Genomic DNA, 288358 nt, shown 5'->3' on the forward strand with positions numbered 1-288358 from the left:
CCTGTATGACAAATGTTATTAGGACTGTATTCTCAAAGTAGAACTAATATAAAACAAACTATATTAGCAGAATACTGAAACATAATAAAAAAAGCATTTTATTTAACATTAAAATCAAGCTTATAGTCATGTTTTAAAGCACTATATAACAGGGGTTTTCAATCTTTCAGATGCCACGGATCACCAAAAAATGATCATCCTTGTGTGGGGGACACCTATCCTAAAATTTAAAAGGCATCTTGATATTATCTTGTATAAAAACCCAATTTATACTGTGAACTGTGTCTAAAATATTATTTGAAAAATACTTAGCATACATTACATTTCACTCTACTGTTAGATTTACTATGTATTTATTTACACATCTATTTACTCATTAATTTTAATTTGATCTTTATTGGTTTAAATATAATAGTTATTTAATGAACTACTTATTCTAATTTTAACTTTTTTTTTACACTGTTTCCCTATTAACTTTTCCATACTCACAACCGGCGCTAAGTCATATAATGTCAGATTCACGCCCACTTTTAGGAGAAAATAAACTAGACTTCCCATAGACTTCAATACAAAATAGCGTCACTAAACAACGTCACACAGCTGCTACACAGCCGACATGCGTGAATAACTTAAGAAATCACTAAGATTAAACATGTCAAGTAATTATATGTCCACCCTGCCTGTCATATAGCGTGAAAGATGCATAAACAAACTTAATTTGGTCAATTTAAAAACATGTCCCTTCATGCTCCCAGCGTCAAATTGGTGTAACAACCCCCTCCAGTGGCCAGAGGTGTCTTACCCGGACATTTACTCGTAGTCGTACCTCATCGTGTAACCATGGTAAGCCAGTGAATGATTTTACTTCGTTTTTGAAAGTAAACATCTTTAAATATATATATATTATGTCTTATAATCGACAGTTAAGTTCCCGGATGTACAGGTAACGTTAGTACGTAATGGACCCCCAGAGCACAGTTTGAAAACCCGTGCAATATGTGGGATGACTTTAGACCATTATACGATTACCCAGACGACCAGTCACTTTGACTTGATTTACATCACAGCCATCGCATTACTGTCATGCTGGGTTGCTTGGTTTCATTAACTTCCCTTTAATGTGGTTAAACACATATATTTTAGCAGGACGTTAAAAACCTTAAACCACATGTGACAAACTACATCCGAGTAGCATTCCGGCGTAAAGGCTGGCAAATAGACCTTACATGGCTAAGACAGTGAGACAAAAAACTCATATTTTTACAATGCAACCCGTACAGTGTACTGTACACAATACACGCCACGCCTTGTATTCGGAAGATCTGCTGCTGATTGGCTAAAACCAGCGTCTCTTTAAAAGTCGTATGGCTAGGCTAACGAGTTAGGCCAAACGTAAACATTATCATGTACTAATGTATCATTAATTTATCATCGGATAAATTAAAAAATCCAGCCTATACAAAGTACACGACAGGCTGTACAAAATATACTAGGTACAAATGATAAATATAACATATAATGTGCGTAAATTGGAAAACTAGCTGTTGGATGCAAAGTGAAAGTGCAACGATTAACGTTAGCTCTTCGAAGCTAGCAACTTTACCACTACTAACAAAGCTTTTAACCCGTATATTATAGAAATAGCGTAAATACAGAAAATAACAAGGAGGTTATATGCACATATTTACTCACTGACTGTCGAACAAAATGCTTATAGCTGCCCTCAACCTTCGTAGAGACGTTTAGCTAACAGCAGAACCTTCTCCTGACAAACCTCCATCAGCACTCGCACACTGCGCATGCGCATTCAGGATTTGTTTACTATATTGGTCCACCCACGCCAGTCACCCTAACCAATCAAATCAGTGTCACGTTTACACTAGCCTGCCTGCTGTCTGCCATACACGTTTATATTGAATTGTTAGCAGAAATAAGTTTTTTGCAAACATTTTAATTTAGCCTTGTTACTAATACAATAGGCTATAGAATTACACTGCGTCCATTTGTCAAATTTACTCCAACCAAAAGACAAATTTCATGATAATCCCCGAAAAAAATAGTGAGTTTAATTTCAAAAGCATAACACAAATTAAATGTAAAAAAATGTGGTTTTAAATTTTATAGCCGCAAATTTGAATGTAAGCATATGTCTGCATTTGTATGTCATTTTAATAATGGCAATTTAAAGCTTCTTTTCATCATTCAAATAAATAATACAACCAATAAATAAATAATGAAAATATTAGGCTACCAGGAAGCTACTTGAATCTGAATGACGTTCTGTAACTGCAGATTACAAGTAGCGGACTTGTCTGTCTTTGACTTGAGGTGCCATTGATATTAAACGTTAAAAAGGAGGCTCTCTTAAAAATAGAACAAACAATCCATCCATCCATCCGAGCTCTGGTTTTACTGTAACTTTGTCACACTTACATAACATAAGAAACATTTTTCATTCCTATAAGGCCTTTTTATAGGTAGCCTTCGCTGTGACATATGAGTCACTGATAATATTCATTCATACATAATGACTAGTGCACAATCTTTTGAATTATTTTGAATCTGTTTTTAAAGATTCAATGATTAAAGATTAAGATAAATTTTATTTACAACAACGAACAAAAGTTTGTCAGCAAGCAATTTCTGTTTCAAGCTGTAGGCTACACCTCTCTGCCTCAACAACAGACAATGAGCAGCATGGGTATCATGCTTGAAAAAATAACTGAAGAAGAGCTGTATATTCAAATGTCATTATTGGCTTTGTGATGGTGGGACTTATGGAAACTAACTTCTGGAGATGAATTTTTTTTCTGCCCTTGTAATCCAAAGATAAACCTGCTGGTCTCTGTGATGTATTTTGTGGTTCCTGCTCTGTTCTTGAGCACACTCATGTTTTATATTCAAAGCCCAAGTTGCTACAATGAAAGTTGCATTTCTTTCACAGAAGTCACATCCTGACATTTGGTGCATTGCTGATGTTTTCTGTCAGTTATTTTATTGGCACTTTGACCTTAAATATGGTTGTACAAGTTGGATAAAGAAATAAATTACACATTGTAACCAAATTACACTTCTATTTATTACTGCCAAGTAAGGTTATTCAAGCTATGTGAGGTTAAAAGGTGAAATTTAAGCTTTAGTGTGCATAGTTTTGGTTGAATAAATACACATTAAAAGAGCAGAGGTTTCATATAATTATACAAAACATCTTTGTTTGTCCTTGGAAAAGTTTTTGATACTTTAGATTTAGAAACCATGGAAACTTCCTTAACAGCAATCAAATGGAACAATATTTTGGTAACACTTTTTTTTTAAGCCGTTGCATATAATGCATTATAAAAGTGATCAGTGGAAACAGGTGTGTACGCAATCATTTCAGGGTGTGTGCAAAAACGGTCCAAGGGAAGGCAGGTGCAGGGGTGCAGCGCCCTCTAGAGACACTTGAAGGCCTTCCAGCCGAACATCGTCACGGCACCTTATAATGCATGCATTGTATGGTATCATAAATATTTCTTACCACACTTATAATATACATAACACAATCTGAGACGTTGCAATTGTTTTCTGACGGGTGATATGGATTATGTTAGGAGGGGTCAGGGGGTTTCTCCCCCTGAAACATTTTAAATTCTGGCTGCTAAACATAACAATTTCAATGCAGTTTGGGAGGGACAGAAATACCTTTACGGAGCTAGCAGCAACCCTCCTCTATCTGAGGACTAAGTTAAAGTATCTATTTTGTAAGTTTATGTAAAAGACAGGTTGATGAAAGAACTGTAAGCTCAAATTCAAAAGCTTTTGAAGTCTACTTCATTAAAACATGTTTACACACACACTTACTGTACACTTAGCCTACTACACATGATTTTAAAAACAGTACCATTGCAGTTTTTATGTTATGATTTTAAATTGGTATGTGACCTAAGAACGATCTTACATAAAAGGTACATAAAGGTGCTGAGGTCTGAGTTTGTGGTGCTCTGAAATTAAGTTATTTTAATATTAATATGTGATGAAGGACTTTGAAAGAAGTTTGACAACTAGTTTACGGTTAGACTAGGCTAGCTATCGATAACGTTACACTGACACAACTTAAGTTAATGCTCTGAATTCGCAGGCAGCTAATATCAAATCCATAACTTTTTGATCAAGTTCAAATTTCCAGGTCAACCACAAATAATCCCACTAGCTTTTAATATCATCCGATAACTAATTCAATGCCGATTTGTTGCTTTGCCCACTTACCACTTCAAGACCATCTGTAAAACATTGCCAGCTCAACGTGCGAGACGAGTGAGTTGTTTGAACATACACAGCAAAGATTCCAGAGCGCTAAGCACGTAGCGCTATAAATTTGATATACACAGACACACCATATTAGGAAAAAGGGGCAGATTTATTACACATCCAGAAGAATAAATTTGAGTCGTTAGGCTCTGGTAATTATGGAGCATAATAGGAAAAAAGTTGTGACAAAAAAAGTATCAGGGAGGAAAAATCTGAGGGGGCACGTGCCCCATCACTTTGAATGGGCATGACGCCACTGAAGCTGCCTACTATGGCAATAAGCCGTTTTAACTTTTATTCATTTCCAGGATATGAATTCTTGATATCTAGAATGAGCATTTTAATTAGTAAAAATGTAATTGTTGATATCAAGAATTAGCATTGTTACTAGTGGAAATGTAATTTCTGATATCAAAAATTCCCATTGTTACTAGTATAAATCTAATTCCTGATATCAATAACTATAATTTTAACTAGTTAAAATTGAATTGTTGGTATCAAGAATTCATATCCTGGAAATGAATAAAAGTTAAAATGGCTTGCCATAGTATGCATGGTTCTGACTTTTGGTCCCTCTATTTGAATGTGCTGCTGTTTTGTTTGGGTGACTGGTCCACAGCTGCACTGTCCTGTTGAAGGAACAGACATAATCATGTAATGCTGACCAGATTTAATGAATAATTCTTAGAAATAATCTAAAGACATATTGTGAAAATAATTAAAAACAAGAGATATAAGGCTCTTACATAACCTTCTGTGCTCCACTTCCCATTTTGTTTTGATCACGCATGAGGCGGTGTGACGTTGTGGCTGGTGTTGCCAGATTGGGTGTTTTTTCCGCTACATATTAAGGCCGGCTTACGGTGTATTTTAGCCGGGTTTTCGCCTGGAAGGCTCTATAGAAATCTGGCACCCTATTGAACGAAGTTAACTTAGAGCGTGCCGTTCACAGAATGAACGAGTTCACATAGCGTTCACCAGGCAGTAATACAGTAGGCTACGTTCAGTTCACATTCGCCGAAAATATGAACGAGTTCAGCGCGTTCAGGCACAACACAGCTAGTGTAGGCTAGCCTACTCTTTATTCGTTCTGGTGAAATCACAAAACATAATGCACACAACCGTGTCCCTGCTTTATATACTACAACCGCTGATGAACATAATCGGTTTTGATGAGAAAAAAAAAACTATACAAAAAAAAAAACTATCCGAGTGCTGATTATTTAAAATATTCAAAATTCAAATACTGTTGCATTATGGAACGTTGTGTCGTCATGGATATTGTAGTAGGCTATTGTATTGCTAAATCCCCCCGACCACTATGTCAGTCTGAGACAGTGAGACCTAAACAAGGCCGAGAGGTCCGAGACCAAGACAAGACCAAAGACAGTCAAGGCCGTGACAAGACTCTCTGTAGGTCTCGAGACATACTTCACTAGCAAGTACTAATAATGTTGATAGATGCCGTAATGGAAACGGTATAGAGAAAGGCTATCCGAGAACGTTGCCAGCTGTGGTGGGAAAAATGTGCGTTCTTTACAGAAAATGAATGGTTCTGCAACTTAGTAGCGATGTAGCCTACTTCGCACTCGACTGTATCGCAAAACCACAAAGCTATGTGCAGCAATTCCTGGAGAGAGGAGGGGGAATAATGACTGGGTGGGGTTTTGTGTGATGCCAAGTGTAAACGCAGCCAACGACTAGCTCCGAACCTGGAAACGATGATCGGATAACATTCCAATCAGAAGCGCGTTTACACTTGTCTTTTTAGACATTTTATGTGTATGTGGACAACATCCGGATATAGGTCACATGTTAATGCCAAGTGTAAACACAGCCGTTGAGCTCTGGCGGGCGCAAGTACTTACTGTTAAAACACAGGAGCTCCTTGTTGGGAACATGGTGGAACAGGTGCTGTCTGAGGGGTCCCAGAATGCACAGATACACTTTTTGAGATCCTGGAGGACATAGGGACTCCCTGGGTGAAAGAGACTGGTGCATTTTGTAAATTCTCCCTCAAAGGCTCAGCAAGCCTCCGTTTTTGCTCTTTTTATTTTCCGGGCGGGCAATGCTGCTGACTCGGCCGGTGTTGTGCCGAATTTTGACCCCCTGCCAAATTATTACCCCCTAGCATTGGCATCGTAGGTTTAGGATAGTTGTGGGGGAGGGGTTAGGATTAGGCAATCAGGTACTGACTTCAACAAGGGGAGTAATAATTTGGCAGGGGGTCGAAATTCGGCACAACACCTGTACTACCGCTGGCTGTGGAGACCTGGCAGGCACTGCTGCTTCTTGTGGGGTCCTGACATGCACAGGCGCTACTGTTGGGTAAAGGTGCATCAAGTGGGGACTTGGTAAGCATGTGTGCTACATGTATGTATAAGGCTTTAGCCTTCTGCTGCAGCAGTTCCTTTCTCAGCAACTCAAGGATCTTCAGAGTTCTCCTTTCTGGGATCTTGTCAGGGATACACTGAGCACCCACTGCGCAACAGACAGGAGCACCCTTTAGAGCAGTGGTTTTCAAAGTGGGGGCCGCCAGGGTGCGCCAGGGCGGCCGCAGCAAGTTGGAAGAAAAAATTAAAGCAAAAACATTTTTTTGTAATAAATTTCATAAATATAAATGGATCTTTAATTTTTGCATGGAATCTTGTCTGGCATGGGTGCTCCATTTGGGGAACATGTAAGCACCTTTGAGGCCACCACAGAAAGCATGGCAGTTCCCTGTGGGGACCCAGTAGGTATAGGTGCTCTCTATGCAAAAGAGGCATTTTGCAGATGCTTAATCCGATACTCAGGGATCCCTAGTTTCCCTCTTTGTTGTGACCCAGCAGGCACATGTGGTTCCTGGGGGTACTCGGCAAAAAAAGCTGCTCCCTGTGTCTTTTTCTGATTCTGCTTCCTTCGCTCCTCCCTGGTCTTCAATGATGCACATGGGAAGCCTGAGTTTGTGGCCTTCTCAGAAGCATCCCTGAAGACCAAGGATGAGGTGAGTTTCCCCATTTCATAACCAACAGGCACAGGTGCTCCCTGTCTGAACGTGATGGGCACTGGTGCTCCTTGCCGTCAATTCTCAGATGAATCCCTGAAGACAAGGGATGCGGGGCATGAAGTGTCACCTTCCTCCACTGTTCCCCACCACTGCCATGAGGTAGGGTCCTCCATATGCATGCTCCACAGATATGGGGCAGGAAACCTCCATTATTGCCCACCACCGCCCCGCAGCAAGGGCCATGACGAGCTCATCTGATAGTTCAGGAGATGAGGACTGCTCTGTGCTCTCATGAATATAAGCATGGGCATGGTTGACATTGTCATATTGATGTTGGATTTGATGGTGAAAGATGATCGTAAGAACTGAACAATACTACCTTTGTGCAATCTATATATGTAAAACACTGTTAAAGATAAAAGGAAGTCAAGTTAACATATGGTTGTCTTAGTTTTCTAATATATATATTTTTTAAAGTGTATGCCTTTTACAGAAGAGGCAAGGGAGGATGAGAACCTCCTTAAAATGTATTTAAAATGAACAATGAAGTGAAGTTTTGTTTTTATCAGTTTATCTACTAATGTGTCAGATTCCCACCCAGTAGTCCAAGCTTAATTTACTGACTGCACAAATAGAAGATGACAACAATACCGGCTCCACTTATTATCAAACTGACCAATAAGAATTGATATTAAAATAAATGTTGTTTGCATCGGTCCATATTGTGGACTTTAAAGACATCAAAATGGATAAATTAAAAGCTCCTTTTGCATTTGTAACCAGTCATGGTCAGAGGTAACCATTAAGCTGATTAAGGCCAATCAGCTTACAGCATCACTTCAATATGTCCATGGTGGATGGAGATCTGCTATTCATTTGTAAAATATAAAGAATCTCAAAGAGATTGAATGGCAGTGTTACAAACTACTCTGAGAAGAGGGTTGAGATCCAAATGCAGCTTTATTTGAGGGCAATCCAGAGGCGTAATCCAATGTACAGGCAAGGGTCATACACAGACAGGCAGTCCAAAACAGATAAACAAAGAAACAAACAAAACAGGCAGGGACCAGAGGCATGAGAGTAATCCTGGGAACAGGGCAAGATATCCAAAACCAAGAGACAAGAAAACCATAAGATTGCTCAGATGAAAGCCTTTTTCTTTTAAAGAAGTAGTGTAAGGCTGTGGATGATGAGCATAAGCAAGGGCAAGATGAAGGGCTGAATCCATTTCAAGTAATCAAGAAGAATATGATATTTATACTGTTAATTTTCCTCAAGTGGCAATAAGTTCTCCAAAGTCATATTTAACATTGCAAACTCATGAGGGTCTTCTCTCCTAAAAAACGGAAATGAAGGCCTCTCGTATGCTGAACATGGGGCACTGACGTGTAAGACACAGGAACTGATGACTGGAAGACAGGAGTGAGCAGCTGTCGTAGAATAAACCCTACGGGAAGAATGCACCCAATCAGTAGGTGCTTCATGAAACTGGGACACCGAAACTGTGGGAATCATATCAGCAACAGAATGGCACTGAACATTTCTAGGATGACGAACGGCATACTCTTCTAGGTGCCTATCAGGATCAACTAGTGCTGGGCCCAGAGGCAAATGGTGAGAACTACAAGCAGGCATGACTATGGAGTTAGACGCAGGAGCTGTCACTCTAATCGGTGAGGCTGGTACAGGCCCGGGGGGAGCCTGAGGAGATTGACGTGCGGCAGGTATTGGAGCTCCATACTCTGGATGGACAGGTAGGGCGTATGGCAGATCAGGGAAAGGATAAGGGAAATATTTAGGCCTGAATACTCCACCGTTTTGAACATAAGCTGGGTAAGTTGACATTGGCGGCAGCATCCATGGAAGGCATAAAGGGCCTGGAAAGTAGAAAGCATTCCCTGGCATTTGACTATATTGAAGGGCATCACTCCCTGAGGGGAGGGTCACTAGGATGAAGTCCTGGATGACCAAAATCGTAGATTTGAGATAAGTCTTGATTAACACCTCGTGGCTGATTCAGGTAATATGGAATGGGATTCACATTCATTGGGTGTCTTAAAGTTGAGTTCCTCTGACAAGGAACTGGTGGCTCAGGACGTGCATGAACATTTAGACCTGCATGCATGTCCGGTGGTTCTCTACTAGATCGGGCAGAGGGTGTGGGAATCATAGAGGCTGGTGGAGATGGAAGAGTGCTTTGTCTACTCAACCTTGATAGTGAGGGGGGAGGCAGGCTTTGTCTCTTTCCCGAATGTTGACGCAGACATTCTCCTAGCTCTTGCACAAGGGATGTCCTAAAGTCCACTGATGGATCTCTCTCTACTGCCCGTCTCTCAGGAGATGCAGCACGCAAGCTTTGTGAATCAGAATTAAAGGAAGAACATTCACCTTGGTCCTGCATATTCTTCATTTCTCCCAAATTCATCATCATGCCTTTCATCTGTTTGACCTTCTCGGTCAGAAACTTCACATCATTGTTTCCAGGTGGTAGCAGGGTTTCTGGATTTACTCCTCCTTGTAATGGACCACGAACATTTGTAGCAGAAGAGTGGGGATGTACCATTTCATGATCCTGATGCCACACAGGAGGCCTCACATGCCTAGTTGAACCCTTCAGCTTCCCAGGGTTATCTTCTGACTCCATTCCAGCAGCCTCTCTGGCTCGAAGGACCATGTATATAATTCGATATGTGGCTGGTTAAGGATGAGTGCTACCAGAATGGTGTGTCGATCAGAACACAGGAATGAGTCCAGGAGTTAATTCTCAATTGATTTATTGCCATCTGCTTTCTTTCTTCATTATCCCATTTCCTTAATGTGGCTTTACAATTGCTGCATATTGCTGGTGTCTACAATCAAACAAAGTTAACTTTACTGATACAAATCATTATTATTATTATTAGTATTATTATTATTATAAGTATACATTCACATATCCATAAAGAACATCTTTAACCAAACTAAACAAATCAACAGTTATCAAATTAATATCAATACAAGGGATTTAACTAAACTTACAAAGTCATAGACACAGCAAACAGTCAGCACAAAGAGAGACACACTAGTGTGGTTGATTGGTATTATCCTCAGGTGAAGCGAGTTCCCAGAGGTGGGCGTGTCTCCCAATAGAGTGACTAATTGGGATTTTAACAAGGCTAAAGGCCACCAGGGTAAAAGGCACATTTGACTATTCTATTTTGAACCACTAAATTTAGCTCAGCACTTTCTTTACAACCGCTTTTGATGACGCACATGGAAATTTGGCGGATTCTTGACACGATTACGCACAGAAAAGCAAAGTTGATTCTGCGCTAATTTGATCTAATATTTAATGTATTTTAAAATGTTGTAGATTTATGTAAATTTATGATATGAATCAGTAAAATTATTGACTAGCCTATATTTTGAGACAAAGGTCTCGTCAATGATTTTCAGTTTTGTTCAAGGTAATTAAAGCAACAGATTTTCAATAACGGAAGATATGTAAAAGTATATTATTTGGGGTAAAAATAGCCCCTGCTTTTGGGGCAAAAAGCACAATAATTAACAAGATAATCAGCTGCCTGACTTTTCCATTTGTTGACATGACATAGTTAGATTCAGGTGTAAAATATGTCTCCTAATAAACTGAAAACAGTACAAACTTTGCTAACGTGTATTAACTTAGAAATGACTAAAAACCTATTATTTTAGCTAAAGTAGGCTATTTGTGTAAATTTAGCCTTTTGCCCCATGCTGGTGCCTTTTCCCCATGTGTTGGAAACCTTGCCACCTCATACATTTATAAGATTTTTAAACAAACAAACAAACAAACAAACCACTTTCTTGATTTGTTCTCATACAGAAACTGTTGCTCCATCAATGTTCAATAAAAACAATTTTCTGCAATCATACACTATGAAAGTAGTGAAAAGCACATTTTTCTTAAGGTGTCTAGCCCCGATGTACCCTATAATGCGCCATTAAATATAAAGAATAGGTGGATGTAATCAGTGTATGGGTGCATAATTATCAACAATTATAGGTTATTAAAAAGACTATTTCCATTAGTTTGATCATTATTGATTTACATACTGTACAAACATCTCAATATACAGTGCATTGAGTCAGTAACGTTCCACCATTTAAGCAGATTCTCAGTTACGAAAATATTAATTGAAATTCAGATCCCCAAACCCTTCTAAAAAGCATAGGGCCTACTCGTTCGCTACAGAATTATTTTTGCCTCTGCACTCAAGGTTATAAGGAATGTGGTGATCAAATGACGTAACAATGTCCACCCTGTTCCGTTTGATTAAAATTGTGAACTTGCAATACAAATACAAAGAGTGACTAACCATTTTTAATTCATAATTGGTCACATCTCCGTATCATTTGCAGCTGCATAAAAGGGAGAAAGCGAGGCTGCATATCATAGCGTGGGATATACAACTTATTATAAAGTAGGCTATAACATACCATTCAACCCTACATGTCAAAAAATATTGAAAAAAAGCACATTTCTGACACATAATTGACAAAAAATGCCCCTGTATGAGTTGTTTTTTTATATTTATTACATACGGTAGCTATAGCTATAATCAGATCAGGAAGAGATTGAATATTGTTTCCCCCGTGCCAGATGAAACATTAATACAAAATAGTGAGATGTCTGAATGAGATATTCGGTGTCACTAGGTGGAGCACACATGAATATTCATGAGTTTCCTGTTTTCAGTAAGCGACTAGGCCTATTTTAGCCTGATTTTAGCGCGTGCTCTCGGATTGCAGAAACTGTTTTCAACAATGTATCAGCGTCGAACGAACTATCTTAGAAGAGTATGTAGCCAATTATTAATATGCAAAACAATTTATAGATTGTGTGGTCAGTCCAGTGTATGATTGACGGTTTATTTTTTTACAGCCAATGATTTATCGTTGAGGTATCAACGATCTCGTTGATAAATGAAGCTAGGACAGATTCTGGGTTTTCAGCCTGAGGGTGGCGCTCTAATGATGATTTACAGACTTTAGTTCACACAAATTCAAATAATGCCATCATAGAATTGATGGTTGTGTATGAAATTCCATCATGTAAGCAAAGTCAACGGTGATTACAAGCTGTTTGGTGTCATTTCTTTACGCATTTAATTTCTATCTAATTGATGACTTGACAATTCTTGGGCGATGGTTAAACGTCTATTAAATTATCACTGAAAGCCCAAAATTTTGCCTAGTTTTAGCTTAGACGTCAGGGCTGTGTTTGGACGGCTATTAGACGTCTTTTAAATGCAAAATGCTTGCTGGGTTGCGTCCGAATGTTTTTTTTAGAATGTTGTAAGTTAGGAAGCAAACCTGATGAAAAATCAATGTTAAATTTCAACATTGATTCAATGATCTTTTGGTTAATGCATTAACATTGATTCAATGTTGATTCAGTGTTGGTCTGCTATCTGTGCGGACACTGTGTTACTCGGAGACACTCGGCTCTACTGTGGATTTGTTTGGCCCTTTTTTCGTTCTCTAAAGAGACTTGATAGAATATTGTCAAGAGTGTAAATGGAAGTAACCAAATATTGACTTCTTGTTTATGTCTTTTCACACAAATTAAGTTTGACACGTGTGAGCTGTTTTGTAAATAAGAGATTCACTGTAAAATAGACAGCTCGAGAAGAGAACTCATTAACTTAATTGACAGCTTGATTGACAGCTCCAGTGATTATAAAGCCAGAGTTCCATTTTCACACGCATAGGCAATGGCATTTGTAACCCCTTGTAAGAGCTTCAGCTTTCCTTAATTTCAACCAAAACAGAGATTGCTCTGCTTCTGTAGGACTGTTTACCCAATGCTCGAATTGACTTTTCACGGAACATTTGTTTCATGACAGAAAGCCAGAGAACAGTTATCCCTGCTGGGTAAATACAGCTGAAGCCCCCACAGATCTGAGATCTTAAAGCAATAGTTCACTTCAAAATGAAAATTCTGTCATCATTTATTCACCTTGTTTCAACCCTTTATGAATACTATTCCATATATTATTTTTTTTCCTTCTATGGCAGTCGGTGGAGGTCCATCAACTGTTTGATTACCGACATTTTTTAAAATATCTTCTTTTGTGTTCAGCAGAAGAAAGAAATTCATACAGGTTTGAAACAACTTGAGGGTGAATAAATGATGACCGAATTTTCATTTTGAAGTGAACTATTCCTTTAAAGGAGTGTTATTAGAGTGCTTTACAAAGTTGAAGTCATCTAACATCCAGTCATTTTGTCTTCCATTTAAATCAAACAATACACTGACTGAACACAGTCCAGAAACACACACAGAGACAATAATTTGTACAAAAACCAATTATTGAACTTTATTAACATCAAGGAGTTTTTTCCTGCAAGATTTTTTATTCCAGTTTTCTTATTAACAAATAGAAAACAGACTGTGTATACAACAGATCGAACCTCTACAGCACTAATCATTCACAAGGTAAAAATGAACTTGCCAACATATTCTGAACGTATGGCCAGGTCTCCCTTTAACATGCCGGTTGTAATCGAGCAGGCATGAAATGACGTTGTCCTGTAGGAAGTGTTTTTAATTTGCATTGTGCTGCCCCATCCCATCAGAGGAGACCGCCAAACACCCGGGGTGCGTAGATAATACAGTAGATATAACTTTTGTACCATGAATAGATTCACACACAGCAGTCTCTTGTGTAGTTTTCTCTTTGTTGGTATATCAAGAAAAGTCCAGGATTACGTTTTGAGAGAATTATGGACAATAGAGCAGAAGCTGTTTATATACTGTATCTATAATATTATTTATATTTATTCATAATTATAAATTTATGTATATATATATATATATTTCTGTATAAAAAGAAGAGTTGGATTAAACAGAGCTGACTCTCCCTCGGGGGAGTGGTTTATACTGTACAGGTTGCCAATGGCGATTGGTCTCATTTCAATATCAGGTCTTCAAATGTCACAGAGAAGCGGGGTGCGAGGGTCACTTTTCACCAGGATTGCGTTCGGTTCCCGGCAACGTCCCTCACAGTGAACGCGCTCCAATCAGAAGGTTTATTCTTCACAAATCACATTTAACCCCTACTGAGATCTGTACAGTGTTGATTTTATTCGTTAGTTGATTTGCTTTCCACAAACAGAAGTTTTTCTTATTCAGAACCACTAACCAAAAGGCATTTTTCTTTTATCATTGAGATATCATAGAGAGACAGAACATTAAAGGCTTCTCCAAAAGTAAACCCGCCCATTTTTGCCCAATAAGACCAATTATACACAAACGAAGAAAAGAAAAAAATCATAAAAAAAATCATGTTACAAAGTCGAACCATCAGCAGCTTAGAGAACAGCGGTTCTCTGGTATTAGTATCAGAGGAACATGTTAAAAACACATGTTCTTGTGCTAAAATAACCTATTATAATAAAATAAAATAAAATAAAACAGTACCAATTAAGGAAAAGGTAGACCCATGGAAAAGGCCGTTAAGACAAAAGATGTTAAAAGATGATTAAAAAACACAAATATTCTAAATAAGAATAATAACAATTTTGTCATACTGGATGTTTAAAATAATAATAAATGATAATCATGATTTAAAAAAAAGCAGGAAAAAAAAAAAGATTTAGTGCTACCAGTAGCCTTCGACTGTAGTGTGGGTTGGCGTACGCTAAAGAGAAACTAGAATATAGTTTTTTTTAGATGGTGCTTCTTGAAAGAGAGTTGTCTATATTTCTTAAAGCAATCTCTTAGTGCCAGTCAATAACGGACTGCTGTGATTGGTTAACCAGCCACTGGATAGCCTGCCCTTCCCACCCCCCCAGATCTCTCTGTACAGGATGGGGTGGGGGAACGGTGGCTCAGAAGGGACACTTGGTGCACTCCTGAAGAGTTGTACCAGAGGGCTGTGTTCCAGGAGTGGTTACGTTGCATAGTGATCGAAGCTCCCCAGGTACTCCAGAGCGGCTCTGTAGCACAGCTGGTACTGGTCCTGCAGGGGAAAACAGTGCGTCAGTGGGACAAACTAATAACACAGTTATGGGAGTTATGGTGACAAAGAGATAACACTCCATATCAATTCCTGCTGTATATGATTATTTGAGACACCACTGAAATAGGAGTCTTGAGAAATAACGCTAGGCTCTACAAACAACATTGGTATGTTAACTAATTAGAGAACTTGGATGCAGTTGTTGAAGGAATGGACACATCTAATCAGTAATTGGTATTATAATGCTTGGGCAGTAGGACAGTACCTCTGTCTGCACCATGGCAGGCCTTTGTGTGCGCAGGGTCTTAACCGTCTGGAACAGATCCACCACACCCTCATATCTCATCCTCTCCAGGACAATACTCAGAGTGATGAAAACACCCGTCCTTCCCACTCCAGCACTGAAAAACAACAGCATCTGTTAACTTAACACCTGTTGCACAAGGGTGAAGGCTCTACGTGACACATAACACTGCTGTCTTGAGTGGAATCATGTTTGTGAGGCTGTTATAGAAATTCAATAGAAAAAATACAAGGTGTAGAAATGAAATGTAATGAAGTAAACCAATTATTTAATGCAAATTTTAAATAATTAATTAATGCAATTTGCAAATTATGCAATTTGTTATTTATTAATACATTTGAAAAAAGAATTATTAAAAGAATTTTATTTTATTATTCATTAATGTCATGAAAATTCCAGATTAATGAATGTAAAATCATTAAATAATAAAATTCAACATTCTAAAAAATGTGTAAAAAGAAAAATAATAAAGAAATAATGTATTACTAGAGCTGTCAAATCGATTAATCCCGATTAATTGCATCTAACATAAAAGTTTGTTTATATATGTGTGTGTTTATATATATATATATATATATATATATATACACACACATACACACACACACACACACACACACACACATACTGTATACATATATAAAATATAATATAAATACACGCATATATTATATGAACAAACTTGTGTTAGATACGATTAATCATGATTAATCGATTTGACAGCTTTAATCATTACAAATTATTAAATTAAAATGAGTATTTTAGTTTTAAATATGAATATAAAATAGAGAATTGGATAAAATATATAAAGTAATAGTAAATAAGTAATTTATTATTAAAAATGATTTATTATTAAATAAAAATAATTCATTCATTTATTGTGAAAATTACTAAAAATGAATGATAGAATAAAACAATGTAAAATAATAATTTATGATTAAGTGTATAACATTAAAAATAATAACAATTACAAATGATTAAATAATAAAATTCAAAAAGTGTAAAAGGTTTTAATTAGTAAAAAAGTTTACAAATATTTATTAAATATTTTTAATATGTTTTTTTATTACAAATTATTCATACAATTCAGAGCAAAAGTTAATTACATAAAATCTTTAAAAAAAGTGAGAACCCTACAAATAAATGCACTCATCTCCTTTTTGTCTAAAATGTTTATTTATGTGTTAAGTAGCCATGTAACCGTCAGTTGGTCATGATCACTAAACCCCTCTGCTTCATGTTGGGGTTTATAGAGTGACGCTGATCAGCTGACTGTAGACTATCCCTCACACATTATGCTATCAATATTTTCATTCAGACTTGTCCAATCACAGATCAGCATACCTGCAGTGAACAGTGATTGGTCCATCCTGCCCAAACTGCTCCTTGGTTTTATGAACTTGACCAATGAAATCAATGAATCCCTCTCCGGTTTTTGGCACTCCCTGCTCTGGCCAATCAGTGAACTGGAACTGGCGAATGGTTCTGGATTGACCGTCCTGAAGGGAATGCAGAATTACCGGCTTATTAGGCTGCTAGTATCACCCTCACATATGCACACAACAGCTGGACACCTCCCAGTCAGACCGCGCACAGCAGGGAGCCTCTGTCCATATGCTTGGTTTATGACCGTGTGTATGCGTTTCAGCTACAAGCTTTTCCATAACCCTGCCGCTATTTATAGTCGGCAGAAATCTCTAAAGTCCAAGGCGAGCCATAGGAAGTGAGAGCGAAACATCCGCCGCCAGCAACAGATTGCTCACACACCCCAGCGGTGCCCTCAAGTACCATACTGAGTGACATTCATCTGAAATAACAAACACAAATAAAGCTCCACTGCCCATTCCTTCAGGTGATGGATGCACGTACCCTGGCATCTGTGACTTTGAACTCTCGCAGAATGTACTGGGGCATGTTGTATTCAGCCATGGGATCCACCACAAAGTACTGATAGCGGGCAGAGCGCTCTGCAGGCCAGTACTGATGGCACTTCTCCTGCAGGATGAGGAAAAAATTGGAATTTAACCCTGATTAAAAAAGCAGGAAGGAGTTAAAAGGAGGAACATGCTCTTACCCGTCCCATCTCTCTGAGTTTGGTCAGCATTACTACTATAGTGGAATTGTGCTCCCATAACATCCTCCAGAAGTCCTCTGTGGTCTCCGCTAGAGGGCCCTGAGTGGCAATATAGGCCTTCTGCTGTCTGTGCACACACAAAAACATCTTTTGAGACCTTGATGCAAAACTAGCAAATGTGCCAGATGGATCACATGACCTTGACAGTGGCTAGAAAACAGCTGTGCCTTGACTATATCTGAAATGGACTAGTAGATATTTTTCTTAAAGGGACCCAAAAATTGAGTTTCAAACCTGCAGGAGTTGATTTCTTCTGCTGAACACAAAAGATGATATTATGAAGAATGTCAGTAACCAAATAGTTATGGCTCGTTTCCACTGAGCGGTACGGTACGGTACAGTTCGGTACGGTACGCAATTATTTGCGTTTCCACTGTCAAAAGTTGTGAATGGTACCAAAAAGCCGAACCGTACCGTACAACTTTTTGGGTACCCTTCCGTTGGGGTACCTAGCACAGTGGAACGGTACTAAAGGGTGGAGCTAGACTCACTGCAAAACGCTGATTGGTTGACAGAGATCGTCACTTGCGCGAGGGGAATGGCAACATAAGAAGCGCCATTTTTTAATATACAGTTGGAATATAACACTACGGTTATTCTTTCACGAAACGTAGTTTTAAGAGTTTTTCAGTAATGTTGTTTATTGCAACATTTGTACAAATGCAAATATTGCCTGGAATATGTTTAATATTTTTAAAATTTAAACGAAAAGATGCAGGGTTGTGTTTTATATTTTGTTTTGTTATAAATAGGCTAACGTTAAACATGCAGTAAATAATATAATCAGGTCTATACATTGCCTGAACCACATTTGTGTGCCTATAATGTTTAAAATGTATTTAAATGAAAACGAAAAGGGACAGAGTGGTGTTTTATAATATATTTCGTTTTATTGTTGCCTAAAATGTACACGCAGAGCGAGCTGAGTGACGCTTTCAAGAACGCGCTGTTCCATTTGGAGAATTACCGGACTCGCGTCCTCGGGAGTCATTCTGCTGAGAACTTTGCGTACTTGTTATTGAGAAATGCCTAATGTCGGCGCTTGTCTTCTTGTGACAAACATGGCGAGAAGCAAGGACAAAATCTGCTGTATGCCATCCATTAGTCTTTACTTTGTCGCTTTCTTCTTCGCACGAAAATGACGTTGATCGCTTCTTTCCTGCAAACACCACGCCTATCAAGTAGGGTACTGTTGGCGGTGGAAACACTAGCCGGATCATGGTTTACTGACCCGACCCGAACCGAACCGTACTGTACCGTACCGTACTGCTCAGTGGAAACGAGCCATTAATGAACCCCATTGACTTCCATAGTATTTTTTTTCATTATCATTTCGGTTCATCAACTGTTTGGTTACTGACATTCTTCAGAACCTCTTTTTTGTTCAGCAGAAGAAAGAAAGGTATACAGGTTTGGAAAAACTTGAGGGGGAGTAAATGATGACAGAATTTTCATTTTTGGGTGAAATATCCCTTTATTTTAATTTTTCTAAATTGTTGTAGCTTTATTTTATTTTTTTTGTGGCAGTGCTTTCAAGAAAAGTCTCTAACAAAAACACGTTTATTTTCACCCATAAAAATATACATTTGCTTTTGTGAACAAGCAATACAAATTTATGTTGTTATGATATATATATATATATATATATATATATATATATATACATATATAAAATATACATATGTTATGCTTGTACTATGAATATGTTATGGAAATTTTTAATTTTGTTGCATAGGAGCAACACAGTGTCAGTGGAATGGATGTGACAAATGTAGTCACTAAAGAGACTAATACAGTGAGCATGTTCTGTTTTTTATTTGATTTTTTGTTTTATCCATTATTGAATAGTTTATAGTGTTCTTTAAGTTAAAAACTAAAATAGAATACATATAAATAATAATATAGAAATTAAAAGTTCCTGTCATCAAGTCTTGTCATTCACATTAACATTTTAGTATTACATAATATTATATTAATAGAATACACTATACTATTGTTTGTGTAATTTGCAGTTTTTGTGAGGACTATGGTAGTTTTGACAATAAAAAGGTTTTAGTTTAGTCTGTTAATGGCTGCAATTGACATTCAGCCTACATATCCTATAATCTGTTGTTCTACCCATATGTCCAGTACACAGAGCTAAGGTGTTGTATTAAAATGACCACTGGGTGGCAGCAGCATACTTCCCTATGGCAGCTTGTACAATCAATGAGCACATGGCAAACACATCGCTGTCTCATACAAACAGTGCCACGGGTTAGCAACTAATGAAGGTGCTGCAGGCGAGGCAATAACATGGAACCGGGAGATTAAAGTCTGCTCAGGGCCTTGTTCCGACAAATAAAGAGACGGCAGAGAAGAAGAGAGGAGAGATGGGAAGAGACGAGCCAGAATGAATAGCAAAGAAGAGCGAGAGACCCCCTTCCCTCCCACCCACGGCCACTCATTCCAGAGCATACACACACACAAACACGTCGCTACTAACAACACACAGCAGACGTCAGGGACACACTGCCTTTGACAAAGCCGAATTACCTCTATATTAATCTGTTTTTCCTTGGAGGTTATTTTCACCCCCAATCAAACGAAATTCAACACGAAACCAAAAAAGGCAGACACAAAAACAGCTCTAATGACGTATCCGCTCGACTGGAGAAGCTCTTTGTAAACTAGCAAGAAGGTCAAGCATGTTTTTGTGCTTATCGCATTAACATGCTGTTTAAAAGAGGCTTAATTGCAGCTTTTTGACAAGACAACAAATCTCGGAGCAGACGAACCCAGAGGCTCGACTAGAGAAGGAGACGTGACCGGAGAACCGCTTTTTGAAGCTCATTTGGTTTTAAGAAATGGGAGTAGTGTCAATTACGCATTGGCACAGGTTCAGCTCCTCCAGAGTAGCTCTCATTAAGTTTTAATTCAAACGAGAGGGGCTGATGTATCAAGCCCCAAGACATTCCCTTCACAGACTCTGTGACATTTCGTGCCCACGCTTCGTTTTACGGCAAACACGACTGGCCTTTTCTCTCTCGCTTTTCTGTCTCGGATTTTTTTCGAGCGATCGCCCCGTTGAGAGTGCCTCCCTTTGTAATTCAATAAACAGCTGTCAGACAGAGTAAAGCAGCAAAATATGTGAAGGCTGAAAATATGTAGACAAACTACACTGTGCTGCTCATTGTTTAGGGAGAATATTGCAGTGGAGGAAAATAGGAGCTATGGATCATCTTATTTACCACATACAAGAACGAGTTTTGTCGCCTGATCTAAACAGAAACACTGCATTTATTTAGAGATGGATTCAGAAGCCTAAATTAAGACTCGCCAAGCGCCATATGTGAGTTAAAAATGGCTTTGGTGAGCAGATAAAACAAGCCAGTTGGCTGGTAACAATTAGGAAAGGCAACATATAATACATGGTTAAAGTCTAATTGTAACAATGATCTGATTCTCACGGATATAAGTGACCTATATATATATATATATATATATATATATATATATATATATATATATAAAAGAAAAAGTAGTATGTATACATAAAACGGTCCTGAAGCCTGAAACACTCTACGTGAGTACATATGCTTCTAGCTAAGTAAGGTTGGTTTTATGACTGAAATGTGTCTGTGATTCATAATGCAACAACTACTTGCACAGTCAGTTTTTAGACTCACATCTGACAGAATCTAACAGATATGTTTATGATAGCTACCTGAATAAAAAAGCACAAGACAGGCATCTATTGCAGCCCTCAGTGTTTCAGTAATGGTTTGGCTACCTGTATCCGTCGATACAGCTGGCATTGATGTAGTCAGATCCCTCCACTCCTCGGATTGGCTGCAGGCACACCCGCGTGGACTCGAAAGGCATGATATTGACCAGCCGGTTCTTGAACTTGTTGCAGGGCAGGTTGGCGCTGATGAATCGTGAGGTGTGGGCTTTGGAGTTGGCGAGTCTCTGTGGAAACAGCGTTGGGTTCAGAGGGCTGGCAAAAACATTATAGCAGAAAACAGTGTGAAACCGAAATGTTTTTTGAATGTGGGGGACTGTTAGTTGTGTAAATGTGAGTACTGCAGCAGTAGAAAGGGGTGCGGGTGTAACGGTCTGACTGAGAAAGCGAGGGCGTGACTGGCAGCGGGGAAGAGAAAGCACAGATGGACATCAGCAGTGAGCGCATGGAGATCATTGGCACTACTACAAGCTCTGTCTGTACTGGGTACCCACTCCGGTCTTTGCACCAGATGCTGTTTCTACTTCTAGAATCCGTTCTGAGTTGAGCTTATACCAGGGTTCAGTTATATCCAAATAGCATTATTAAGAGACGGAGTAGTATAACAATTTCAATAAAACTGTCATTAGGTGTTTACATGCACCAATTCTTGTCAATCCGAAAGAATCAAATCCGATTCCAGTTTCTGAAAGATTGGTTTATCTACCCTAAATATTGCTATCTGATTTAAAAATTCATGTGCATTTACATATTTCTATTCTGAACAAAATTTCCCGTTAATCGAATTAAGATCTACCCCGCTTCAATAGGATCGAAATTTCATTCGGATTAACTGCAGTGTTTTTCAATACAATTGTGAAATCAATCCTGTTATAAACATTATTTGGCTGCATGTAAATGTTACTGACTGAAGGTGCACTCAGTTTTGTTACATTGTGCTCACTTATATTACAGTCATCATGGGCTTATACGTACACCAAGTGGAAAGGATGCATTAGGGTTATAATAGTTTTTAATTTAGTTTTTATTTCTATTTGATTTTCAGCCTGTTTTTTTTCAATTTAGTTTAGTTTTCATTAATTGCCATTGATTGTTTCTGTTTATTTGGTGGGATAGTATCTTGATAATTAATATCAATTATGATATCACGAAATAATCAGATAATCAAAACATAGATAGAGTAGATCAAGTCAATCAACACCCCTAATGCTTGCACAGTCCTATAGCTCGTCCTGGGATGACATTTCATTCAGTAACATTAGGCAGTTTTGATTTACGTTAGGCAGTTTACGATTTACGCAGATGATCACGTTATTTTACATATGCATATGATTACATATTAAATTTTGTTAATGACAGTGCATTGTAAAGGTTCCAAGCTTTATAATCGTGAATTAAAATCTAAAATCAATTTGTTAGTTTTGGAATCATGAAAATGTATTTTTGTTTATTTTTTTCAGTTAACTCTTTCCCTGCTGTTGACGAAAATTTCCATAATTTATGAGACAATGCTTCCCTGCCATTGACGCAAATTTCCGGCTTTCCTTGTTTTCACTGTTATAAGGTAGGGGGCGCTATTATGCATCTTCTGAGAGAGAACTGAATCTCCTGATCAAAACGCAGGCAAAGAAGATGCAGAAACAAGCGATTTAATATGTAATCATATGCATATGTAAAATAACGTGATCATCTGCGTAAATCGTAAACTGTCTAACGTAAATCAAAACTGCCTAATGTTACTGAATGAAATGTCAACCCAGGACGAGCTATAGGACTGTGCAAGCATTAGGGGTGTTGATTGACTTGATCTACTCCATCTATGTTTTGATTATCTGATTATTTCATTCTGAATCTGATTCAGGTGCAGTCTTTGAATTTGTTTTTATTTTTCTCAGCTTTTTGCTCAAAATGTTGCTTTTATATGAAACTTACCCATATTCTAAGTGTTGCTAAAAAAAGAATGCACAAAGCTAGAATAAAATGTTATTTTTTTTAAGATCGGTGCAGTCACCTTAAACTCCAGCTCCATGGCTGTGACGGTCTCTCCAGATGGTGGCTGGGTGAGCTTCTGGATGTGGGCGTACAGGTTTCGGGCAGGGACCTCTGTGTTTCCACAAGTGGCGGCCTCCAGCAGGGCCTCGTGGATGAAGATGTACTGGTCCTCCGTCTGCACCATGTAGTTCCTCTGGGCTCTCATGCATGTGACGTGGCCATAAATGTCTACCGTCTTCTCGTGTTTCATGCGCTCCAGCATGGCATCAATGACTATGAAGCAGCCCGTGCGGCCCACTCCAGCACTGACAGACACAAACTGGTTAGACTACAAAGAAAACTGTACTAAGGTTGTCAATAGGTTACTTACTTTTAAACAAACATCATTACATTATATATATATATATATATATATATATATATATATATATATATACTGAATAATCAACCAAATTATTCACATATCAATATAGTGGTATGAAATATTATGGAAATCTTCTGGAAGGGGGTATGAAAATTACTTGCATTTTTTAAAAATTATTTGATTACATTTTTTTTTACATAATTAATCAAATGTGTTTACATCCCTATCTAAACACAAAGGTTGAATAAAACCTTTCATACAACTTTCAGCAAACATACAACTGTTCACTTTATAACAGAGTTGTATAAGACTGGAATAAAGTGAAAAGGTCGGCAGTAAATGCAGGACTAGGGAGCGGCGCTCACCTGCAGTGCACTACCATGGGTCCAGCATCAGGAGGGTTGCAGGCTTTGACCCTACGCAGGAAGGCTAGGATGGGGGTGGGGTATTCAGGCACTCCGTGGTCTGGCCAGGCCATGAACTGGAACTGCCTGAGCTCGCGTTTCTCACTAGAACCATTCTGTTTGAACAAAGTGGGAGGAAAGAGTTTAAGTGAGCTGAAAATGTGGAACTTACTATATGGAGAAAAAAGGCAAGTAACTTTTTACCTTATAAAGGGCAAAGGTGCGGACACTGTAGGTTGCCAACTCAACAGCGTCAAGCATGGTCACTTGGATCATTCCATAAGTCTCTGTGCCACGAATGGGCCAGTACTGGTCACACTTCACCTGTTTTAGAGAGTAAGCAAGTTTTTTATTAATGAATACTTCTATTAGAAAGTCCACAACAATATAAGCAGCCAACATTGATAATAATAGGACATGTGTATTGAGCATAATATCAGCATATTAGAATGATTTCTGAAGGATCATGTGACACTGAAGACTGAAGTCATCACAGGATTTAAATTACATTTTAAAATACATTAATGCTATTTTACTGTATTTTTGATCAAATAAATGCAGCCTTAGTGAGAATGAGAAACTTTTTTAAAAAACAAAAACAAAAAAACTCTTACTGACCCCAAACATTAGACCTGTAGTGTATTTGCTCTGAAAAAAAAAGTTTTTTTTGTTGTTGTTGTCAGAGGCACTATAATTTCAATCAAACAAGAGTTTGTACATTCAAAATGTTTAAATGCATTGAGTAAAATCCTAGATTTAAACAATGAAGGTGTATTTTAAATTTCCACAATGTCAGTAAATTAATACAAGGAAGAATAATATTCAAATGGTATATAAATTATATACAATCATTTTCATTTATATGCACTATTTACAGAAATGAATCTGTTCTTGGTTTTTATCAGACTATGAAAACATCTCTGTATTTACACTTAAGAAAAACTTTTATAACAATGTGATTATAACTTAAATTAAAACATGTTACTTGTTATATCGACTGCAAAATTATTGTGAATAGCCAACGGTCTATTACTATAATTTATTCAGTTTAACAGAAGCAAGCACCATTAACATTTTATGTATTTTCCATGTAAAATGAAAGTTGTAGTTGTTTACATATACTATGGCATTATTTACCTAATTTCATTGTAGTATTGAAAAGAGTAAGTTATGGCAGAGGGGTGAGACACCTGTACTTAAGCTTATTTTTGAATAGAGGGCAACTCTTATGAAGACCAACAAAGCAGAGTGCATTATTAATATTACTTAAAATGAGACAAAAGCAGTACAATTCATCCTAAATAGCATGTTTTGTATAGCGTTCAATCATCTACTCCAGGAAAAGACAGAAAAACGTAGAGTTCATTTCGTCTTCAAGGTAGGTCCTGTCAGCAATGAAACTAGGCCAGTTGTTCTGTCTCTGCTGGAGGTTTTCATCACAGGGCTTGGGGACGCCCTTTACCTATGAAGTAATGCTTTATGGGTGCACAGCCTTGCCAAAACTCACTCGTTTACCACGCTAGCTCTGCCAACACATGTCTCTTTCTCTTTAGCTCACATCTGACCTCCCATCCATCAACAAAAACCTGAGTGCACAAATTCTCCAGGGGGCGGAATTACAGGTTATCTTCTGTCAGATATGACATTTGAGCTGAAAAGAAAACTAGTTGACGGACTCTCTCCCTCACCAACCCTGGGTGCCACTGGCCCCCCGCTGAGCCCGGCACAACAGCACGCTAAAAGCCCACATAGTGATTGGACTCACAGAAAAGCAGGTCCCTTTAAAGCCAAGAAGAGACGGATGTTTTACAGCAACCATTTTACTGTGTCATCCAGTAAAAAGAATGGCAATGGTATTTTGTCTTTTATTTTTGTACTATATTATCTGCGGTTGGGTAGGAACTCATACTACCATTTTCAAGGGAACCTCAAGGTACCTGCTCTTTGTACATGGCTTTTTATGTACTCTGCACTTGAGTGTTTAAAAGATATATTAATACTTTTTTTTTTGGCATGGACACATTACATTTATCAAAAGTGATAGAAATATTGAGTAAAATTATAAACGTCTTAAGTAATGTCATTTTATGTTGTATTTTAAATAAATGCTGTTTATTTGATCGCATCAAATAATCCTGAAAGTAATGTATCATGGTATCCACAAAAATATTAAGTAGCTGTTTTCAACATTAATAATAATAATAATAATAATTAATAAATGTTTCTCGAGCATCAAATCAGTATATTAGAATGATTTCTTAAGGATCATGTAACACTGAAGCAACGACTGGTGAAAATTTAGCTTCACCATCACAGAAATACATTTTAATAGATATTCTAATAGAAAAGTTATTTTAAATCGCAATAATTTTTCACAATACTACAAAATCACAAATAAATGTAGCCTTGGTGAGACACCTTATTAAAACCTGTATTTAACAGTATTTTATGCACCCACCCTTTGTATTACTGTTTATTTTATTCATATGTATTTAACAGTTTATTTGTGAAAAAATACAAGGATTGCAAAACAGATCAAGGACTTTTTTGTCACAGATTTATAATTGTATACATTTTGTTAATATATATATATATATTTTTTTTTATAATTTTCAAATTACTATTGACAATTATTACAATAAAACATGCAATATAAAAGTATTAAATATATATTCTATATTTCATTATATAATGTAGTAGTATTGAATATTCTATACATATACATATATACAGTATATATATATATATATATATATATATATATATATATATATATATATATATATATATAATTTGTTAACATTTTTTTCTATAAACGGAAATATATTATCACACATTTGTGTGAGGAGCCTACTGAGAGTAATTATTGGTTTTGAATGTAGATGTCGTATGCCCCGGGTACTCACCCTGGACTTCTCTTCCAGTCTGGTCATCATGACGATGGTACTGGCTCTCTGCTCCCAAACCATCCTCCAGAAGTCGCTCAGAGTCTCAGGCAGAGGGCCCTGCGTAGCAATGTAGGCGTTCTGCTTACGGTAGCCGTCAATGTAGTTGGCATTGATGTAGTCGCTACCTGGAACACCTATAGAGAGAGACGACAATTCACTGGGAGCCCACCAGTATTTGTGCTAATTGCTTTCCCTAAACACACACATCTGTCACCATAATGAAATGTTAAAGGTCAACACATTTGTTTGACTTTTACCGTCCACGGGGGTGAGAACAACTCTCGAGTGGTCGTAAGCAATAACGTTGGCATAACGGTTCTTTGGCTTGTTGACCTCCAGGTTGGAGTTCTCCCATGTGAACTGCTGGCCTGGATCAATAGACTGCAGGGGAGAGACGAGAGGACAAAGAGAGAAAGAGGGAAATATGTTCAGTCTTTTGAGGCACCTTGTTTGAAGCTTGATACCACAGAGTGCCGCAGGGGTAAATTTGAGCTAGCATTATTTCAGCAAGAGAGGCTTTGTTTCTATAGCAACCCGATGTTTTGAAAGGAGACCGGCAAGAACCAGAGATGACTTCGCCACCAGGGGTTGTTAGAACTGATGGACTGGCAGAGCTCAAGTGTGGTAATTTGGATCCCTTTGTGGGCATATTGCAGTTCTGTTCCCTTACTCGTGATCATCTTCCCTGCAATAACAGCGAGTTCCTCTGCTGTTATCACTGGCAAAAAAACAGATGGCTTAGTGTTCACTGACACCATAATTCAAACACGATCACTGTAGGGGACCACTGACTCAGTGCGTCCGTACCTGAACTCAGTCGGGCATATGGCTTCGATGCTAAAGATTACATTCAGCATTCAGACGCTCAGCCTGGACTAATGGAATACTGGTGTCCATGTGGACTTTATGTGTGCACTTGATTTTGTGCCCGCTGACATGAACGAAGAGGGAAGAGCAATGGCTGAGGAATAGCAGACCCAACAGGGAGAGTGTGGATTTATGGAGACAGACAGAAAGCTTTAAAGAGAGAGGACAGATGAACACATCAGGAGGAAAACCCTGCATATATCACTGGCTGCTCGCATGAGGTGATACCCTGAATGAGTAACAGACATTAAAGGCAAGGCCATTTTATTAGAGGTCAGTTATCAGCGGTGTACAAATGTTTGAGAGGTCATGCTCATGTCACAGCCATTATGATGGATTATTACAGACATAACAAGGGACAGAGACAATCCAATTAAAAAAAAAAATAGAATTTATCACATTTATATATTGTGCGATTTGCAAGCATAATTTATGATACCATGTTACAAACACCATATACTAATAATCAAATTGTATACATGTACAGAATTATGTAGATGGTGACAATAATAAATAAATAAATAACCTATATCTGTCACAAGTCTAGTCTGTCTTTCTGTCTTGTTTCATGTTTAGCAGCTCCCCGTTATGTTTATTAGTCTGTCACAGGTGTTTCCTATTAGCCACACCCTCTTGTTATCTCGTAAGCTCGTTTACCCTTGTATTTAAGCCTGTGTGTCTAATTCAGTCTTTGTGGGTCCTTAATGTTGTTCGCTGGTTCTTCTGTTTCTGAGTCTGTGTTTGTATAGTTTGAGTTGGGTAAATAAAGTCAATCTGCAAATGGATCCTACTACCTCGTCTGCTTCAACCTCACGTGAAAACATCAAACAATTTGGGGCTGATTTTTTAGGTGGCACAATGATTCATTGCTGTCATAGTATTATTCTTATTATTAACCTGAAAAAAATGCAAACACTACTACAAATACAAATAATAACAACAAATATGAACCAAAGAACTACAATAAATGTTCAAAGTATATCTAAATATTGATATCTATGGTGGCAAGAATCAATCAATCCATAAGACAATAAGACAAAAACACAGTCTGGAAAATGTATTCATGATGTACTAACTTATTACAGTATGTACATTTTGAACACAAAAAAAGTTATGGACTGCAGCTTTAGGTTCATGTTCCTGTAGTAGAACCAATGAAGCAAGGTGCTAGCAATGCCAAGAGTCATGCGTTTGAAATACAGGGAGAACAACTACTGATCAACATATGCCTTTACCTGTAAATCATGGTGGATTACGCAGAAGTCAAATGAATAAAATGCTAATTTTCAGGATTTCATTTTAAATTTTAATTGAGTATGCTCTCAGCACCACATGGAGCTAGACGCTGAATTCCTCATTCTAACTTCAGAGTATTTCACGAAAGACTAGAGGTGGGGTGGTACTCTCCTTCTCAAGTCACAGGTCTCCTCAGCTCAAATGACACTGGGTCGTATCTGAGCATCGATCGACGGCAATATGCAGCACCCTGCTTGGCCGTTCAATAATGTTGCAGGGTCTCTTGTTATTCAGCATTGATCTTCCTGCTCTGGACAAGTCTCTGGTTGACTCAGTGTCCATCAACCTCCACAACCCATCACCTGATCTGGGATAACATCAGCCTCCTCAGATCCTTTCAAACTTGCATGCTTGTTTTAGACAAGAAACACCCTCTTAAGGGCCTCTCTTCAAAACACAACTGTTTTTTTTAAATGTCCATATATGAAGTAATGTTCAAATATAAACAGCAACTCAGCATTCAATATGAATCAATTGCCATATTGACGTATCTGATGTGCTAAGTGTTTCACTGCCAGGTTATCAGCAAGCATCTTGGAGGAACATTTACTTTGCCGTTTGCTGTGAGCTTTCGCATGCAAGTTCAGGTAATGTGCGAAGACGACAGCTGGTATGCTGACTGGCAGTGCTCGGCAAACAAGGGGAACAAATATGAGCTGTCACTACATGAGATGACAAGCTTGAGAGATGCGGATAATGATAGCGGTGGGAGGTAAACGCGGGCTCCTATAAAAAGCTTCAGCTCTAGAGGGTTGACAAACATAAGCTCGTTACTGGTGAGAATCAGTGTCTGATGGGAGCGTTAGCAATGGCTATTGCCACCAGTTGAGCTGAGGAGTGATCTACAGAGCACTTTAAAACTTTCTGGTTCATGTTTATGCAGTGTAAAGCATTGAAAAACAACAGATTGGGTTAAATGAATACGTACATCTTCAGGTTAACCCTCTGGGGACGGATTGGGCGGTACCGCCCAAAATGACATACTTTTACAAATGTGTAATTATCTTAAAAACTATTAATGATAGAGAGGTGCGGTCTTTTTTGCCGTCTTCCTCAGATTCCGCTGAAAACAGTGATAACAAACTTACCCGGATTGTATACACACTTCCTTGTTGCGCAATACCACTTCGTCAAAGGCCAATGAAATCGATGTTGTTTGGCAGATTCACGAGCAACAACCAATGGAAAAATTGCCGATGGAGGAATATCAAATCGGATGACTCTGTTGCCTTGCAAGGGGTGGTACTATATACTATTACACAAACAGCATTGAGTGGCAGAGACGACAGAAAGCAAACAGACGCCTCGAGTATAAACAAGGCTTTACGGAGCGAGAGCGCACAGAGAAATGAGAGAGAGACAGAGCAATCATAATATATATATATATATATATATATATATATATACACATACAATTATAGCATTATTCATTGTTTTAGCACTTTTAAGATGGCAAGCAGTAAACGATTTACGGTGGAACAAGCTCTGGAACAATTACTGGAGAGTGACGAGGAGAAAGCATTGCTTAGAAGATTCTAAGCATTCCTAAGAAAAACGCCTGGGACTATTTGTAAATAAAGTTAAATTTTTCATTGTTCTTTACACATTTTATTTAACAATTACACATGTATGTCAAGCAAAGGCTTTGAAAAATATATTTTTTGTTCAAAAACTGTTCACTATTGTTGTGTGATGTGTGATTTACAGAAAAATAAATGCCAAAAATCAAATTTCCGTTTTTGAAATTCTCTAGTTTATGGTACATTTTCACTCATACTTCCTTTATAATCATATTACATGTGTGCTTATGTTAGCTTAGGGTCTTCTGAATCCATGGATACCAAACAGACAGTGTTCCATCTCCATTACATATAGTTTATAAGCCCAAATGTAAAAATAGAGAAAACGGACCAAAAAGAGCTTAGTCCCCAGAGGGTTAATAAGGGTGCCATGCTGGTTTAATGTAAAGATCACCTGTATGGTGTGGTCACAGATTTTTCAAGAGGAAGTAGCAATTGATTACAAGGCAGAGGGGAAAATATCTTTGGCAGATATAAGTATGAGATAAACTGAGACAATGAAACTGAGCAACGGATGCATCGAGTAGAACATGGAGCCAATAAACGTGATGGTGACCCGCTGCCTTGCTCATGCTGGCTGGACTAGGGTACTTCCATTGGCCCAAGCGGAACCATCTGTCCCCTTGAGAGGGGGCCTTCCTTGACAGGAGGACATGACATCATGACATGCCAAGAGCAGGTTGTGAGCACCGCCTGGCTACAGAAGGCTTGTGTGATGAAAACCACAACGCAGAGAGATTAGTCACATATGACTGTTGAAATGGCTTGATCCATCCCTCATCTGAGCAATGAATAAAAGGAGGACTATAATAAGACAAAATCCTTGTCGTCTTTGCATTTTACTTTCCGCAGACACGTGTAATTACAGAAAAGAGGGTTTCGTTGGTTTGAGTGAAGTTTTAATTGCAGTTTTGCTATAAATACGACTGATAAAAGTGAGATGGGAAGAACAAATGAAAGAAAGAGACGTGTGTGATGCTGGCAAAATCGACAACTACTTCAACTGGTATCTCGCTATGTTTAAGATTAATCTACTAATACATCCACACCAAATGTTTGTCAAAAGTTCAATCGCTAATTCAAGGATGCACATTTTGGGCCAACACCGTCTGATCTTTTAATAACTCCACACCTTTAGGGTGATGGCTGACAGGCATGGTAAATATCTCTCTTAGCAAGGTTTAACAGGCTTACAAGATGTGACAGTGCTTATGTGTTTCTTGCAGGTTTCTAGAGAGAGAGATCACGGGAAATTGAACATCTGCCTATCTGAAAGAGGCAAGCGCTAGCAGCTGTCATAACACTGGATGTGGGCGCTCTAACCGATGATGGCAGGAGAAACTATTAGATAATGCCAAAGTGTGCAAAGCGAGTGAGCAAATGATTTAAAAAACAGTAAAGACAGAACTAACTTCACAAAAGTAACAAAAACACAAAATAAAAATGGCAAATCAGATCAAACAATGGAAACCCAGACAAAATAAGTGCTCTTTTTTAAAAAGTTCCTAAAAACATAGGCTTAAGTTTTGCTCAGTTTCAGCAGTTTCTTAAAGGGCATTTAAACTGGTAGTGACAAGCTTCACCATACATTTTTTCAGAACCGATCCAATACCAAAAATTCTGAGTATCGACCGATACAGCGTAGTTAAAAAAAAAAAAATTAAGTAGAATTTCTATAACTCTGTGTTGTAGAGCCCTGCATTTCAGCCCGAGCCCAACGGGCCCCGACTTATTTACGCCCCTAAGGCTGGGCTTCGGGCCAATTTTCACATCATAGTTCACATGCGGGCCGGGCCTTGGGCCTTTTTTGGGTTATCCTTTTTATATTTTTAGACATTTATTAAAAGAAAATATGAGAAGTTGACGTCGACGATAGAAAAACAAACATAAAAAGACATTTCATAACCTGTTTTTAACCTATCTTATAATTATACTGACATTCATTCATTCATTCATTCATATATATTTTATTTCATTCTTTTGAAAAAGAAATGAAAAGGAGCAAAAAGAAGATAAACTTATATTATCTGCCCCTTATCAACATAAGTCAAATTACAATTCCAAAAAGGTACGCTTACAACACACGTCTACTTTGCAGCACCAGTATGCAAAGTCATAAATCAAATATCACATTTCCCTGCTAAATAGATGCATTATATTTTCCTATTAGTAATGTTTTTACACTCTTCTTAAAAACAAAAAACGATATAGAAGTTTTAATTTCACTATTTAGATTGTTCCACAGACTGACACCTTGTATTGAGACACATCTTTCCTTTAATTTTGTTCTAAACATGACAGTCTCACGCACGCACACAGAAGGTTTCCCGTCAGCGCAAGCTGCGCGACCCACGATGCACCTCATGCGCAATGGAGAATATTAAGAGAAAACAGTAAGAGACTGTTCTAACTTTTTGTGTGATTGGACTTTATTTTCGTTTAACTGTTGGAAACTACTGATGTTTTTCGTTTGATTGGACTTTATTTTCGTTTAACTGTTGGAAACTACTGGAAAAAAGAATGGCCATGTTATGTGGTGCATTTTTGAGGTAAGATAATCTGCAAGTTTGTTTTTAATTTATTTAATTTAATTTGTTTAGATTGTAGGCTATTGCTCATTTCGTTTGTGAGCGCTGCGAGCAGCCTGAGTCTGCCTCAGTATTATTTCAAAAAATGTCGTTTTACTCACTGTGGTTTAATAAATAAACATGTATTAAACTAACTGTCTGTGTGATATGCTTTACGTGTTTTATATCTATGGATTTTATTGTAGCCAAGGAAAGTATTAGCGTTGATTTGAGAGGCTAAATTGATCAAACATGTTTTACTCGCTGTCGGCTCAGCTGCTTGGTCGTCATTTAAAAAAAAAAATTGCTCCAAACATTTGTCTAAATTAACTTAGTAAATAAATTAAAAGAAACATAACTAACAAAACTGACCTATTTTAATGGCTGCAAACAGGCTGTCGCTGTGTAATGAAAAAAAAACGGGCGCGGACTCGGCCTGATAATTTTGATGAGCTGTCGGACACGGGTCGGGCTAGGGCCTAGATTTGAGGCCTGTGCAGGGCTCTACTGTGTGGAACTGATAATCACTCTTTTGTGTGTTAAACACAATCTACTTAATACAGACAACTTCATTATAAAGAAAACCAACAAATCAAAAAAATATATGCTCATAATCGATGACAAAAATGCTATTATAAACTAGATTAGTGGATAATTCAGCAGTAAAATTTACTCTAGAAAAATCACGAGTGCACAAAATTGTACAAAATATGAACATTTAGTGAAAAAAAACATTTAGTGGGGAACTAATAAGAGACAATAATTGCACTAAATCTGGTAAAAGGTTACACATTGCTTTTTGTATCGTTGTAAAATACATTCATGAAAAACAAGTATATATACACACTATAAAATAAAGACATCTTTTAAATGTAGAGCGCAGCTGTTTAATGAGGCAGCAACATATGATAGATAGGAAAGAACAAGAAAGGCTATTAATAATCTTGCATTGCACAAAAGTATTATGCCATATTACGCTGTTTGAATGCTGAATGGAGAATGACTGACAGCCACAGCCAACGGAAGAGTTTAGGTGAACTTGAATTCAATTACTTAAATATTCATTTCATAATATTTCATCTCACATTATACTATAGAATGGCTTCAGAACACTTATAATATAGTGCACGGAAACTTTATGGTGCTTTAAAATCTTTTTGTGCCTTCTGTGGGGCTTAACAATAACACAGAATGGTATATGCACAATATCGGATTTGGATCGGCACCGTTTGACCGATACCCGATCCGCCAAAGAATGGCAGTATTGGAGCCGATACCGATACTGAGTATCGGATCGGCGCATCCCACTGCCCCAGTGACCTTTATGGTTACAATGGCGAAATTTGTGCACAATATTTCCTCTAAGTGCAGCAACCATATACTGTTAATTTTCAATGAGAGTTGGCAATTTCTGGCAACACGAGTTGAAGAGACCATTGGCGAAGCAACAGAAGAGCTCAACTTTATGCAAATGAACAGTTATGGTGACTCTCTAGCTCATAGACTCTGTGATCTTCATCTAATTAATCGATGTCAGTGTGAACATAGCCTTCCTGGGGGACACAAAGGCAATAAAATAGCTAAAAATCAGAAGTTCCTGGACTTCTCATCTATAACTTTCAAGTGTTTCTTAATTAGCTGGTTCAGGTGTGTTTGATTTGTGTTGAACTGTGAAGGAAGGTAGATCTCCAGGCACAGGATTGGGCACCTCTACTCTAGTAAAACTACAACAATACCACATCAGAGCAAGGGTAGCAATCCTGCCCCTGGAGGGACACTTTCAAGCAGACTTAAGTTCAAACAACTGTTCTAACAGCGTTGGAGCTGAACGCTGCAGGAAAGTGGTCCTCCAGGAGCAGGTTTTGGAACCCAATTTCCTAGAGAATCTGCAACCGTAATTAATATTTTCGATGCTAAACTTTCAAGCAGTACCAGTCGAATGAGTTTAAGGTACTGTCCTACCTCATACTCCTGGGAAAAGCGGAGGGCATCATTGGCCTTGAGTCGCTCGATGTGGTCCGCCAACTCGCAGACAGATATGGGAGGATGTTCTCTCATTCCTAAAATAGAAAGTAAGACAACAAGAAGTGATGAGCACATCCCAGAGTATCTCACCTGATGCATTGTACCGTTACGGAGGGGAGCGAGTCTGTCAGTTTTGAGTTGAGGAGGACAAAATATAAAGAGATTCTTCTTGCACCTTGATGTGACACGATCCCTCTGCGAGATTTGTGGTGACATATGTTGTGTCCTCTTACGTCTATACCCCAAACACACTCTGGATTTGTTGTCTGAGGGGTCGGCTTGCTGCAAAAACCATTTCCCTGCCACGGCCAGCGTTTGTGAACGTATGAAGGCTACATGCTCAGCTGGATCTGAGGTAATGCTCAGTCTGCATGATGTTCGATGAGGAAAGGAAGGAGGTTTGTAATAGAGAGGGTCTGTCATTGGGATTCCAATGGTTGAGGATGAATGAGCAAGACAGGGATGCTTAATGGGACATGGTTGGGTATGATTCCCTATTATGAGTTCATTATGCCCACAGTGAGCACAGTAATGTCTGGACGAGCCCCCTGCCAGATACTTCATGCAACCATTACTGCGAGACAGTGGGCGGCAGGATCAGGGGCCACTCTCTTAATCAACCGCACTGATACGATGCCAAAAAAAAAACCTGATTTGCTGTATCCTCTGGTCTGGCAGAATGCAGACACATCTTGCATTTCTTTGCTTGAATATGTCAGTCATGTGTTGCAACATACTGTGTATGTAAATCCTCATTAGGAGTACATGCTAATTTAGAGTGTCAGTGGTGTAAGCTGGGAAATGCTTAGTAGTAGATAAAGGGAGTACCTTGAGTACCAAAAACCATTATATACATGTGACAAAGTAATGTTAAAAGTAATGTTAAAACAGTAAAAATAAGCAACAACTCTCAACCATATTTTTGCTGGATACCGTATTCCTGAATACTCGGTATTCAGATATCCTACTCATTTGACATACTGTTTTTTTGTGTACTTTGTAGCAGGAAAGTACATATGTACATATAACAAAAATGGAGTTTGCAATGTATATACTACATACATAATTTCAATTTTTTCTAGCATAAAAAATGAGACACAAAGTATTCTGTATATTTAGAGGCTAATGTTGCAATAAGCTGCACCATGAGCACATTAAGTGAATTCAGCACTTGTTAAACAGCAAGTTAATTAGGCAACGAAGAGCTACAACCCAGCATGCAAAGCAGGGAAAGGCCGATTACAAGATGTCTGGAATTGAAATGAATGTCCAAGGTCGTTAAAGTGAAAATGTAACTAGAAACGTGTGGATAGGAGACTGGACATCTTGCTACAACATATAAGACAACGGCAGGAAATAAAGTTTGATAATACGGGCATGTGTATTCTGTACATAACATACAAGTAATAACTCCTGCATTTAATGCAGGTACAACACAAGCAATTCCTGCCTCAGATATGGGTGTTTCTTCAACCAGGGCACTAGAAAACACACTTTTTTTCAAATCATTCAACAGTTTTTTTTTCTCTGAAACATTGTAAACATTTCAACCACAGTATCATTTTCATCACATCTCACGTAAATTATTATCTGCTTAAACAGCATTTTAGAAATCAAATGCATAACTCCTTTGTCTAGTCTTTGTCTTAGGCTATTTTTATAATTAGCATGTTATATAACCTAAATACACATAATTAAATCACGTTTTCACCAAGAAATATTCTATTCTTAGTAATATTTATTACCTTATACTTTTTCATTAATTTCTATACAAATGTTGATACTATTACCCAAATTATTGGATGTAATGAAAATGACGCCATAACTGAGGGACAGACGTAAAATGTGTAAATATTTATATGAATTACTTTGACAATAAATATTAAAATGGCTTGTTTACTTAATCTATTTTTGATGGATTTTCATATTTTATGAAGTCTGAGTTAAAACAATAGTATCTTTATATAAGACATATTTAAAAAGTAGCCAAAATTTGTAGTCAAATTTGTAGTATTTGCTGATGATACAAACATCCTTAGTTTTGGTCAGAATTTAAAGCAACTCCTGGATCTAATCACTTCAGAATTCAGAAAAATAAAACAGTGGTTTGACACAAATAAGTTATCATTAAATTTGATTAAAACTAAATTTATGTTATTTGGCAATTGTAAATTAATCAATCAAGCTCAGTTACAGATCGAAGGTGTTAATATAGAAAGAGTATATGAAATAAAATTCCTTGGAGTGATTATAGACGACAAGATTTGCTGGAAATCTCACATAAAACACATTCAAACAAAATTGTCAAGAAGTATTTCAGTCCTGTCTAAAGCTAAGCACATTCTGGATTACAGATCACTAAACATTTTTTATTGTTCACTGGTGTTCCCGTATTTAAATTACTGTGTAGAGGTTTGGGGCAACACATATCAACAGTCATTGCAATCGTTATTTATACTTCAAAAAAGAGCAATGAGAATAACTCATAACACTGGATATTTGGATCACACCAATTCATTATTTTCAGAGTCTAAAGCATTAAAATTATTTGATTTAGTTGCATTTCAAACAGCAGTCATTATGTTCAAGGCTAGAAACAATTTATTGCCTGGCAATATACAGAAAAGGTTTTCTGAAAGAGAGGGTGGCTACAACTTAAGGGGAAAGTCAAATTTTAAAACTCCCACTTTTCGTACAACTAGGAAAAGCCACTGTTTTTCTGTTAGTGGTGTTAAATTGTGGAACAAACTAAATAATGAATTAAAGCAATGTCCAAATTTATTCCATTTTAAAAAGATGTTCAAATAAACTATATTCCAGAGGTATAGAGAGAAACAGTGCTAATAATAAAGTGTGCTTATATTGAATCATTTGTAGTATGTAAAAATATTGTCGTGTATGTGTAATATTGGTATGTGATGTATGTGATTAGAACTTTTGAAGATTTTTTTTTTATTGATTATAGATTATTATCTCTGTAGACTTATTATTTCATAGTTATTTCGTTAAATACGGTAGAAATGGCATAAAGGGTTAGGAGTGTATACGTTTTACTTCTTCCTGCCTCCTTTTGTGCATGTAAATAGAAGTCTTTAAGTTTTTGAAAGTATGGAGTTTTACTTTGTTGTTTTGTTTTCTTTATTAGTTTCTTTGAATGATAATTTTTTAAATTTTATTTACATGTTCAAAAAAATAAAAAAATAAAAAAAAAATAAAATAAAATATATGAAGGCATAAATAAAAATGTTTCAAAGAATGCAACCTTCATATCTATCTATCTATCTATCTATCTATCTATCTATCTATCTATCTATCTATCTATCTATCTATCTATCTATCTATCTATCTATCTATCTATCTATCTATCTATCTATCTATCTATCCATCTATCTATCCATCTATCTATCTTATAATCTATCTATCTATCTAGCATCCATCCATCCATCTATCTACATAAAGTTATAATAACAAAATACCATGATCACAAAGTACCTGTAACTGAAGTAAAACCCCTATATTAATATACAGTCACATAATTTGTACTCATAAATAACACAAAAACAACTCAAACCTGTGTTTCAAAATTGAATCAAACGTTGAAATGTGAAGTGTGCTTGTCGCCACTCTGCTGCCATATGAAAACCGCTGGCTGTGGCAGCGGGGATTCACGGTAAGAGAGCTGTATGGCTGTTTTGCTTGTGGTGATTATGTGCTCTTCAGGACTGAAAGGGTCTGTAATAACCTGGCTCGACTGCCACCACTCAGCTATTAGAGGAGAGAGAGGCAGGCCTGACATTTTCTCTTAGTGTCACAGATCTGCCTCTCATTCACCTTGGGAATGGAAAGCAGTATGGCTAATTAACAAAGAGGGGTTGAAAGAGAGCAAGAGGCCTTCAGGTGAATTGAGTCCATATAAGACACTCCAAGGAGATGGGACAGTGAGTGGAGAAACTGCAATAAACAGCTCAATTCAGAGCTACCAAAAGACAAAGGGTACCTTCAATGCGATATGAAGCAGAGCGCTTCATTATGCTTTTCTACAGCTTCTGCTTATTCAGTATACTCACACTGAACAAAGTCATAAAACAGTACATCTGTTTTCACACAAAGATGTTAATTAAACAAAAAAAACTTACAATATTTTAAAATGAAGAAGCTACTGTATAATATAGAGCTGCATGATTTTTTTTTGTTTTGTTAAAGAAACATCGATTCTGAACAGACAACTAAACAAAATGACATGTAATTTACAAAAGGTTCTGACAAAATGTTAATTGCAGTCTATTTAAAAATATATATTTAATTATTCTGAATAAATTTTTTTTTAAAAATTGGTTTGAATAAATGATTCAATGGCTCACTTGTTTACTTACTGGATGATTCAGCGTTTTTGAACGTATCTCTTAAATGAAGGATTCAATGACAAAATAATTTAACAGTCACTTGTCGCCACCTACTGGTGTAATAATGTAATTAATAAAATATCTATTTGAAGCATCAAGTTACTTTCAAAATATGATTTACTCTATTTTGATACCTTAGACATCAATGTTTATGATTCTTGTAACAGAAAAAAATGAATACTGTGTGCTTGAAAAGACTGCTTTTAAAGCTGTTTCAACAACTGCTTTCTCTGGGTCAGCGGCAGCGTCAACACAGACTTGTATGTTAGCTGTATTTGTCAAAGGTTTAATAGACATAGCAGAATCGCTGTCATTTAGGAATAAGACCGCGAGGTGATTTGAATCGAGGTTGCGATCTTTTAGCAATTAATTGTGCAGCTCTAATATATAATAGAAAATAGCTTATAAAAAAGCTTTTATCTGGCTTTCAGATGCAGTGTTATGACTGAAAGCGCCTCCTCTCATGTGCTGTGTTTACGGGTGTGGTGGGCGGGCCGTGAAGATTTGAAGATATGCACAGCAGTGACAGATCGTTCTGATTACAAAGACACTGTCAGTTCAGTCAGCGTTGCGCATACACATCCTGTTTATGCTAAATGACACATTCGGTGGCATATGCTGACGCGTGTTTGTGCACCGAGAAAATAATATCAGGGTTACTAAACAAGATACAGATGATATACTGCAATGGATGATGTGGATGTATTGTGTAAGGTAAAGAAAATAAAGATTGAATTTGTGCATTGTGCATATGGTGATAGACTTAAACATTACACACAGAGTCATAAGAAGTGTACACGTGCATATGGAGGAGAACACATGGGGCTCTGGCAGACTGGTAGTGTGTGTCTACAGTACATATGGTGTACGATGTGTTACCTGGTGTCTGGTAGTTGAGTCTCCTCATTTCTACAGGATCAGACGAGTTGGCCAGAAGACAATCCTTCACACCACTTGAGTGATCATCTTTAGGTAGGGGGGATGCCCTCTTCCTGTAAGAACAAAATGAGTCAGCATGAGTATGGCTATTGATTCATTCAGGCCACGACACCCTTACCAACAGAGGATGGCCTGCAGATTTAAAAGATTCCGAAAACAACATAAAATAAATAGTTTTGAGGGATGGGACAGTGAAATGTGGATATTAGCATCTTCATAATAAAAGAACATCAATTAAACACCCTTGTAGAGTAACATTTTGTGTCCTGTGCTGACAACTCAACACATGATTTGCAACATGCTAGTCTAGAAACTGGACAAAACATTTAGTCAATTGTATTATACAACAATGTTAAAAGGTTTGGTGCCAAAATGATATATAAATAAATATAAATAAAATTAAAAAATGTATACTTTTATACAGCAAGGATGCTTTAAAGTGATCAAAAGTGACAGTAAAAAATATTATAATTTTACAAAACATTTCTATTTCCAACTTTCTTTTTGAACTTTGTTCATCAGAGAATATAGAAACACTACATCACGGTCTCCACAAAATTATCTAGCTGCTTTCAACTTTCTTGGGCATCAAATCAGATAGGATCAGGTGACACTGAAGACTGGAGTAAAGGTGTTGAAAATTCAGCTTTGACATCACAGATGTAAAAAAAAAAAAAGTAAAATATATGGTGAAGAATAATATTTCATGTTATATTACATTTTTACAGTATTTTTGACCAAATTAATGCTCTGGTGAGCAAAAGAGACTTCTCTCACCAACCACCAACTTTTTAACAATACATTATACTAAATTAGTATACTATCTTAAATTATAATATAATTATAGGAGTGTTAGGAGTACACTGGCATATAGATGACCTCAAAGCTAATAGAGGTCAATTACAAGTCGCAAAACTCCAAATTTGTTTTCACGAGGTCTTTAAGACAACATACTAATCAGTCTAAAAAGCACGAGCCTCATTTCCTGTTAAAGCTTCGTTGCTTTTAGAGCACATTAGGATTTCCCTTAGGGATGTGAAGGGGTCACGGTGATCTGAAATAAAAGCCAAATAGCGTGTTTGTTCAGCGCCTCGCTCGATTCTGTTAGCAAGCTCACTAAATATTCAGGGTGCGACGCTTTTGTTTGTGGGGAAAACAAGGCGACTAGGTAATTAGCACATCAGCTGGATGGCACAACACCGGTAATTACGCCACTGTAGCACCTGCACTCCCGAGCACGCTCTTCCAGCAGGTAAAGCTGTCGCGCACACACACACAGACACACACACACATGGAGACGCAGAACATCTGTCAGTGGAAACCCATCCTCAGACACATGGACACAAATCCCCAACCAAAATGGAAGAGCCAACTGCACTGGAAATTTCACATCTCACTGCACTCAATTTGTAAGGTTCTGAGCACAGTTTTCTAGCTTTAATAAAGCCTGAATAGCTCAAATGAGGCTGACACCAGAGAGGCGGGCCGCACTGAAGGGTTTTCAGCATATGCCACTTAACAGAGCCGGGCGTATAGCATCGCTAATCACTAGAGCGCTGGACAAGTAGCCCCTCACCTTCATTGTACATACAGTAAGTCTCAGCACGCTTCAATTATTCAGTTTGGAGTTAATACATATACACCAGAGGCTAAAAGGATCCATTGGTACTGGGTTCAGCATGAAACGCTAAGATAAAAATAACAGAAAATGGCCATTTTGCTCTGGGAGAGAGCGTGTATATTTTGTACATTAGCGGGTAAGAAGGAAAGAAAAAAAAAGAAAAGAAACAACAGTTCGGTGGAGGGAAATGTCAGCTTTGAAGACGAGAATATTTCTATTTCGGCAGCCGCCGGGCTGGCATTTCCTTTACAATGGGCCATTCAGGGCTCAGGTGAGACAGCAGAAAGGCTGACTGCACACGCTCAGTCTGAGTGACCTTCATGAGGAGGTGAAGGATCAACACGGCAAAAAAAAAAAAAAAAAAAAAAAAAAAAAAACGAAAAACATCCCCAAAAATAAAACATCACGATCACAACAGCAAAACATGCATCACTGAAACGACGTAAACCCAATGGACTGGAACTTTTCAAGGGCAGCAGGGTGTGAGGGTGAACTACAGGCAATCTTTATTCAAAAAGGCAATTACAGCCAACATCCTGTTTTGGATGAACTGAACTGATAGTCATTCAAAACAACATGATAATGAACAGTAATGTGCGGCCACACCTTTAGACCCTGCAGCCTGTGAAGAGAAATGAAAACCATGAAAAAGACACCTGGCCATAATCTGAAGGTACCTACCTCTCCTGTTTGCTGCGTTTGTATGGAGTGGAGGAAGGAAGAGACATGTGATTAGTTGCTGTCAGACACCAAGAGACCCAACTGAGCTGTGCGGCTAATCTTGCGTTTCAAAAACGTCTTTCAGAAATCAGACTTTGTGTTTGAAGATGGTGATTTAAAAATATGTATTTTTTATTTGAATAAGTACTTATATGGAATGACTGACTGGCACAGCCTCAGCCTTTGCTTCAGCTTAGGTAGCTAGGTTATATATCTCTTCTGCCCACATCCAGGGGTATAATAAAAAGTGTAGAAGACAATGTCAAATTTTTATTTTTTTCATCTTTTTTATGACATTACATATTATAGACTGCTTCAATTTATTTACAAACACATATTCATATATTTGTACCATATCGGTTATCGGCCAATATTAAACTTTTTAACATTTTTGTTTTGAAAACCTTGTCTTTTTCATCTTGTTTATCTAACGCAAGTATTATCCACTGGTTCGGTTTATATACAAACACATAATAATGGGGATTAATAATATATTGGTACCATAAGTTATCAGCCAATATTAGAGTTTTTTTCATTATTATTTTTTCTTGTGCTGAAAACCTTGTGTTTTTCCATCTTTTTCATGACATATTATCCACTGCTTCAATTTATAAACAAACACATAATCATACGGTGGCAAAATATATCGGTACCTTATCTTATCGAACGATATTATAGAATTATTTTTATTTAATCCCTTATTTTTACATTTAGATGACCTCATTTAAAGCATCTAAAACTCAAACTAATAATTTAAAAACACCATTAAATGTGATCTTTCATAAATCTCAAAACACATTATAGCTCTGTGATGTTTAAATTAGCTTGTAGCATTTAAAACAATTCATTTTAGTTTTTTAGTTTTATTTTTGATTTATTTAGACAAAATGTTGTGGAATTTTAATGTCATCGACCACAACATGAAATGATCTGCTTATCGGTATCAGTCAAATATCAATATAGTGCATCGCTACATTAAATGTTCATTTTCAGCAAAGAATCAAAAAGGCTAATCTCATTTGTGATGGGATTTTGCATTAGGGCATCCGGCGGCATGACCACCTGTTAGCATCAAACACAATATCGCTGTCAGTGTGAACAGACATAAGAGAGAGAAAGTTAAGGCCAGCAGTGAAATAGACCAGTTCTCATTCCTGAAGCATAATAATAGCCGAGCTACTCGCTGGACTATCCGGCTCGCAGCCGTGGCAGTGCAAGATGACAGCTTTTAGAATAGCATCAGCAGGTTGTGGCGGCACAGCCACATAACCGCTCGCCTGCCGAAAAACCGAAAGCTGACGCTGCCATCCTCGCTCGGGTCACTATTTGAGTCACTGCAAAGCTAAAAGAGTCCTGCGCCACCAGGGGGGCTGAAATGGTGGATTTGTGTCGAACGTGGAGAAAATCAGAGCAAAACAAACGCAAGGTCTGCTCTGAAGTAAGGGATTTTACTAAGACGGGCTTGAGGGAGTATAATTCAGTACTGTATAAGCATTGTAAATGGGACCACCGGGTCATGCCGCGAGCTACATGTCTGCCTTATTCGGCTGAGTCAAGATGTCATTATGAATAATGTCCTCCTTTTGTTCTCTCTGTGGGAAAGCTAGCTAAAATTAGCCACATCTTGTTCCGTGTACAAAGCAGCCCTGAATTCAGAGTCACGCTGACGATGATGCATTTGATGCATCATGCAATGCATATGCATATGCAATGATGCAAATGCAAAATACGGGGTGCATTTCATCTAAAATCAGACTTTCTCAGAGGTTGATACTTTGAGAGAGTTGCTCTCAGATATACTGAAAAAGAAAAGAAAAAGGCTGGGCTCTCATAACCCTATCAACAACAGTGACAACTAGGGCTGTTAATTGATAAAATATAGAAATAACTACATGGAATGGTGAATATTAAATCTAATTAAATCACAACTAATTAAGAAACACTTCAAATGAAGATAATTCAAACACATATTCAAACAGAAATTGAAATATGGGATCTATCTTATAAGGAGGAACGATTATAAAGGGTGCGATCGCATTTACCGTTGTTCAGTGAATGTTCACAGGCCAAATCCAGTGAACAGTGAACCTCAGAAAGGAGTGATGGGAAACCTCTTCCTCACCTCTTGAAGAGCAGGATAGCGATAACTATGATGATGATGAGCACCACGGCGAGAACGGGGCCCATGACCCAAAGCATCTCAGGCGGTTCCATACTGCGCTGCATTTGGTTTTCATCCGACACCATGATGAGGTCCGAGTATGGGCTGGCTGAGAAGGTCCGCTACAGAGAGAGAGAGAGAGAGAGAGAGAAAGAGAGAGAGAAAGAGAGAGAGAGAGAGAGAGAGAGAGAGAGAGAGAGAGAGAGAGAGAGAGAGAGAGAGAGAGAGAGAGAGAGGGAGAGGGAGAGAAATTTTGGTGTTAGTCCACAGCAACAAGATGCATAAGAGTTTTGTCTGACCTGGAGAAAATGAAAGCTTGTTTGGATGTGATGCTTCATTTGATTTACTTTAAGTACTTTAAGCTTAAGTATCTGTCTTTGTCATGACATTCTGAAGATGTCTTAGCTGTGTTAAGAACTTAAAAAACGCTTCCTGTTGTATTTATTTTGACATTGATATTATATTATATTAGTATATTTTTTATGTTAAAGTCTCCTATGCTGAAGGCTGCATTTATTTGATCAGAAATACAATAAAATGAACAACATTATGAAATATTATTACTATTTATTATTATTATTACCTTTTTTGAATAGTGTTATCAAAGATGTTATCAAAGCTGAATTTTCAGCTCAATACTTTTCAGTCTTCAGTGTCACATGATCCTTCAGAAATCATTCTAATATCTACCATGCTGCTCAAGAAACATTTCTTATTATAATAATCAATGTTGAAAAACAGTTATGCTGCTTAATTTTGTGTAAACCGTAATAAATTTTTTCAGGATTCTTTGATGAATAGAAAGTTTAAAAGAACAGTATTTATTTGAAATAGAACTATTTTGTAACATTATAAATGTCACTTTTGACCAAATTTAATGCTTCCATGCTAAATTAAAGTATTAATTTCCTCAAATTTTTTTTGAATGATAGTGTATATATTATAATTACTTTTCATTTCTGGAATCACAATTTTTATTTTCCCTCCTATTTTCTAGGAATGTATGTTGACTGTTTGACTGATTCTTTAACTTGAATTACTAAAATGGGAGAAGCAAATTTAAAACAGTAAAGTAGCATTAAAATTATTACTGTCAATCGATTAAAAAAATTTAATCGCACATTTTTCTGTAATTAATAGTGATAATTCGCACCTGACATTAAAGTTTATATTGCCATAATTTTACCTTTAATTTCCAAATTAGTATAGAAACAAAATAAAGACAGAAGCCTATATTTTAGATATTTGTTTTTGAAAGGCCAGAATTATCAATACTGCTACAAATGTAGATTTTTTCTCAATTTTAGCCATTAATTATAGGCATTCAGTATTACAGTATAATTAAAAACTATCAATTTGAACATTTATTTAAATGTTGGTTACACTTTATTTTAAGGTGTCATTGTTACAGCGTAATTATATATTTTAGTACTGAGTAATATTAAGCAAATACATGTACTTACTATTAGGTTAGGGTAGGATTAGGATTTGGTTAGGGTTAGTTGCATGTAATTATGCATAATTTACTGTTATTACTATAGTAACTACATGTAACATATGTAACAAGGACACTGTAAAATAAAGTATGACCAAATGTTTAAAGTTGGTAAATTTTTTAAAGCCTAAGGGAATTTAAAACAATCTTCACAATAAACCCTTTATAATAAATGTCACATTTACCTGTGCCTTCAATCAGGGATACATTTGTTTCCATTGGCCCAGTCAGACCAGTTCAGATTTTTACTTGCCCATTCAAAATGCACAAAAAGTTATTGTTTTCATTGTTTTTGACCCATGTAATCTTGTAAACAGTGCTTTAAGATTTTTAGGAAGGATATATAAACAGAAATTGATAATTGTTAAAAGTTATCAACCACTTCACGGTCTTCACTGCATAAATTATAAATTAAATTTATTTTAAGTTATTCAGTCAAGAGCAGTGTGTGATTTTCTCTATTTCTTTTGTTCTTTGATTACCTTAATGACAAACAGCAGCAGGTTTATTAGGCTGCTGTCACTTTAAGACATGCCACACTCTTTACGTTCATTAAGACTTTGCATAATTTTTGTGTTTTTGTCCGTTCAAGCGCCATCTGAAGAGGGTTTCTGTGCGCACGAGTAGTGTGTCACACAGGCAGGAGATTCATAGATTTCTCTTTTGTGTCCTATCGCACTTGAATGGTTTAAAAGCATTTGCATGAATAAGAGCGTGATCATGTATTGTAACGCTAGCCAAAGGACGACAGGAAAAAAGCAGATGCAGCGTTAATTGCGCTAAATATTTTTTAAGCCGTTAAACTGAGAAAATTAATCGCATGTGTTAACGTGTTAATTTTGACAGCACTAATTAAAATAAAAAAAGGGAAAATAAAATAACCTAAAACTAGTTTTACATGCACATCCTCACATCTGTCTCCATGTCAGACCAGGTTCCCTTAACAAGACTCCTCTTAACCCCTGCCATACACACATTCACCTTTGATTAGCATAAGTCATACCTCTGAGTACATGTGAACATGTAGAGGAAGATACGCACAAGAAAAGAGGAATTTGTGTGAGAAGAACATGGAGAGAGGACCTGTGCACCACCCCCTCCCTTGCTCTCTCTCTCTCTGTGGCTTTGATAAATGGAAGCTGAGGAGAGGAATCATATCCTCTTCATTAGTGCTCAAACCATGGTGATAGTGAGCTGGCTGGAGGGAGGGAGGGAGTGACAGGAAGAAAAAAGAGCCAGTGTGAGGGGACATAAATGAGACATCTCCCTGCTGTGCCCTCTTCCATGCACGCGCCATGGGACAGGCTCGAATTTTGCCACACAAACCGCCAAGAAACAATTGGGAAAAAACCAAAAAAAAACATGAAGAGAATGAATGAAAAAATGAAGGTGAGGAAAGATGGGCCTGCCACTTTCAATCTCTTATTCTGTGTTGGGAGAGGTCATCCAGATGGACACTATTTCCCTGAAGGCCAAAACCCCCGTCGCCTTCCTCTCTTTCTCTATCTCTCTTCCTTCCGCTTCATCCTGTCACACAGAGCGGGGCACCATAATCCGGATCACTTCCTCAGCTCAGCTTGACTCATCTAAGAGCGCACAGATATTAATTGAAGAGATAAGCAGGATATTAGCTGGAGGAGAGTCACAAAGTCGTCGTGTTATCGCACTGGTCATATGACAATCTCACTGTTAACGTGATGCTTTATGTGAGCGCAGGCGGTTATGTGAGTGCAATGTACTAGAAATGTATTTTTTAATGTTTATTACTGTTAAACTGCTTGCTTTTAAACAATCTATTTTATGAAGTGACATGACCTTACTGGAGTGCTGAATTGCAGAGCTCATGCAAACATCCACATCGCTAGGATCAGTTGCTTTCTTAACTACCGTTTTCTCACCGCGGTCATTTTTCTTGTGTTTATTTTGTTATTGAAAGGAAAGTGCGCAGTACATATTGACATATTCATCTAAACAGCACTCTCAGCAGAGTGGACAGCGTTAGTATGTTCGCTAACAGTAAACCGCTGCTCACTTATTTCAAACAAAAAAGAACTTTGCCGTGAGTATATCAGGGCCTTTACACTGAAGCTAGTTGTTGGAACCAGTTTCTTCCAGTTTAAAAGTTGCTTTAACCGATTTGATCTTCCAGATTAACATGTTTGTCCACTGGTAATCTAGCTGATCAACCCATCAACACAAACTCAGACCAGCTGGAAACCATATAAAAATAGCTACCACACATTGTATACAGTCATGTGGCGCAGGACCATTGTGATTTTGGACCAATGAGAGTTCTCTGTGGGCGGGGCTACACAGAGAAACAATGCAAATACAGAGACCAAAAAAAATGCCAATTACACACTGATTGTCATGGTCAGTTAGGACAGAAATTAGGATTAATATGGAAGACATTTCATCGCTTGTTATAACACGTCAGCCAGTTAGGACAATGTGTAAAGTTTTACCAGGGTAAAAAAGATCACTTTCACCCTATCAGGGCAAATCTCACTAAAAATGCTTCATAAATGTCTAGGTCACATTTCATTCCCCCAAAAATAATAATAAAAATAATAATGATAATCATTAAACAAAATAAAAAAAATAAATCTAAATAAAAATAAATAAATAAATCAGAGAAAGCAAAGGCACTTTCTATATAAACTAGAAACAAGTATTCTGTGATATAAACTTTTGCTCCAGCTTCTGTATTTTGGTTTTATCTCGAAGCTCTGCATTGCAGGATTGTGAATATTATTGGTTTCTTCATGATAAATTGCTTATGATTTTCCTCATTTGCAAGTCCCTTTGGATAAAAGCTTCTGCAGAATGATGAAATATAAATGTTAAATGTACAATTAGCCACATTACTGGACTACATTAATGAGAATGACATTTTTCACATTACAGTAATGAGAATTCGAACATAAATGCCAATCTTAATAGTCCTAAAAATAGGCCTCTTTTTCATATAATAAAATATGAGCCAGACATTTCTTTGTGAGAATCACTCATCAAAGAGATTCAAAAATCTAGTTTTTGTTGTTGTTGTACACCACGGTGCAATCCGTTTTCTGACGCTGTGGAGGTGAATGAAACGACAGCGCTCAGCTTCCTCCGGCACTTTAACACAATTTGAGTACGATGTGTTAAAGGCAGTTAATGTCACTAATGTGTTTCACATTTCCAAGGAGAAAAAAACAACAACACAAGAAAGCTGAATACTAACTAAAGCAAAATCCATTGAGCGCATAAGGATGGGCTCGCGTCCTCAGGCAGAAGAGGAGCGGTTAACGACATCATCTCAGCGCTGGGGTCTGCTAATGTAAACACTTTATCTGGCAGATAACAGCCTGGCCGCCACAGGCCCTCCTTCCTAACTTTACCAGCCAGCTGACGCTCTGTCTCTCTCTCCGTTTTGCATTTTTCTTGCGCTTCTTTCTTTAAAAGCTCACTGCTCTCTAACGCTCTTTTTCTTCTGGACCGCTGGAACGGCTCTCTTCCTTTCAAACATGTCGAAGCGCTGTCTCTCGCTCTCGTTTAACATTACATCTTAACCTTGCTTCTCCGCACTTGCTTAACCAGATTCTGTTTACACACTCTATCTAACATCCGATTTCACACTCCTCTGGGCTTGTTTATGTGCCTCGAGTGATGCTTGTACACAAAGACATTCTGTTTTCTCCATGGACATCGTGGTTTACTGGTCCTCAAGATAAAAGGAGATGCTCATGGATGTCTTTAGCACGGCTGATTCTCTACTTATAATTGCTAACAAAAAATGCTAATTTAGTAATATCATGAAATAAATCCATTGATGAAACTGAAGTGAATTAAAAGTAAATTTGATTAAAAAGGTATTGATTTTTTAAATTGATTATTTTGGGAATGGAAATTGTTGATTCATTCGGTCACAAAGTCAACAGGCCTGTTTCAAGTATTACATAATCTGTTAGATGATTCAACAATTTTTTTTATCCATTGCAGGTTAACATATAAAGTAAATATTCAAGGCTGAAGAAGAGGAGATGACAAACATTTCACTTACTTTAGAGCATATTGAAAACTCTTATCGACTTTCATGCTCAATGAATAAATAAAAAGTAAAAATCAAGACATTACAAAGTTAGTTTAGTGAATGCTAAACTTCGAATTAGTTTCAAATGCTAAAGGTTGGGGGTTGTTGAAATAGTACTGTATTATTAAGCATTACAAAAGTATTAAGTAAAAATATAAGTATTCATTTTTAATTTATTTTTAATATATAGTATATAATATCTAAATATTTATTTTTTTAAATATAATTAATGTATTTAAATAATTTAACATTTATTTGATATGGTCACATTTTTGGTCACATGGTCACATTTTATTTTGTAAATTTTGTGATTAATTGAAAAATCATTTTACCCCATCCTAGTCTGTATTTTCAATCCAAGTCCTATAGTTAATTTTAATTTTTTTATATAATTATTTAATGCATTTAATTTAGTTGATTTATTCATTTAACTTTAGTTTAAAGTTAAATTTCAAAATATTATTATTATTATTGAATTGTATTTGGAAGCATTTCATTTAGTGAATTTCATGATTTACTGGAAAATCGTTATTTTTACCCAGTCCTAGTCTATAGTTTCAATCCCAGTCCCACAGTTTTTTTTTGCAGCTTTTCAATGGGATTGTGTTTCTGTGCTGAGCACTAGGCTTCATGTGTTCTAAAGGCCCCTTTGCTGGAGCTCAGCTCATTTCCGAACTGTTCATTCATTTCCTATGACAGCTCCGCAGCGGGAGAGCTACTGGAGCGCCGGATCCGAAGGGCGCAGCAGCGTTAGATGCTGAGCATTCTCTGCGATACCATTCTCTAGCCACCGACAAATGGTTAGTCTTGTTCTTTTGAACCTTACACACCCCAATCTAAAGTTCTCAAACCATCTGTGGGCTGGTTTAATCTTTATTAATTAAAGAGGTGTCCAGGTAACGTCTCCGAAGTGAACGTGAAAGTCCGAGTGAACGACTCAGGACGAAAAGGTTGACGGTTAAGAAAAGGAGGGGCAGCATGGCCTTTGAAGTGCTGAGTGAGGAAGTTGTCCCCCTTTTCTCATAAAGCATGGTGGACAGATTATTGCCTAAGCTTTAGGAATACTTAAGAGTCAGCTTCAAGGGAATCAGGAAAAGCCTCCGTGCTCCCAAAGCCCTTCCACGCAAATCCATTCTGCTGCTCTTTCCACAGAGCCGAGATGGAGGAGCTCAAAGTGCCAAACTCTGCTGACACTATCATGAGAGGAAATTATGAATATTTATCCAACTGGTCCTCTGGTGGTCTGGGCTATAAGTTTCAGCGATGATTACTTTCAGGGCTGTGAGGGTGTGGAGTTCGATTCTTTGATTTGTTTGAGAAGCAGATGGAAAAATGCTGAAGGGAACCGGCGAGGCGTTTAAGCTAATGCTGGTTCGACAAACAAAGCTTATTGAGCTTTGCTGCTTATTAGTTCAAAGCTGTGGCAAGACTCACAAAATAACTGCTTGTGTATCTGCAACTCGTACTGACATTTTCGGATAAGCTGAAGATAAAAGACGGCAAACATACAAATGTACATGTGGGGTCACCCATGTAGTAAAATGATTACAAACTGTAATACCTGCTTCTCATTTGCAGTAACAGGGTATTGGTCCTTGAGTTCGGCCATGACAAAGCACTGGTAGTTTTGGCTGCTGGAAAGGGGCCGGTTGTAGAAGCCGGAGTACGTATTCTCGTCACCCAAGATGAAGCTGTCTGGGAGGGTGAGCAGCTTTGCGGCGATGTATGGCCTTACAGTGTCCGAGTGACGTCGTCTCCTGAGCAGAGCTCCCTCAGTAGACTCCAGGAGCTGAGGAAGGGATCGGAGACAGATGAATTAGTACATAAAAGACACAGGCTCTCAGTGTTGTGAGGGAAACTAATGCTAAGTTGGTCAATGCTTTTATTTGAATTGCCTGTGAATGTAAAAGCATTCAACTTGCCAACTTCAATGGGCTTCTCTTTGTGTTCGTGATGCAAGATTGTTTTTTAATGTTTTTGAAATCTCGTAAGGTCACCAAGGCCGCATTTATTGATTAAAAACACAGTAAACAATAATATTTAGACTTTTTTTCAATTTGAATGTTTTAAAAATGTATTCCTGTGATGGCAAAGCTGAATTTTCAGCATCGTTACTCCAGTCTTCAGTGTCACAAGATTCTTCAGAAATTATTCTAATATGCTGATTTGCTGCTCAAGAAACATTTCTGATTATTATCAATGTTGAAAACAGTTGTGCTGCTTCATATTTTGAGAAAACTATTTTGTTTCAGGATTCTTTGAAAAATATACATCATGCGCCCTGCCCACACTTTTAGATACTCTTAAACAAGACCTTGATTGCAAAATTTAAAATATTGTAATTAATACAGTACTCCAACTCCTCAACTTCAACAGATTTCATTTTGTGTTAGTGATGTGAAGTCACTAGCCCATTTCACACAGCAACAGCATTCTGGCTGTTTACCAGTAAGATACCAGTTACACATCAGCTTCAAAATACGTGTAAATTCTGTGATGTCATTCATCGGAAGTGATCTTTAAACGCTGCACCATTGTCTTCACCCCACCCCCGCATGAGGAGGAGCACTTTGGTTTCACTATCTGTTCAATTTGACAAAAAATGTTGACGTCGGAGTGAAAGGGATAAGCGGATGATTAAACAGAACGCATTGTTGCTCTTTAAAAAACGAGACGTGCATAATAGTCATAGACTTTAAAAGAATAAGGACGTAGTGTCCGTGATGACATCCGTGGGTCTCTGAAGAGCATTTTTGAAGCCCAATGTGGGCGGAGCTTGGTATCTTGGTAGCACGTCACTCCCGGATAAACGAAAATGGGCAAAAAAAAAACAGGATTAGCTGAGGTGACATGACGGCTAACAGACACCAGACAAACGGCTTGTAGTGACAGCAGCGGCAATCCACCTGTCACTCAAGAGGTCACGCCCTTAATTATTCAGAACTTTAAGGCTATAATTATAATTTAAACTAGGGATGCACCGATATGAACATTTTGGCCGATACCGATAACCGATAATTCTTTACATTTGAAAGCCGATAACCGATATATTGGCCGATAAATCTAAATTAAAAAAATGTATATACTTTGATAGCCTGTATACATAAACAAAAGGCTCACCATTAAAAGCCTTGTCTCAAACACTTTTAACATAAATCAAACATATACAATACAGTACAGCCTAGTTTGAACCAGTGTAAGATTCCTTAACTTTTAAAATAAATTTTACACTCCTATGGGCAACTTTCTTTATTAAAAAAATGGTAACACTTTATAATACGGTTTAATTTTGTTAGCATTAGTTAGCATGAACCAACAATTTTATAAGACATTTTAAAGAAAGTTGTATCTGTTAACATTAGTCAATGCACTGTGAACTAACATGAACACACATATTTTATTAACTACTATAACAAAGGCTATTGCTCTCTGTTAGTTAATGCATTAACAAATGAGACCTTATTGTAAAGTGTTATCAAAAAATCTATTGCCTAACAAAAAATAAAATACCTAAATAATGCAAACAAGTCATTGGATAACATTGGGCTGCATATAAAGAAACGAAATGGATCAATAAAATGGAATCGCCTCTGCACGGACAATAAGGAAATTATTTTTATCAAACCATATCGTTGATGAAAATAATACGAGAACAAAATAATGGTAGTTATTAATTATAACACAATATTTTTGAAAAAAATTAAAAAAATTAAATATTACAGTGATAGTAAAAATCTTTAATAGCTTAGTTACTGTTTCAAATTACATTGCTGTGTGAGCTGCACGCGCTGAAGCTGAAGAGAACGAACGTTAAACCAAATCGCTTTGCTAGAAGGTTAATCAACTCAACGGTTGCTGAAGAATGCAAACCCAAAGAATTTACAAATTTATTACAATAGTGAATACAATTATAATTATATGACAGTTCCAATCATAGCTTTTAATGTTTTGCATTGTTGTTCAATCTGCGCGTGCTTAAGCTGAAGAGAACGAGCACCGGGAAACTGAAGAACTTTTCTAGCAGGCTGTTTAAATCCACGAAACGCATCATATGTGAGATTAATCAGATATTTATTTTACATCAACTTTATATTACGACTTATCTGCACAAAATGACGTGAATGCACAATCGAACTTGTGCTGGTCACAATGTTGTAGTAATCCCTGTTCTGGACGCGCTATTCCCACAACAACGCGCTGAAACACGGCAACTAAACCCAGAGAATTCACAACGTTTTATTACAATAGTGTTCTCATTATAATGGCATGTATATGACAGTCCCAATTATAGTTAGGAATGTGCATTGCTGTTTGAGCTGCGCGCACGCTAAATAGGCTATAAAGATGATCACCGGTACAATGAAGCGCTACTGCATCATTCATTAACTCAACCAAACGCATCCTATATTAGATTAATAATATAGGATAATATATACAATATATATAATAATACAGATATATATACACAAAATAAACATATTACAACTTACAATGGCACAGAATGCTGCGAATGCTGAAGAGAACTTGACTATGCTTGTCATGAAGGCTTAACTCCATAGATGCGCTCTTTCCACAACAACGCGCTCGTCGCGCTGAAACACTGGCGAACAAGAATTCACAACATTCTTTTACAGGCGTTTTTATTATAATGTTATGAAGCCTATGTGACAAATTTGTGCTGCACATGTTGCACTAAACTGTATCTTCCTTTTCGAAGTGAATCCAATCATTCAGAACCATCATGGCGAACAGCGCGCATCTCTCAACTGAAGTAAATAATCTATTATCTATCGGCTTTGATATATCGGCCAAATTTTCTTATCGGATCGATAACGATAACATCAAAAAAGACCATTTATCGGCCGATATCGATATATGGTCGATATATCGTGCATCCCTAATTTAAACGGATGAGTTATAAAAAAATACACCCCCCTTCCAGTTGTCATGAAGTTATATAGACCAAACCACTTTTTCCACCTGGCAATAAACACATATTTTTCTGCTGTAAAGTTGGGCATATTAACATTGACTCTCTTTTGCAGCCTGTCCTTAGCGGTTAGTCGATTAATTTGCAGTTTAAGTCACTTCCGAGTTGGTTTCATGGATTGGATGAATGGAAAAGAAGGCTGGTTCCCTTTCAGTCGATAACGTCGGACGTAGTCGACGCCGACTGAAATGGGATCTCGCTAGAGAGCCTGTCTTCTTCGAGTACTATTGAACGAGCCAATGTAATTGGCGTGCGTGATTCGCATCACACACTCCGCCCCCGCGGCGCGGGTATAAATACGGAAGTGGATGCACGCACTAGTTGCCTTTCGCTTCGGAGCCGATCGTTTGATGTCTCTGAGAGTGCTGTTGTCTACAACGAGCGAGTGTGTCGGTGTTCTTCAGGAAGACTCTCCCAGTGCTGGTGTTCTACAGCGCGAGTGCAGCGGTGATCGCGAGCTTTGAGCTCTCAACTGCTGTTTTAACAGCAACAAATTTCTAAATGTGTGTGTTGATGGCTGGTTAGAGGGCGGAAAAGTGAGTGCTTCACTGTTTCAGTTCTCTGTTCAGTGTTGCCGCGGTCATTCCCCTGTGTGCTCCGGCACTGGTGACGGTCCTATTTTCTGAAAGAGCAACACGGGTGCGTTTGCGTCTTTTTCAAGATGTCATTCCGCCCGTGCGTTTCTGGGTGCGGTCGTTCCCTGTCTCTCTCTGATGGTCACAACTGTTGTGTCACGTGTTTGGCTTACAGCACGCTGAGACAGCTTTTGTGGACAGCTCATGTTTTCACTGTGGGAACATGACTGTCGCAGTGTTGAGGGCGAGACTCGCCTTCGTTCGCGGAGAGCGAGTCCCCATTACCATGCCCCACCCTCGGGTGCTGTGTGGGATGGGTGACCGGAGGATAGTGTTGGATGTCCCGCCCGGTAACCATTCCCTGTGGGCTCCTCACTCCTCCCTTCCACTGCAACCACTGGAGCCTCCTGTGTTGTCTGCTGGTCCATCTGTAATGGGTGGGCCAGCGGTTTCACTCGGGGCTCCCCTGGAGGACAGGACGCCGATTGCAGCATCGGAGGGTGAGCTGACTTCTAGAGATGATGACTCGGCTGCATTGTCTCCCTCCGGGAGTTCAATGTTGCCCGAGCCGGATCCAGAATTATCAGCTATGCTGAAACGGGCCGCCGAGGCTGCCGGGCTCGAGTGGAACCTCCACCGTGTCCCGTTCAGTCTCGGTTGGAATCTGGAGTTTGGTATCTTGGGGCGGGCCACGCTGGTTCTCAGCTCGCCGCCCCAGTGCCTTTCTTTCCCGGAATGCATGGAGAGCTTATCAGGTGGTGAACAGCATCTTTCTCTGCCAGAAACTGCCTGAATAGCTTTTCCCCCCTCATTACCCTTGATGGAGGAACGGTGAAGGGTTGCGAGGTGTCCCTCCATTGGAGCGGTCTGTCGACACAGGTGCACCTGTGTCCGGCGGCCGCTGCCTTTTGGGGGGATCCTCGTCTCCCCCCTAAGGCCTGTGAGTTTCGTCTGTTCCGACGGGCAGAGCTTACAAAGCCTGTGGGCAAGCCCCTTCCTCTTGCGTGCCATGGCGTTGCTGCAGGCTAGGGCACCCATGGCATGCACGAGGGTAATCCAGACCGTGCGCTCATAGGTGAGCACCGCACTGCATCCGACCTCACCCTCCGGGGTACGGGTGTCGTAGCGTGCGTGATCGGTCTGGCGATGTCCACCTTGGTGGTCCAGTAGCGCCTTCGTTGGCTCAGCCTGGTTGGTATGGCGGATGCGGACAAGGTTCGGTTCCTGGTCTCCCCAATTTCCCAGGTTGGACTGGTCGGCGACGCGGTGGAGAACTGCATCAAACAGTTCTCTGCCGCTCAAGCGCAGACGGAGGTCATCCGGCACATCCTGCCCCGGTTGCCAGCTGCTGCCTCCACCCGCCGCCGGTGGCAGCTCCTCCGCCTGCTCGTCGCCGTGGGCGTTCTCCGGCCGCCGCTCCTGCTGGCCCTCCGCAGCAGCCTCCACCCAGGCCTCAGCATGGAGCCGGCCGCAGTAGAGACGCCCAGCCCGCTCCAGGCGCTGCCAAGCCAGGTGGCAAGCGACAACGAAAGCATTCCGGAGCGGGCCGCCCAGGAATGGATGAGATGCTCTTGGAGTGGCACGATCACTCCCTCCCCCCGGGTGAGGGCCGGGTGGAGCCTTTGTTTGTGTGTGTGTCTGTTCCGCCGCTGGCTCCCTAAAAAAAAAAAAAAAAAAAAGAGCGGAGCAAGCGGTACCCACACTTCAAAGAGAGAACAATTTCATCTGTTCCTGGGTCCCAAGAGGGCCAGTCTGGCGGGTGTGACCCTGTATAGCCTTACACCCCTCAGCTCCCCCTTGGTCGCCAGCAGGCAGCTTGGTGCGTTTGAGGACCCGGTCATCCGCCTTCTCACGCGCCCCCTGCCGCTTGTGGAGACAGGTAAGTGTTGCACAGCACACTTTGACCTGGAAGACATGTGCTTCAGATCTCTACCTCCCGCACCGCAGGCCATCCTGTGTGTTGCGTCTAAGGGTGGAGTATCAGTACAGTGTCCTTCCCCTCGAGTGCTCCAGAGCCCGTTGGGTCGTCAGGTCAACTGGAAGAGAGTAGTCTCGCCCACGGGCTGAGTATCTCTTTCTTAGTTTTGGAGAGGTACTCGGTCCAACATGTCTCTCCAATGAGAATGTGTTCAGCTGGTGTTGAAGTGAGAAAGGGTCCCACTGAAAGAACTTTCAGAGGCTCCTGGGGTATATGGTAGTCGCAGCCTTTGGCTTCCTCCATATGTGACCGCTTCAGCGCTAGCTTCACGATCGAGTCCCGAGGTGACCGTGGCAGAGCAGCTCACCCTGTGTGACTATAGTTCATCCCGGTCTGCTGCCAAACCCTCTTCAACAGAGGGGCCATGTACAAAGGGCGTGTTTTAACGGGGGCCTGGGCGACCCCCGACTACACGGGCATTCGTGCCTCGAGTTGTTGGACATTGCGACCGTTGCGCAAGCTTCCCCTGCATGTCACAAACTCACCCGTCACCTCCTCCTTGGAGTCAGACGCTTCTGAGGGCGCCTTGTTCCACTCCTCCCGCTTACTCAATCGTGCCGCCATCGAGCCTCACGACAGTTATAGCCAGGGCAAGTGGAGACTCCATCCCCTGGGTCCGGCTGGGTCATGACCATTCCGGGGCCGCTCAGTTGCCCCCCTGGTTTTATTTTTCCGCCAGTGTTTGGGTAAACCGAGCGGACTACCCTTGGACAAACACTGGGTCTCAGCTGCCCCAGGGGCCCGCAGAAATGCGTTTAACCCCAGTGAGCCTTCTTAAAGTGACTGCGACTCAGGGTCGCCTTGCGCCTGCAAGTCAGTGAAATCATTACTCTTCATGTTGAGCAGAATTGCTCCTGAAACTCAGTGAAGTTCATCGCACTCAGGTGTTGAGCAGCAATGCTCCTGTAGCTCTGTGAGTTCATCACAGGTAGCTCAGTGAATTCGTCACACGCAGTGCTGAGCAGAAATGCTCCTGGTGCTCAGTGAAGTTCTTCGCACTCAAGTGTTGAGCAGAAATGCTCCTGCAGCTCAGTGAGTTTATCACACTCAGGTGTTGAGCAGTAATGCTCCTGAAGCTCAGTGAACTTGTCACACTCAAGTGCTGAGCAGAAATGCTCCTGTCGTTCAGTGAAGTTCTTCGCACTCAAGTGTTGAGCAGAAATGCTCCTGAAGCTCGGTGAGTTTATCACACTCAGGTGTTGAGCAGGAATGCTCCTGAAGCTCAGTGAACTTGTCACACCCAAGTGCTGAGCAGAAAATGCTCCTGAAGCCCAGTGATCTTCACATGTTGTGTTGAGCAATGCTCCTGTCTTTTTGCGCCCGTCGCTTGCACCTACGTGCCAAGTCAGGAGAGGAACAGGTCTTCATAGTTGCCCCTTATTGGCCCAACTAGACCTGGTTCCCTTCAACAGCCTTCCTGACTTCCCCTGAAAACTCTATTCGGGGACGGGGCACGATGGCACACGCGTTCTTCCCCCGGAGACTCCGGGCGGTCTTACATCTGAACGCGGAGGTTCAGGTGGCTATCACAAGAACATGTGATAGTTACCATCACTTCTGCGAGCACCCCCTAGAATTGGGTAGCGTGCTTACGCCTTTAGAAGTGGAACCTAGTCGTTGAGTGCGTCTTCTCTCCAGAGGAGATCCTGAAAGCTTTCGATCACTTCAGTGCTCTCTTTCCTGCAAAATGGGTAGCAGTAGGCTGTTTTCCTTCACCCTCAAAATGATGTTGCCTCAGTGTTTAAACGACGCTCATCGTGTTGCAGAATTATGCAAAAGCACGTTCTGATCGTCAGGTTCCTGAGGAGCAAGGTCTTGTAAATCCTTGTGTCCCTCTTTATCCTCTTGGGCCTTGTCCCTGGTGCGACTGCACTGCAGAGACCGCCCCTGAGCCACTGCAGGCAGTGAGTTAAAAATCTGTTATATCAGTTCTCCTGCTCGCTTGGTCTCTACTAGAGGGTAGGGACTTGCTCGCTTTCGGTCAACGTATTGTGCCTGGAGTCTGGGCCGGCTAACTCTCACAAGCTGAGACCCCGGCTCGGATTGTGCCCAAGGTTCCTACCTCTCCCGTAATGGGAGCAGGTGGTGAGCCTGCAAGCGCTGCCCTGGAGGAGGCAGATCCAGCCCTGGCTTCTCTGTCCGTTCGCTTGGACGTGTACAGAATGCAAGTCATAGACCTCAGACCAGCTCTACAAATAACTGTTGGAATTCAGCAGAGAGGGAAGGCTGTTTCCATGCAAAGTTGCACTTAGTGCTTGCCTTCATTTCGGTGAAAATTCGGGATGCAACATGTCCACTTAGGTGTTGAGCTCCTCTATGATGAGTGTAAAGTGCTCCGCCTGGGCGTTGACGATATACTTTGCTAAACAGATTCTAGAGTTGGGGGCTGGACGACACCTAGTTGAACCGCTGCTTCCCGTGGGCTCCCTTCTCATGAAGCCAGTTTCACCGTGAGCCCGGTTCAAGTGTTGGCTTGCTGCGCCATTCCCCTCCTATGGACTGGATACGTGCGCCTTTCTACTCCAGTTGAGTTCCCTTAAAATTGAACCCTGTTGAGTTCCTCCACACCCCTCCGACGTCGGACGTGCGGAACGTCTGGTGTTAGGCCTACCACTCGTAAGCAGTGTGGAACCTGTGTTAGGCTGGGTCCGTATGTTGCGGTCCCTTCGGTGACCCCATATGTGTATTCTTCCACGATACGGCTCCCTGCGGTGAGCCCGTGTCTTCCCTCGGCAGAGTCTCTCTGCCGTCACTGTCCGGTATGTCTCCCCCCGTCTTAGGCTGGAGCCACCCCAGTGACATTCCATATGTTAGACTGCCCGGTTTCCGCCCAGTTCATATGTGTATTCTCCACATTTCCTCCCTCTGGGTTGGATGTGGCTTCCGCAGCGTCCCTTCCTTCCAACGTACGGGGAACGCTTTCCCAGTGGTCCTGTAGGAACAGCAGTGACTTCCCTGGCCTAAGCCCTGTCCTTCCCCGCCTTAAGTTTGCGGGGGCATCAGGAGGCTTTGGTTTAGGCACTGGAAGGTGGCAGCGTTAGTGGCGTGTTCAATGGTTGATCCCATTTCAGTCGGCGTCGACTACGTCCGATGTTATCGACTGAAAGGGAACGTCCTGGTTGCGTATGCAACCCACCGTTCCCTGAAGGAGGGAACGGAGGACGTAGTCCCCTTGCCACTACCGCTGGACCACCGCTGACCCCGGGTTACTCTCGACTCCTCAGCGAAAAGCAACTAGTGCGTGCATCCACTTCCGTATTTATACCCGCGCCGCGGGGGCGGAGTGTGTGATGCGAATCACGCACGCCAATTACATTGGCTCGTTCAATAGTACTCGAAGAAGACAGGCTCTCTAGCGAGATCCCATTTCAGTCGGCGTCGACTACGTCCTCCGTTCCCTCCTTCAGGGAACGGTGGGTTGCATACGCAACCAGGACGGTCTCAAGCGCAACACGTTGAAAAAGCTGTGATACGTAGTTAAAGATGATCACCTTGCGCATATTTAAATAGAAAAACTGTTAAAAAGCTTAGTGTAAACAGCGCTGAGTAATCACGTCATCTCCATAATAACTCCATGATTACCGGTAATTTACCAGTATTCACTTAATTTAGTTTACCAGTAAAGACAGTATGTGTGAAAGGGGCTACTAAGTGCTACTTAACTTGTTTGGCTTCATATTGTCAAAGGCAAAAATTTTGGGTCTCTCTTCATTACCCACAGTTGTACTGGTGAATCCGAGAGCGAATATGCCTCGTCATATTTTCTTGTCTTTTCACCGCATTGTACTGCTGTCTACTGGAAGTGACAAAGCCAATGCTGCAAATCCATTTGTCATTTGTGTCAGAGCGCTGGAGTATTTCAGAAATAGAACAGGAGTAATAGACAGAATTACTGATTATAATGGGTTCTAGGGTTTTGGTATTGAAGTAGATTCATGAAGGAGATTGCTGGTTATATCAGAAATGTACAAAAATAAATGCACAAAAAAATTACATTACAAAGTCCAGAAATCAATTTCAGTAGTACATTGAGTTTAAATTTAATGACATAGAACGTTTAATGTAATAGTTTTATCCTTACATCTAATATAATACAATAAATTGTTAGTCTCTATAGAGTATTTACATTAGTAGTAAATACATATGTAGGTCCAGCACCATATCCCCTCTTATTTAACACAAACAACTGAATTGCTAATCAACAAGAGATGTTTCTTTTGTATTAGGTACATCCATGCCGCGAGATGTTTCAAAAAGTGGTGGGGGCAACATCGACCCCAGCAAAAAGTGGTGGAGACATGTCCCACCCATCCAACCCGCAAATTACGCAATCCCATTTATATAATGAAAAATATCATAAATGTGTATAAAGAATATATTTTTTGAAAATTTGATAAATGTTTATTAAATTACAGTAAGACATACAAACGTGAATCGTAATTATTTGATTAAATGCAGCCTTTGTGAGCATAAGTGACTTTCAAAAACATTACAAAAACTTTTAAATAGTAGTGTATAAAATATATATTTTAAAATGTAAGAAAAAATATTGTATTAATTTTCAAAACCCATGATGATGATTTCAATTTCCCTGATATTTCCAGGTTTCTCATGACTCATGAATACAGTTAAAAACAACAGAACAGTAATAACTCACCTCATCCAGCTCCATCTCATCAGGATTAATCCAGTTACGAGATGATGTAGGAGACCCGGGCACGACCACAATGTAGTAACACCTATGCAGAAAACAACACTGTTAGCATGTAAACTTTTAATACTATCAACTCTCAAGTGCCACCATTTAAACCAGAAAGATTTGAGCTGGTGGGAATAAGAAGCGACCCATTCCAGGTGTGTGAATGCGTCGAAACACTAATGACTTGCTTTCTGAGTAATAACTTCAGTTAATCTTCTCAACACTAGTGTTTTTTAACCATCAGCTCCGTCTTTTAGAGTGTGAGGGAATGAAGCGCTCACGAACGAGCATAACTTTGGGAGAGTGGCACACGGCTGCTCATAATAAGACTGGAGCCGAGGCTTTAATTTGGCCGGTCTCTGATACGAGAGGAATTTTCAAAATCAGCTCCAAGAAAAACTCTCTCTGTGCTTCAGAGCTCCGGCATTTCCCGGAGAACGAAGAGCTGTGTCTGACATGAAATCCCACATCAATCAGCTCTACTCCAAATGCCAATCTTCTCCAAGACTTTCTCATCCTCAACACTCTGGTAATCTTTTTACCAATCAAAAAAGGCACTCCGGAGCACAGACCTGTTCTCCTCCAGGGATTGGCAACAAGGCACAGTTTTTTTTTTTTACCACACTGCACCAGCTCTGACTTTGTCAACGGCCAAAGAAGCCAGAGAAAAAATAATCTCCCGGTTTTGCGATTCAGTAGCAAATTAGTTTAATTTCTTTTCAGGGAACATAATTAGCTGTGGAAAAGATTGACTCCGAAACAACATGTTCCTCTCAGAGGACAAAAACAATCCACTTTTCTTCCATTACCTCGTCATTCATGAAAAATTAAGTGTTGAAAATGACATATAAAACATTAGAGGCCTTTCTCATGCATAAATTATGACGACACATTTAAAGGCCTCCACCCATAAGCAGGAGCTCCTGTGAAGAGCACTCAGACGTAATGATGGGCTCTGTGTGACAAGAACATCAGAAACAGAGCAGCGTGTCTACTTTCTACGAGCAGGATGTGCTCATATCCCAGGGTATCTGCACACTTTTTAAAGTCAAATTTAAGGCTTTTTGAGACCTTTTTAAGACCTGAAGAAATCAAAATTAATACCTTACATTAGGGGTGAGCAATATTGATAAAAATATGTCTCGATATTTTCAAAGTTTTGTTGATTATAATTAGATGATATTTTACTGATTGTGTTTGTGTACTGGTACCATGGCTGGTTTAGGCCTGTTGTTGACAGCTGACTCACGAAGATATTCATATTTTTCATGTTCACAGCAGTGACAGAAATTATAATTTTTTTATTAATGGGCAATATTTGCAACCTTAAATTGATTTCCAGGGCCATTTTCACCTATATATAAACTTTTTTTGTTTTGTTAGGTATGCATCACCTTTTATGTCAAATTCTAACATTCAAATTAAATTATATTATATTATAAGATATATTATAAGAATAATAACCCGATACCACTGTTACCAGTTAAAATAAATCATTAAATCAAAAGCCATCTTTGCAGTGCAGAGGTGACAGAGAAGCAGCATCAGAACTGGCATTAATATATTTACACTCCATTTACAATTGCATAAATAAAGCTATGAGATAGTTGTTTTTATTCAATATTTAAATATGAACCGATTTCTAATTGTAAGATTTTAATTAAAGGATATTTTAAATGTGAAACTAAACTAAGTCACTGTGTTAATATTGAAAAATGGTTCATTGAATCGTTAAAATGATTCGTTCAAAAAGCAGATTTCAGTCAAAAAAATCATAGCTGTCTGTTGCATTGAGACTCTGCTACGGTTTCATTTTAAAATTCTCGTCGGCGAAATAAAGGGAAAACAAACTATATTGACAATATTGTTTTATGTACCTCACAATGTTCATTTATTGTTCATTCAACTGTTATATAAAATAAATATCACATTTGCTATTGTGCATGGAAAAATGGCCCTCTTGCTGATGTGATATTGTATGATAACAACATAATATGATATAAATATAAGACAAAAACTTATTTAGGGACATACCTAACTGCACTGACACGTCACGCAGTGAAAGCAAGCATGAGAGACAAATGTGATGTCAGCTCGCAGTGCCAATGATTACAATATCATAATAGACAATACACATCGCACACCACTAAGCACAGAAAGAATTAACTAACAATGGAACTGATATTAACCAACTTTCTTCTCCTTCTCTCCTGCCGTTTCACGTGCAGGAGACAGACGTAATGCTGGCGCGAATGTGACGCAAAATGTCACGTGAACAAGCAAATCCACAAAGAACTAATAATAAATTTAAAAAGTAGCTAATTAGATAGGCCCTAGTTTTAATTTGGAAAACATTTAGATATGTCTAAGTCAAATTGCCATCGAAAATTTTATTAAATTAGTAAAAATAAGACTTAAGACTTTTTATGGCCTTAAATTTAAAAAAATCTAATTTAAAACTTGAGACTTTTTAAGGATCCGCGGGAACCCTGTATCCTCCAAAATGACAGGCTGCACTCTAAGTGATCTCAAACCAAGACTTTCAGTTATATCTATCTCTCAGCTAAGAGAGAAAACAGCCTATCAGTCGGCACATTCTCCGCTATTGATTTCTGTACGTTCCATCATGACTTATCCTTCAGCACACAGCTCAGATGAGAACAGCGGAAACATGCCAATGTCACTTGAGTCTGACAAGGACCTTCTAGTAGTTTGAAAAAAAAAAAGAAGCCATCTCTTTTCAGCAGAAGGTCAAATGTAAAGCTGAATACAGTGGGATGACGTTGCTTTGGTTTGAAAAGCAGCTGGAATCTGCAGCGTTGGCAGGAAGGTTGTTTGCTGAGGTGGGGAGATTCAGTCTGAGAGTTCAGTTGGGGGGGGAATAATTGCATGGTAATGGTGTGTGAGCTACACTGCAGAACGGAAAGAATGGCGTCATTGACCTGAATGAGGCTGGAGGCATATCCGTACTGATGAGATTTAAATAAGAGGGGAAAGAGTACATTTACATGCACAGCAATAAGATGAGTACTATATAAAATCAACTTTTAAAAAACCTAAAAAACTGATTCAAAAATTCTTTATATATACATACACTATTCAAAACCTTCTGTAAGCTACGTATTTCTGTTTTATACATCAGTAAATCAAGACAACACATGTTTGACCTCAATTGCCCACTTATAAGTATGACATTATATATATATTTATATAGGCATGCTTTATTAAAGGGATAGTGCACCTAAAAAATGACATAATCGGAGATATATTAAATAATATCCTGACTCTTCCCAGCTTTGTTATGAGCTCTGACCTGACATATGTTGTAATAAGCTTAGGTGAGAATTGACGAACGTGGAAGCGCAGAGGATGGAGCAAAACAAAACACAGGTCACGAATTAGAAGTCTAAAATGAGAAGTTTTAAAGAAAAATGTTGGAGAATTCTGATATAAGAGAAGAGGAGCTACTTCCTACGTCAGGTCAGAGGTCACCCTTCCGCCAGAACTCGGGCGTTGCCGGAAGCCAGCGATTATAATTTATAAAGTTTTAAATATGGATCTTTTTCTTACAAATATTCCACTGGAACTCTTTTTGGAACTGCAAAAACTTGGACACTATTCAATGCCATTACAAAGGTGAGATGATCAAGGATATTATTTAATTTAACTTCGAATGTGTTTGGCTGATAGAAGAAAGTATATATATATATAATTTATTTATACCATTTTTGTTCAAATCATTCATATTTTTTTTTCATCTAATTTTCTCCACCAGTAAAAGGACATCCCATTTAGTTTGTCAGATTACTAGAGTACTAACCTGACAGGAGCTGAGGTGGGCACTTTGGGCAGGTTGATGCTGAGTTTTCCATTATTGGTCTGTTCTGCTGTGTACAGGACAGGTTTACTTTTGAACAGGTCGGGTGCCGTTCGAATGGAAACCTGTTGCTGCAGACCACCAGCACTGTTCCCTCTGCTCATCAGCACAAAGGAGTAATCCGTGTCTGGCTGCAGTCGCGTGATCAGCTTCCTCTTGAGGTTGCCTTGGACTTCCACACTCTGCTGGTTATAGAGGATCTACAGGAGGGAGAGGTTTCATTTCACTCAGTTGCACGGCTCACTAAATCTAATTTTTCATTCACTTTGATTTAAAAAAATAATTTGATTGCATAAACAGACTTTATTCCCATGCAGTCACTTCTAGCGTTGGAAACAGTGTGCTGTTTTCTTGGCTTGGTCCATCAGGATATTACTGTTACTGTTACACTGGTAATATTAGTATTACCAGTGGCTGGCATGCAGAGACGCCACACAGACAACTGTCAAGTCCACTGTAGGCCAGAGACCGTTCTGACAGACTTCCCACATCATTTCAGCTTACTGACTAACAGCTTGACTTGCAATTTTACAAAACCACATGTGAATTTACAGAATGAGCACTTAAATCTAATAGGTAAAATTACATTTACATCGGTTGCAGCGTAACCATTCTGTACACGAATTAGACCATTATACAGTAGACTCCCAGGTGCTAGACTATAAAAACAGCCATAAATATAAATACTTATATCTTTTAATATGAGGAACGTTTGTTTATGCACGTCAATGGGGTCTTACCTTAAAAGGCACTTGGGATTTATAATTTTCTGGTACTTCCCAGGTGAGAAGGACAGAGGTTTTCATCACAGCTTTGACACCAAAACTTGTAGCAAATGCTATTGGGGAGAAAACAGGGGTTTTGTAAGCTCAGGGTTTACAATGCATTATGTATAAGGCAGCATTTAAAACAAAACAGAGCTTCTGAAATTGGCTAAAAAGGACTGTTTACTAATCTCTTGTTGTTTGAAATTACTGACACTGCAACTCACATATTGCGCATATATATTTTAATAAATAAACAAATAAAGCCCCTGTCTGAATATTTACAGTAAAAGCTTTTCTGTAAACTATAAAATCAGCATATTTGTTGAGAACAATACAAATAAATTGGGACTCTAGCTATACTTACCCTACCTACAGGAAACTTAAAACTCCTAATAACTGAGATGCTATTCTGCTCAGTGTTATTGAAAGACTATTATAGTATTTATTAATATTTTGAATTGGCTTTTGTTTTTATACTGCAAGTTCTCATTTTAGTTTTACTTCAAGTTTTAGTGATTTTATGTGCAGTTGTAAATTGTGTTCGCTTTTTATATTTCCATACAGCTTTAATTAATTTTATTTCAGTTTTAGTATTTTAATATTTCAACTTCAACTTATTTCATTTCGTCATTTCTAATTTTGTTCACATTTTTTTAAACATAGTTTTTCATCTAATATTTATATTTTATTGCATTTAAGCTTTATACTGTTATTATTCAACAACAATAACACCAATGATTCCGCTAAACATAAGACAACTTTTCAGCTTGAACATTCACATAAAGTAAAATTAAAAGGGAGGATTTCTCCACTTGCCTTAAAACAGACCACCCAATGTGAAGATAATATAATTTTTTCATAACACTGCACATTACCATGACAAAATGGCTGTGTTGTTTCAAGCATGTGTTATTGCGGCAAAAAATAATTCGTTGGTTATCTGCTGATTTCTCTGTGACCAGTGGACAAAGATTTTGTCTCGAGTTCAAATGTGTTAAGACAGAAACGAACATGGTCATGTGTTGTTTTCTGGACACAATGTGTTGTTTTTCTTGGAACATGAATAGGTGTGTGTGGTATCATGTGCACCTGTATAATTAAATATACTGTATTGGGGGCATTATAATTATGTTACGTTGCATTGTAATTATCTGAGGCCTGACACAGAGAGATAAAAGGATTTCTGTATCTGTTTAAGCGATTTAACGTAAGCCATGAGGGGTAAACACCAACCAGGTGATGTAGACATGGTCCTGCTCTGGATACTGGGGCTTAGTGGACCACCTCCCTTGCTGGTGAAGGCTTGCACACGAATATCATATGTGGTGTCTGGCCGAAGCCCCTGGATGGTCATCTGGGTTTCGGTGGTGCGGTTGGTGCTGTTCTGTTTGCTGTTGATGTCGCGGTACACCACTAAATATTGAGTGATCCGGCCGTTGCGCTCAGACAGGATGGGCGGTTCCCAGGACAGACGGGTGGTGGAGGTGGTCAAGCCCACGACGCGCAGGTTTTGGGGAAACCCGCTGGGCACGTCCTCCGGAGTGCTGATCTCTTTTACGTACTCCTCTCCGGCTCCTGCCCGGTTCCTGGCGCTCAGGTGGAAGCTGTAGGTGGCGCCCTTGTGCAGGTCTGTGGCGGTGTGGTGGTCGTCATTGCGTGCAAACTCACGGACTTCATAGTTCTCTTCCTCCAGATGCTTGTATCGCAGTCGGTAGCCGATCAGCTCGCCCACCATGTCCTTAGGAGGCTGCCACTGGATGAGAGCCGTGTTGCCGACGGTGGTGCTGATGATCATGGAGGGTTTACCAGGCACTGAGGGGGGTAGAGAGAAAATATGTGAAGCACGGTTGAAGAGAGGGTTATTGTGCAGGGACATTTTCAGATTACAGACAATATCCTTCTGAACTTTTTAAATGTCTAAAACCATCCTCTTATTCGGGCATAACTTGTATATGGCAAGTAGTCTTTAAATAAAATAAAATAAAATATAAATACACTATCATTTAAAAGTTTGAGGTCAGTAAGATTTGTATTTCAAATAAAAATAAAGAAAATCAAAGAATTCTCTATCACGGTTATCCACTAAAATATTAGGCAGCACAACTGTTTTCAACATTAATAATAATAATAATAAATGTTTCTAGACTAGAGCACAAAATTATCATATTAGAATGATTTCTAAAGGATCATGTGACACTGAAGACTGGAGTAATGATGCTGAAAATTTGCTTTGCCATCACAGGAATAAATAGCATTTTTAAATATATTACAATACAAAACAGTTATTTTAAATCGTAAAACTATTTCACAATATTACTGTTTTTACTGTATTTTTGATCAAATAAATGCAGCCTTGGTGAGCAGAAGAAACTTCTTTCAAAATTCTTATCAACCCCAAATTTATATAACTTTAGTTAAAACAACTGTTTTGTATTGTAATAGGCTATATTTTAAAATGCTATTTATTCCTGTGATGGCAAAGCAAATTTTCAGCATCATTACTCCAGTCTTCAGTGTCACATGATATGAGTTGTAAAAGCCTTTTCCTATCGATCATAATTCAATAATATTTTTTATATTTAATAATAATAGTATCTATTTAAATCCTTAAGAAATGTCTTGCAAAAGCTGCTTTTGATTAAATTCTACATTCTACAATGCACTGTCACTGAAAACCTCCACAGACACATTCAGGATTTAAAATCAATATGAAACCTGTAATGTGATTTACTCCGAAATATAAGAGGACATTCAGTGGAATATAACAGCTGGTGACATCCGTAGAGAAGAAAATAAGCTATTATATTTAGATTTTTTTCTTTCTTATTTGGAACAATGTGGACCAATGAATCATGCAGAATAGGAATAGGAGAATAGGAAAGTAATCAAGGTGAATTTTGAGTGTGAAGCAAATCAAGTGTAGAGTGTGAGTTTTTACCTGCTCCAGTGGTGGTGATGACTTTGGCTTTACTGCGGGCCCCATCGCCCCTGGTTGTGTACGCTGCCACGGTAACAGAGTAAGAGGTCTCAGAGAGAAGTCCAGTGATCACAGCCTCCTGTTAAACGGAAACAGCATGATGTCTAAGATGCCAAGACAGCTTTGTCTAGAGACGCCCTCATGCCATCCCCACTGGCAGACACTGATCATAAACCCTCCAATAAACCACACACACCCCAATCTTAACCATTTACAACCTCCCTTTTAAAACCATCGGACACATTTTTAATTTCATATTGCACATACAAACAATAAATCCAAAAGGCTTTGTAAAGCTTTTTCTATGAGAAGCTCTTCCAAGCCACAAAGAGAAGAACCAAAGCAGCTCAACCATGGGTGTCAGTCTTCTTGCTTTACACCAGTGACAAAAAGTTTTTACGAGGACACTTAGCAAATCATTTTTTTCAACTGTCTGCAATTTGGCAGATATTTGAATGATTTTCCCACCCTATTTTTTAAAATAGGGTTTTAAGGTTCCTCTTAAAAAGTCAAATTAGTTCACAAATTAGCCTAACTGCTGTACACAACTGGAACACTGACACATCTGGTTGACATCAACCTGTGTGAGCATTTGAACAAACTCACAAACCAAAGGAAGAAAAAGAGAACGTCAAACACAGCACACGCAAGCAACTGTAGGAACACATGCACACACAAAGTCTTGATTAGGGTTAAAAACAATATTTTCACTCTGCGTTAAAAGCGCTGTATTCTGCAGCCAGGCCAGTATTTGGCAATGCAACTTTATAATTTTCAGGTCCCCAAAACAATTTGAAAAAGTTTAAAATTTTTAAATGAAAACGGTGTCATGTAAACGGCCCCATGAAACTCCTAAACTGTGCATCATTAATGCGCTGCTATTCGTCCTCCTTTCAACATGAATTAGCTATATGAATAGAAAACTAATTTCACTGAAGAAACGTTTAATGAGGAATAATGTCTGTAAAGCCTACAATAACTCAGGTAATCTCTTCTTAGTGTACTTGCAGGGTTACCTGCAAATGATGTGCTGAAAATCCTCACACACACACACACAAATAAACCAAACTCACACAATAATTAATGAGTACAGGTTCAACCACACTTAAATACACACATGGAAATAAACCAAGGTCAGAACACAGCAAATGTTCACCCGCCACACACACACACACACACACACACACACACACACACACACACACACACACACACACACACACACAAATACAAGACTCCTATATTACAAACGGCGTTTAAAAGCTTCTCATTAGCATTTTTAGCAAGACTTCACTGAGTTTCTTCTTTAATTAAGATTTTAATTATATTAATACTTATACCAAAAAGTGCCCACTCTTTCACAATTTTCTTTTTTTAAATGGAGGATTGGTTTGGTTTCCTCTCCCACAGAAGCCCTAAAGAAGGGGAACACGGGATAAAATGTAAATGATTGGATAAATTTGAATGACCTTTTTAAGTTTGAGCGTTTATTCATTACTTTAATCACACAAAATGACTTTTTATAGGCGAAGCAATTGCATTTTCGTCTCTCATTTTCTCCATCATAAATAGTGCTCTTTAATCAATTTTTCGAGCAAAGGGAACAGCTCGCACTCACAGAGAAAAGAAGTTTAACAAAGTAGGAAACATTGGCATGCAGCGGTGTTCTGAAAGGAGGAGGCAAAGTCCAAAGTTACTTTAGAAAAAACTAGGCGGGGGCTGAAACAATTGTCAGTTTAATGTAATTTAAGTTTAAATGACTTAAACATTCGAGTTGATTATACTTAAAATTAAGGCAGCAACTTTTTTTACAGTGTAGAAAAATATATAGATTTCTCTCTATATATATGTTTTCTTAAGGATCATGTGAACCTGAAGACTGGAGTAATGGCTTTTGACAGAGAAAACAGTTTTTTTTAAATTGTAATAATATTTCACAATATTACTGTGCATTTTTGATCAAATAAATGCAGCCTAAGTGAACATGAAATTTGTTAAAAACATAAAATCTTACAGATCCCAAATTTTATATTATAGTTGTTATTTATATGATTTATAATACAGTTTATATAGTTTTTCTAATATATAACAACTCTGATATCTATTTAAAATATATTTCAAATTTTGTTTCTATTTAATTTCAATTAAATTTAGTCTGTTTTAAATATAAATACAAAAATAATTATAGGCATCAGCCAAAGGTTTTCGTCATACAAACAATATTTAATAACTTAAACTTGATTCTCTTGAGGTTCTCTTAATGGAACAAGGTGAGATTAATGGAAAGCCATCTTAATACGTGTGTTTCTTCTCTATACATTGAGCACACAGTCACACTACATTAGTGAGCTAGCAGCTGACGCCAACCTTCAAAATGGCTGATTCCTAGAATAAATAACACAGAGGTGCACAGATGTCACTCGCTGACACCAGCGAGTCTCTGTGTTGTCAAGCGATAATCAATGTCATCTGTGAGAAGAGTAGCACAGTTCCATTATGTGTTGTTGGTACCTCTGAATAGAGCCTGATGTGAAAGAAATTAATAGAGTTTCTCACCTTCGATGAAAAGAGAGGATCTAAAAATGGCTTAAATGAAGATTTAAGAGTGGTTTCTTAATACAGATGTTTGGTGTTTTTTATTTATTTATTTTTTTAGATATGGGTGTGGCACTAAGGGCCCTATTTTAACTATCTAAGCTCATAGTCTAAAGCGCAGGAAGCAAGTGCAGTTAGGGTGTGTCCGAATCTACTTTTGCTAGCTTAACGACGGTAAAAAAAATTGAGTAATGGGTGTGTTTTGGTATTTATGTGCAATAAACCAATCAGAGTCTCATCTCCCATTCCCTTTAAATGCTAGTTACGCTTGGGCCATGGCGGATTAGCTATTTACATGACGGAATTTGAGAGTGGAAAGACCGAACGCAGAGAGAAGAACGGATCTTCTCGTGCACGAGGTTAAACCGCGCGAGCAGACCATCTACGGGTCTAAAATGATCTTTTACATTGTAATCCTTTTATTTTTAATATTTGGAATGTTTATGTGCTGCTGCGCATCCCTATGTGTTTAGCAGATAGTACGCACGTTGTGGACCTGCCGATAGGCGCACATTACTAACGCGCTCTTTAACTAAAATAAGTAAATACTGCGCCATTGACTTTAGACCAGGTTTCAGTTGGTCAATGGCGCAGTCTATTTCAGTTGCCTCAAAATAGCAACGTGCCAACAATGTGCCTGAACACACAATGCATTAGCAATTAAAATAACGTGGTCCAGGATGTGAAAATGATATCTGCGTCAGGCTGAAACTACCATAAAACACTCGCGTCACACCTGCCGCTGCATTGCGTCGGGTGTATGATAGAGGGCTAAGTCTCAAGTTTGTGAATGGTGTTTAAAAGCAGAACAAAATCTATGTGTGACGATTGATTCATGGCGTTTACTTGATCTCACATGTTGTTATTAAGAATAAATGATTAATTTATAAAAAAACAACTTTAAAACATATTCTTTTTTACCATGGTCAATTTTTCAAGGACATGTTAGCGCATAACCACAACCAACATTGGAGATACAAAAAATTTGGTGGCTAACCTTGACACAAATACAAACACACACCTAACTGTGACTGCTCGAGGTCACCAGGTCAAGCGTGAATCCTTGTATTAACGCATGAATCCCAGATTCCAGAAATCCAGTTCGCTGACAGGCTGCCAGACAGCCCTGAATCATGGGAGAGGGAAAGGAAAGCAATTTGGCGGGAGCAAGAGATTGGCTCCTCCTGAATGTTTTCCAGGCAGGTGGCAGCACGCAGTGGCAGCGGAGCAGGTGCGGTCGCTAACAGCAGGGCACCGGAGAGACAGCAGCCAGTCTGCTGGCACAGAGATGGGCAGGCTGAGAAACGGGGTCAGGCTTCACTGGGAGGAAAACGACACTGGTAACTGAAGTGCGCCCAATTCTTCGGCTCTTTTTTAATGCTCCAAATCTAGGCAGTAAGAGGATTTACCAGCATAACGCAAGCCAGGCTCTGAATTGTAGTGGGCTGTCACGCAAATATAAGAATCTTTTGAGGAAACTCTGGAACAACGAAACACACACAAAGGCGTGTTCATGGACAACACACACCTACATTCACAAAGAGCTTTAGTGTTGAAAGCTGACTGTTATCTACAGCTTTCCCTCTCCAGCCAGGCTTCACTGGTTTTCAACACTCACAGCAGACATAACCCTGAACCAGTCCCTCTGCTGAAAGCAGGTAACATCATTCAGCGCCGCGCCTGAATAAAATAAACTCAGCCTGGGTTTATTTTGCAATAATTATCAGATAATTTTAAGCCCTTAGAAAACGCATTTTTGGCAATATACAGTACCGTTCAAAAGTTTGGAATAGGGAAGATTTTTTTAAATGTCATTGAAAGATTTTTGAAAGATTATTGATCAAATAAATGCAGCCTTGGTGAACATAAGACTCTTTGTTCACCAAGGCTCCATTTATTTGATCAATAATTCAGTACAAACAGTAATACAGTGAAATATTATTACAATTTAAAATAACCGTTTTCAATGTGAATGTTTTGTAAAATGTAATTCATTCCTGTGATGGCAAAGCTGAATTTTCAAATGATTAAAAAATAAATAAAAATAAATAATACTCTCACTCACACCAAACTTATAACTGATAAAACATCTCCAAAATATCATTCAATGAACCAAGGTCACCATAAAAAGTCAGTTTGGGAACCATAAACAGCCGACATTTAGACAAATGACTAAAGTTAGATGTTTTTTGTTTTTTTGCCAGAAACATTCTCTTTTGATTATAATAACCACAAGTCAAGAACAGCAGATTCATTCATACATTTTCATTCATACAACTACTTAAATCAGTATGTCTCAGTTTCCATAAACTGTCTCTTCTATCTCTCTAGTCAAGTGTCTTTGTCTGCACACGCACAGTATTTGTCATCGCAGTACGAGTGAGTGTTTATTATTCAGGAAATGTTAAACTAGTGCTCTAATAGTGATGGTCCCTTCCATATTTGCACGCGTGTGATTGTGTGTGTGCGTGTGAGTGAATAACGTTTACTTGCTATGCTAGAAGTCATTAGCACAGTCATTACACTGTCAGTGAGATGTGCTCTCAGGGGCCAGAGCTTTAGAGCATGCGGCATCATTACCATTAGTAAATACAGTGCATTAGTGGAGACCTGCAGTAATGCTGAAAATGCTGCAATTTATTCTGGTCTTTTCTCTCTCTGTGTGTGTGTGTGTGTGTGTGTGTGTGTGTGTGTGTGTGTGTGTGTGTGTGTGTGTGTGTGTGTGTGTGTGTTCGCGAGTGAATAAGTAGAGTTAGAAATATGTTTGCAGCATTGCTCAAAAGATGCTAAATGGTGTATATTCCCCAATTTCCCCCCTTTTCTACAAGCTGCTTGGTCCAAATTCACATCAAGCACACAGAAGGAGTTCAATCAAACTGTTAATCCCTCCTTACGAGGAGAAACGTTAGTTTTAAATGAAGAAAAGCCAAGCGATAGAGGAAAAAGCGAAAGATGAACACAGAAAAGCAGAACATCCACGCAGGCCCAATGCCACAAACCACCCGCTCACACTTGAGTTACTCACATATTCCGTGGACTCTTCAATTTTCCACTGATGGAAAACACAGGACAGATGAGAGGGGAAAAATGAATCAGAGATGGCACTACTGGGGAGAAAAAAAAGCATCGCTACCTTTTTTTTCTATCATCTACAGATGAACACATAGCGTTAACAGTGACATGCTACAGAGACAGAGGAGAAGGGTGGAGGAGGAGAGGTGACAATATTTCACATTCGACACAGTGCTGCATAATGTCAGGTAAGAGGAGCAGTGGTATACTGCTAACAAAGGCAAGGTGCTTCATTTCCGTCGCTCTGTGGGAGAAAGAAATGACAACTATTGCACCACTTACACCTGGTGCAAGAGCGTTTTAGTCTCAGCATGGTTGCAAATATTGCAATTCAGAGACACTTACCTGTGCTACATTCATTCTAAACCTGAAAACTGACCTCCAAATGACATACAGAAATATTGTGCAATCCAAAACATTTATCACACATACACTGCCTTGTTACATGTAACATATAATTTAAGCAATTGTGTTAATTTTATCTAAAGATGCACAAAATATTGGTACCATATTTGTTATCGGATCAGATGATTTAATTTATCAGTATCAGTTGATATAATATATTTAATTGTGTAGCTGAAATCCTCTATTTTTACTTAAAGCATTTAAAGTGAATGATGTAAATGTTTTATGTTTTTTATTTTATTTGGAAAAAATAATACAATTTTAAAATCTGCCAGTTATCGGAATCATGGAATCTTATCAGTTCCTGACAAAATTTGAATGTTGTACATCACTAATTTTATCTGACCGACACATTTGTGTTGCACAAAAAAGCCACATTTTACATTTACACACATTTTGGCCCCTGCTGGCAGATACCGGTACCAGAGCATTGATGTATTCGGACGAATATTGATTAGAGAAAATTCCTCACATTTTCCTCAAGATAGACAAGAAAATTAACATTTCTAAAAAGTTTTTAATTTAAAGAACTTTTTTTTTCTTTGACTGTAAGTGAATCCCATACACATTAAAAGCCTATTTCTTAGTGCGAGTCTCCTGGTGGTGTTCAGCATTAAATCCCATTGCCTCCATTACACTGCCAGCTGAGCTAGGTGACATCAAACTTTACTGACAGTGAGCACCCACAACCGTTGCTTTCTCTTACTGAACCCTCAACAAAAGGTGCACACACATGCATCAAATCTTCCCTGGACCGAGAAGCCAGCATGGAGCCAACTCAACCGGAGTTGATATTCCTCTTCGAGAAGAAAAAATAAATTGCTCCTTTCTAGCCGAGAATCTGCAAAGTGCAGTGAAGCACGTCACAGTATCAGTGTGCAGACCCCCACACTGTAATTTTCTACATTAGATCAGTCTGCAAACATTCATCCATATCGTACAATTGCTTCTCATGATGGAGCTGATCTAGATCTGTGTATATATTGCATAACAGTACCATTAGCAGATTAGATGGAGGCCAATATTTCAGTCTGTTTCCCTAACACACCGCTTCCCACACACAGCCGATCCTATAGGATAGCGTCTGGCATATGTGGCGTCTTGTCAGCCCGCCTGCTGCTCAGAGGTGGGAGTCTCATGGACGATTTTAAAAGCACCTGACAGCACACGAGAATCCACCGGCTTTGCCCAAGGCATGCCTTCCTAAAAGTCCAGTAACAATGACCTGACCGCCCGTCATTAGCTTTCTTGGCGAGGAGCTGAAGTCATGCTGATAAGTTGAGTAGAAAGTGTGGAGGCTGAAACATTGATCAGATATAATGGGCCGGAGAGTGCTTCTAACCCTTCAGGTCTGCACTTAGGAGTTGTACTTCAATCATTTAGTCATCGACGTTTCACTGCATTCACTTCCGCCTCAATGGACTCCTTCTAAACCGCTGATTTAAACTGTCCTATTAATCGTGCATAGTACTGCAGCGTAGATACAGTACCAACGTGCACTTAGCACATACATAACGGCATCTAAAAGGGGATGGAAAAGCCACCACAGTTCCTTCGGTCTGCTCTACATTCAAACAACATCCCACCTCAGCACCAACACAAGAAACATACGCTCAAATAAACACAAACAACCTCTTTAAAGCTCAAGTTAATGAGACATTTTTTCTGCTTATCTGCTTTCTTAATGGATTGTTGTTTTCCACGTGGCACTATAGCCTCTGTTAAGTGTACAGACCTTTGCTTTACCAAAATTATCTCCTCTGAATCATTCTCTTTGAATGCTAGATGAATAAATTAGCCTAGTTTATTAAAATGCTTCAGAGAGCAGAAAAAACAGGTCAGAACTTATAGGAATCTTCAGCTGGAGCCAAATATGGCAATTTTCAGACAAGATATTAAAATAGTAATGGAAGTCTGCATTTGTCAGATAGAGCCTGTTGGAGAACAAGAGATGAAAGGCGAAGATGGTGCTGATATTAATCATGGGAAATAAAGGGCTCTCCTCTCTCTCTTTATCAGGCCACTAAGGCCAGAGTGATTTTTTTCAGAATTGGGGCTTTATGAATCTAACATTCACTTTACCCGTAAAGCAGATGCTCGCAGAGTCTTATAGAGTCTTTCACGTGACAGCAATTTGCAGCGACAAAGTGATCGGAAGTCATTTCAATTCAAAGCGAGTTGATTTGAGATGATATAAGCGACAACCGTTGGCAACACAGTGGTTTATGCAAATGTACTTTATGCAAATGTGCAGTGATGGGATGTGGCAAAAACCAATGGGAACATAGACAGTGAAACTCACATGACAATTGGACCACCAACTACCAACCCACAATCCCAATTAAAAATATCGCATCCAAATAATCAAGGTCTTCAGGCATACTAGAAACTTCCGGGCAAGTTGGAGTAAAACTCTGCAGGATGTTGGCCCCCAAGACCCAATGACAAGATGCTGGTAGTTTATAAATCCCACTTTATTGGGCCCAAACCCTCTATGTTTTGGCTACCAGCTCAGGTCCTTGTTCTCTAAAAGCTGCACCACCCACAGCTCTGATCTCTCACTACATCTGTCATTTCCTAATTCCCTCTTCTATCTAACATCCACAACTGATGCAACAGGATCCTAACCATACAGCGCAGAAGAGTGACAGCTGTAATTGTAAGGGACTCTCGTGCAGATTTGTCGGAGATTCTTCATGGAAAGGTTGACAGGCCTCTCTAATGGCCACTTGCTTGGCTCTCGTGGCACACTGGAATGGATCAATTAACTCAATCTCTCAGTTAAATTTAGACTGAGGGTAGTGTGTGGGTTCCCAGTCTGGCCTTCTTTGAAAAGAAAATGCATTTAACCCACCCACGGACAAACAAGTACTCGCTGGTTTCCCGGCGTTTCAGCTGAGGCCGGGGAGAGAGAGAGGCTTCTCAAGTTGCTCTGAGTGAGACAAATATTGGGATCAGATTGTGACAGTGTCTTGATATAAACTTGAAATCAATGTGAAATCAAAAATTGCAATTTCTTAAAGTCCTTTCAAGTTTTCAATTTACGTTCCACATTTAATTGTGCATAGTACATCAGAGCATAACCTTTTATTTAAATGTAATAACTTAGGTGAGGTATTAGTAAATGCTAACCAACAGCCCAAAGGCTACTAAAGCATTTTAAGGCTACTTTTGTAGGTAATACAGCCTTTATAACACCTTACCAATAGGTCTTCTAAATGCATCCTACTGTAAACATTTCATCCAAGTATACATTTCTTTTTTCGACATTGTAATTTTTAATAAAAAATTCACAACTGGATCTTTATGAAACAAGACTCTCTGGTGACGTATGGCAGACTTCTCCAATCATTTAGTTGGCTCAAAACCCTGCCCGTTTCTTGACTGGAAGCTCACATTCAGATCCTTTTTCTTTTCGATAAACCTTTTTACTCGGCTGTAATATTGAAAGAACTTCCGTTTCAGTATGACTTTATAAGTTATAGTTAATGGCTATAATTTATGCATTATAAATAATGACAAAAATTTAAAATAAGGATAATTTAAAAAAATGAAAAAATTAACAGTTGGGATACTGGAGATGCTTAAAGGTGCATTGTGTAATATTTCCGAGGATCTATTGACAGAAATGCAATATAAGATCCATAACTATGTTTTCAGTTGTGTATAAAGCATAATGAACCGTTATGTTTTTATTACCTTAGAATGTGACATTTAAATCTCCATAACCGCGGGCATCCCTTCTATAGAGGTCAACATATTGTGTCGTCATGTTTCTACCGTAGCCGACAGCGAACACACAGCGTTACAGAGCGCGTTTCCTCACTACCTTGAAAAAGAAGTTTTTAGTGGTGTATAAAGACATTAGTTAATGAACCGTTATATTTGTATTACCTTAGAATGAGTAGTTTCTATCTACATACACCGCGGGTCACCTTACATTGAAATGCGGCAACATGTTTCTACAGTAGCCCTAAACGTTACTATGTTGCTCTTCGTGCAAGGAAGCAAGCTTAGTTCAGCGAATAAAACACTGACACAATGATGAACAAGTAACAATAATATTCGCAATTACAAATAGTTTTACGGAATAATTAAGTAAACATAATTTCTTAATTTATCCTTGTAAAGAAACCTCATTGCTGAACTGGCTACTCTCTGCTGTCTCAGACAATGACATATTTTCCTGTCGGCCACCGTAACTTTTGTTGGTTGCAAATTCGTAACATCACCACTAGATGCCGCTAAAAATCACACACTGCACCTTTAAGCATGAACTTGACTATCAAAAAGTCTCCTCAAAAAGTAATGCTTCAGTCCAGTTCCAAAAATATAACACATTATAAAGTAAAAAATGTATATTTCGTTTCATATTGATGTGTTAGATAAAATCATTTAATAAAAAAATCTGCAACTACAATGTTATGACATACCAAATGAAAGTGGGTGTTGTGTAGGTAGCTAGTCATTTTGTAACTCACAAGTGTTATTGTTAATTGGTGGCTTGGCCATTATGGTTTAGATTGATTCAGTAATGCACACTAAGAGCAAATGAAAAACATTACACATGCTCTTGCTCTCCTCTGAGATGTTTTAGGAGCCCATCCATGCAGAAGCCCATGCTCTTAGAGTCAGAGAGTCTCTGAAGGTGGTAGAGAAACAGCATATATAAAAAATTGGCAACCCCCAGAAGAACAAAAATGGATGTCTTGAGAAATCCGGGTATTTTTGTCAAGACAAAAACGCACTACAAGCCATTTATCAAAGCAACTCGGCAACCACCCTGCCACACCATTAGTGTTACACAATACACAATGGATTTTCATCACTTCGCCGACAAGTTTTCTCCCTTCTTCACTCGCTCTCCTTGGCCAGTTACATCCCAGAGAGCAAAGCAACAACACATTCTATTTTTTTTTCTGAGTAAGAGTCAAAGAATGAAGAAAGATGTAGACATAAACGTAACCGGAGTCTTATGATACATCTTCAATGTCTGAGAGAAAAAAGAAACACAAGGTTAAAGTAAACAGACTTGTATGGATCTTTGTGTCTGAGAAATCTGATATTTACAAATTCATCTCAGCAAGTCTTGCAAATGTTTTAGTGTTTTTTTTCTTTCGGTAAAAATTAAGGCGAATGAGTCATGTCCTGGGACAAACCATCACAGTTCGCAGTAAATGACTCAATGCTTCAGATGTTATGGTGGATTGTTTGCCAAAGAGGGAGAGACAAGCACAGGTGTACTTGTGTTGTGAGAGCAACGAGGTCAACAGCAGTTCATCTGACAGATACTGTAAACAAAACCTGTCTGTTGTTTTTTTGTCACTGATAAAAACTAGATTTTACAAAAATAGAAAAAATTCACAAGAGATGTGTCTTGTAAGCTGTCAAAAATATTTAGAACAGCTGACCTTATGACATTAAACAAGTTTATAAGTTATGACTTGTTGAGGTGTTATGGACTAGAGACTCCAAACAGACAAAACAACAACAGCACCACAAACCAGAGAGGCGAAGGTCACAAAGACAACTACAATCTCTGAGCGAGGGATTTTATAAAATATATCATTTAAAAATGCACTGATATTACAATTCTGGGATATTAGGATATTATGGTCTATAACTGAAAAATGATATTAAAATTCTATAGCCTACTACTTTGTCTAAATGCATAAAAAAGTAACTAAACCTAATCAGTTTTAAATACTGAAAAGTGAATTTAGGCACGACAATATTACAATGTACAAACATAATGTGAAAATGAATAATCATTGTGAGGTTTGCTGAAGTGTTATTCAATTTTAATGATTAAATTGTTTTTCAATTTAATTAGTGTAAAATATAAAATGCATATAACATTTCTCAAATAAATTACCATTAGTGTTTTTAAAGATTTTCAAGTGTTAGATGACAAAGATAATTATAAATAATGAAAATAAAATTATGATAATTTTTTTAAATAAAAAATATAGCAGAAATTAGCATGCACAATTAATAATATAAATAACATAAAATAATATAACAATATTAGGCAATAACCAATATAGTACCGATATATTGTGCATCCCTAATAATATAGGCTGGAATTAATTAACGGCAGCACAGAAAACTTGGATTGAGCGCTAATGTGCGAGGTGATGCATAGGCATTTCTCATGCACTTCTTCACATGGGTAAGTACTTATGCAAATGAGAAATAATCCTCTGAATTCAGCAGAAAACCCCTGTCACCTGCCCATTTACTAAAAACCATTAAAGCCCACAGTGGTCCATAGACATCTTTTGTTACAGTCTTTATCCCACTAGCTCGGTAAGGGGGAATGCTTACACAGGTAAATGATAATCTCTTGTTTGGGGGCAGGGAAAGTGCAGAAAAACACACGACTATGCAAGTTAATTCTCAGCTAACAATTCAAGAGCAGAAGCATTTAAATGCCCCAAGTCTGAATCTCTATATCCTCGAAAAAGTGTCTACTTAAAGATATTCATGGATATCTAAATCCCTCCTAAGGATTACTATCTTTCTTCCATCTCAGCACACCCACATTTCTTCAGGCAGTTTTTAAATCCCCTTATATTAATGCACCATGAGTGAAAAAAAAATAAAATAAAATACAGAGTAACAAGGCAGTGCATATGTATTAATGCTAGCATATACAAAGGGCTGAATTATTGAAAGGCCACCAATAGTGTGCATCTGTGAAATATTTAACAAAAATTTACATAACACTCAAGGCTTAAAAAAAGATTTCATGTGGAATTAGATGTGTAGACATGTATCCTGAAAACACTGAAGACAAAGATTCTGTTCCAAACCCTACTGAGTTGCCTACCTAGACAGCATTTTTAGGCATTTAAGACACACTAACCAACCCAGATGCTGTTCAAAACAAGACAATTATGTAGCCAAAAAAACAACAAAAACTACTAAAAAATTTTTTCGGTAACTGAAATAAAATGAAATATAAAAAATGTAGTACTAAAAAGGAAAAACTTAGTACTAAACTAAAGAACTAAAAATAACATTGCGGTTTTATTTTATTTTAATAAATCATTTCATATATGTATATATCTTTTACAAATGATAGATATTAACTGAAAGAAAGGTCATAATAAACATTATTTTAATTTAAAAAAAAAAATTGTACATGCTTACTGTGTAGGATCAATAGCTTAGGAGCATGCTAACACCAAACTCAATTCTAATCAATTGTGAGGTTCAGTTGAGTCTCCAAGTAAAGCTCTTCAAATAAGTCACTTAAGAGTTCCGATTTCAGTTAGGATCACTAAGGTTTGGAGCAGAGCCCAACTGAGCCCTAACAATGGCATCCAGCTCAGAGTACAAACAATGAAGTATGACAATAAGGAATTAGCAGGTAGTACCTGTGCTTCTGGCAGAGCGACGTCCATTATATTAGGCTGTCCGCGTGGCTCCCCGTTCTCCAGGTGGGAGTATATGACCTGGTATCCCCGGATCTGGCCGTGCTGCTTCCCAGAGAGTGGTGGCTTCCATGTCACACGAATAGCTGTGGAGTTCACAGCCTCCACTTCGACTTTCCGAGGTGGGGCACCTGGCACTAAAGGGGGACAGTTACATTTAAACTTTTAGGATTGCGTTGGAGCTGAAACACTCTAATAAGTGCTAATGAGTTGTGGTTTGGGTAAGGAGAGGTATTGAAATATTTGTCAGTCAAGGAACATTTAGCATATCGGTAGAAAAGCTAATGTGGCTTCAGTGAGAAGATTATTCTCAACAATTCAAGGATCCAGAAGAAAGTGTAAAAAAACGGATAAAAATAAGAACTGCTAAAAGATTAGCAGGAGTTGACTAAGGACAATTAATTATCTGATGAGGATGTACTGAAATGCTGCTCAGTTGATATGCTTGACATGAATTTATTCATGACGACCAGATTAGGGAAACTCATGACATCATTTCTAAGGGTGTAGATGTGATCCCAGGACCAATATATAAAGATGTGACTATAGGGGAGAAGGTGGTCTAAGACAGGAGGGGAGGAGAATGAGAGGAATGAAGAATGAGAATAAGTGAGAAAGAGGAAAAAGGGAAAATGATAACAAGAGATATTGATGAAGAAGCTAGTGGACAAAGATATACTGTTGATCAAGTTTGGAATAATTATGATTTTTAATTTTAAAACCTGTTTTAAATCCTGTTATTTAGGCTACGTTTACACTGCAAGTCTTAATGCACAGATCTGATCTTTTGGCCATATCTGTTTTTTGTCCTGCTTGTTAACATTCAATCGGATATCAGGAATCGGATATAAGCGTTTAGACATAGGTCAGATGTCCAGATATACATCTGATTTAAAACCACATTTAGAAGTGGCTCTGAACGGATATGAAAAATATTTGTATCTTGTGTTTACACATGTGCAACATATCAGATGTGAGTAAAAAATCTGGCTTTTTTGTACCAGTGTAAACACAACTTTAGAGACAAAATACATGTTGTTTTGTAAAGGACCATGCAGTAAGCACATTCGGTCTTATACTGCTCTCCTATGTTTAATAAACTTTTCTCTTTAACCTACACTTCTAAAAACCTTATCAAAAGCACTCAGGGATTGCCTGAAGTCACACGTGTAATAGCCTGTAACTTGTGCAATCATAAAGTACATTTACAACTTGCTGTAGCACAACAGATGAAGGACAGACAGTGAGTAAGAGTGAGTAACTGCTTTGAAGGCTGATGTTTGTGACGGCATGCCATGTCTAGGACAGGGTTGTTTTTTTGTTTTTTTTACTTTTTGAGGCCAAGGACCCCAAAATACAATGATTCCCTTGGAAAGGAGCCCTTTCTAAAACATCTTCATGCAGACCCATGGAGATCTTTATACTTGGTGAGAAAAATAATAAGCACGATATGATAGCCTATACAGTACAACATGTTGTTTAAATTACTTTCATTTTATAATTGTATTAAGACAAAAAAAATTATTGAAATAATATTTGTTATGTTACTATATATATATATATATATATATATATATATATATATATATATATATATACTTATATACTACCGTTCAACAGTTTGTGGTCGGTAAGATTAAAAAAAAGGTTTTGTTGAGTCTCTTATGCTCAACAATGATGCATTTATTAGATCAGAAACAGTAAAAACAATTATATCGTGAAATATTATTAAAATTAAAAACATTTGTTTTACTTTAATACTTTTAAAAATGAAATTTACTGCTATAATGGCAAAGCTGAATTTTCAGCATCATTACTCAAGTCTTCAGTGTCACATGATCCGTCATAAATCAGTCTAATATGGTGATTTGCTGCTCAAGAAACATTTATTATTATTATTATTGTTATTATTATCAAAGTTGAAAATAGTTGTGCTGCTTAATATTTTTGTGAAAACCGTGACCGTGATTTTTTCAGGGTTCTTTGATGAACAAAGTTCAAAAGAACAGCATTTATTTAGAATAGAAATCCTTTGTGAAATTATAAATGTCTCTACGGTTACTTTTATCAATTAAATGCTTCCTTGCTGAATAAAAGTATTAAATAAAAACTTACTGGCCTCAAACTGTTGTACGGCATGTATAGTTGTGTTTAATTCAGTATTATACATATTTCTGAACAAAACTATATCCACTTTTAGCATTTTGTAATTATTTTTCCTCTCAAATTTTCCTCGGACTCCCTTGCAGTGGACCTGGGGTCCCTGAAACCCAGTTTGAATACCCCTGGTCTAGGCAACCTGGTTAGCTAACAGCTGGACTTCCAGGAAAGCTGTTTCAGTTGTTTGATTAAAGTATAGGACAATTACACCATGCTTCAATGATAAGATGACTCTGAGCTATGGGTAGTGGTTCACTGATTTTATGGTGCTTTAAGAGGATGTCTGTGTGATATTGCTCCCTCCTCACTTATTAAGTTCTTCTAATTATAATTAAAACAAAATGCTCAGTTCCCTATTTTTTGGGAGAAGACCAAGCTTTCAGGTCCAGGTTTGTTCAAGGTTAGGCACTATTTAGAGAATCTAGACTTTGTCCATATCATAACATTTAATTAGAAAAGTTTGACAAACAAGAAAGTCACAAGCATACTGTGAAATCTAAAGCAAATGTCACATTATATTGTTCATAACCCTGAATAGGAATAGCCGTACTTAAAAGAAGTAATTCGTCAGACAAAAAGAGATCACAAAGATAGCAGCCAGCAGTAGCCCAGCATTAGTTGTCCACATAGGAGACTTCAGACCTACCGTCCTCATTGGTACGCATACGCACAGCTGTGCTCTCTGGGCCGGGGCCCACATCGGTGTGCGCTCTCACCCACACCTGATACTCCGTCCACTTCTCCAGCCCATCCAGCACATAGCTGGAATCATCTGCTCCGATGTCCTTCACCTCGTGGCGCTCCGAGTCTTCATTATTCACGGCCTGGTAGCTGACTGTGTAGCGCACGATAGCGCCGTGGCGACTAGCGGCTGGCGGCGCCACCCAACTCACCTTGATGCTGGTGGAGCTCAGGCTGAACAGGTGCACGTCTTGAGGAGGGGCAGAGGGGGCTGTGGGAGGGGGCAAGGCAACGGGGAGGGCATCAAGCAAAAATTAAACAACTCAAAACAAGCTCGCTTCTGGACTGAGAGGTTGGGACAAGAATTGGGAATGTCTTTGTTTCATATTTTTGTCTAATATCAAATTAGAACTATACACTGAAGTTGTGTTTTCAAAACCATTTTGGTTTTAAAATTGAGGTCAAGCTTGGTTCAATTAAATTCATGTATTCTTTTTTTTCCCACTTTGCTTTGATTTCATGAGGGAAAATCTGCAAATTATGCTACATCAAAGCAGTGGGATATTGACTATTTTTGCCCATCACCGACTGGCCGGTGGCTGGTAAATGCCAAATGTTACTTGCCACTCACAATTTTATTTTATAGAAAAAAATATATTATAGAAAAATTTATTACAAACAATTACATTAAACTATAAATTAAAATTAATAGGAAAATGTGAACATAATATGAAATGACATTTTAACAACATGTATAGTATATACACGCATACCATTTAAAGTTTGGGGTCAGTAAGATTTTAAAGAAATTAATACTTTTATTCAGCAAGGATGCATAGAAAACAGTTATTTTAAATAGTACTAATTTCAAAATATTACTCTTATTGCTGTATTATTGATCAAATAATTTTATAAACATAAGATACTTTAAAACTTTTTAACATTTAAAAAATCATACAGACCCCAAACTTTTGAATGGTAGTGTGTATAACAGCCAATCAAATGCGCCTTACCAGCAAGAGTGTGCTGTTGTTAGAATACAATCCAAAACTGACCTGAAATTGGGAAAAATACACTAATTTGGCTGGTGGCGTGTTCATTTCTCACTCTGGTCTAAGTGATCAGTAAGTCACAGCCGTTTACTACTACTTTGTTTGGGTGTTGACAGACAGGGGAAAGGCCATCGGTTTGTGTTTTAACAGGCATTCACACATTCTCAGTCAGCCTATTGGCTGGTAGACAACAGCTCCCCGTTTGTCAGAGATCCAAGTGTCAGTGAGTGTGGCAGCTGACGTGTCCGAGAGCGTACTCGACCATCTTGCCTTCGCTAAAGCATGCTGTTAGCATCTTTTGGCAGGCTCTGTGCCACTTCTGAGTGTCTGAGATAAGCGCAGCACCAGCACGGCATATTTAATTAAGTCTATGACGAACAGAGATCAGGTGAGCTACCAAATTAAATGTTCTTGTTCAACACAACAGAGTCCAGAGGCAAAAAAAAAACCACTACAACAGCACAACAACAATTTACAATGATCAAAAAAAAAGCTAAAGGGCATCCGTTCATGCATCTCTACAGCATCAGATAAACATAACTGCATGATAAAAAACAAAACAATAAGTAATTAAGGAAGAAATGAGAGATGGCTGAGAGGAAGAACGCAGGGATACTTTAACATGCTTGCATTCCTTTATTAACAACCAGAGCAGAGAACAGGAGAGGAAGTTTGGTGATGTCACACCGTTCTTGGCGCCCACGGTGGGATTGAGCGTGAGGCATCTCGCATCAGGCGGTCCTTAATCTGACAACAGTGGGAGAGCCACTACAAACGCCTGATGCTGCAGAAGGTGACAAAAATACTGCAGCCGTACCTGAACACGTTGACAGATTGTAAATTTTTTTATTCTTTTTTTTTCGGGGGTCCTGAAGAAAAAGAAAAATTCAAGAGATCAAACGGACTTTTAAGTCCTGGAGGAGGTGATAGACAGGTCTCGAGAAGAACACGAGGCTGTAAGGGACTCAAGGGGAAAAAAAAAGAGTACTCTGATATGGCTGTAAATCTTGTAGTATATACTCTCTGAAAATTGTCTTTTGATATGTGGATGCAAGTGAGAAAGGTTGGGTTATACACGAGCAGAGTTATAACCAGCGTTAAATTTAGCACAAATGCAGTGTTCCATCTCCTTTTCTCAAGCAGGCTTCACTGCTCTGGCTTTTAACATTGCAGCAATAACAAATCACATTAATAGCCTATAAGCCAAAATAATGATGACAAAGGCACAAGCAGACACCAAACGTACCTTTCGCCCTTGCCAATGAATAAAGGTATTCCCTGGCTTACAGGTGTAAGAAAATTAATTGTGGAGACTGTAGACAAAGGCTTGAGAAAGAAGGGGAAAAGAGGACCTCTGGATTGCCCATAGGGACATGTTTAGGCTAGTTGATGTGATAAAGACAGTAAAAATAGGGTACTCACTGGACTGGGCGGTCTTGGCTTCGATGGGCTGAGTGAAAACCCCAAGCCCCATTTCAGAGCGGGCTGCCAGGGAAAATTTATACACAGTATCTGGCTTCAGACCTTCAACAGCGTATGAGCCGGCAGGATCGAAGGTGACGTGGATCTGAAGAGGAAACATCAAAAACACTTTCAATCTATGTGTCCTATCCACACTCCACAGGTTTATTTTAAAGTTGGAATAAAAGTTTTCTGTTTTCTAAATGCACTTTACTGCGAACAATTCATCCATGCATGTTATTATTATAATTTTTTTACCTTGTAATTTTTAATTCAAGTATAACTCTAACATGTTCCAATCTTCTCCAATCTTTTAGTCCTCTTAAAGGGATGGTTCACCAAAAACAGATCGGTTTGTGCAAGAAACTGAACATTATTTACAACATTATTGCCTGTGGCAAGCGGTCCTGTGCGCGTTCACGACAGTCTGAAGCGCGAGCTTCCTGTCACATTATGACGTATGGGTGGGAGCTCAAGCATTGAGAATCAGTGAAATGTCAATCTTCCTGATTGAGATCACGCAAGTGAATGTAATCTTAGTCTTTTTACATACAGTAGATTGCAGTAACCAGAATAAGTACAAGTAAGTTTGCCAAGGATGTGGATTGCAGGTAATAATCTAAAAAATAACATTCAGTTTCTCACACAGATCGATTGTTTCGCTTCGTAAAACCTCAATGTATCACCAGGAGCCACGGATATTTATTTTGTTTTGTCTGTATATGTCTTTTTTCGACTCTTAAAGTGACGGCACCAATGACTACGGTTTCAGCCAAAAATGTTCTTTATTGTTCAAATGAAGAAAAAAAAAGTAACCTATAGCATTTCCAATCAACAAACGATGAATAGGAACAAAGTTTTCTTCCCTTTCAATAATCTGTTTCACTAATATGTACGTCATAATATGAAAGATCTTTCGCTACTTCTGTTTCATTGTGACTAACACATTAGTTCTGGGGCTGTGGGATATATTGTGAGGTGGGTGTGGAAGACTTAGTCATCAAATCCAATTCACTTTCAAACATTCAGTCTACCGCACTAATGATAATAACTCTGTCCTCTTCTCCTTGTATGGTGATAAGCACTCCCACTGAAGTGTTGTGTGTGTATCAGATTCAATCACAGGAAGAGAGAGATTTTGAGTGAATAAAGGTTTTCATTTCGGTCTGTTTTCATAAAGTGTGAATTTACATTGTTCAACAAAAAAATGGAAACTGACAGAGGACATATAGTTGTCAATGTTGTTTGTGTTTTTAGCATAAAAGCTAATATTGTAGGCACATATTTTATCCTCATTTGTAAGTATCAGCTAAATTAATAAATCTACATATATATTTTTTTCTCATTGTTTATTAAACATTTTAAGATTATGGGGGACAAAGAAGTTGTTCACTAAAAACATGGAAACACACTTTCTGGACTTTCACTTTCTCCTTTCAGGAAACACACTGATGGCTATCATGATAAGAGTTCATAAGACATCTGATCTCAATGTTGATGAACCGACATCAAGAAAACAGATCCAAACGGTCCATTCTGGCATCAGCTAGAAACACTGTCAAGCACTGAGCATTGAAAGGTACATTCTGTTTTTGAAGCCAAAAGGACAATCTAATTCTATCTACTGACTGCAGACTTTTGCTTGCAGTCATTTTGCGAAATGTCAATTTTGGCTATCTTTCATTAGTATCCTTGGCCCACAGCAACAGCTGTAGACTACCAATATCAGGTCTGCTTGTAATTCTGAATGAATCGGGAATGGACAAGCACTGACATGATACCTTGTTATCCGAGTCATCCTCCCAATATAGCAGCTCATATTTAATAATGGGGTCCTGGACCGGCCACAGCCAAGTTAACTGGATCCGCGTATCCAGCTCCGCCTCAGCCTCAAAGCTGGATGGCTGAGCAGGAACTTGAAATCAAACAGACACAGACATTATAGCGACAACAGATGCACAAGTATTTTTAAAGTACTGACATGAAATAAAACATGCAAAGTAGGGCTGGGTATTGTTAAACATTTCCTGATTCAATTAGACTCCAATTTAATTTAATTAAATTATGATTTTGTTTTGATTCTGATTCATTTGGGTGCATTCAAGTTACAATGACAACTTTGCATGTTAAAGAAAAGCTTAGCTATTTTTGTAAATTAAACAAAGAACCTTCAAGTTCGATATATAATGAAAATATTAAAAACAGGGCCCAATCCATCCATTATGTAATATATCAACATATTCCATAACCAAAAGTAATGATAAATTGATGCTGATTCAGCAACCACTCTGAAGGACTCAGTAAGTTTATCAGAGAAGAATTCCTTAGACAGATTCAAATGGTAACGGAGTCTTTTTGCATTATCCATTAAAATCACATGGTTCAAATTAGTAATTTGTTCATGAACCAGACTACACTGGTTCTGTATGATTGGATTCATTAAAAAGAACCGGTTCGTGAGAGTCATTTGTTTGTGAATTGGTCTATACCTGTCATAATGTATGTTTTTATTAACTGAAAATAACTGGTTCATGAGAGTCATTTCATGGAGTTCATGAATCGGAGTCATGTGTTGTTCATGAATCAGAATGGGAGTCATTTCATGGAGTTCATGAATCATGGAGTTCATGACATTATGATTGATTTTTACCCAGCCCTGTGTATAAATACTGATTCACTATCCCCAAAAATTCACCTCCTTGCTGTGTCTTGACCTGCAACACATCAGATGGGGGCCCGTCCCCTACGGATGTGAAGCCCAGGACACGTAGGCTATAGGTAATGTCGGTGGTCAGGCTTGAGATTGTGGTGAGACGGCTGTCGTCCGTGTTGTGTTTCTGCCAGGCACTGAGAGGAGCGTCCAGGTCAGATGTGTAGTAGATTCGATAGCCTCTAATCTGACCATTAGGTTCCTCCGGCGGTTCCCACTGCACCAACATGGTGCTGGCACTCAGCATACGTGCCTGGACGTGCAGAGGTGGGGAGGAAGGCGCCTGCTCACCCGTTCGCGTCTCAACCGGGTCACTGGGTGGCCCACGGCCGATGTTGTTGACTGCCATCACGCGGAACTCATACTCGGAATAAGGGCTGAGACCACCAATGCTGTAACGCGTGGTGGCAACACCGTCCACTTCTTGGAAGTTGGTGTCCGAGGTCTTGGCCCGGTACTGGATAATGTAGTAAGACACAGGTTCAGGGTTTCCAGAGTCCCATGTCAGGGTAACGCTCGTAGCTGTGGTTTCCGTCACAATGAGAGATGTAGGAGGCTTTGGGAGAGCTGAGGAGTAGACAATAAGAAAGGAAATTAAATGGATGACAGTTTATGTAGGCTAAGCTGCCTACATGGTACACTCCTAAAATAGAGAAAGACATGCAATGTAAGACAGCGAGAGAAAGAAGAAAGGCCTGCATTCTGGTGATTCAGAGAAAGGCAGACCGTGCCGCCTCATCATTGTGTCTTTAAGATTTGTGGCTGGACTCCAGATAAATGTCGGTGACATTCTCCAAGTCCATATTGATTGGTGAAGTGCAAAGTGCAATCAATAGAGGCAGCCACGATGACGAGGAACGGAGTCTGGCAGGGCTCGGCGTTGTCTGGTGGGACCAGCCACACTGATACAGCTCCAGACATCTGGTCTGGGTAAACACATGCTCAGAATAATCTAAAGCCTTTCATTTTCTCAGAGCCCACAGTAAAAACGCGGGAAGTCCCTAAAGCTCAGTCAACAGAGAGCAAGTGTCCATGTTTTTTCTTTGTGTGCATTTGCCAGGCGTACCAAACAGCTGGTCAGAACCTTGGGGTTGCAGATAAAAAATAACTGTTTCAGTTCTCTGACAACCTATTAAGGGTCTTGGTTAAAATAACAGTGTCTATAGAATCTTTAAACCTAAGAAAATCTACAAAATGGACCTTATTAATGTTATTAATATACATTCTTGTTTTAAAGCCGAAAGTACACTTCCCTTGTCTTGCAAACAGTCCAATTGACATAATTTTCATCATCAGCAGCGTCCGTTGATGCAAGAAGGAGCAGAACGTGGAAAATGAAGCATACCTAGGCTATTCCTGCAAAGGTTCTTTCAAAAGAATCACTATTTTTGTGTAGCTCACAAGTGTAGAGAGCGGTCATATGAGGATCTTACCTTTGACAGAAACTTGAGCGGTTGCCTCAATCATACCGAGGGATGAGATAGCTACGCATGTGTAGTTGGTCGACTGACGGATATTGTTGAGCTCCAGGACATTGCGCCCCACGGGCATCTCCTCATCCTTGGTGAGCTCCACATCACCAGCCATCCATTTGACGTAGGGCATGGGGGCACCTACTGCCACACAGGTGAGGTTGACACTGCCCCCTGGCATAACCTCGTGATTGGTGGGTGGGATGGAGAAACGGGGCGGCACTCGTCGTACTACCGGAATGAAGAAGAAAATGTGGTGTGAGATTTAGCATGTGCTATATTGTAGTAAATTTATGTCAACTTTTAATACAAAAACCATACACGGGGAAATCTATTGTGATTACTAGATCTCTAGTGTAAAATACTAAGACTATTTCACTAACATGAACAAACTAACATGAAGTCGAGCTGACAGGTCAAACAAATTCCCTTCAAAGGCCGGACTGCCACTTTTTCCATTTGTTAAAGCCTGAAGCTTAACAACTGGAGGCAGGAAGTCAATACTATGGCTCACACATATGTGCAGAAAGGGGTGATAAACCAATACGTGCCAGAGGAAAGGTGAAGAAGGCATCGTAATGGTATTTCTTATAGAGTGAGACATTAAAATTCATGCCAAAGGGGAGCTTTATTGAATTGTGGATTTGAAGAAAAAAAATAAAATCATCCTCGCTGAGGCATTGCAGGATGTAGAGTTTTCTCTGTCAGTTTATCGCCTGGTGGCACTGAGACCCTAGTCTGTTGTTGCTCGGTCATGCCTGGATTCGGGAACCTGTCTGAGACCTTGTGGGAGACGTATTGTTCGCAGGGCCCTCTCTTTGTGAGCCTCTGATATGCAGATAAACCTGACATTAAAAGAGGTTCCCATGGAGACGAAAAGGAGCCTGCTGACACTGTGCAGAGATGGGGAGGAGAGAAGTGAACTATCAATGTGGGGGCTGAACGGAATTCAAACCAGTCTTGACCTAAACAGACTCCAATGCATGAGGCTCTTGGTTTACGAGGAACTAATCCACGAGGATCAGCATGAGAAAAACATCAACATTTTTAAAGGATATTCTTTCATCAATGCAAATACTAGAAATGCATTTCACTCTTTATAATGTGGTGCTGAGAGTCAAAGATGGTGGTAGATACAGTATTAATTCTGAACTATTTACAAGCAGCACAAACTGGAGAGACTTTTCTCTCCTATTCTCTCAAAATAGGCATATAAGACCACAGCACATTAAAAAGACTCTTCCAATTTGTGTTAATGACCCGCTGCCTCATGTCTGTCTGTGGAGAAATGGCATAGGCAATAATTGGTTTTTGCACAGGTCTTCCTAAAATTGGATTCTCGACTACGTTCTCTCATTTTATTTTCAGATAGACACAGCGACCAAGCTTGTTATTCTCCTCATTATGTTTGCATTGTAAAGGGAAAACTATAGACTCTTGAGCATTTTTTCTTTGAATTAGGCTATGTAAAATTTAAAGTACTTCAAGTCCGCTGTTGCAAAGAAATTACAGTAGCAGTAGCATGTCTAAGAAATACAAATATTCACTTTATTGATTTCCCTGGAAGTCTGTCACTAACTGTGGAAATGGACATATGGTGACGATGATTTATTAGGAAAGGAATGGAAATTCGGTGTGGGTAATACAACAGAAGTGTATAACTATCAAAATAAACACTGATGATATTTCTATTATAATGTTTCTGGTAACAGGGAGCAGGTTGGTTATAGGAGCCTTTATGATGAGTCAAACCATACATGCATTGTGGGATAAAATGGACACTCAAACCTAACAGAAAAAGATAAATTAAATTAAATTATTAAAAATATATTTACAGGTGATTGTTTATCAAATTTAACGGGGATGTTTAACATAGATTAAAACTAGTTTGGACAAATTAACAATTAATTGCTATCCCTTTTATTCCAGGCTCCTGCAAAGCATCTGGCACAACACATTCAGCCTGATAACACAGGTTATATAGCAGGGCAGCATAGCAGAGGGAGTGGGATTGATAACAAGGGTCTCTGATTAAAGAGGGATCCAGATTGAGGTCAGCAAGAAGCGGTTAAGAGTGAAAAGAACCAACCTCCTCGAGGGTCTAAGTGATGAGGTGAGAGTTTGACCAGGTGATATGAAGGAGATGAAATTGAAAGACAGAGACAAATGTGAGACAAGAGAACAGGGAAAAACATTTGTATAATTTCATGGTGGTTAGAAAATGCAATGGAAAACAGAATAAAGACATAGACACACACTTGAGTTAGATTTGTATATACTCCACCATATCTCATACTGTAGGTTGTTAAATGTTAAAGGTAAATACAGGCCTGTTTAAGCAATACATTTGCTTAAACATAAATACAAGCAATTTATCACTGCATGTATGATGTCTATAGGGAACACAATCACATTGATAAAGGTTAATGGTAGACATTAATTTAAGGGAAAAAGTTTGGTTATAGAAGCGATTGTCCATCTAGTTAATAATTTTGCGTGTAACTATATTTAACACTCTAAAACAAAACTGACAAACATATTTTGCTGCTGTTTGAACATGGCTTAATTACTCAATGTTACTCAATTTTAATACACTACCATTTAAAAGTTGGGGTCAGTATTTTTTTGTTTACTAAAATTAAAAGTATTCATTAAATTCATCAAAAGTGACAGTTAAGACATTGATAAAGTTAAAATATATATATATTTCAAATTAGTCGAGAAATGTTTCTTGAGCAACAAATCAAATTAGAATGATTTCTCAAGGAATGATTTTCTTACGTGACTAAAGATTGGCTGCTGAAAATTCAATAATAATAAAAAAAAATCAAGAATAAATTACATTTAAATATATATATTAAAATAGAAAATAGTAGGAATCATATTTCACAATATTACTGTTTTTACTGTATAAAATAAATGTAGCCATGGTAAGCATGAAAAATCTTACTGACACCAAACTTTTTAAATATTTTCTATATGGAACAAATAATGCAAGGGGATCAGTTTAATTGTGAGATAAAATTTAAAATAAGAAATTATGTCACATTATGATATAACGTCACTGTGACATATAAAGCCGTTTGTGTAAGATATAGTCAAAATTTACAAGAAATTGTGCAATAGTGAGATTTGAGATATTAAGTAATAGTCAACTTAGAAGTTTTTTTCAACTTTTTTTGCTTGTTTATAACAGACTTTTAAAAGAACAGCATAGGATGACTGAAATATTATTAACATTGTCCTAACATATGTTGGAGGAGTAAGTTTACTGCTATACTATACAGACAATTCAGAATGATTGAATATTTTCTGACAGCTGTCTCTGTATGCATGTGAGCATACATAACCATATCTCCAGTGAGGAAGACAAGGCCACTGAGATCATCTAAAAGAGCCTTAGGTCATAATCTGCCACAAACCGAAACATGAAAGATGATTATGTCAGTTAAAGCCTTGTTAAGAATGCCAAGGTAACACTACAATACAATGACGTGCTTTAGCGATATTAAAATTTACCTTCCTTAAATATTGATCAAAGGAAAGTGGACCCATTCACACAAGATATAATAAACAGACAGGCGGTTCACTTCACTTCACTCTATTTGATTTGTTGTCAGTTTCAGGAGCAGAGGAAAGAGACCAGACAGTGGTTGACAACTTTTCACTATGGAATAAGTGGCTGACAAATGAGTATTCACATACAGCCAGTATACATGACTGTGATTCTCCCAGGTTATATAGTCTTCTGTCAGACAGATGGACAGAGTGAGAGAATGAGAGAGAGAGAGACAGTCATAGAGCATTCAGACAGCTCCCAGAAAAGTGCTGAGGACCAGGAAAAGGGAAGCAGCTATTGAATACATAGATCCACTGACAGGCTGGCAGTCTTAGAGACCCAACTCATCTAGTGTGAGCAGATAAATGAGCGAGGACGAGCGGCTGAGGAATGGGAGCAGGATACTGTGCTGAACGCCCTTGAAGAGAAAAGCATGATTAGCCGTTTTACAGAGACGCTTTGAAAAACAAGCACCTGTGATGGACAGATGGATAAAGACGACCCATTATGCACCTGTCAACTCTGAGGAAGTTAGTTGTTGCTATAGCTACAGAAGTTCCTGTTTTTGTTATTATTATTTTGGCTGTGCACGTTACGTTGCTTTGTAGTGAAATGTGAGGTCATGCAGACTGATTAACAAATTATAAATATTCATTTAACTCCATGGGGGATTTTTCAAAAAACTGTCAAGAACAAGTGTGCCTCTTATTTCACCCCAAAATCAAAAGAAAATGGCAAGAAAATTATATTTTGTATAAAGAAAATGAATCTTTTTTTAATTACGTTTAAATTAGGATTAATAATCATTTAAATTAGCATTTATAAGCAGTAGGCTATTTCATCAGTAAAAAGACAATATATCATTTTAACAGCAATTTATTAAGTAAATATTTAATAAATAATTTAAAATTATAATCCAAAAAGACCATGTATTGCTTAATTTATAATTCACAAAATATTTTCAGTACTGCATTAAATTTAGGCTGATTATAAATAAAGTAAAAATGACCGCATTAATTTCAGTGAGTAGATTATTATGTAATGAAAAAAATAAATAAACGTGTTTAACTATAATAAAAATAATTTCAAAATGCAAAACATCTTTTACATGACACCGTTTTCAAGTAAAAACGGAAAACTTTACGCGTTTTGGCCATTTATTTACACGACAGAGGAGTTTTGTGGGCCTGAAAACACAAACTTTTGAAAATGGGTTTCAAAGTGCATGTTTTTTTAAAACGATATCGTCTCTTGTATATACTACAAAAACGCGAATTTGTGAAAATGGTGATGTCATGCGCATGCGTATTACGTGTTCAGTCTATAGGCGCGTAGTGTTTCTTTACAAAATGACATCGCAACTACAGCCCTGACATACATAAATACATCGCTTTTTATCGTTTCCGTGGATCCGTGTGAACAGGGATCTTTTTGACCACGTTGTCATCTTTCTGCGGAAAATGGGAAGGAAAAACTTTTCTGTGTTTAGTACATCGATGTTTAGTACATAGAGCTCGATGTCTGGTAAACATACCCTTAATGTTCCTCCAAACAGGCTTCCTTTTTAATGCAAAATACAATTTAAACCCTTTATATTCAATGTGTTTAGACGCCACTCATAGCAACCTCGTGTGATTGAGTTGTACGATGACGTCTGCAGTTTAATACCATTGTATATGACATTTTTGGCCGTTTGTTTGACAGGAAGCATGAGAAGGCTTAGTCTTCACTTCTTGCGTGACAATTACTGGGTGGCACCGTAACGTCACTAGCTGGAGGTCATACTGGCAGCCAGCCATAAGCTCCCTGTTATTACCTGCATGGAAAGAGCTGAAGGGGTTGACACTCATAACAACTGCACTCCCAGAGTTCTGTTTCACAGACAATGCCTTCACACCATTATACCTTTAAATCCACATATTAATACTGCAGGTGTCTTCCGTGGCACTAACCTTCGGTTAACCATTTGTCTTTTCGCTCTCATAACAAATATGCATGTTTACCTGTGCTTCAGTTGCCATGAAATCAAAACAGAGTAGTATATGTTGTTGTTTTTCTCGGCAAAATTTTGTTCAACAAACTTTAGTTTATCTTAGCTCCGAAATGCCAGGCAAATTTCAACACATGTGGAAGTCAAAACAAAATTGCAACATGGTCAAAACAAAGGTGTGAAGCATTGTTGAGGAAGTTGTTTTGATAGGGCGGCACCTGGAGCGCGTCTCTTACCTCGCACGTAGAGATTGGCGGGGGCAGAGTAGCGCGTCCCGGCACTGTTCATAGCTACACATTCGTATTTGCCCTGGTCTGATTCCTCGCTGTTTTCAATCTGCAGAGCTCCTGAAGAAAAAAAGAGAAAAAAAAAGGGTAAAAGTCATCTCTTTGATTTACGAACACGATTATGAATCCCCTGACGCAACTTTCCCCAACAAACCACAAACTTTCACTGCAAACAATCAGTAAACACTCCCTGTTTAAATGTCAGACCTGTTCCACTGTGTTTATAGTTTATTGGCCGAGAATGCTGCCTAAGACAAACATAGAGCTGATTTTGCAGGTTGAGGGAGTCTACAGCTTAACATATTTGCCTTTCGCTGTCATTAGAAAAAGCTTTCGGGATATTAATGTCATTGACTCTGAGCCAATTACGCTACAGCACATGACTTTATTACTGTTGTGGCATATTTAAACCAGAATAAAACATCAATAGCACACAAAACTGCGCAACCTGTCTGGTCACTATAGATAAAAACTGTGCTTCATAAGGTTACATGAGGACAATATTTAATTAGTCTTTAACACATACACTGCTGGCCAAAACGTTGGAATAATTTATTTTTTTATTTGAATGTTTTTGAAAGAAACCAAGGCTTATGCTCACCAAGGCTGTATTTATTTGATCAAACATACAGTAAAAACAGTAATATTGTGAAATCATTTAAAATAACTTTTTTTTTTATTTGATGCAAAGCTGAATTTTCAGCAACATTACTCCAGTCTTCAGTGCCACGTGATCATTCAGAAATCATACTGACTGATTTACTCCTCAAGAAACATTTCTTATTATCATCAATGTTGAACACAGTTCAGTTGTGTAATATTTTTGTGGAAACTGTGATATGCTATCATTAAAAAAAAGGAAATTAATAATTTTATTCAGCAAGGATGGATTAAATTTGTCAAAAGTGTCAGTCAAGACATTCATAATATTACATTATAATGTAAACATTTCTATTTCAAATAAATGCTGTACTTATGGACTTTCTACGCAAAGAAAAAATATTAAGCAGCAAAATGTTTTCAAGATTGATAACCTTTAACAAAAATGTAAAATTTTTATTACAATTTATAAAAATGTAGCTTTGCCATGACAGAGAAACATTACATTTGTAAATATATTAAATTAAAAACAGTTATTTTATATTGTAAAAATACATTAAAAATATTACTGTTTTTACTGTATTTATAATGAAATAATGCAGCTTTGGTGAACAGAAGAGACTCAACAAAAACATTTAAATTCCATTCCAAACTTTTGACCAGCAGTGCATTTATTAATTTATTGAAGATATCACTTCAGTACACAAAAGGAAGCAAATCTCTCAATAATGTGAAACAACATTTATTGCAGCAGATACTTTATATCTACCCATTTTGACATGGGCAGGGACATCACACGAAAAATCAATCCAGGTGTCCTAACCACAGATACGGTGTTTGCTTCGACAAGACTCTGCCTTAATCTAGCAAAAGCACAAATATATACCTCGGGCAGTGGTGTACCACCATAGCATAGGTTATTACCTGCTGTTTACCCCTGACTACTTCCCAGCATCCCAGTGCTACAGGGAAGAAATAACATGCACCACTAACCTTGCCCAATCTCAAAGTTCAAGGAAAACTGATTGGTGGTGTTTCCTACACTGACAAGCAGCAAATTACTAATCAATTCGGAGATTGCTCAGCACTGATTGCCATCACCCCTCAGTCCTGACAACACATCTGATTGATGGTAACATATTGTAAAGTAAAGGGACCACAATAAAGAAAAATAATACAAAATCCCATCTAAATCAAAGAATGAATGTGTAAATCACACTTTCATTCACAATTATGTGAATTTAATACATTTTTATTTATTTTTTATTTTAAAGTAAGCCTTTAACATCTTTGACATTTACAGACACAAAACAATTAAAATCTTTTTTAACCATCAATGCATTCAAAGTGTCTGGTATGACATGATACAGTATGTTAAACGGAAAGTTCACCCCAAAATAATAATTCTGTCATTTTATCAACCTAAATGGTGACAGTTTTTTTTTTCATTTCTGGGAGAACTACCCCTTTATTTCAAACGGAGATGAAGCATGCCACACGAAGACATGCATTTTAGAAACAAATGAATACACTACAGGACAAACTGTGTGTCTTGATGAGGACATGGAATTGTAATGAAGAAGATACATGTCACTTATTGATAAAGGAGATACAAAACGATATGAGCTGACAGCTGAGTGAGATGAATTGAACATCAGGCCCACGAACACAGATTTCAGCGAGTAAAAATCAACAACCACTCGGGAACATAAGGCAGTGTCAGCTAATTTCTCCCCCGAGCGAGCCAGACGTACTTCCTGATTCAAAACCTGAGGTGAGCTGCGTAACAAACAGGCCTTTGTTATGCGCCGTGCACTTTTCCTCTTCTTTTCCACTTCTTTTTACAGTCAAACTCCAGGGGTCCTAAGACCACTGATATTGCTAACCGAATGAGTGAAGTAGGGTAAAGGCGGATTTGTCAAGTACTCGCCTCTAGAAAGTGTGTTTCCGAAATCCATGTTTCATTGAGAACTGAGAGCGACTGTGTGATTGATCGAACGCTCCATCTTAACAATCAAGGCCGTGCCCTCATTTCCCATACATACTCATTTTAGCATAAGTAGTATGCAAATTCAATCATTTCAATTTCATCACAGCCCAAGTGGAATGTGAGAGAGACACTCTGGAGATTCTAAAGACGGCCTGCAGTCTTAAAACCAAACTCATAGCATTACTTTAATAAGACTCTGGCCTCAGAAAATATTCACAACAAACGCACGACTCAATAACTAGCAAGAGTCCAATATCGTCCCCTCATCCAAAGTATAGTTCATCTAAAAATGAAAACTCTGTCATAATTTACTTACCCTCATGTCGTTCCAAACCCGTATGAATTTGGAACATAATTCTGTGGAACAGAAAAGAAGATATTTTGAAGAATGTTCTGAATGAATTTCTATGCAGTAAACAATGAATCTTTAAAGTTCCTATCCCCATTCATTTTCACTGCATGTAAAATGGCGACCAAGACATTCTTCAAAATCTCATATTGTATGTTCCACTGGTTTGGAGTGACATGAGGGTTTGATCCCAACATTTTTATTAATTATTCCTATAATATATCTTGGTAAGCGAACCGCCTCCAAAATAATGCACACTTTTTAGTAATAAATACACTACTGTTAAAAAAATTGGGGGTCAACAAGATGTCTTTGAGAGAAGGCTGGATTTATTTGATCAAAAATACAATAGAAAACATTAATATTTTGAAATATTACAATTTAAAATAACTGTTTTCTATGTCTATGTTTTTTGACTGTCTTCATGTGATCCTTCAGAAATCATTGATTCTAATATGCTGATTTGCTGCTCAAGAAACATTTCTTTTTAATATCAATGTTACCAGTTTTGCAGAATATTTTTTGTGGAAACCTTGATAATTTTTCCCCCAGGATTCTTTGATGAATTGAAAATTCATATGAAATTGAAATATTGAAATAGAAATCTTCCGCAACATTACAAATGGCTTTACTGTCACTTTTGATCAATCGAATGCATCCTTGTAAATAAAATGATTAATTTCTTTCAAAAATAACAAAATTCTCACTGATCCCAAACTTTTGAATAGTAGTCTATTCCTGCAAAATTTCTTAGATATAGATATCAGAACACAGACAGGTTGAATTTTGGGACAAATGTTGAATATGTACTGAACAAAAAGGAAATGACAGTGGTGGTGATGTGACGGATAATCGAGGAGACGTTTCGTGAGACACATTCCAGCAGTCTTACCTCGTATCGGCGAACCCCCTAGGTGAAGTAAATTGAATGCAAACAAGATTGAAGAGAAGTGTTAGTAGACAGGAGAGATCGACAAAGAGAGATAAGGAAAACAAAAGGGAGGGAATCAAATGAAAGCAAGCTTAATTAAACAGAAAGGAATCAAGTTGAGCCAGACTACTACTCTCCGAGGATTAGTTGAATGTTGGCTGTCTGGTGCAACAGAATTAGCTCAAAAAAAAAAAAAAGATCAGAGGGAATATTTTTCTTTGTGGTTGAATTCTGAGATAGTTTAGGGTGCCTGCCAAACCTGATGCTTTAAGGACAATTTGCAGAGCTTAGGGAAACAATCAATGTCTACTTTTGTTTTTGTTATTTTTGTTCACAGCATTGTTCAGAAAATCACAGACCATGGCAGGTTAAGGCGACAAGTTTGGTGAGAGAATAGCAGAAACAGCTAACAACAATTCTGTACACTTGAATTTAAGTCAACATGAAATGTCATTCGATAAATGGCATTTAATTACTTGCTATTTAATAACTTGCGCTCACCATTAGCATTTTTATTAGCATTAGCTTTTAGAAAAGCCAAAGTCTTGCTTATTTCAACAGCAGCCTTAAACATATTTGGCTACTGGCAAGTACAGTGGTGTGCAGTGGTGTACTGCTATGAATGAGAAAAACTGCAACACGCAATATGGTGGATCTAATAATGGAAGTGGTTTTGCATGCCAGAAATATCTATCTTGAGGTGTTGCAAATATGGCCGACCAAGTGAAATAATTTTCCTTGAAAGCGACTTTACTATTGATTAACACTGGTTAAATCAACTGCTTGTGCAGTCAGATAAAAAGCTATAAATCATTCACCTAAGAAAGAGTTCATTTTGATTTCATGTCGAATTAAACTATCGGTCAAATCACAAGGTAAGTTACTTCGTCATTACCATTGTCTATCAGAAAACACATATCTATAAGTCAAACAGCAAACATGTCATTCAACATTCTCCTAAGGAGTAAAACGTGCAGATAAGCAAGATAAGACTAGCTTTATTGTCATAATTTTATGTTAAGAATGTCCTAAAGTGCCATAAAGCTTTGCGCCTCATGCCGTCCAGAGATAAGATCTTTGAGGAAGCAATGTTTTAATCTTTGGTGGAATGGTACATTTTGTTCATTTGACTTTTTGCAAGATAGAGGCATTCCAGATTCAAACTTTCAACTGTGTATTTGTAAGCTGTATACTTAGACGCTGATGCTGGACAGCTCCGCTGTGACTTGCCCTCTAAATGAGGTGGATTTAGTGGAGAAGGATAAACTCTGAGTCAGTCAGGAGCTACTAATCCAGCCTGGGCAAAGGTCCTGTTCATCCGTCTGATCCTAGGTCAGACCTGAGCCGTCTATCCATTAGGAAGGTCTACAATGTAAATAGAGCAGCTGAACCTCTCCGGGCCGCTCACATATTCCCTTAAGGGGTGCCTACAATTACCCAGGCCATTTGCATGTGGCTTAAGACCCATTTGATGTTATGGCCACATCAATACATTTCTCCTTCAATGGTAAAGAAACACAAATTGGCAGATCAAAGGCCTGACTTTGCACAAAAAAAGCATTCTAGTTTTAATTAGGTGGCAATATTGCATATGCATTCATTAAACTGAAAGAAATAGAGCTGTGTCGATAGGATGTCTATATTATACATTTAGTATATTAGTTCCTGCTCCTGTGATTGTAGGGCTGATGAAGTGTGCCATCCCTACCTGAACGAAGCTGTTTAATTCGCCCGTTGCTGTTGATGTCTACAGGTAGGAAATCCTTGAACCAAGTGATCTCCGGGTCAGGGTTCCCACTGGCGGCACAGAGCATTGTGGTTGTTCTTGTTCGCTCCACCACTTTTAGCTGAGGGCCCATGTCTATGGTAGGAAAGCCATGAGGAATCTGGTTTTCTGCAGCAAGAAAAAGAAAAACAGGTCAAGTCAGGAGCCAAAAATCTAATGATTTACCAAAATAAGGATAATGATCTCAAAGATCTCTGATTGCTATAAACCAAGGGTTAGAGATGTGAGCCAGACGTAATTGTCCTGCTAAAGCAAATCCAGGACTAGTCTCATTAGTGCACTGAATCAATTCACTTCCCAGAAAAAAAGCCTTCCTTTGCATTAATAAAATCAAAGCATGGTGAGACTAATCCACAGGACGTTTGTGTTCCGTTATTCTAACATGTAACACTATATGGACTCCAAGCTTTAAGTTTTAAGCTGCAAGCTTATGTTTTAATCTAAATCTTTACAGGAGTTTGAGAAGAGGCGGAGCAAAAACAATGAGAAAAGAAAATGCAAATTCAGCAACAAATAAATCTAAACATTAAAAAGGATCAATACACTAGTTAAACTACTAGCAAGCCAGCACTACAGTATATTGATATTCCTACTAATACTTTCTAGTTTTACTTTTCCACACTTTTCTGCAATATCATTGCTATTTTTAAATCCAGCATGAAGACCTGAAGATGATATTCTTTCTCTTCATTATTCATCATCTGAAAAAGAGTTATTTATTTTTAAACAAAAAACAAACATTCATTGTTAGTTTATCATAAATTTCAAATTGACCGTAACTAATTATAAGTATTATTATTGCTCTCATCATTTATTATCTTTTTCTAACAACTTCAGACTTCTGTTGTTAAATGTGCTTTACAGATAAATTACTTTTTATAAGACAAGATCGAAGTTTGAAAATTTCCCCATCGATTTCCATTTTTCTAATGTTCACAATTCAAACTGTAAACAACAGCAATGACATCATCAAAACATTTGCATTCTCAATTGTCACTGGTCTTCCTTGCATTCACTTGAATAATGAATTGTGATTGCTCTCTTCGTTCTTCAGCCGCCTCTACACTGCAAAAATGGTGACGTGTTGATACTGACGTGTTGATACTAACAAAGTTGATATGTGCCACAGAAAGAAAACAAAACAAATGACAACTGCAACATGCACCTGATGCGGCATTTCATTTATGCAAAACCACAGTCTAAAACTGCTTACCTAAAATTTCAACCCCAACACATTTCCTTTGCTGTCTTGCAAACACTGCTGTTTTCTTCTATAAATGCAAATCTAGTTGGCAAATAATGCTTTGTCCTTCAATGGTTTGGAAAACACCCTTTCCACTCTGATACAGACCGAGCCGCCTTTCACTATTTCTACACAAGGGAGTAACAGGGCAGATATCTCCAAGTATCAAACATTTGCATAATTAACACAAATTATCTGAATAATATGAAAATGAACACTAATTATATCAGAAACCATATAAGCAAGTGGGCAAGGCTGTAAACATACGGCTTCCAAGCACATGAAAACATAAGCAATGCTATGGCACGGTTTAAAATTACTTTTTTTTTCCCTCTTCTTAAACATTCACATAAATGTTTGGAAGAAAGTCCATCATGCGTAATATTCACACTTGCAATAGCAACAACATTACTGCAACACCACACTCTCTTTGATGCCAGGGTAAGCCAAAAGCTTGATGTTGCATGCAATCCCAACTGGAGGGAACTTTTCAGTACAAGGTAACTTGGAATATGAGGCTGTTCAAGTTATGCCTCATTAAGAAGCAAAAACAGCCAGATTTTTCCCCCCAAGTCTGACCTTCAGAAACTGTTATATATCAAAGTGTACATTTTTGCCTTGGCGTGCTTGAGAGAGGTCAACTACCTGTACGAGTGTGGGCTGTATCACTATGCCGGTCCTTTTCTCTGAGCGGTTCTGAATAAACAATTGAATACATTTTCTTGAGAAGGAAAACACAAATAGTACCTACAAAGAGTCAAAGTCAGCATGCAAAAAAGGTAACAGAGCGCACAAGAACATCTAAGAGAAAACCAACTGGGCTGTTTCATTAGTGGAGTGTGAAGATGTGCATTGGGGCGGCAGTGGCTCAGTGGTTCATGTAGGTTGTCTACAAACCGAAAGGTTGGTGGTTCAATCCTCGGTTCCACCTGACCAAGTGTCGAGGTGTCCATGAGCAAGACACCTTACCCCAACTGCTCCCGACGAGCTGGGTGGCGCCTTGCATGGCTGACACCGCCGTCGGTGTATGAATGTGTGTATGAATGGGTGAATGTGAGGCAAATATGTAAAGCGCTTTGGTGGTGGTATATATGCAGTCCATTTACCATTTTTTTACATTTCAGGATCCCCTATCAGGTGTGCAAAAATAAATAAATAAATAGAATATACAATCTCTTCGGGTGTTTCAGGTGACAAAGTGAAGAAAAGGTGACAAAGTTTTTTTTCAGGCTACTAATGTGTCTAGAGACTTCATCTTACATTACATTGTAGTACTTTTTAATTACTCATCACTACCCATGACTTTTTAATGAGGAAAAATTGCTGACTGCACCTTAAAATAGGCTTCTTAATAATTTGCTTCTTAGTAATGTTTATAATGATGACAGAGACTTCCTTACAAGTATTATACAGTGAGTTTGAAAAAAAGAGTAAATGGTATGTGAAGGTAAAAACAATGGAGAAAAGGATGGATTTATTTAACAAAAGAAAACACAGAAGAAAAAACAGATCGTTACCCTTTTGCATTTCCTAAATAAAAGCTCCATTCTCCATCCTTGAAAGCACTTATATCATTTACACCTATTTACTATGCATGATGATTTAAAAAACAGAATAAGCTCAGAAATTTACTTTTAATACAAGTCGTGCTTGCTCGTATTGAATCGAGCAAGGACTCAATTACTAAGATGAATAGGTAAGAGGGAAAAAAGACTGCAAAATGTCTCGCTCTGTCCCGAGTCTGTGCCGCATCATAGACGTGGGCGCCACAGCAGATGGCGGTTTGAATCTAAAAAGCCTGCCAACGCTAGTTTCATTGTTTCCTCGAAACAGTTATGACAAGGTGCTTGGCTCCGATGGGGTGATACATTTGGTGGGTAATTGGGATGCCATCTTGTAAAGAGCAGAGGGAAACTTGAGAGTGGATGGAATGAGGAGGAAGTAGGAGGAACAGCTCTGCAGAAATGTTCCAGCAAATAGTCAATAGAGAGAAATTGAACATTACTGACAGTGATGTCATGTGCTGAGATTCTCTGCTTGTGTTGCAGAGTTTTATTTCACCTTTGTCTGAGAGGTTACGCAACTGACTGAGGTCATGGTATACGAGAAGCAAATTCCTGTCAATTAGAGACAAAGAGCACAGGCTCAAGTTTTTATGCAACGTCAACACCTTATTTGTATCGCGTTACTTTAAAAATGCAGTTAAGCCTTCTGGCATTTCAAAGATAGTAGCTTGACTATGATTTACAGATTCATGACTACCAAAACCACGTCCAACCTTCAAGCATTATGTCCTACTTATACACTGCGGCTCTATTGTTCTATGTTCATGAAGCGTTTATTCACATTAGATTGCTATTTTTGGTTAACTTTCAAATAACTCAACTGCATTTTCCAATGCATTTAACCCTATGTAGCACACAAACACAAAAAACTACTGTAGAGTTAAACAAAATAAATTATCAGTTTCCACAAAAATAATATACAAAAATATTTTTAACTGTTGTCAACACTGATAATAATAAGAAATGTTTCGAGCACCAAATCCAAATATATTCAAACTGAAAAGTTATTTTAAACTAGTAATATTTCAAATTATTGCTGTTTTTACTGTATTTTCGATCAAATAAATGCAGCTTGGGTGAGCATAAGAGACTTCTTTCAAAAATCGTATTGACTAAACTTTTGAATGATAGTGTTGATACTTTGAGTTGAATGACTGTTAAAGGCATATCATGAAATTCTTTCTGCAGTGTATCAAAGCAATCACTAGGTCTTATTTCTTTCTAATTTTAAATATGTTTTCTAAGTTTAAAGTATGTTGTTTCCTATTTTTTGCTGTTACAGTATACACAACATCACAAAACCATTGTGACACAAGCATTTGAAACTTACACAAGTATTGTTTGTTGAACAATATACTGTTACAGTACCATACTTTTAATTTTGTTTGTTTAATTATAGTGGGGTTTAATTGCTCATGCTCCCATATTTTTACATTTAGATTACCTTTTTCATCATGTCACACTAACTTAATTTGTATAAACATTAACTATTTAATTACACAGTTATTAGCAAATCCCAAAATCTTTCACTCCATACATTATAATGTAGTGATGCCTAAGTTCAATTGTAACATTTAAAATAAAATGATTGATTTTCAGATTTTAGTGTTTTATTTTTAAATGTAGACAAAACTCTATATAACTTCATTATTAATTGGATATCTGCCATAACATACAAATAATCACTGGCAAACAAAAACTGTTGTAGGTTCTTCCAACTCTTTTAAAGCTAATAGTTAAGTCCTTGTGACGACCTCTATAAACAAGAGCCATTGTAACAATAGTACCTGTGATAGTACCCAATCAAATCTCCTTCCTGAATGGGAAATCTACTGTTGCCATCCACAGACCCAGAGCGGGTATTTAATGAGACCTTACCAGAGCGATAAGACCATGCAGGCCCTTGCAGATGGCAATCTATTGTATTTTCTCCTCGGTTGTGAAACCAGGCCAGAAGCAGCCAAGCTTTATCGATGCATGTGACCAAAAAAAGGGAGCTAACAGAGTAGCACACACCACAAACCCATCTGTAATCAGTTTTGTGGAAAGAAAAGGAGCATTGTTTTTTGAGAAGCAGTAAATTACGCTCACTGAGACTTCTATTCAATGCTGTGAGCGATCAGATAACAGTAGAACAGATCGAGGCTTGAAAGTCTGATATTTACAAAACTTGAGTGCTGAAGAAAACCAACGAATGAAACTATTGGCGAACAATGGGAGAGAACTAACTCTGTATCATTACAAAAACAATGCAGCGATGCTGCCAAGAGAAATAACAATGGCTTTTTCAGGTGGTCGGGAGTAAGTAGGACAAAATGTCCTGAAGGCAGAGAAATGGAACGGTGAACTCATCTAATGTGAACAACAAGCGCTGGCGTACACATGGTTTAGATATGCATAGGCTGCATGTCCTCAATGTTGGGTCAGAGCAGAGAAGGACATAATACACATTACAGTCGATCCGACATGAGGAGTAGTGTAGGGGCGGTCACCGTGGGAGGATAAAGAGGGAAATGGAGGACAGGAGGGGTACATGCCAACCTCCTGCCAGCTCCAATTACCAGGGAGAATAGAGCATGGCATGTGGGGTGATGGGTCTAATCAGAACCCCGCTGAAGAGACAAGTCTCTGTCCTCAGACCACACTGTGAAACAGCCCGAGTGCTCTCCACGTCCACGTCAGCCGGAGTTATTCTCACCCTGCACAAACACGTCGCCACAGAAGAGGATGCTCAAATAGTGATGAAGCACCGTGGGGCACTCGCAACGAGAACAAGCCGTTCGTCAGAGACTGATCAAGCATGTTTAGATCCAATCTCATGAGTCTGGTGTAATGTCCATGCTGTATGATAACTGTATGCGTTTAAAGGGATAGTTCACCCTAAATGCCACATCTTTTGATATAATATGATAGATTTAGGTAAGAAACAGAGTGAAATCAAGATCCGATTTGAAGAACAATTAGTTTATAAATTGAATATTACCATTTCTCTGTTTCACACAGGCCATATGGAGAACTTTAGTTTGTTACACAAAGTAAATGTAGACTTCATTGGTACTTTGGCAACCTTTTTGAAGCCCCAACTTTCTTCAAAATATTTTTTTTTTGTGTTCCACAGAAGGAAGAATGGTATACACTCTTAAAAATAAAAATAAAACAAAAAAATATTGGCATCAATGGTTCCATGAAGAATCTTAAACATCCGTGGAACCTTTCCATTGCACAAAAGGTTCTTTATAGTGGAAAGGGGTTCTTCGGATTATTAAATATTTCTTCACACTATAAAAAAATGGTTCTGTTCCATGACACGTTTTTTGGGGAACCCAAAATGGTTCTTAAATGGCATCGCTGTGGAAACCCACTTTTGAAACCAGTGTAAAAGAAAGACATTTTTGACTGAAATATTCCTTTAAGCATGTGGTCTCAACTGTTATAGAAGAACAAAGTTCCACTAACACATTTTGGACAGCATATCCCTCACACTGAATTTCTCTCAAGTAAAGGAACTTCTAAACTAATAGCTTGTTTAAAAACAATGTAGTATTCCTGTAAAAGTCTTAACAGTTCTAAGGAAACAAATGTCCTTCTAATTTCCAGAAAGGTGTGCATGAGAGTGATGGATGACGACAATTAAAGGGGACATCTATTTTGATGGAGGGAGCAGAAGGGTTTCTGTATTGATGTATGACAACAGAACACCGTCCATTTTACTACATCTTTTAATATCTAGAGATCATTTCAAGTCCAGGGTTGTCATTCTCTGGAGAAAACAGGTTTTGACATTATCCAGCTTGCACAAAAAATTAGACAGATGTGTTGTCCGTTAAGAATGCAAGCACAATGCTTAGCACATCAATCTAGAAATAGCTTATTTGTATTGTAGTTGTCTCTGCATATTAAACTGTAAAAAAAATACACTGAAAAAATACACTGAAAAAAACAAAGTAACATTTATTTAATTTTCTTTCGCAAGTTTTTGCATGCATATGGAATTAAGTAAACTCTACTTAACTAACTTAAAATGCCCCTATTATGGGTTTTTGAAAATGACCTTTCATGTTGTGTGTAACATAGCTCTAAAAGAATGAAAACATCCTGCAAAATTTTAAATCTGAAAGTTCACCGTATATAAAGTTATTGTCTTTCAAAAGTAAGAAAGAGTCGACTCCTAGTCAATGAAATGAATAATTTTTCAAACGAGTCATAAGCCGTTTTGTTGTGACGTTAAGACGAAACATTAGCATATTGCCCGCCCACTTATAGAGCGTGCAGACACCAGGGAAAACTTGAACCTCAAACCTGCAGCTGATTCCCGTGGATACTGGATAGCATCATGTTGAGAAGAAGCTGTGCTCTACAATGTGCAGGTAAAGCCAGTTTTTTTTCACTGCTTAAGGACGAGGATGTGAAGAATCAGTGGTTAAAATTCATCTTTACCATGATACAACAGCAGTATAATCCTAAACTTTTGCTGTGTTCCCTTTATTTTAATTACGACTACTCAGATCTCTGAATTCAATGCAGGATTCGCGAACCGCTTGATCTTGAAAGATGGCGTTCAAAATACTTAGTTTTGAGTTTTATATTGTGTAGGTTTCCTGCTAACTGGTTAACTCACATTATTAGTGTCATACTGAAATACTTCTGCTGATCACTTGTGGGCCACTATTACCTAAAACTGTGTCTATTAATACAGATTGTCTGTTGTTCTCACTACTTTGAGATGTAGCATGGAGCAAGATTTGTTTTTACCAACGTTTATGTTACATCAGTCATTCAAGTTAGAGCTCGGCTAATGTATGCACTGTTATTGATACAGTTCATGTTCACCTGTTCACCGCAATAAATTAAAAAAATACTCGGTAAATATATAAGTACAAGTAAAATAGTCGGTTTGTTTGATGGACATGCACTTGTAAATGCTGATGGTGAGGAATTACAGTTGCAACATCTCATAATGTACCTCAAACTGAGTAGCGTATCACTGAGAAACGTCCTGCTCGAGTCGTCCTTGTGATGGAGGTTCGTGTTGAATAACTAATTCTTCCAGTGTTTCATCATCGGACTCGCGCTCGGATTGATATGGTACAATCAACGTCATTGTTCGTTACTGTGTTTACGGTGTAGGAAGCCTCAGGACACGCAGAGCTGACGTTGTTATGGCAATGGGCGGTTTTGTTTTCGACACGCGCTACACGCCGTAGACCAATCACAACAGACTGAGCTGTCTGGCCAATCAGAGCAGAGCAGCACATGGAAAGGAGGGATTTAGAGAGATTGATCCATCTGACAAGTCTTTTGAGAATCATTGAACATGTGGTGATGTGCAAATATATATTATGAAAAAATGAAACTGTTTTTTAACTTTGATGCATGTAAAGCTGTTATAAGAGACTCCAAAACAACATTAGGAAACTTTAAAATAGCAAAATAGGGGCACTTTAAGTAAAATTAACAAATAAAATAAGTAACTTTAACTTGGCCAGTAAAAGGTTGAGTAATTTCTACTTAGTTGAAGTTTCCTTCTAAAATACCTTTTACTCAAACGATATAACTGAATTTAACCACATTTTTAAAGTTAATGCCTTACTTAGAAACATCTAAGTTCATAATACAATAGATAGTGTGTAGACACATGAACACAGAGACCTCAATACTTGGTACACAATACACAATGATGGTAACATTCGATGGATCATTCTTGAGTATGAATGTGTCATTTTGAGTAGAAAATGAACTTCAAATGTTACAAAATGGCAAGTTACTAAACCTATCAACAAAATCAATGATTAAACAGTGCAAGTACAGCTGGGAAAAAAGTTATTTTTAATTAATTATTAAACCCCAGTGCATGATGGGAACACCAGTATCAGAAAAGCTGGATAGTTTTACTTCATTTTATAACGTTGATATTTATGCTTTAATTTCTACATGGTAGAATTAAGGAGTAATATAGAATTTTTCATACAGAAATCACATTAGTTTTCTGTAGTATTTAATTCACCACAGAATAATTTTTATCATTGTAATTCAACATCAAAAAAATTACACATTTACCTTCAAATTAGATCGTATACTCTCAATGTAGCCTCTCAATACTTACGAATAACTTACATTCTAGAGAATCAAAGCAATTACAAATGAGAGACGGCAGGCACTGTAACCGAACAAAACACCATTGATTCATGAAAGATGACATCAGTGTTAGGTGATATCAGTGACAGCCTAGATATCAGACAGCGCAGAACGCTGCTTTGCCTGCAGGCTGATGTAGGAGATAACTTTTACATGCTATTATATTTGCATTTTTGGAGACAAGAATGAGTGCTTGTAAGATGAAGCTAGAAAGGCAAAACATTAAGCCGTTAGAAAAGAGCAAAAAGATGTTACATAATTATCACATGTGAGATAAAAACGTACACAAATGTACATTTATAAAAATTTCAATTTTAAATAAATGCTATGTATTTATGTATCGATATTTGGTTTCCAAAAAAATTAAATATAAATAAGCGGCAAAATAATAACAAGAAATATTTCTTACGCATCAAATCAGCACTTTAGAGTGATTTCTGAAGAATCATGTGACACTGAAGACTGGAGTAATGATGCTGAAAATTCAGCTTTGCGGTCACTTTTTTTTTTAAATTACATTTTAAAATGTATTTAACAGAAACAATAGTAAACAGCTATTGTAAATAGTAATACTTCACAATATTACTGCTTTCACTGTATTTTTGATCAAATAAATGCAGCCTTGGCAAGCATAAGAGACTTTCCAAAACATTTTAAAAAATATCAATCGATTGATCAATCGTATCAATCGCAAACTTTTGAATGGTGTTTCAATCATGACAACTCTCAAAACAGTTTGAGCTATTTAGCTAGTTTTAGTTATTTAGCATGACAATGATGATGTATTTGGTCTTTGTGGACTAGATCTGCTACACTGCTGCTGCTGCATAAATAGACATTCATAAATCCTGTAGGAGATCTAGGCAGTCGGAGTTGGGGAGGTGGAAGGTTTCAGAGGAACTCTGATAACAAGCTGCAGGACTAGCCTGCAGCAAACACTATTTAGATATATTGCGCAAGCAATCTCATTGTCTGGAGGATCAGTAGAGGCCAAACAGCTATCAGCCTGCGCCCTCTAGAGTTTCATGACTGAACTAGATTTATAATGTACTGTAGGCTATATAATGCATCTAATTAAGAATACTTTACTTAAAAGAGCTCATCACAATGCATTATGTGACTGACTTACGCTGCCTACCTTGTGAAGCAGCTTTGGCTTTGGGAATGTGCTTATGTGAATGTCTAGAGAGGCAGTTGTTTTTAGAATAGAGTTTCAGTGTACAGCGATTTTGTAGTCGAGATGGATTTCAAGAAGGTCAGATCTCCTGGTTCATTTTAATAGGCTAGTTGCACGTGGCCGCCATGTTGGATTTACGATCAGCGAGTGTGCGGTTGGACACTTCCGGTCTCGCTTTACGCCGGTGCAGTGAGCCGGAGAAAGCCGAAAATGATTTCTTATAGTTGTTTATAGAATCAATTATATCACTTAAAATACTACTAAGATATATATTACTATCACACGAGCAAATGGCAATTAAATGCACGGATGCATAGTCAGATTAATGAATGAAATACAACTGTTCACGAGCAGAAGATTGTCTTGGACTCATGCTGCACGCAATGAGAATTATGCCTACTGTCAATTTAGAGTAACAACTACGATTAGAGTTGTTTGCATAAAATACCGCGTGAACATTCACACGTTTGCCCTGTGATAGACTACAATTTATCTCCATAAATACTATTTTCTCAATTCTGAGCATTAATTTTCACTTACATCCATTGCTCGCTCAATATTATCATCACATATTTTACATACATGCTTTCTTTGCATCAATTATCTTTATAACGTTAGATAAAAACAACGGTAAAAAACAAATCTTAAATTTTTTTATTAATTTACATTTTTAACTGTAGTTAACACAAACAATTTAATATAGCTAAGTTTGTGTATATTTTACATGTAGTAAAATACTGTATTATACACACCAGACAGATAATGATTTATGAAACAGATGCTCTTTATCTCACTTGCACAAAATAAATGCAGTAATAGCATAGAAACGCATAGGTGAAATACACTGAAAATGATATGCATTTAAATTACATACTAAAACACAAACCGTTAGCAATAATAATGTTACCAAATAAAGCAATGCCGACTACAGACACGGGTGTTTTGGGTCTGGTTGATTAAATCATCCTTCCGGATCTTTTGCCCGTACCGCAGCGGCAACGGGGAATACATGAAAGCTGACTTTGTTGTAGCGTGACGAAACGTAACGACACACAACAATGAAGTGGTGAGGCTGTCACTCTCAGAAAGGCAAATCGCCTCTCTTGAATCCTAAAAATTGCGTGCAGCATGAGTCCAAAACAATCTTCTGCTCGTGAACAGTTGTATTTCATTCATTAATCTGACTATGCATCCGTGCATTTAATTGCCATTTGCTCATGTGATAGTAATATATATCTTAGTAGTATTTTGAGTGATATAATTGATTCTATAAACAACTATAAGAGATCATTTTTCGGCTTTCTCCGGCTCACTGCACCGGCGTAAAGCGAGACCGGAAGTGTCCAACCGCACACTCGCTGATCGTAAATCCAACATGGCGGCCACGTGCAACTAGCCTATTATGAACACTGCTTGGAATTCTTAAGGATCAAAATAAAGGCAGAAAACAGACCAAGTGAAATCAATAGTTGCCCAGAACATCCTCACCTTTAAATGATATAATTGGCCGTGCAGATCTGCAACTTCACAGACACATGTAGTAAATAAAGCAGCATGTGTAAAGGTGAACCGCACCCTAGGACTGTCGGAGTCCCGTCTGCAATATTTCAGCGGCGTGCTGTTTATCTAAGTCAGTGGAGAGGAAAGAGGTGTAATGCATGCCATGACCTTTGAAATAATACACTTTTTCTTGCTGGCCAGAATATTCAGGCTGACTTCCTTCCAACAGTCACTTAATCAATGTTGGCCAGGTGCGGCGTTGATCGCTCTCTCCCTCCTCTATCCGCATGAGTCGGTCTTTCTGGTTTTTCCTCTCTCCGTCTCTCCCTCTTTCCTGTGTGCAGACCAGTTTCTTGTGTCTCGGTATGATATACAGCTCTGCCACAGACACGTAGCTGTTATTTATGCTACAGAACACTGGCTTGTACATAACAGCAGCACATGTGTGACCCATTACCACAACCGAAGGGTGATCTGCTCACTCCACTCAAGCGCAACGGCCCGAGTCACCTTGAGCCAAGACAGCCGTGTGGAAATCACACGATCTGCTATCTGTTATAGAGCACCTTATTTAGATGTAGAGAGCTCGAACGGAGCCAAGATCCTGGTCAAGTAACAAGTGTTTTTGTGTTTAGTGTTTTATCAAAAAATAATTTAATAATATTAATGAATCAATATAATTGCAAATAAAGTAATAAAATAAAAAGCATATAATTTTAATAAATAAAAATGATCCCCTATAACAAAGCAGTGCTGACGCATTCAAAGTAACACCTGTTTAGTTGAACCACTTCCCAAAGAGTATGCATTTTTAGTATGGTTGAAAGTTACTGAGACCAGTGTAACATGAAAATGAAGCCCCCTTGGCTCTGTTCATGTGACAGCCTTTACTTATTCTTTCAGTTTGCTGACAGAACAACACGGATCAAACACCCACACCTCTCTATTAGAGCATCTTCTCTTCAGGCTCTGACACTGAGCTAATCAAACTAAAGATACAACTGACTGTATAGCTGCCACGCCTACCAAACTTTTGACAAACCAACAATCTCACAACCCGAAATGCTGCAGATAACCACAGAATTTGAACGTACATCAAAGCCTTTGAATGTCCCATGCTGTTTGCATTTTTGTTTGTTCTTCCACCCCAGTTGCATTCCTGAATACATTTTGCTTAAGTAAAAGATTAAATTTGAATATGTTTGGTTCATTTGCAAATGTTCCCAGATACCAGTAAAATTAAACTGTAGATGGCGCAGGCTGATAGGTCCTTGACTCAATTAGGTAGCGATTGCATCATTATACATAGTGTAGCTCAGCTGATTGGAAACCCTAGCTGTGTTTGTTCACAATACAACACAGCATCTTATATTTTATTGTCTAATCAGAGAATTACATATATTTTTACTCTCACTTTCACCTCACCTGTTCACCGAACCTTCAGTTGCCTTTGAAACTGAAAGCCTATGATAATTTCACCCTGAAGCTACATTGACCAGGCTGTCGGACATACGACGACTCAAAGTGTGAACTGCTCCAATTACGCGGCCTAGTGAGCATGGCTGTCAGAGCCACAGGGCTGCTTATTCACAATTACTAGAGCAACATCAGTCAGAAAATGGCCACTCAACAGCACTACAGACAATCTCAACACTAGAGATTTAAAGCCTGTAGCTGTGTATGAAACTGCTCACTCATTCACTAATCACTATATAGTGTATGGCATGTGAGTGCACTACAGTATATCTGCAAGGAGTGAACAAAATGAATTGAGTGAATTCGGATGCTGACGTATGTGCGTCGGAGAGCTTTTATCTTGTTACTTACTTCATTAAATAGTATGAATAACAATAACAATCATACTGACTTGATTATATACAGCATACCTCCGTGCCAGCTTTGTAGTTTCATCGATTGTATAATTGTTTTATCATGCTTAATGTTTATAATCAGTTTATATAGAAATTGTTAGAAACTCTCACGCTCACAGATGACGTGGTCGTTGAGTTATTGTTATTGTTAATGCATTCGCTACCTACAGATGATTAACTAATATTTTTAAGTCATCCATTCAATTATCATCTCTTCCTTACAGTGTTGAGTTAACCAAAATGCCACAAATTATTTAAACACCTGGATGTTAGTAAAACACATTAAATTGAGTTAACGCCAAAATAATACATTTTAATAATAAAATAATATACCAATATAATTTACCTAAAACGCATCTATAGAATATTGTCTCTATATTTGAATGTTTTATCCAAGTAATGATTAATAAAAAAAAGCTAGAACCCCCCTAAAACTAGCATGAAATAAATAATAAAGCAGAAATAAGAAAGCTGCAAAGTAATCTGGTTAAAACTCACTTGCTCCCGCACTTTCACTCGCGCTCAGTCCTCTCCGCATTGTATTTTGGGAAATAGTGCTTCAGCAAGTGTACATCGAATTTACACACAAATTCAGAGAGGATTGTGGGTATAAAGTAGTCAACGAATGTAGGGAATGATGTAGTTCACTCAGAATTCGGACACCACTACAAAATGTAAACGATATAGTGCACTATATAGTGGATAGGGAGCGGTTTCGGACACAGCTCCTGTCCCACGTCTGAGTTCACTTCCTCCAAACTAAACTGGACTGTAAGTGCTTACTATATGGACAATGGTCGTAAACACATCTGCTGTAGTGAATTGCTAGTGCCTCCAATGAGATCTGGCAGCTACAAACATGTTCTGTCAGGATTAATAACTGAAATTAGTCATAATTAGGGAAAACAGCCTTTAATGTGGATTGTGCATCAAGTCGCAGGTTAAAGCTGCAACTCAAACTAGTCTTTAATCAAAATCCAGTAATTTAAGTTAAGCCGCAAACCCCTCGATAATGCAGCAGGGATGCCGATACAGACTCGAGGTGAGTGAATCCACCCAGCCATATTGCACGAGTCCTTGGGAGAGGCCGCGCTCGACAGACGCAGTTTGTATCTGTCAAACGCTCATGATCTACAGCGCTGGGCTTCAAGCCAGCAGATGGTGGGAGAAATTAAACTCGTGACACGGACCGTTGACTGAAGCCAGGGAAGCAGTTGGAGACCACACCTGTAGAGCAGAGGGGGTCTGTGTGTGTTGCGTGAGAGCGCTTCCCTGGAATGTGCATAAGCAAATGATCCCCTTCCAGGTAAACTGAAAAGTTTTCATTCAGGGAAATGACCTGAACTGTCGTTCAAGTCCGGAAAAAAAATCCAAAAGCTTGTTGTAATTAAACATACTGTGATGTGGGGCAGTCGATGTCAAATGGTGTCAGAAAATGGTGGACGGTTCTGATACAGAGTGGTCTTTGCCTGTACATGACTAACTGAAAAAAACAAAAAAAACATTTATATCTAGTATTGTGAGGGAATGGACCCAATCTTCACCAAAGCAGGCTTCTTAAAAATCCAAATAAATAAATACCAGAAACAAGTTATTTTCATGACATTTGGTTCTGTTAAATATTCTAAAATTAGCATTTTTCCACCAATGCGAACAAACATTGGAATAAAATCAGAACCTCCTAAAACAATCAGCATGTATTTTATTTTCTCTCTGCAGTGAATCAACTTTCAAGAGTGTGATTCATTGTTTCTCATGAATACTTTACAGTGGACAACTCTTTATAAGTATACCCCTTCCCACATATGCACAACACATGCCATGTTTCACAAAAAGTGAACTGGTAAATGTATAAAGTTTTAAGAGAGAAAAAGACAGCAAAGCTGTTGGACGCAATAAATGTGAACAAGTAATGGCCTGTTTTTCCAAAGTAGTGAATAATATAATCTGATTTGATAAGAACTAAACAGTTCTGTAGTCTGAAATCTGAGAGCAAACAGGTAGCTGAGGGTAGTGAATGCAATATGAATTGTTTTCCAATAATTGTTCCAATAATTCGCTCTTCCTTAAAATTACAAAAATAATTGTTAATGGAATCTGAATCAGTACTAGAATCATTACGATTCCCAAACATGGAGTTTTCTCCAAATTGCTAATTCAATATTAATTCACTGGCAGTACGGGTAATGTTTACTAATTACACTGTTCAATACGAGAAAGACAAGAACTCCAGGAGCACGTACCAGTAGAGCTCTTGAAAAGGATATCTAATGAGGAAACCACATCTTCAATGTAGAGAAATATTCCACTGATCCATCATTTAAAAGAATTCTTGTGGGTTCAGAGGACGATGGGAGTCTTTCCAATTCCTCACTATGTGATACATGAAAGCATGCACGTCATCACGTCAGTCTGGCACAAGACAAGAGCACGAAATAAATAAGCCAAAAATGAGAGGAACTCTTTTTACCATTCGGAGGGATGGTTGGAAAAATATCTTATGCATATTCACCCAGAATTACACCTTCTGATCGCGATTTAGCGGATGGTTGGAATGAAAATCATTAAACAGAACAACGCAAAAGGCACATGTAACAAACTGCTCTGTATTCAGTCTTCACTGCAGTCCTTGAGTGTCAGAGAAATGAGGAGCACAAATGGGGTGCAGCTAGACGAAGTCATTATGAATTCACACAGAGGCCCATGTTGGCATCCGCACAATGTGATTACAAGAGAGGCATGGCAAATTTTTATTCAACAGCCAACAGCTGTGAGCAAATAACACCCACACAACCTTGGTGGAAGTGCAGCCTGGAAGTAGAAATGAAACCTGCTGGTAGCCTATTCCATAGGGCGACGAGTGAGCCCTGAAGGCGTGTTAGGATGCATCAGTGGCCCTCAGAGGAAAAGAACGTTCACGCTTCTAGAGCAACCAAACAAATCATAATCACAGAAGAAATGCTCTTATAAGTGCCATCTTTTTAAATTGGGATCAATTATGTTAAGTTCTCAATAATTATTTAGTAATATGATTCAAGTGGCTAATTAGCCAGGCAAACACAGTGACACACATATTCCTAAACTGTGTTTGACCAGCTAAACTCAGGTGGGAGTGATTAATGTGGCTTAAACAAGTTCTAGCACATAAACAAAAGTCTGTAAACCAGGTCACTCAACTTCAAGAAGTTTAACTCTATTAAGCGCATAATTGCTGGTTGTTTTAGCAATAAAGTCCACCTTGCAACGTTCAACCAAACCAGACCAATCGAATCAAACCAAACCAAAGCCAAACCACAAAACAAACCACACAAAAATAAAAGAAAACACACAAAAAAACCAAAGCAAAGCAACACACAAAACAAAACACTCTATTGCTTAAGGTTACTTTATGTTTAACTGCTTTTTACATGGCACTCTGAAATACCATACTAATTGGTCAATCATACGATATGTGGTCAAATATTTTGTATAATGACTGTTGAACTCCACAACAACTGCTTTCTTACATAGATCTGCTCACTTATTTTCTCTCGTATCATTTTGTTTTCTTCTTTTTCTCTCAATTTGAACATTTAATGTCATTTTTATTCTAATTAGATGCATAAAACTTTCTATTTTATTTTGTGATAATGACTGTCTGACTGTATGTGAAATAGCATGGTATATGAATATGATAATAATTCAGAACCATAATCTATTTACATGGGTAATTTCCAAGAAAATTAGAATGGTACTATTGCCTAATAAAAAACAAAAAAACAAACACTTTACTTTTTGTAATTAAAGCAGTACCCTGGTTAAACAGTGATACAAATAAATGTGTTATATTTCAGCATAATATAATTTCTATGAGCTTAAGATGAGGCAACTGCATTTCTGGCAGAGATTCGCCAGACCCTCCAAATGTACCGCAGAGGACATCCTTTAGTAAGTCATTAGAGAACATCATTATCATTCAACTTCTCCTTTGTGCTGGTCTTTCAGCATTGCTGTAGGACACAAATGATGCATTGCTCCCTATGAACAATGATCTATAAATAGAGTTCATTCTGTCCAGGATCCTGTGGGCGTCCAACTTATCCACTTCACTGTGGAAAGCAGCTAAAAGAGCAAAACGGCCTGCCTTCCATATGGCACCTCTTTCTTACTCTTCCTCTCTGATCAGGGCCACAGGACTCTAACATTCATCAGATGTTTTCTTCATTCGAGGCTTCTAATTTCAACTAAATGGCTTTTGTCTGCTCATACACAGAGGCAAAAAATAAGATTAAAAGGGATTACACTGGGGGCACGTGTGTAATACCAAACACATGGTGTTGGGGTGGGTCAGCCGTTACTACAAGGAATTCTGAGGGATATTTTAAGATATTCATTTTAATAGTATTTGAATTGTTCACATTTCATCACGCTCTCATATTCCCAAGCTCATAGTTCACTCTTATTTCTCAGCACATAAATGTATTGCTAAACATGGGGCAAGATCCAATGGCTAGCACAGAGAAATGGGTCAGGGGGTTATTCTTAAATCAGGATTAACAACCTTATACTTAGACACTACTAATGACGCAAGACACTATATCGACGCTGTCGGGCAGAAATAGTTTCTCCACATTTCGACAATTTTATATATTTTTTTCATAAACCATTACTATTGGTCACCCTTTATATCGGTCTGTGGGTTTTGCAAACATCTAACCAATGAAATTAAAAAGAGCTTATGTTTAAACCTTGTAACTCCGTAAGACCTGTAAGTAAAACCTTGTATATGCTTGTTTGCAATGCAAGTGTACAAATAACTGGTTCTTTGAATAAGTACAGCGTTTTCTTTACTCGAGAAACACTATATATAAGGCTAAGATTTCATGTATTTGAGTAGCTGAGAAGAGTGACTTAGTCTAGCATTTGCTGTTGAGTCATAGCAAATACTGTCTTAAATAGCCTGTGCAAATACAAAATTTGAGTTCCCTTTCAGTCGCTCACGTTCGACGTAGTTCACGCTTAGGGAGCCTGTCATCTTCAAGTACTGTTGAAACAAGCCAATGCACATTGGCGAGCATGAAATGCATCACACACCCCGCCCGCCGCTGTGTGGGTATAAACACAGAAGTGGATGCGCACACTAGTTGTCATTTGCTTCGGAACCGATCGGTCTTCACGTCGATGTCTCTGAAGAGTGTTGTTATATTAAAACGAGCGAGTATGTCGGTGTTCTTCTGGAAAACTCTCCCAGTGCTGGTGGTTCTACAGCGCGAGTGCAGCGTTGATCGCGAGATTCTGAGCCATCAACTGCTGTTTTAACAGCATCATTTTTGTGTTTGTTGACGGTTGGTTAGAGGGCAAAAAAGTGAGCGCTTCACTGTTTCAGTTCACTGTTCAGTGTTGCCGCGGTCATTGGGACGGGTCTCATTTCCCGAAAGAGCAACACAGGTGCGTTTCTTTTACAAGATATCATTCTATCCGTGCGTTTTTGGATGCGGTCGTTCCCAGTCCCCTTCTAATGGTCACAATGGTTGCATCAAATATATATATATATATATATATATATATATATATATATATATATATATATGTATATGTATGTATGTATATATATATATATATATATATATAAAGTATTTATATATATATTCAGCACGCTGAAGCAGCTTTTGTGGATAGTTCATGTTCTCATTGCGAACATGACTATCGCGGTGTTTAGAACGAGACTCGCCTTCATGCATGAAGGTGGAGTCCCCATTACCACAGCCCGCTACGGCGCTGTGTAGGATGGGTGATCAGAGGATCATAGTGAGGCTTCCCCGCCCGGTAACCAATCCCTGTGGGCCCCTCTCTTCTCTATCACACTGCAGCCAGTGGAGCCTCCGTTGAGCACGCTGGTCACTCTGTAATGGACCGAACAGCCGTTTCATTCGTGGCCCCTCCAGAGGACAGGATGCAGATTGCAGCATCGAAGGTTAACCCTCTGGGTTCAAGAAACACGAATACTCAAGCTCAGCGAATACTATTCACACAAACATGATCAATGTATATTTATAATCATTTAAGTTTGTACTTTTAAAATATCTAATTCAAAACTAAAATAAATATTCTGTTTATGTAATCTATACAAAAAGAGAGAGTTGTCAGCCGATCTCATTTCAAGACAGGGGGTGTGCCACTATAAAAGCATTGCCCCCCTCAGCCCCCTCGTGTCGCCAGCCGGCACAGGATGCGTTCGAGGACTCGGTCATCCGCCTTCTCACGCATCCCCTGCCATCCAGTGGAGTCAGGTAAGTGTTGCACTGCACACTCAGACCCCGCTTCGGGCCGCCCTCTGGCCTATCGAGCTGGGTCCCTGTCCTCCACCTCGTTGCCCCACCTCCGGTACTTCTGTGGTTCCCTGGCCCCTGGCCCGGTTCATGGAGGCCTGAAATGTTTCCCAACCAGTCCAGCTAGCCCCAAATTGTACCATCAGACTCGGCTTGCGATTCATTTTCGCTCGGCTTCCGCCCATGCTCAGTGATATTCATCCTACCTAGGTGTTGAGCAGTGCTCCTCTCTTGGGTGCGCACGTCGCAGCCCTATTGGCAAAGGATGCTATGTAGCCGCCCCCTCCAGCCGATATAAAGACCGGCTTCTATTATTCTATTGTCCTGTGTTAATTGAGATGGGCCCTTTTTGAAAGCCTCCATTCAATTTGTTTCACAGAGATGCATTTCCAAATGCTCCGTCCCCAAGATTGGTCTGCAGCGTTCGACCTGAGAGACATGTACTTCAGATCTCTTTCCTTCCGCACCACAGGCCATCCTGTGTTCATGCGTTCAGAAGGTGTGAAGTATCAGTACAAAGTCCTACCCTTCCAGTGCTCTTAGCCAGTAGGGTCTTCAGCCTGAAATGGGAAAGAGTAAACTCATCCACGGGCTGAGTATCTCTTTTCTAGTTTGGAGATGGATTCGGTCCAACGCATCTCTTAAAAAGAGTGTGTGGATGGTTAGTGCTGTATAGAAGTGAGAAAGGGTCCCACTGAAACTCTTCAGAGGCTCCTGGGGCATATGGTAGACGCAGCCTTCCTCCATATGAAGACCACCTCAGCACTGACTTCATGGCCAAGTCCCGAGGTGGCAGCAGCAGAGCGGCACGCTCCGTGTGAAAGCACCCTGGCCTGCTGCCAAACCCTCAGTCCGTAACAGACATTTTGTTTCTCAGGGCCAACAGTCCCTAGAACGAGTGTCCATCAATACCGGCTGAGGGGCCACATACAAAGGGCATGCAGTAACAGAGGTCTGGGCAGCAATGCGATTGTATTGGCATCCATTGCCTTGAGTTGCTTGCAGTTCACTTTGAGACACCGCTCGCTTTGAGACACCGCTGCTCAGCGAGCATGTACTGGTCTGAAAAGACAACACTGCGACCATTGAGCTACGCTCCCCTCGCATGTTGCAACTCGCCCGTCACCTCCTCCTCGGAGTCAGAAGTTTCTAAGGGTGGCTTTATTCCATTTATTAATTCTGGCCTGCTCTATCGTGCCGCTGACGAGCCTCGAGACAGCCTGTGGCCCAGGAAGAATGGAGACTCTGTCCCCATTCCGGTCCAACTGTTTGGGACCATTTCGGGGCCGCACAGTTACATCTGTTGCCCCTCCAAACTCGTCCCTCCGCCAGTTGTTTTTCTTCTCCTCTCTGAGTGGACATCCCTCGACAAAGAAAGACTCTGGCTACAGCTGGTCCCTGGGCCCCCACAAAAATGCATTCCACAGTGAGCCTTCTTGCACAAAACTGTGCTAAAGTCAGGGAGGAGATGGAGCTTGTCTTGCTTGTTACCCCTCATTGGCCCAACCAGACCCTCTCCTCTCGACAGCCCTTCCTGACTGCTTCCTCTGAGTACATTCTCAGGGATGGGGCATGTTGGCACCCGCGTTCAGACCCTGGAGAGTTCCACATCTGGTTCTAAAAAGAACGGGACGCGGAGGTTCTGCTTACTACTGCAAGATTTTTTAAGCCGTAGAGACCATCACTTCTGTGAGAGCACACTCTCAAATTGAGCCATGCTTCCCCTTAGAAGTGGAACCTATTCGTTGAATACCTTCTTGGGACTTATCTCTGGTGCTACTGCACTGCAGAGACCTCCCTTGAGCCCTGCAGGCAGTGAGTTAAAAATCCTGTTTTTAGAGAATCCTGTTCTCCTGCTTGCTTGGTCTCTATCTAGAGGGTAGGGACTTGCAAGTATATTTCGGTCAACGAATCGTGGCTGGAATTCGGGCCGGCTAACTTTCATGAAAATCTGAGACCCCAGCCTGGATATGTGCCCAAGGTTCCTACCTCTCCTACGGGACCAGGTGGTGAGCCTGCAAGCCCTGCCCCGGAGGAGGCAGACCCAGCCCTGGCTTTGCTCTGTCCGTTCGCTCCATTGCAGTTATACGTGCTCAGAATGCAAAGCCTGGACCTCAGACCAGCTCTTGTCTGTTAGAAGGGGAGACCAGTAGAAGGGAAGGCTGTTTCCAAGCAGAGGTTGACCCACTACATGTGGTTGCCTTCATCTTGGTGTTTCCCCTGGATGCACGTGCCCACCTGGGTGGTGAGCTCCTCCTAAGTGAGAGTATTGCTCCCTCCTAGGCGTTGACACAGAGTGCCTCGCTGAACAGATGTTTATAGAGTTGGGGGCTGGGCGACACCTATCACGTTCGCTAGAGAACTAGCCTATGTATCGAACCGCTGCTTCCCGTGGACTCCCTTCACATAAAGCCAGTTTCACTGTAAGCCCGGTTCGAAGTGTCGGCTTACTGCGCCATTCCCCTCCTATGGACTGGATACGTGTTCACTTATTGCTCCAGTACAGTTCCCCTTATCAACCGAACCCTGTCGAGTTCCTCCATACCCTTCGGCAACGGACGTAGCGGGACGTCCAAAGCCAGGCCTATCACGCGTATGCACTGGTGGAACCTGTATTAGGCTGGTTCCATATGTTGTATCCCTACGGTGATCCCATATGTGTATTCTTCTATGGTACGGCACCCTGCTGCGAGCCCGTGTCTTCCCTCGGTAGAGCCTGCTCTGCCGTCACTGTCCGCTTGAGTCTCCCCCCTGTTATTGGCTGGAGCCACCCCAGTGACATTCCATATGTTGTACTGCCCGCACTGCGGGGGGCGGAATGTGTGATGCATTTCACGCACGCCAATGTGCATTGGCTTGTTTTAACAGTACTCGAAGATGACAGGCTCCCTATGCGTGAACCCAATCAGTCGACACGTCGACTACGTCTCCGTTCCCTCCTTCAGGGAACGAGGGTTACATACGTAACCGAGACGTTCTCTTTCGTGTTTTTTTGCGCCTGAACACAAAATGATGAGAAAATATCCTCATAAACACTGTCGGTTATGTCTAAAGTGAACATAAACAGTTGAGAATAAAAATGCATGTGTAACAGTATATTGGATCTGAGCATTAGGTCTTAAAGTGACAGCAGCCTTTTTTTTTGCCTAATAAACCTGTGACCATCTGTGTCATTACTGTTAATCAAAGAATAAAATAAAAATAAAATCACTCAATGATCTTGACTGAATAACTTTTGCAACTTTAATAAGGATTCATCTATATCTATATCTATATTTATATATAAATAAAGAAAACTATGCAGAGTTATCTAACATTTGATGTCAATTTCTAAACTTTGTTCAGTTGTATTTATTTGTGCTATATTGCTAATTTGCTTCTTTGTTTTTTATTGTATTACGGACTGTTTACTTGTCTTTAACTAATGTATTTAAATGATGTTAATGAATGGAACCTTATTGTGAAGTGTCACCAAGATGGTTTATAAAGGTATATGGGTCATTGATGAATAAGGTTTTTAAAAGTGTAAAAATATATATATATACAGATTTATTATCAGTAAAAAAATCAGCAGCCTAAAAACAACTAAGTAAGAAACTAGACTAATTAATATAAATTTCAAACATTATTAACATGAACTGAAAATGAAAAATACTTCTAAAGCATTTAAAAAGCTTAGTTAAATGTTAACTTTAACATTTACTAATACATTATTAAAATCAAACGTTGTATCTGTTAATATTATTTAAAGGACCTGGGCTGACAAAGAACAGTTGTGTTTTTTATTTACTAACGTTAACAAAGATTAATATATACTGTAAAAAAAACCACATTGCTCAGTTGTTGATTAATGTTAGTTAAACATCAACTAACGTTAACTAATGGGAACTATATATTTAATTTGAATAAATAACTTTTTTTATAAAATGAATACTTCCATCACTAGTTATGGCTAGTGGATTAAGCATGGCCTGGTGGGTAGTGTTCAAATCTAGCTAGGGTCATTTCACAAACCCACCCCATCTTTTTCTTTCACTTCTCCACTATTTGTCCAGTTGAAGGCAAAAACTCAAGCAATAAAGGCAAAAATGTATGAAAAATTGGTCAATCCCAGGGCCATCAAATGCCCAGTGGGACGTCTCACCTTCCAGCACAGTGAGTTTGGCGCTGGTGTTGATTTCTCCCATGCTGTTGGTGGCTGTGCACTCATAGATGGCCTCGTCCCTATGAGTGCGCAGCGGCTGAATGCGGAGAACTGAGCCTGAACCGCCATCAAATTCAATCACCTGAGAAAGTAAGACACACACAGTGTTAAATGTTTTTCTCTCTTCTCGTCTTGAATTTACGACAAACCCTCATAAAGACAGTATATCTTCAAAAAGCGGTAGGCCTTTAATCACCTCCCTCTGAACTTGAAGCCAACTACTGTCTGGAGTTATTCTCCTACAACTGCCAATGCGGATATTGTGTTGATGGAATGGGCTTTTATTTTCTCATGTGTAAAAAATATGCTTTTACATATGATATTTCACAGCCCGGTGCAGAAAACCTGAATTCAGCATGGTGTGTATGGGGCTGGAATACCTAGGATATACTTAAGAGATGATACATTTAGTGTATTTAGGCTAATGTGTTCTCCTCCCAGATCTGTATCCATTGCCTCATTTAGATCAAGAGCAGGGCTTGGCGACATGGTAGAAACAATTATATATATATATATTATATATATATATATATATATATATATATATATATATATATATATATATATATATATATATATATATATATATATATATATATATATATATTATATGATTAAATATATGTTGTAGTGCTGTCAATCGATTAAAAAATGAACTAGATTAATCACAATTAAAAACACTTACTTTTTTATATATTTATAAGGTAATCATTTCACAGTTAATCTCCAAATTAATGTTGAGACAACAAAGACACTATATTTTAAATACTTGTTTAATGGCATCTTTTATGAATGAAGGCCAGTATCACAGATACTAATACAGATACTGATGTCTCATAATAATAAATTTTCCCCCAATTTTAAACATTAATTATAGCCATTCAAAATTTCAGTGTAATTGAAAGCTATCAGTTTAAAAAATATAACAACTTTTAATTTAAGTGAACTTAAAATAATCCTCACATAATCCATAATAAATGTAATTTTTACCTGTGTCCTTCCTACATGTCTACAGTAACATGTAGGACATACAGAAATTGAATAAAGTTATCAAACAGGCTGCACTGCATAATTTATAAATTAATTTTATAGAGTAATCCTTATTAAAGCTACAAAAGCAGTGAGTAATTTTCTCTGTTACCTTTGTTCTTTGATTAACTTTACTGACAGACAGAATTAGTCGCTGCTGTCACTTTAAGACCAGCAGCTGCTGACAGAGCTCATCAGGATCTCACACGCACCTCATTCTCTCACAAATCTTTACGTTCATTGCCCACTGGCAATATTTGAAAAATGCTGGAAAAATGGGCAGAGCCCAGCGGAGGGGGGGCGTGCACCTGAGACGCATCTCTCTGTAGGCAAGGGTGTGGTTAGCTGGTACCCTCTGACATCAGAGGGTACCACAACTTCCAATAGGAAAATGCAACTGAAGTAGCAACCGTTCAACCTGAAGAGGGCAGCACTCAGATATTTTTACACCATATATTGTAGAATTAAAACACTTTAAACCCAAATGTCAAAAAATGTACTCGAATCAATAAACAGCATTTATGAAGCTCCATTCTTACAGATGATTAACTAAAAAAAGTGGTTTTAGTGTTAAGTTACCCTTTAAGACTTTATTTAACTCATTTAAGACTTCTCTTATGAGAGGATACTCGACAAAACAGACATTTTGGCATAAATGTGTGCGTTATCGTTCGTTCAAGCATGAAAGAGAAGTCAATTCTGGTACGAGTCTATGCGCATGATACTGGCGCGAGTCTTTCTGTGCATCGTATGTGTGTCAGGACACAGCCAGTGCGTTCTCTTGTGTCTTGTCGCGCTTGAATGGTTTAAAAGCATTTGCATGAATAAGAGCGTGATCATATAATGTAATGCTAGCCAAAGTATGACAGAAAAAACGGATTGCTGCGTTGATTGCGTTAAATATTTTTAATGCGTTAAACTGAAAAAATGTATCGCATGCATTAACGTTGACAGCCCATCTATTTTGACAACATTTGACAAAACATTTATATATAAATGTTTGTTATTAGATACAACTTGGTTTGGTTTGACATTTTTAAGTGTGACTTTTAAATGTATTTATTATGTATTAAATTATGTATGAATTTATTTAATTAATTAATTAAAGTATTTTACACAGTTTTTATTTATAAAACAAATAAATAAAAAACATTTTAAAATAAATAAATAAATAAACCTTAAATATAGTGCAACAATATTTCATTTAAAAATATATATATTTTCCCACTGAAATGGGTAAATAAATAACATTTAACAATATTTTATTTCCTAAAATTGATAAAATATTTGTTTGAAAGTGTCAAAACACTTTTTTTGTAAGTTTTTAAATAAATATAAACATACAAACAGACATTGCTCTGAAATATGTGAAAGGTTAGTGGATTTATATTTATTTTTATGTATTTGTTTATTTATTTTTTGCTGAGCTATTTTTCTTTAAGCAGCCCTGTTCCCTGTTGAAAAATATTGGGCCTTCATACTGACCCCAAACCATGAAGATGTACATTCAGATCTCAGCTTAAACCCTAACACAGACAGAACAGGAAATGGGGCGAAGGGAATTGAGAGACAACACAGAGGGGTGTGAGGTGGCTGAGGGCAACACAAAAGAATATATCAGCATAAGATCGCAAGAAGAAAAAAAAGAGTGTTGCGCAAATGCCTGATGAGGGAAAGAAGAAAGGCATCATGATGATGTGGCATGGGAGAGACACTGACATGCTAAGGAGAGGCAGGGAAAGACAGTTAGTCACCTCAAAGCGCTGGGAGCTAACTTTCTTTCCTTTCTTCATCCATGTGATCCGAGGCTTGGGCTCACCCGCTGCTTGGCACACAAAGGATGCCACTCCTCCTGAAATCCCTGTCTGGTCCTCTGGAGATTTGATGAAATTTGGCAAGCCTTAAAAAAAGTGAGGTGAACAGAAAAAAAGAAAAAAATTAGATTCTGGACTGTGGTCTCACAAAACTTTGTTAAACTAGTTATGAACAGGCATCCTTTAAACTGGAACTAAGTTAACACCTGCAGCTGAGGCTGAGAGAGACTTTCACCCACAAGTCACCTAATACTTCTCAGAATGTCCCATGCTCTGTACAACAGCTTCTTATTGACTTATTTTTATTTAAACTTATTTTAATAAAATTCACAGAACATTCACTAAAACCCTTTTAAAGTCAATGAGGCAGTCATAAGCAGCACGTTAAGACGTTGTGTCCAAACAAAAATAGTTTAACGTCTTAAGAACCCTGCGTTCCAATGCACTCCGTCTAGATCTTCAGACGTCAATTTAGCACATTAATTTTGTACGATTAATTATAAAACCAAGAACATGATAAAAGATTAACTAACTGTTCGCATTAGCCGTGTATCCCGTCGGGCCAAAAGTGAGTGTGATAGTGCGTGTCAGGGCCAGTCACATTTCCAGCGTCACTTCTGGGCTTGATCGGACCTCCTCGGGGCCAATGGCCAGGGTTTTTTGTCCAAAGAGGAGTTATTATGGTCAAAAGCAGAGTATATTTGAGCAGGGTCAACACCATTTCCCATGTTATCTCAACATTTAAGACATTTAAAATGCTCATTCTTTCTAAAGAAATTTTAAGTAGGCTATACATTTTATCAATATTTTTCTTAAAGCCAAAATGGAGTTGGTTTGTGCATTCCTGTGATCACAAATAAATGGAAGCATGCGAGATCACGATACAGTAAATATCAGTTTGATTAAGAATTATTGATGAAGAATTATTGACGCACAGCATGTTGTTAGCCCTGGCTCGCACTGGCCCGAGAGTGGAAAAGCGGCTATTTTGTCACATTATTATTTATTTTTTTATAATTAAATCACACTGAAGTTTAAACACTGACAGCCCTGTTAAATATACATTAATTGCATTTAACTGTCAATCATTTTTATACAATCATAAAAAAAAGGTGTTAAAGTGTTAAACTGACAGAATTTGTTGCTACTTTTTATAATCACACAAAATTAAAGTATTAACCTGGCAGTCCTAGAAAACACAAAATAAACAGAGTCAATGTGATTCAACAGCCAAAAATAGCCTAAAGAATTAAGAAACACTCACACACTGACACTGACAGAAAGAACAAAAACATTTCATTCTGTATTCAAAAAGAGAAATGTTGAGAATGGTATGGCTTCAACAACTAGTAGCTAAACAAAGTAGTTGTTTTTTTTAAAAGAGGCCAGTCAAAGCACGCTGCAGCTCATGGCTTTCTGTGAGAAAAGCTCACACACCCTGCGTTGTCATGCATTTACAATACAAACAACAATGGGACAAGTTTCACCACTGCTCAAGCCAGGTAGTGAAGATAAAAACCCACATGTAGCGCCTGAGTCATTTCAAACATGTAATGGCTTGTTTTAAAGACATTTGGCAGAATCACAGCTACTGCGCAACATTCTGCGGAAATAGTGGGTGATGCGGGTGAAAGGTAATTTATTAACTATTATACTAGACGTAGGCCTACCACCACTTGCATTTTCAATTCCCTAAGCATCATTCACTAACGACTTCAGATCAGAAACCCAACCTTATTCAATCTAACAGAGTATGCATTCACATCTGTAAATACTTCACCTACATTAAATATAAAATAAACAAACAAGACCCTGAAAACCACCTTTAGCCCGATCTCACTTGATCAACCCCATGATTTCTGATAATCTTGTTTAGGAGGAGGACGCAAAATCCATTATCACATTGAAACATCTCCAGTGAACCACAGGACATGTTGGAATAGATTACAGTGTCCTAGCGGGCGGTCCACGGTGGGAATCTAATCCTCTCTTAGTCAAGGTAGAGATAAATTGCAGCGGTGTGGAGGCTACATGCGGTTGTACATATGATTTTCTTGGAGGGAACATGCCGGGGAATACGATGACATCGCAATGGTGTCCTTCCTCCTTTATACTTTGGGATCAGAAGGGGAGTGCTGAAGAAAACAAAATCAATACCTAGTTAACATAACATAGCACCTACGGGTAGGGTGGTGAAGTACTGACTAGCAGACATCACTACAGTGTGCCGGGGGTGGCTTGGGTTGCCCTTGTTCTAGGACATAACCCCCACCGGAGCTATATAAGAGAAGACGCCCACAACTGTGAGGCTGTTTGTGTGTATGCACCTGTATGTGTATCCATTGTAAAATCTAAGCCAATGTGTACCACACCAGCACCCCTATGACCCACAGGAGTATTGGCTGGCCTGACATTTAAATGACATTTACGTACCGGTTCCTCTGGAGACTCTTTTGATTGGCACCACAGACCAATGCATACCCTTATAAAAGCCTTCCTGGGTACTTTTATCTCCAATATACCCACACAAGAGGGTGGAAAGGAAGTTTTGGGAGCTAACGGCCTCCTAATTACAGCCATCATGGTTAGCTACTGTTAGTTTAATGGGTAAAAACCCCAACAAGATTTTACAGTATACTTGCTGGGAATTCCCAAAACATGGATATTTGGGTGTGCGTGTGATTTAAAGCATGATATTATTGTCAGTTTGACATTCAAGAGTCCTCTAACATTGGTCATGACATTTCTATTAGCATGCGTGTGTGTGTGATGGGGGTCTTTAAAATGGTCTTTAAGATAAGACCATTATCTTAAAGATAATGGTTTTATCTTTAAGAATAGCACTTAAACGACATATTTAGTGCTAACTTTTGTATATTTGGTTTGTACAATTATTTAACATTTACACAATGTCAAAAAGCTGAACTTAAACTTATTAAATTATATTCTGCATACTGGTTATCAGACACTTGCAAAAAAATATTTGTATATTTATATAATACTTATAATTATAGGATCACTATGTGATGTTGAAAATTGAATAGCAACCTCAGAGCATTAATCTCAGTACACAACCACATTTATTTCTGACCTAGAAAGCCTAGTCCAGTCTAAAACAGATTAGTTATATTTATTGTGGTGTTTATGGTACATTCTGATTGATTTGGTAATCAAGAGGACCTTTCCAGTGGCCAGTGACATTATCTAAGGTGCTCTTGAAACATATGTAGAGCTCTCAAAAGTCTCAAAGCTAACAGATTGACGTAGTGCAGTTGTGTCCTCAACATGTTTGTGAATTGACAGAGGAGACGTTCAGGGCTCAGGGTTACTTGATGCTCAAAGAGAGTCTGTTGAGAACACAGGTCATAGGAGGAGATGAGAGGGACCAGGCCCTGACCTCCCAGGTGGCTCTGCTGTCGTCCCAGTCCTTTTGTATTAACCAACTCAATAAATCCACAGGCGCCAGAACAGGGGGCCTTGGACACCTGTTGACATTTATTTCCTACAGACTAGAGTCCTGCTTTAGACAGCAGCATGTGACCAGTGTAGGGGGAGGACAGCAAATGGGCAGCAAATTCCCGATCAAGATGAAAGAACTTTACTTTTACTTGCAAACACGTTTTGTTTGCGTCTTGAAGTTAAGTCAATTTTCAAGATGGGTAATTTAAGGCTTTCCCTGGAGGAGACTTGTGAAGGAAAATGCATCTGAATTTTGTAGGAATGTTTTAAGCATTTATACAGCTTTTAAGAAAAAAGGCTTTAGAGTGGAGACGACAAATGGAGACCGGCAATTAGCAGCATTCCCGCTCCGCCAAAACACCCAATCCGGATTGAATACAAGGATCAATACAAAAAGCAGGGAGCCAACCATTCGTTCTCATTAATAATAGATTAGCAAGTTATCATTTTCACTCGTGCTCTGAGCGGAAATGTGTCTGATGCTATCAGCTGCGGTTGTTTTAGTGAAACTTCTCCATTAACTGGGTTTTAGACTTTTTACAGGATTTTGCTTTCAATTAACTCTACATCAAGCCTGTCATTTTGCTCTATCGGTTTAATATCTCCAGTTTCCTTTATTGACATGCACGATTCCCTCGCTAAATCCAATGCAGTGGGATCTGCGGCAAACTGGTATGCTTTTAGAAAAAGAGACGATTGGCTGTGAAAGTTGTTTGAAATGCAACTTATCAACACTTTGCTTTTCCAGGCCTTGTGAGAAACGCAGAATTCAATGGGCCGAAGAATGGAGACAAACAAACGATTGGATAAGTAAGGCACTAAAAACTAAAGGAAGAACAATTCCCAGTGGGAATTCTTTCTCTAAGTGATACAGTGTTAGGCTGCTGTTGAGTGCGCCACTTTCTAATGTTATTAAATTATTTAGGAGAATGTGTGGAACACAAATTCTGAGCACAATTATGTATATCCCTCTGTGAGGAGCATTAAAGTAATGGATTTCATCCGAAAACACTGCTGGAGAATTATCTTAAAGGGACAGTTCAGCCGAGAAACTGTTTACTCGCATCGTTTACTCACCCTTGTGTCGTTCCAAACCGTTTTCTGTGGAAAAGAAATGGTGAAGGACACTCTTTAAAATATAATGAAATGAGGCCTGTGACTGTCAAGCTTTAAAAAACACTGCAAAAGTACACCAAAATAGTCCACACAACTCAAGTCCTCTGAAGTTATACAATAGTTTGGTGCGAGAGTTTTAAGCTGTTCCTCACAGACAATCTTGAGAATTCATGAACAAATGTTGTGATGATGTGAACAAATCATACTTTTTTTAATCAGATCATTAGGTGAATCAAAATAATCCAGTTGTGGATACATTCATGAATCGGACTGATATGATTCTTGATCCTGCGTCAATGATCTGCTCATAGTAGGGAGCGCCGGGAACAACCTAACGCGGGGTTAAATGTAACGCGGACCTTTTACATAATTAGTCAGGATCAAGCGGGGTGTGTTTCCGCTCTTTTTCTCCTGCTGCCAGAAGACGCTCTTCCGCGAATTTGTGGAAAGTTTTGATAAGATTTCGTGAAGATACTGGACAAAGAGTGTTTTGACACCATGCAAGTAAATTTTTTCATCATAGTTTTTTTTCGGTTTCTGAGTGTTGTGTGTACGTCACCAAATCTAACTTTATCTGACATTAATCACTGTCTTGTTGGCTAAAACATAGCACCGTTTGAAACATGTCAGCAACTCCTAGCAACTGTTAGCTAGGCTTAAAATATTTTTTACACATCGGGGTTAGTTGTAGCACAGTGTTACAACTAAGCCGCCAAAGTGTAAAATGATAATCAAATGAAAACGGGAGCCACACAACGTTTCAGGTTTGAGTATTTATTTATATAAATATATTTAACTTTGTTGGACTTTCACAAACATGTTGGAATTTTTTTTATTTTTAGTTTACTATGCATTGATCACTTGATTATTATAAGCTCGTTTTTATTATTTTTACTGTTATTATTATTAATAATAATAATTTTACATGCAGCTGCCACACACAAATGTAATTAATTGCAATTACAATATTTGATGATTTTATTTATTTATTTATTTATTGCAAAACTGTGAAGCCCTTTCCTATATCTCTATCCATGATATTGATCCATAACAGAATGATGATTGGATTAGGGATGGATGTATGGATATCTATCTATACAGATGCACAAACAATATCAAACTATACAGATACAATAGTACTGAATGATGTGTGTTTCACACAAGTGTTACAACTAACCCCTCTGTCTGTTACAATTAACTCCGCATATGGGGTAAGTTGTAACATTTAGACTTCTGTCACTTTCAGTGCAACTGTATGAAAATGGTAGGTCCTAGAAAAAAACTTTAAGTGTTCATTTGTAGCAGAGATGTGTATGTTGCTTGTGTAAAAAGAAAGATTAATCTAACTTAATTATTTTTTTTAATAATTGAGCCAAAACCAAAATGTGTTAGGTTGTGCCCCGCTCTCCCCTAGTTAACAACTCACTGGAGGCGAAGCATTTCAATGAATAACACCTTACATTTTCAACACAGGCTGATTGGAAAAACATGCTTTTGGTGACATTTCTACAAAATTATATTACATTGTTTCTTGTACTTTCACAGTGAAATATCCATTGAGTCGTGCTAAAATCGCATTTTATCTTAAGCAGATGAATGTGAATTGGTTGTTGTTGAATCATTTTGTTGGTTGTTGTATGGATTGCAGCTGTTTCGGGATAAAATGTTTGGTGAGTTGCTCTAAAGGGTTAATGCTCTATCGTTTTTGAAAATAATTTACCACCTACACTTTAGTGTTAAAAAAGCAAACGTGAGATAAAAATTTGTTTTCTGAAGCAACCATGCCATTTTAGCTTGCTTTTCAAGTCTTAGAGCCCTTTTATCATAACTCGTTCCTCATGGATTCATACACAATCACTCCAAATCACAAGTGCAAGTTTACTACATCATAAAAGCCTCTTTAGCTGATTATGTGATGCAAACAGCAAAATACTTTCGCTTATGAATCATGCAGTATCGTAAAAGTGTTTTGAGGTCATAACATATTATTGAGCAAGGATTATTGTGCATTAATCTTCCCTTGAACTCAAAACTTGTGCATAAAGGAATCCAAGTTGTTGGTGTATTACTGCCACTAGTGTTCATTTCAGCTGCAAAATGAAGTGTATAGGTACATGTTTGGAGGGTTGCACAGTTTTTCAAAATGAGTCTAGGTTGAAATGTTGGTCTTTTCACCACAAGTTATCAAATGACTTTAGAAGACTCATACGGATTACTTTTATTACTTTCATAATGCTTTTGTGTCTTTTTTATGGTTCAATTTATTACAAGTGCACAAACAAGAGTGACCAGCACTTAATTCATAATATCTTCCTTTGTGTTCCACAGAAAAAGTGAGTCAGAACTGACAGAAATGAAGATTAAGTAATGTTCTTACACAGATTAGGTGGAGGGTACCAATGTAGCCGCTGAGGGAAACAATCATTTACTAAAAGCATTAGCTCAATGTTCCCTCATGTGTTCCTGTTAATAGAGGCAAGCTGTATCATATGACCAGGCGGTTTAGCATTACTTCAGCCTTTAAACCGGTGCCCATCCTGGAGTCTTCAAAGCTGTGACTCATTATCTCTCTTTCCCACTGTCGACATGATATTGGATCAAAGACTAGACGGGCAATCATGAGGGAATATCGTTACTACCTCATTATTCGGCCCTCATGATAGAACAATAGAGTTATTCTGCTTTGTAGAGAAAACCTTCCTGTTTAGACAGCCATCAATATTAAAAGACAAACCGGCGCTAGATGCTAGTGCATTTCAGCTTGCTTCTCATAGGGCTATTGTTATGATGAGCATAGCACACTGAAAGCTCTCACACAATAGGCAGGTGCCATCAGGGCCTCGCTTTTGGCATAGGGACAAGAGGAACGTGTGCATGGGAATACAGATAAGTGAACATAACGGCTGGTTTGCAAGCAGCACTAGGCTGAGAACTCCATAAGACAGAAGGTACAGGAAGTTCTGGTTGACTCTGAACGCTTAGGGCAGCCAGGCACTATGAAAGATTAAGGAGCCATGAAATATCACCAGATTGGAAATATTTTGAAAGGTTAACCCGAAGTGATCGCGTGAGACCATTCTAGAAAGCCTCAGGAGTCTGCGCACTGCAGGTACGCCGTTACCGAAGGGTGTAATTATGACACAAACATAAATGGTCATAAATCTGGCTGCTTTATTTGCTATGACCTGCACATAATCTGCGTTAACCCAGTGTTTTCCTCAGAGGACTCATGTGGTGGATGGTGAGTTGCAGGAGAAATATTCTAGCCTCAGCTACAGAGGAAGCGAGTAATGAGAATTGTGCCTGAGGTTTACTTAAATTTTTCAAACAAGCTTTAAATCTCATGCCTTTTTCAACTGTAATCCAAAAAGTTCTGGCATGGTTACTACAGGTACAAAAAAGCTAAATAAAAAATACTTAAATTATATATATTACATTTTATAGTAAGTGTTATAGTCATAACTAGGGATGGGAATTGATACGATTTTATCAATATCAATGCCACTGACGATTCTGCTTATCGGTCCAATTCTTTAACGATTCTCTTATCGATTCCTGATAGAACTGTGTGGAAATAGTCTCATACTTTGTCAGCAAAAAAAAAAAAAAAGGTTTTAAAGCTTACCCTTGAGTAAGCAAAGCTGTACTTTTTATGTAATAAATGGAACCTTATTGTAAAGTGTTACCGATTAGTTATAGCCTACACAGATTCAGACATCTGGTGAGTTCAGTGTCAACATTCTTTAAATTAATCGTTTCAAATGAGTCATTAGTTCGCGAATTGGACGCGTCATGCGCTTTGTGTGATTATCCCAGCAGTTAGGACATGGACATTCCACATGATTTGTCTCAACACAGAAAACATTTCAACACTGGATCGTTTTTTTTTTTCGTTTATTTAAAGGGTTGTTTTATGTCAGCTAGGGCTGGGTATCGATTCAGATGTTCCAATTCGATTCGCAAGCTCTAAATTTGATTCGATTTTGATTCTCGATCCGATTTTGATTCCAAATTTGATTTTGATTCCCGATTCGACTCATGAATATAGATTTAATACAAATCCTATATTTATAAAAAAGAACGGTGAACATAAGTTTACAAGTAGTTAATTAATAAAAAGAAATTAAGAGCCACAAACCTGTATATAACTTTTTATTTTAGGTACACTTGAGTACATTAAAACTCAACTTCAAATGCATACAATGAATAGACAGGATTTTGATGCAAGATGAAAAATTAATGCTGAAAATTGACAAGTCAGACCAGTCGCATGCCTTGATCATCGGGATCAGGTTATTTTATGTTTAAAAACTAATACTGGCTTCTGGGTGATGGATACATAAATATGGAAAAAATCCACATGAAACTTTTGGCTCAGCTAAAAGTTTCCTATATTTGACCATTTAATGAAAGTAGTTGATGCATTCACAAGAACCCATAAAATCTGTCGAGTTGAGTCACGCGCAACGTGCTAAAGGGGAGTTTGCAAAATGTGCCGTATTTTTGTAATTCTTAATTTTTGTAATAATTTTGTAATTGTATTAATTTAACAAACGCATAAATGATTAACATCATTGGATAGTTACATGTCTGCTTAGGTCTGTCTTTAACAGTTTATAAGTTTTAGTTAAAAATAAATGTCCCTATGGAGAAAATAAAATAGTTTCAGTTATATTTAGTACAGTGGTCATAAATCTGGCTACTTTAAAATTAATTTTAATATAAAAAAAAAATATATATATATATATATATATATATATAGTGACAACGGCACATAACAACTGAGCGTAGGCGGCAAAGCTACTGTGAATCAGTTTACCCAGAACTATCAGTGAGTGGCAGATTTGAAGAAAATTACCATCGTTTGACAAATAATATATATGAATTATTTGTATTATAATCTATATTTGATAATATTAATTTTAAGCATTAGATTAAAAAATGTAATCTAAAATGTAAAAATCCTGTTAAAGTAAAAATACTGATAAAATAAAATGTCGCTAATACTAGCCAATAACCAATATATCATGCATTCATAGTTTTAAATATTCCAAGAATATTCCATACTTAAGTACTACATGTTTATCCAACACAGTCCTATCCTTTTATATTAAATGAGTTTGCATATGTACAGTTTTTGAAAGTCTTTTTCATCTTCATGCATAAACACCTCTGGGCAAGCTGAGAGGAGGGAGGCAGGGCGCTGTTAAAGCTGTTAGGTAAAGGGCAGCCATCACATTGGCACAGCCTGTGCCATTGACTGGCGGGTGGGCAGAAAAAGCTTAAGTGCCCCTGGGGGATGGACATGAGACAGGGATGTAGGATTGGAGAGGAGATCAGTGGATCAATGGGAACCTGTTATGGGTTGCATCAATCACAATCAAAGCCCCTCTCACTCAAAATAACCAAACTAATCAGCTTCCCAACATAAAGGGCCCATTCACAGCTCATACATCTTTACCTCTGCCCTTTTCTACAAGTCTGGAGTATTTAAACTTTCACACCATGTGTCGAGAGAAAATTTAATTACAGTGCTTTTGGGATCTGCACACAAATGGACCTGGGCTTGACTGGGGTGTTCATTAAAATTAATTCACGGAAGCAGATCCACAACTACAAAACACTCCACGAGGCTAAATATATGTGTGATATACCATTTAACTACTGAACAAATATCTTACGAATATATCGGATTCGTTTCATTAAAAGGTATAGGCTAGTCATCATTTACTCACCCTTATGTTGTTCCAATTTCATATGAATTCATATGAGTAAAGGGAGGCTTTACTTTATAGCTTGAACTAAATTAAAAAAAAGTAAACAGTCAGCAATAAAATAAGAACTTATAAACAATTGCAAATGATAGAACAAATAAATACAATAGAATAAAAGAACGAATGAAATACACATGGCTTTGAGTTTTTCAGGTGGGTCTATATGTAGTATTAGAGAGTTCAGTTAAGAAATACTACATAAATAAACACTGGATAGACTTCATTGTATAAATTAAATACAGATTAATGCTAACAATTAAAGTTACAAAAGTTATTCAGTCAAGAGCAGAGAGTGAATTTCTGTCTTTTCTTCTTTGATTAACCTGACAGACACCAGCAGGAATATTAGGCTGCTGTCACTTTAAAAGTTTATGCACATATCCAATATACTGTTACACATCAAGCATTTTCTTTCTCAACTATTTACATTCACCAAGAGCTTGTATTTGACCATTTGCGCACAATAAGCCATGAAAAACAACCTTAATTTGGTACTAACAAGCTGTTTGAGAGGCAGCTTTTGAAGGAAGGACTATAGGAACCGTTTTTGATATTTCAGTATCAATATTATAGAAATATCGACACTTTTGACAACACTAAGGATGGGTATATAATGACAGAAATTTTATATTTGGGTAAACTATTTTTAACCTTTTTATCTTTAACCTTTCAAATCTCATATAGAGACAAATTGCATGTCTGTAGTTTGTAGGCAATACCAAATATGGGCAGTAACAGCATCATCTAACCTGGAAACAGTCTGACCAAGGTTTCCCAAACAGGTAATCTAATATAAATGCCCTTCAAGTTTTGTGAAATAGCATTCTACAACATATAAAAAAGGTTTTCAGGGGAGAAATATTCTACTCCAGGCACCATGAACTGAACATATGGTGCATATTTCTGCAAGAATGATCGAGAGCTGTTTAGAAGAGCAACTCACGAAAGGCAGAAGAAGATCAACACATAAAATGTGGTTCATATTGCCAGCCTGCCCAATCCTGGAGGCCGGAACAAGCCAAGTGTGTGGGTTACATTGTACAAAAACAAAGAACATTAGTCATTGACAATTATGGGGTCAGCACAAAGAGGAGGGGAAAAAGGTTATGATGGGAGTCAGTGAAGGATGAGGAGAAGCCAGATTTAATGCTGATGAGAAGCAGGGGACGTGAATTCCGCACAACAAAATGTCATAAGCTCTCAGACGCAAGTCTGTACTAATGTGATTAGCTTCTCATGTCTGTGATTACATAAAAACACTTTATGGATATTAACAAGCCGAAATGCCCCCACAACCCTACTCAGATGTTGTACATAGGCTCTTGGAGAAGATTCTTGACAATACAGCAACTTCACAAAGCAGAGTGCACTCACTGTGCATGTTTTCTTACCACATAACATAGATTTGATTTGACAGTGAGCCTAAAGACCACATGAAAAATCATGATTTTTATAATTGGAACGACATACAGTCTGAAACCACTAGTGAACATAAGAAATACACTGATATTCTAAGTTTAGGTTAATCAACAGAGACATTCATTTCTGTACCATTTTGTGTAAATTAATTGTTAAACATTAAAAACGAAAAGGGAATATGGGCATTATAAACTACAGTATGAAAAATTGATATTCATTTTGAGATCTACTAAAGATAACATTTAACTGTGTTAATAAAATCATTTTTAAATATTAATTTTAAGGGAATTAGATGAAGGGGGAAAAAAATCATCCAAAAGTTTTTGTTCCTCTAGTGTAAGTTTGGAGAAAAAAACATCTACTAATATATATATATATATATATATATATATATATAGCCTAGTAGATGCTTTTTTCCAAACTTACAATAGAGGAACAAAAACTATATATATATATATATATATATATATATATATATATATATATATATATATATATATATATATATATATATATATAAATTCCTAAATTTGTTTATTTGCAGGTTTAAATTAGATTTGGAACCTTTTGGATCACACTACATGACATCTGTGATCATGTGATGCATCCTTTAATCTTGTCTTGATGATGAGGGCATCCTCACAGCAGCGATATTATAAAGGTGTCGCCTAAGTGGCACGGGAGGATGACACACTCATACGTATGATGGTTCAAATAGCTTTTATGGCTGTCCTTCAGTCAAGGACGTCATCAGATGACAGCGCTGTATCCAGGCCACAGCTGAGAGTTTGGGGATCTGCCTCTAGCCCTGCGATCGACATTTGTAATTAAGCTATTAATCTCACATCATTAACCCCCACTGACCAGTCCTTTAATTCATCGCTGTGATATTGCCGTTCTGCCTTACGCAAACCTACTGCTCTCTTCATTTCTCCGTTTCATCATCTCTTCTCTGGTGTCTGTCATTGAAGGACCTCAGCTGGGAACTAACAAAATTATCTTGCAAGTGTCACTCGACTGAGGATACGGTTACTTTTAATTAAAAAGAATCAATTTCTATTCCTGTCAATTTCACTCAGTGACCATATGGACACTTGAAAACACAATCCAATTTGCCGCCGGCCACCCAGTCGGCCTTGCCTAGCCCGCCGGGAAAACAAAAGCTCGCTTAATTGATTTATAGAGGTGGTTTTCTACATAGCGCTTCACGATAAAATGTAAAGGGTTCTCATTTGCAAGCGTTTTTTTACGCTGACAGTAGGCCATATGTGTGGGTTGTCATTTAAACATCAACAGTATTTTATTTTGTACCGAAGAATTAGCTCAAATGGGAGAAAAATTAAAGCTTTCACTTTAACTTTCAGGTGGCATTTTTAAGGCACCTTAATTTATTGCTCAAAGACTTAAATTGTCTTAACCTTCTTGCCATTAGAGAGCTGGGAGTGATGGGATAGAAAAAGGATCAATATAAACCACCTCTTGCAACATATACAGACAAAAAGCATCAGAAAAAATCCACTACAACTGGAAAATGAAAAAAGAGCAGTTTGTGAAATACAGTTAAATCAGCTAAATGCAAAAAGACTGAAGAAACTATGGTTTATACTGGGACATTTTTAGCAGCATTCTTTAGAAATGCTTAATAAAGGCTTGTAGATTTAGAAACACACTACACAACAATAAAAGTGTTGGCAAGTAACTTTTTTTAGTTATCCGTAATGATGCTACTAGCTGAACTAAATTTTCAGTAGCATGAAGGTAGTTTGACATTTTAAAACAGAGTATAGCTTTTCAAGTAACAACAAGCTTGAAGCTATTTTTCCAACACCACAAAAATTGCCTTTTTTTGCAGTGGTATTAAAAATAACTGACAGATGGATGGACGGACAGGCAAACAGAAAAAGAGATAGAGAGATGGAGGGGTGGATGGGATGGATGAATAGGTGTCACTTTAAATTTCTTATATTTTGACTAAATTTAGGATCTCCTATTTATCATTTAGACAGTCACTAATTAGTTTAGTTCTTTCAGCTGAGGGGAAAAAACACTTCTTAAAGGACAACATGACTGAGAAGACTGTTATGTAAACCCTAGACACTAGTCTGGAGGAAGCACTTATGAAGAAGTCCCCAATCAAGCCATTTGGGTGGCTTTAAAATCGCACATATGAGACCTAAACACTTTAACAAGACTTGAGGAACAGCCCTCAGTCTCCTCGCAGGAGCTACTGTGCAATCTGAGTAATCTTGACTTCTTTGAGCACTCAACATAAGAAAGTGCCTTCATTTTTCATCCGTCTGATTTAGGTAGGATCTGTTACCATGGTGATCAACGTTCACGACGCCCCACCCTGTAGTTCTGGCTCCACTGCCCTATAATTCAGAGGGTTGCAAAGCCAGTTCTTTCATGTTTAGCAACTCAACCCTCTCTGATTACAGACAACAACACAAAAAAAAAAAAAAAATTGTGGTAGTCAATATTTAACCTTCCCTCTATTTATAGAGTTTTATTTGTTTGAACCATCTTCAAAAAGTATTTATACCAAAATAATGTCAGCGCAGAACAGTATCACTGTCTGAAGTTTTAGTGTCTGAAACCTGGAGACCTCTTCTCAAACCATCAACAGCCCGTACAGCAGCATGTGATGACACTAATAAGGGTGTTGTGTTAATGTGCTAGACACAACCATGTAGAAAACTGAACAAAAGACATGAAGCCCATGGCAGAAATGAGCAAAATGCTGTAATGTTTATTCACAATGTCATGACGGTCTTCATCCAGGTGGCATGAAGTCAACATGAAACCTATTTTAATTCTGTAAGTTGATGTCTTTCACAGAGATGCTGTTATAATAAATTAAACCCAATATTTATTTTCATGTTATTGGCGAAAACTGATAAATGGTCGTTATTAAAATTCTACACTATTCTTGTCTAAAAAAAATAAATAAAAAAAACACTATAAAATCAATTGTTTGAAATGCTACCAGTAAATTTAGGCATCACAACATTATGATGTATAGTATAATAATTCATTTTGAGGCTAAAGATTACATTTAATGGTTTTATTAAACTATCAGTTCTTAAAGATTAACTTTAAGTGACCGTTAGATGACGGAAAAGGTAATCTAAATGTAAAAATAGGCCAAATTGGCATGAACAATTAAATATCTAGTATCAGCCGAAACCAATACTGATAATTAATAATAATAAAAAAACAGTAATATTGACACAATGTTCGCTGTTTTTCAGTGTAAAACAGGAAAATCAAGGAGGGGAAAAAAGGAGGATAAAGGCGCAGTCATATTAGTGATACATCAGCAAAATTTTGCAGGCAAAGTAGATTCATTGTCCGTTGTCAATAAGAGCACAAAGCACCTCTTACTCAGAGTACACTTCCAAAACAAGCAGCTTTATATTGGTAAATGCAACAAAATTCAATCGAATTTTCCGATTCCCTATTGACATGACTGCATTTTGCTTGCGTGAATTCACATTTCAAAAGTAAATGTTACTGCACCTTAGTTCACCCATGAGCCAGTTCTGTACTCTCTATTGACAGTGAAGCTTATATGATGAACAGACTATGAATTTAGGCTTTTATTCACAAATAAACATTGATCAGCAAACATAAACAGAAGCTTAACCGTACCTGTGTGACATGCGAGAACAAACCTCATTGGTTCTGTGAATGGCAAGTAATTAATGACAGAATTTTCATTTTTGAGCTAACAGTTTAAGACTTTATTTTAACTATCGGGAAGTTACATTGACATTTGTATTATATTTTGAGAAATGATTATGAAGACCTTTTGTCCTTAGGCATAAAGTGCAAACATGCAAAAAAGTCGATTTTGATTGCAGGTTGAGTTTAAATCTAAATTTGGAAAAGAAAAACTGATTTGATGACATGTTTTGGATTCTAAATACTTGAAATACTAAAGGGATTCTTCAAATTTCTTGAAATATAGTTACAGTTCCTTTGCATCAGAGATCGTTTTGAAAAAGCAAGATTTTGAATCACAAAGGCTTAGCGACTTTGAGAGTGGCAAAAGGAGTCAAGAGAAGAAGCTTCAAGGTTACTCTTATACAAGCCCTGCCTCTGAACAACTGAAAGATTTAAAGGTTAAACGCAGCAAGTGAAAAAGAAAGACAGTGAGCCGGTGTGAAAGAGAGAGAGAGAGAGAGAGAGAGAGAGAGAGGCCTAATGGAATTACAGCAGCCTTGTGACAGCGGTGCAGATGGGTCACATGGTGAATTAAATGGCTCTCTGACCCATGCCAGAACTGAGCCTTGACCTCAGCTCGACCCGTGGCACCCACAACATTGCCATGTCACTCACGGTGCATCTCAGTGATCCACACACTCATTCACAAGGACAATGAAGCAGAGTGGCTCACGAGAACTGCCTTCTGATCCATGCCTTCTCATCTAAGCGTGAGTAGGCCGGGGAAAGTTCAGGTGAACAGACCAGTAGGTAGCCGCGAATGTTTAGGGTTCATTTCGTGCCTAGCTTGTGAACCATTAGTGTGTTCACTCATGCCTGCAAACAATTCCACAATGCGACGCACTTCCAATTTCACAAGGTACAGCAAAAGGCACAGGGGAAAAAATGACTAGTCAGCTGGAGTGTTGTACTTACTGTCTGCCTGAGAGGAGAATTGCACACAGCTCAGCAGTAGCAGTATAGGAAGCCCAACGGGCAGGAGGGGCACGGACATGCAAATATTAGGCACCATGTTCCAGGTTGGCACTGCTCCCCCTTCGATCCCCGCTCTGCTCTCGCAGCTCTCACACAATCATAGACTTAAACCTGCGGAACACAGAGACAAGCACGCGTTAGCATTCGATTCAAGGTAGGACAACCAAGCATTTAGACAGTACAGGTATGATGAATTGAGTGATCTGCCAAGGGGCAACAGGGTTAATGAGAAAAGCAAATGCTCTTTTATCAAAGTAAACTAAACCCATAGTCTGCTGCCGGTTAGCTAAATATCAAAAGGACGGAAGAGAATTGGGAATTCACAATAACCGGCCACCGCTAAAGGTGCCCATTAAGTGCCTCTACACAGATGGCTCCGGATCTCCTGAAGTGTGGCGGCTGTATAGCCATACACACAGTTCCCTAAGGATGAATGCAGGTTTAAATCAGTGCTCACAATATTAGAGGACTAGGAAACTGCCAGAATACAGGGGAAGTTGTGTTGAAACTGCAGTTTGTCACATTTCAAGTAATGAAACTTGTCAAGCTAACATTTTGATACACTACACTAGGGGATACTGACAAAAAGTAGCTAAATACATTGACAGACAATAAGTTATAGGTCATTATAATATAAATTAAATATTATTTTTGAATACAGTAAAGTGTGTGGGATAAAATGATTCATGTTGATAAAAATTAGGCTGTGATCTTAACAATGCTCCGTTGCATTTTCTATAATGCTATAAATAAAGGCCCTAGATCACATGTAACTCTCAACTTTCAATACAGTTTTTTGGATTTTTTGTCTACTGAGAGGTTTTTTTGGAAAGATGTTTCATTAGTTAAACAATTGGCAAAAAATATGGCACTGCTCTGAAAAAATGTCTATAAATGTATAAATATAAACTTGAGTTAATGCTAAATACAATAATAAAAAAGCGCTGAATCTTCAAAAGGCAACGATAAACAGAGCAAATATTTATTTTTCTATAAAAAAGAACAAGTAAAATTGAAATATTTTTATATTTCGGAATAACGACTACTAAGAACTACACATTTTTGAAAACATAGCTACATTTTTTGAAACATTCTTGGACATCTGAATGAACCAATTTGCTGAATCAAACGATTCCATGAACTTCCAACACAACTTGAAAAAGGACAGCATGTTTGATTATTACCTCAGCTAAACTTCTGAATAAAAACAGCAATGCAGCATTTTATTATATGCTACAATGCCACTTGTTGGAAAAATTAGCTTGTTACTAGACTGGCTAGATTATTTTGAAAACAGCTGAGCTATTGTTACACTGCTGAAATCATTAAGGGAGTGAAAAGGGAGTAGCTAACTGAGAAAAATAACAACATTATTCAGTAGCATAACGTTCAAAATAAAGTAACCAGTATAGTAACAAGTGAAGAGCAACATGGCTAATGTAGCAACATGGCTGGTTGTTCTTTCCCAAACAGTTTTATCGGTGTAAGACTTTCTATTGAACAACCCAGCTTGGGCCTTACAGCAGAGACGCTGTGGGGCAACTACACCCTCCTGATCATTTCAAGTCCAGTGCAACTCCAACTCTTACTTCTACTAAACACAAAAGAATATATTAAGAAGAACGTCAGTAACCAAACAGTTGATGGGCATCATCGATTTCCAAAGTATTTTATTTTTCATACTATGGAAGTCAATGGGGTCCATCAACTGTTTGGTTACCCATATTCTTCAATATATCTTCTTTTGTGTTCAGCAGAAGAAATAAATTCATACAGGTTTGGAACAACTTGAGGTTGAGTAAATGATAACAGAATTAACATTTTTGGGTGAACTATCCCTTTAAGTGGATCAAAAATGTTCTCTAAAGTTCAGCTAATTGGATTTATTACACATACATATCTACTGTATATCCAGTATATATAATTTTTTCCAGTGTGAGAGGTCTGTGATTTTAATAAACAAGAATGTGAACAAGACACAAACCAAGGCTTCAGTATCTCACAAGGTGAGAAATACTCAATACACCTGAGGTGGTGTTGACTAGCCAATTACTAACAAACTGATTTCGGATGCATGTTGGATGCGTGCAGATGCGGCTGGCTGCCGTGTTTGTGAGATGGTGCCAAAAGAAACAATGAACAAACAGATCCTAACAGGGAGGCATTTAAAACGTGTGTTTATTTTTCTATCTAAAAGGCTTTTTGTTAATCTTTCTTGACAAGAGGTTTTGTTGAGTCATAGCTCGGTTATACCAAAACACCTAGAGGGGTTTTAGTACCGCGGCAAACGTTCTCGTAATGAGCCTTTACTACAGTACCTTTGGAGGCATAAATAAAAGCAGTTGATTAGGTCACCAATAGAGAGGGAAAAATGAGACAAGCATTACGCTTCGAGCATGACCTACATTTTGAAAACACTGCAAGGATTAGCCAACTGATCCATTTTTTAATACATACCTCGAAGTCAAAAACCAATCATTTAAAACCTGCCTGCCAATCACCAAGCTCTCGCACCACGCCTGTTTGTTCAGGCCGTGGTTACGAAAAGAACGGGTAAATAAACTGATAACAGCACAGAAAATGTACACATCAGGTGAGATTTACCCAAGGAGCAGTGATATTGAGCAATAAACTCAAATCAAACAGTCATCAACCTCATAACTGTTGAGAAGTCACGGTTTCGTTTTAGAAAAATAGGCTACTCGGCGTACATTACTCAAATGTCTTGTGCTTTTAGCATGAATACAGAGGATTATTGAGGATTATGATATGAATAAGGATCATCATTGAACAAATGGCAATTGGCAGTTAGATTCATGTGCATCTTGTATCACGTGAGATCACATAAATACTGACATTTATGTTCAAAATAAATGCTCTAACATTCAGGTAACTTTATCAAAAACGTGTATTGGGCAAAAGTATACAGGCAGCTGAAGGCAAGAAGACAAAAATGCACACAAGATGCACAAAATGCAAAGACGTTTAAGACAAAAAGAGTCACATTTTATCCCAAAAGCTAAATAAATAATAAAATAAAATGTTTTTTTTTTTGCATAAAGTAAATTAAGCATATTTTAAGAACATTCATTTTGTTTCATTATGGAATTATTGTCATGACAATTAAGCACATATCTCCCTTCAAATTCTCCTTATTGTAATGCATTACTAATAATAAATAAAAAAAGCAAATAGTCGTAAAAATCATCTTGTCCAGTCAAAAACCTTTTTGCTTAATTCAAATCAGCACAATGGCAGTTCAACAAACACTACCAAGGTGTACACTTAAAAGTTTATTTAATTATTTATTTTACAATTTAAAACTTTTTTTATTTTTTCGCCATTTATTCCTGTGATGGTGAAGCTGAATTTTCAGCATCATTACTCCAGTCTTCAGTGTCACAAGATCCTTCAGAAATCATTCTACTACGACTTGGTGCTCAAGAAACATCATGCAAAAAAAAAAGTAAATTAGTAAAAACATAGTAAAGACATAACCCTACAGATCAAACTGTGACTAGCATCTATACATTGTGACATGCTAAAATGGCATCTAAACTAAATGAAGGTTCATTACTCCTGCCTTTACAGACGGTCTCATCAGTGTGAAGCCCCAGGAATCTCGTCTTAAGCCAACTGTGTTCCTAGCATAAAGGATAAATAAACACTTCTCTCCTTGTCACTCTTTAGGCACATCTCCTTTCAACCACTCCGGCACCAGTGATTGCTTTTCCCTTAATGGCCCATTCAGGGATAAAGACAACAGGAGAATCTATGGCAGGGCCTTGTGTAGACAACCTTATTGACGTCTTTAGGGAAGATAAAGCTGAGTCCTTCCCACAAGACCTGTGTTGGAGAAAATTGTCCAACACCATAAACAGCACAGGCCATGGCTCCCGACATGAGCCTGTCTGTGCTCTGGCTATAATGCAGATGTTCAAGTTTAATAGCTACTTACTTACTTTGACAAGTTTATAAAAAATATGATCAGAGAGCAAGTCCGAGTTAACTTTGATAGCGAACATAAGATGGTAAAACTGAAGAAATCAATTAAAAGTGGAAGGTAAGCAAATTACTTGGTGCTACACTTCATGTGGGAGACAGTTTCTCTTCACTGAGTTCTGTGCTGCAAAATAACAACAACATGCTCAACTTCGGCTTATAACAGCCTTTTGTGCTCAGCTCACAAGCTTCCCGATAAAGAATTATTATCATTAATAAAGTGGTAACTTTAATAAATGTAAAAATAGCAAAGCAAAACAAAATTTTATGAAGAAATGGTTTGTGCCAAAACACACCACCAAAATGGTATTGCTATTTCGATGCTACGACGTTCTGGATGATTGCTATAGTGGCCCAAGTGAAAATAATTCCAACATTCAGCAGAATTCTGGATCTCTCATTCCACTGTTAAATGTACTCTTCAGTAAATCTCAAAATTTTAATTTAGCAAAATTATAAATTATTTTTTTTTATTTTTCATTATTATCAGTTTTCAAACAAAATAATTGATCATATTACCTGGATACAAATTTCATATCAGTAAATCTAATCGTGCAGGTTTATTTAGCAAGACCAAGACTAGAATATTTCCAGATTAATTGGCCCATCCTGCTTGACATTTAAACTTCCACTGAGTGTTTATATAAGTTCTTTGTTTATATTAAAGCATTACATTAGGCATTAAGTACAGTGAGATGGAATGTAATATGACTCAAATATGCATAGGCCTAAGGTATTGACACGGCAGTAGTTCACCTGAGACGTAAATAGAAGAGCCAGCTTTTAAGTGAGCGAATGACCAAACGTTCCCTCAGACGTTTCTGTCATGGCACATTTGACTCGTAGATAGATTGCATCAGATGTGGTGACAGCTCACTCATTTATTCAGTATAAATGCCAATAAAATGAAGCAAAAGCTCTCTGAATAAGACATAGCCAGGAGATTTACTGTCACATTTTGAAGATAACCAAAAGGCTTCTCATTCCTTCCTGCAGCCACAAATCAATCGTCAAGTTATTCAACAGAAATGAGATGTACTACTACACACAGCAAAACACACTGAGGAAACGCTTCATGTGGAATTCTCTGTTGAGTTATTACTAATTTTGCAGCATAAAGCAAAGGTGTAAATTTGTTTTACAAAGAGATGCAGGCAAGTAAAAACATTTATTATATTTTTTTACTTATCTAATGACAATGCTAAATATGACCCAAGATACTGCACATGAACTCACAGTGACTTGAATAGAACAGACAGTAATACAGGTGATAATTACTGAAGACTATTGTAAGAAAAATAAACTACGTTTGGACAAAAAGTTGGTCCTGGCCAACATTTCAACCTCAAATTACCTCTTTTAAAAAATGTATATATTCCAAGAGACAAAGAATAAACTGCATACTTGTTGTAAAACAGGTTATATTTGCTGAAGACTGCAAAGAATTTAGCTGATTATAAACCTGGTGTCGAACACAAAGCGATCTCAATTAAATCTGACAGAACTACGAACACGACAAAGAAACAGAATGCCTCTGAATCCCCCACAGCCTGCTAAGTTTACCCTCAGCATCGGCACCGGTGCTCAATCCACACACAAACAAACAAAAGACCTGTCAACAGAGACCTGTGACACCTGAATCAATACTGCCTGAGACTGGATAAGCACATCTTGACAATGAAACACTTCATTAGAACAAAATACCTCTTAAATATGGAATCTGGCATTTTTTTAAAGTTGTTTTCATGTGAAAGCAGTAAATTTCACAAAATCTGTCAAGAACATGTCTGTGCTCATATTTCAAACCAAAATCAACCCAAAGTAAAAATAAATTATATTTTGCTTTTAAATAATTACGTTTATTTTCAGGAACATTAAAATAACGTGCATTTTGACATAATTTTGAGGACAATTATGCATTTATGTACATATGTACATACACAAAACAAGGGTAGTATTTGTTGTTTTGGTTTTAATTAACATTAATTAAATAAAAAAATCACATCAATACATTTTACTATATTAGAGTAAATAAAAAATATTAAAGTAATAAGAATTATAAATAATGTAAAACAAAACTCAAAAGTCAAGCTGAGATCATTTTTATGAGAAAACTCAAACTTAATACACCTAAAAATAGACTTAATTTTCTTAATGCAAAATCGATTTTTTTCTTCTGATTTGAGCAATGTGACTTGAACATGTTTTCATTAGACACACCCAAGCGTTTGTCATTGGCCGAAGGTCCAAGCTGTCTGATTACAAAGTCCCTTGAACTAAACCAGTCATTATAGGAGATTAAAAAACCTTCAAGCAAAACACTAGAAAGACTTGTATTTTACTTGTGAAGAATCATCAGTACATCACTGTTGAAGACGCAGCATTAGAGTGAGAGCTGCAAAGTCAAACTGCAATCTGAAAACTTAAGATCCAATCAATCTTCAGACAAGTGACTCCTAAAGAGAGCACTAGAACCTGGACTAAGGTCTGATGTTAGCAACTACCTGCAGGTGACTGTCTTGAAGACTAATCCAGCTCTGAAACGTAACCCTTTGAAGAGACTCAGGTGGGGCAAGAATATGGTTTACAATGCTGCTTTTCTGGTCACAGTTTGTGAAAAAATGCTCTTGATAATGTGTAAACTTCCTCTCCTTGGCTGGAAATGATGCAAGACTCATTCTTTCCTGAGAGTTTAAGTCCTTCTCCGCGTTAAGACAAAGATGGTATTAACTGTAGGAGGCCTCCTAGCATACACTGCACCAATTTTCAAAAGGGGGAACATTCTGAAGGATGAAAACAAGAGGTTCGCCCTGGGAATACAGGTTAACCTGGGAGTCATTATCTCCTCTAATTATGCAGTAAATAAGGCAAATGAGATTTCACAATTACAACTCATCCATTTACACAGCTGGATACGAAGATCAGGCAGTAAAGAAACACCTTATCTGGTTTTAGGTTGGCTCAAGGACTCGCAAACAAGCAAATCTCATGATTCAACTGCCATTCTTCCCGAAAACTATGGCAAACTTCTGGTTCCTGCTGTGCAAGTCCTGCAGGTGTGGGTAAGCTGCGGTCTCATCTCACTGTGGGGTCTGCTGCCTCTCTCTGTTTCCATCTCTCGGCTACACAACAGACAGCTGTGGCAGATGGAGCCATATCCCTATCGGTCTCGTGAGGCTCCGGATTTAAAATGTAAAAGAACAAGCTGCGATGGGGAGGAAGAGGCTATGTCACAAGGCAACAGACGTCAGGGACGGCTGCCATGAGTGCACAAGGCTAATTCAAGCACTAACAGACTTTCCGTCCAAGACAAACCAACAAACCGCAGGCCGGCGAGGTGGCAAGCGGCTGCTTCTTGAACACGTCTGTAACCAGGGGACAGAATTTAAATGAGGCCCGGCTTCCAAGAACCAGGCAGATCAGACTTGATATGGGTTATTAGCTGCCTTTCTGAAGAGAATCCAACCTAGAGGCAAGCTGGGCAACTCCATTAGCATTCAGGGATGAATGATCCAAACCTGTAGTGTTGCTTCCCACCAGTAAGAGCGACAGGTAAGGAAACGTGTTCTGTTCCCCCTTTTCAGGCGGAGGAGGTTATAAGTTTCTTTCAAACTTGCCGATGGTTTTAACTAACAGGCAGTGCACAGCGAAGCTGAGAGGAAGAAGAGAAGGATTAGCCTGATAGTTGCTTTTCACTAAAACTCTCCACAGCATAAAGGGTTTCTCTGACAGCGTGACTCACTTTGACCGCGACAGGCAAATTACCCAGGGTTTCACTTGAAAGGAGCAAGATCAAAAGAGCCACCATGGCCTCGTCTCCAAAGCAGAGTCAATGTGCTTTTCTGCAAAATGAGTTTATACTGCCACTGTTTCCCTCCCGTTAGAGCTGAAGGACCGCTTTGAGACAAAAGGCAAAACCTCTCACTCAAAATATAATAAGGTTTAAAATGATAACTAAAGAACAACCTGCCAATTGTATTTTAGCTGATGTACTTAAACAAAACCAAGTGACTGAGGAACAACCGTATGGGAGGAGATCAATCAATATACCAATAAAATGTGCACTCTGTTGACAAGACAAGCCACTAAACCACAAACATTTTGATGTCCCCATCATATACATTAGGGATGGGACACAATGGTCAACTACTGAATTTACTCTAAAAATGACTAGTCGGATAACCCTAGATTTTTTAAAGTTAACTTTACTTCAGTTAGATATTTTACTGCTACTGCCGTGTTTGCCCAGACGTGTCACTGCTTTCACAGTTTTTTTTTACATCCTGCCACTGCTCCTCAAATTAAAAATAATTGTAAAATATGTCAAGACCACAGAATTCTACCCATTCCACATTGTATAGCTCAAATCCAGCAACTAGACTATTCTGCAGAGTTTAGCTCTTGTCCTAATTAAACACACCTGCACCAGCTAATCAAGGGATTTTGGCATACTAGAAAATTAACTGGCTCTACAGGTGAAAGTGAAAGTGACACGTGATGGCCAAGTATGGTAACCCATACTTGGAATTTGACCTCTGCATTTAACCCATCCAAGTAAGTGCACACACATTAGGAGCAGAGTAGTGAGTAGTGTACACACACACACTGCAAACGTGGATACACACACCCGGAGCAGCGGGCAGCCTTGAGTGGCGCCCGGGGAGCGATTGGGGGTTAGGTGCCTTGCTCAAGGACACCTCAGTCATATTCCTGCCGGTACTGGAATTGAACCAGCAACCTTTGGGTCACCAGTCCAACTCTGCTACCATTAGGCCATGACTGCCCCACGTGCAGGATTGGACACCTCTGATCTAAAAGTTTGTGAAAGTAAAATTGTGTCTTATTTAAAGGCCCACTGAGAAAAAATTCAAACTGGGGACAGGTGAACCTGAATCTAATTATACAGGACAGACTGGTCAGTGGTCAATTTAATATATATATATATATATATATATATCTATTGTTTCATCAGTAAGAACCTCAAAACCTCAGTGTTGTCGGTAAAGGGATAACCATCTGTTTAGTTGACAGTCGACATCTGACAACATCCTTCCTATTTTCAGTTTGAGATGCTGTGAATCTTGAGGGTAAAGAAATTTCACATCTCAGCCATTACCTGGCAAAAATAGAAATCCTTCCATCTGCTTGGCCGAGACATGCCGGCACAGTAATGTGTCGCATGAAATAGATTGTCCGGAACCTGACATAAAATCGATCTTGCTTAGGTCATCCATCTACTGCTTCACGATCTATCTCCCGCCTCTTCCACACTGTCTAGACCTCCTCTTCCCACTTGGTGCTCTTCGATTTTCACCCTTCTGCACTCACTGCTACACACACCCACCCCCTCATTCCCCGCTGTGGCTGTAGGGTGGATGTACCTGCAGAAAAAACAGTTCTCAGACTATCAATTACCTCTTCAGCAGACACGCAATTGGCCCCCCTCTCAAACAGGTTCTGCAACTCTGCCAACAGAACAACATGCACAAACACGGTTCATGAGCAACACCCACATTTACTTATGAACAACAGGCTGTTCGCGTCACAGCACAATGTATGAAAATAGTGAAGGTACAACACACCAAATGTATGTAAATTAAATTAACAAGAATACAGATATGTGAGCTAAAGTAAATAAATGTGTCTCCAGGCACCCTTTGTTTGGGGTTTCTCAATGGATCTAACATGAGCACCAGAGACCAAGAAATAAAAACAGCTCCTGTCAGGTCAGCAAATGGCAGAGATGTCTTGGTGTCACACTGGGCTGATTTTAGTTTGCGGAGACAGGGAGTTGTCCACATCCCAACTGTGATGTTGACATGGTTTAGTGTCATGTAGTCCAAAATGTCAATGTTAATTAGGATCTGATTATCCAGTTGTGTTTGAGGATGCCACCTGTCATTAAATGACAGTCCCTCTCATCAACATAAAGTCCAAAATGGAATAAAGAATTAAAAAAAGGAACGTAATTGCAGAAGTCAGAATCAACTGTATAGGGGCTTTTGCACCGGAGGAAAATGCTCATAGCTCCGATAACAATCAGCGGAAGAGATCGCTTCAGGAACTGAGAACGATTTAAGTTCTAAGAACGCCTTTTGGGAGTACTAAATTAGCTCCTACTTCAGAGTAGGGTCTAGCCCAGCACAATAGGAACTACCAGTGGCGTAAGTTTACATTAACTGGCCAAACACATGTGAAATGCCAGCTCCCGCAACTTTTAAAAAGCAGTGTAAACATAGTTTATACCCTATATATTTACTCCACAAACTAACAACATAAACATGGAAAACAGCAATAGAAGGACCGCTGCCGAAGTCCAGGCACTTCCAACCTTTACGCTAAAAAAAATTCAATTTAACTTTGAAAGGACCAAGTGAAACATGATTATGTATTTCTGCTCAGCTAGCTACATTGGGCATCAACCACACGGCAAATGCAATAACAATTTTTTATACCGTTTACTTTCTCTGTATGTAGATAGGACTGTTAAACAGATCATAAACTAATGAAGACTGAGGAATGAGAAATGGGAGTGCTGTGTCCTCAGGCTCTAGTGTTCTGAACGCCATCAAAACAATGCGAATGCAACCAGGAAAATAGTCCTAGGGAAAATGTATTTCTTTGGGGGCTGCCCTGGTGGCTAGTTCCTATAACTGAGTCTCTATAACTACCTGGTGCGAAAGCCTCTTATGAGACCAAAAGATAATTAACTGTAAAATAAAAAGACTACAAAAGCTACTATTTATAGGTAAAATGGTCAATGACATGGTAATATTTGTTTTCGTCCAGATCTAGGCCTTTTCACTTTTTCTAAATACATTAAGAATGTAATTCATAAATACAATGACTTGAATTCACATATTCTATGATAAAAAAAAGGTAAAACAACTGTGTAAATAGTAAAATAAAGAAAAAAGCTCCAGGATATTAAAATGGTAGGCTGTAGGATGTCAAATATCATGCGGTGTAACCCCTAAAAAACAATATTTATGAATTCATAACTATTATGTTTTTAAAAATACTTTAACTAGAAATGTTTTTTTTTCCTTTATCTTAGATAGGCTAATCATTTGTATTACTGACAACATGAAATACATTTAAATCAACATGAAATAAATACAAATAAAGTAAACTAACGGTCAGAAAATGTCAACTGAACAAAATGTCCAAGTCTAAAATGACCTCTAAAGTCCAGATCGACCTCCAAAGCAAACTTAAAGCATAAAATACTGCTTTAAATACCAAGCTTAACTCCGATATTAAGCATGCTTTAGTGTTGGGCGATATGCTCCATATTGAATTTTTTACTTTGTTTTATTATTGGGGGAATTGAGAATATTATTCTATCATTTGGCGAGCAAAGATAGACTTGGTGAAGAAAATCGTCACACCGCATAGAAATATTTCACTCAAAAGGCGAGCACATGGATCACACATATGATGCAATTGTGATGAATCTACCTCGGTGCTGATAATGATACATCAACTAACTTAATTTACTGGTTTAATATTTCTATTGTGTAGCATGTATTAATGAATGAATTAATCAATTTATTTTTTTACAATTTTTGTTTCTTTTTTTAAGTCTGTGTTTAAAGCTGATTTTGATTTTCAACAATGACTAATTATTGTGTTGTGTTCGAACCTAAAGACTGTTATTAGGCCTATATAATTTTTGTAATAATATTAGTATAAATAATAATTGGTAATTGTATTGTTAGTGTTATTAGTGTCATTAAAATGTTTTTTAATGTGCTATGGAAACAAAACAAAATCCTGACGAACAACGATTTTCGCCTTGGCTTGAACAACAACTGTATAAGATTGATGCATCTCTTTTTATAACAAGCACTCTTGACAATTTGTGAATAGATCAGCTGATGTAAGATGTAGTTTTCTAAACTGTTTCAAAAAGTTAAATAACTCATTGAGGAGTCCATTGTGTGGTCATGTGGTGATGTTGTATTAAATTAGGGAAGGAAAACGAATTGTGGGTCTAAATATTAATTTGATAATAATACTAGCCTGATAATAACAACAGCAATTTAATACATTAATGGGAAAACGAGACAAAATCGTCTTGATATCGTCTAAGGCATCAGGGATATCTCTGACTATTGTTGATACAAGTTACTATCGTTTATCGTCACAATCCTAGAATGTTTGCTCCCTCTTTATATGATAGTTGCATTCCTCACAATCCCCATCTACTCATGTTTACCGTTGAAACTAGCTAAATCACTTTAATTTACTAGGCCAGTGGCCTCTCCATCAGCAGGAACACTTACATGGAAACAAACTAAGGATTAGCAATCCCATTAGCAAGCTGAGTCCATCCCATGGTTTTTGAGTGAGGGATGTTTTAGTGAAGATAAGATTCATTGGGGGCACTGAGCTGAAAACACAACAATACTGTTCATCATGAATTGCATTGTGGGGGAACCCAGTTATTAATCCTCTCCAGTACATTCATCCAGTGCACGCCATCTGTCGGGTATGGCACCTTTGCACGAAACGCTCTACTAAATTATGAAACAATTTTGCATTCCTGTAGGCATAGTGTGTTTGTTAAGGTACATTTTGTGAGGTTTTTGTTGTCGGATGTCTTTGCCTCAATATATAATTCACACATAGAGATACCACGGAAAAAAAGACATCACGCTAACAAAATGAATTCATTCTCATTCGCATATCCAAAATAAGTCATCACATTCTGGGGATCTTGCTGTGTAAAGCATTCTGGGGCGGGGAAGAGGATGACTAAAGCAGGGGAAAGAGCCACTCATCATGAAAACTAATGGAGTTGATACCTAATGACATTGCTGTTGCATGGCGGGGTTGGGGGTGAATTCAATTGTCTAGCAAAGAAATGAAATGTTTTCTCATTCACAAACAGAGAGTCATACACCCTAAAGGTAATATAAAGCAAATGAACAAACACCTCTGACAGGTATTATCCTCTCGCTATTATTGGTTGTGGCTCGCAAGGTGTGTGTGAGCTTTGGCCAGTATTGTTTATACCTGCAATAATGGGGCTGGTCTTGAAAAGGCTTTGGAAAATTCTGTTCGACAAACCCCCTAAAGGCTTTGCCTTATACAAAGAAGACACTTTTTGCATCAGATACATTTGCATCAGTTTGTGACGGCTGCCATTTGTCATAACAGAGATAAATATAAAACTAACAATGGTATAATTTTAGCAAGTTTTAGATTTATAAGGAATAATAAACCCTACCACAAGGTACAGGACATGAAAACCCAGGGTTTCCCATACGTTCATTTACTTGTGGCGGCCCCCCACAATATCAACGCTGACCGCCACACATTGATTTTCGATTGTTTTTTTGTTTATTTTTTTACTAAGCCTTTTTAAAATCGTATTTGATTGCAGAGCGCCGTAGCGCATTCGCACAGCACTACCTCTTGCTCGTCCCTCTCTCTCACCTGTACCTCTTGCGCTCTCTCTCCCTCACGGAAAACCGCTGCACAAATCTGTCCAACACAGCGCTGTCAATGTTGGAGACCCAGCTTTAAAAAAAGTTATCAGCTAGCATGTAAGGAGCCTAGCTAATAAGGAGGGCTAAGTTATTGTTAGAATACAGCTGTATTTTCAAGGTTAGCATGCTGTATATAGCTGGTAGTCAATATCGACACAATAGCGCCACAGTTACACTGTCATTCTGTGGGAAACACTGAAACCTACATATTTCTTTCCATATGATCCATTCAGACTTATTTTTTCAAGTTTAACTCTCGAGTGACATGTAATTGCAAACTTTAAATAAGAGGTTTAAGTGGACTGTCAACATTCAAAGTCTCAAGTCAGGTAAAGACCTGTGAATATCCCAGACTACTCAGTGACCGTTATTACAAACATTTAGAGTAAACCAAATGGAGGTTGTTTCAATCAGCAGGTCCATAACAAGATGATTTAGGAGCAAAATGAGTTCCTGTGTACCCAGAGTAATGTCCTCTTTAATAAAGAGGATTTGTGCAGTTATTCCAGATCCATCTCTCGTAACTATTAAATGTGTCATAAATTTTAATTTGTACTCTTAATAGCAGATTTGACTTTTGCTGTTTGGATGAATATTAACAGGCATGAAATACGGATATTTGAGTGGTGAGCACTCAAAGTTAGAGATGCATGTTTGTGAATGCTAATTACAGCAAAGCTCTCAGAGATAAATTTTTTGAATAAAAGAGGTAATCACACCCTATTCAATGAAGTGCCGATGACAAAAATGGGAGCTTTGCTTAAACAAAAGACAAAATGTTTGAACAAAACATTTGTTGAACGATCGATAAGAACTTATATTGCTCTTCATCTGAGAGTGTGTGGCTAATCACCAAACTATGAGGTCAGTGTTACTACAGCTGAGATGTTTTCACACACAATCGCAGTCCTCAGATCACACAGGCACCGTTCCAGCACTGTCCGAACACATCACTGGAGCAAAACTGCACCGTCTCGCATGGTGTCTGCCAGGGACACCGAGCAATAATGTACGACAGGGCTCAATAATAAAGACGGCCCACAGTGAGAGAGCGTTTTGGGCTAGAAGACGGAAGAGTCGCTGGCTCTATCGGGACACTATTTTACATTTGTTGATCTTGAGCATTTCATTCCTGATTAATTAAAAAAAAAAAAATTACACTGAAAATGTAAACTGATTAATTCATGATATTAATGCATATATTAAATTGGTTTATTAAAATGACAATAATGTATAAATAAGATTTGGAATAAATAATAAAAAAAAAAACAGAAAAATTGTGGATTGCATGCAAAGCGTTTATAAATATGGCTGTCATGGATATATTATAGTTGTATAATTTCCAGCTGTTGATAATTTAAAAATAAACTGAAAATGAATTTAAAAAATAAAATGTTTGTAATATATTATTTACTATTTATTCATGAAAAATGTAAACAGATTTTTTTGGTGCATAAAGTAAAAATAAAATAAGTAATTTTTTGTTGGCCAGTGAAAACGTTGGCAACCGGGCTAACAGAAAATATTCTTATTGTTGAGCCCTGTATGGGGACTCAAACTCTCACTTTTTTTCTGCAACGCAGAAAAAAAAAAAACTCTTAAGTGAATATTAAAGACATGAGACAGAAAAAATGGCAAGGAATTCCTTTAAATGTACGCCTGATTTTACTCACCACACATATTTATCCAATATAAACCAGTTAATGAGGCAGAAAATTTCAATGTCCCTCATTTGGGAAAACCGGTTTACAGTAATAGCAATGATGAATACATTTAATTACACAAAATTATCATTCTGAATTCCACTTATTAAACTACACTGTACTCATAAATACATACAACCAAGCGGCACTGAAACTTTTTCAACATAATTTGACATTCCAGCGGGACCAGCAAATTAATTAATTTTGCCAAATAAATAAAGCAAATAATGATATGTAGGCTATGTTATTACACATAATCCTTCACCCAAAACTTAAACTGGCACCTTCAGAAAACAGAAAAACATCACCACTAGAACATTATTAGCCATAATGTTTGTTGAGACCTTCGCTCTTTGCTGTGATCCCACACTCTACTGAGAAGAGCAGCTGGCGACACGACTGTGACGGAGTTGTAAAAGAAGAATTTCAGGTCACCAGCCTGTATGTAGGAGGTCAAGAGTGACAGACGAGGGGGTCGGCCACTACAGATAAGACCAAAAGATCTCGTTGGGCTCCCGTTTTCTATTTTTTACTCTATGCAAAGGTGGGCAAGTAGATGCAAAGATCAGAGAGGTTTTGATTAGAAAAAACTTTTCCTTTAAAAAGCTTTTATCAGGCTCTGTTCTCCACCCCCCACCCCGTTTAAGAGTTGCAAGTCTGTGCCGGTAAATGATTAACAAGTGCATGAGAGAGTAATGGTTCAAATTTTGCACAACTTTGAGAGAGCAACTCTCGGTTCTCAGAGGCACAGCCCCAGGAGGTTTCAGCTTTTCATGCTAAACAAAGCAAGACAGACGTGCTATCTTTACACTCCGTTCCCTTCCCAACTTTCCACTTTTAGAAAGCTAAGAGAGAAAGAAGCAACTGGATGATCCCTTTTTCCCAGATAAAGCAGCACCTAAAGTTGAGCAAGGAATCTATTGTGCAACCCTCACTTTGCTTTTTGTATTGAGTTACCCCACATAGGTGAAAGAGCCAAATGCACATTAATTTCACAGGATGTGTTTAAAAAGCATTCATAAAATATATCTCAAGTAGACACAAGGCAATTTCCATCCATCTACAATAACACATGGAGTTATGAGGGAGACAGCAGTTTCAACATAACGTTACAACTTACAACAAAGCCTATAATTTTCTTCTGTCACCTTTAATCAATGGTGTAGTCTCTCCTGAGCTGGCACAAAAAAAAAGGGAAACAAAAAAAAGCCGGGCCAGAAACCATCCAGAAAGCCAAGACAGGATCATGCAGGGAGATAAAGACAACTGGAAAAACGGGTTGTTTGGCCTAAGACTTCGTGTGGTCTCACAGCAGGGTCTCTCACGTTATATCAGTGGTAGCTAAGGGACACTCGACGGCTCTCTATTCAGAGTCCCCTGAAAAAAAGAAAGCCAAAGAAGGGCTCTCACCAGACAGGGGCAATGTGCCAAAGAGGTAGCCAATAGAACCAGAATAAAAGTATTGTTTTGGTTTAACAAGTGACAATAAAAGGACAAAAGAGACAGAAAAAGTGCTCTGGGAGGAGCTGAAGAAAACCTACGCAGTAGTGAACTAAAGTTAGGACAAAATCACCAGTTTTAGAGTAGAAAAGTGATGATTTTACTTTTTATTCATTATATTTTAATTGTTTTTTATAGAGAAACAAAAGTACAACATAACTTTTTTTTCAAGATTACAGTAAGCTTTAATTTAACTTACCCATAACACTACGAAATTACAAAATATCCACAGGATATGTGAGAAATAGTAATCCTTTCCTTAAATCCTGAAAGCTTTCTTCTTCCCTTGACTGTTCTTCCCAAGAGTGAGCACCAAAATATTCAAATCCGTACGCACGTATCATCCAGGTGGGGAGATCCTTGATAACGGCTTCAAGTGGAACAGACAACACAGAGCTATTTTTTCCCTTGCTATTCAATCCAGTAAGTGTATAACTGACGTCAAATAAGTCTTGTCTTTATCCACAGTTCATAAATGTTAACTTGTTGTAGTAGTTTCCCCAGTGGCGTGGTAAACTCTTGTTGATTGTGGAGAGAGTTGATTGCAGTCCTTCCTGAGGGAAGCTTCTTCACACTATGAGCGGGGACTGAGCGTCAGTCTGGGTGGAGCCAGTGTGATGTCAGAACAGGGGCTCTCCAAGTACTACCCTGATAAATGGACTGGAGGGTTGTTTTCACTCACCTGTGTGCAAAGGTTGTACGTGCTTGCCAGTGTGTTCTCTGACTCAACAGGAACCTTGCTGGGACGTAAATGTTAATGATTAATCACATTATGAGGGGAAATCATGATTTGATTTGATGTCATGTGGTGAGAATTTGGATATAAAATGGTGTATCTGAACTTTAAACTGTGTCAACAGTTTAATAGTGAAAGAAAGAAAGAAAGACTAATAAAAAACAAAACAGCAATATTGAATGAAAAGAAAAAATCTAAAGAGAAGAACAGAAGCAGCAAATAAATAAATGAAAAAAGAAAGGACAAAAGAGTGAAACAGAAGAAAGGGAAAAGGACAGAAAGAATGGGTGACAGGAGGAAAGAAAAAAACAAAAAATAAAAGAACAGAAAAGAACAAATGAGCAAACAAACACCCAAACAAAGATTGAAATGGTGAAAGAAAGAACAATTGGATGAAAAGGGAAATAAAAGAATGACCAAAGAACAAGAAAAAGAAGCAAGAAAGAACAGAAGATTACAAACATGAACAAACAACCAACCAAAACAGCAAACAAATAAAATACTTGAAACTTGAAATAGTGATAAAGAACAAAAGAACAATCTAACAAAAATAGAACAGAACAAAAATAACAGAAAAGAAAGAAAGGGCAAAATAAAAGAAAGAAAGGGCAAAATAAAAGAAAGAAAGAAAGAAAGAAAGAAAGAAAGAAAGAAAGAAAGAAAGAAAGAAAGAAAGAACCTTTTATGTTTAAGTTTTCTACTTGTTTAATATTTCATGAAATGTTACTTGCCGATTCTTTAAGATCTACCTGCAATTTCTGACTGAAAATGGTTTATAATCTACACCAATTTCTTTTTGTACATTAAAGAGCAAACAAACAAGAAAAACTCATCACAAAGGTTTTTTTCACACTTTATTCTAGAAGTAGAATGGTTATAGTATTACACCTGTATGTTTCCAGGACAGAAGACAGAAGATTCCCCACACAGAACTCCCTTTAATGTCCTAATCTGACACAGTAACGCCTATTAGATTACAGTGAACCTCAGTGGAACATTTTTAATCCCTGTTTGTAATGCAGCACTAAAACACCATATACAGTACAAATGATGAAACACGAGAAACAGCCTATGCACTCTATTGAATTTTCCACATAATATTTACAAATGACACCAAGGTTTGGCTACGAATAATCATTATCCATCACTTTAAGGACTAGTTTATAATATTTTAACTCTGCCAGAGTCTATTTTTATCCCACATACTTGTTTTCATTTCCCAGATAATTATATAGATGCATAACATTCCATTTGTGCATGTAGATTAAATATTGACTTGACGCAATCAACAATAACATTTCCAATCAGTCAAAATGACTGTATCTAATGTATAGCCTACATGCTATCTCAGAGTAGTTTAAAGGGATAGTTGACCAAAAATAAACATTTCTGTCATCATTTACTCCTCATCATGTCATTCCAAACCTGTCTAACTTACTTTTTTATGCAGAACACAAAAGACAACTTCTTGCATGGACCAAAAAAAGGCTTTTTTTTACATTTAAAAAATATTTGTTTAAATTATGCTTCTTGTCACATGAGCAATATCTAGGGATGAGAAACCAAGACAAGCTATTGCTCTGAGAGTTTCAGGCTCCTCTGTATGAAAGACGTTGTGAACATTAGAGACTGCTTTCTAGGGCATAATTAGACTTATATCCACAATGGTCCCTCTGCTGTGCATCCTCCAGAGAAAACCCAGTCAAACTGTATGTGGCGTCGGGAAGGAAAGATGAAGGATTCATCCATCATACGTGCTGTTGAAGAGGTTAGAGGGCAGACATTGAGGTGACCGGAGAAAGAGGTCATGCCTCGCCACACCTGTTGCCCTTCCTGACCCACTTTCTTCGGGGGCTTTTCAGTCATCAAATGCCAAGATAAAAAAACGATTGAAATAGCCCGGGGGCTACAGCCTTGCCTCGTGAGCCGCTAATTTTGGCGGACGACCGTTTGAAACAGCTTTAGCTTTTACGTTGAAGTCGTTAGCACAGACAGAGAGCCCAGCACAGCTGTCAATTACTTAATACCCACCAGAGCCCTCCCTGTAATTTAAATCAATTTACTGACAACTTAACCACAATTGAAGCGTTCATATGGGTTTCTCTACCAACAGGGAAAAACAACTGTGCTTTTTTTAAGAAAGCTTGCTTGAGATGCAAAGCTTTGAGAACCTTTCAAGTGATCATTGCCCAGCTCTATTTTATGCACCGGTAATAGTTCTGACTAAATTAAGTACTAAACAACAAAACAAACCACATATTCATGGGGATTCATGAACTACACTGAACAATGATTATCTAACCTTTTCTCCAAGCCTTATATCCCATGGAAGACATTTGCTTGGTTCTAAAACATAGTGAGCTGCCTATTGAGGGAGAATATTAAAGCGGCACTATGCAGTTTTTTTAGCTTAACTCAACAGCTTCGGAGTCATTGGAATGGTTATATCACTTTTTTCAGGTTGAATGGTGACCGTCTTGATCCCCCCCTGGTGCATGTGAGTGGAAAAACTACCATTGCAACTTTGGCCCGGCGGGCCGCTTGCCTCAGCTTCAGGAAGTATCACGTGATATCAGCTCTCGCGATGTAACGAATTGCTTTACGACACTGCACACATACACTATCTCAACATTTATATGCTAGCCTTCTGTGTCTCATACATACCTCAGTGGACATGGCTCCATGCATTCGCCGGCTTCTTTGAAAACAAATGCACATGGCCAGGGGAAGAATATGGGAGGGGGGAGATTCGCCAACGAGTTTTTATGACAGTGTTGTCAAATATCTATTCCGAAGTTGTAGGGGGAGCTTTGTAGAGAAACCTGCGAGCAAAAAGCGAGAATACAGCGAAGAAATTGCCAAAACTGCATAGTGCTGCTTTAAGACGTCAAAGTTTTGACTATACTGCCTTCTAAGATGTCTAATTTTAGTCTAATTTTAAGGAAGCAGTACACGTATATTTCTTGTGGAATAGGTAAACCATAGGCAAGACAAGAATAGACAACAACAAGCTTAGTGAAAAATAAAAATTCAAATGGCTTGCGATACGAGAGATCTGTCAATGATAAACTTGCCCTTATGAAATACTAGAAAGTAGTAAAAATAGTACTATAAAAATAGAAGCATAACTATAAAAATAACTTCTTTTAGAGGATCACATTTTTAGCTTAGCAACATGCTGATGTCAAACTTTACTGAAATCAATAGTGAGTCGCTTCTGCTATGCAGTGCTTTTTGAGAGATGTCAAATAATAACGTTTCATAAAATACTGGAAATTATCAATACAAATGCTTTAGTTTAATTAGAAAGTAATTATTTTGATCATATCATTGATCTCGTATTGAGTATCACTGTTAGCTTAGCAACATGCACAACATTGAGCCGGAGTGTGCAATGCAAAGTTACTTTTTCAAATAAGTAATGCAAGTTAATTTCTTTTTCCATGTATTAACTGACAGGTCTCCTGTCCGCATGTTGAGAGAAATCAGAAGTAAGTGCAGTGGAGTTGTGTGCGCTGTGTGAACATGATGTGGTTATCGTAGTTATAGACTAAATGTGAGCATGGATTTACTTATCTCACCTGCATGCTCACTTTATTAACCCATGTCTTTGCTACAGACCTTCAATGAGCCAATGATTCTTCTGCAAATCCAGAATGGTAGCACATCTCAAAGGTTTGTTTGAGCTGCGCCCTCTACTGTACAGGAATGTTCCATTTCCTTCAGAGTCATATCACTATTAGTGTGGAAGGGCTAGGGCTGGACAATAATTCAATATCAATATATATCGCGATATTTTTTTTTCGATAACGGTGATATAATTTTTAAACATATTTTCGATATTTCAATATACATAGCAGCATTTGTCACTGACTGACGTTAGGCGTGCAGCCGTCAGAAAGAGCAGAACACAATTGGCTACTTTCCTGATGACGTACACCACAGACACGAGCCACTGCTCAGAGCAGCGGATCTCCAACACGGCAAGTTTCAGCCACAGAATGAGCGCCCCTGTGAGGAGTGAGGAGAAAGCAGACGAAATAGTTGATAAGAGAGGAAAGACTAATTCAGTGGTATAAATTCAGTGGTGTTTCGGTGTTTCAGCGTGCTGCAAAATGTGCTGGACTGTGACTGCCGAGTCCGACTAGCAGCGGGAACACATCAGACCAGGATCAGGAGATAGACTGTGCCGATGCGCGCGTCCGCGGCCAGGAACGTTGCGTCCACACTCTAAAAATAGCTCACCGAAAGTTCTAATGAGCAGGTATCGCTCCCTGTGAATGTCCTGACGCGCGCACACACACGTACATGACGCGCAGAATCCAGTTCTCTTTCTTTAGCGCTTGAATAATAACACACATTTATGCCAAAATGTCCGTTTTGTCAATTGTATCCTCACAAGAACAGTCTAAATGAGTTAAATAAAATCTTAAATGAAAGTTAAGAGTAGCCTAAATGAGAAAATTAAATGCGTAAGATCCTCTCATCAGCGACAGATCTTAAAGGGACAGCAGCCAATTCTATCTGTCAGTTAAGTTAACCAAAGAACAAAGGGGAACAGAGCAAATTACTCACTGATCTTGTCTAAAGAACGTGTGTAGCTTTAATAAGGATTAATCTATATTTAATTTATAATTTATGCAGTTCAGACTATTTGATAACCTTATTCAATTTCTGTATATTTCAGTTTTATTTACACACAAAACATTAATGGTGAACATTTTTGACTTTATAAAATGATTATCTCAAGTCTTGAAAAAAGTAAGACATATTTTTGTTATAAATAGTTTAGTAGCCTACTTTTATTTTTGGCAGAATTTATCATTATAATCAACTTAATTATTTCCTGGATTTTGTAACACCATAGTCCCTAAATTTATGTAAATGCAGGAAATGGATTTAAATCGGAAAAAAATTCCCCCATTTTGTGTACCAAATGTTGCACAAATGTTAAGGCAAATGTAAATTTAAAAACAGAAATGCATTGCCATTTTACATATTACATTGTCATTTTGCATATTACATTTCAAACTGAATATTGCTACCCATATGCTTTCATAGTCTTGTATCAGGTATTGAGAAGAGAATATTATTGTTATGATGGGTTATTTCATTGCTTCATGTAGTTTGTTATGGTGCAGTAGCGAAAGACTCCAGCAGATTTCATAGACTTGGCCAATTCATTTTTCAGAAGATTGTAGGAACAGACATCTGTTATGGGCGTTCTTGGCAGTTTTTCTGAGGCTTTTATATTGTTCATATCGATATCGGAATTATATCGTATTGACCGAAATTAAGAAATATATCGTGATATAAAATTTGGCCACATCGTCCAGCCCTAGGAAGGGCCTTTACATTTTCCAAAATTTTTGTTTGTTCGTTTGTGTTATTAAAAAACAAACAAGCAAGCCCAGCTATGTGAGAAAAAGTAACGTAACATTACTTTCCATAAAAAGTAGGTAACTATCGCAATTAAGTTACTTTTTTTAAAAGAGTAATGCAATATTGTAATGCATTACTTTTAAAAGTTACTTTCCCCAAAACTGGTGCTCATTAGGCTTGTTACGGTAGTCGGTGTTACCGTGTTACACGGTGTTCAGTCGCAACACCGGTTTCATCACTTGCCCACCGCGACACCGTGGTGAAAAAACAAAAAACTTTTTTTAAAGCGTTAAAATATTTAACGCAATTACGCAGTATCCGTTTTTTTCTGTCAACCGTTGACTAGCGTTGTATGATCACGCTCTTATTAATGTGAATGCTTTTAAGTGTGACAAGACTAAAGAGATATAAGTCCTGCCTATTACACACACACACACACACACACACACACACACACACACACACACACACACACACACACACACACACACACACACACACACGCACACACACACACACACGCGTGACCCACAGAAAAGACGCGCGTCAGTATCGAGTTCTCTTTTGGGCTTGAACAAACCATAACACACACAAATTATGCCAAAATGTCCGTTTTGTTGAGTGTCCTCATAAGAGCAGTATTAAATGATTTAAATAAAGTCTTAAATTAACGTAGAGATTTGTGAGAAAATGGGACGCGTGTCAGATTGCGTCTCTGTCAGCAGCGGCTGGTCTTTATTGTTAATCATAGAACAAAGGTAAGAGAGTAAATTACTCACTTAGACCCGGAGCCAGGATGATTATTATACCGGTAGCCTAATAATCATAAATGCACTCCGCTATCTTTTAACACATCTCCGGCGAACGGCTTCTTCACGCAAAAGAAAAAAAACTCATGAAGTGCAGTGAAATTCAGCGATCTATGGCGTTTCCTGATGGATCATGTTTGTTCGTTAACTACATTTTATACGTGCAACTCACGTAGCCTATAAGGATACTGAAAACGCGCTGACAGACAGGACCGAGCAGGTAATATTTAATGTGAAACTAAGTCTCAACTTTCAAATTTGGTCAGTCAAAGAAAATGAAACAATAAATAGGCCTAGCGTTTTGTGGCTATAATGTGTCGTGACGTGAGAGATTGCCTCAGTTAAAGCCAAGTTCAAATCCACCGATGTTAATCTACTAACTCTCCTGACTGCTTTGTCGGACAAAATATGGTGGATTTTGATTTGTCAGATCGCATCGAACTCCATGCGAAGGATGAATTGACGCTAATTTAAAAGTGAAGTGCACACTGCTGCACCAGCTTTTTATAAGCGATGTAAAAAAAAATTGTTTCGTTTTCAAATTAGCGCCAATTCAGCGCACAATAACAAAACAATGTTGCTCCGCACGACCACCAATAATGCATGCCCGTGCAAACGCGCGCATTTTACGTTTGCCTTTAAATTAGTGATTTAAAAGCCCCCGCCGTTGATACCGGTATTACCGGTGTTGTCACATACGATTAACCGGTGGGAAAATATCCTCAGTCACATCCCTAGTGCTCATCATAGCCGCATTTATACTGGAACATTATGCTTCGAATCAAAACATGAGTATCATCTGTTGTAGACTGATTGTTTATAGTTACGTTGTACACTAAAGTATAATGTAGCCTAACAAAATTTGAATGTGCATGTCCTATTTGTGCATGCATAATTTGTGTGAATGATGAAATCAAAGGCAATTGCAAGCCCGGTAATTTGCATTTGTGTGTACAAGAATATGCAATGTCTGCCGAATTTAAAATGGAAAAGCAAGTACCGTTTGACATTACATTTTTAATGTCCCAACAGGTATGACCCTAACGTACTGAAAGAAAAGCAAGAGCAAAGCTCCCGTTAGCCATTTCACCTTCTTATCACCGTAGTCCCACCCTGCCAAAACTCAAATGAAAATGCAAGCCTGTCAATTGGTCCTTGTAGGTGGGATTTATTTAGAGTAAGGAGGAAGTGACAGTCCAGAATAATTTGCAACTCATATTTTATAAATCGTTGTCTATATAGACAGACAGAGAGAGAGATGGACAAATTCTCCGTATATATGAAAGAAGTGTAAGATCTAACATCTTTGTCCATCATTATAAGATTCCCTATAAGATTCCCATTAAAAGTATTCCATTATTTAAGTCACTAGTTTGTGGAAATTACATTTCTGCATGGTCAAGTAATATATAAAGCATTTTGGGGTTGAATTTCCAGGAAAAACAACTGCCTTGTGATATTGGCCGTTTCTCAATATGCGTTCTTGTCTGTACTTGTGTTCTTGTGGACTTGTGAAACGTCATCAGTCGCTGCCCAAGTACTGTCTCAATACACAAGTTTGCATTTGGGCAAGAACGGTTAAAAATCCCGGAAGTGTTCTTGACACGCCCATTTTCCCGAGGATGCATCGGTTGGTAACTTGTGTGAACTTGACGGCAGAAATATCCCAGCATTCATTTCGGCATTCAAGGAAGGAGCGGGGAGCAGAAAGGCAGAACAACAGTAAGTCGTTTTTCTACAATTTCGTATGCTATTTCATCACTAAATTCACTTCTGAGAGCATTTGATGCGAGAAATCTACTGTGTTGATTTCAAATATTGCCATTTTTACGAAAATTTATGGCAAATCGAAAATATGCTCAAACATTTTCGGTAGTGAACAATCTCCATAAGCGCACGCGGGTGTAGCTAGTGAGCCAACCGGCCAGTCATGCTAAAAACCTGGCTGTTATCATTAATAATTCTTGTTATGTTTGGGTAGCCTACTGAAGACGGAGCTGTGCGGGGGTATTGCGCAATACCAGCAAGAACACATCGCCTCAAACTGTCAGCAGCGTTCTGTGTGCTCGTCACCTTGTAAGTTCATTCTTCCAAGAACAACTAGCAAGAGCGTTCTCCCCAAGAACACAAGTCCGTTCTTTGCATTCTTGGTTTTGAGAAACGGCCATTGTTTTGTATACCTTTACTGTGATGAAATATTACTTGTACTATGATGATGAGTGAATTTTGCTATACTGACTCATCTCTTATTAACGCAATATTTTTATTAATCTAGTCACGATGGTGAAGCGTTTGCAGTACCAGGTCTAGTCTGATTTCCTGTTAAAGTGAAGCAATCCTGGAAAGGTTGCAGGTCAGAATTACCTCCTTGTTTAAATTCATCCCCCTTTCTCAGGGCCTCAGGTGTAAACAACAGTTGGGAAGCACCTGTTTAAGCGCGCACAGCTGCACATGCAGTGACTGAATCCACAGAGGTTCAGTCTGATGAGGAGACTAAACCCACCTCTTCCACTCTGTATGCAAAGTGCTCCATCAATATCGAACCCCTCTACATTGTCCCATTACATCAGAATGTAGATACGGGATCTTAGGGTGGGAACGGCACTCACTCGCTGGGCGGTTAAAGATAATGGAACTTCAAGCAGAGCGAAAGGGACTGACGCACTTAGTGACAAGAGGTGAGAAAAAAAACAGCACACAGAAGATAAGACTCTATGCTTGGTAAACTGACCTTCTGCGTGTTTTTGTGTGTCCGAGTAAGTAGGAGAGGCACATTTCAGCAAGGCCACCTTCAGTACTTTCAATTCTGTGCACTTGTGATGTTGCTATAAAGCTGGTGTGAAAAAAATAAAAGAGAGACTCTGCATCTGGATATGGAGATGAACAACCTGACTGTATCAACTGATATTTATGAAGAACGCAAATAGCACATGCTTTGAAATACACCACATTTGCTCATAGCAACAATGTACTTTTTGAGCCAATCAGCTGGAGCGCAAGAGTGATTTGTCACATGACAATGACATCATGATGCTGATTGGTTGATAGCACTATAAGAATGAGTACATTTTCTGAGGTGTGGCATCAACTGCAGCACACAGGGTAAAAACAGCATTTAAGAGGTTTAATTTCAACAATAAGAAATATAAAAGCTCTCCAAAACGTAGTGAAAATTTAAAAAATTGAAAGAATTAAAAATATAATAATAAAATGTATTATTATTGCAATAAATAAAATAAATAAAAATACACAAGTTAAACATCTACTGTACTAATAAATAACTAGCAATATATGTTGCTGTAAAAGGATGTTTTTAGGGGATGCATTGATATAAATACTGGCCAATACAAATACATCTATAATTATTTTCATGTTATGGCAAATAGGGCTAGCTGATAAATGGCTTATATTGAAATTCAATCCACTTTTCCTTAACAAAAATATAATAAAAAATTATAAAATTGGGCTAAAAATCAATCATTCTAAATGCTACAAGTAAATTTAGGCAGCACAAACTTTTTGACTAGACTAGAGGCCAACAAAGAAGGAAATGAATAGTTGAAATAAAGTCGTTATTTATGTTTGTTTTTGCGCACAAAAGGTGTCCTGGTCGCTTGATAAACTTAAGATTGAGCCACTGTAGTCACTTGGACTATTTTAACGATGTCTTTAATAACTTTTCGAGGCCGGCAAGTTTCAATCCCTGAAGAAGCCTATGGACTAGTATGGAGGAGTGAGAAAGCTCTCAGATTTAATATCTTAATTTGTGTTCCGAAGATGAACGAAGGTCTTACGGGGTTGGAACAACATGAGGGTGAGTAAATACTGACAGAATTTTCATTTTTGGGTGAACTATCACTTTAAACTATACATGTTGTTAAAGATGAAATGGCAAATGTAATGTAAATGTAAAAACAGAGGAAATGTACACGCACAATTAAATATCAAGATTTAGTGATTTGCTGACGTTAGTGTTAGATGAAATGTAACTATTTAAATAAGCAGTAGTGTGATGCAGCAGCTCTCTAATGCAGTGAGGACAGTGTAGTTCTCCTCTGAGATAGCCTACTATAATTAAATGTAGGCAAGGAGATGCTCATGTTATTGAGAGTAATTTCACTGATTTGCCCACATCCAGCAAAATCATAAATCCGAAACAAACTCATTCTATGCTAATCCTCCATTGATAACTATCCTGTTAATTTGATATGATTTAAACTGCTGCAATTTTACCAGCAATACATCTAATTCGTGATCATATTTCAAATGCTACAGTCCAACAATCACGTTAGGGCATCCAACGGCAGTCCTACAGGGCTACTAGCGATAAAACTGCAGTCAGAGTGAACACAATATAAGAGAGCCGATCTACACCACTGTTTTCCATTGCTATTAAAAAATTATAAACAACTCACATTCTTTATTACATTAATCCGGACATCTCGCGGGCCACATTCTCTGAGGGGAGAGGCAGAGCGTGCCGCTGAATGTGGCAGACAAATCATTTTTATCTGGGACCCCGGCGGGTATTGACAAACCAGGGATGCATTTAGATAGCCCAATTAAAATGAGGAAATGAACCGACATCAGGCACTTTGAAAACGATGCAGCCCTCTCGTCCTCCGACTCTTCAAAGGCCAGACTCGCCACGAAGAGCGACGAGGGGGGAGAGAGAGGTGGTGCGAGGGGCTTCAAAGGGAAGAAATTCTCCTCCACGGGCGAGCAACTGGAGGCAGAAGCAAACCAAAGAGCTGAGGCAAGGCAGAGCTTTTCAGATCGACTGCACAGCAGGGCTCCACGCTAACTTCTGTCTAAGTTTAAAATAGGAGCACTGTCAAAGTTCAGTTAACTAATGTTAATTTGGCATTACAGCATACATATGCATAAGCTAGCATTTCAAACCTGAATACAGCATTACTTGAAAGATTTGAAATGGACGATGAGGACAAAAGTATTTTTTTACATCACTACAATGGTATATGCATCACAAATAATTTACATTAAATGTTTAATGTTTTACATAACCATGCAGAAATGTCAATATTCAATAATCTGGTATATATTTTGAGTTAACTTTGAGTGACATTTAACAATGGCAGCCCTGACTTATCACTACTAAAAAATATATTGGTAAGACTTTGATCATTACATAATGTTTGTTAATGTTAGTAATGAACAAATCATATGTTTTGTTGTTATATTAATTTTTTATCGGGTCGTACACACAGGACATTATGTTTGTTCATAAACAGACAAAAGAATGGAGCAAAACAGGATTTAGATGTGCTAAAAAGTTAAAAATACAACATTAATAAGATCAACCAACTTATAAAAAGTGCCGACAGGAGGAATGAAAAAACCCTGTGTGAACGACCCATTAAACAGTATCAAACTGCTCTGATGGATGGAAATGAAATGAAAAGTCCTGCGCAACATAGCAGCAGTGATGTTAGAGGACTAAGATCTCTTTTAGGAGGAAACTCATCTCTGGACTCACACTATTTGTCGTAATTTGCAGCTTTGGTGCTTTAACAAAGCCTGTAATTGGACACATTTATGTAGCGGCATGCATTGGTGAGCGGATGCATTAGATATTGTTTGAAAATAATCATGTATATTTGTGAAATTCATGGAATCAGCAGTTAAATATTCTGTCCATATTCTGAAGTGGACTGAGAAAATATATATATATATTTTTTTTTTCCTGGACTGTGCGACCCATTACTCAGTGGAAAAGCATCTCCATTTTCTGTTCTTCATACACCATTTAGATTAACAGGGTAAGTCATCCCAAAAAATGAATATTCTGTCATCGCGTTTAGGTGAAATATCCCTTTAAATGAATGAACAGAGAATAAGACGCCAAGTACTCTTCTACAAGAATCTCAGTCCAGAGGGTCAGTAGGTCTCAGAAGTATCGAGATGGCTCTCATGAACAGGCCTGAAGAGGGGACACTTTTTTTACTGAGAGTCACTCCATTTCCTACTCTGCCCTGATTCTCCTCCACAATACAACACTGCAAACCTTATAGAGCAACAGGCAGTCCAGGACATTCACTCTAAAGAGACACTTTACATGAACAAGAACATTGCAAGTGTATATGCCAAAACATTTATGCCTACACATACAGACACCACCACTCGAAAGTTTGGGGTTGGTATGATTTTTCTCTAATGCTCATCAAGGCTGCATTTTGATCAAGAAAAACAAACAAACAGTAAAAACAGAAATACTATGGAATTATTACAATTTATAATAACAGTTTTCTATTTTAATATAAAACATTTTTATTTAATGTATTCCTGTGATGGCAAAGCTGAAATAAAAATTTTAAAAAATTCAAAAGAACATTTATTTGACACAGAAATCTTTTCTAACATCATATATATTACTGTCATTTCTGATCAATTTAATACAATACATCTTTACTAAATAAAAGTATTAATTACTTTAAAAAAAACAATTCTTATTGACCCCCAACTTTTAAATGACATAAAAATGTACATAAACAAAATAATCAATATGTGAAACTATATATTTACAAAGTTGTAATCGAAATTATTCAACCCTTGTTGCAAATCAGGTTTATTGGCAAAATTTACTAAAACTAAAAGGTCAGCCACAAAGAAAATACATTTTAATGCAAGATAGCGAATGCAGAAACCCGTTTCTGTAGAACAACGTGAATCAATCAATCATTCAAAAGACCAGGAATGTGTATTAAAAATACTCATTTTGATTCTTTTCTTGACCTTAAAAGCACATTTCATCGATTAAAAAAAAAGAAAAGCACAGAGGAGCTGGAGGAACGTGAAGCAGATCACCTCATTAGCACGGCTCCGAGCTTGTTCTGTCAGAGTGAAGAAAATCAATGATCAAGGCTTCAAATGTAGCACTTTAAAGAGCTGATCTGCTAAGTGCCATAAAAAAGGTGGAAGAACACTGTTACAGCCTGTTTCAAAAACCAAAACACAAGACCTCGTCACCATCAAGAAGGTAATATTACACTGTGTTGCACAGTCAGAAGCGTCGTCTTCTATCACACAATAATGGATACGCTCACCCCTCAGGGAGACAACGCTCACAGTCAGTGGCCAGAACCAAACAAGATAAGCATCAGAAGTTGTTATCTAATGATTGTTATTTTTACTGACGACCAAAAAACATGATCAACCAATCAATCCTTGCTCTTAATTGATCAGTGTGTCTGATAGACATTTTGTTTCTCAATTCTCTACGCCTCTATGTCCTGTGCGCAGGACTGTCACACTAAAGTGTTATCACAAATTGTTGTCTGATGAATAAGAGCACAAGGTACCACAAAAAAAGAAAGTAAGAAAGAAAAACAATCCACCCAAGTTATGGACTGAATTTATGGGGAAAATCATAACATCGCAAAACAATACGCACAAAAAACTAATAGGGTGTCTATTATATACAATTCCATGTGTTCAAGAACAAAAACCCTGTCATTTCAAAAGTATACTTAAATTCATACCTAAAATCATGTTTTACCAAGTTTTACTTTTATCAAAGATGCATTAAATTGATCAAAGGTGACAATAAAATTTTATTTTAGATTTTCATAATTTTACAATGGATTTCTATTTCAAATAAATCCTGGAAAAGAGTATATCACAGTTTCCACAAAATTATAAAGCAGCACAATTGTTTTCAACATTGAGCACAGAATCAGCAAATTATAATAATTTAAATTTAAAATCATCTTTGCTATCACAAATAACTGAAGCCTTATTTCAGTTTTTAGTGAAATCAGTGTAAAATGCTTTGGTAGAAAAAAAATGCAATTATCAATCATTGGTGTTAAGTGGTGCTTTTTGGCATTTGCTTTAGTGGCTAATAGAGAAAAAAACAACTCATACTGTTGGTGTGCAAAGGAAATCAACAGTCATCTTCCCATCTATGTCACTCTTGCACGTACACGCTCAGACACACACAAATGAGAGAGCTGCCAAATGAGTGAGTAATCCATCATGGCTGCCATTTACCAGCCCTTCTTTTTAACAAAGCCTTGACGGATGGGAGGAGATAAGGGTCTGTGTGTGTTAGTGGAAATGTGAGCACAGTTCTTTCAGGCAGACACACACACCTGCACAAGTAGCAGTGGAAGCTGTGAAAGTCACGTTCACTCATCAGTCTTCTGATGCCCGGTGAACGGTGGGGGGTGTGAACTCATGCATAACCTATTCATACCCCTCCTCCCCCAAGGTCTCCTTCTCAAAGCACTGCAAACACACACACAGAGTGTGTGTGTGTGATAGATAGAGACAGACAGAGAGAGAGAGAGAGAGCTGACCACCGCTCACCACAATTGAGCACTGAAGAACCAGTGAAAACCTGTGTGAGCAAAATATGTCCCTTAAGGCAAGGCAGTTCACTCAGCGGCCATCATGGTAACATTGCCCGGAAGGTTTTGAGCAAGAATGGATTCAATTTGTAAAGTGACATTAAAACCAAATATAATGTGAAAAAAAGATTTATATTTTCAAATAAATTGTTCTTTTAAGCTTTATATATATAAAAAGAACAAACTCATTAAGCAGCACAACTGTTTTCAACATTAATAATAATAATAAGAAATGTTACTTGAGCATCAACTCAGCATTATAAGAATGATTTATGAAGGATCATGTGACTGGAGAAATGATGCAGAAAATTCACCCTTGCCATCAATAAAATACATTTTTACATATATTAAAAGACATAGAATATGTTTATTTTAAATTGCAATAACATTTCAAAATATTACGGTTTTACTGTATTTCTGAGAGACTTTTTAGAGACTTATTTCAAAAACATCAAAAATCATACCAATCATTTGAACATGTACTTGAACAAAAAAAAAAAGAAGAAAAAAGACCACAATCTCTGTTTGTGACTATTATGTTTTAAAAACATTTTAAATAACCAGCCAGAAAATACCATTATAAAGTGTGTATCTTTAGCTCAAAACACTCAATGTGTAATTCTGGAATGTCTAGCTAATTAACATGTGCATTCTAGACTAAAGGTACATTTACAAAACAACAATGAATTAAAAACAGAAAGGTTTTTACCTTTGCGTTTTTCACGTACAGGTAGGGCTGGACGATGTGGCCAAATTTTATATCACAATATATTTCTTAATTTCGGTCGATACGATATAATTCCGATATCGATATGAACAATATAAAAGCCTCAGAAAAACTGCCAAGAACGCCCACAACAGATGTCTGTACAATCTTTTGAAAAATGAATTGGCCAAGTCTATGAAACCTGCTGGAGTCTTTCGGTACTGCACCATAACAAACTACATGAAGCAATGAAATAACCCATCATAACAATAATATTCTCTTCTCAATACCTGCTACAAGACTATGAAAGCATTTGGGTAGCAATATTCAATTTGAAATGTAATATTGCATTGTCATTTTGCATATGTAAAATGAAAATGCATTTCTGTTTTTAAATATACATTTGCCATTACATTTATGCAACGTTTGGTGCAAAATTAAAATTCAATAATCTAATTTACATTTGCCATTTCATACACTAGTTTTAATATGTAAATTGAATATATATTTTAACGCTTTATAAGTTGCAAAATTAAAATGTATTACAGGTATGATTAGATATGTTTAACATTTATTATACAAGCAAAAACTATAGCAAAATTATTATTTAAATGTTATTTTTCTTAATTGCATTAACACTCACAGTTAGACACTTGCGATTGCATTTTCATTAAATGTCCCGCAATGAATGTAGCAAAATTCAATGTGCAAATTGAAAATACATTCCGAGCCAATCACGTCCCGCCCCCTCCCGCCCTGTCAATCACTGCGTGAAGTTTCGGTTAGATATTAAAATCATATGTAACGTTAATGGTCATTCTGAGGTCACTCAGCATCCCCACATGCTCCAAATTAACGCAAAAAAGTCTCGTTTGTTGATGCCGGTTAAAGTGTTGTTTGTGGTGCGTCTATCGGGTGGAACAGGTTTGATGTGTTCCCGCTGCTAGTCGGCACCACTCTGCAGCGCGCTGAAACCTGAAGTTTTGAGATCTAAGCTCGTTAAGTCACATTTGTATTGCGGTCAGGGGCGCTCATTCTGTAGCTGAAACTTGCCGCGTTGGAGATCAGCCTACTAGTGCTGAGCACTGGCTGCGTCTGTGGTGTACGTCATCACGAAAGTAGCCAAATGTGTTCTGCTCTTTCTGATGGCTGCGCGCCTAACGTCAATCAGTGACAAATGCTGTATATCGAAATATCGAAAATGTGTTTAAAAATCATATCACCGTTATCGGAAGAAAAAAAAAATCGCGATATATATTGATATCTAATTATTGTCCAGCCCTACATACAGGCGACAACGTTGTCAAAACGATCTCGGTCTAACGACTCAAATCGCTGTTATTCATGCCAGGCAAGTAGTTGGCGATGTCACTTTGTAAAGAACTACTACACACCTATACACTGAACACGTAATATGCATGCACAACGACACCGTTTTCACAAATTCGTGTTTTTGTAGTTTACACAGAGACGATAACAACATAGTTTTCAAATATTTGCACATTGAAATTAGTTCTCATTGCCTCCGAGACCAAATTCCAGAATATATAATTCAGACACTTGATTTTTTTGGGGGGTAATCAGAAATGAGTATTATGTAACATATTCTTCAAAATCGCAATCAACACTAAGTGCCCTGCCCTAGTGTTTCTCCGTCCATAAGGGGCGGTACAAATATCTAGAACAGGAGTGTTCAGTTTGGAGAAGTAGCCTATACCTTAAACAAATTATATGAGTTTCAACTAGGCTACTCTCAACAAACAGATTTACTTGAAACTTACAGCCAGGTTTGTTAGAGACAGGATGTATTCTCATATTTGCCTAACATCTTGGTAATGCCTCATCTATAACTGATGAAGTGGGACGAGGATGGAAAGGAAAAAAACAGGAATAAAAGCAGCACAAAAACAGACTAGCACATAAAGCGTGTTTGAAATGGAGGAAAGAGAACAGGAGTGGCTGTAGGACATTATTTACTCAGTCATGCCACCGGCTGTGCATTACAGCAGCACCATCACTTCTGTACAATAGCTGCTATTAGAAATTCATGAAGGACTGCCTCAGACTGATATGGCCTCTGGTGACGGAGGTAAGATACAGAACAGCACAAAAAGTTCTTAATACTGATACTTCAGTTTCAAAATGTCTTTAGAACAGATAAAGTGTTATAAACTTAAGAACTTTAGGTCACATATTGAACATTGCACTGTTTGTTACTGCACTACAAATGACAACATGCAAGTAATATGACTTTATTTTGCCAACCACTGGTTATTATGGACAATAATGTGATGAAATGAAATGAAATGAAATGTGTATTATTGTACTCGCAAACACCGAATTACGTTCTCTTTCTCGTGAACGGACACATATGCAAAATTGTGTCAAAATGCCCATCTCTGTGAGTATCTTGTAACAGTCACGTATGGCTTATGTGAATATACACAATTGACAAAAAAAAACAGATGTGTATTGTTATATTTCTACCAGCAGCCATATCTCCTGTAGCCCAAGACTGGTTGCCCACTATGTTTGGGGTGAGTTTGGTCAGTACCTAGATGGGAGACCTCCTGAGAAAACTAGGTTGCTGCCGGAAGAGGTGTTAGTGAGGCCAGCAGGGGGCGCTCACCCTCTGGTCTGTGTGGGTCCTAACGTCCCAGTATAGTGACGGGGACACTATACTGTCAAAAGAGCACCGTCCTTCGGATGAGACGTTAAACCGAGGTCCTGACTCTCTGTGGTCACAAAAAATCTAAGGATGTCCTTCGAAAGAGTAGGGGTGTAACCCCGGTATCCTGGCCCAGTGGCCTCGGTCCATCATGGCCTCCTAATCATCCCCATATACTGATTGGCTTCATCACTGTCTCCTCTCCACCAGTAAGCTGGTGTGTGGTGGGCGTTCTGGCGCAATATGGCTGCCGTCGCAACATCCAGGTGCTGCTGCACATTGGTGGTGGTTGAGGACATTTCCCCTTCAATGTAAAGCACTTTGAGTGCCGAGAAAAGCGCTATATAAATGTAATGAATTATTATTTGATCTGTGCATTGGGTCTTAAAGTCTTATATACAATTGTTCTATTGTATTTATCTTTCTTGTCATTTGTTTATTTTCTATGCAGATTTGTTCCCTCTACAAAACCACCCCAATCATTCTAGAATGAATAATTCTTTTCAAATAGAGCTACTCATATGGCGAAAATGTTTTCATTTTGCAATATATAATCGCAGAAAAACAAAATATCACAATGTCAGTTTTTTCCAACATCATGCAGCCCTAGTTTGTACTACAATCCGTTCTGTACTCCAGATGTATTCAACGAAACTGTAAATAACCTGAACTGAAAGAGAAAATATGTGATTTCTGCAGCACGTTTCCAAACAGCTTTCTCAAACACTCCCAATGTTTTGATAGCGCCACTATAAAACTGGGATAGGAGTAAGCTACAATCATGTCACACTGAGTGTTCATGTTTTAGGGCAAATAAAAAGCCTAACCTTGGTTAACAAACATATTAACCAATATAATATAAATATTGGCAATAAAACCCACCATTTAAAGGAAAAGTCTCTCTCTCTCTCTCTCTCTCTCTCTCTCTCTCTCTCTCTCTCTCTCTCTCTCTCTCTCTCTCTCTCTCTCTCTCTCTCTCTCTCTCTCTCTCTCTCTCTCTCTCTCTCTCTCTCTCTCTCTCTCTCTCTCTCTCTCTCTCTAAATAACAGAAAATGAAAAGGTAAAACAAATTTAAAAATAATATTTTTTAAATAAAAAATGGACATAAAAATGAGCTCAATTTGTGTATTTTAACCAGAGAAAAATTGCAGACAAGCCTAAAAATGTCCTAACATCAAGCCATGGACTCAACCTAACAGCAATGTACTTTTTTCCTTCATCAGAGGTACACAAAGAGCCGGACAGCATGAGACAAGTGTCCATTCTCTTCGAACAGTGAGGGATTAGCAAAGCCAAATGCAGCTACATTCTTGTGTCCACTCTCCCCCTCCCAAAGTCATGCAGAAGCATTTACCAGCTAGCCTGTCCTGACGGCGTACGGCAGATGGATGAAATAGCACACAAGGCTGGGATGCCCCTGAGCCCCCTTTTGCCCCAATGGAAAAACATATATTTTTTTAAATAATAAGGCTTTCTAAGTTAAGTATCTGAACTTTACACACATTACGTCAGAAGAAAAGCCCCACTGTACCTTGCCTCCATCGCTGCTGTTGATCCATGTGGCCCTGCAATAGCTGATCCCATCAGACAGGCTGGGTGAAATGGGAGATGAAAATGTAATGCTATTTACTCTGTGTCTCCCTACGCGCCTCGGCCGCCACGCCACTCAGAGGGGCCTTCCCACTACAAAAACGTTCAGGTCAATTCATGTCTTAGTTATGAGTTTTGCCATGCCGGTTATATCAACTATAATATTAGAACGATGGCCCAGCGAACAAATCCAGCATCTCTTAAGTCCACAGTCAAGATTTTCTCACTGAACTTCTATCACAAATGACCAACTGGGTCGCACCTAGACAATGACATTAACAAAGAGCCCATTAAATCAAAATGGGATTTTTGTGACTTTTAGTCCATGTCTATTGGATTTGAGGGGACCTCTATGCTAACTCAAGGGTTTTCAAACCTTTTAAAAGCCAAAGGACTCCACAACTTTATCAGCAAGAACTTAATAAACTGACAAATGTTAATGTAAAGACATTTCTATTCCTGAAAAAAATGTATCATGGTTTCCAAAAAACATTAAGCAGCACAACTGTTTTCAACATTGATAATAATAATAAATGTTTCAACATTAATAATTTCTGAAGAATCATGTGACACTCAAGACTAGAGTAAAGATACAGAAAATTCAGCTTTGCAAACACAGGAATTAATCACATTTTAAACTATAATTAGATCTGCATGATTCTGAAAAAATTCGACAATCATGATTGTATCGTTTAAAATAGAGATCACGATTCTTCCACAATTCTGAATAGACAATTATAGACAGATATAAAATAAACCCAACACAGCAGAGAAAACTTAACCCACTCAAATAGTAATGAAACATTTTAATAGTGTACAGTAGGGGTGTAATGGTTCACAAAATTCACGGTTCGGTTCGATACAATACAGTGGTGTCACGGTTTGGTACGTTTTCGATACAACAAAAAGAAAGAAATGTCAGAGAAATTTCCTATTTATTAAAAGAAAAATGATTTTTAAATAAGTGTGAGTTTCCCTGCATCTTGAAACTTTTATTTTTATAAATGGGGGTAATCTTTGAAGGAAAACAAATAATGTTTTGGTCATCACATTAAAAATAACTTTTTTAAATATGATAATATTTGAGTTTTGAAGTGCTGTAAAAAGATGTGTGAAGTACTTGAAAGCATTTTACTATTTCTGTCAAACTTCTATGGTTACAAGTTAGTGTTACTACATTCAATCCAATGTTGCTGATCTGTGGACTTAAAGCCTATAACTAGTTCATTCATGGAACAATGTTTCTCCTGGTTTCCACGTTAGCGCTGTTGGATCCGTTAATAACGGATAAATTGTAATGCTTCTCACTAGATCTCGCAGCAATGTTATTACTTCAGTGGAGAATTCAAATGCTTTGTTTACTGGATCTCTTAGCGCTGTGTATAACAGTGTCGCTTGATCAAGATCGTCTCGCGCTGTACTGACATTGGCCCAAACTGATAAACGATCTTTGAAGCACAAAATAATGAGTAGCGCAGTTTCGCTTCGCTTTCATTACGTTTGACATTTGATGTTGTGCAGTTCAATATGAATACGTATCGTTACACCCCTAGTGTACAGCAAGGTACAGAATTATAGGGTATCATTAGATTGAAGTCCTATGTAAATACCATGAAGTATGAATGTATCATTGGCATTTCCATCTGATACTCTGACTGTAACAGTTTTAACACTGGTGAGAGAACGCTGCAGAAGAATTATCTAAATTCTCTTATCAAAGTTGTAAATGTTAATGTTGCATATTTAATGTTCTAAATGGCAAATGTAACTTGGCACTTTCGTGTGGTAAGAGGTCATAGCCAACACTGGTATTTAATTGGCAAAAGCTTAGAATTTATGTAACGCACCTGCGGTCTCTTGGCCAACAGCCACAGCAGGATTCCCAACAGCTAAGTTTCTCACAAAACTGGGATTTAAAAAAAGGAGAGCTGGCGAGCTGGATACCACACATTTCCCATCTGGTCCTGAACTGGACAATAGAGACATTCATGTGGTAAAGGGATAAGTCTGGGAACTGGACCAGCGTAGACTGTAACACACCGCCTCATGATTGTGAGGACTGCTGACTCCGGTGACGCCTCCTCCCTGGATTTTGAGGACCCGGGGTGCCTTCACCTTGAGGCTGTAAGGGTCTTAAGCAATTTACTTCCTAAACTGAAAGCTTCAGGCCAGCTCAGCAGGAACCCGAGTCATTACCATTTTCTGAATTATCATCTTACTGAAGAGGGTGAGAATTTGATTGTTGGACTGAATGTGGCTGGCTGCTAAAATGAGAATGATTGTGTATGATGATGAGCATAGATTTGTGGCCTATACAGGGCTTGACATTAACTTTTTTGCTCACCAGGCTACTGGCTACTGACTAGTAACTTACTGGCTAAGTTACTAGCAACTCAGCATTTTCACTGGCCTACCATACACAGAAGGACTATAAATAAATAGCTACATAATTATTATAAAACAGTTTGAAGCAGAAATATTTAAAAACATTGTGCAATTTTTGTATTCTACCTATAATGTCGCCATTATTAAGCTAAAACACATTATTTGAAAAGGTTGCTGTGGCGAGCAGGACGAGGACATGAGACAACGGAGCAAGGCCGGTGGCGTGAGTGATAGTGAACGTCACCTGTGAGACGCACCGCATCTCTCACGGAGGAGCGGAAGCATAAAAGGAGGAGCGCCGAGACACTGAAGATCGAGAGAGGAACAGGCCTGATTTTATGTTGGATATTGTTTCTGTTTTGTGTGGCCAGCAGTCGTCCGTGAAGTCGTCCGCTTGCTACACTGGTTCCGAAACCTGGGAAGGAAAGAGAACGCCACCGCCAGCATGTCGACCCGCCAGGTACGCCGTTTGCGGACAGCATCCGGTCGCTCGCGGGCATCCACCAAGCGAACCATCAGGCCTGTTCCTCTCTCGATCTATAGCGTCGTCGCTCCTTCTTTTATGCTTCCGCTCCTCCGTGAGAGATGCGAGTCTCACAGGTGACGTTCATTATCACTCACGCCACCGGCCTCGCACCATTCTCACGTCCCTTGGCCTCGTCCTGCTCACCACAGTTGCATTGCGGCCCAAAAAGTTTATAATGTGCTCCTAAAAATGTTTTACCTTACGTGCATGTGATCCTAGAGAAAAAAGTAAGCGTCAAGCCCTGCAAACTAATGAAGACAGAGAATGTCAAATGATGCTTGAGTTCTCAGTGCTGTCAAAATAAAAGTCCAGATTCCACACATTGGCCAAACAGAAGTACTTACTGGCCGACACAGAAAAGACACACGTCAGTATCGAGTTCTCTTTTGGACTTGAACAAACCATAACACACACAAATTATGCCAAAATGTCAGTTTTGTCGAGTGTCCTCCTCATAAGAGCAGTCTTAAATTATTTAAATCAACTCTTAAATGAACATAGATTTGTGAGAAAATGGGACGCATGTGGCTGGTCTTAAAGTGTCATTAATGTTAATCAAAGAACAAAGGTAAGAGAGTAAATTACTCAGACCGGGCGCAAGGATGATTATTATACCGGTAGCCTCGTAATCATAAATGCACTCCGCTATCTTTTAACACATCTCCGGCGAACGGCTTCTTCACGCAAAAGAAAAACTCTTCATGAAGCGAAGTGAAATTCAACGACCTATGGCGTTTCCTGATGGATCGAGGTTGTTCGTTAATTGTATTTTATACGTGCAAAAAATAGAGGATACTGACAACGCGCTGACATACAGGACCGAGCAGGTAATATTTAATATGAAACAAAGTCTCAACTTTCAAATTTGGTCAGTCAAAGAAAATTAAACAATAAATAGGCCTAGCGTTTTGCGGCTCTTTAACGTGTCGTGACAGATTGCCTCAGTTAAAGCCAAGTTCAAATCCACCGATGTTAATCTACTTACTCTCCTGACTGCTTTGTCGGACAAAAATGGTGGATTTTGATTGGTCAGATCGCATGTCAATCAAACTCCCTGCGAAGGATGAATTGACACTAATTTAAAAGTGAAAGTGAAGTGCACACTGCCACACCAGGTTTTTATAAGCGATGTAAAAAAAAATTAGTTCCATTTTCAAATTAGCGCCAATTCAGGGCACGATAACAAAACAGTGCTGCTCCGCACGACCGCACCATTATGCATGCCCGTGCAAACCCGCACGCGCACATTTTACATTTGCCTTTAAATTAGCGATTTAAAAGCCCCCGCCGGTGATACCGGTATTACCGGTGCTGTCACACTGTCGATTAACTGTTGGGAAAATATCCTCACCGTCACATTTCTTATAGTAATTAGATATTTCTTTAATTTAAATTTTATTTAAGCCATTTAATTAATGAATTGTCTGTTTATTTGTTTTGGTTTGACTACATCCACATTTTGCTTCCGTCTAGTAACGAATGAGCAACTCTGGGATTCTGAGCCTCCCAGGTGCACTTGAAGGAAGCGACAGTTCTGGGAACAAAGTGGAACTAGATGTCATATGAGGCAGTTTTTCCAAACTGTTTGAGTCAAATCTGCCATAACTCACTTTGAGATTTTACCTCACCGACCTCGGATGTCTGTCATCATAGCCTAGGGAGTGGCGTACAGTACAGTCACATGTGGCAAGAGAGGGTAAGACAGACAGCTCAGCTCACACCGCTGACTCTGGGAGACGTTGGTGCACTATAGACCGCCCCCATTCCCTGCAGTACTGCTGAACTTTGGCCTAGTGCAGATCGCGACTAATGCAAAGTCAACATTCTCCCTTCACAGATGGCATGGGCCTTGGTGGGAAAAAGAACAACAGAGGTTTCTGGGGCCAGACTAACATACTTTGTTTAGCAAACTCTTGACCATGGCAAAACAATTAGGCTCGGCATGATGATGAAGGATAAAAACAAAAATCAGATTTTGGGAACAAAGACACAAACTTTCTTTTGCTTCCTTCACTCCTAGCATCCATTTGTGCACAACCATCCTGACAAGCTGCCATTGAAAAAGCACTTAGCAAGTTACGTTTGCCCATTCTTTCTGCAAGTGTACCTGAAGATCGGGGCCGAGTTTGAGTGACAGCACAATATCGAGCCTTAACATTATGCACAGGCTGTAACAGCCATACCTCAAGCATCCCCCTGCAAAAACAAAAGCTGTTAGTTATAGTGTCTGACCTCATACACATTTAGACAGGCCTATATCTGGGAAAATTGGATAGTACACAACACACAATTTAAGTGCCTGTTTTTATTTATTTTTTTTTTATTTTTTTTTATTGCTAGGAATTCAGTGATGGTAAACCAAATGAATCAAACATTCCTGCCCTTTTATCAGTGCAATACACAGTTTGCAGTAGTCTGATGTTAAAGTGTCCACAACAAAGAAAAGGGAAAAAAAATGTTTGTCATAAAACATCATAGAAATGTAGGCTACTAGGGATGAGACACAATTTTTGAAAATTCGATTAGTTGATTTTATTCTAGATTATCAAATAGGTTGTTGCACGCTCAACCCAGAATGCCCTTTGTGACATGCTGGTTCGAAAATATGTGAAGTAAGTAGGGCTGTCCATGACAAAAGTTTTTTTTTAGGTGATTAGTAGTTGTTAATTTAAGCCATTAGTTTAATCGCATATTTATATTATTTATTTACCTAAATATATATGGGAGAGAATACTAAACCATAATGAACGTTTGTGTAATATATAGCCTATTTCGCACTCAAGCCCACGCATAAAGCTTGCCACAAAGGACCGGCAAAAGTACCGGCAAAAATAATGATTATGAATGTGTCAAATAGTGCCTATAGCAAAGAGACATTTTGATTATTTATTAATAAATAATGAATTAACTGTGTCAGTGTTGGTTGACGATGCTGACTCACCATCTTCGCAGTGAACCCACCTATAGAGAGAAATGCACATTTCATATTGATAACATAAGAGAGTTGTTGGTTTCATTTCGTTTTGAATTGTTTTGTTTAAAAGTAGACATTTCAAGCTTTCTATATATTTCTCGTGTCTGTGAGGCAAGTACCCTATAAGCTGAGTTTCGGTTAATTTATGATTCACATAGTGTCACTTTTCGGTTAATGCACATAGTGTCACTTTTGATCAATTTAATTCGGCTTTGCTGAATACAAATATTAATTTTAACAAAACAAAAATTATCCCCCAATGTTTTTGAGGAGTCATTAAGGTAGTGCTGTGCCAATGAACCAAATATCTAATGAAGAAGAAAAAAAGGAGAGAAAATATATATTTTCTGAAATTACTGATTTATTAGTAAAGAATATAACCTAACCTCCAATGTAACCTAGCCAAATCCAGACAAGTTTCCACAGCCATCTGCAGCCAGACAGTGGGGTTCTGAGGGTCCAAAGTGTTCTGAAAAGGGACCACCTATGCACAGGACGAGTGATGACCTGGCTGCCATCGTCATTGGTTACGCTTAGACTCCCATTACATCATCAGCTTAGATACCTGGGAAATCCATCTCCTAGTCTCAGATTCCCTCACCAAAAGAAGGTCACAGTCTAAACAGGAAGTCCCCCGGCTGGAGAGATCCAGCGTTTCAGTTCTGAAAAAGGGCTGATGTGAGTTAGCAGGGACCTTGGGTCTCACTGTATGAGTTACTTTTTCAAGTGATGGAGATTGAGGCTTTCTCCTTGAGGTCTATCAATTTGCATTTAGCATTGTACATTAATTATATGGCCTGACGCAAACAGGAGACATTCAAGGATGGGGACTTATATCACCTTATGACAAAGTGCTTACCATGTAAAATACAAATGAGAACTGACAATCCCTGTGATAGTATATCCTCATGAATAAACTCCATCACGGCTTCAACAAAGAGAATATTCCACACAAAAGCATAATTCATCAGCAGACTAATCTTACAAAAGTTTGTGCTAAGCTAAATACCGAAAAAATACCCTAGGGAAATAACTCATGTGCAACGACTACAACATAGCCTGAGCTTAGCATAACATACCAGACTTTACAGTGTGCTAGAGTTCTAAATGTCTTAGTCAAAAAAGACATTCCTAAAACAGGAAGCCATCAGTTCCTTATGGCACATTCCTTCCCATGATTCTACACATAACTACTATATAGCTACTCTAGCTTTGATTGACGCACATGATTCACGCATAATCTAAGAATGAGAAGCAGCGGATAACTGGTGATATGATAGAGCATATCAAGAGCAGGGTCATTATACAATAACACTGTGATTCTGTTTAGTGTCTAATGATTAAAAACATTGAACTTTGGTACTTTAAAATATTGATTCTTTATGTCATAGTACTGTTGCTCTATATTTTGAGGTAAAATGTCACAAGAATGTAAAAAATTCAACATTTCCCCACCCCAGTAGCTTCCATTTCTTCATACTTTACAAAGATGAGAAAATATTGAACATTACAACTAGCAGTTGGGTTTTTACAATGGTTGATGCCAATATCTAAAATACAGGATGACCAAAAAATGAGAGTAGATTTTGGAAATAATGGAAGATCTAGCCCAACAGACACAATCATCAGCCACTGTAAATTGTCAAACAATCAGCCATGCCGATGAACTGGTTTGCATTTCCTAAAGACATTGAGACATTCATATTTTCTCTGCTCGCACCCTTGCATCCATCTTCAGCATGTCCCGTCTCTGGTCTGTTTACACAAACTACATTTTAGGTAATGACTGCAATGCAGTCACAATGCAAACAAGTCCGGAATAGAGATCAGCAAAAATAAAACGAAAAAACGTCCGGTTGACAGGTGCATCTCTAATCTCACAAAAATATTTTGCACACCCTATGTTTCACTTTGCTTTTTTATTTACCAAATTTTAATTACCAAATTTCCAGTGTCCATTTTTGAAAAGGATAGGATGATTTCACAATTCTCAATTTTGATACCACAGTAAAGTCTACTAGCCTAACAAATATAAATTTCAAATACCATTAAAGACAAGTAAACAGTCAGTAATAAAATAAGAACACAATCAAATTACGAGCAATAGCACAAATAAATACAATAAAACAATACAAATGAAATAAACAGTGCTTTTCAGGTTTTTACGGAAGGTCACACAGAAGTTTTCAGGTACAGAAACTGAAAAAAGTAGTCAAATGTAAAATAACACTCCATAGGCTATTATTTAAATATAGATAGCCTATATCATTATTAAAGTTACAAAAGTCAAGTCAGTGAGTTTTTTTTTTTTTTTTTTTTTTGTCTTTTGTTGTTTGATTAACATTAAAAACACAGACAACAGTAGGAATATTAGGTTGTTGTCACAATGACAGGCTAATGCCCGGATCCAAAATACTGTTAAACGTGTTTTATTTCTCACCTGTTTTGACGTTCACTTAAGACATAACCGACTATGTTTACTAGGATACTAGCCAAGATGGGAATTTTGAAAATTTTCTGTGAATTTGTCAGTTTAAGAGCAAGATGACATGAAAGAGATCTCTAAGTATTTGCGCGATGTCTGAGAAGCAGACGTGGCTTTTTGGACACGCACTTCAAATGTGTGTGCACAAAACATCTCACACAGCGAGTACCGAATTGAGTTCTTTCGCATCTTCTTGAGCTTGAATATTTAAATTAGCAAGATTTAAAACTCAAGCAAATGATAAACTTTTGTGACGGTGCAGCACTGGCCACATTGACAGAGAGAGAGAGTTGACAGAGCTCTGTCAACTGTCTCAAACATCGTTCAAGCTGAACTTATTGTGTGCAGGAAAATTAGAGAAAATCTCAATGCATTCAAGTGCAACATCAACATTCTTGCAAATGAATGCCTTGAACTCAAAATAGTCTTTTAATATTCCCATGGTTACTCAGATCACACAACAAGGCCAAGCCCTTCTCATTCCATATGCTAAAACTGCTAAAACAGTTACCATATTTTAATTAAATCATGTAACCACTTTGCTTGCTCTAAACTGGAGCTTAAAGAAACAACGATCTCTCCAGCTGTGACATGGTGATGCCGGTTAATGCTGAGACAAACACATTTGATGGATTATATTATGGGATGAAAAGAGATACACACAACACTTCCTCTCGTTTATAAAGAGAGATCAAAGCAGAACCGGGGGAAGCGAGAGCATGAGGAACAATGTCAATTCAGCAGAGCTCAAACAGGCCGAGACCCTGACTAGAAGAACGCGCCCTAAGGACGTTCCTTTTATCTGCCAGTCAAACAGCATGGTCAAACGCGGTCACAGGAGCGCAGGCACTCTTTAGATATAATATATTATAGGTCTAGTTCTGAATGGAGGCGTCTGCATATTCCGGTTGACCTAGATGGAAATCTGCTCTGGTATTCTTGATGAAACAACAAAGCAGCAATAGTCTGACAAAGAACCGCAAGGGATCTGAGTCACCTTTAGGAAAATTAGGGGAACTGAAGGTGTGAATTGAGTATGTAATGTCTGGAAAGCCAAAAAATAGAAGAAAAAGCTTTCAGGGTTAGACAATTGCCTCAGACGGAACTCCAGATTAGCATGTTAAAGGAGTGGCATAGTCCCAACAGGTTCACCTGATTTGCTAGTACCATCACTCATCTTAATTTTATTAAATATCATTGTACTAACAATATAACAATATTTAGTATTAATACGTTAAATACTTACACTATTAAAAATAGGTTTTCAAAATATTACTGACCACAATATTTTGAACAATAGTCTCTTATATGCTTGCGCTCACCAAGGCTGCATTTATTAGATTAAAATACAGAAAACAGTAAATATTGTGAAATATATTAACAATTATATATATTATAACAAAACAGCATAAATTTAGAAAAAAAATAATTTGTAGAATTATAAATGTCTTCACTGTCACTTTTGATCAATTGAATGCATACTTGCAATACTTTCCCATAGAATTTAAAAGGTTGTGCAATAACACCATGTTCAAAATTGGTTTGTGAAGCATTTTCCAACCTGCTGTGGCATCCACTCAGTAGCACCATGCGATCCACTGGGCCATGCAGATATTGGTCCGCACAGTGCGTTTAAATTAGGTAGCACCGTTACACCCCACTTAGTTTGACTTGTGTGGCTTTTTTGTGTTCTTTACCATGCACAAAATAAACTAATTGGACAATTCTGGTACCAGTACCAGTGGTGTAACCAAATGTTTTCAACAAATCTACAACAAAACCTTACCTGGTAAGGAAAAAGACCATGAAACGTGACCATTTAGTTGAGGTATGGAGGTCTGTCAGATATTTTCCATTGTCGTGGTTGGTGCTTGACATGAATACCTGCTGAGTGACAGGTTGACAGTGCTGGTGGCAGGAGACTGGCAGACCTGCTGAGGAGGCCCTTACACACTCACACAGGGGCCATTGAGCCTTCTAAACACAGTCCCCTTGCCTTGAGTGAGTAATAAACACAAGGAAAAGTGTTGAGGCTGTGGTTAAATTAGCTAGAAGGTGGCAAAATCCCCAGGCCGTAGGGTGACATCAGTGGAGGGGCAAAATCATGAAACGGCTAAACACTTGATATGCTGTACAAACCGCTTAATGTGTCCACATCAAGATGGGAATGCGTGACACTAACCCAGAGAAAACTATAGCCTGATACGGAGTCGTATTTTGGACATGAGAGAACTTGTTACTGTTGCGCATCGAATTGATCATCCTTGGCTAGATAATGTGAAGAGGTGCAACAATGCAGCATCTGCTGAATTCAGCAAGAGTTATTTTCTCAAACGGGATGTTGAGACACATGAGAGCTGCTTCACACGCACTGATGAACACAGGAGGTGGAGTTTTCCATGTTTCTCACGGGTGAACTGGAAACAGCCTGCCACCGTCAAAAACAGCAAAAAAAAAAAAATATCCAACACTGCCTTACTACTGATAAAACACATGCCTGCCTAGCCACGCAAAAAAAAAAGAAAAAAGAAAATCATGCCATGGCATTCAAAGCTAGATTTGTACGATTTTACACAGAAAATGTGAATGGCATCAGTCCATGCAAAACTCACTGGCATGATTCTGTGATGGTGGTTGCCAAAGCATTGATCATGTGGTTGCCAGATTCATAATTTGGAGGGAGAACCAGGAACGTAGTGAGGCCCACTTTTATACGCGTTTACACTGCTGATTATAAAAGGAGGGGCCTGTGGGAATTGCTATGGTGATTTTAGTTGATTTCTAGGGTGTTCTGGATGGCTACCAGGGTTTGGTGGTTGCTTTCTAGGTTAAAAAAGATTCCACAACGTAAATCTTGAGTTTGTCCGTCATTGTTTTTTTGTATTTGTCCATAATCTAAAATTTTATCAACATAATGTATTATTTTACATTTCGCAAAAAACAGTAGGTTTGGAACAACATGAGGATGACAGAATTTTCATTTTTGGTGAACTAACCCTTTAGTATAAGTGCTTTTATAAAATTAACATTTCACATTTTTTTCAAATTTCTGCTTTTACATTCTCCAATAGCTGGCTCATTTACTTCCATAGCAAGTGCCTCGTCGTAGTCTTGCTTTTTGGAAAAGTAAATGGAGTTTATTTAACCAGTTGAACTTTACATATAAAACAAATATATAAAATATATATATAATATTATATATATATGTATGTATATGTATATATATATATATATATATATATATATAAAATTATATATGTATGTATATGTATATATATATATATATATATATATATATATATATATATATATATATATATATATATATATATATATATATATATATATATATGAATGATCAAAAGTAATAGTGATAATTGCCAAATTTGCCCCTTGGCCTCTGTCCACCATGGCCTCCTAATCATCCCCATATACTGATTGGCTTCATCACTGTCTCCTCTCCACCAGTAAGCTGGTGTGTGGTGGGCGTTCTGGCGCAATATGGCTGCCGTTGCATCATCCAAGTGGATGCTGCACATTGGTCGTGGTTGAGGAGATTCCCCCCTTCCATGTAAAGCGTTTTGAGTACCCAGAAAAGCACTATATCAATTATTATTACATTATTATTATGTATCCAAATCAAAAAGGGATGTCTAATTGGCTGTAGACACATGTTGACTGTAAATCTTCCAAAATAGCAGCCATTTTTGTCAAAAAACACAAAGACGCAAGAACTACATGGTTTGGCATAAGTGTACACAGCATTTTGTCTCCAAACTGATAATCATGGTTGAGGCGAACTCTTTTATAGACACTGCTGTCATTGCTTTAATGCCTCCTGCTCTCTTTTGAGACTTTCAATCCCTCTGTCTAGACGCTCAGCTGGTTCCACACCAAACCCTCCACACCAATGACACAGGCGCTGGCTCTATTTTCAGCATGGGGAATGAAGATGAATGGAGGCCCACGGAACCACAACATCAATTCTTCCAAACAACATTTCTTCCAAAAAGATCTATATACCACTTTGCAGCTCTATTTTGTCAATAATGATAAGCCTGGATCTGGAACCTGCTATATACCAATAAACCCACTCTGAGGCGTTAAAAATAAACAGAAATAGATCTGAAAAGCTTTTGTGCTTGCACTCTCAGGAAGAGAGCAGCTAGTATGTTGATGCTGGTCATGGAACAAGAACAATACCTTGCATTGCCTGGAGGATACTCTCAGCGAGAGGGCTTTCTGAAGACCACATCACAATGAGCTGAGTCCAAGACTTTTAGTCGAGCTTTAGGGGGGAGGAGAAGAGTGCTGGACCCTCTCCTTTCTCCTCAGGGTGATGGGCTTCTTTAAAAAAAAAATCTTTGTTTAATCGCAGGTTTTTCAGTCCTCTGTCTAACTATGTCCCAGACTTCCCATCCACTGACAGCATCTCTTCTCTCCAACTTCATGCAAGACACGGTCAAGCCACACTTGCAATCTTTTCTTCCCTATTGTGACGTATATCCAAGTGAAACAGCTTCTCAAACAAGAACAAATGCAGGGCATGATTTTGTTCATTGGGAATTAGTTGGATCGTTGTTTGCTATTGCTGTGATCTCATGTGAGTGCCAGGTTGTCCCGCCCTCACGCCAGTAAACACATCATCAGAGAAAAGATGTTGTTGCAAGAGGGCATGTCATGAATTTAATGCAAAATATTAAAATAATGATGCGCACAGATAAATAATTTACAATAAATATTGCAATAAATAATGTGAATTGTCCATTTTGATTTCATGGCGAGTAACTTCTTTTAAACACAGGATGATGGACTGAATGGAGCAGTCCGAAACACAACGCCTAACTTTTCAAAGTGATCACTCTCCCCAAAATGAAAATTCTGTCATTATTTACTCAAACTCTTTGAGTTGACTCAAGTTTGAATTTTGATTTAGCCTAGTTTGCATTTAAATTGATGTTTTCTCCATTTGTAATCTTTCATCCCTGATGAAGGCTTTGTGTGTCAAAACTTGTAGGAAAAAAAAAAGAATAATTTGTATATTTTGATTCTTTAATTTCTCCACTCCACAAGTGCTGCTGGGTTTATTTTTGTGTTCATCATATAGGCCGTGTGTCCACCAAAGCATTTTTTTTTTTCAGCAATTAGTGTATTTTTCCAATGCTTTCAATGGGATCGCTGCATTTTTAAAACAATAGGCATTGGCAGTGGAGGGTCGGGACAAATACAACACTGACCAACCGCCACATTCTGCTTGTACTATATCAACAGATCACAACAAGCATTACAATGGAACAAAATATTTTAAAACAAAAGCCAAAGCAAATACTTTACCTTCTCTTGACATTTTTAAATAGAAACAATACTACAATACTACTAACAAACAAATTAGTTAGTAACACTTCCGTGGATATACCGTATCATAGCAAGCAAAGAGTCTCAACTGAAAAAAACACTGCACTGCCAAAACGCCCTCAAGCGCTCACAGCTAGGTGTTTTAAGCTGGTTAAAAATGGCTTTGATGGACACAAGGCCTTACTCACCTTCATGTAGATCTAAATGGTAATGAATGGACTGCATTTATATAGCGCTTTAACAGACCCAATGGCCACCAAAACGCTTTACATATTGCCTCACATTCACCCATTCACTCACTCATACACCGCCGCCGGTGTCAGCCATGCAAGGCGCCATCCAGCTCGTCGGGAGCAGCTGGGGTTAGGTGTCTTGTAGGGGTGGCACGGTTCACAAAACCCACGGTTCGGTTCGTATCACGGTTTTAGGGTCATGGTTTTCGGTTCTGTACGGTTCTTGTTGTTATTTTTTCTTTTAATCTTTAACACTACAGAAATGTACTTCAGCATATGATATAGGCTATAGCTTAATTATCCACAATTCAGGATACAGTATTAAAAAAAATTGTATATCATGTAATCATGCACAAACTGAATTTGACTTGACTTAAAGCACATTATTGAGACCATCTCTGAGGAAAGCTAGGTGACATTTTGATACAGCAAGAGAGAAGACATTGATGAAATGCTTTTGTTTATTTGGCAAAAAAGGAGAATGTGTATTGCTATCTATACAGGGACTTATGTGCATTTTTAGCACACAAAGATTAAAATTAACTTGCATTTATCAAACTGTCAACGTCAGTGTAGCTCTTACAAAATGTTTATCTTTTAAAAGAAAAAGAGAGAAACTCTTAAAGCACTATCTTTTAAATAAGTCAAAATATGTTACACATAATTGCCTATAATGAGGCTATAACAATAGCAAAGGCATAACTATAAAGTGAAACATAAGTTCAACCTCAACACAAAAACAGTATCAACAATCCTTCTATTCCCTGAGAGTGAGGATACATTTTTTTCACTTGAAATTAAAGTGCAGTATTTGGAAAAATATGACTGAGTTCTTATCTAAACTTGGTGTCACTGTATTTAAATATCATAGGTAACATGAAATCCAAAATGTTCCCACACACCAGACTTATACGACACAGGCGCATCCTCCAACTCCGGTTAGCCTTCCTTATATCTCCCACTTGACATTTCTATACATGACGAGACCTGCAGCACTCCATACTCCACTTTTACTGTAGGCTTGTTCGACTTGAACCGGCGCTGCACAGATTGATCGGTTTATGACATCTAAGTAACGCGAGAGTGATTGAAAAGCATACGGAGCCGTTGCTCTCGCTGTACTTTGATGTTATTCATCGATCGGTCTGTGCAGCGCCGGTTCAAGTCGAACAAGCCTCATATATGTATGTCCATTGTCCACACATCTCTTATTTCGCACGAAAAGTAAACACACTGTCTGATGTCACGGGCACGAGGTTACATTGCGCATGCGTCGAACCGTGCAACACACACACGCACCGAACCGAGACAAACGAACCGAACGGTTCGGATGTTTTTTCATGTACCGTGCCACCCCTAGTGTCTTGCTCATGGACACCTCGACACTTGGTCAGGTGGAACCGGGGATCGAACCACCAACCTTTCGGTTCGTCGACAACCTACATGAACCACTGACCCACTGCCGCCCAGGCAATTCTTTTTTCAAGAGTTTTTGTTCAAAACATTGAACCCCAGTGCCTTTCATTACGTGGACTAAAAAAACACTATGTTTTTCAAAATATCAGTGGGAACTTTTTGTTTACACTTCTTCTGCTTGTGATGTGTATGATATGAAAATAAGTACAAAATATTTCCCATTTTAGCAGAAGAACTTTATTTAAAACAAGGTGGTCGTTGTTGTTTTGTTTTCTTAAGAAAACAGCATTTGTCCCTCTTGCCATCATGACAGCGGTGGTTGCAATCTTAAGTACAAGGTAGGGTGACCACCCGTCCCGCTTTGCGTTGTACCGCACAGCATTTTCATCCTTTGTCCCGCACTTCGCATATTGAAAAAATGTCCCGCATTTTCATCAGTCTGTTGGTTTTTGAGTATCATATTCATATTAAGAAAACGTGCATGCGTTCTTTTGCTTTTTTAAGAAAGCATTTTAGGATTTATTCTTTTTGCGGCATAGTTTTTCACCTATATTTAACAGCGCTTCGTCAGATGTACAAATACAACAGCAGTTTTTAAAATCCTATCCAATGGTTGAAAAGAAAGGAGTAAATACGTTCACTAGTAGGTTGTGACGGTTGTCAATCAAAATGTGGAGCGATGATTCGTTCCATGTGTTCCCTGTCAGAAAACAAATGGATAATTCGGTAAATTAAATTTTATATTTAACAGAATTTATCACGTTGTTGCCTGCTGTGTTTGTTTTAATTCACATCCTTTCTAAAAAAATATGAACGTTTTTGGTTTAATATATTCTTATATATTAAGACTGTCAATGATCTAAATTCATGTTGGTTTATATTTTATTTGTTCATTATTTATTTTGTAGGATTTTAGCTGGACTAGGTCAGAACTGTTTCAAAATTAGTGATCTGCATGATGCCTGCTGCCTTTGGGCTCAGTGGTGTTGAATTTAAATGACATGTAAAATAAAGACATGTTATGTTATTGTGATCTAATGGTGTTTTCTGGAAGGGGCTACAGAACAAAGAATTTTTATCAGCTGAAAGGCAGAATACAAATGTTTTTATTAAGTTAGATAAACATTATATAACAGTTTCAGGTGATGTTTTAGTGTTGGTAACATGTCCCACATTGTCCCACAAAAACTTATAATCTTCCCACATTTGGTTTGATGGATGGTGGTCACCCTAGTACAAAGTGGTTGCAAAAAGTGTCCGTCCTCATTTTTTTTATTATGTTATTATTTATATGCCAGTGGTGTTCAATCCTGCTCTTGAACAGCCACTTTTCTGCCTTGAGGTTTCAAGTGTGTGCTTCTCAGAAGGCTGCATCCTAGTGAGGCTGTGTCATTCTAGGCTAGACTCCTCCGTCTAGGCTAGACTCCTCCTCAGCATTAAACGCTAGACTGACACGGACTAGCAAGTCTGTATGGCTGTCATACATTTTTCTGAGTTTGCCTTCCAAGGATTCTTCAAGCACTCAATGTTGTGGCAGTCGTGGTATGTAGCCTTACTAGTAGGGATGAACCGAATCCGATCATTATTTTTTTCATGGCCGATTTCGATACACCGTTTGCCAATTTTTGTTATCTTTTAAAAGCAAATTTATTTGTTGTTTATTTTCGTAGTATGAATAACATTTGAATAATCGAAAGAACCGTTTTCCACTATAAAGCACCTTTTTGTGGAACGTAAAGTTTCCATGGATATTAAAGATTCTTCATCAATGACAATAAAGACCTTTATTTTTGAGAGTGCACTGAATTTTTATCACAATCCAAACAAAGATAAGCAAATGTAACAATTTAAATTGGATTGTATAATTAAAAGATTTAAAGCAAAACAAATATTTGAACAAACACAATATAAACCCCAACCCCCAATTCAATATTTATATTTTTCTTCCAATATTTGTGCCTTGTTCAGTATCTGTTGGCACGTCTTCAGCGCATTCCATCTCTGGCCTGTGTTAACGTCCTATTTACAGACTTTGTAATATTTCCACACAAACAGCATTTTGGGAAATAATTGCAATGCAGTTTTGTGCAAATCTGGAATAGAGATTGGCCAAAATAAACTGAAAAATTCAGATTTATGGCTGGTCGACCAGAGCATCTCTACTTACTAGGATGCATTTTCTTGGTTTCCCTACAGCACGCAAGACGGCGGTTTGCTCTGCATTTCATCATTTTCAAAGCACTGATGCTCTTCAGAACAAAAGGAGATTCATTCCCAATGCTTGAACTCTCAAAGTGGACTGAGGTTGGACAGAAATGGTAGGTCTTTCAATGGCTGGCCTGCTCTACTCTGGATATTCAAAGTCTGGAGCCAAACCACCTGTTCCCACTGGCTGTCTGAATCGTCAGCCCATTAGAAACATCAGACTCGCAGCCCAGAGTTTCCCTGGACCAACACTGCCCATAGAGATGGAGAAAGAGACGCTTGGACAGCCTGGCAGAGCTCCACTGCCCACATCAGCCCAATGGTAAAGCCTGCTCTCACTAGGGCTGTGTGATTAATCGAAATTGAGTTTTGATTTCGGCTTCCAAAGATTATGGAATTACGATAAATGTTTATTGTGCTTCATTCCGTGCGCTCCGAGACAGAAGCAAAACACGGACAAGCAAAGTAAAATTTGAGCTTTGGGTCCATGCCTAAACTGTCAAATACATGCAAAACTAATGGTGAGTATTTACATAAACCCAGTAAACGTAGCTTTAATAAGAATCAAATCACGTTTAATTCTTAAAGTGAAGACTATGCTGTTTTATTTTACATTTGATTATTCAATTTCTGCAGTAGGCTGTTGGCTGAATACTTGAGACACTTAACACTTAAAATACAAATCTCTTCTCATCTATCATTATTAGGGGCTATCAAGACACCTGCAGAAAATTAAAACCTGCTTGTAACAAAACAAGTGAACATCAAAAGTGCCCATGTTTATTCACTTCAAATCCATCCAGGAAACAGTACGTCACAGATGTCAGAGCAGCCCTAAATATTCACAAGTCCCTGAAGTCTAATGACAAACTCAACATGAAAGCACATAGTATTCAAAAAGGTATAAGAGTATGTACAGTAGGGCTGCACGATATTGGAAAAAAAATGCATTGCGATATTTTTTTCCCAACGATATATATTGCGATATTGCGAGCCATCAATCCAGGCTAAAGTCAATAATTACCATTCCATGATATTATTAATTTCACTAATAAGCAAGCTTCATTACAAGTGACAAAAAGGTCACTTCATATTTTATTCCAAAATTAGAACATATTTCTGTAAACAGAAAAGCAGAACACATTTTTAAATAAAACAGCAGATTTAACATTACACTAAAGCCCCTTTCACACAGAGATTCCGGAAAATACATGGATAAAGTGACCCGGGATTTGACCCGGGTTCGTTTGATTTTGGTTCATTCACACTGCCAGTGATTTTCCGGAATCAGAGCGTGCGTTCACACACAACCCGTAAAAAATCCCGTAAAGACACGTGACATCGATGTGACATGTAATGTCTCAGCAGCGTCTATAGTTTGCTTATGAGCTGCGATTTCTCTCTCTCTCTCTCTCTCTCTCTCTCTCTCTCTCTCTCTCTCTCTCTCTCTCTCTCTCTCTCTCTCTCTCTCTCTCTCTCTCTCTCTCTCTCTCTCTCTCTCTCTCTCTCTCTCTCTCTCTCTCTCTCTCTCTCTCTCTCTCTCTCTCTCTCTCTCTCTCTCTCTCTCTCTCTCTCGTTACAAATAACTACTACAAATCTTATTTGATCATAAACTAGTGCATTACGTACCGTTTCACTAGCCTGCTTTCACTTCACTTCAGCGTCATCATAACGACACGGGATTGATTACGGCTTTTGTTCACACAGGGTGCGTTCCGGGACTGATCCCGGCAATGTTACTAGGTCCCCAACCTGGCATCGATCCCGGGATCAATCCCGGGTCGTGTTTGCGTTCACACAGAAGGCGTTCTGGCAATATCCCGGCAATTTCCCGGGATCAACGCGCTGTGTGAAAGGGGCTTAAGTGATCAGACAAATTGGTGGCGTTTCCTAGTTTTGTGGCCACAACTTTATAACACTCCAGGCAAAGTACCTGTTTTTGGTCAACATCCTCCTTTTTGTAGCCGAAATAGTCCCAAATAGCTGATTTTGACTTTCTTTTTGGTAAGAAGTCATCCTTTTCTTGCAGCGGATCCTCTTCGTCGCTCTTTTTTAGCTACAGGATTGCCAGAGAATGTTGGCTGTGAGCGGTGAGCAGTGGCACAGCGAACCAATCACTGTGCAGGCACGCGGAACGTGCATGTCACCCCAGCAACAAGCCATACAACAAACTTGTGTTTACTGTGTGCTACCGTTCTCTTAATACATCCATGGGTGCTACCCTTCTTCACATCGCACGTTCCGGCGATGTGACTATCGCGCATGCGCACATCGCGATGTCGATGCTAAAACAGAATATCGTTCAGCCCTAATGTACAGTACAACATCAGGGCTCGACATTAAGGCTTGTCCGCTTGTCCGGGACAAGTGGATTTTTTGTAGGACAAGTAGAAGAGAAAATTAGTTGTCCGACCGGACAAGTTAAATTTCAAACAAAATAAAATGCCATGTTACTTCACGTTATGTGCCACTTGTTACGTCTATTTTACAGATTTAATTTCACAGATTTGAAACGAAGACATGTCCTGAATGTGAATGGCCTGTGAATGTCCTGAATGTGACTCGCAGAAAGACGCGCACCAGTATGATGCGCATGCACAGACCGCGCGCCAGAATACAGTTCTCTTTCGCGCTTGAACGAACATCAACACACACAATTAAGCCAAAATGTCATTTGTCGAGTATCTTCATAACACAAGAGCAGTCTTATGATGGACATAAAGAGTTGTGACTCGTGAGAGAATGAGGCGCGTGTGAGATCCGCGTCTCTGTCCACAGCGGCTGCTCTTAAAGGGCCAGCTACCAATAAAGTGTTCTGTCAGTAAAGTTAATGAAAGAACAAAGGGAACAGAGAAAATTACTCACTGCTCTTGACTAAAGAACTTGTGTAGCTTTAATAAGGAGTAGTCTATATATAATTTATAATTTATGCTGCGCAGACTGTTTGATAACTTTATTCAATTTCTGTATATGTCCTACCTGTTAGACAGTTCATTTTTATCCAAACATCAATGGCTTATTGATCATTATAGGTGTTATCAATCATTTAGTTGTTATTGCTAATTTCAGAATTATCACTAATCTGTGTGTGCATTTGGTTTAGAACCAAACAAGTTGACTCATGAAACCATTTGTTTATTATATCGCAATCGCATATCACAACCGCAATATTGATCTCAATAATAGGAATATGACATTTTCCCCAAATCGTGCAGCCCTAGATAAAATTATAAATCTTTACCCGGACAAGTGACTTTTGTGCATGGACAAGTGAAACATAAATTTACTTGTCCGAAGGACAAGTGCCTCAAAAAGTTAATGTCAAGCCCTGAACATTGACATACGCTTTAAAATTAGGGCTGCACGATACTGGGAAAATTAGCTCACTCTCTGCTCTGAGCCACTAGGTTCCCCTTTGGGCCCGATCTAGCCAATAGCATAATAGCACCTACTGGAGAGGCGGGTATAAAGATAGCAAGGCCCCATTTGATTAGTCGAATTTGGATAAACAACCTATGCATGCATGCAACACACAAATGCGTGGCACATAAAATAAATGTAATTTATCGCACCTCTCTGCGATACGGATATCACATATACTATTATCGCAATAACGATAATTTTTCGATATATTGTGCAGCCCTATTTAAAATGTAAACGGGAATAAAAATCACATTTATTTTTACAACTATTTCCACTATGACAGGCATTTCCAAGAAGTTTACAGACTGATGTGTTAATTATGAGGAAACACTCATTGTAATTAATGTTCATAACAGAAGCTAAATTAGAACATAACAGATAATGAACAAACACATGCTGATAATGACAAAAATGGATTTAGAGGAAGTTTAACAGTATACTAAAACTAGAATTTCACAACACTACAGAGAACACAATTAACACATTGTTTAAAAATAATGCAAGGAAGTGTTAATTCCCCACATACGTATTTGGTGCCATTACACAGAAGTCTGTAATTTAATTTCCTCCTCGTTGTTGGGCTGCTGTCATAAACACTTTCAGCAAATTGTCAAATTATTAGATCAGCATTTACTGCCACAACGTGAACATACAAAGTCATATGGGTTTAGAACAACATGGGGTGTGTAAATGACTGAATTAGAGACCATTCACACAGATTGCATTCGGAAGGTCCAGGTCAGTGGAATTAAAATAAATAAATAAATGAATAAATAAAAACAAGATTCACCGAAATGGAAATTATGGGCCAAAACAGAAACCAAAAATTCTGAATGCACTTGGCCGAAAACCAAAATCGAAAATAAATAGCCTAATTAATGAATAGGCTAATCAATTAGGCTACTTGATCAAACTCATTTAATAGCCTAGTCAAAACTCAAATAGCTGAAACTTGAGTTGTACAAACACTTAAATTGCACATAAGGCAGTTTTTATATCAACTTGTTTATAGCAATTGTTTCTACTCCAGTTTGTTCATTTATTCAAACATATACATTAAATAATGAAGACATCACTAACAGGTAAAGTAAATACAAAATGAATATGTAATACAGTGCATATATTTAGCAAAATTCTCATCTCTATAGTTATTTTTCTAGCTTGCTAATGAGTTTATGGACATTGAATAGCTTTCTTGAGGGAAATGTAACGACATTGTAAGTGACATTGTATGGTCTTTTCCCGGTTGAAACACTGATTGAGCGATTACATAAGACAGGATTCATTTCGGCAAGTTGTAATGAATATTTTAACATACCTTCTGGTGTTCACCCTATTGTGTTCACCCTGGTGTCTATTTTTTGCTGTAACTAGTAGTAAACAGGAGATGAGAGGATCAGTTCATGCGTGGTTGATCTGTGCTACCGCCTGATCTGGCACCATATAAAATTTCATAATAAAATCATTAATAATTCATCTTCATATTAAAAGTAACAAAACACAAAGCTTTTTGGGATTATTGGATGGCTAGCATGCTACAAAAGTTTAGTGAAGTTGAGCTTTAACTGTATTGGAACAGAATATTTCTTTAAGCACAAGTTACTGTGGAATTGATCCACATCTTCAATCGCCCTGTTTACTTCATTTCTCCTGAAGTGCCTCAGCGTGCATTGCAAATAGTCTACGGCTTGGTTTAATTCACTGCTGCTCTGAAAATTGATCAACGATGTTAGTGTTCACTTAAGGTCTTTAAGAGGTAGCATTGATACAGATCATGTGATTCGGTCAATAAAGCAGAGAGCAATTTTTACTGCTGAAACGAAAATAATCAAAGTCTGGATGTTCCATTAACCAACAGTTGAAAATAAAAATGGAAATTTTGATTGATAACCACTCAATATGTGAGATTTCTTTTATTATTACTTCTATGTGCACATATACCTTTGGTTTCATCAAGTAGTTGTTTTCTCTCCAATCTGAGCGTTAGTTTGCATGGGAGGTGATGTGTCTTCCATAGATGGAGAATTCAATATTTCTTCTGTCCGATAAGCATTGTGCCTTCAAGAGTTTCACTTCAGAAGGCATTAATTAGAATTCCAATTAATTTTTCAATTATAATTATCTCAATTCTCATATTTACTAGAACATAGTTTGATGTTGATTTGTTTAGTCTTTTTCCTCAAGGAAACTGGACGCCTCGTTTCATTTAAAGCACAAGGGCTTTATGCACAACGTAAACAGGATAAGACTTAGAAAGAAAAGAAAGTCAAAGAAAGCCAACAGGAATCAAATGTTTGCATGCAAGTTTGTTGTCTGTGTAGGATCATCACCATAAAAAACAAAAAAGCAATGATTCTAGTTAAATATTATTGTGAATTATCTGGGTGGGGGGGGGGGGGGGGGTAGACTAGACCTAACTCTTCCCCTTTAAACGGACAAATCCATTTTCTTTTTTTTAGATTGTTAAATTGCATCTTTTGTTACTTGTAAAAACTAATTTTCACTTCACACCATGTACAATTATTCAAAAGAAGCTTTGTATCTGGCAAGAAAGTACATTTAAATGTTCATAAATGTTAAGAGTTTGAAGAGAATGTGGGAAAGCATCATCTTCCACCCATCAAATACAGGAACATTTGAGAGGTGGGACTCGTGGGACCAAACTTTCTCAATTTTAATTCGAACACTGATCATCAGAAATATGATTTTATTTCCTTAGTCATTTTTTGTGTAGCAGAGTTTTTGGAGTAACTGGGCCTGTAATTTCAGCAACAAAACCAACAATGCATTATGTCTCAAAATTGTGATTTTCTAAATCTAAAACTTCAGAAGCAGTATGTTTTATAACAGTTTATAAATCAATTTTATAATAATATTACAAAAATACAATGTAGTTTGTTTGATGCAATAAAAGCCTGACAAAAGCTTGACATTCCCCTCAAAGCATGTCTCATCTTTTCACTGAAATTAAAAGAACCGATTTTTTTCAACAGCCAATTCTGCAAATTATGCTCAGCGTGACATTCTGTTTTAACCAAAAACTACCCAGTGCAGTTTTGTTGTAGAAGGTGATATTTCCTCACACTTATTTTTCACCTACAGTGTTAGGCTAACTGAAATATCACTGTCAGTGCACAGCCATTTTTGTTCACAAAGTTTAGTTTGAAAATTGGGTGAAATGCCAAGGATTCCTGCCTTGTGATGGTGAATAGGCAGAATGAAAATGCCAACTGCCTTGAGATCGCCGCAGCTGGGAAAATAAATGATGTCATTACAGTCACGTCGGGCTATTATTTATTTATTTTTAAAAAGTTACTTATAGTAGGGCTGAACGATTAATTGCATTTGCGATAATATCGCAATATGATGAAATGCGATTTTGTAACCGTAAAAGCTGCGATTACACTGGTCATGTGACACGCGAGAGAAAAGCAGTCTGCAAATCAAGCATCAAGTTGGCACGCTACGCATAGGTCTGGCATACAGGAAAGAACAGTTTATTTTTTATGTATGTGATCGTGTTATTTATTCTCTCTCCAACAATTCAGGATTGATTCAGAGAATTTCAGAATCGAATCTGAGCTTAGTTTTTAAACACACATGCGTGATGACGGTGCGCGTGCTTTAGAAACAACCGTATTCTGCTTGCTTCCGTATTCTGCTTGTTATGCCATAAATTTATACATGATTAACTGACTGTATTTTTCTATGTACATTTCCGAAATGCACTTTCTGTAAAGCTGCTTTGAGACAATGTGTATTGTGAAAAGCGCTATACAAATAAATTTGAATTGCTTCTAATTTCTCTCTTTCTCTCGCTCTCACACACACACACACACACACACACACACACACACACACACGTTCGGGGTTTAAGCGAATTACAAGGACAGTCGCGGGCTTCATTGCACAGGTTTTGCCGCTTTGATGTTACTCTTGCAGTGCGCGGTCTTGGCCGCCGGAATTTTCCTTACAAATGCTCCACACAAAGGCATTATGTCTTTTGGAATGCAGTTGGCTTATATATTAAAATTATGAAAATCACTGAGAAAGCTGCTTTCATTTTAAAATACTTACGCGCGCTTTGTGAAGAGTGCTCGTGCATGCGGCTGTGAGCGACTCATTGGGTAAATGTACTTGCATCTCAAAATGCTTTTGACGCGAAATTAATGTAAACACGGTCAGTTATATCTTAAACCAATAGGACAAACTACATTTACAATTTCAAAAGAGATATGTGCATAAGTGTGAATGCAATTTATTGTATAGGGGGAAAATCACTCCAGTTCTTGAATGGAAAACGTTCAGACAGCCTACTTTTAAAATACTGAAAGCACTCTTTGTTTATTGCTTGTAATGTTTTTTTTTGTTCTTCTTTATTTACTAGCTTTTATGTTGAAGCTATATTAGTTTATAGTCCATTTAAAATTCTTAACATGAAATTGGTTTAATTAATATATATATATATATTTAATGTATGTATATTTACACATGTAATTAAATACATATTTTAAGTATTATTAAGATTAATTAATAAGAAAAAAATTAGATAGGATCATGAGCTGCCTAAAGATTCCCATCCCTACTGTACAATAATTTATTGCTTGTCTTTGTCGACTAATACAGAAGGTGAAGAACTTAAAGTAATCGCATATTAAATCGCAATATTGGTTAAAAAAAAATCGCAATTAGATTATTTTCCATAATCGTTCAGCCCTAACTTATAGTATCTGATTTCAAGTAGCCGAAGTTTCAAAGTTCTTGTTCATAACATATTCACTATTGTAATACACATTATAGCCTAATTGATTATTTATTAGCTAAAATAAAATAGGCTCAAATAAATGCAGACATGAGATGAAGCAAATAATTCATCTAATCAATTAGGGGTGAACGATATGACCAAAATCACGGTATGAGAAATTTTATATCTCTATGACAATATGTATCTTGATATAGTTATTTTTAAAATTAAAAATAAGAACAAAAAAGCAAAATTACAAACAGTAGGGCAATTACAATAGAGCAGAGATACAAATTAGGAAAACTGATTGCATGCCGTCTAAAAGAGGCAGATTTCTGTGTGCCCACTTCAGCTGTGTGTCAGTCAAGCGCAAGCACCAACCACATTGAGAGCTTATTGCACTCAACATCAAGCACGTCCCACTCTTTATTTTCTCATTCATGAATGTTTCTTTATCACTTACGCGTACAACTTTTAGTAATGTGCTACAGTAAAATCTCTACTGATAGACACTTTATGCCATAGTCACAATATAGTCATACAACCCAGCCATATAATCAATCTAATAAATACAATAAGCCTTTTTTTCTATTATTATGGACATTGCACAACGTCTGAAGGGGCACATCAAGCCCATTTTTGTCTGAATGTGCCTGACGTCTCTGGAACAGAGTAGAGCTCATTACACCATGTACTCACATACTGTGCACTTCTGTACAGGAAGGGAGAATTGTGTAGTGTACAGTGAATATCCCACAGCTTGATTCCTACCAAGAATGATTTCAGCACACAATCAAAGGGCAAGCCACATCCTGCTGTGGCGTAAGTTGGCGGGACTGTCGAGCCACAACGTAACCTTTGGGTCAATAAAGGACAATAAACTATTATATAACTCAACATATTTACTCATAACATCACTGGAGGGTTAAACAATGCTGTCACTTTAGTATTCTAACGCAGTCTCACTCTCTTTTTTTAAAATCACATTCAGTCCCCTCATGTGGTTCTAATGTACAACAGCCTACGTGCTTTTAGCGTGCAATTCAGCCGACAGGAGTGAAAGCAATCTAATCAGCATTCAAAGACGGCATGCCGAGTACCTCCGACTCAAGCTGCTAAGTCACCAGATAAAGATCTGCCTGACACGCCACCTTTTAAATAATCCACTTGCAAGTGCGCCATTTAAAAACATTAACACCCTCCTCAGAGAAAGGCAAAGCTCTGGCACGAAGAGAGTCGAGGGACTGTGTGAAACGAGAAACAAAAATTATGTTTGTAAAGGGTGTAAATGTTACTAACTATTAGGGCTGGGTATCGTAACAAAATTTTCAATACCGATACCTTGACTTCGATACCGGTTCCTGAACGATACTTGTTTCGATACCAATTTTATCAATATAACATTACCTAAAAAAAAAACTTTAATTTTTTCAGTTTGTTGACTTTTTTTACACTCATATTTTGAGTCTGTAAAAAAGCACCAATGCTAAAGTTTTCTATGTTTCCTAATCATTTAACAACATGTATTCTTTACTTCAATGAGCTCATTGTTTCTGCCTTAACTTAATGCATTGTTTAACAATGAAACTGAATGAAAATTAATTGAAATGCATTACACACAGTCACCCCTGATAACGGATCACTCTAAATTGTAATTTAGACACATGCATTTTCTGTAAAGCTCCTTTTAAACGATATGTATTGTGAATGCTATACAAATAAATGTGAATTGAATTAAATTAAATATAGGCTACTGGGGTGCGGGATATATGCCTCGCGCTCAGCACACATGAAGCTTGCGCAAAGCACTGGCAAAAGTAGCCTAATGATTATGGATGTATCGGGAAACGATAGCAAGGAGACATTTTAATTGTTTATTAATGAACTAGTGTTTACTAAACGTGTTGGCTGCAAAGATGATTATTGCGAATTTGCGATGCTGATTCGTCATCCCTGTAGTAGTGAACGCGCGCGCGCCTATATGGATTAGGTAATCAAACTATTTATTTCTAATTGTTTCGTTTAAAAGTAGACATATTTTGAACATATATAGAACTATTTCTCATGTCTGTGAGGCAAGTATCCTATACGCTGAGTTTTGGTTTATATGTGACGCGCTCCAGTTCTTGTAGCCTAGTCGAAGGCTGATAAACTTTCTACTCTCGAGTGTATTCTGTGCGCTTTTAAGTGCCTTATCAGATTTACCGTGTTACCGGTCTTGGCAGCAATTATCTTGTCGAAAATATCGCATCGTGTGCTTATGGCATCGAGTCGGGTACATAGGTACACTTTTGATCATTTCCACATATTTTCTATCTATCTGGGTTGGGCGCTTACACACACACACACACACACTACAGCCTCACGTGCGACGAGCCACGTCTCTGGGGAGCCGCTTAAACTAGTGTTTTTCCGCCACAGCCAATCATGCTGCATGTTTATTGTTTCACTGACGTTGACGAGATTAACCACTTAGGTACCGAAACTTGGTACCGAAAAACAAGACGTGTTTCGATACTCGGTAGTATCGAGGCAATTTGGTCGGTACCTAAAAAGTACCGAACTCGGTACCCAGCCCTACTAACTATAACCTAAATGACATGCGAGTCCTGAAGTCTATACCAACAACAGCAATATAATAATGAGGCTTTCACTCAGACTTGCAGTTGGATTGCAGTGGTTGGGAGTTCAGGAGCTGATGGCAGGTGATGTTGAAAAAGCATTCTCTGTCAGTTAGCATTTGAGATGCTCCAAGAATTCAGTCAGAAGAACTTAACGTTACTATGTTCCCTCTCGAAATTCCTCTGTGTATTGCTGCCATGCATTCAAACTCACTTCTGTAAACAATTAAAGGAGCTGGAAATATAGCCTACTGTTACACATAACTAGTTAATTTAGGCATATTAAAGCTGAACTGTGTCATTTCTGCATCGCAGAACCAACTGAACATGGTTTTCTCGAACAATCCTCTTACTAGCCATTCATTGGTCCGTCAACAGATAGCCCCGCCCACACTCACAGTGGTGGCTGTTGTCGGGCTGGTCAGGATGCTTAAAGGGTAACTAAACCCCTGGTCAGAGCATGACTCCACCCACTGGCAATATTTGAAAAATGCTGGAAAAGTGGGCAGAAACCAGCGGAGGGCACCTGAGACGCGTCTTTCTTTAGGCAAGGGTGTGGTAAACTGGTGGTTGCTTACGTCACAAACCACCGCAACATCCAATAGGAAAATTCAACTGCAGTAGCCACCGTTCAACCATATATTGTAGATATAAAACACTTTAAACCCAAATGTCAAAAAAAATACTTGAATCAATGAACAGCAATAATAAAACCCCAGTCTTACAGATCATTAACTAAAAAAGTTGGTTTAGGGTTTAGTTACCCTTTAAACAAAACGTTTTGAAAGTTGGTACATTACATTAGTTTTAATATTTTGAAATAAATGCATAGGCTACACACTTTAACAAATGCATCTTTTACACATTTACTTTAAATAAAAAAATTATATACATTTAAAAAAAATAGAATAGTAAATGGAGCTAAACAAATAAAACTGAACTGAAATGCCAAAAAAAGAGAGTCATTTCTGAGGATGAGCAATTTATTCCTAATTGATGGATTTATGTATTATATATTTTTGGTAAACAAACATTTAAATGAATACTTATAAAGCTAAATATTTTGATGAAAGAAAACAAACATGATAACATTTTTATAATTTGTAATAATGTGCATAGATAAATCATGCACAATAAGACCACAAAGGTGCATTATGAAAATGAATAGGGTTTATTTTGATTCCATGTTGGCTTTTATGTCTCACTATGGAGGGTGGAAGTGTGAGATTCAACCCACATGACTAATCAAACACCACATGGTTTAATACCAGGTGTAAAAAAACAATGCACATTTCATTATCTGTATGGTTTGTGTGGATCTCTTTTTACTTGTAAGTGTAAATGGAGCTTTAATCCTTTGAGGCTAAAATATAGAGAGGAAACTCAATGACTCGCTGTGCGCTGTCTTTCATTTGAAGCTATTGTGGAAACATTCCTCTCGTTCATTAAGAACAGCTGTGAGTATTAACAGGATGTTTAAATTTATTTGAATTAAAATGGAGATTATTGATAGCCTCAGATGTAGAACATGTGACTGTTTTCATATAAATGTTTATTATTTGCAGCTCACTATATTTAGAGCATTAATGTGCTGATTTGACTGTAATAATTAGCATTATAACAGCATTTTAATAAATACAATTGAGGGAGTTTTCTGTATATTGATATTTTTTCTATAGTGCTCAAAGTTTCTGTCTCAAGTGTTTCAACAGTTTCATAAAGATACTCCAGCTGAACTCTGAAGTGACCTGATATTGTCCATGTAGTTCAGCAAACAAACTTCTCTGCTCTCGTGCGCTTTCTGAAGTGAAATCCTCTTTAAAGGAAATCATGCTTTCATTCAAGGTGAAAAAAAGACTCTAGGGGGTTTATGTTTATGATGCTGCATGGGGGTCTGCAGATTATTGTACAAAGAATACATTATCACGGGTTAACTTCCACAAAAGCTGAAGTAAAATAAAAAATAAAATAAAAAGTTTAATCAATGCCTAACATTAAAAAGTATTAAGTAAAATTTAAAGTACTTGACTCTGTACATTAATGACTTTGAAATGAAATGATGTAAATACAAAATAAAATTTGCTGCTATTGCAACACACATATTATAGGCCAGACGGAGTGTCCATGCACCATTTCTCTATCCAACAAAGTCTTTGGCCCAGAAACGTACATTCGGCCTATATATGTGTGATAAAGTGATAGTTCACCCAAAAATGAAAATTCTGTCATCATTTACCCACCCTCAAATTGTAAAACTACTTCCACATGAATTAAGCGGTTTAGTCCAAATTTTATGACGAGACACAATCGCTTTATGATGAACAGAATGAATTAAAGCTTATATTTACATTAACATACATCAACGCAAACATCAACTATGGTAAACGGAAGCTCAACATGTTCGCTTGACGTGCGCGAACCAATGACGTTCATTCTCATGTTAAACAGCATGTTTGAACTTCAGCAAGAACCAATGAGATTCATTCTCATGTTACACAGCATGTTTGAACTTCAGCAAGAACCAATGAGATTCATTCTCATGTTACACAGCATGTTTGAACTTCAGCAAGAGCCAATGAGGTTCATTCATGTTAAACAGCATGTTTGAGCTTCAGCAAGAACCATTGAGATTCATTCTCGTGTGTTACGCAGCACCTTTGAGCTTCCGCGAGAACCAATGAGGTTTGTTCTCGCGTACCAAGCAAGTACAGTAAAGCTAAGTTAAGCTTGAGTTTAGGTTCGCTGATCAATGGTTATGTGTGAATAAAAGCCTACATTTCATCTGTTTGTTATATAAAGCAATCAAGTCTCTTATTTTGTTCAATATTTTAGTAACAATAATAATCATAATTAGGGGTGTGCACAAATATTCGTATATTCGATCTGTAATTATTATTCGAAAAATAAAATACTATTCGAACTTTACTACGTTGCTTTGCTGGCCGTAAATGCAGTAAATCCATGATAAAGCCCTGTATGTTCTGTACGATAACTGGCACAGTCTGCTTTATTAGGCGTTTTTATTCCCGTTCACGCTGCTTGAGCTTAAATGTTTTTGTTCTTTATATTTTTTGTTTACTCATATTGTTTAATGTTTTCAACAAAAAGAAAACTTTAATATATTGTAAGTTTGTGTATTGCCTAACCGTAAGCTTGTTCAGAAATGGTGACAAAAACATAAAAAAAAGTAAACTTAAAAAATAACATTTTTCTTTAAACATCATTTAAATATTCGAATTTTTATTTCATACGAATATTCGATTTTTATGAGCCCAAATATTCAAATGCAATATTTTTTAAAATGCCCATCCCTAATTAAAATCACAAAATGCAATTTTAACCAGAAAAAAATCACAATTAGATTGTTCCCTCCAATCGTGCAGCCCTAGTTAGATTATTTTAATTTCTTCTATGTAAAGCACTTTGAATTACCATTGTGTATGAAATGTGCTATATAAATAAACTTGCCTTGCCTTGCCTAGTTTCGAAGTATAACTGTTTCTCACAGATGGAATAACTATTCCAGTGTGACTATGAATGCAGCCTATATGCAAGTTAAATACTGCCTACCCTTTTGATATTCCTTCTGTTCTCATTAGAGGAGCCAACTTCCATTTTCATAAGAATGATTATGAAGTGCTGTTTCCTATAGCAACGGCGAGATAAAGTATAGCGAGTAGAGAAGAAAGGAAAGATTTGGATTAGTGTATGCATGACAGGAGAGGCTTTAATAGCAAAGATGGAGGGAGGAGAGGTGACTAATAAAAGACATGCAATAAAAAGGTCACAAATATGAGAGACATGCTGGGGGGCTGGGGAGAGCAAACGACTACTTCCTGTAAGGAACCGTTTCAACTGAAAGAATTATGCAGAAATTAATTTCTAGATAAAAACAGGGAAAAACAATTATGTGTAGTCTCGAGGTCTAGGAGGGAAAAAATACATACACCCATGCAAGAGATTAGAGCTAACGTCATAAAATATCTAGGGTAATAAATCTGAGGGTTTTTTTGTGGCCTAAAGCATTTTCAAACCTATTTGCAAGAGATAATGCCACCAATTCCCTTCAGCCTCAAAGACCCACAAGAAGAGGATTTAATAGCTCATTTATCACAAGCCTTTTAGAAGAGAGGCCTAATGGCCCTCACCTCTACCTACTAACTAGGTTTATCATCCCTCTATTTGCAGGTTTCTTCATTTTAAAATTATTTCCAAATTATTTCCGAACATACACTACCATTCAAAAGTTTGGGGTCAGCTGAATTTTTTAAAAGAAATTAATACTTTTACTGGGCAAGAATTGATCAAAAGTGAAATTAAGACATTAATGTTACAAAATATTTCTACTGCAAACAAATTTTATTTTATCTTTCTATTAATCAAATAATCCAGAATACATTACGATTTCCACAAAAACATTAAGCAGATATTTTTAACATTAATAATAATAATGATGAGACATTTCTTGAGCACCAAATCATCATATTAGAATGATTTCTTGAGGATCATGTGACACTGAAGACTGGAGAAGAAAATTCAGCTTTGCCATCACTGGAATGAATTATATTCTTACATTGTGGAACTGACTATGTAACATAACAAAGCCATATTAGATTTGAAAGCCACAGCAGGGGCATCATATATGAGATATATATCAACTATTTTATGGTGTTATTTGTCTCTTTGGGCCTTAGGGATGGCTCGATACCACAATTTTGGCTCAGGTACGATACCAGAACCTAATACCTCGGTATCGATACTAAATCGATACCACAGGTAAAAAAAAAAAAAAAAAAACGTCTCAAATTTTAAGTGACACTTAAAAAACACTGCTTGAAACTCTCCACTACCAAATGTGCTAAGAAAAAGTATCAAAATGTAAAATAAAATAATAATAATTCAGTCAGGGAACATACAGTAGGTTAAATTTTGATTTTGAAAAAAAAAAACCCTGAAATTATACAATTAAAATAGGTTAATATCTATAATAATAGATTAACATATAATAATAATAGAATAATGAAATGACATGTAAACCATTAGCTGTCATGCATCAACAGAGAATTATCAACATTTATTGCATTTATTCATCTTGGTTTGGTTACTGTTTGGGTTCATATTAGTTTAATGCATTGCTAAACATTAGGGCTGGGTATTGAGTTGACACAAATTTCACAATTCGATTCGATTTCGATTCACAAGCTTGCAATTCGATTCGATTTCGATTACGATTCGATTCGATTCAATATTGATTATTTTGGATATCAGGTACAATACATGGCAAATTTTCTCAAGGAAAACAAATCTCTTAACCAATGCTGTAAACTATGAGAGTCGGTTGTATCATTAAAATTGTTTCATTAGCCTACTATAGCCTAATATTAAAGGTAAAGATTTACTGATTTGTATACAAACAACTACACTTCTATTTATTTTTCTAATAATAAAGTTATATGAAATATAAATATTTAAATGGTGGCTGTCATAAAAACTTGCCAGATTTATTCAAACATGCATTAAATATTGAAAAACATAAAATAATTATAAAATAACATAAAATGCATATGTAATATGGTGCATATATTTAGCAAAATGCTCCTCTCTAGAGTTAATTTTTCTAGCTGACTAACGAGTTCATGGTCACTGGATATGGTTTTTCTGATGTAAATGTGACGTTACATGACATTGTTTACAAGCTGTTTCACTGACGTCGTTCCTCGGTTGAAACAATGATTGAGCGATTCCATGTGACAAGGATTTCGATAAGTTATACTCTATCTTTTAACACACTTTCAGATGCTCATTCATGTTTATTTCACGCTGTAACTGGTAATATCAAGGCGGAAGAGAAGATTATGTGTGCTCAGCGCTGCTGCTTCTCTTGAGCTGCGCCAGAGCGATCTCACGCCACAGCGCCAAAACGGTATTTATGTTTTTGAATTTCGTAAGAAAATGGACGTAATTTGAAATCTGAGACTTTGTTTCATATCAATAGTAACAAAGCACAAAGATTATTGCGTTTATTGGATGGGATGCGCGCTACAATGTTCCATTCATTCATCAACTGAAAACAGGATGACTAATCGATTCTTGGGATTTAAGAATCGATATCGGTTCGTAAAAATGAGAATCGATTAAAATCGAGAAATCAATATTTTTTACCCAGCCCTACTAAACATGTATTAGTAGCCTATATTTAATTTTCTAGGTCATTTAATTACTGATTGATATAGATTAATAAATGCTATAATACTGTTAGGTCTGGTTACTTAATGAATGTTGACAAATGTAGCTTAATGGTAACATTAGTAATATTCATATTACTACTATCACTCTCTCTCTCTCGGCTTATTCCTCTAGGGGTCGCCAAAGCGGCACTAATATGCCATTCATTTTACTATCACTAATACTAAAATTAATATTATTCAAATTTGTATTCTTTATTCATTCAAATTCAATTGTTTGTTTGAAAATGCAAAAATGATGAGACCTAAACTTAATTGGTTCTAGCCTGCCATGCAAGCAGATTTGAGCTTTCGTGTTTACCGTATCATATATAATTGATAAGCTCTTACGTATGTGCGCTGTTCAGTGTTCAATAAAAGTCTAAATTAAATCAGTTGAATGATGGACTAACCTGTCGATCTCTGATCTCTTTGAACAAGTCAGGATGAGCAACTGACAAGTCAAGTGCTTACGCAGATTTGATGTGTTGCCTCCCCGTTTGCAGAGTGGTGCATTGAGATCTGTTTCTTTACTTGTCTCATTACTTTTGTAGGCAAAGTAATGCCTTATTTCACTCATACTGCTCTCTCCATTTATTAATTTCGGGCGTGTAGAAATTCGAATGAGCTTCGTTTGATCCATCGTGTTCCTCTGTTGTCGCCGTTTGCCGGTTTTGCATGACCCGCGCCAGTTTAGGTAGCGCACTGCCGCCTAGCGGTGAACGTCGAAAACAGCAGCGCATCAAATACCGAATTGAACAAAATTAGGATATTGTACCGTTTGAAATATAATATATACCGGTATTTTTGCAGTACCGGTTAGGGCTGTCACTTTACGTTCGAAAATCGATTGCACAATCGATCGGACCAACCAACACAAGTTTCGAAAACGAAAATAGAGAATCGATTTTAACTGCCTTTTTTTTTAACCAAAAATGTTTTTTAGATAGACAGATCAATACAGTACACAGAACATGTAGGATGTTGGAAAATAACAATGTCTTTTCTGTTAACCAAATGCTTTTTAATATTCGCTATTACTTCAGTGCAAGTGAACAAGGGCGCCGTTATTTGTTGCTTAGTGACGTGTGTGTTCAAGCAAGCCAGAAATGCGCAGATTCTGCGCAATACGCTGTATTTAATATATCACGAGGACTCACGAGTTGCGTATTTGCGCTAAATCCACGCAGATTTGGCTTACACGAACTTCCCCAGCAAAGTGGGTAAACATAGAAACCTGCCAAATTGGCTCGTGATATGACAGCGTTACCCGCCAAAGTTCATTTTTATCCGAATTTGGCGGGTGTTAATTTCAATCCTTGAATGCTGCACTCCTGTTTGTCATTGTGCAAAAAACTTCACGCCAATAAATCATCAGAAATATTGCTGACTTGTGCGCGTCTCAAGCGCCCTCTTTACGTTCGTCCTAATGCCTGTTAGTTGTCCGTGGATTTGCCAATATTTGGTGTTGAAAATGGAAACGTCGTTAGACATGGAAAAATCGATTTTACAATCGATTCAATGAACACATATGTCTCAAAAATCGAACAGGATTTTTTCACAAAAGTGACAGCCCTAGTACCGGTATACCGCGCATCCCTACTGGGCCTTAACAGATGTCACTATTTAAACAAAAAATAACAGCATAAAGGTATGTAACAGCATGAGGGGGGTAGATGGCATATCTCTGACAACTTTATAGTGAATCCTTTCTAGCCTGTCTCATATAGATTATATTGTTAGGCTGTCAAGTTCTGTTGAATGGTCATTAATAAAAGTGCTAATCGTTTTAACCTAATAATCAACCCATCACAGTCTTTCAACAAAGTAGAAGCTGTCTGTCCTGTTCAACTTCTTGTGCCCAAGTCTGATTTGGAACATGGGTTGAACACATAGGTGGTCAGCTGTGACTAATACTCCACATGCTGAGGTGACAATTTCTGTCACAGTGTCTGCATTTGTGTGTCATTTCCTGGTAGGTGGTGGCACTGCACTCCTTGCACCCTCTCCCGAGCTGATGGAATCTCTTAAACATTCTGGGTCAAGTACCTTCAACTGCATATCAATATCCAGAGCATCCTCCAAATGATCCCTCCAATCCATCTCTAGACTTCCAATAGTTAATCATGGATGCAAGATAGACAGAGAAGAGATTTGGGGTACATTGTATCCTTCATCATTCTGACAAAGGCGTATCTATAGTGGCCTGCGATGTTTTTGTAGCGTCTACACTATGATGGCAGGGTTGTGTGTTTGGGCACTAAGAAGCTGTTTGGGACCCAGATCACTAAGGCATGACAGAAACAAGTCTAAGGTTCAGTTTCATGGCCTGTGTTGCACACAATAGTCCATGTCTCTCCATTATAGGCGTAGTCACGGGTGTGCCGGTGCCACCCAAAGTGGCAGCTGGCACACATAAAAATAGGTGCAGAATTATTTTTTAAAGTCTTAATAAAAAATGTTTTCTAAACTTGGGCTATTGTTAATTACTTACAATATTTGTTCATTTAAAATGTAATTTAATGTTAAAATTATTATCGTTAAAAAAATATCTGCCGATATTCGGACTGCCAACCAATCAGCAAACAGCCGCAGACCAAACAGTCTGACGGTAACAAGTCGCACCTCATGAGGAGAAATGGAAACAAAAGAAACTCTGTTAACATAGACCGGTAAAAATTCATGTGGAGTTTTTAGATTTATAACATATGATCCTAGGGCAAATTTGGGGAAAATGTCATATTGCGATTATTGATGTCAATATTGCGATTGGGATATAATAAACAAATGGTTTCATGAGTCACCTTGCTTGGTTCCAAAGCAAAATGCACACACAGATAAGTGATACTAAACTAAATGATTGATAACACCTATAATGATCTGTAAGCCATTGATGTCTGGATAAAAATGAACATTCTGCGCTGCCTTATTAAAGCTACAAAAGTTTGTTAGTCAAGAGCAGTGAGTAATTTTTTCTGTTCCCTTTGTTCTTGGATTAACTCTAAGACCTTTAAGACCAGCTGCTGCTGATAGAGACGTGGATCTCACACCTCATTCTCTCACAACTCTTTACGTCCATCATAAGACTGCTCTTATGTTATGAAGATACTCGTCAAAACGTCATTTTGGCATAATTGTGTGTGTTTATGTTCGTTCAAGCGCGAAAGAGCACTGTATTCTGGTGCGCGGTCTGTGCATGCGCATGATACTGGCGCACGTCTTTCTGTGTCACAGTCAGGACATTCACAGGCAGCGCGCTCTCTTTTGATTTGTCGTGCGTGAATGGTTTTAAAGCATTCGCACAAATAAGAGCGGGATCGTGTAACACTAGCCAAAGGATGACAAAAAAATAACAGATGCTGCGTTAATTGCATTAACAGCCCTAAGTTATTTCATATAAAATCGCAGCATGTTCCGTCATATAATCACATAGGCTTGACATCGCAATTGCGATTGTGATATGATTAATCGTGCAGCACTATAAGATACAGTTACGCAACATCACACGACCAAGAGTGCTGAATTCTATCACGATTGAAAATGTGAATGAGTTCAATAAACAAGAAATTAATATTAGGCTAAGTCACAATTTTAGACAAAATATTGACTGTTTTTGTTCTATTTCAGTCAGCAGCTAAAATAGTTCCAAACAAAGATCATAGCAGAACTAGTGGTGGGGGAAAAAATCGATTCTGTTCAGTATCGCGATATTTTTGCGCACGTAATTATATCGACACATAGCGCGAAGTATTGCGATATTTAATTATAAAATTATCTGTTTTACTTTCCGGTTTTCTCAGAGTTTACTCTGATCATTTACATTTGCGTATTACATCCACAAGGTGGCGCTTGTTGCGGTGCTTTGTTGTCGTACATTCGACAGCAAATTCAAATGAAAATGGCTTCAGTATTACGGTTGTACACGACGCTCCGCATCTTTCAAATCGAAAGTGTGGGTAGATTTCGGTTTTATGATTATTCTCAGGTTTATGTTACTCTATTATGTCTGCTTTATGTTACTCTATTGTATTTAAATAATTTTAAGTTATGTGCTGGGAGCTCAGTGAGTTTTGTTTGTTTCATATTGAATATTACCTGCTCGGTCTTGTCTGTCAGCGCGTTATCATTGTCCTCTATTTTTCACTGCTTGAGAACATGGGTTGAAATCGCCCTCTAAACCCTCATTCACTAAGTTAGGCCTATTCCCTAAGTTAACGTTAGTCCACTAATACTGTTCACTTGAAGGAGTGAATGAAAACTAGTAAGCGACAGGCGTTGAGCGTACATAAGCTGTACATTCGTTAATGCAGTGCAATGTGGGACAGAGACGCGATCTGACACGCGTCCCATTTTCTCACAAATCTCTACGTTTATTTAAATAATTCAAGATTGCTCTTATGAGAACACTCGACAAAACTGACATTTTGGCATAATTTGTGTGTGTTATGGTTTGTTCAAGCCCGAAAGAGAACCAGATACTGATGCGCGTCTTTTCTGTGGGTCGTGTGTGTGTGTGTGTGTGTGTGTGTAATACAGGCAGGATTTAACGGATACTGCGTAATTGCGTTAAACATTTTTAAAGCTTTAAACTTTTTTTTTGTTTTTGTTGCGGTGCCGCGGTGGGCAAGTGATGAAACCAGTGTTGCAATGTGTCCCGAATGTTCAAGAACAAGTTTTTCAGTTTTTGCACTTCAGTTAATGTGTAGAAGATAATGTTTACAGAATTAAATGTGACATTTAAAGTGAGGTGAGCGGTCTTATTTTCCTAATTTTTTGTAATGCCTTTGAATAATATGGGGGACGTGAATCGCAATACTTGCTGTATCGCAATATATTGAGAATCGCAATAATATTGAATCGTGTCCCAAATATCGCAATACTATCGAATCGTCACATTTTTGCCAATTCCCACCCCTAAGCAGAACCATAACGCATCTCACCGGAAAACACAACCTTATTTTCATTACTGAATGATTCAGCGTTTTGAATGACTGTTTGAACAAACCATTTGAATAAATGGCTCAATGACTCACTCATTAAGATGTTCTCCTGCCACCACTTTCTGGTGGATTAGTTTAGTGTTTAAAATACTAAATTAATAATTCTTTCCAAGATTCCATTCTTTGTATATTCAAAATATATTTAAAACAATCTCATAACATTAATATTTAATGCAGTTGTCATTTTTCAGTGTAAATTATTTAATTTGATACTTATGGTAACAACCATATAGTGTCTTATTCTAATAAAATGTTTGATCAAATTTAAGAATTTAAAATGAAAGCATACATTTAAAACGATTAAGGAAAAATGCTCTTTAAAAACGTTAAAATTTCATAAATATGCAGATTTAAATATGTCAAAGCTGACTGAACACTGATGAGAATATTGCTTCGGAATAAATTTAGGCCTACAATCCAATTTTTTTCCTGGAAAAGCACATTTTTTACTTGGAAAAGTGAATGACCTATTTACTTGTTCGAATGACAAGCAGATGAAAAGGCTTAATGTCGAGCCCTGAGATATATTTTATATAGTATTATGGTTATGTGGCGAGCCTGAGTAGACGTAAAGTTACACCAAATTTAAACTAGGCCAACATCAAACATGTAACATCTCATTTGTGCATTAACGGCCGTTATGCTTAAAGTTTACTAATTTAGGGAGGTAAGCTATTTTACCTTTGTTACTAATTCACCTCAGATGCAGCGCCCACAAGATGGCACCATTTATCGGTGAATCCGATATAACAAAACCGATACCAGATTATGAAAAATGCTTAAAAATGGGGAAAAATATCAGTAAAACCAATTAGCGGTCGAATAATTACATTGCAATGTAGTGTGGGAAAAACATACTGGCATACAGACATCCCAGGAACAAGATTCTGCAAAGTCTTCATGCGTTTCTTATTGCTTTACAGTTTGACCACAACATCATTTGTGATTTATGAAGTGATTCTGACAGTAGCTCAACGATATTTCATCAGCACAATCCAGAAAGTCTTGGCTGTATGCAAGTCCTTTTCAGTAATTACAGAGTGAAAGACAACACAAAGCATTTTAATCACGTCTTGGCTTGAAACGTTCTTTCACTAGTAAGCAAGTTGCTCTTTCTTCATCAGGTTTTACCTGCTTGCCCATTTGGACCGTTAGTTCACTATGGCTTTAATTAGGGCTGCAACAACTAATCGATAAAATCGATTATAATCGATTATGAAAATCGTTGTCAACGAATGTCATTATCGATTAGTTGGTCTGCTTGCGTCACGGGGAGCGTTTACTGGTACGCACACACACGCAAGGTCTCTCTCCCTCAGGCGCTCTGCCGAGCGCGCGCGCTACACGGTTTGGAGCAGTCTCTTCTGTCTTGCATGCGCGCTCTTGCTTGCGCGCTCTAGATTTCGGGAGTTTGAACTAATTCGCGGGCATCAGGGAGCCGCAATCAATATGCGGGAGACTCCTGGGACTTCCGGGATCTTGGGATGTCTGTATTTTGTCTCGAGCATCAGGTTGCGCAATCAGTTCGCTCGCAACGTAAGTGATGGATTAAAATAGCGCTACCGCAGAAATAGGTTAAATTAAAACGGTCTTTACAAAGCGAAGCACTAAATATAAAGGCAGTTAATAACAGCAGCAGTAAAATATTGTTTTTTAGTCACTGTACTCAGTGGTTTTCAGCGAATGCTTGTGCACTAATGCATAATTTGTCCTTTACTCAAGCCTGTTAGCTTGCTGGGTAACGTTACCTCCATTCCGTTCTCTTTTTATAGCATTTGTCTACTAAGTTTTAATTGTTTTTTAAACGCGATCTACTGCGGCTCTACATTCACACAATTGTTTTCAGTCTTTCTATATTTATTTAATCAATTTATCCTTATATTATTCTTTTATATATTATATATAATATATATTATATTCTTTATCCTTATATTCCTTATATATAATTAATTTTAAATAAAAATTAAATGAATTATATATTTTAGATGTTTTTAGTTTGTTTTTAGTTCAGATATTCACATCTGAACAACATGTCTGTGTAAATTTGTTTTAACAAAAATTGTGTTAAAACATAATATGTTGGATATCATTTTTTTAACAATAATCATGTTTGTCAACTTGCCATCAGCAATTATCATTAAAAACAATGCAAATATTGATATTAGTAAAACTCAATGTGTGGCTTTTGCACTTTTTAAAGTACACTTTTACACATAAATACCCTGATTTACGGTTTTATTTAGTTATAAAAAAAAATCGAATTTAATTTCTATCCGATTAATCGATTAATCGAAAAAATAATCGTCCGATTAATCGAGTATCAAAATAATCGTTAGTTGCAGCCCTAGCTTTAATGCAAACATAATATTCAATTAAATTAGGAAAGGAAAACAGTGGTGGTCATTCACATATTCAAATCAAATGCAAAATTTCTGCAGAGCTCAGGCTTTCAATACAAACTTGTACATAAAAAAACATGCATCATTTTGCCACAGTTGCCTTTTCTGTTTAAATGGTCTCTTCTTTGTCCAGAGGACAGACACAGTTTGAACGAGGGGGGAGTCCTTCTGTGACGGTTGGGCAGACACCAGCACCCCCTCTATGCCAGGACTCCCCCAGTCTTCTCCATCTGGCACACCAGTGGGAAGATGAAGCGCCAGAACGGCATCCTCCCGTCCTCCTACATGCTGCTTCCTCTTGTCCATAGTGGGACTAAACATTTTTTTTAAAACTCTATTTCCATCAAAACCTAGACCTACAAACCCAGTCCAAACCCTTTAAAACAGCTTAAGACAGCACCTAGCTAACTTCAATGCTACTGAAGCAGTTGCTGTATGCTTTGTGGGAGATTTTTGTCTATAATGGCTGACAAAAAAAAAACTGACTTGTTTTGTGCATTCAGTCAGGATGAATTGAGAATATTCCACAGTTCACTCCAGAGTGACTATCCAGAGAAAGGAGAAAGCGCTAGCGGAGGTATTTTTTGCTGAGCAAAAAAACAATGTTGGCTAAATTCAAAACAGACACAGATTTGTTTCAGCCCAGCTGGTCAGTGCTGACCTTTTGATTTGAAGCTTGGAGTCTGCAATTATGCCCAATTACTACACTCAACCTTTACATCGTGAATACCAATTGATTAATCAAGCAAACACCACAATAACTCCGGGTCTGAACAACAACAGTAAGGCGTGCAGTTTGAAGGTATTTGATTAGGCTATTTCTTAGGGACAGTTATATTAGTGTCCATACTTGGGGAAGTTATCAAATGACTGGACTAAAGATAGCAATTTTCTTGGTCGATTTTGATTTCTGTCACCTGCCGATACCGATTTTTGCCAATTCTGATTTTCTTTCAAATAACTATAATTGACAACAAACAAAAATCTACTTTTTTTGTTTGAGAAAATCTGCCAATTCCAGACGGTGGCAGTTTGAACGGTGCATCTCTAGACTAGATTTATCATTCCTACCTGGAGTCAGTTACACTTTATTTTAAGGTGATGTAGTTACATTGTACTGACTCAAATAGTTTTTTTTTTTTCAGTACTGAGTAATATTAATTAACCACATGTACTTACTATAGAGTTACAGTTAGGGTATGATATAGGGTTAGTTAGGCTACTTGTAATTATGCATAGGCTAATTTACTTTTATTACTATAGTAAGTACATGTAGCAATGTGTAACTACGTCACCTTAAAATAAAGTGAACCCATATGGACCCGACTCATATCTAGGGACCAGAATATCAAAGACTTCCGGGTGGGTACTATTGAATAAAAAAAAGAATTCAATAAAAATAATAAATAGCAACCCTAGCAACTGAAAGACATGACATGAAATGCTCTTGGAAGGTTGGCACCAATATTATAATACATATATATATATATATTTTAATGAATAAATACAATTAATATATTAAAATAAACTTAATTAAATACAAAAGCAGAATTAAGATGCAAACTACAATCAGTTATTTTATTTTAAGAGCATACAGCTCTTGAAACTTCAGGAAACTTCACAAAACAAATCATGGTTAATGTAATGTCAATATACAATCTGAAAACAAGCAGGGGTGGTAAAGTATGATTTCACTTTTCTAACTTTAGCTAGTGTCAAATGTTGCTGTTGGAGCATAAACAACATCTGCAAAGTTACAACGCTCAAAGTTCAAAGCAAATGGAGATATTTGCTTTTAAAGAAAAGGACTACAAACGGCTGGTAGGGACCAAAGGACATTCCTTCCTACATTTTAGGGTTTAGTGACATCAGCAACCCTAAAATGTACATAAACCCCGCCCCCGGGAACACACAGTCCATGTTGAGAAGAGGAAAAGTTGTTGTATAAGAGTGTATTTGTGAGTCAGCTCAAACTTTAGCATCCTTCTTTTCACATGCAATAGAAAGTCACTCTGTGTGCATCTCACAACAGTTCCTATACGAGCGATTTATAGATTAACATGACAGAATATCCTAATTTAAGATAGTTAACTCCACATCAGCAACATAAATTCATCAACTATCCATTCAGAGACGTCCTGTTGCATTCTATATGTTGTCACTTCTTCTTGAGTCTCTCCATCTTTGTCTGACTCCGTTTTAACATTAAAGGCAGAAGAGTTTTCTGTAATTTTAGTGTGTCTGCGTGAGGTAATCGCAGCTGCTAACACACAAGAGCTCTTGAAACCCCGCCCTCTACAGCAGTTCATTTGCATTTAAAGGGCCAGGCACAAAACGGTGCGTTTTTGCAAAACCTCAAAAAGTGACAACTTTAATATGCTATATAAAAATATCTGTGGGGTATTTCATATTTCATAATACTTCACACACACACTCTGGGGACATCAGAGGTTTATTTCACATCTTGTGAAAATGACATTTTACCACCCCTTTAAAGCGGCACTATGCAGGATTTCTGTTTTTGTCAAAGTCGCTGTAGAGTACTTGTATTTAACGTTACTGTCGTAAACACCACTCACGCAGAGCGTATCTGCACTCACGGCCTCTGCACTTCATAATAATAAAGTAGCCTACCGCGTTAGGCTTACCTGAGCCTAAATGCCAGATGACACCAATAAAGTGTATCATGTACATCGCATTATTTCGCAGGGCTCTCAAGTTTTGAAGACAGGCAAGAATGACATCCAGCCGACAGATACATTTTTGTCATTGGTTGTTGCGTTAAATCTTACCCAGATACAATAGTGCTATTTTCTGATTGGCTATTGTGTAGCTCTACGAACAACACCAGAGGAGACGCGCTTGATTCCTGCCGGTTCCACAGTGAGAGCGGCGCGGCCAGAGTTTTGGCATATTAAATGTATTACAAATAGTTTTTCAGCGTGAGAATACAATGTGTGGCAGGAGAGCGTGACAAAAGACCGAAATGAGTGACTGTCCTGCTCAGTGCGTGACACTTGAGAGCCCTGATTTCGTAACAATGTCCATTGTGATGTTGATTATTGCAATTTATCATAATAGTTTGCAAATTGCGCTCATTTACACTATTTACAACATGTACCTTTTTCTTGACTCTTCCGACCGCGCTTTCTCCGTTTTTTTCGCCATTCTGAAAACGCAGGTCCGATGTTTACTCGTGTCTGACTCCTCGCTCGGTCAGTCTGCCATTTCCTCTTTCTCTGTTCCTCCGACAATTCTTTTCTAGCTTTCTGCTTCTTATATGCCAGCGTTGCCATGGGACGATAGTTGTTCTTATAGCTAGCCGTATCCTGGATGGGGGCGTGTACGCGTGCAGTGCCGTAAAGCAATTCGTTACCTCGCGAGACCTGATATCACACGATACTTCCTAACACTGAGGCCGGCGGACCAAAGTTGCAAGGGTGGTTTTGCGGCTCACAGGCACCAGGGGGGTGCGAGACGACCACCATTCAACACGAAATCAGTAATATAAACATTACAATGACTCCAAAGCTGTTCGGTTAAGGTAAAAAAGTTACTTAGTTCTGCTTTAAATTGCCATTATTATGGCAGAAATCAGAGTATTGGGGGGAATATTGAGGCAAAAAGTTTAAGAACCACTGGTCTAGAATAACCAAACTATCAATAGGGTAAAACCCTTTTACATACAGGACTTTACATTCCCACAACCACCATATGATTTTTCCCATTCATATTTCCACAAATAGAACATCTCCTCCCACTTAAATGGTTCCGTCCTATTTGACAAAACTGTTCTCCATTTAATGTTATATGGTTTTGCAAACACTACCTTAACTCTGCTGCCACTCTTGCGCTTAAAAAAAAACAAGCACTGCAATCCAACCCACTGTTTGACAGTCAACGCACCCAAACCACAACAACTGCACATCCCAGTTCTCTAAACAGAGCTGCAAAACAGCCTCCCTTATCAATATTCAAAGGAGCCCACAGCAAATTTTTTAATTGTTAAACACACAAGGCCATTACTGCTGCATAAACATTAAGGAATCCTCAGTACGACTCCTCACAACTCCCTCTACATTCATCTTCCTGAGTGACAACGCACAGAACCACATGCATGTCAATATGACAAGCGGCCAGCTGACTTTATTGGATTATTGAAAATTGAGGTGACAAAAGAGTAGCAAGAAGAGAATCAACTAAGACATCGAGGGAAACAGTGTACGTCTGTCTGCGAGTTTGGATTAGGGTATGGAGGGGGAGGTCACCTTCACACAACTCGCTGGCAGTAATCGTACCTTGGACACGTCCTTCTGCCTAATAGAGCCACCACAATGGTGACGGGGGCCCGGTGACTAACTCGCTAATCTAATAAGTCACACGCAAAATCACAAACTGGACATGTCCTGTAGCGTCATCGGTGCACTGCAACGGCTAGGGATGGGCGGCTTGAGCAGAATATGATGGTAGGAGTAAGATCTAGAGATGCACCAATATTACAGTTCTGGATGATAAATTCATCCAGATGTTATAACAGATTAGAGATAAATCACAAAAACAAAAGTATTTATACTTTGTCACAAACAAATCAATTTTAAATTTGAGCTTCACAACATTATAATGTACAGTGTGGAAAATTAATTTTCATATTAAGATATATTTAGGCCAAAAGTGTTGTATTTGTGCTTTAAAAGAAAAAAAAATATGGTAAAATGAGCTTGAACAATTAAATATACTGGCTAAATATCCAATAACATCTAGATAGGGGTTAAACAGATAGTTGTTGATCCGTAATCCGTATGGACGAGGCCCCACGGTGTGGCACATATTTGAATCGCGGATTAACTGCAAAGTTTAAAAATCAGAGTGAAAGTTTATCATATAGGTAATCAAACTGCAAGCAATAGCATAAATAAACAATAGAACAAAGATAGACAAAATAAACAGTGCTTTTCAGGTTACGTACACAATGTGTATCTGATATGAATAAAACACCTTGTCAATTTATAACTGAAATTATTGGTTTCGCTGCTTCCATAGACATCAGTGTGTATTTTACAAGCTATAGGCCTAAACGTATTGTTTTGCTAATGCTTGTGTATTTAAAGCTGCAGTAGGGAGTTTTGAGAAAATGTTGCCTTAGCCTGAAAATTTGAAGAAGCACAACTTACAGGTCCAACCCCCTTGCTCTCTGCTGCGCTACAGCCCTCCCTCCACATCTCCTCCCCCACAGCGGAGCCTGCCGTGAACGCGCAGGCTAGTAAGCAGGACCACCGATGACGCCGGATTATAAACAGTTATGGAACATTCACTAATAGGGACGAAACATCAACAATATGCTTTACATTGACTATGGCCTGCCCATACTTTGTCTACAAACTTGGTCCACAAATCATTATGTATTTTGCGATACATGTAACTTTATAAGGTTGCACTCTTTCTATAAGTTATAAATAGCTACTAAGATAACGTTAAAGGATTAGTTCACTTTAAAAAAAAACTTTTGCTGATAATTTACTCACCCCCATGTCATCCAAGATGTCCATGTCATTCTTTCTTCAGTCGAAAAGAAATTAAGGTTTTTGATGAAAACATTCCAGGCTTTTTCTCCATATAATGGACTTCAATAGGACACAAACGTTTCAAGGACAAAATGACAGTTTCAGCGCAGCTTCAAAGGGCTTTAAACGATACCAGACGATGAATAAGGGTCTTATCTAGTGAAACGATCGGTCATTTCAAAAATAAATAAAAAACTTTAAGTTTTAAAAGCACAAATGCTCGCCTTGCTCTGTTCTGTGATGCACGTTCGTGATCCTGTTTGAACTCGTTCATCCAAATGAACGAATCTTTTTTCGAGTCATTTCGTTCATTGGATGAACGAAATGACTCTGAAAAAGACTCGTTCAAAATGAACGAATCTTTTTTCGAAAAAGACTCGTTCAAAATGAACGAATCTTTTTTCGAAAAAGACTCGTTCAAAATGAACGAATCTTTTTTCGAAAAAGACTCGTTCAAAATGAACGAATCTTTTTTCGAGTCATTTCGTTTGTTGAATGAACGAAATGACTCGAAAAAAGATTCGTTCATTTGGATGAACGAGTTCGAACAGGAGAGTCACGAACGACGGTACGCGCTGTGCAAGAGAGGGGTGATCAGCGCGTACACGAGTGTGATTGACACTGCTAAGACATTCCTCCTGACTCTGATTGGTTGTTTCTGACCGGGAGCGGTGTATTTCTGCAAATGGCAATAGGACCACTGGGAGGAGCCAGAGGAGCTTGATTTTTTTCACAGATTATCTTTCTCATATTCTACTTTCAGGACATAATGACAGTTTTAACAAATATTTGTTTACAAAAGCTACCTACTGGAGCTTTAAATGTCTGGAACCTAAAATAAACATTATGTGGTTGAAATCACTTTTTGTGCACACGCTTCTCTACCAGTCAATATTCCTATACTGTCATACCTTCAAGCCATAGCATGAGACATTAAAGGGGTCATATTTTAGTTGTACTGTCAACCATTGAATAATGGTCAAATATCAAACATGTATAAAAATAAACAAGCGTCAAAAGAATAGGCTTTCACCTGTAAACAAGCTGGAAAAAATATCAGGGCAGGTTTTCAAAAGAACAGCTTGCACAGGCCTCTTTCTTTGCTCAAATACTGTCGAAAATAAATCGGGTCAGAGCAATTACCTCTCAGCACAAACCATCAAAGCTGTAACTTAAATAATGTAAAACTGAAAAGATGGGGGGAGGGCACATCAAAATAGCCTTAATCGCTGTTCTTATAAAGGGTCTGGGCCATTTCTTGGCAAAAGTCTGTTTCCACTTTTCGTTAAATGGAGATGTCCCATAAAACTGTGGTGTAAATGGTTTATAATGCCACCAGCAGGCTCACTAATGGAAACCCTGTTTTCAATCAGCAGCCAAATTACTGCAGAATTAGCTTCCATACACTTAGCTACTTCTCAGTTCTCTAAACACTGAAGAGTCTGAGAAATATGAAAACTTATCAATTTCAATGACAGCAACTTGGGTACTACAACAAACACAATGGGTGACATCCAACTGGCATTCGTAGGGTCATATAGGGTTTCAAGAAAGTGAGCAACTGAACCCATACACGAAAGGCCGAGCTACAGGGCCATCAGTATGATAGTCACTTTAGAGGAATAGGCTACTTCACTGAAAAATGAAAATTCTTTCATAAATTACTCACTCTCATGTCATTCCAAACCGGTATTCCAAAGCATTTAAGGAAGTATTTATGATCAATGCCTCACTATTTATTTTGAAAGCTGACATTTTATTTATTTAGACATATAAGAATCACTGTCTTCATGTTTTTTATCATTTACGCCCGTGTTATGGAAATCATTATGAACAGCAGTACGCTAATTATTTTCCCTTTTTGCTTTTCTGCTGTTATCTCGGGACGCGAGTCCCGAGAAAAACGGCGTTCGTCAGCTCCAGTTTGTATCCAGCCTTTCACGGAGACTTCAGATACCCCAATCACAAAGCCTGTGAAGAGACGACTCAACACCGGCGATATGGACCCTCTTTGGTGGACGGCACTGATCCTCAACAACTCGTCTCAACACCAGAGTGATTACTTGGACTTCTAAAAGATGGAAATGGATAAATTTCTAAATGCTCCGATCCAATCTGCCTTGTAATGCTGCCCGAATCATAAATCATGCACTGTTCCTTCGTTGGCCAGAGGAGAACTGGCCCTCCGACTGAGTCTGGTTTCTCCCAAGGTTTTTTTCTCCATTCTGTCACCTGATGGAGTTTTGGTTCCTTGCCACTGTTGCCTTGGCTTTTGGCTTGCTTAGTTGGGGACATTTAATATTCAATAATATTATTCATCTGCCTTACTTAAGGTGGACGTTGACTCAATTTTCTTTTAGAAACAAACTCTGTTATATTATTTTCATGTTATCACTGTGAAGCTGCTTCGATACAATCTGTATTGTAAAAAGCGCTATATAAATAAAGGTGACTTGACTTGACATATATTGCTACTTGTTTGATGGCTTTTACCAAACATCACATGGAGACACAGTATGGAAATTAAAATAAAGAAATAAAAAGACAATATTAATTCAATATTGAGGCAATAAGACAAAAGTTTTACTTACAAAATAAAATTTAAGTTATAGGCTAAGCATTAATTTTGACATCATTATAGCAACAACAAACATAATACAAAGAAATTACTGCTTTCTAAAGAGAAAACATGACATTAATCATTTTTATTTTTTAGAATGGTTCTTTAAAATTATTTCCTTGAATAATTTTTAATTGTTTCAGGTTAATTAATCTATAGTAACAGTACTCAAAAAAGGATACAATGTCAACTTCATAGAAATAAAATATTTTCCAGGTAATTTAATCCAGTTATAATACTTCAATAGTATAAATAGGTATTAAACATTACAATAACAGTAGTTGTCTTTATATACAAGGGGGTCAAGCACACAAAAAAAATCAACATATTTGGAATACTGTGGCGAAACAATTAGAAAATTAGGCTACTACTTTAGAGTAAAAAATAAACCTGTGTAGGACAAAAAGACCGTTTTGACGAGCCGCAAAAACAATTAAAAGTGCTGTATTGTATTGTATGTCAGGCGATGTCACTTTGTAAAGAAACACAACCGCCTGTAGACTGAACTGGTGGTAATATGCATGCGCATGACGTCACCGTTTTCACAGATTCTCGTTTTTGTAGTTTACACGAAGATAAAAACGGTATTGTTTTGAAAAACTTGCACATTAAAACCCATTTTCAATGGTTTGCATTTTCAGGCCCCCAAAACATCATTGTCATGTAAATGAATGTTCAAAACGCATAAAAATTTTTTTTAGTTGAAAACGTTGTCGTGTAAACAGCCCCTAAGTCTAGTCAAAGCTTTGTCTTTTATTCAGGTGCTTATGACCTTATTTTAGAGTGAACAGAACTTCAAAAAACTTCTAAAACAAACAAAAAAATTTGACCACACTGACTGTGCCACATGACTCCTAAAAAAAGTGTTGACTAGGCTGAATTGTTTAAATAAATAAAAAATGCATGTTCCCATGCCAGAGCCCAATGTACCACTGAGAAGTCCAAGAGACTTTTAGTTCCCAGATATGAGTCCTATAAATGTTGATCCCCGACACCACAACCGAAGCACTACAGAAATAAAATCTCTCATTAGAGCCCAGGCCCTGAAATTACCCAAATTCAGCGCACATGGAAATCATAAGAGAGCGTCAGCAAGGGGGAAGTTTGCACCAAGTGGCTTTTCAGCATGTGGCAACAGAGGGCCGGGCATTTCAAACGTGCCAATTAGTTCCCTCTGCCAGAATGAAGTAGGTAAGAGGGTGAAAGAGAAAGATACCAAATTATACTGACACAAACAAAACAACTAGAAATACTAAGATCCACAAAACAACTATCTTCCTTAAAGGGCATCTCCAATGGTTGTATGCTCATGACAGCTGCTATGACAAGGTACATTATTCAGAATCCGGAAAATCCTTTTCAGGCACAATGCATTTTATTATATTTTATTTTAGCAGGTCACAATGATCGGCTGTATCTGAAATTCGTCCAATGATTCAGCAAATCAACAAATTAGTGCCTGTGATCCGATCACACATGTGAATATTATCAGTTCATCTTAATGCCAGTCAAAATATAGACCACAAATTTTCTCCAGCAAGCCTTTATCCTCAGGAGTCGTTCTTTCTTTATGAACAAAACCAGAACTGACAGAATCTTAAACTAATTACATGAACTGAACGAACAGTAGTACCAGAAGATTGCACAGGGTCAAGAAAAGTATGTTGTCCCTGGTAAAATTATTTCAGACTTCTGATGCAATTGCACAAAACTTGCTCTTGAGCTTATCCAGATCATTTGATATTGCTGACATGCTTCATGTGAAATGAGTGAATTTCACTCTGAAATTCCTAATATATGCTCTTTTGTTTATTTGTTTTTAATAAATAAAAACTCTGGATGGTTGAAACCCTCACCCGCAGTGTTCACGTATGGTCGTGTATAGGCTCCATTCTTAAAATAACTCCTGACGGACAGAATTGCTCTGTAGAAGGACCTGGGAAAGGGCAACAAAACCGGCGTAACAAATAATGCATAATGTCTAGCCTATAGCATAACAAGAGTGGTATTGTTCTGCTGGAGCCCCACTGCATGAGTGATATTAAAGGGACAGTTCACTCAAAAATTAAGTCTATCATCATCATGGATTCACCCTCAAATTGTTGTAAACCTACAGGACTTCCTTTCTTCCACAAAAGGAGCTGTAAGGCACAATGTCTTGACTGACACACACAAAATATGCAGTGAAAGTGAAAAGTAACTGTGAATGACATTCTGCCCAACATCTCCGTCTGTTTTACACGAAAAAAAAGTCGCACGGTACAGGTTTGGACAAAATTATGAGTAAATGACAGGATTTTAATGTTTGACTGATCAGCGTTTTGAGGCGCGTGAGTTTTACTTCTCATGTAAATCTCACTGACATTTCTTTGAAGCCCCACCAAAAATATCTTCAAAAACAAAACCGGTCAAATAATACTTTCTAACAGAGCTTTGTGGATAAAAGAGCTGGTTTGAACTGCACTGTAAAATACTATGATTTGGAAACGTAAAATGAAACTCATTGCAAACATGTGTCATGTTTGATTATAATGCCATTGGAAATACTGAACTCCGCAGACGTCGACTTTAAAGGCAGCATACGGCTACGTTTTGGGTTAAAAAAAACAGAAAAGAAAAAAAGACCAATATGTTTGTATAATTTATCTGTGTGAGTTTCAAAATATGCATGGATCATTCACAGACGGAGACATCTTTTTTAAAATGTACTAAATCTCCATAACTTACGTGTTTGGAATTAATTTATTTACGCCTTTTTCATAATCACACCCGATTGAACCATTTCAAATAATATATGCATAAGTAAAAAAATAAAAAAATCATTGACACGATTGCACAAAATTAATATATGGCATATTTTATATTAGAAAAGGCATCTTTGGAGAAGTGAGCTCGCTCGCGACACTTGCTCTGTAACGTAACGTTAATGCATTTTACTAGAGAATATGCGCTGTGCATTATAGATTACCTGTGGTCAAGAGTTCAGCTTCATCACTAACGTTATTTCGTTTATGACAGAACTACATTGAGCCCTTCACTTGATCCATATCAAACGCTTCTTGACAAGAAATTTAGACCACGATGGACTAAAATGAGTTACAGCGACAAAATATGGTCAGTTTTACTTACAACTTGCTGTGCTAGTAGATTAACTCATTTGCACTTGTCCTTTGAGAAAACCACCCTAAATTAAAGATATGCAAGTTTTTAAATCGGTCGGTTAGCTAATGCACTAGCTTAGCCGACGTCAACTCACCCGTTAGTTTCTCTCTGAGAATTATCGTTAGTTGAATTTCGCGACTACTCCAAACCTCGTGGCTGAGAAGCTTCTCATTAATGCAAACCATGATCACATTAAAAGTGCTTTACGCAAAACAAGTGTCATGAACAAGACCGAGTGAATAGAGAAACGCTTTGAACTCACCGTCTCTCCGTTCCGCCGCGTTTTGCATTTCTTTCCGTGCACGGCAACCGCTCGTTTCACCCGGTTCAGTTGGCCACGTACAAATCCACTTTTAAATCGACTGGAAAATTCTTTGATTCCACAGAGTAACGACTCTTCCTCTACTAATGTGCCACGCGGCCGTTATAATCCCGTTATTGAGACTGGTTGCTATAACTACGGTAGAGTGTAAAAGCTTCTATTGTGTATCCAGAGTTTGTGTCTCACGGACTTCTGCTCCAGAGCGGTCGGAGACACACTGCTGCTGCTCTGCCGTCCCCTCTATCACGCTGTCTCCTTCTCTGCCTGCTTTACAGGTTGCTCGTGCGCATTTTCGGAAACATTCGTGATCATTCGGACGTTCACGAATCGATTAGATTAGTCTCCGTTTAGATCTGTGTGCTTGCTGCTTTATGAGACAGAGGTATTTAGCGGGGTTTAACCTTACCAATTCAGATATTCAATTACGTTTAACCTAAATAAAATACATTTACTCAAATATTATGTAGCCTAATAACTTTAATATATTATATTACACACATAGCCTACACAATATCCATCAGCCCAGACCTTTTACACAACTCTTGATAAATAACAATCAGTTTATTGAAATTGACCTTGGCCAATTTATTAATCGCATATTAAACATACACTTAATTTAATGTTGCATTATTTAATTTAAAACAACTAACTAAATAAAACAATTCAATAATAGGCTATAGATTTAAATTTAAGTCGTCTTCAAACGAAAGTTGCTATCGTCTTTTCTTCCCCATTTGTGATGTAGCCTAATATCCGTGTAAACCAGGTTCATGAACAACAAAAATATTTAGCCTAAAGAGTTTGATTGCGCTTCATCAGAGAAGATATGAGGGCTGTGTTCAAAACTGCTCCCTATACTCTCATTCACTATTCTTTAAATTACTCCACTAATATAGTTCACTTTAGGGATTGAATGAAAAGGAGTGAGTGAATAACCTCAGCACAGCCACTACAGAAAAGAAATAAAATAATTTAAAAGAAAATAAAAAATAAATAAAAGTATAACCAAAAGATATACTAGGAATAAATAACTGAAGCTACAAATAGAGAAAAGCCAAATCAAAAATGGAAACCAAAAAAATAATGCTTGATAAACCTTGAGCAAAAGACAGGAACTAGACTAAAGCAAATTCAAAAGAATAAAATGCAAAAACTAGAACTGGCAGGAAACACGGCGTAAAAGAACAGTAGACAAGCAAGAATCTCATACACATGCAATAAACCTACAGAGACATGAAGGAAAGGAGCACAATATAAAGGGACCAGAGCACATGAGGATCAGGTGAGCACAATTAGTGAAACAAGGACTAAAAAAAGGGGCGTGGTAAAGGGAAACAAGGAGGTGGTACAAGAGGAGCAAATGGCCAACACAAACAAAGACAAAGCCATAGCCATGTGCTCAGACACAAGACAAACCATGAAACACTGAACAGAAACAAGACTGTCAGTGCAGAACCCTGACAGGAGGTGGCGAGAATAATTTCCCATTACATTAAAAGAAAGATTAACTATACTTGATATAAAGAAAAAAATAATGTGCAACTGGATGCATTTAACCTTATTTTTGGTCAGATTTTGCTCTCAGATATTAATCTGTTCTCAGTTGTCGAGTTCCAAATTCTGAAGTATAGAGAAAATATATAATGGATTTGACATTAGTCTTTACACATTTCTGAAAGGAATCCATTACACATTCTTTTAATTCAAGGCAGAGTAATTTCAGCAGGTTTTATAGTATCCAACTGTTGAAAAATGGGGTGCAAAAATATGCCCAGTAAAATATATAATGTAGCTTGCAGAAAATTTTGAAGAGTAACTTGGATCAACATGAAAAATGCATACAATTCTTGAAGAAAATACAGCCAAGGTCAAGTCCCAAGCAGGGACTTGTACAGTTTGTCTTGTGCAGGCAGCATATATAACAATGGTGGCATCATCATACATATCTGTGCTTAAATGTCTGGCCAGATTTATCATGTAGCATAATGGTTTTAAAATAAGAAAAGCCGCATTTGCATTTCAGCACTCCAGTCCGGCTATGGGTGTGTTTTGGTGACCTCTCAGAAATTCCCCTGCAGTAGCTGAACCAGTATAAGCTCACTTAAAGGCTGGCTATGAAATTGGAAAGCACGATCCTCTTGAGAGGTAAGGGCTGCCACACCTTGGGATTAAGATGTACTGTTGGTGATTTTGAAATGTGAAATATTAATCAATTCCATCTAGTGGGATTTGCCCCCCTGAGAAAGCCGTTGGTAGGATGGAGGATCCCTTTATCTAATAGTTTGGGACATTTTACGAATAAAAACTATATTAGTATAACCATGACAGTACACACAGTTGCTATTTTTAGACTTTCTGCTGCAAATGTTCTTCCAGGCTAGGAATATGAAGGCTGTCACTAGGTGCAAATAATCATTTATTTTGTGGCAGCCACCTGCATATCTCACTTGTTACATGACTGCTTTTTTGTGAAGTAAGAAGCAAGAGACCACCGATTGATGACTGCTATTAAAGTAACACAAATACTGTATGTAGAAAATACCCAACCCTGAACAACGGTCAATTATACCATTTTGCATCATTATACAAAACATATTTGATAGCAGAATGCTGTGATTGACCAATCAGAATCAAGTATTCCAGAGAGTGCTAGAAGAATATTGTTGTATTGTCTGTGGTTTGTTGATGGTGGCTAATTTAAAGCAACATGAGAGGAAGAGCATTTCAAGAACCAAGTGAATAATATTCTTTTATATAGAATTAAACATTTAAATCTACATTTCTATAAAAAATTATAATGGTATTTTTTAGTTGAAGAGAAAATGTAATGCAAGAGCTAGCGAAATGGAGAGCTAGAGGACATTACAGGAGAGGAGTGGTGGGCTAGAAAACGTTGAAGAACATATATGGAACAGGATATAGATATGGTGACTTTGATGGTGTGTTATTGAAAAGAAATCAAAGCTACAATGTCCCAGCAGTGAAGATGCCAGAAGAAGATTGTAAGATGTGGTTGAGGTGGAAAGTCGGTCAGCTTCTCTGCTCAATTCAGAGATGACAGTAGAGTGGGAGGATCATCTTTGATTGGCTGATTTTAAGGGAATGAAATGGAATCAAATTAAATGCAAGGTATGTATTACTTATTAATATATATGGAACAAGTACACTGTATATACAGTATATAATGAGAAACATTTTTTCATGAATGTAATTTGGCACAAATATCCTTGCTAAGTTTGGCTTGCCTTACTCAACTCTTTTATTTGACAGCCTTGGCACAACCTCCTTCAGTATCATCATCGGGGTCTGTTTAAGTAACTTCATCCATTCTGTTCCTGTTATCACTGTCAGACTTTCCTCCACATATAGCGTTGCAGGAGTCATTTCTTCTCCAGAAAGCCTTGAGGGAATCTGATTTTTCATTTTCTTTTGTGGGAGCCATCAGCAAATGGATATTAGATGGTTAATTTTTAATTCTGCATTCGTGAAGTCATGTTTTTGATGGGTGGAGAGAACGCTAATGGGGCCAGATTGGGTATCATTGCGGATATCTGGGAACGACCCCTGGGACTGTTCTGTGGGTCTTGGCTGAGCTCCATTAATGTCTTGAAAAAGAGAAGGCACTTGGAGACACGCTGTCCAGCTATTGACCCTCATTGGCAAAACGAAAGCCCATGTTAGCGCCTTATTAAGTGGACACTGTGTGTGGTTCATTAGAGAGGGAAGAATTAGGTGAAAATCTTCATTGTAAATGATTGAGATCATGAAAGCTCATCCAAAGTGTACAGAACAACTTTTAGCCCTAGAGCCACATAAACATTAGGCATATAACACCAAACCTCAACACATACTTGACCAGAACAGCAAAGAGAAGTGCTCATTTCTAAAGCTATGGATTATGCTCCATGGGTTTGCTTTCTTTTGAGTAGCTAAAATGATTTCCTGGCTTTCTGTGGCAAATTAGTGTGATGATTGTTTTTATTGACTCAGATGTTCCATTAAGGGAGATTTAGCAGTTGCAAAGAGAAGCTGACAGCAGCTCTGTTGTTGTGATGTTCTGGTGCTAGACCTTACGCCAGGGTCATTAGCGAGCCTTTATTACAGCTCCACAAATCACTGTCCTACCACACGCACAATTACAAACACAAAACTCATTGCAGAATGGAAATTCATTCAGTTCTCACACTGACTGAGATTAAATGAGTAACAACTTTGGACTGCAACAAAGTTGCAACGTAAAATAAAAGGCAATGGGCTCCAAACCCAATGGACTACCATTCTATGGACAAAAAAATGAAAATTTCCTAAATATCTTTCACAGAAAAAAGAAAGTCATACATGTTTGGAACGAGATTAGGGTGAGTAAGTAGGGTGAGTAAGTAATGACAGAATTTTCATTTTAGAGTGAATTGTCCCTTTTAATGGGTCCTATTATGCTTTTTTACATTTTCAACTTTCTATGCGTTTTCTTTAAATGTTGCTGTTTAAGCATAAAAAAGGTCTGCAAAGTCACAGAGCCTAATCCAAAGGGACTCATTCTCTATATATCAGTAAACACTGTTTCTAAACTCCCTGAAACTGTCAGGTCTGGGAATCGAACAGTGTGGACCCAATTGACAGATAATCACAAGAGGCAGGTTTAGAAGGAAAAACAGGTAGTCTTTACTTAGTTTTCTTTCCTGAGCACGAACAAAGGATCCAGCATAAGTGCTGGGTTGAGCAAGATACAAATCCACACTGGATGATGCAGGCAAAAGAGTCCAATAATATTAAACAAAGATTACCAGTGAAGCTGGTCAAAAGGACTGAGCAAAAGTCTTCCAGGTTAGACAAAATGGGAAAACACAAAAACATAGGCTAGAAAACTTCAAGACTGAGCAAAGATACAAGCAAATGCAAGCCTTTAAATATACACCTGTCAACACACTAACTAGCTAGGCACAGGTGATTTCATTGAACCAATAATGAGCAGTGGATTAGGAGGAAGATGTGGAAGGTCTTGTGCTCTCAGTCTCCCTCTGCTGGACAGACCGTGGTGTCACAAACACCTCGTTTGTACTCTTGAGTTTTCTTGCGGGAATAAATAGGAAAAGGGGGTGAGGCCTGGTCGAGTCGCGTTAAGCCTAGTTCACACTACATGATTTTAAAACGTCGGGCTGAACTGTGCGGTTCACACTACATGACTTGCTCTCTGAGAAATCAGGAGTGTTCAAGTTGTTGAGCTGTTCACACCACACGACACAGCATGATTGATCCGCAACAGGAGGTAACGCACTACACGAGTTGACAACAACTCTGTCACCCAACGATTCTATCTTGTCTACAAATCTGTCTGTCTAATGTCTATCTTGACGCGAAACAGCACGCGCCAATACACAGCAAAGAACAACACAACACGCGAATATGGACGTCAGACAGAAACTAGTGCTGCAAACTGTTTGCGCGATGATTTGCTCTGAGAAAAAACGCAAAAAAAGAAAAAATAAGAGAGTATGGGGGAAAGAGTGGATCTGCATACGCGAAGAGCAGGTCTGTGCTACAGAGAGAGTTGGAGGTGAGTACAGCATGTTTATAGCCTATCGGAGATGTAGCTGCATGTTTATGTTTAGCTGATGGCAAAAATCACGTATTTACCCGGTGACCTCAACTCATGCGTTGCTGTGATTGGCTGTTGCTCATGACATCAGTGAGATTGAGTTGTGCGACAGCTCTGGATATCTAGCATGCTAGATATTTTTCTAGGCTCGGCGACGCGTCTGCGAGGCGTCTGCGAGGGTCTTTGATGCGTTGTTGGCTCTTTCATACTAACAGATTGGCAAGCGTTCATCGCTCGCTAATCCCCCGCGATTTGCACGCGATAACACCCTGACCTGTCGGCGAGCTCAACGATTTGCAAATCGGGCTTAAATCGGGCTTAAAATCATGTAGTGTGAACTAGGCTTTAGTAGTGTATTGAAACTCGTGGTTATGTTAAAGGGATAGTTCACCCAAAAATGAAACTTACCCCATGATTTACTCACCCTCCAGGCACCCTAGGTGTATATGACATTCTTCTTTCAGATAAACACAATTATAGTTATATTTATATAAATAAAGTTATATTAAAATTAGTGCTGTCAAACGATTAAAATATTTAATCGCGATTAATCGCATTAATGCCATAGTTAACTCGCGATTAATCGCACATTTTTATCTATTCTAAATGTCCCTTGATTTCTATTTGTCTCATTATTTTTTCTAATTTTAATGCTCTTATCAACATGGAAAAGTGGATCAGCAGTAAGTTTGTTCTTAGCTGTGGTATCCATGTGCTTCTGTCTGAAGTCATCCATTGTAGAGCTTAGATCGGGCCCAAAAAATCAAGCCTGACCCGAGCCCGTGCGCATTGTGTCCGAGCCCGGCCCGGCCCGACACATAAACTGTAATTATGAGCCCAAGCCCGATTTAAACCCGTCCATTTTTTTCATACGTGGGTCGTTATAACTGACGTTCTCAACTACTTTCTATGTTACTTTCTCCCGCCCGCAACATTTTTGTCCCGCTCCCGCCCGCAAATACACTCTTTTTTTTGTAGGCTACCTCCAAATACTTTCGCCTATGTGTCGCCACCATACACATCAGCATAAATGCTCCTGATAAATTATTTGTTATTAAAGCATTAACACACAAACCACTGTTATAACATAAAAGCAAGCAGGCTACTGAGTGCATGGTTTGGCATGACTGAATGCACACAATGTGCGCTCCCTTAATAATTCCTAAAAAGCTGACATCAGTTCATCGCAATCTCACACATCTGTTATTATCAATGAAGCTGACTGCACAATGCATCTTTCATAATATATACACTTTGTTTGTTATAATTTGAGGATTTGCCAGCTTACAGAATTCAGCACTGAAAAAAAAGTCTGTTTTGAGCGGTGAGGGGAGTCTATTTTAAATGCTTCTGATGCTTCTTCATATGTCTGTGATTGGCTACATCCCTCAACGCTGCAAACATGTTATAAAAAGAAACTCTCTCCTGTAAATCGTTTCTATTTTGTTTTAGTTGTTCTTGTTGCTTTTCTGCAACATATGAATAAAAATGTATTAGTTTTTATGTTTTATTCATAGATATTTCTAGTTTGCGGGAGTCCCGCGAATAGTTTTATTCTGCCGTATCCGCACACAGAGTGAGTGCATTACCGCTCGAGCCCGCCCTCGCACTCGGCCATCAAATCTAGTCCCGCGCCGCACTCTATTGCGTTGAGAGTGCACGTCTCTAGATCGGCGTCTCGCGCTCGCGCCATCCACTCAAAACGTAACGTTATAATGCCTGGCTCACACTACAGGAGTTTTAGGCCGATTAATGCCCGATTTCCCCCTGCCGAGAATCGGAGAAAATATCTTGTCGAGGACCTCGATCGGTTACGATGTTCGGCGCAGATTATCTGGTAATGTGAGGCGTTCACAGATCGAATCTTGCACCTCCCGATCTGCTCTCACACAAATCGGGCTCGCCCCGATCATATCAAACATGTTTGATATTTATCGGGATGAGCAAGATTGTGATTACGTCAGTCCTGTCACAATAGCCAATAAGAAACAAGTAGGGCTGTCGTGGTGAAGGAATGAGGTAATTTTGAGTGACTCATCAGCGTGATATGCACATAGACTGTAAAAAAGGATATGCGGTATTATCTTTATTTATTATCTTTATTTATTGGTAAATAAAAGTGTTACACTGTTGTCAGCAGGCACGAAGACTAGTACATGTTCAGTAATGAAACCGAAACAAAAGAAAGTGGAGTAAACAGAAGATACAGTGTCAAAATAAGGGTCCATAAACATAAACCTGACACAAGCTTGTTAGATCATTGTTATATAACAGTTAGTTACGATCCTGTAATCTCACCAAACGAGAGGCGCTCTGCTGATATTTCACCATCGTCATTGCTCGTCTCTGCGTGTTATAGACAGGCTGTCACTCAGTCCAGTTACACAGTTAGGCCACTAGGTGGCGGCAAGAGACTGCCTTTGAGTGAGTCATTCATTTCCGTTGAATTAACAAAGAAATTCGGATTCATTCTAATATATATGTAATGAAACAAGCTGTTAATTATTTTAACATTTAATTTTAACATTGAGCTCCACTTTATAAGGCTCAGCTGCCCATTCCGGCGCATGGGCAAGGCAACGCTGAAGCTGACACGTCACCTCATAGAGATGACGCCATTCATTAGAAATATCCTTAAATGTTAAAAGGATGATTTTTTTTTAAAGATTTCGCTTTTGTTGGTCACATCATATTTTTCAAATATGATTTGATCTGAAGGACAGATATTTAGTTTACATCCACTTTTCCGCTTCCGATCTGTTGCGTGAGATCACGTGATCATGATGGAATCATATCTGGCATGATAATCTTATTAACATTTTGTAGTGTGTGATGCGCCATGATTTTCAAATCTTGTAGTGTGAGCATGTTTAAGATTTGAGGGAAGAAAATCTGCAAAGATTCTCCTTAAGTGTGTGGTGCAATCAGATTTCAAAATCGGTTAGGATTTTAAAACTCCTGTAGTGTGAGCCAGGCATTAGCCTACTACTCTTTGGCCGGCGCGCAAGCCCAAACAAGTACGTGCGGCGTGCCTGTTGTTTTGTTTCCGGTCTAGCTATCCGGTGTGATGTTGTAGTTTTTCTAACGTTACTAGTTGTTGCAACAGCATGTGAAAAAAATACAAAGTTTGCTAGGCCAAAAAGAGCGTTAATCTCGCGATAAAAAAATTGACGCCGTTAAAATGTGTTTGCGTTAACGCCGTTAATAACGCGTTTAACGCACAGCACTAATTAAAATATGTCCTAGCTCTTCCAAGCTTTATAATGTTCTGTTTTGAAGTCCATCAAAGTGCATATTATGCATGATCTATCCATCATCCTTTTATGATGGATAGATCACTCATAATACGCAAGTCGACTTGCACCACAAGTGTAACCCGTGACGCATGTATGATGTAGGAGTTTCGTAAGTTTAGACACCTCTCTGAGTTCAAACAAACAGGGCTGGGCAACAAACTCGAGCTCTCAAACTCGATTTCTCTTTAAAAATTGTCATTTTAGACTTCTAATTTGTGACTGGCGTTTTGTTTTGCTCTATCCTCTGCACTTCCGCATTTGTCATTATGTTGTGCGTCAGGTCAAGGGGTTAAGTTATTTACTTGCTTTATTTCTTGTTTGTGGTTGCGAAGTGTAATATTAACACCTTTAATAATTGTGAAGGAAATAGTATTTGTCATATTTTCCGTAACCCTGCCGATATATAATGATGACTCAACAACGTACAATCCATTATTTCAGAGACTATAAAGTCCAATATCCAATGCACCATTCACTTGTACCAGAAGGGATACCACAACAAAGTGCAAGGACATACCAGTCTGAGATATTACCTCCTGACTCTCCACTTTAAAGTTCACATGATTACAGCACTGGAGCATCAGCAGGAGCCACGATTACTCCAAATTCCAGAATGTCTGCCGGCAGACAACCTGGCAGACGGTGGCAAACCGCACCACACTATGAATGAAGAGGAGTAGCAGGAGGATGAGGCTTCACTCACAGCTGTTAGAAACTGATTTGAGGTTCAAGACTTAGAGAACAGGCAACTGCGTGAAGCTCAGCTGGTCCTTAAAGAGGAAATTCTGCAGTTACATCTTCACAAATGTATGCAAGATTTAGTTATACAGCAGCAGTCAGCTTCACTAAATCCACAACCACAGCATACAAACCAGACTCCAGTGCCATTCCCTAGAACCATATATAGACCACCTAAGATAGCAGCACCGAGTCCAGCGCCCCGCACTCCACAACCTACTCTACGAAGAGTTCAAGTTCAACCCAGAGAGAGTTCCTTTAAGCCAATCAAGCCCACAGCCTGCCACTGCTCATAATCTACCATATTCTTCTCCCACGGGCGAACTCATAGCACTATATATCCAGAGACATCCTACTGGGGCCCACATCCAACAATTCCATGTTTCACACGTCGTGACCCTAGCGAGTTTGCTCGTTTAAAGTTAACCCTTGACAATCTGCTTCCTAATGATGTAACTGAGCTCTTTAAGTATCAAGTCCTTCTAGATCACCTGAAGTTTGAAGAAGCACGCCTAATTGCTGACTTATTCCTCAATTCCCCTTGGCCATTCACAGAAACTATGACTGCACTTACTGACAGATTTGGAAGACTTCACCAGTTGGCCCTAACTAAAATAGCAGCAGTCATGGATGCCCCTGATGTTTAGCCTGGAGATTTGACTAGTTTTGATAGGTCTGCCCTTCAATTCCAAGCTCTTGTGGGCCTCCTGAGGACATTGGGTCCTGAAGGTAATGTGGAGTTACAGTGTGGGTCACATGTAGTCCAAACTCCCTCCAAATGTACGTGCATCATTCAGACAACACATGCATTATCAACTTTAAATGTCGGCAGATCACTGTGCTCTGTAGTCCTGAAGTTGTTGTGGTGTTCACACTACGTGTCACTACGTAAATGATCTGCAACAGGGGGTTACACACCAAATGAGCTGACAACAACTGTCACCCATCTCTATCCGGTCCCCAAACCATGTTTCGTCATGAAAACACATGCGAGAAGTGTAATGGGAAGTGACGCGAAATAGGAGTTGTCTATTTGAAAATGGACGCCGGGACAAAATTGTTGGTGCAAAAAAATAAAAATAAAAAAAGGGTTGTTTGCGCAATGATCTGTTTAGAAACAAAGACTCTGTCATGCCCAACCTGAGAAACACAGAGCAGTGGGCTAGCTAAAGACCCTGTAAAGGCATCTGCATACAAAGAAGAGATCAAAAGGCTGAAGGAAAGCAATTATATGGTTAAACTTAAAACAGACTCTGCGACTATTGAGGAAGAATCATGGTTTGTTCCCCAACACACGGTTCATCAAAGCGCCAAAAACAGAGTGGTGTTCAACTTCTCCTTTGAATATAATGGGCGTAACCTCAACAACTATCTCCTTGCCGGAGCTGTACTAGGCCCTTCCCTTTTGGGGGTTCTGTTACGTTTCAGGGAGCATACTGTCGCTGTGATTGGAGACATGAAAGGTATGTTTCATCAGGTCCGCCTACTGCCTGAAGACGGAAACCTACTCCGCTTTGTCTGGCGTGACCTTGAAACAAATAACCTCCCCAGCATTTACGAGTGGCAAGTGCTTCCCTTTGGCACAGCTTGCAGCCCTTGCTGTGGCATCTATGCCTTATGTTGCCAAAAGACCTGTTGAAAGCCTGGAATGGGTGGGAGAACGAGCTCGCCGGCCTTTCTGAAGTTACCATTCCACGGTGCTTTGTCTCAGCAGTTATGGACCATCCCAATGTTACACGACAAATTCATCTTGAGTGTTTTAAATCTAGGTTGAAGACCCGTCTCTTCTCTGCTGCTTTTAACTGTTCTTATCTACATGTGGTTTATTTAGTGCTTTGTTTTGTTTTATGGTGTGTTTGTCTATATGTTTTTTAAGCTTGGGTCTGTAAAGCACTTTGGTCAACTCATGTTGTTTTAAACGTGCTTTAGAAATAAAATTATTGATTGATTGATTGATATCTTCTGTGATGCCTCAGAACAGGCATACGGCTCTGTGTCATACCTGAGAACTGAGGTCAAAGAAGGCCGAATTCAGCTTGCATTCCTGAGTGCCAGATCCAAAGTTGCCCCCAAATGGAAACAAACTATCCATAGATTAGAGCTGTGTGCAGGCACTTATTGGTGCCCAACTGGCAAAGCTGCTAGAAACTTAACTTACAATGGAAACAAGCCAAGTGGTCTTGTGGTCTGATTCCACCACAGTCCTTTCCTGGTTGAAATCAGAGTCTTGTAGCTTTAAAGTCTTCGTAGGGACTAGGATTTCAGAAATCCAAGACCTTGCTGTTCAGCATGAATGGTGATACGTAGATTATCTCTGAATCCGCAGCCTAAAGGAACTTGCATCACCAAACAGATGGAGTTACGGCCCACCATTCTTACTACAGGCTGAATCAGAGTGGCCAGCTATGCCAGTCCTTAAACCTCCTGAGGATGAAATAGAGAAGAGAAAGAGTGTATTCTGTGGTGTCACCAGAGTATCAAACCCCTTGAACCCCACTGAGTACAGTAAATGGAAGGACCTTGTTGAAGCCACAGTCCAGCACAGTCAAAGTGACCCAAACCAATCCAGTCCAGCTACGGCTAAAGACTACGTGAATGCCTCTTCTCCCAGAATATCCAGCGTGATAGTTTTTCAGAGGAATATGAAAGATTGAAAGCTGGTAAGCCTGTATCCACTACAAGCCTCTTACTCACTTTATCCCCAGAGTTCGATGAAGCCAGTCAGCTTATACGGGTTGGAGGACGTATACGTCGTGCTGAAGGTCTAGAACTCCAGACAATTCACCCAATAGTTCTAGATCCTCACCATCCAGCAACCAAAATACTCATTCAGGACTATGACAGTAAGCTCTTTCACCAAGGAACAGAACAGGTATTTGCTGAAATGAGGAGAAATGTGTGGATACTAAAAGGTTGTGAGGCAATTCACAAATTCCAGCACAACTGCATAGAATGTCACAAGTAAAAGGCCAAAGCTGAGGTCCCTAAAATGGCTGATCTACCCCCAGCCCGTCTAAGTCTTCACAAACCTCTTTTCTATAGCACTGGGATGGACTGTTTTGGTCCCTTCCAAATAAAAGTAGGACAAAATTATATTCAAGTGTTTGACCACTCGATGTGTACACATTGAGCTGCTCACATCTATAGAAACAGATTCCTTCCTTATGGCTCTGAGGAGATTTATTGCACGTCGAGGCACCCCATCTGAATTGCTTTCTGACCAGGGCACCAATTTCCAGGGTTGAGAGAGAGAATTAAGAGAAGCTTTAACAAACTGTTGCCCAGAGATCCATCAGCATCTTGCTAAACAAAGAATCACCTTCCTCTTCAACCCTCCTAGTGCTCCCCACTTTGGGGGCATCTGGGAGAGAGAAATCCGATCACTCAAAAATGCCCTCCGTACAGTAGTAGGTTCACAGAGACAGAGGAAGTGCTTCTAACAGTGCTTATTGAGATAGAAGGAAATCTCAATAGCAAGCCCCTAAAATATGTCTCCTCCAATGTAGCTGACCTGGATCCAGTCACCCCAAATCTCCTGCTCATGGGGCGGCCAGACAGCTCTCTACCTCAAGTGATGTACCCCGCTACTGAGCTCATAGGACGACGTAGATGGAGACAGAGCCAAGTCCTCACTGATCATTTCTGGTCAAGCTTTATGAGACACTACTTGCCTAACCTCCAGTTACGACAGAAATGGCAAGCAGAAACTAAACCCATTACAGTCAGATCTGTTGCAATGTTGGTTGACCCCAGAGGCGGATCTAGAAAATTTTACATGGGGGGCAAAGGGGTGGCAAGAGGTCTTGGCAGGGTGGCAGGGGTAGACGGTACATGGGAATCTCTATATGTTAATTGCCATAACAAAACAAACACAAAAACACTTTTAAACAACAGTAGGTATTGTTTAATCATGCCCTTACACACTACAAAGGTTTTTAATTCACAACAGGAATAAGCCCCATGCAGTGTTCAAACAAAACAAGACTGTGCATCTTTTAAAAAGTAAAAGTATAAAAAGCAAAATGAAAATATAAAAAAAAGTACAATAATTGTGTCCAAGATGCAGTGGACTACAAGTATAAAACAGCAGAAAATACTCAAGTTCTTATTATAATTAAAAACTTATAATTACAGTCCACAAATGACCCATGATCACCCATCTTTTTCAGGAAAGCTTAAGGCGATGGTTGTTGTGCTTTGCAGCAAAACGTTTCACAAACGTATCTAAATCTAGTGCTTTTGCACGCTGTTTCTCAATACTAAGAACAGCAAGATTTCTCAGACGGTCATCTGTATAAATTTTTTTAAATGCTCACCAAGCCTGCATTTATTTGATCAAAATACGGTAAATATATTAATATTGTGAAGTATAATTGGAAATTAAAATAATATACTGTATATTAAAATTATACCATTCTTCAGTTTCAAATGATCCTTCAGAAATCATTCTAATATGCTGCTTTGGTGCTAAAGAAACATTTCTTATTAGTATCAATGTTGAAAATTGTTGTGCTACTTAATGTTTTTGTTGAAACCGTGATTAATATTTTTCAGGATTCTGTGATGAATAAAAAGACCAAAAGAACATCATTTATTTGGGTTACACTTTATTTCGATGGTCCACTTAAGACCACTAACTCCATTACAGAATTACTAGAGTGTTAGTGGACTGTTAGGTTAGGTGTTGGGGTTCAGTTTAGTCAGTAGAATGTCTATTGGGCAAGGGCCATGTAGCTAATAAGTAGCCTATATAACAAATATAAAATCAGAAAGATTTATCACATGCACACACCAGTTATGTTTAGACTACTTAATCCTATTGTATTTGTTATTTCCCCAGTTGTAACCTGGTTTCATTGCTGTGATATCTGAGAGGAATTGGATTTATAGGACTGATTAGCTAATCAAATGATCGATCTCCTAACTGGCACTGTATTGTGTTGTAACGTAACATCGGCGTAACCGCGACCATCAAACGTTGTGGAAACAATATTTTATATTTTTTATTAAGCTGTTGTCTTTACTAAAATTAAAATTAGGCTAATCAAAAGGAAGAATGCTCTTACAAATCACGAGGGAGCGATTTTACTGCTGATTTTGGCTAACGTGACTCGCTGTTTTTGCTGATGCTGAATCGTCTTTAGCATACAATACAATCATTACAAATGTAACTTTAAGTTAAACGTGTGTTTAAACTACACCTGGGGAAACTCACTTCACCTTCAGAGGCTCAGGGGCAGCTCAGTCTCTCCAGTCGGTTTGCAGGGCCACCGCACCGCAGCAGACTCACTGTGTGTGAGCCAGTCAGCCAGACTGAGCGAACGCCGCTCCTCTGCACGTTTGAATCAGGGACGTAGGCCTATAAGTATTTGAGGGGGAGGGGCTAATAATACGTTTAAAATTAAAAATTAAATTGTTCACTTTTGATAAATGTATTGTTTAGTTCACTGTTTTGAGAAGCTTGTGGACATAGTGGCGGGTTGTTTTTACAAGTACAGTTTTTGGATCATCAAAGTTAGGGGGGCAGCTAGGGGGGCAAGGCTCTAGAGTGGGGGGGGGGGGGGGGGCTGCCCCCCGTGCCCCCCTGTAGATCCGCCCATGGTTGACCCTCAGTTACCCCATGCCCTCTGGTTAATTGGGAGAGTAGTCAGGACATTCCCTGGGGCTGATTGACATGTAAGGTCTGTAGAAATCAACGTTAAAGGCAGGTTATGTGGCCTGTTGCCAGTCTCATTCCTTTACCAGAGATTACTTACACTTAGCAACTTAGATGCAGGAACAAATATGCCCCTGCATATTTGGGGGCAGCGATGTTAAGGAGATCTAACCAATCAGTGACAAACTTATTGGTGACGTCGGAAAGGACGTTAGGTGGCGAGTTAGAAACTTCCCGAACAGTTAGCAAGCAGAGTTAACTGGGGTCCTTCATTTCAGAGTCACACTCAGGACCTTCGGTTCCAAATGGGCCGGAAGGGTGGGATTCATATTTATTAAAAGACAATAATAAATTTTTTTTTTTACTTGATTTTTATAATATTTTTTCTTTTCTTTTTTGGTGTTTTGAGAATGTTATGATTTATAATTAATATTTATGCAATAAATATGACCCATTTCCCCCCAGTTTTCCCCCCATTGAATATAATAGAAAATTATTTAAAAAAAAAATGTTTAAAGCTGTATTTCATTTTAGAGTCAAGCCTAGACCTCATGAAAGCAATTTTTGAATTGAGATGGATGCCATCTGGTGGACAAACTGAGCATTTTAAAAATGGAAAACACATAGGTAATCTGAATTTATTAGTTTGTTTATGTATAAAAGTGTGTTTGTGTGTGTGTGTGTGTGTGTGTGGATGTGTCTGTTTTGCTGATGTTTTGCTTGATGTTTTATAGATTCACCCCTTCACTGTTGTGTGCTTTTTTTCTGAATCGTGGCTGATTTGTGATTGTACGCACAAAAAAACTCGGTATTTTCACATTTTTGCCAATTTGCCATTCATTTCCTATCGGGGTCCATTTGGACCCAAAGGTCCTGAGTGTGACAATTTTTTGTACAACCAGTTAGATTATTCAAATCCTGTCCCCAATTTTTTTGGATGTTCATATACCAAGTACCAAAAAAGTCACCAAATTTCAGACCATTCTGATGAAGCTATGATTTTTAAAAAATATATATATTTAAATGCGTCGGGTCCATTTGGGCCGAAGGACTTAAGAGAATAACACGCATCCTATATTAATCGATTCGTATCGATCCATCGATTATACAGCTGACGATTCAATGCATCGATGCGCCTGCAAGAGTATCGATTAATATGTTTATTTTGTTTATTTCCGCCTGTCTGTTCGCGTGTGTATTTTCAGCATCCGCTCCAACATATGCATGTCCTACTCCTAAGCTGCGTGTGGCGCTAACCTCATTATTGTCTTCTACTTCACACACGTTACGTTCACACTATGCGTTCACACACATTGTTTGAGTCTGACTTTCAAGAGGGATGGAACCGTCAGATCGAGCTGGCAATGAAAGTGAAATGTTAGCCTACACACTCCAGTCGGCGTCAAGTCATGGGTGTGAAACAGATGGAGCAGTGGTAAGAGCAAAGAGAAAGACAGCTATAATGTAACGGCGCGAGTTTTAATGAACGTCACATGTGAGACGCACCAGTCTCGTATCTCTCACGGAGGAGCGGAGATGCGAGACCGGTGCGTCTCACAGGTGACGTTCATTAACACTCACGCCACCGGCCCCGCGCCGTTCTCTCACGTCCCTCTGCCTCGTCTCGCGGGAAATTCTGAAGTATCGAAAATAATCGCTGGCTTAGGAAATCGGTATCGAATTGTCATTAAGGCTCTGATTTACACCCCTAGCTTCAGAGTCTACCTTCTGTGTGTGCGTTCATGACAAAATGTAAGTCAATTTACTTGTTACAGTTTGATTAATGTAAATTATCGAGTTGTTAATCTCGTTAGTGTACTGGGTCATTCTACGAAAATGGTGGCTTTCCTGTCCCGGCCTTAACCACCAGGAAAAACACTTAAAAGTGTCAGGTTACAACACAAAATATCAGTTTTTTGTTTTAATTTAAGTGTTTTATTGTTAATAAAACATATGTAAGACAGTTATATTGAAAAGCAATTTTTTTATATATTGTAGAATACGGTCAGTACCATGGAATTGGCTTGTCCCTCAGGTCAGGAGTCGTTGTTTAGTGACATATTTTGAGTTAATAAATATATTTTTCTCCCCCTTTAAATGTCATAATACAAATGTAAGTAGTATAGTTATTTAGTGGACTACTTAAAAAACTAAAATATCAACTAAATATTATAAATAATTTACAGGGAATAGCTGTCCCTCAAATTCAAGTCACTGGTGTTACAATTTATAAAAAACACCACTTTGAAAAAATTCAACATCCTTGCCAACTTCTTCCTGGGTCAAAGGCTCGTTGGAGGAGGGGCTGTTTTGAAAAGCACATGGTGAGTGTTCACTCTCTCTTCATCTTTAAGCAATTTGATAAATAATTTGATAATTTCATGCGAGGACTTAAGATGCGTCACTGGTGTTCTACAGTTTATAGTAAGGGGAAAAGAAATTTGATTAAAATAATTGTTCAAATTGCATGATTAAGTGATTTATTTACAATTTAAGAAGTGTGGTTTGAGTTATTGTGGCCGCCATCTTAGATATCCCATCTTGTCTGCAGATTTGTCACTGGTGTTACCGTCACTGGTGTTACTGTTGCTGCTGGTAACACCAGTGACATGATGATAACACCAGTGACAATCAATAACACCACTAACATTTTTCTCAACATAAGATTTCATAAAAGCCTAAACAATTATATTAATAAAGACTTGTTACATTTTATTACTGTTTCAATATTGTACATACATAATATGGCTTTCCTTTTGACAGATATGGCGAAATTAAGTGCTGCTGAAGAGCAAAAACTCTACAGGCAGCGCAGGGACGCTGACCCAGACCGCAGAGCAGCCTACCTTAATCAGAAACACCAGACATATTTAAAGGATCTAGAGAGTAAAAAAAGAAAGAGAGTGAAGGATCTCACAGAAAGGGGAAAAAGACAGGAGCAAAGGAAATGGCGGGTCAGACAGGCAAAACACAGAGAGAGAATGAAAGCAGGAAAGACAGTGTTGACCCCCCCATCCACTCCAGACAGTCAACCCAGTACTGCAAGGTCAGAATTTAAGACAATGTGTCTGTAGGAAGACAAAAGTACTTATCCACTAGACTGCTTACACAGTAAGGAAACCAATATGTAATTTTGTAATTTGGGTGAACTATCCCTTGAAGTAGGCCTACACAATATTTGTCACATTGCACAGTAATTGATACTGTTTTAACAAGCTGCATAGTTTTGTGTATAGGCAGAAATAGAGTAAGATTTCATGGTTGCATTATGTTGCATGCATCTCACATTGTAAATCGAATACAAATTACATCTTTATGCTTTACAGACAACAAATCCAAGGGCGGAGAGTGCGCAGGAGAGAAATACAGATAAACCGAAGAAAATGTCAGGAGTTGCAAGAGAAGTTAGAAAAGCACAAAAGACTATACCACAATACAATAACATGGCAAAGACAAACATATATTCCATACAATATGTTCGTATCAGCACTGTTGGAAAAACAGATTTAGTTTGAGTTTAATGTTAGTGTTGGTAATGTTCTAGTGGACATGATTTATGTTTGTATGACAATGTTGTGTTATGTACATTTTAGTCAATGAGCTTCATCGTTCGGTCTTAATCCGCCCAATAATTATTTGTAATGTAAAATATCACTAATAAATTGATAAAAATTAGTTTGAAATAATCTTAAGTTATGTCATTGGTTTCACATTGCGTCACTGGTGTTACATTGCGTCACTGGTGTTACTGCATGGCATATTGGTGTTCTGGCATCAGAGTTGTCCAGTTTCTAGATTATGGTTTTTGTATCTACCTAACTGTTGCTGCATTCATTAGTAAGCATTTTAAGGATATGATCATTCAATTTTGATCACTTAACCTCAATTATTTCTAATGTTACAACAAAAAACACAATGGTAGAAATAAAAAATTGTCACACAATAGAACTTTACACATACCCGTTTAAAGTAAATTATTACTAATCAAGACAATTTCTTAATATTACATTAACTTTTTCTGTCTTTGATTATGTATGCAAATTAAATAGTCAAATTACATTCTGGAAAGCCTGAATTGTCATCTAAAATATAGGTAACACCAGTGACAAAAGGGCAGCACAACCATTTTTTAATGTAATATAGTAAAAATATAAAAATACATTAAGCTGTCATTTAAGTTGATTTATAATGTTAAGAGGTTAACTATTATCTTACTGTAAATTTTGGTATAAAAAAAAGAATTACATTTTTTAAAAGTTGTCTGTTCAAAAAGCCACCATTTTCATAGAATGACCCTACTCTACATTGCGTTGTACTGACTGCCACAAATATAACAGATATACTGTAGAAAGTAATTTGTTATTTACTTGCTTTATTCCTTGCTTGTGGTTACTTAGTGTAATATTAACACTTTTAATGATTGTCAAGTTAATAGTATTTGTTGTATCTCCGTGACCCTGCCAATATATTCTCTTGGTCGGCGTTACGTCACAAATCATGTGACCTGCATAGCAACAAGCTGCCGCCGTGTATGAAGGGTAAAACAAACCGAATACACAGCCCGAGGCAAATCAAAAAGGTATCTATTCACAGAAGTTTTGCTGTGGATTATTATTCTCGGCGCTTGTTTATCTTCCGCTTTCGTGTAGCTTAATGGCGGGCGCTTGTTGTTTTACCCTTCGCCGCGTTGCTATGCGCGCGCAGTGCATTATAGGAGTAAAATTCCCGGATGTCCGACCTTGAGAATGATGATTACTCAGCGTTTTCTCAGAGACACGGAGAATTCGCAACCCTCATTATATGCGCTTCATGCGAAATCTAGCGGTTAATTTCGGTAGTGCAGTCCAAACCGTGAGAATTGTATTAGATGTAGAATGTGTTGGGTAAGTTACTCAAAAAAAGTAATCCACAAATTACTAATTACTACTTTAAAATTGTAATTTGATTACATTACTGATTACTGCATGTAAAAAGTGATCAGATTACTAATTACTTTACTTTCAAGTTACTTTGAAAACCTATTAAAACTACAAGAATACACTACAAAGTGAAACTCAGTTCTTTCCGTAATTTAATATTGCAGAATACAGACATCCCAAGTCTCCTGGAAGTTCTGGGAGTCTCCCGCATGTTGATAGCGGCTCCCCGATGCCCGCAAATTAGTTCAAATCTCCCGGAATCTAGAGCGAGCGAGAAAGAGCGCGCATGCGAGACAGAAGAGTGGGCTGTTTCTCAAATGTTCTTGTGGACTTGTGAAACGTCATCAGTCGCTGCCCAAATACTGTTCCAATTCAGAGTTCACATCTAGCCAAGTCCAGTTCAAGACCACTGATGTGTTCCTGATCCGCCCCTTTTACCCAGGATGCATCGAGAGGTGACTTTAACTTTGTAGTCTATTAGAGAGCTGACTTATGTTTGACTGAACTGTTTGCTTTATTTCTAATTGTACAGCTTCTTATACCTTTTAGGCTACTTATACTTTTACACTGGATATTATTGAGCATTAAAACTGACATTTAACAAAAAGAGACGGGTTGTGTAATTTTATTTTATATATTTTAAAATATATAGAATATTTTTTATATTTATTTTACTATACATTCTCTTCACTGTATGTACATGTATAATCAAATAAAATGACAAGTCTGTCTCTGTTAAATATCAGTTTTAATGATCAATAATGTTTCATATTTTTAAAATGAAAACAAAAAGAAGCAGGGTTGTGTTTTATATATCGTGTTGTTATAAATATATGCAGTGAAGATAATCAATGTATGCGCACATTTGTGTGGCCATTAGCCTAATATGATTACGATTTTTTTAAATGAAAAGAGGCAGAGTTGTGTTTTATAACATATTTTGTTTTATTGTTGACGAAAAGAGGCAGAGTTGTACTTTATACCATATTTCGTTTAATTGTTGCCTGAAATATAGCTACATAAAGAGATAACCGGAGTAGCCAGAAAGTGCTGAGTGACGCGATCAAGAACGCCGCGGTTCCGTTTGCAGAATAACCGGACTCGCGTCCTCTCGTCCTCGGGAGTTCGTTCTCCTGAGTCGAACTTGGCAAGTCTGAACTACCAAGGACGCTAGTCCGAAGTTTGCGTAGGCTACTATTGAGAAACGGCCAGACTGTGCTCCAAACAGTGTAGCCACAGTGTGTGTGTGTGTGTGTGTGCCTCATGAAGCGCGTTCTCCGGTAATTCATTAAAGGGCATGCTGACGCAGCCGGCCAAACGTGATTTGAAAGGCATTTTACTAAATATTTTTTTCTTAACAATACATTTGTAACGCAAGTAACTTAATTTTATTGACATCAGTAACTGTAATCAAATTACATAAATTTAAAATGTAATGAGTTACATTACTGCGTTACCACGAAAAGTAATTAGAATACAGTAACGCGTTACTTTGTAACCCGCTATACCCAACTCTGAGAATGATATATGTATATTATTATTATTATGTATGAATACTACAATTACTTATTGTAATGTTATTCATTTGTTTTTTTCAGAAACATATACACACTAATACAAAGTAAAGATGAGACGGTTCTGAATCCTGTGATGTGTTTTGATTGACACCCTAGGGCGAGCACAATCACCTAATCAGCACATTAATCAACACTCCTCTACACATATACTCCTAGGATGGCTTGAGGGTGAGTAAATCATGGGGTAATTTTCATTTCTGGGTGAACTAACCCTATGACATTTCCGAAACACACACACAAAGCGGTTGACCAATCACAACTCACTGGTCCAGTTGACCAATCAGAGCACATTGCACTTTTCTGAAAGAGGGGCTTCACAGAGACCGGAACTAAACAGTGTTACTGACAGACTGGGAAGATATGTAAAATGTAAAATAATGTGTTAGATTAATGTGCAACAAAGCATGAAAACCTTTTCTAATAGACCCTAAAAACTAAATCAAAACTTTGAAAAATTGGATAATATATGACTTACAACCTAATGTGTTTTTTTTCTTCAGTTGAGCGGATTTTACTGGTTCGGATTACAATCATAATTCAAATTATTTATTGTCTTAAAGGCACAAAATGCAGAACAGGCTTAGTGCAAAGTAATAAAATGTGAAGTAAAGTCTGTAATTTTCAGCACACAATGAAATGCAATTTTGGCCAGTGCCATTCCTGATATGGCCAGCAGACAATAATTGCTTCTTGTTTGTCGAATTTAACTTTGCCTGCAACCCTCAGATACACAAGGTGAAAATTGATTTTGCCAAATCAAGTTAAGGATTAGTATTGGTTGTTGTTTATACTGCTGCACCAGGAATACAATTATGACCAGTGTTTGAGGGCAGTGTTTTCTCATTACTGTTTCTTACATTGTTTGATTTTGTGTTTAAATGCCTTTCAAACTTTTGTGATATATTGTTAAAAATATAGTATTATTAAAAATATTGCTGTTAATGTCACTTTTATGTAACGTGGTGCTTAGAAATACTCACAACGAGGAATTTCTTTAGAAGGAAGACTTTAATCACCAAACACTTAGGAACCAGGAAAAATGCAGGCAAAAACCACAAACAAACATTAACAAGAACCAACAATGAAGGAAGAGAAGGTGAGTGTTCTTATAGTGCTGTTGATGAGAATGATCGGTGACAGGTGCGGGTGATTGTGAATGACGTGCATGCGGGAGCCAAGGAGGGTGATGGGAGATGTAGTGCAGAGGAGGTGACAAGGCTGGTAACCGTGACAGTCACAGAGGTAACGTTATCTAGATAAATCTACCTTAGAACACATGCCAACTTCTTAGTAATGTACAGTACTTCAATTTAATGGCTCTAAAAAAATTATGTGGTAACTATCACCATTTTTTTCCTGCATATTAACTTGCCAAATAAATATAGGCCATGCCTTTTGAAAAATTGTGAAATTACTTCATAGCTTTTTGGTAATGTAAACCTAATGATTTTTTTTTCTTTCAGACACATATAAGATAGTTATTTATCATTTTTACGTGGTGTCTGTGAAATGCTGGCAGGGCAAATACAACTCGGAGCTACTGGCCAGCAAAAAAAATTTATATATATATATATATATATATATATATATATATATATATACACACACATATTGTTGAGGCCTGACATATCAGAGAAAAAGTATAGAGATTTAAAAGCAGTCACAGACACAAGCACTAATCAGGTTCCACCTGTCCATGATATTCATTGGCTCACCAGGGGAGGGGCTTACAGAGCTTGTCCAGCTTTCACCCGAATGAGTATATGATTAGTATCCCTTTCAGATCTCCATCCCATGTCCCTCGTCCTCTCTCCACAGATCATTATAGTAATAGGGCAGGCTCTATTACCCCAGCACGGTCTAAGGCAGGTCTCCGAGAGGTGGGATCTGTACGATGGCTTTAATTTCACGCTTTGCTAATGTCCTCCATCTCCCCGTGTCCTGCTCCATGCCCTCTGCGAGTAAAGCAAGGATCACATCCTGTGCACAGTTGCTGATTTGACCATGCCTTGGGGAAACTCCCCCTCGCTCTCACATCACAAGCAGATAAGTCTGACACACATAAGTTCTCACATGGGAATGTGAGTTTTATTCAATCACACATAATGAAAATTCTGTCATCATTTACTCACCCTCAAGTTGTTCCAAACCTGTATGAATTTCTTTCCTATGCTGAACACAAAAGAAAATATAGTCTGAATAATGTCTGTAAGCAAACAGTTGACGGGCCCCATTGACTTCCATAGTTTTTTCCATACTATGGAAGTCAATGGGGCCCATCAACTTTTTGGTTACCCATATTCTTTTTTGTTCAGCAGAAGAAAGAGATTCATTTGAAACAACTTGAGGGTGAGTAAATGATGACAGAATTTTCATTTTTGGGTGAACTATCCTTTTAAGGCAAGACACGACTAGTTGAAAATGTATGTTTGCTTATCTATTTACTTTCATTTACAATACATATCTTAAAAGGCCGTTTTGATTTTATTCATCATTTTATTCCCAGAAAAATGGTGATTTTTTTTTTTTTTTACAATATTTTCTGATTTTTGGAGGGATAAATATAAAAAATCCAATCTGTAAAAAGTTGATGTCAGAAAAATGAAACGTATTTTGAACCTGGCTTTATCAAGTTTTCAGATTTCTGTTTTGCAAATTAGTACATTTTTAATTAGATAATGCACCATTTGCATATTTAAAGAACCCCATAATGAATTTTCCTATATTATCTATATCATGTAGTATGTAATATAGCTGTTTGTGAATGTAAAAGGTCAGCAAAGATCAAAGTGCATGATAAATTGAGTTATTGTCTCCCAAAAGAAAGAGCTTACTTCCTGCACGAACCTACATAGGTTTGTAACAAATTTGCATTATTTCAGCCTATGGTCTTCATTGGCTGCCTGCAAACAACGTCTACTTTTACCCGCCCTCAAACACTGTAGATGGGGCTTGAAAGAGTTTGGTTTGTGTTGTCAACATGCCGAGAAAACGCTGTTTTCTGTGCTGTAATAAGCAAATCCACATTGAATGCACTTCCAAAGGATGAGGACTCGGGCTCGAATTGATACAGTAAAATTGATGCCATCGTTACTGTTTGTATCACGGTGTATACAAGTGCTGAGAAATCTGAAATTTAGATATGGTAATTGACTTCTCGTTTTCTGACAATCGCTGTAAGCAGTAGACCAATCACAACTCTGACCAATCAGAGCAGGGTAGGTTTTCAGAAAGGAGGGGTTCAGAGACACTGTGCAAAAAGAGATGATGCTGCAATGGATATTATGAGAAAATGTATGCATGTAAACCAGTGATGCGCGGGTTGATCCAAAATGAGCGGGTGCCTGCGGTCACCGCGGGACGGTTACCCGCGGTTACCAGTCATCCATGACATCAAGGCTAGATTATTGTAATGCTCTACTGGGTGGTTGCCCAGCACGCTTAATAAACAAACTACAGCTAATTCAAAACGCAGCCGCTAGAGTTCTTACCAGAACCAGGAAGTACGACCATATTAGCCCGGTTCTGTCAACACTGCATTGGCTCCCTATTAAACATCGTATAAATTTTAAAATATTGCTGATTACTTACAAAGCACTAAATGGCTTAGCTCCCCAGTACTTGAGCGAGCTCTTAACGCATTATAGTCCTTCACGTCTATTGCGATCTCAAAGTTCTGGCCAGTTGATAATACCTAGAATATCTAAATCGACTGCTGGCGGTAGATCCTTTTCCTATTTAGCACCAAAATTTTGGAACAATCTTCCTAACATTGTCCGGGAAGCAGACACAGTCTGTCAGTTCAAAGCTAGACTAAAAACACATCTCTTTGACCTAGCATTCACATAACACTCTATAGACTTCTATAATTCAATATTAGGCTGCTTAGATTAGGTCAGCCGAAACTGGTAACACTTCCCTTAAATCCTGATGTACTCGTTACATCATAAGAAGAATGGCATCTACGCTAATTTTAGTGTCTTTGTTTATTCCGAGGTTTTCCCGCAGCCTGCCGGATCCAGGCCGTTTCCAGATCTGACGAAGGACTTTCGCCTGGACCCGATGACAATGCAGTGCTGAAGTGCCAACTAGCCTCTCCCTATGGAGGATCCCTATACCACTCTACAGATAAAGCGTTGTGGATTTTTTTTGGTTCGCGTACCTACCCGAAGTGATAAGATAAAATAAAATTCTGCATAAAAATTTATAGACAAGTAGTTTGTTTAGGCATGGTTTGTAAGGAATTACAAACCTGCGCACATATATTCAAACGCACATAACTATAGAATCAATTCTTAATGCGCATGTGAACGCCATCAGCGTCTATCACAGGTTCGCGTTTAAAGTCTGTTTAGAGAGAACGGTGTCGTCTTAGCGGCCCCTAATTTAATAACAAACTATCATTTAGACAGAAGTGAATCAATCAAAACTAACTTTAGCTGGAAAAAACATTTTTCAAGAACCACTATAAAACTAAACCATTCTCTGTTACCTTAAATTACATGTTTATCTCTGTAAAGCTGCTTTGAAACAATCTACATTGTTAAAAGCGCTATATAAATGAGGATGACTTGACTTGACTCCAAATATATTTTTAATAATATTGGGGTCGCGGTTGGTCGGGTCATTTGAAATAAAGATGCCAATTAAACCTTTGTAATTTAAATAGTACTATACACATAAAGGCTGACGCAGGACAAAATGCCCAATTTCCCAACACGTTGAACTGAGCAATGCCATTGTACCATTGAATAGGCTACTTTTAAACGCATATAGCTCAGTAATGTCAGTTTTATGTATTTTCTGAGAGGGGGTGGGATTTTTGTTGGGAAAGTCGGGGGAGAGGCGCACACTTCGATTAGACTGGATAAACACATGCAGCATTTTAATTGTTAAGAAAATGAAACGAAATAAATGAATAAATCAAGCCTTTATGACATAACACTAGGCTATATCATACAGCATTCAGAAAAAGAACAGTTTGCGCTCCTAAGGGCTTTCACACTTTTCCAAAAGTGGGCCTTCTCTCAGTTGACCTGCTGATGAATTCTTCAAGCAGGGTCGAAACATAAACATCGCACACACTTTAAACATAACATTTGAAGAAACAAGAAAAAATGTTTAAATCACCTGGGGTGTCTTGCCTTAAATGTTTTGGTGCTGTAAAGAACATGTTCATTTGTGTCCAACAATTGATTGATCTATATATTTAGGAGCACATCAGTGATGTTACTATGTCACACCCACACCAGCCTTAAACCGTCTAGAGCAAACACTATATGTGAAACAATGTGTGCTCTTCTCTGCAGTCAAAGCAGTGGCCACGTTGCTCTGACCTTTCTGTGTAACCATGGTTTCTGGAGGAACAAAGAATCCTTGATGGAAAAATCTTAACACCCCATCTTGCTCTCCATTTGAGACGCAAATGTCTTATTTCTCTTTTGGCTTCTTCTCTCCTCCTTGCCAAACTGTTTAGGGACTATTGTAACATTTCAGGCCTCCAGACTAAATATGTGAGGAAAAAATGTAGAACAAAAGGCTGGGAAATGGAATGGAGGCCCTCTGACAAGAAAAGAAAAGGAGTCTTCATGGTGTGCTGGGGGTCTTGTTTCCCAGACAAGTAAACGGGTAACCAAATCTCTTTGTGGGTGAAGTCAGGGGGTCTCAAGTGTGACTGCATTGATCTGCAATCTGCAAGACAGAAAGAAGAGAACAGAAGCCTGGCCCGACACACATGGGAGACTTATCACAGGCCCGCAGATGGTCCATTTCCAAATCAACCATTCGATGGCTTACACACTTCGATTTTTCCCATTTCACAGGAACACACATGTTAATGTTGGAGTTGCCAGTAATTATCACAATGCCAGACTTAAAGATGCCAGTGCTGTGGATAATGTTAAAAGTAACCTTAAAGATCACACGTAAATTAGTTTTCAAGTGGTTTGTATTTACAGTATTTAATCGGTACAACACTAATGCAATTAAATAAACATAATTTTTGGTTAAACAGTTACATAATGGAAAAAGTTATTTTAAGCGACCCAATTAATAAGTATCCCCAACATGATTAATTTCCTAAACTGTTTTTGTCTAGCTGTACCCAAAACCCTATGCTAGATAACTAGCAATTCAGCATACTAAATGCAAAATAGCCATTGCTCATTAACACAACTAATAACATGCTCTTCATGAACACCAAGATAATGGGTTTCGATTTTCAAGAAATCCACGATATGATAAAATGTGTACCTTGTGTGTAATGTAACATACTATAGATACAAGTGTCTACCTAAGTAAAAGCTCCACTCTTCACCACAATAGTCACTCCAACATTACATAACTGAATATGAAACACTACCAAGGCTAATCTTTCTCAAAACCATTTATAGATTTCTGTCATGATAACTCTCGGGAGATTGGTATGGTAATAGAGATTGGCATGGTAATGGTTATTGCAATGTTAATGTATTTGGTCTTGGTGGAATATATCTGCTACGCTGCTGCTGTTAGTGCTGCTGCTGCTGCAAAGCAAGTACAGAGACTTGCTACTGCGAATATATTCACAGACATTGCTGTGCGCATGTAAGACATGCTGCTGCTGCTGCACATGTAACATACATGAATTGATATATAATGGTGGAGCTGGAGAGGGGGAGGGTTCTGAAAGGGTTCTGCAGACTGTTAACAGCAAACAATTCAAGTATTTGAATGTTTGAGCAGCAAGATCATTGGCCACTGATGCATCAGCTGTGCTATGTAGATAACAACTTGATTGCTACCAATAAGTTAAAGACCTATCAAGTTTCATACCAGAACTATGTAATTCTGAGAAATGCTGAAATCAACACCTAACCAAAAATATTTGTGAATATTTGCTAGATGTCTGTTCTGTAAATAAAATTGTTTTTGTACATATTCCTGGCTGTGTAAATTGGAGAAAAAACAAAGTGGTTTGAACCGATCCACGGAGCACCAAAACACTCTTATAGCCAATCAGCAGCGTATACACTCATGATGGGGGAGGACAGAGAGTAAGCAAGCGGGGCATTTGTAAAAAGACTGTAGAAAGCGAGATGGCTAAAAAGCAGTACCAAAAAGGTCAGATGAATAGAATTAGAAAAAGAATAAGCTTTCCAGCGCTGGAGAGACGAGGTTCCTTTGTTTCTGCTCGATAGGTGAGTAACATTGTTTTTTGCTATGTTTCACAGAATCAATTTATGCTGTTGTTGTTGTTATTGAATCACAGCCGATTCATTTGCACCAGTTATTGGTTACCTGTGTTGCATAGTGTGTTTGCTATTTTGGGGGGCGGAACAATGAAGGGAGGGGTGTGTTTGTTTGGGTGCAAATTTCAAATATCAACAGTTTCTTAGAAATTGCTTACTGCATCTTTAATTGAAGCTTGATTTGAACATTTATTCTCCCTATCAAGTCTCATACAAAGCATGGTAAAACTATATCCTCTGCCAAATTTCTTGACACAAGTGGATAAAGTAAAGTTGCATTTTACAGACTTAATTTCAGAATCTTGCTGCATTAACTCTAAAGTAAAATTAAGTAAATAAATTGCAAATAAATAAATAAACACTACGGTTGAAAAGTTTGGGGTAAGTTTTTAAAGAAATTAACACTTATTCAGCATGGATGCATTATTTGAAAAGTGACCGTAAAGACCTTTAAATTGTTATTAAAAATTATATTTCAAATAATTGTTCTATTCTTTAAAGAATCATGAAAAAGTACCACAGTTTCCACAACACAAATTAAGCAGCACAACTGTTTTCAGCATGGATAATTATAATAATAATAATAATAATAATTAAAGCTGCAAGCAGCATTTATCGGTGTTCAAGCAGTTAAGGCAGTTAAGCTGAAAAGAATCAAAAGACATTAAGTTTCATGTAGCAAGCATTTAACCACTGACACCATAGATGGAATAGACCTTGTTTTACCATGATTTACCATGATATACCAAATTTTAGTGTGATTTTTCATGATTTACCATGTTCCAGCATGAATCTAGCATGATTTACCATAGTTTACCATGATATACCAAGTTCTAGTATGATTCACCATGATTTACCTGCTCTAGCATGGTTTACCACAATTGAACACATTCTAGTATGATTTAATATGATTCTAGCATGATTTACCATGTTATAGGATGATTTACCATGATATACCACATTCTAGAATGATTTATGATGGTTTTGAACATTATGATATGAAAATTATATGATCGTAGATGGAAAAGACCATTTACAGCTAATACAGGCAATTTACCATAGGAAATACATGGTTTTGACGCTTTTTAACAGTTCTGGTCCGATCTCCTTGAAACTTTGCAGGCTTCTTCACCATGTTATGACACATACTCACCTATTTTTGTGAAGTTCTGATTTTTTATTTATGATTTATAGGCTTTTGAGTGTATTTTGACACGCCCATTTTCTAAATGACCCTGTTACAGCTACCCAAATGCAAAAGTTTAACTTTTTTTCGATAATTATTGTTCTAGAGAGTCCAGAGAATAGGCCTAGACTGGTTTAATTCCGATCGGGCGAAAAACCAGGGACTAGTTCTTAAAAGTAGGTTGTGGACAAAATCCGACATAACTTTTTTTGGTTGTTGCTTAAATCGAAATCGGAGATATACATCTTGTCCGTCTTGAGCCAGGGATCACTGTGGTGTAAACAGCTTGAGGTGTTGACTTCGTGCTTGAACACCTAATAAATGTTTCTTGAGCAGCAAATCACCATATTAGAATGAATTCTGATCATGAGGCTGTGATGCTTAAAATTCAGCTCTGACATCACAGGAATAAATTACATTTTAAAATAGAAAATAGTTATTTTTCAAATTGTTACAATATGTCACGATATTACTGTTTTGTGTATTTTTTTTTATCAAATAAATGGATTAATGTTGAGCATAAGAGAGTTCCTTCAAAAACATAAAAAATATTTCCAACCCCAAACCTTTGAATGGTAGATTAAAAAAAATTAAAAAACATTTATGTAAGTTGAACATCATTCTAACCTGAAATATTTGTTAATTGTCATAGTACAGAATGTAGGAGTGATGTTGGTATATACAGCTGAATGGAAGATCTTAACTTATCCCTTTCAGGATTGTTCGTGGTTTTATGTAAATATGTGGTGTGCCAAAACAAGACGGTTATACATTCTAGACCAATAACCAAAATTATGCATGCAGTCCCACTGATTTCAGCTTAATTATGATAAATGAATGAGTAGATTGTGATTACATGTGACCACTTAAATTGGCAATTCTTCAATGTGTCACATTAACCCATGAAACCAAATAATGTTTGCCATGATAAATGTGAAGTTTTCAATCCAACTGTCCTCTTGTGGTATGTTTATGGGAGAATTAATGAACCATGGAATAAATCTCAAGGCTGTTCGAATTTCTCAGCCAACAATGATCCACTTTTTAATGATTGTTTGATTAACACCGAGTTAAGCAAATACCTTTAATTATCACGTCTACGTAAAATGTGTGCTGTATCAACCTTCCACACGAAATCACAGTTGAAGTCAACTCTTTCTGAAATTCTCCTGTTTTACAGCATTTCTTCTTGACAAATGTTGTGACATGTCAACAGAGGATGGAGCCTGGCTATTGTTTGAGATCCCAGCATGCTTCTGGTTGCTTAGGAACCAGCAATAATGACCCTGCACCCTAAGTTTCTTAAATCCTCTCTATCCTACTTTTGAAAATTAGTGCACACATTCTTTTCAGGACACTTCATTTTGATTCACTGCAGGATTTTCAATGGTAAAATATTTTTGTATATAAAGTCAAATCAGTTTCACTCCATAAATAGTAATAAATAGACATATATATGACATATATACTGGAATGTCATTTTAACTCTTTCCCCACCAGATTGCATCCATCAACACCCCTAAAGCTTGCTCAGTCCTTTATTCCTCTTTATGGGTCGACATTTCATTCGGTTATGATACGCAATTGTGATTTATACTGTATGCTGTTTAATGTATTATGATCGTATTAGCTCATATGTGCGTAAGCAATGGTCCTATCGCTTGTTTCTACTTCTTCGCCCGTGTTTTGTTCATCAAGAGATTCTGTACTCTTTCAGAAGGTGTGTAATAGCGCCTCCCTACCGTATAACAGTGAAAACATGTAATGTTGGAAAATTCCGTCAGTGGTGGGGAAAGAGTTAACAGAAAAGTATACAGTATGTAAGCATGATTATAACTTAAGCAATGTTCACATTCTACATAGAAAAGTGTGTGACAGGACAATGAAACTCTGGCAAGGTGACCCTTTCGCTGATTTATGGGTTGTGGTTGCCAAGCCCCCACAGGAAGAGATTTGTCATCAGTGTCCCACCAGTGTAGGGTTACCGGCTTCAAGTCATCTAGCCCTCCTGTTTGGGCATCGGTGGCATAATAACACTGATTATAAGCTTGATGCATCTATATTTTATACCAGTGAGTGGTATTGGATGCGAGTATGTACATAAAATTACAAATGGCATTTGAAGTGCACTATTCCCAGCATTCCTTGCACATACAGTTGGATCGATTGTGTCACGAGACCCGTGTGGATCTGAATCACAAGTATTCAGGCTATTGTGTCTTTGTTTTGGGTCAATGACAAATAATACTGTCCACAATAAAAAAGAAAGAAACCGTTTAAAAGAGGTTTCTCAACCTTTTTGACTTGAAGGCCCGTCTGTTTGTCCAAAACAATATTTTTAGCTGATATGCTACATAAGCTATCCAGTATTTCTGCTGTAATTATGACAAAGCTGCTGTTTTCAGACATTTTGATGTTAAGAGTATTGATATTAATTAAATCATCCAAGATTCATTTAGTGACTTCAGAAATGTTTTTAAAATTAAAAACGTCAGTTAACGGACGGAGAAATATTTTTAATATTTTATTTTATTAGAAGAATAAGATAAGAATCTTGATTTTTGAAAATATGAATCTTGATTATTTTAAAATATTATTAATAATTCATGAATTTAAATACGTTTTAGTAATCTTGAGGACCCTTAGAAGTTTGTCGAGGCCCCCTAGTGAGCCCCGGCCCCTTGGTTTAAAACACATGTTCCAAGTTCTTAAAAATCTTGGCCTATTCCAATAAATAAATAAATGCATGCATACATACATGCATACATAAATCATATATATTTTTATTTATTATATAATTATAATATAATTATTACATAATATCATGAATTATTAATGAATATCATTACGTTTTTGGAGAGTCCTACTACATGATATTTTACAACTTGAAATAACTTTGAAATTATCTGATATTTTAGGAGACCTATATTTTAAGACACCTTGACACAGTTATTAGGGTCTGCAGGGCTCCTCTCTATGATATAATTTCCTGGTTTATGTATACTTTTATTGCATATGTCTGTATGTTGACTGCATCACAAGACTTTGATTCGGCTGACAAACATTTTACAAATATTAATAAGACCAATACGATTTTTTCAAACAAATTTCTATTTTTTTCACATTTGTAAATAAACATTTCTTTCAATAATTTAATTCTAATATAGCTTTTTTCATTATGATATTAAGACAGTTGTATCACTCTTACATTGTTTTTATACCCTCAATAATGTCACAAATTTATCAATTCAGAAATTTAAAACATGCTCATCATAGATGAGTCTTCAAACAATTAGTGAATTGCATTGTTAATGTAGGCTATTTTAGACTAAATTAGCATCCAATCATTGATCTTCTTGCTTATGTTGACCCAAAGTAGCGCTTCTGATGCGTTTATGGCCGATAAGCTCACAAAACTGAGAGTGTGTTAGCCTCTCATAAAGGCCTCTGCTGACATTAATAGCAACATTAAAAATGTAATTATTTTTTCAGGAAATAACGACGTTCCCTCAAACAATATAACCCATTCAGGTTAATGGAGGGTCAGTTAAATGAAAGAAGCAGAGCCATTACATAAGCACCGCCATCAGTGAACCTAAAACTAACATTACATAAATGATGTGAGAGGTTGAGGCTCAGTGCTCTGACTGAAGCTTGTCTGGCGGCCTCTTTCTCATGGGAAAACCTGTGTGCTGAGAGCTCACCTCAGAGTCGGAAGATCTGAGCCATCACTGGGTAAAGAAGCTAAATAAAGACAGGCCTATCAGCCTCACTCCCTGAGGAAAAGCCGAGGAAAGGTGGGAGGGCTGATCTGAATATGCGACTGGGCGGGAGCCACGTTGAGTGACATAAGGAAGAGGATTAGCCGCTGATCTCTTGTTGTTGTTTTGCATGGCTGTCTTACAGGAGCTCCAGGATGAAGATGACGGCTCCGGGCTCGCCTGTCCACACCCCCACAAACACTGGGCTGAAACACACTGCCTTTGCTCGCCAGATTTTTCTAGGAACTGAGGAAATAGAGTGAGTGGCTGGGAGTGGGTGTCGTCTGTAACTTATTTGCATCCGCACTGTGTTTGCTTTCTGTGGCAGAGGTACAGACATCAATCTGAAGAAGTTCTGCTTTAGGTGCAAATGACCCAATTGAAGCTCCACATGACCTTTCTTACACATGTTCTCTCTTCTTTCAGAAGCGTTCACACCTGATGTGAACCGTCTGGTAAATGTCGTTATTCTACAAAAGTGAACAGAACAGGAACACTTTAGCAAAAAATAAGTCCTTTAAAAATAATAAAAGTATTCAAAACAAGTCTTGTTGACATTTTTTCTTACTTTTCAAGTTTTTTTTATGGTTTTGAAAGAAGTACACAAGGCTGCATTTATTTGATCAAAAATACAGTAAAACAGTAACATTGTAAAATATTACAATTGAAACTAACAGTTCTCTTACGAGAGGTTCTCTCGTACTGCGTAATATCTTACGCTATGGGGAAAACCTCTTTTCCACGAGATATTGAAGCCAAAAATTATCCTTAATTTTGAATCAATGTAAAACGCGTTGTAGCAGCATGCAGACATAGGTAAGACGGCTCGCATGCCTATTGGCTGACCTGCGGCAACAGCAGCAGCCTATCGAGAGAGGCCCTGCGTGACGCCATACCCAATGGGGGCGCTTCGCGCCCACTACGTCACGTCCCGCCGAAATAGGCGTGGCCTTGACCTATAAATGTAGCTCGACAGGCTGATACAAACTGATTTTCATCTCTTCAGCGAAGCTCACGCATCGCTGGATCCAGAGTGAGAAGCCGCGCCGTTGAGAATAAGCCTTCTGCGGGACGAGCCTTGAATCTGAAGCCGTTGGCCTTCACCTAGCCACCTTCAGTCGCCGTACCTGCTGCGCTTTCCGGCGTCTATATCCTTTTACCTCTGCTGAGAGTGTGTGTTCGCCGCCGCGACTCACACACTCTCTCTCTCTCTTATCTAAAAGAGCAAGCGTCTTTTTAAAGATGCCTCATTCCTGTGGCTCGTGCCGGGGACCGCCATGTCATCTGCGTTTCCTGCCTGGGTGAGGATCATGCAGCTCTCACGCTAGCTGTCGGCGGCTGCCATCATTGCGAGCTATTGCCATGGCGATTCTGAGGACTCGCCTGCCATTTTTTCTCCGAGTTTGCACTTCCACCCGCTATAGTGCCGCGCCATATAAAGCGCCGTACTCGACGGGTCCCTGAACCTTCTCCAGCCTGTGAAAGCTCGCCGGTTCACCCGCCAGCTTTCCCAGCTTCACTCGAGTTGCTCACCAACGGACAGCGGCCGCCGTCCGCCACCGCTTCCGCCATTGGTGATGACGAGATAGCTGCTTCTGTGGAGGAGGACAGCTACTCTATCCTGGGGTCGGACAGTGAGGATTGGGCGAGCTCTGTGGACCTCCCCCCCTCTGCCCCCGAGTCGTCAGGGAAATGGGCCAGCATCGAATCTGAGCTATAAGTCTGCTCTCACAGGCCGCGGCGAGCCTCGGCCTTGAGTGGAAGGCGGCCGCGCAGCCCGCTCTCGATCGCTCTTGCTCTGCCGGACGCCCGCCCCCCCCTTCGCGTGGGCCCCGGCCGAAGACTGAGATAATGCCCAAGGCCTCAAAGTCTTCCTAGCCCTCCTAGGTAAGCAACGTTGTTTAAGTCTCACCGCGGCCAGACTCGCACCGTAAATGTTCGCTCGTTCAGTTCCAGAAAATGCGACTGTTCCAGTGTATTCTGCACTAAACAAGCCGGTACCACGGCCCGCTTGCCTGCACACAAAAGCCATTTTCACGGCGACCCAGATAAATCACATGAAGTGTATTTTCTGTATTCCGGCCACGATCGATGGTGTCAATTCTGCATTACATGTAGTGAATGTGCTCACAACTCAGTGCCCACAATCGCTACACAATGCATGTCCCACGGTTTCTGTAAAAGCGAAACCAACACACATTCAGTCAGCTCAGGCTGCCGGTTTTTTTCTGTGCAGGTTTGGTTCCCAGTCCTGATGCAGCTGACCAGCACTGCCCCGTGGCCTATACTGTTGAGGAAAGACCTCCTCTCTCAGGCCAAGGGCTCGATTTGGCATCCTCGCCCGGATCTATGGTCCCTACATGTATGGGCCATCAACGGGTACCCGCTAACCTCCCGGAGGGAGTGTTAAACACGATCACGCAGGCTAGGGCCCCGTCTACTAGACGGCTCTATTCCTCAAAATAATCTGTGTTCTCTGGCTGGTGTCAAGCTCAGGGCTTTTCACCCCTAGACTGCGGGGTTACGGAAGTTCTCTCTTTCCTTCAAGAGCTACTGGATAAGGGCAGAACCCCATCCACGCTCAAAGTTTATGTGGCGGCCATAGCTGCGTTTACTAAACCGGCGTCTGGCCAGTTACTGGGGAAGAACGACCTGGTCCAGGTTATTTCCCTGTCCGCCCTTCTGGTTCACAACGAGGAGAAAGACGTGAGTCTGTCAGGGCACTGTGAACTTATGTGTCCCACTAGTCTGTTTTCAGACAGACTGAGCAGCTCTTTGTTTTGTTTAGCGGGCGTTCTAAGAGACTGGCTGCATCAGAACAGAGCCTATCCAGATGGATAGACGATGCCATAGCGCTGGCTTACACTTCTAAGGGCCTGCATTGCCTTTGGGTGTCAGAGCGCACTCCACGAGAGGCGTGGCCCCGTTGTGGGCGTAGTCTAGCGGGATTACCTTGCAGGATATCTGTACGGCGGCAGGCTGGGCCTCGCCGTCTACATTTATAAGGTTTTATAACCTAGAGGTTCCCGCCTTACAGGCCAAGGTTCTGTCGGTCTAGAAATCAGCACTATCTGCCCCGCTGCGCCGGCTCAGATTGCTGAGTTTTGCTTGTGCATCGCTCACTGATGGATAGATCAGCTCCATGGGTATTGAGTCATTATTGTATGTCACTCGTCTACGCTAAGGCTCCTGTCTGCCTCGCTGCCTGCTGTGCTGTGAGTTTTGTCTGCTTCGAGGCTGTAAGTTCCGTCTAAGCCTCGTATTAGCTTCGTATTTCTTTCTGTTTTGAACCATCATTTACTATAATTTCTAATTATGTATACTACTAATTACAGCTTACTTATCATTCGCTAGCTTCCGTTATTCTTAGCACGACAAACTAGTAACTCGCTAGTCTGTTAACACGCCACCCGTACGCTCAGTTTATTTATTTATTTTTCTCTCGCGCGCCCGTGCCTCTGAGTTAATAAACGCCCAGGAGAGTAAGAATCAGTCAACAAACACAGTAAGTAATGTCTTGTCCTGTTATTGTCACCTGCACTTCATGCCACATGTTTAGTATAGCCTTCCCCGTCGGCAATATAGGATATATATGTGATAAATGCAAGGAAACAGTCAGGCTGACGGAGAAGATTTCAGAACTAGAGACACGCATCCAAACTTTAATTGAGGATAGTAAGTGTTTCAAGAGCTTTAGATACTATTTTGGATGCGCCTAGCATAGTGAACCCTTTACATGTTTCGGTTCCGCTGAATTATTGCCTGTGCAGCAAGGCAAATGGGTGACAGTGAGGGATCGCTCTAGTCGCGGATCAAAAAAACACTCTTTCGTTCCGATTACCACAACAAATCGATTTGCCCCACTCAGTGAAACACCAACTGAGAATTCTGTTGATTGTGCCCCGGTAATTGGCGATTCTATTACACGGAACGTGAAAATAGAGACACCAGCCAGCATAGTCACATGTTTGCTGGGAGCCAGAGCGCCTGACATCGAAGCAAATTTAAAAGTGCTGGCTAATGCTAATTGTAAATTCTCTAAGATTATTATTCACGTCGGCACTAATGAAGTTCGACTTCGCCAGTCGGAGATCATCAAAATTAACATTAAAGAGGTGTTTGAACTTGAAAAAGTGGCTAAACTAACGAATAAGAAAGCTTCAAGCCCAGAAGTTTCCAAGAAACACAGCAGTAATGACTTTATGAACTTCTTCACTTATAAGATCGATAATATCAGGGACAAAATTATGACTATGCAACAGTCTACTACAGTATCGCATCAGGGAGTGCATTGTAGTCTCCCTGAGGAAAAATTTGATTCATTTGTTGCTATAGGAGAAGAAGAATTTTGCAAAATCGTTGCTATAGGAGAAGAAGAATTTTGCAAAATCGTTAACTCATCTAAATCGACAACTTGTATGTTAGACCTTATACCGACTAAACTATTGAAAGAGATGCTTCCAGAGGTCATAGATCCTCTTCTCAATATCATTAATTCGTCTTTGTCTCTATAATACATACCAAAACCCTTTAAGCTGGCTATGATTAAACCGCTTGTTAAAAAAACGTTAACTTGATCCTACGGAATTAGTCATTTACAGGCCGATCTCGAATTTGCCTTTTCTGTCAAAGATATTAGAAAAGGCAGTATCCTCACAACTGTGTTCCTTTCTTGAAGAAAATGCTATCTGCGAGGATTTTCAGTCCGGATTTAGACCGTACCATAGTACTGAGACAGCTCTCATTAAAGGCACAAATGATTTGCTCTTATCATCCGATCGTGGTTGTATCTCTCTATTAGTGTTACTTGATCTTAGTGCTGCATTTAACACGATTGACCACAACATTCTATTAAATAGACTAGAAAACTATGTTGACATTAGTGGAATTGCACTAGCATGGTTTAAATCATACTTATCTGACCATTATCAGTTTGTAGCAGTAAATGCAGAGATGTCTTATCGGTCAAAAGTTCAGTATGGTGTACCACAAGGCTAAGTACTAGGACCGCTGCTGTTCACTCTGTACATGCTGCCGTTAGGTGATATCATTAGGAAACATGGAATTAGTTTTCACTGTTATGCTGATGATACTCAGCTCTATATTTCCTCAAAACCTAACGAAACTTACCAATTCACAAAATTAAAGGAATGCATAGCTGATATAAAAAATTGGATGACTAGTAATTTCCTACTACTAAATTCTGAAAAAACAGAGATTCTAATTATTGGACAAAAAACTTCCACACGCAATAACCTAGAATACTGTTTAACACTTGATGGCTGCTCTGTCAAGTCTTCGTCGTCAGTTAGGAACCTGGGTGTGCTCTTTGATACCAATCTCTCATTTGAAAGTCACATGTCTAGTATCTGTAAAAGCGCATTTTTCCATCTTAAAAATATATCTTAATTACGTCATATGCTCTCATTGACAAATGCGGAACAATTAGTTCATGCGTTCATGACCTCAAGGCTAGATTATTGTAATGCTCTACTGCAGCGGTTCTCAAACTGGGGGCCACTAGATGGCGCTAGGGGGGCCGCAAAGAAATTCTAGAATATGAAATTATTTTTTTAAATTATTTTACCTGTATGTAAGTGAGGATTGTCCTATGTGAACTATGATGTATTTAAAAAAATATATATATATTTTAAAAATATTATCAATTATACATATCATATTACGCTGAAACGTCACCAAACCGTTGAGGTAACGTTAGCCTAGCGAACACAATGACATGAACACGCTGATAAATGCCAAGACTATTTAAAATGGACAAGTTTTTAGATAGAGGATGCAGTGTCTCGGCTGAGAAGGTCACAACAGAAGAGCCAGGCGTGAAAAAAATGAAACTGCGTAAATTTGACGACTCGTACATAAAATATGGCTTTATGGAATATAGTGACGGCAGACCACAGTGCACACTGTGCTTGAAGATTTTATCCGTTGAAGCACTGAAACCATATAAACTCAACCGACATCTCACAACAATTCATCTGGAGCATTTAAATAAAAGTAAGGATTTTTTTCAGAGAAAGTAAGAAGAATACGTCAAGCAAAAGGTACGACTGACTAACATCACGACAATACCTGAGAAAGCACAGCATGCATCATATCTTGCCGCCCTGCGAATAGCCAAATGTAAAAAGCCTCACACAGTCGGAGAGGAATTAATACTTCCAGCAGCAGTGGATATGTGCCGAGTATGTGCCAGACGAGTGATGATCGGGGAGGAGGCCGCGAATAAGATTAAATCCATACCGCTGTCAAACGATACAGTAAGCAGGCGGATCAAAGACATTTCTTCTGATGTAAAATCTCAATTGACCGAAAGATTACGATCGTGTGAGCAGTTCGCGCTTCAGCTTGATGAATGCACTGACGTTAGTAGTGCTGCGCAGGTATTAGTGTACGTTCGATATTTATGGGACAGTAAAATTATGGAAGATTTTTTATTTTCAAAAGAACTCGAGGGGAGAGCTACAGGTGAGGAAATTTTCAAAATGTTGGACACTTTTATGTTAAAGAAAAAAATCTGAGCTGGGAAAAATGCGTGTCTGTTTGCACTGATGGTGCGGCAGCAATGACTGGGCGCAAGAGTGGAGTTGTCACCCGAATTCAAGCCATAAATCCAAAGATCACAGCCACTCACTGTATGCTTCATCGTCAAGCACTTGCATCGAAGTTAATGGCACCCGACCTGCATGATGTGTTGGAAGTAGTAGTAGCGGCTGTCAACTTCGTGAAGTCAAGACCGTTAAAGTCACGTCTCTTCGCAAAACTATGCACAGAGATGGGAGCAGCTCATGATCGGCTACTGTTCCATTCAGAGGTGCGGTGGCTCTCGCGTGGAAAAGTTTTACAGCGAGTTTTTGAACTCAAACGTGAGCTTCATGATTTTTTGAAAGAACATAAACCTGATCTAGAACTGTTTTTTTCTGACCAACAGTGGATGGCAAAACTAGCCTACCTTGCAGACATTTTCAGTAGTCTCAATGGACTGCATCTGTCCATTCAGGGATATTATTCCACAATACTGGAGGCAAGTGACAAAATAAATGCTTTCAGGAGAAAAATTGACCTGTGGGTACACAAACTACAAAGAGGCATCACTGACATGTTTCCAAATCTATCAGAATTTTTGGATACAAACTGCATGGCAGTGGACTTCATGCTCAACACCATTACTAGTCACCTCACCTCACTGAATGAACATTTCAGTCGCTACTTCACAGACATTGACATGGAGAAATATGACTGGGTTCGAGATCCCTTTTCTTGTGATGTGATGGCCAGTGGCCTCAGTGGAAAGGCTGAAGATGAACTTTTGGAACTGTCCAGTGATCGTACTCTCAGGATGAGATTTAATCAGCAGGGCCCAGCAGAATTTTGGCCCACAGTTGAAAAGGAGTACAAGGAGGTTGTTCTTCAGGCCATGAGAATATTGCTGCCTTTCCCAACAACATACCTTTGTGATGCATCTTTCTCAGCCATGATGGCAATAAAGACAAAATACAGGGCACGGCTTAATGTGGAAGATGACTTGAGAGTTTGCCTGTCCCCAATAACACCCAGAATTGATAAGCTCTGCAAAGAAAGACAGTCTCACCCTTCCCACTGAGGTTGTGTGTACTTGAACAGTGGTTACTAAATTGATGTGTCTGCATTGCATGATTTCTTTTATATTGTAAAACTTGTATAATATTGTATGTCTTCTATATTGAAAAACTATTTCTTTAAGTAGAGTATTTCTTTAAGTAGTTTCTTGCAGAAAAAAAGATTGCTGTTCAAATTGCAAACCAAACTTGAGCCACTGTCATTTACTACATTAAAATGTAAGAAGTTTAATGCACTTTTTTACAATCAGTAAATTAAATTTTCAGTGTTCATCTTTTACTATGAACATCATATAAATTACTGTTCAGTATTCAATACTTTTGTTGCACTTTTCAGACAATATTATTGTTAACTGTCAAAACTGTTTTTTATAAAAAATTGTTATATTTTATGAAATGTAGAATTTAACTAATTTTGTATATTCAACATCAGAGACATGAAGCTACAAACAGAACTGTTGGTCCAGCATTGTACAAATTCATTTGTTTTTGGTACAATCAAAAATTTGTAAGTAAAATTGTACGTCTGAGGATGTTTTCGTCATGAGTTTTCTTTTTTTGGGGGGGGGGGGGGGGGGGCACAAAAGGATTCACCCTACACAAGGGGGCCTTCTCCTGAAAAAGTTTGAGAACCACTGCCCTACTGGGTGGTTGCCCTGCACGCTTAATAAACAAACTACAGCTGGTCCAAAACGCAGCCGCTAGAATTCTCACCAGAACCAGGAAGTATGACCATATTAGCCCGGTTCTGTCAACACTGCATTGGCTCCCTATTAAACATCGTACACATTTTAAAATATTGCTGATTACTTACAAAGCACTAAATGGTTTAGCTCTGCAGTACTTGAGCGAGCTCTTAACCCATTATAGTCCTTCACGTCTATTGCGATCTCAAAATTCTGGCCAGTTGATAATACCTAGAATATCAAAATCAACTGCTGGCGGTAGATCCTTTTTCTACTTGGCACCAAAACTTTGGAACAATCTTCCTAACATTGTCTGGGAAGCAGACAGTCTGTCAATTCAAATCTAGACTAAAAACACATCTCTTTGGCTTAGAATACACAAAACACATTATAGATTGCTATAATTTAATGTTAGGCTGCATAGTTTAGATCAGCCGGAACCGGGAACACTTCCCATAAATCCTGATGTACTTTGTACATCATAAGAAGGATGGCGTCTACACTAATATTAGTCTCTCTGTTTATCCCGAGGTTTACCGCAAACCGCCGGATCCAGGCCATATCCCGATCTGATGAAAGACCATCACATGGACACGACAACAACGCATCCCTGAAGTACCAGCCTCATCAACTCTGTGAAGGCCTCATGGACACCTCAACAAACTCATCTCCATACCGGCGTGATGATTCCGAGTTCCGACCCATAACCAGATGAACTGGATAAATATTGTGAAAGTTCTGATCCAATCTGACTTCTGACCTATTATGCCACCTAAATCATACACTGTTCGTTTGTTGGCCAAAGGAGGACTGGCCCCCCGACTGAGCCTGGGTTCTCCCAAGGTTTTTTTCTCCATTCTGTCACCTGATGGAGTTTTGGTTCCTTGCCACTGTCGCCTTTTTTTTTTTCGCTTTCATTCGCCTTCATTCGCCATTGGCTTTTGGCTTGCTTAGTTGGGGACATTTAACATTTCATTTTGAATTTAACAATACTATTACAACTTTACTTTCCTGTTATCTCTGTAAAGCTGCTTTGAAACAATTTGTATTGTAAAAGCGCTATATAAATAAAGGTGACTTGACTTGACTATTGAAAGACCCGTACAGCTACCCAGTTCAGGCTGAACGCTTTTTACCCTGACTGTGTGGTGGACTGTTAATATGGTTAGCTCCCGTGGGATGCTATTTATAGGGAATGACGCTTCTAGCCTCTCTTCCCTGACTCTCTGTGAGTCCATGGTGATTATGCACTATATGAGCCCGGGGCTACTGCCCTTGGGACTATGATGTCGGATCCCCGTTTGCACGCCGTGTTACACTGTGTTCCCCATAGCGTAAGATATTACGCAGTACGAGAGAACCTCTCGTAAGAGAACGTACTCTGTTACTAACGTAACCTCGGGTCTCTCTAGAAGAGGGAACGAGTACTGCGTATCTTGCCGTGCTAACAACACGCTCTGGTTCGCTTCGGCAATGAAAACCAGTTTTTATCAGCCTGTCGAGCTACATTTATAGGTCAAGGCCGCGCCTATTTCGGCGGGATGTGACGTAGTGGGCGCGAAACGCCCCCATTGGATATGGCGTCACGCAGGGCCTCTCTCAATAGGCTACTGCTGTTGCCGCAGGTCAGCCAATAGGCACGCGACCCGTCTTGCCTATGTCTGCATGCTGCTGCAACGCGTTTTACATTGATTCAAAATTAAGGATAATTTTCTGCTTCAATATCTCGTGGAAAAGAGGTTTTCCCCATAGCGTAAGATATTAAAAAGTACTCGTTCCCTCTTCTAGAGAGAACCAAGGTTACGTTAGTAACCGATATTATTATTGTAATAATGGAATTTTAATGAAATTAATGATGATATAGTAATATTAGTGTTAAAATGAACATTTCTTATTTAGTATCAATGAAGAGGGCCTTTAGGGCACTGTGGGGGTACATAAGACGAAACCGGTTGGAAAACACTGTCCTAGAAGATCTGAAAGTGGTGGGATTAATTTCAGTACTGTTCAAAGAATAAGTGTATCAAAGGGTCTGCTTATTTTGCTTTCAGGAAAGTAGGTTGGCATGGTGCTTCAGTCATGGAGCATCCTTAAGAGGCTTGGTGCGATCCAATTAAAAAGAGCTTCCTGGTGGCTGTCATTGCAGCCAGCTTTGCCTCTCGCTTAAACAGGAAAGTCCTATTCTCTTGCCACCCACTAAGACACCTCAAAGACCGCCAAATCTGTTTTCATCACCCAACATCACGATCTGTCATGTTAATATAAAGCGTGTGAAGGTTATCAGCTTAATTAAATAACCACAAAAGAAATGACAGAATTAAAATACAGATGTACAGACGCACACACATTATGCAAAAAGCTAATTTCATAGCAAGCGCATGAAAGCAGAATTTACAATCTATATAATAATTTTTACTTCAAATTAAATTTCATATATAAGTAAAAAAGCTGTATTTGTAATTGTTTAACAATGATATTTATTTTAATATTTATTATTGTTTTCTTCTTATACACTGAAAAAATGGTGTATAAATATTTATACTCAGAAATTTCTAGTAAATTTCACAATTAATTACAAAGAAACAAGAAGTAACATTTACATTTTTAAGTTTTTCTTGTAAAACTTACATGTACATCTTCTAAATATATATATATATATATTTTACAGTGTACATTTGTTTAATAACAAAATAGGGGTCAATTGTGAGTATTTAAACAATGTACAGTCTTATTTTTCTTTAAAAGATCTAAACCTTAAGACAATATTAATATACTTTAAAGTCATGTTTGTCTTTTTACTGTAATACAAGATTACAAAAAATCGGGTAACACTTTATTTCGATAGTCCACTTTTGTATCGGTAGTCTGTCTGCTTAATATTTGCGAACACTTTATTCTGATGGTCCCCCAACAGATATTCTACTGACTATAAGTAACTTGGGAACTACAAGTCAACTTATTCTACTAACCAGAACCCTAACACCTAACCACACCTAACCATAACCTAACAGTATACTAATACTCTAATGAGAGTCTAATGAGAGTTAGTTGATATTTAGTTGCAAAGTTAATTATAGTTAATAGAATATCTAAACCTAACCATAACCTAACAGTATACTAATACTCTAATGAGAGTCTAATGAGAGTTAGTTGACATTTAGTTACTTTAGAATGTCTAAAGTGGACTATCGAAATAAAGTGGAACCAAAAAGACTGAAAAAATTATTTTTGCCAGTGCAGCACCTTCAATTCTCAAAACGAAGTTTGTCATCCACAGTGGAAAACAAGCGTCTCAAACCATTCTCTGCTTCTTCCCGGCTTTAAAGATCTCATCTGGTGGGTAGTAGGCTGAGCGATGAACTGTGTTTGTTTTAAATACATTCTGAAAGCCCTCTGGCCGTCTGGTAAAATCAGATGAGTCACGGTGAGTTGAATGCGGCGATAAGAGAGGGATGGAACAGCATCTTTCAATCCTCTCTTTGCTAGCATCACATTGAGAGTCACCCCCCATTAACCTGAGAGATATTGCCTGGATCCTCTCTGGCCGCGTTAGGGCCAGTACAATAGAAACAGGATCAAATAACCCTTCACGCCTACAGTAGGTACTGCAGGCAACTCTTCTTGTCAGTATAGGCGCCACTTTAGCGGTACACATTCTAAAACGTACATAAGCCACCCGTGCCGTTCGCATTTCAGCTTCGCTTGTGCTGATACGATGACATATCTCTGAAAATGCAGTGAATTATTAATGGGGTGGTGTAGAGATTTACACTCTCACTGGCTTTTCGCTAAATACTCTTTTAGAGGTCCGACAGACTGTGTTGACTGGGTAGAGTGGTGGGTGAGAAGTGATATCCAGTTCCGAGCATAAAAAATTCATGAATTCAGGCTGATCTATTGCACTCTCAGGTGAGATTGCTGTGAGAAAAGGATACATCACTGAGTGGGAGATACAGTGCGGCAGTAAACTAATCAGTGAGACTTTTATTTTGAAGTGCAAGAGCCTATGATGGTGTATATGGTGATTTAAGTCCTGTGCATAGTGGGAGCAAAACAAAACCAAATAAACTTCAAACAAAGACTCAAGACTACTCCAGTCAGTCACACACAAAAATATATATACCCAATAACCATTATTTTTCCTTTGATGTCTACCCTAATACTGTACATTTGAAAATGCTTCCTTTTCTCTAAGGTCTGAGACAGCAGTTTTGTCCTGTAGAAACTGGGCTTTTTGAAGACCAAGTGGATAAATTTGAAAATGCTGTTGTAGTGTGGACTGTGAAAACAGAGGTATTTAAAAACAATGACAGACATCAATAGCTATGTCTAAACTAACTCGGAAACATTTCCCATACAGAAATGTAATATATGTAAATATATGTAATTTACATATATAATGTCAGTGCCCATGTATGTCTGCTGCCTATATGAGAATATATGCAAAATTCATATATATAAAAGACATAGACATATATGAAACATATATTTCAAAATATAGCAAAAATGGCCGTTTTCATGTAAGTGCCATATATTTTCCAGTATATGCACATGAATGTTAAATATATGTAAGACGCATATATGTATACATGCATATATGTACTTATTTCAATGCATCAGTATCACATGCATGTATGTTTACATACATTTATTAAATATCTTGGAAACAAATATCTATGTCACATATTTATACTTAATGTTGTCCATATATGCGAGAAACCAATGCTATACTGTAATATATGCAGATATTTGGTATCATATATGGATGAACTCAAATATTTTCTTCACATGTTTGGACACATAAATGTTCATATATGTGGCAGGCATATATTGTGTTCTCAGATAAGTCAAATAAATGTATAGATATATGTCATGCTATTTAAAATATAAGTACATATATGGCCATATATTACATTTTTGTATGGGTTGAATACTGCGTTTCCATTTCAAACCACTTTCCTACAGTTCAAGAATTTTCCGAAAGTTTCTCATCCTCACTGAAATGCCGGAAGATGCTTAAATGACATTGCTATGTGTAACATATTGCCCACCAAAGACGAGTTGGGAGTTGAGAACCCAAGTGCAGTTTTATCGCTAAACGTGAACCAGATAAACAAAAACAAAAAAAAACATAACAAACAAGAGCAGACTTAAACTTGACTATAACAGACTAGACTTGAACAGACATGACAATTTTCACCAACAGCAGGTTACAAGCAAAAACATGCAAAGGATCCAATCAAAACATGCCACATGAAGCAAGGCAAGCACATGACAAGATCACATGATGGGCAAGGGAATCACATGACAGTCCAAGAGGGGGGTGGAGTGGAGGCAGACCTGGGGGAGAGATGGATGGCCAGGCCCGTAAAGCGGAAGAGCAAGGGCTCATGGGATCATGGCATGGTAGATGGCCTGGAACGAGATCATGGAGGATCAGGTGGGCCTGGACCATGGAGCAGTGGACGAGACCATGGAAGATCAGATGGATATGGTGGAGCCACTGGAGATCGAGAGCACGATGGCGGAGCCTGCGGAGGAGATGGCACCCTCAGCAGAACAGAAAACCACATTGGGGGTCAGGAGGCCATGGAGGAGTATTTATATATTTATAAATAGGAGGATTTATATATTATGATTATAAAGTAGTTTACAGATGTACACAGAGCTTGAGTCCATCATGGACAGCAAGCACAACATGTTTACCCTCATTTCCCGCTAGAATTATATTAACATTGTGAACTTTTATGAAAAAAACCCTGCAAAGTTCAGTATCACATCAGATTGCAGACGAATGATAATTCACTTCAGCTAGAAGCGCAAAGACATAACCATGGCCTGTGGCCTGACACTATGCTAAAACAAATGGATGATGAAATTAATTCTTGCTAGACTTGCTTTGGACTGCTAGTTCTAAGCCAGATGGAACATTGTCATTTGACAACCTGAAAGTGGGAAGAAGAAACACTCAAGATGCAGTCCACTGCATCTTATTTGAATGGGAACGTTTTGTCATTATATGCAGATTTGAGAATATAATGTGTGTGTAATGAAACAAGGACAGAGACTAAAATCTAACATTTCTGTCTGAACAGCCATAACATTACATAAAAATGCTCATTTTGATTCTCAATATTCTACTGTGGCAGTTGTGTAAATCAAAGTATACTCTCTATTTGCAAAGGGCACAATGCTTCAAATACCATTAACTCAAAGATTTCTCAATCGTTGGCTGTCGCTGTGGATTATATACGAATGACTAAAGTAATGCATTTTATTTAGTCATGTACACGTCTGTGAACTTATAAACAAGGAGTTGAAATATGAGTATTAACCTTTTCATGAATAGAACAAAACAAGAAAGTCCTTTATGGCAGAGCACAGATCATTAATCTGACAGTTAATTAGTTTTACTGTGGCACCACAATCACTGCATAAACAGTTTATTTAAATACGGGGAAATTACTCCTACAACCTGGTTAGGTTATATATATACGTTTAAATATTATAAATATGATACATTTAAATTGGACAGTTGTAAAACAATTTATGTGGATTGACCAGGATTTCTGCATAAATTGAATCTGAATTCAACTAAAATCACAACAATGATATGTTTTAGTAAACAACCACAGTGGAGGAAAAAGTATGTAAATCTAATGCTGATGATTTTACAAAAGCTAAGTGGAGTTAGCTAAGATAACCTGAAGTCCAATCAATCAAGCACTTTTTCAGATTTTGTCTTTCAGATTGTCTGTAAATGGAAAAAAGTGAATCACTGGATGTTTCCAGGAGTTAGTGGCAAAAATATTATAAAAAAATATTTTGGACAGTTAAAACCAAATTATTTTTACCCCTTCTAAATCACACAGCAAAAATCTCAT

General features: G+C 38.2%; 2 protein-coding genes across 9 annotated transcripts in view; both read right to left on the reverse strand.

The window, feature by feature from the left end:
* The window catches only part of kdm4ab (lysine (K)-specific demethylase 4A, genome duplicate b), a 13920-nt gene extending 12111 nt beyond the window's left edge, over positions 1–1809 (reverse strand). For 3 of the 4 annotated variants that reach the window (XM_077220106.1, XM_077219959.1, XM_077219881.1), the window contains exons 1-2: positions 1693–1801; position 1 (exon numbers count right to left, since the gene is read on the reverse strand). The exon at position 1 is cut by the window's left edge and continues 152 nt beyond it. The gene's annotated coding sequence lies outside the window, so the exon portion shown is untranslated. Of the gene's footprint in view, positions 2–1692 lie in introns of all 4 variants that reach the window. The other variant, XM_077220025.1, reaches the window with a different exon arrangement.
* A 12551-nt stretch (positions 1810–14360) lies between these two features.
* On the reverse strand, positions 14361–239492 carry ptprfb (protein tyrosine phosphatase receptor type Fb). 5 transcript variants are annotated; one of them, XM_077221240.1, is made up of 33 exons: positions 239155–239491; positions 148538–148708; positions 132069–132214; positions 129226–129367; positions 105205–105390; positions 99576–99686; positions 93752–94021; positions 92304–92885; positions 91390–91523; positions 89570–89714; positions 87061–87366; positions 84198–84391; positions 76364–76390; positions 70705–70822; positions 69000–69578; positions 67740–67837; positions 66943–67199; positions 63081–63162; positions 52442–52669; positions 45272–45432; positions 40749–40861; positions 35404–35501; positions 27389–27512; positions 27090–27265; positions 24388–24507; positions 24145–24299; positions 23435–23720; positions 21472–21650; positions 17640–17766; positions 17435–17560; positions 16910–17064; positions 15527–15662; positions 14361–15261 (listed from the first exon to the last, which is right to left on the reverse strand). In XM_077221240.1, the coding sequence occupies exons 2-33, from the start codon at positions 148632–148634 to the stop codon at positions 15193–15195; spliced, it is 5727 nt and encodes a 1908-aa protein (XP_077077355.1). In that variant the 5' UTR covers positions 148635–148708; positions 239155–239491; the 3' UTR covers positions 14361–15192. The 5 variants fall into 5 exon arrangements, with proteins under 5 accessions (XP_077077355.1, XP_077077356.1, XP_077077281.1 ...); XM_077221241.1 differs by lacking the exon at positions 239155–239491 and adding an exon at positions 198133–198265; XM_077221166.1 differs by lacking the exon at positions 239155–239491 and adding an exon at positions 165499–165877.
* Between the last annotated feature and the right edge of the window lie 48866 nt (positions 239493–288358).

This window comes from Siphateles boraxobius, unplaced genomic scaffold (genome assembly GCF_051911475.1).
Source record: "Siphateles boraxobius isolate OS27281-9 unplaced genomic scaffold, OSU_SipBor_1 1, whole genome shotgun sequence".
NCBI classification, from domain to species: domain Eukaryota; kingdom Metazoa; phylum Chordata; class Actinopteri; order Cypriniformes; family Leuciscidae; genus Siphateles; species Siphateles boraxobius.

Excerpts from the sequence above, each read along its gene's own strand:
- ptprfb (XM_077221240.1), bottom strand. The coding sequence starts at position 148,634 with ATGGTGCCTAATATTTGCATGTCCGTGCCCCTCCTGCCCGTTGGGCTT. Across the intron at positions 132,215-148,537 it reads ATTCTCCTCTCAGGCAGACA|GCTTGCCAAATTTCATCAAA; the intron begins GTAAGTACAACA and ends ACTTTTTTTAAG. Across the intron at positions 27,513-35,403 it reads GCTTTTCCCAGGAGTATGAG|TCTATTGATCCAGGCCAGCA; the intron begins GTAGGACAGTAC and ends TCTCCCCTGCAG.